General features: G+C 36.5%; 11 protein-coding genes and 1 long non-coding RNA gene across 15 annotated transcripts; 7 read left to right on the forward strand and 5 right to left on the reverse strand.

Moving 5' to 3' along the window:
• Positions 1-10171: 10171 nt before the first annotated feature.
• Positions 10172-102146, forward strand: LOC137028197 (carcinoembryonic antigen-related cell adhesion molecule 3-like). The gene is made up of 13 exons (XM_067396968.1): positions 10172-11308; positions 11809-11929; positions 17426-20297; positions 20942-21261; positions 41892-41907; positions 67052-67366; positions 69146-69487; positions 70279-70615; positions 95723-95779; positions 96735-97000; positions 100227-100577; positions 100935-101053; positions 102090-102146. The coding sequence occupies exons 3-13, from the start codon at positions 20084-20086 to the stop codon at positions 102144-102146; spliced, it is 2394 nt and encodes a 797-aa protein (XP_067253069.1). The 5' UTR covers positions 10172-11308; positions 11809-11929; positions 17426-20083.
• On the reverse strand, positions 28823-30469 carry LOC137029263 (ribonuclease-like 3). Its single transcript, XM_067398836.1, has 2 exons — positions 30211-30469; positions 28823-29986 (listed from the first exon to the last, which is right to left on the reverse strand). The coding sequence occupies exon 2, from the start codon at positions 29981-29983 to the stop codon at positions 29555-29557; it is 429 nt and encodes a 142-aa protein (XP_067254937.1). The 5' UTR covers positions 29984-29986; positions 30211-30469; the 3' UTR covers positions 28823-29554.
• On the reverse strand, positions 49740-55381 carry LOC137027994 (CD48 antigen-like). The gene is made up of 4 exons (XM_067396667.1): positions 55247-55381; positions 54529-54855; positions 51958-52248; positions 49740-51746 (listed from the first exon to the last, which is right to left on the reverse strand). Exons 1-4 carry the CDS (start codon positions 55293-55295, stop codon positions 51646-51648), a joined length of 768 nt encoding a protein of 255 aa, XP_067252768.1. The 5' UTR covers positions 55296-55381; the 3' UTR covers positions 49740-51645.
• Positions 60268-64176, forward strand: LOC137029335 (uncharacterized). The gene is made up of 9 exons (XM_067398919.1): positions 60268-60385; positions 60506-60611; positions 60803-60954; positions 61034-61296; positions 62326-62556; positions 62657-62714; positions 62817-63022; positions 63131-63290; positions 64040-64176. Exons 1-9 carry the CDS (start codon positions 60334-60336, stop codon positions 64174-64176), a joined length of 1365 nt encoding a protein of 454 aa, XP_067255020.1. The 5' UTR covers positions 60268-60333.
• Positions 90708-92136, reverse strand: LOC137027568 (PWWP domain-containing DNA repair factor 3A-like). The gene is made up of 6 exons (XM_067395753.1): positions 92095-92136; positions 91801-91823; positions 91529-91688; positions 91206-91421; positions 90888-90976; positions 90708-90800 (listed from the first exon to the last, which is right to left on the reverse strand). The coding sequence occupies exons 3-6, from the start codon at positions 91646-91648 to the stop codon at positions 90758-90760; spliced, it is 468 nt and encodes a 155-aa protein (XP_067251854.1). The 5' UTR covers positions 91649-91688; positions 91801-91823; positions 92095-92136; the 3' UTR covers positions 90708-90757.
• A 5838-nt stretch (positions 102147-107984) lies between the features above and the next one.
• On the forward strand, positions 107985-109462 carry LOC137029265 (ribonuclease-like 3). The gene is made up of 2 exons (XM_067398837.1): positions 107985-108299; positions 108770-109462. Exon 2 carries the CDS (start codon positions 108773-108775, stop codon positions 109223-109225), a length of 453 nt encoding a protein of 150 aa, XP_067254938.1. The 5' UTR covers positions 107985-108299; positions 108770-108772; the 3' UTR covers positions 109226-109462.
• A 3570-nt stretch (positions 109463-113032) lies between these two features.
• Positions 113033-113962, forward strand: LOC137029266 (ribonuclease-like 3). The gene is made up of 2 exons (XM_067398838.1): positions 113033-113167; positions 113385-113962. Exon 2 carries the CDS (start codon positions 113388-113390, stop codon positions 113844-113846), a length of 459 nt encoding a protein of 152 aa, XP_067254939.1. The 5' UTR covers positions 113033-113167; positions 113385-113387; the 3' UTR covers positions 113847-113962.
• On the forward strand, positions 113052-147911 carry LOC137028198 (ribonuclease-like 3). Its single transcript, XM_067396969.1, has 2 exons — positions 113052-113167; positions 147450-147911. Exon 2 carries the CDS (start codon positions 147453-147455, stop codon positions 147909-147911), a length of 459 nt encoding a protein of 152 aa, XP_067253070.1. The 5' UTR covers positions 113052-113167; positions 147450-147452.
• Positions 116756-119484, reverse strand: LOC137029267 (ribonuclease-like 3). The gene is made up of 2 exons (XM_067398839.1): positions 119356-119484; positions 116756-117941 (listed from the first exon to the last, which is right to left on the reverse strand). Exon 2 carries the CDS (start codon positions 117936-117938, stop codon positions 117513-117515), a length of 426 nt encoding a protein of 141 aa, XP_067254940.1. The 5' UTR covers positions 117939-117941; positions 119356-119484; the 3' UTR covers positions 116756-117512.
• A 4428-nt stretch (positions 147912-152339) lies between the features above and the next one.
• LOC137028003 (uncharacterized) lies at positions 152340-156503 on the reverse strand. The gene is made up of 4 exons (XR_010896141.1): positions 156320-156503; positions 153674-153778; positions 153500-153561; positions 152340-152471 (listed from the first exon to the last, which is right to left on the reverse strand). It is a non-coding gene; the product is annotated as an uncharacterized lncRNA (long non-coding RNA).
• Positions 152467-180722, forward strand: LOC137027970 (uncharacterized). Of its 4 annotated transcripts, XM_067396629.1 has the most exons (10): positions 152467-153159; positions 153296-153385; positions 153697-153766; positions 168431-168763; positions 174101-174409; positions 175812-176135; positions 178214-179032; positions 179939-180016; positions 180154-180203; positions 180289-180722. In XM_067396629.1, the coding sequence occupies exons 3-7, from the start codon at positions 153697-153699 to the stop codon at positions 178243-178245; spliced, it is 1068 nt and encodes a 355-aa protein (XP_067252730.1). In that variant the 5' UTR covers positions 152467-153159; positions 153296-153385; the 3' UTR covers positions 178246-179032; positions 179939-180016; positions 180154-180203; positions 180289-180722. The 4 variants fall into 4 exon arrangements, with proteins under 4 accessions (XP_067252730.1, XP_067252728.1, XP_067252729.1 ...); XM_067396627.1 differs by having other exon boundaries at positions 178214-180016; XM_067396628.1 differs by lacking the exons at positions 152467-153159; positions 153296-153385; positions 153697-153766 and adding exons at positions 160460-161223; positions 161895-162022 and having other exon boundaries at positions 178214-180016.
• Positions 180723-260892: 80170 nt separating this feature from the next.
• Positions 260893-271647, forward strand: LOC137029268 (carcinoembryonic antigen-related cell adhesion molecule 1-like). Its single transcript, XM_067398841.1, has 7 exons — positions 260893-261156; positions 264241-264570; positions 266480-266791; positions 268219-268545; positions 268958-269071; positions 269209-269234; positions 271012-271647. Exons 1-7 carry the CDS (start codon positions 261099-261101, stop codon positions 271033-271035), a joined length of 1191 nt encoding a protein of 396 aa, XP_067254942.1. The 5' UTR covers positions 260893-261098; the 3' UTR covers positions 271036-271647.
• Positions 271648-273275: the final 1628 nt, after the last annotated feature.

Raw genomic sequence — 273275 nt, forward strand, 5'->3', positions numbered from 1 at the left:
AAACGACACAAATGTGTTTATATCTTACCGATCAGACTCCAGCAGCACAAACAGATCAAAACAAAGACGTGAAACATTTTCAGCTGTTCAGAGAAACGTCTGATCTAATAAGACTGTCAGTGAAAGAACAACTGAGCTAAAGAAACACAACAGAAGAAATGATGTGTGTGAATCTCCCCCTGACAGAGTCTGACCCTCCTAATACACACACACACACAAACACATTATAAATTTATATATCAAAATGTTCTTCTTTCTGTTAGTGAGAATTTAACTGTTCTTAAAACAAAAAAACATTTTGAAAAACATTAATTTTTATAATTTCTCACTGATAACCTTTAAAATCCAGTTACGTGAGTGTGACAAATATGTGAGAGTAGAAGAATGTTGTCTGAATATTGGATGAAATACACTTAATGGTAAAATCGAGCTAGTGATTTTTTAAGTTATTATATATATTCAGTTCTCACTTATAGGAAAAGTACGAAGGTAAAGGCGTGTCTCATCGCACAGAAGTTCATCTTCCGAGTCAAACTGAAACCTGCTGCGGTCGGTTTTTGTGGTTTGAGCTGGCAAACGTCTTGAAGTGAGGGTGAGTATTTAGTGCATGTATGATTGTGTTAGTTTGTAGGTGAGAAGTTTCTTCTTGTCCTGCTTTGAACAGAAACATGACGAGAAACTGATTTGACACAGAGCACAATGATCATTTTTAATACTGACATTCAAAAGTTTAGTCTGAAAGTTATTTGTTTTAGAATTGAATAATTGTCCAGTTTAGGGTTGGAGAGGTTGGTGACAAAGATAAAATTAGAAAAAAGGGGACAGAAATTTTAATGACTATTCCTCCTCTCCTGTCCCAGCTTACAATGACCACATCGTTTTTTCAGACTCGTAAGACTTTATTATTTTTTTTCAAAACAAGGATTCACAGAAGCATCTCTTTGGAAGGGGATTCAGGCCAAAATAAAAAACAAAACTAAGAGTTTAGAAAACTTACCTAACAAAGAAAATTACAAATAAAATACAGACATCTGCCCTAACTCCTCAACTGAACATAAACAGGAGAAAACAAGATTGCACAAATAAGTTGGCAATCCCCAACCTATTACAGGAATAGTATGAAATAAAGAAAGATATAAAGGCCCACTCCACTTTCCCTGTGGAACTCATTTGCATAAAGCACAAAGTTGGAAGTCCTTAAAGTGTCTTTAAAGTTTACCAATGTATTTCTCACTTTCTGAACCACCAACAGAATACCTTTGGCAATTTTCTAAACAACTAGAGACTAAACATGATGAAAAAGATTGAACTGTCATGCAGTCATTCATTTCTACATTAACAGCTGAATTTGTGTCAGATGTTGCACTACAAATAGCTGTCACTGAGAATACTTATTTCTGTGCATAAGTATGAAATGGATGTGTAGTTTGCATCAGTTTTAAGGTTTCCTAACATAGTGGTGAATGGATTTGGATGGATCTTTGTGATCTCTCTTTGTTTCACCCATTACTGCTGAGGTGCTGGGGAATTTTTATGGTAGTCACAGTCCAACCTTAGGAATTAGTCTCTAGATGGGTGAAGGGCAGAAACTGCATTTGGACCAATGGGAAGTCCTGTACTTCCTGGGCTTGGTACCAGAGGTTTTTTTCTTGCCCTCTAAGAGAGGTCTGGATGTTGTCCTTTCATCTTTATCTGCCCACCCTTTTGCAGCTATAACAGCTTCAACTCTTCTGGGAAGGCTTTCCACAAGGTTTAGGAGTGTGTTTATGGGAATGTTTGACCAATCTTCTAGAAGCACATTTGTGAGGTCAGGCACTGATGTTGGAGAGAAGGCCTGGCTCACAGTCTCCGCTCTAATTCATCCCAAAGGTGTTCTAAGGGGGTGAGGTCAGGACTCTGTGCAGGCCAGTCAAGTTCCTCCACACCAAACTCGCTCATCCATGTCTTTATTGAGCTTGCTTTGTGCACTGGTGCGCAGTCATGTTGGAACAGGAAGGGGCCATCCCCAAACTGTTCCCACAAAGTTGGAAGCATAAAATTGTCCAAAATGTCTCAGTATGCTAAAGTATTAAGAGTTCCTTTCGCTGGAACTAAGGGTTCAAGCCCAACCTCTGAAAATCAACCCCACACCATAATCCCCTCCACCAAACTTTACACTTTGGCACAATGCAGTCAGGCAAGTACCGTTCTCCTGGAACCATCAAACCCAGACTCGTCCATCAGATTGCCAGACAGAGAAGTGTGATTCGTCTCTCCAGAGAACACGTCTCCACTGCTCTAGAGTCCAGTGGCGGTGTGCTTTACACCACTGCATCCGACGCTTTGCATTGCACTTTGTGATGTAAGGCTTGGATGCAGCTGCTCGGCCATGGAAACCCATTCCATGAAGCTCTCTACGCACTGTTCTTGAGCTAATCTGAAGGCCACACAAAGTTTGGAGGTCTGTAGCTATTGACTCTGCAGAAAGTTGGCGACTTCTGCACTATGCGCCTCAGCATGCGCTGACCCTGCTCTGTGGTTTTTACGTGGCCTACCACTTTGTGACTGAGTTGCTGTTGCTCCCAAGTGCTTCCACTTTGTTATGATACCACTAACAGTTGACCGTGGAATATTTAGTAGTGAGGAAATTTCATGAATGGACTTATTACACAGGTGGACACCTATCACAGTACCACGCTTGAATTCACTGAGCTCCTGAGAGCGACCCATTCTTTCACAAATGTTTGTAGAAGCAGTCTGCATGCCTAGGTGCTTGATTTTATACATCTGTGGCCATGGAAGTGATTGAAACACCTGAATTCAATTATTTGGAAGGGTGTCCCAATACTTTTAGCAATATAGTGTAGCTGCAAGCAGCGATGACGGGCCCAAGCCCTGGTGCCACCGCCACCCCAGTGGTCTTTAGGAAAACTGTGGGCAATATGCATTTACAACTGGTGCCACTATGACTGCAAACCAGAATAACCACATCCATGAGATCATTTAAATTTAGATGAATTTCATGTCATAAACCAGGGGTGTCCAAACTCGGTCCTGGAGGGCCACTGTCCTGCAGAGTTTAGCTCCAACTTACCACAACACACCTGCCTGGAAGTTTCCTGTATGCCTAAAAACCTTAGCTGGTTCAGGTGTGTTTATTTGGGAGCAGGATTGGACACGCCTGTCATAAAAACTATTTGGATGACACACCCCTGTTCCACACTTATTTTGAACACTAGATGGTGCTGTATGTAGCAATAAGCACACTTTCTAATAAATTAACCCCTATTTCTCCAATCATGACAATTTATAGTGTTATAGCAGATGTTTCACCAGTGACTTTTTGGAGGCTTTTAATATGGACTTGTGCTTTTCACTGATGACTAAAAGGAGGTTTAAAAAAACATCATTAGTCATGTGATTTTCGCAGCTCAGGAGTCATACTATGCGCCACAAAGACAAAACACAGCAAGAAATGACAGTGAGAAAATAGTGCTTTTATTGAATTTTGAAGGATTTGTTTTGTGAATTAAAGATGAGAAATTCATATTCATTTGAATATCACTCTCAATATTTTCATATTTGCATTTCCTGATTATTCTCACAGTAAAACTGGAGGAAAAGTCTAAAATATCCTTTCTTTTTTTTTCCAGAATCGTTGCTACTTGTGGTGATCTGGTACTTAGAAAAAGATTGAATCATCTTCTCATGCTGACAGACATATACTCGACGTGACTCTCCTCTTCAGGTTTCTGTGAAAACATGATGTAAGAAATAATATTTTAAATGTCCTAATAATATTATAATACTATTTTAAGTCCTTATATCAGTGGTTTTAAAAAACAGTCAATATCAAATATTGAAGAGTAGTAATATTAGTGTAAGACTTGATTTTCCTGCTAGACAAAAACAGAGATCAAGCATCCTGCAATAAAGCAATAAAAGTCATCTGGAAAAAGATCTCAAAGAAATAGCAAAGGACAATGCCTTGCCCTAATCCCAAAAGGACATCAATCTTAATATGACTGTAATCTTATTCCTTTGGATTCTCAAAGCCACAAGAAAAAAATCAAATATGAGTTTTACTTTAATATCTGATGCATCATCAAACAGTGTTAACAGTAAAATTACATCTACATTGAAGAAAAAAATATCTTTTACAGTCTTAAGTTACTATGTGATGATCATTATACAGACAGAAACACACTTAAATTATTAATAAATGATCTTACCCATGTATGTGTGCTTCTTTCATAGAGCGCTGGATGATGAATCAGAACAGCAGAGGTTTTCTCATCTTCACTAATCTGAACTGTTTGAACAACAGGAAGAGATTAAAACTACAAAACTACAAAAGATCTGTTTTACAACATGTTATTATTAGGGCTGTCACAGTTAAAGTGTTAATACACATAAAATGATGCTGCAGTTTTAAAAACATTGCCCAATTCAGTTTGAAATGATCACTTATTCACACACGCATAATAGCAGAGTAAAACAGTAATACCGAATCAGTTTTTGTGCGAGCGAGTTGAGTAAAGAGCTGCTCAGATCAGTGCAAAAAACAATAACTAACATTATTTAGGTACTTAATGGTGTTACCTACATGAATTATATTCAATTATAATATGGGCTATCAGTTGATTAATGTACAGTATTTAAAGCAGATTTTTAAATTGTACTGTTATTCAAATGCCAAATGTGGTCAAATGTGTTAAAAGAAGTAAGAAAATACTTGCCTTCTTGATCAGTTTTTCTACATTTCCTGCAGATGCAGCAGATTTCGACTGCAGCAACAATCAACAGAGATCCAGCAGAGATCAACACTATCAGAGACACTGAGACTGGAGGAACTGAAGGAGAGGAAAAGAGAGACAGTCATTAATGTAAGTGAATTTGTTAAAAAATGCTTTTATTAGCGGTCATACCTGCACATGTGTGACAGAGGTGAGTGATGTCCAGATGTTGAGTCTGGTTGCTGATGGGATTGTTCAGCACACAGCTGTAGGTGTTTTTATCCTGATATTCCACCTCCAGAGGTAGAGAGAGACTGATGCTGAGATCAGACACACTGATGCTGGACAATAAACTGTTTCCTTTGTACCAGGAGAGAGTCACATGACCCACATTCACAGCTGAACACACCAATGAACATGATGATGATGAAGATGAGGAACAGTTTGAAGAGTTTCTGCTGATGACAGGAACAGGCAGACGAGCTGAAAAACATCAGATAAATATTGATAAATCCACACAACAGTGTTATTTTTGGTTCATTGTTTTGATGTGCAGTGAGTCTGTAATTTCAGACTATAACAAATTAACATTTCATTTTTAAACAGCTAAAAAAAACAAAAAAACAAGAAGTACAGGATGAATTACAGTTTTACTCACCATAGACAGAAACACTGAATGTTTTTGATGTCAGTTTCACTCCATTTATATCTAGTTTATAAACTCCAGCATGTTCAGTTCTGGTGTTTGTGATGGTCAGAGATCCAGTTTGATCGTCCAGCTTCAGTCTGTCTCTGAATCTCCCATCAGGAACATCATCATATGTGGAGAAGATTTGGTGATTTTGTGATTTGGTGATGCTGATTTTAGCGATGAGAGTCTTTTCATCTCCATGTTTCCACTGTAAATCTTCATCTTTACATACTTCAGTAAGATCAGTGTTTAGAGTGACAGAATCTCCCTCCATCACTGACACTGACTGTTTTTCAGTTGTTTTAGCATCAAACACACCTGAAGAACATGAAGTTTTTTCAGCAGCAGAGACAGAAAAAAAGAAAAGTCAGATATATTAGACAGATGTGAGCGAATCAATAATTTGATCTTTAATGTGACATTTGATGAAGATATCGTATTGAATTTACATGACTTTTTTTAGTTGTTTGTAATTCCTACAAAAATACATAAAATGATCTAAATGTTTTATAAATTGCTTGGGGATGATTTGCGTTGTAATCACTGAAATTACAATTTCTAAAACAACGACAGATTTGAACACAGTAGATGAAAATAATTTAATTTGAACTTGAAATGTGAATAAACGACACAAATGTGTTTATATCTTACCGATCAGACTCCAGCAGCACAAACAGATCAAAACAATCATGTGAAACATTTTCAGCTGTTCAGAGAAACGTCTGATCTAATAAGACTGTCAATGAAAGAACAACTGAGCTAAAGAAACACAACAGAAGAAATGTGAATCCTCCCCCGACAGAGTCTGACCCTCCTAATGCACACGCACATGTACGCAAATGTTAAATATAAAAACTGCATTTCGTGGTAAAATAGAGAGTAACTCCAGTGATTTTAAAACAGTTGTGTATATTTATTCAGTTCTTAAATTAAAGTATATGGGGAAAATTACAGTGTTAAACTGAAACCTGCTGCAGGTTATTTTTTCTTTCTTCATGAGACTGGGTATTCAGTGCATGTGCGTTTGTTAGTTTGTAGGTGAGAAGCTTCTTCCTGTCCTGTGAAATATATGAACAGCTTTGAACTTTAATTAAAGAAACATGATGAGAAACTCTGAACTCTCTCCAGCAGCACAAACAGAACAAAACAAAACATGTGAAGCATTTTTTTCAGCTAAAAAAACTCTCCGCTAAAACACAGCAGAACTGACGATGTTGTGTGAATCCTCCCACTACAGAGTTTGACCCTCTTAATTCACATGCTTCATTTGAATATGATACACTGTTATAGTTCTTCAGGCTGTTATAACTAACTGTTCTAAATGTGTGAAAATATACAGTATTTAGTTGTTTAACATTTCCTAGAAGGTATTTGTCTGACTGTTAAATGGATAAAAGTAGGAAGAATATTGTGTGAATACTATATAAACTGTAGTTAATGTAAAATTATGTGTATTCAGTTCTCAATTATAGAGTATTGGAAAATATACACATTTAAATCTGTGAATAATCTCACAGTACCAGTTTTACTGACATTATAATTATTAAGTACTGCTTGGAGATGCAAAGGATCCAAACATTATCCAAACATATTTATTAAAAGGGTAATCCACAATCAAAATCCAAAAACAGGCAAAGGTCAAACCACAGGCAAACAATCCAAACATAAACCATGGCTCAATGCAGTGCTCAGAAATGAAGTATTGATTGATATGAACCAGGCTTATATAGGCAGAGGTAATGAGCAACCGCCTAATGCAATGAGTCCTGATGAGTCTGGGCAGTGAATTATGGGAAATGTAGTTTGTGAAGGAATGACAATAGACTGATGTGCAGTGCCCTCTGGTGGCTTTCAAGGGTACTCCACCTGGTGATCATAACAATAATCTTCTGAGTCAAACTGAAACCTGCTGTGGTTTGATATTTTTCTGACATGGTTTGATGTGTTGGGTGGACAAACATGCTGTTGGTGAGAGTGGCTATTCAGTGCATGTGTTTTTTTAAACTCATGCCCAGAAAATGAAAATGATTCCATGATTTACTCACTCTCAAGCCATGACAATCTTCTTTCAGATGAACACAATCAGAGTATATCTAAATATCCTGGCTCTTCCAAGCTTTATAATGGTAGTGAAGGGGGATTGAGATTTTGAAGCCCATAAAGTGCATCTGTCCATAATAAAAGTAATCCATACAGCTCCAGCGGAAATAAAGGCCTTCTGAAGCTTTTTGGAGCTTCAAAATCTTGAGCCCCATTCACTACCATTATACATCTTGGAAGAGCCAGGATATTTTTTTTCAATATAACTTCTGAAAGAAGATTGTCATATGTACCTAGGATGGCTTGAGGCTGAGTAATTTTCATTTTTGGGTGAACTATCCCTTTAACTTTTCAAAATGTTTGAATGTGGATCCACAGGCCTAGAAGTCTGTGATGGAGCCAGGAGGATGACAGACTACAGGGGAGAGTTGGCCTTTTTCTAATGGTAGAGCCGTGGATCTTGGTTTCTTCCAATAATAAGACCATCTTTGGACCCAGTGTCTTAACTAAAAGTCTTCTATCAGCCTGAGAGACTGACAGAGGAAGCCAAGGAGGAGCAAGCTGGAGACGAAGTGATGATGATAACAAAATAGGGTTAATTGAAAATTTGTAGTAAAGACTATTTAGCTGGTTGTGCATGAAGAGGTGGGTATGAATCAATATGTGGTTGGTTTTCATGATGTTTATTAAGTCAAGACCATCCATGTATTTAGACCTGTCTGTCTTCAGGTCCTACATCAGGAATATGTGTTGTTTTGCTAGTGTGATTTACTATCACTTAAGTTACTCTATATGAGCAGAGCAAAACTGATTTCAAGATTTAGAGTGTGAAAAGTATCTTCAAAAGATGTAGAGATATTACACTTAAGTATAGTCTTGAGTACATACTCCAGACTGTGCATTTGACAGGTAGACTATATAAAATATACAAATATACAAAATAAACATACAAAATATACACATAGTACAGAATGTAACACATAATAATAAAAAAATTATATTATCGTACACAATACAATACAGGATTTATACAATATAGTACAGTATCTACACTATACAAAATATACAACACAGAATTACACCTTTATCAAATATACACACAATGTGGAGTATACAATATGGAAAATAAATATAATAATAGATGTCTATTGTTTCTGTATGTTACAGTGCAGGGAATGTGTGAGAGACTGTAAATCACTGCATTACAATAATATTAAAAACAACAACAACAAAACAAAAACAAACCTGAAGTTAAACATCCTGGCAGAGAACAAATGTGAACTAAGAGGTCTGAGTCAGGTATGAGCTTGAATATTTATTCCAGTAGATACTCTATTTGATCATCGTCTTTTGGGGATATTTGCATACACAGCCTCCTTCTTTGATTTCTGCAAGGAAAAATACAGTCAGTCAGGATATATACAATATATATATATATAGAGAGAGAGAGAGAGAGAGAGAGAGAGAGAGACAGAGAGAGAGATTTCATCAGTGATTTCAAATATGAAATTTAATCATGTTGTTTCCCTATTCAAAGAGATAAGAACTGCACTTGTATGACTGGAATATCTGCCGAGAGGCGTTTCTAAGATGGCCGCCGACTGAAATGACTTGCCTGTAAGGGACTTAGTAATACGTCTGAATTTCGTATACCTATATTCATACTATAGAACATACTTTTATAATGGCAGCAAAGCTCTAATTCAAATTAAGTACCTTCTCAAAACGTATGTGGTTTAGGACACAGCAAATTTGTGTGGATCACTGTTTTCTGCACCATGGGTATCGCCCATGATTTGCATAAAGTTGATCTCTTGTTTCATTGCCAGTGGCCTCTGTCCCTCATATCAGTGAAAGTCATCAGCTTATTCACATGAATGATGTCTGACTGAACACCGCTTTCTCAGATAAGGCAGTGAAGCAGCCCCTGTATAGTGAATGATCAATTCTCGAGCCATCGATATCAACCAATTCAGCACCACCACCATGGACAGAACCTGGTAGAGTCGCACGTGAGAAGGTATACCGCAACCTCCTAAGGTATAGTTCGGGGAACATGCCTACAAAAGGTATAGGCCTAACTTAAGGTATACCTTTAGAGTCTTGTGCAAATTCAGCATCTGGTTGGTGAGGTCTGAAAACACTGATGCCGGAAGTGATCTCTCGTGCATATACATCAAGTGCAAGAGATAACTTCTGTCATCAGAGCATGATCAGACCTCACTAACCGGATGTGGAGGGCAGTTGGACATAGTGGTGTTTTAGAGGTAAAAAATGATATAAATACTGTTCAGTTTCTCGCACAAACCGATCGTTTCTTGTCTTAGGACTTCAATGTGTCGTCACAAGCCGCAGGGTTTAATTTGGATTTGTCTGTCGTGTTTTTTTGTTTTTGTTTTTGTTTTTTTTACTCTTATAGATTGTGTTCCCATTGATGACATCATTTGTGTTCTACAGAAGAAACAAAGTCACCTACATCTTGGATGCCCTGGGGGTAAACAGATACACATCACATTTTAATGTTTTGGGTGAACAATAATATATATATATATATATATATATATATATATATATATAATCTATTTTTATTTATTTTTTGGTGGTGGTTAGCTACTTTTCTGCCTACGGGCCAAATGGTTCTAAGAACGACATTGAACGGTTCCAGTTGGTTCTCATTGCCTGGCACAATTACACAGCGTTCTCGACCCTTAATGCATGCACTTTTTATGGCAAGAAAAAAACAACAACAAGAAGAAACAGCACTACATTAAAATACAATAACAGGAAAAAAAGTAACAACACCAGTCAGTAAGAAAAACATCATCATACGCCATGAGAAACGTGATATTCTTAATGTTCTCAATGACAATATATTTAACAAAAGGGATTCAAATATTCGAATTATTCCAAATAATTTGTTTGTGGGGACTGGAGAAAAGTTGAGTTCCCTAAAAGTAACGTGCTGGTAGAATGACGTCACTACTTAGGATTGGTCCGTTGACTGCCAGTTTCTCTGGCTAGTTGAGCAAAGTAAACAAAAGTTAATACAATTAGAAGATTTATATGATAATCGGTCATAACGCGATTGCTACATCTCTGCCGTCTGTTAACGTTTGCACCCGGAACTGACACATTTCAACAGAGTTTCGTTATCAGCCACACAGTGGAAAACGAAACCATATCCATATCTGATCGGCACACTTGGGTAAAGTTGGTTTTATATTCGCACATTCGGACATCCGTATTCAGTAGTCTTGTTAATCACACTACATTGGACATTCACAAGAAAATATGCCATTAAAACAATACTTGCCTATTTTGATCGACTGTGAAAAATGTTGTAAGTTGACAATCGTTGGTTGTCAATATCATGTCGCTGCTTAAAATTCGCAAACATTAATTTATTGCACATTTATTGGAAAGTCTGAATTTATCAGAAGTCCGAATGTGCGAATATAAAACCAACTTTACCCAAGTGATCGGCGCGGGATGGAACGGTTAAACAACGAGAACGGAAAACTGGCAGAACAACATTACGTTTATTGTAATGGACAGCGCAAGGAATAGAGAATTCACGAATCTGCCGCTGCCGTTCACTTCTGGCATCACAACGTAACAGTTAAACTCAAAACAAAAGTAACTCAACACGTTGTTGCTGCACACTTTTTAAAACATATTTTCAGATTGAGAAAACTGTTTTTGTTGGTAACTAAAAGAGCGAACACGGAAGTGTACCGTTATAACCCGCGATGGAGATAAACTTCCAGGAAACACAAGATAAACTTACTTTTAAGCAAATTTTTAATTTTTAAACTTACTTAAAAGCAAAAAGTTGGAGTGACCTGCGGTTTGTAAAAGTACGGTGAGTAAACTGGATTAATAGTGTTTGGATATAATTATCAATAGCATTTTACTGGTATTGAGGAAAGATACAATGATTTTCTGCGTGCTAATACATTTTGATATGTGCTCTTTTTTTTGGCCTGTAGAAGGTAAATATGTTATTTTTAAAACTAGTTCAAACAGTACAAACAATTATTGTAAATGGAATAAAAGCATAAAATCAGTGTGTTCACTGACCGTCTGATGCTATTGTACACAATACTTCAATCAACATATTTTATTCAGACTGCAACAACTTCTTGCAACACAGTCGTAAATTTTCTTACCATATTTCGTGTTGTTGGTTTACACCATGCTGAATCAGTTTTGTCTGTCTTCAGTATCTGGACTGCATTAACAAAGAACACAGATGTGTTAAATCAACAGTTTAAAACAAAAGTTTTCAATTTGTGCCTTAAAGATAAACATTTCAACACATGAATTGCTTGTTCTTGACCTGTTTTTCTATATTTCTTGCAGAAGCAGCACATCAGTGCTACTACAGTGACAATCAACAGAGATCCAGCAGCAGCAGCAGAGATCAACACTATCAGAGACACTGAGTCTGGAGAAACTGAAGAAAAGAGAGACAGTCATTAATGTAAGTGAATCTGTCTGATCTACAACAGAAGACAGAGATCTGGGGCCTCCATAGATTTTCCATAGATTTCGTCCTAAAAGTGTACCTCCACACAAAAGCTAGATTTTGCGTACGCACAATAGTTTTCAGACTGATGAAACGCCAGAACCTGCACAAAACGTATTATCAACACTGTTTTGTGATTTATCAATAAAATAGCTTAGAAACTGAGTTCTAGAATATATTTCTTAGTAACTAAAACTTACTAAGAAAGACGCTGCCAGGTAGAATTAATTAACACGCAATCGCTCTCTCACTAATGCATTCATAACATAACCTTTACTGTGCTACTTTATCTGTGTCTGATTTAGAACGAGCAAAAATCTGTGAAAAATATAACAACCAGAAAACAAAAGAACTGATAAAAATACGCTGTCATGTAGGAGCAATATTTGTGGGTAGCGTCCTATGCCATAGCTGTGCACAAGGCAACCTGCGTTCGAGTCTCAGCTTTAAGTTCAGACCTAGGGCTCTCATCACAAACCGCATTTTTGCTTTGAAAAACGCAAGGCGCAGGCAGTGGAATGGGGAAAAAACGCATGGTCTCGTGACCTTTTTTTATTAAAAAGTTGAACTGATTGGAACTCGAGTGCCGCATTGTTAAAATGCCGTGTCATGCACAAAACGCTACAAAAGACGCAAGACACGAGTGCAATGGTCATACGTGTCTGTCAAATGCGTGTTTACTTAGAAAAACAACGGAAAAGCACATTCTGTCTGAACAGCCCCTTATTTGCTGATTAATGACATCATCATCGACTAGTCGATGTCGACTCGACTTTAATCACATAAATGTCAACTTCAACCCCTACTATGCATAACCTCATCTGCATATCATTTCCATGCATATTTCCATCCACTTGACATCATGGTTAACACCGTCAAAGATACTAGACAGGGAAGTATTAGATATGGACTATAAATGCCATTTGTTCCATACACATTACATTGCTAAAATTCATCCAAATATCCTCTTTATGTTTTAGAATAAATATATCAAAATATCCAGAAAAACAAAATTGTAGCTTTAAAATACTTCTGAGATAAAGTTTTTAGATTAGAGTTGATTTATTAATTTCCACTGGCCAAATAGTTCTTTACTTATTTTAAACAATTCAAATCAAATCCAATTCATGCAGTTTTGTTGATAAGGTGAACATATCTTTTAGGATATTTATAGGCTATTTTAGTGGACTTACTTATTTATTGCAATGTAAATACAATTGTCTGACTCGGCGCATCACTGACAAAGTAATTTAAAAAGCAAACATGCAAATCTTACCGTTTTCTTCAAGCTGTATCCTTCAAATACAGTGTTATTTTTTATAATTGTTCGATTGGTTTTACAGCAAGTTATTATCATTCGACCACAGACAACAGACCGTTCGCGACTGGTCTACTGCAATCTCAAAATTCAGGCCAGATCTCAAAATTCTGATAATACCTAGAGTATCAAAATCAGCCACATGTGGTAGATCCTTTTCCTTTTTAGCACCTGAACTTTGTCTTCCTATCACTGTTCAGGAAGCAGACACACTCTGTCAGTTTAAATATAGACTAAAAACACATCTCTTTAACCTGGCATACAGATAAACCATTATCTACTTCTATTCAAATCATGTAATTTTTTTAGGCTGCAAAGATTAGGTCAGCGGGAACATTCCCATAACACCTGATGTACTCACTACATCATAAAAAGAATGCCGTCTGCGTTTATATTAGTCTCTCTCTGCATATCCCGAGGTTTGCCGTAGTCTGCCAGATCCAGGCTGTATCCAGATGAAGGACCTGCACCTAGACACGACGACAACGCAGCCCTGAAGTGTCAACTAAACTATACCCTGCGAAGGCCTCTTTCCCTATGTATAGATTAAACGTTATCAAAATGATTCCGGTTTGCATAGATCCGCGGAAATGACTCATTTTTCTGTATTATGTGGACCAGACAAGTAATTTGGCAATGTCTGCACACATACACATTCAGACGCACATATCTATAGACTAAACATGTAAATGAACGGCTGCTTTGAAACAATCTGTATCGTGAAAAGCGCTATATAAATGAAGATGACTTGATTAATGAAAGATTAATGTAAATGTGTATATCAAAATGAAAACAGTTTAAAATCGTTCCTTTTACTTAATTACTTTTGTCACTCTAGTAAAAGACTTTGTACGCATGGGTCAGAGTTTGCATGCATGTGTGCAAATTTTCCTGTCAAGTTTGTTTTTATAAATCCCATGTTTTGCATTGGAAGGGGCATACGCCTCTTTCAGGGCATGTTTTGTGCGTACACAATGTCTATAATTGAGGCCCCAGATCAGTAAATAATCACATATATCAGCACTGCCGTACCTGCACATGTGTGACAGAGGTGAGTGATGTCCAGATGTTGAGTCTGGTTGCTGATGGGATTGTTCAGCACACAGCTGTAGGTGTTTTTATCCTGATATTCCACCTCCAGAGGTAGAGAGAGACTGATGCTGAGATCAGACACACTGATGCTGGACAATAAACTGTTTCCTTTGTACCAGGAGAGAGTCACATGACTCACATTCACAGCTGAACACACCAATGAACAATTTGATGATGATGATGATGATGATGATGAAGAACATTGTGAAGAGTTAGTTATGATGACAGGAACAGGGAGACGAGCTGAAAAACATCAGAGAATAAACAGAAATAATGATAAATCTAGTCTCTGATTTTATTTTCGGCTCAGTGTGTTGAGTGAGTGTTTAGTGTGTTGACGGTCAGCGAGTGTTTCTGCCACCTCAAAATACAAAATTATTTAACACTTTAATATGTAAATAGTTTAGCAATATTCTGGTTTAAGATCAATTGAGAACATTTGTAGAATAATGTTGATTACCACAAAATATAATTTCCATTTGTTCCTATTTTACTCAAAAAACACAAAAATATATTTTATAACATATAATTTTGATTTAGTGAAATATTTAAAATGCACGTTAACTAAGCCCATCCGTGAATGTTAAAATACTGTTACAACAGTAAAGACACAATTCAGGAACAATATGAGTGTTCATGAGTTTTGCTTTAAGTAAAAATTTTTTCATAATGACCATTATGCCCAAATGCTGTTGATTGAGCTTAACTTGTACGTCAATATTTGGTTAATAAAACAAGAATATTTAAAGGACATTAAATCATACTTTACTCACCATAGACATAAACACTGAATGTTTTTGATGTCAGTTTCAGTCCACTTATCTCTAGTTTATATTCTCCAGCATGTTCAGTTGTGATGTTTGTGATGGTCAGAGATCCAGTTTGATCGTCCAGCTTCAGTCTGTCTCTGAATCTCCCATCAAGAATGTCATATGTAGAGAAAATTTGCTTCTTTTTCATTTTAGTTATGAGAGACTTTTCAGCTCCAAATTTCCACATTATGTAGTCATCTACAAATAGTTCAGTAAGATCAGTGTTTAGAGTGACAGAATCTCCTTCAATCACTGACACTGAATCACCAAACACACCTGGAGAACAAACAGATTTACACTGATTAAAGCTTCTGATGGTCTGCAAAGACTGAATCAGCTATGGTTTGTAACTTAATGTTAACTGAAAAACATGCAGAACCACGAACATGATATTAATAGTATAATTACAACAATAAAAGTTGAATTATTCTGGATATTGTCAGTGCCTTGACATTTTTGTATGTGATTTATAGATCAGTAGATAAAACATGGTTACTAATGAAATTATATTACTTCTGTTGTTGTTCATGGTTACTTCTAAAGTGCTTTTAAAATAAATTTTAAAGGATTTGCAATTATAACTTACCAGACAGGCACCACCAGCACAAACAAAACAGAAAAAACATGTGAAACATATTCAATTGATTGGTGATCTAATAAGACAACCGAAAACACTTGAGCTGTTAATGTGGTGTGTGCATCCTCCTACACTGCATATAACCCTGCTCATGGAACAAACGCACAGGCACATTATGAATGATATATGCAGTATAGCGTGCACAGACCACCACTGAGGCAGGGGCGAAAGTGTGTTCCACCCCCTAGATTCAAATCGTGTTCTGAGGGCCACCACAATATGACCAAAAGGCCTCTTAAGGGGGAGGGGCTTGAGCTGATGTTGAGTTCTTTTTATCATAGTGGAATGAAAACGGATGTATTATCATGTTTACTTCATATTTCTTTATACAGAATATCATTTCTGTACATTTTCCATTTAATTTTGTGTAATTTTAGCACTGTGTGTCTGTATTGTTCCAGCTGCACGTGATCACTCATTCGCTCTAGATCTGTCAATCATCTGAGAGAAACATTTCTACAGATGAAACATAAGGCCAAATACACAAGATTATAACGATATATGTTCTTGTATGTGTTTTTCATGCAGAATAGGGTATTTTTATAACAATAAAGGATGTTTATATGAGAAATGATAAGTAGGTGTTGTTCAGTCCATTATATCTATATATCTATCTATATGTATCTATATATATATATATATATATATATATATATATATAATATATATAACTAATAAATGATGGTTCAAAGTGGGTTTTGAGCAAAAACAGTAATCTCATAAATTGTAAAGTGTAGCTTGATGCTAATTGTAGCTCTAATTATATTTTATGATGTATTTGGTCAAAAGAATTCTCGTAAGGTCTCATAATAGTTTGTGTTTCTGGTGTAGTATCAAATTTGATTCATCATTTTAATGTTGTATGTTGTGCAGCAGACAAAAAAATGGATTCTCGGTCAGCGCCACTTATCGTACAGGCGTGAATTAGTTAAAGGCTAAAGCACTGTTCATTTGCAATTCTTTTTGCTTTTTATCATGTCACTCTCAGTGTGAAAGGGCCTTGAGTGCGTTAAATATGTAAAATTAGGAGAGTGGAATATTCGGTACATACTCCTAACTTTTATGCTGTAGTAGAGCTTTTTGATTTTAAATGGTTTTATAATTCATTTCAGTAAATCAATTGTGGCATATGGTAAAAATGTTAATACTTTCAACTTGACTCATATACATACATGTGAGTCAAGCTGAAACCTGCTGTGGTCGGTTTTCTTCAGAGATGTGCTTTGTTCTAGGCAGTCAGCTTGTAGGTGAGAGTGGGCATTCAAAGCGTGTGTTTAGTTTGTAGGTGAAGAGTTTATTCCTGTTCCGCTACTATGAACCTCACAGTTGATGCTCTTTTAAAACAGATTTAGATAAGGGCGGGGTTAAGAGCCGTGGGAACGGAGTGAGTCTGGTGGGGCAACTGCAAATCGGCATCACCTGCAAAGTGCCATATCCCACAGAGGACTGTGGGAGGAGCGACGAGAAAGGTCCAGGCCAGGGACTTTTTTTTGTTTTTGTTTATGTGGCAGTCATCCCTGAGGGGCTGCCACTTTACTTTGATTTAGATTGTTTGTTCATTTTGTCATTAAAGTTATGTTGATTATTTACAGGTTCCCCCCTCCTCCTTCCCTGACCTAAAACTATGCTGCATTGGCTCTGAAACCCAGGAGGAAGGAGAAATCTACTGTTAAAAAGCCCTTGCTGCTGCACTGTATAAAAAAGGTAGTTTCTTTAACTTGTTTGAGTTATCTTTTTACATTGACTCAGTTAAGTTGTATTTACTTAGAATTGTAAGTACAAGTATGCTTATTAATGATATAAATGTCATGAAGTGGTTTGCAGCATTTATTATATCTCAAACCTAATAACTGATGTTTAAGATATTCTCAGTTTGTGTCAGTGTTATCACACTCTTTCTATCACAGCTAAATTTGTTTAGTAAAAAAAACTTTCTCATAAGTTGAATATTGAAGGCATAGGACATAGTGTACGCTTTTTGAACTGTGAGAGTCATTACACTTTCTTCATAAGTTGAATACGGAAGGCGGTCTGACGGCCTGACTTGTTAAATATGGATATTTTTCTTATGTTTTTAATATGTACGCCCCCAATATTTGCATATGCCAGCCCATGTTCAAGGCATTAGACAAGCCAGTATTAACGTCTGGATCTGTGCACAGCTGAATCATCAGACTAGGTAAGCAAGCAAGAACAACAGCGAAAAATGGCAGATGGAGCAATAATAACTGACATGATCCATGATATCATGATATTTTTAGTGATATTTGTAAATTGTCTTTCTAAATGTTTCATTAACATGTTGCTAATATACTGTTAAATGTGGTTAAAGTTACCATTGTTATTACTGTATTCACGGAGACAAGAGCCATTGCTATTTTCATTTTTAAACACTTGCAGTCTGTATAATTCATAAACACATCTTCATTCTTTATAAATCTCTCCAACAGTGTGTAATGTTAGCTTTAGCCCCGTTAGCCGCCATCAAACTCATTCAGAATCAAATGTAAACATCCAAATAAATACTATACTCACACGATCTGATATGCTGCATGAAGAACACTTTGTAAAGATCCATTTTGAGGGTTATATTAGCTGTGTGAACTTTGTTTAAGCAATGTATTATAGAATTGGGTGGGGGCGGGGAGCGCAAGGATTTAAAGGGGACACACACAGAATCAGCGCATTTTTAATGATGCCCCAAAATAGGCAGTTAAAAAATTGAATACTAAAAAAATCTATGGGGTATTTTGAGCTGAAACTGACACATTCACGGGACGCCTTAGACTTATATTACATCTTGTGAAATGGGGTTCTAGAGCACCTTTAATGATAAACTAAATCCTATGAAAATCTACAGATATTTATTCATATGTGTAACCATGGTTGCAGATGCAGTCAACCAACAAACTGGTTCTGCCTCCTTCATTTGCATTTCCCTGTCCCCAGGTGGTGTGTGTGTGTTTTCTCTGTGTCTGTTTGCACGGTGGAGTCAAGCGACAGATTCTGTAGGTTACGTGTGATAAATCAACTGTAGTCACTTGAGGCTTCTCTAACACCAGTTTTTGTGTATTCATCAGTTATTTATTCTTTTGTTCTTTTTCTCTTTCGTTTCTTGTTTCAATGTTGTTTGCTTTATTCATTAATGTATTGCCTTAATAAAATAAATATCTACTTTTGGGTTAATTTAATTTGTGTGTGGCCTCTTTGTGTATGTTATGTTGTCCTGAGCCAGGTTGTTTGTGTACTCAAAGCCATCTTTAGTCCACATGAAGACAAAAGAGTTCAAGGGATGAAATAGCCTATAGTTGTAATGCTTCTCATTGGAGCACTATCATATTGTCACAGTTCCCGTCATTCCCGGACTCCATTTCCCAGCATCCTCCTCATTCCACACCTGCACTCACTCTCCAATCACCCGCACATGATGGCAATAACCTCATCTCTCAAGCTGTATATATGCACACTGCACACCTCACACCACACTCTTGGTCCATTCTCGTTTTTATGAAGGACTCACTACCTGCTTAATGTTTACCTCCAGCGATCTCTAACGTCTCCAAGTGTTTCTCCTGTGTCATCCGTTCTCCATTGTCTCCATGCCCTACTTACCTCTTGTGTGTGTGTTCATTGTCTGCCATTCATTTCTTGAAATTGCAAGTTTATATCTTGCAGTTCTGAGAGGGGGGAAAAAAGTCCAGAATTGTGAGATAGAAAGTACTTTAGAAAATATAAAATTATTCTGTGGTGGAAACAAGCTTGTATAATTTTCTATAGCCATGACCTCAATAAATAAAATGGTTATTTTCAGTCAGAGTGTGTAGTTATAACATCTAGGAACAGGTGTTAAAGGATTAGTCCACTTTCAAATTAAAATTTCCTGATAATTTACTCACCCCCATGTCATCCAAGATGTTCATGTCTTTCTTTCGTCAGTTGAAAAGAAATTAAGTTTTTTGATGAAAACATTCCAGGATTATTCTTATAGTGGACTTCAATGGAGCCCAGACGGTTGAAGGTCAAAATTACAGTTTCAGTGCAGCTTCAAAGAGCTTTAAACGAAACCAGACGAGGAATAAGGGTCTTATCTAGAGAAACGATCGGTCATTTTCGAAAAAACTGTATATGCTTTATAAACACAAATGAGCGCCTTGAACGTGTAGTTTTTGTAGTTGTAGTTTTTTTTTGAAAATGACATCGTTTCGCAAACCTTATTTCTCGTCTGGTATCATCATATTAATATAAAAAGTATGTTGATATTAAAACGGAACGTTCACGTCATCGTCCTACTTTCCATAGGGAGGCTCGCAGATACTTTCACTTCAAATATAGTTGGAACTACGCCGCCATCAGAAGAACAGAACGCTTTTCTGAATCAAATCTTCATTCATTTTCTGAGGGGAAAAGTGGTGAAAATGAAGTATCTCTTTAATTTGTTGGTGATCATTTTTTCAATCGACAACGGTAAGACAAAACTTTAACCTTTAAATAATCTACTAACATTAAGGAAACTGGACATTTTTATGTTCTTGGAATGTTACAAATCAATGTTCCTACAATGTTGAATTTTAAATCAAAATTAAGCTTAAAGAACGTTTGAGCAACATCATACCTTATTAAAACCAACACTGAATATTTATAATGTTCTTATAACAATATTCTAATTAGTAAATATTGGCATTCTTTTACAACAGTGTAAAAACTGATCAAATGTAGCTTGAATGTAATGTGAGTGAGCTTCTGCCAAATAGATAAAATGTAATGTAGCCTAAACATGTTATTTATGGGAAAGTAAAAAATATTTTGTTGAAAGGACACTATGAGTCTTAATGCAGTGGAAAATAGCATAATTTTCTAAAATATTTTTATGGTTACTATTCATCACTGTAATATTCATTATTTGATTATTTTAATGTAAATATGTGAAAGGGGTAGAACTGGAATGTGATTGTATGTTAAGATCATTCAAGAGAAGTGTATGTTTGTCTGATGAGTGAATGTGTTACATTATGAATCCAGACAGATTTCTCTACTTACGAGCTTTATGATCCATAGAAAAAAAATTCACAGCCATATAGATTTGTTTTTGTTAACTGTTTCTTCTCCAGGTGCATCAGGTGTTGATACAGATGAAGTGTCAGTGAAGGAGGGAGATTCAGTCACTCTACACACTGGTGTTCAAACAAACCAACGAGAAGATATTAAATGGTATTTTAATGACACTCTCATTGCTAAAATCAATAAAGATCTCAGTTCGATCTGTACAGATGTTCAGTGTAACAATGAAGGTACTGAGAGATTCAGAGACAGACTGAAGCTGGATCATCAGACTGGATCTCTGAACATCACAAACACCAGAAACACAGACTCTGGAGAATATAAACTGAAGATCTTCAGCAAAAGCAACGACAGTGAAAAGATCTTCAATGTTACTCTCAATGGTGAGTCATTTAATGGATGTTTAAATGCAGTTTAAATTTAAAGCATATTGTTAATATGTGTTTACTGGCACAAACCTAAATGTTTCTTTTCTGATCAAGAGTCTTTTCTGAGCTTGTGCAATCACATCAGTTCTTTTATGTTGTGTAGTTTTGTTTGTTTTCAGCAAAAGATCCTCCAGTATCTGTTGGTTTGTGTTTCAGGTGTTTCAGCTGCTGAACGAGATGAAGTGAAGACAGTGAAGGAGGGAGAATCTGTTATTTTAGATCCTGCCATAGCAAAAAAACAAAATGATGTGATGACGTGGTATTTTAATGACACTCGCATCACTGAAATCACTGGAGATCCCAGTATGATCTGTACAGATGTTCAGTGTGATGAGAGATTCAGAGACAGACTGAAGCTGGATCATCAGACTGGATCTCTGACCATCATGAACACCAGAAACACAGACTCTGGAGAATATAAACTATTGATCATCATCAACAACAGCAGCTTCAGCATCACCAGAGTGAAGAGATTCAATGTTACTGTCACTGGTGAGTATAATTTATTCATTGTAAGTAATTTAATGCATTTTCCTTTGAGGAATTTAAAAACAAACAAACAAAAAACAGTTCAGTATTTTAAAATCAACCCAATAATGTTTGATTGTGGGTTGCTAAAAAAACAAACTTTATTAATGTTACTAACATGAAAAATCCATAATAATAGTTTTCCAGATGTTTTGTGTTGTTCTCTCAGTGCTGATTCTGTTTTATTTGCTGTTAAATAAACCCTACCAGATTTGTCAGTTAAATCAATATCATACCGACTGATGATCAAAGTTATAAAGGTGTAATTATCAGTCAGCAATATTAGTAGACACGGGAGGTATAATCATTCACTCTACAGTAAAAATAACTGTCTGTCTTCAGCTGTTCCAGATTCAGATCTGTCTTCAGCTGCTGTAGCAGGAATAGTTGTTGTTGTTCTGCTGGTGTTTGCAGCTGCTGCTGTTAGTGTGATTTACTATCGCCGCAGGATCCATACAGCAGTTCCACAGACTGTAAGTATCACATTTACTGTGCCAAAAAAAAAACTTTATCAGTACAACAGTATGAACATATTTTAATAGTATTATATTAGTAAAATTCTCGGTTTAGCATATACCCTGTGAAATAATATATTTTTGCTTTACTTTTATTTTTTACTTTTAACACTGCATAAGCTGATATTTGCCAGTGAGGCAGTGTCAAAACAATCAAAAACTCTAATAACTCCTAAATAAAAGTTCACATTTTTTTCAGAGAGCAAGTATCTTATTAGAAAACACCAATACAGTAGTTAAAGCATTTTAGATGTGATACTGAAATTATTTTATATTACTGTAGCACAAAAGATGACAGTTTGATGCAGTTTAAGACGTTGTGTTAAATATTTAGGGAAATGAAAACCTCGGTACAAACAACAGGAAAAGACACAATTCAAAGTCATTTCTCATTACTTTTATCTTGTGAATTTGTATTTTCTTACAGGATCCAAATGACATCCTCTGAGAAGGATGAGATGTCCTTAAATCAGATTCAGACTGAGGCTGCTAAAAAAAAAATGATACTTTCATTGAAAGGGACACTGAAGAAAATTAGGAAATGATGGAGAGAAGAGGATCAGCTGAAATTCTCATTAGAGTAATTTACATTTACATTTACATTTATGCTTTTGGCAGACGCTTTTATCCAAAGCGACTTACATTGCATTATACTATATACATTTGTATCTGAGTATGTGCAATCCCTGGGATCAAACCCATGACTTTGGCATCCTACTGTACTTGGCTACATCCTTTTTGGCTACAGGAAAGCATAATTGTGTCACGATTCCAAGATTTCAGTTATCAGCACCAATACCAGTCAAATTTATATATCGCAATATATCGCGATATATCTCATGCGATTGTCACGCGCATTTCGTCAGTAAAGCCGGTTCCCTGATGACCGCTAAATCGCCATCACCTGCTTTCAAATGGAGCGGCATTTAATAGACAGAGCCGTAGATCACTGACAAGCTACGCAATATCGAGTTCATTATCGCAGATGAATCGCCTTCGATAATGAACGCAATATTGCGTAGCTTATCAGTGAACTACGGCTCTGTCTATTAAATGCTGCTCCATTTGAAAGCAGGTAATGGTGATTTAGCGGTCATCAGGGAACCGGCTTTACTGATGAAATGCGCGTGAAAATCACATGTGATATATCGCCCAGCCCTATTTTCAACTATTACATATTATTTAACCAATATGACACCAGAAACTTATTTGATAGATTTTTTTTTAATCATTTAAATAATAAATAAACAAATTTAGCCTTATACAGTATATGAGCAATAAAGTAAGAAACAGAGCAACACATTATCAGCGATCAGCGAGTGTTTGATGTTTTTTTCCGTATGTTCACAGCTAAATTCTGCTTGTTAACATCAGATATCTTCAATAATGGTCAATCAATAACCTAATTATCTCATTAACTTTAACACATGCTTCATTCTTATTTTAACACTTTAACACTCTTGAGTGTGGTCTCACATATACTCCCAGGAGAGATCATCAACACTCAAGTTTTTGCTGTTTAGAAGTTTATTATAGATAATGAAGTGATCCAAACAGGAACAGTGAATCTGTTTCTTGTCATTTGCACTATAATGCTGATCTGGTTTGACATTTCAGTTATTTTGTCCTGTCTGTTTACATCCTCTTATAACTGATAGAACTGACTGCTTTTCCTCATCAATTACCTCAACAAGACAGGCATTATGACTAAGATTTTACTCCTCAACACAAGGACAGACTGCTCTACTGATATTGTAGCTGCTTTTATTGTTGATGTTAGCGGAAACATTTATGAATGTTGCTATCAAATGTTTCTAATGTTTATAGTTTAAACACTAACCCTTAGTCAACAAACCTTCATCAGAAAACACTTTCCACCAGCTACACTGGAACCAAAACCAGCCTTAAAGGGATAGTTCACCCAAAAATGTAAATGTGATGTTTATCTGCTTACCCCCAGGGCATCCAAGATGTAGGTGACTTTGTTTCTTCAGTAGAACACAAATGATGATTTTTAACTACAACCGTTGCGGTCTGTCAGTCGTACTCTGACGCTGTAAGTGATCTCTCGCACTCATAGACATATACACACGAGAGATCACTTCCGGCATAAGAGTGCATTCAGACCTCACACACCAGATACTCAAGGCAGTTGGACATAGTGGTGTTTTAGAAGTAAAAAATGATAAAAAATACTGTTTCTCACACAAACCGATTGTTTCGTGTCTTAGGACATCAATGTGTCGTCACGAGCCGCAGGGTTTACTTTGGATTTGTCTGTGCGTGTTTTTTTACTCTCATAGATTTTGTTACCATTGACATGCATTATAAGACTGACAGACTGCAACGGTTGGAGTTAAAAATCATCATTTGTGTTCTACTGAAGAAACAAAGTCACCTATCTTTGGATGCCCTGGGGGTAAGCAGATAAACATCACATTTTCATTTTTGAGTGAACTATCCCTTTAATAAGCTTGGAAAGTCACTGATTTATTTTAAAGTTTGTGAAACACTTTGCTGAGTGTATTTATTCTGTTCAATGCCTGCAACTGATACAGGCTGCACTAATGTTGTTACTCTTGCTTTAAACCTGAGAAATACTTGATGGAGGAGTTGTTACAGCAAAATTTACACACAAATGTTTGTATACTTGATAAAACAATGCAATTTTATCCAAACAATTTTTGGATTTGTCTTTTGGTGCTCATTGTAAATATGTGAATACAGTCAATAGAGTATGAGTTTTAATCATGATTTGTATTTATGTCAGATAAATCAAGTGTCAAACTCAAGATAAAAATCAAGATAAATAAGTGTCAAAGCCAATATATGCTAAATGCCTCTCAAAAGTCTTTACCACAGACCTTTTCCCTTCTGTGTTCCTTAACTTTACATCAGCCAAGAGAAAAAAGTGCTTTGAAGTAAACCCCACATAAACACTGTTTTCTTTTCTGAAACAAGGAAATGAACCTGAAAAATCTTTGTATGTTTATGTCATAAATAAAACATATAATTCATTCATACTGCCTGAAATCTGTGTGTCTCTAACATACTTTTAAGCTAATATTAAATCATCTAGATATACATTTCAACATCAATTCACTAATTTCACTATCATCTTTATATTGATGTTTCGTTTGCTGTCTGCACTATCTCCCTCTCTATTGTTTTATTTTTCTCTGTGGTGCTGCTCTTGCAGATGTTGATATATGTATTTGCTGGTTATCAACTACAACTACATCAACTCCTGCAGGAAGAAGCCCAGCAACAAAAGCTGCCAAAGTAGCACAGCAAGGTTTTTGCTTCACGTGTGGTCTCATTCTCTCCTGCCCCTTTTTTCCTTTTGATGTTATCCAGTTGATCTTAAGTGTCTGATGAACTGAAAGTATATAGAGTATTTCTGCCAAAAACTTGTTTTTGTAAACCATTTGCTAACAGTTCAATTTGTTAAATATTTTTGGCTATGTGAATTGTTTGGAAACCTGTAGGGAGGTGGGTATCTTTTTTTCTTTGTAATCTAGCTTTTTCTCCTGTTACTCTGGGCGAGACAGGAACCCAGATAACATAATCAATATAAGAACATTCTCCAAATATTCAGTGTTGGTTCAGAGAATGTAAAAAATGTCAAGTTTTCTTAAAGTTAGAAGAACTTTTTTTTTTAAATAAAGTATGATGTTTCTCAAACGTTCTTTCAACTTAATTTTGATTTAAAGTTCAACATTTTAGGAACATCCAGCAATTAATATTTTGTCAGAACCTCTAGTAAATCAGCTGTCCTGAAGGTTAGCACCTTATCACCTGCTTGCTCTTGTTTGTGGTCATGCTCTTTTGTAAGAAATTACATGTTTCTGTAAACACTGTTACAAAGACCATAAACTCACATGAAGAGTCAAACTGTCCAACTAAAGGAAACACTGATCACCATAACACTGACCAAACATTTTCAATAAGAAGAAACACCATTCCAGACCGCAAGTAACTTTTCAGTTTTTGATTAAAGATTACCGCGACAATTTTTTTCTGTGTTTTAACTTGCACGGATTAATTGTTCACCACAAGTTGTAGTTCTTGTGTTTCTCTTTCCTTCAGTGATTCTGCTCGTTATCATCAGGTGTCTTTAATAATCAAACAATCATCACTTAATTAATCACATAATCTATTTAACTCTGCTTCAGTGTTACTTTAACACCCTGCTGCTGGTTCCCATATGAACACCAAGCAGCGTTGATTTAACACCGGGGAATGTACTGTATATTCAGAATCATTGGAGAATCACAATCTCTATTTGAAACCAAAACATTGTGATTTTTATTTTATCCAGAATTGTGCAGATCTAATGTGACGTAATTTCAAACAAAATCAGGTCGAAGCGAACTTCCTTTGAAATTCGTTTTGGATGTTCGAAACAGCTTATAAAGGTGAAAACACATTTTTTAAACTCTCTGCACATCCCTGGTGTTTAACTCCATTAATGAGAGTAGCATTTTAAAGGTGCTAGATGTAAGATTTTTACTTTAATAAAGCATAAAATACCCCAATATGCTTGCAGATATTTAGGAAACATGTTAAGTTCACCTACTTGTTTCTCAAAAAATCAATACTACAGCCAGATATTCTACTTTGAAATGTGCGTTCCGTGTCGGAATGTCTGTTTTTGTTTTGGTCTGTGTGAAACCCTGTGCTGTCAGTTTATCCAATAGTATTTCGACATCACAGGTTGCCAGTTGGAGGAAAACACCGGTATTGCAGTCATGGAAACCAGCAAACAAACTGGGTCAGAGAATCGCAGATTCTACTTGACCTAAAAAGCCTCTGCATCCATCTAAAAATCTCTATGAACGACAGCATATTAAAACAGATGAATCAACTTATCAGCTTACAGTGTGTAAGTCTCCTCAGCCTTCATTGTCAATTGCACTCCCTATTGTTGCGCATCCTCAAGCTGGGAGCCTTTGAAGGAGGGGGCGGGGCAAACAATATTTTGAATTTGGTCCGCAGTACCTATTTCGACCATTGGGTGTCATTCCTACATAGAGCCCCTTTAAATATAAAAGTATATAATCAACTGGAAAACAGTTTAAAATCATTTTGTTTACTTTCTTAATTTGCACACTCATTGAGTTAGGTTTTGTAAATATGCTTTTGAGTATGGAAAGAATTTCTGTTGCCATTGGTCATTGATTCACTGTACTTTGCTTTTGATCCCCTTTAATTCCTTATAGTAGGTGGCTCATTACTGTTTCTGCCAGTGAAGGAGACAGGTGCAGAGTCAAGTCAAATAAATACATGTATTAAAGGGGCTCTACGTAGGAATGACACCCAGTGGTCGAAATAGGTACTGCAGTCCAAATTCAAAATATTGTTTGCCCCGCCCCCTCCTTCAAAGACGCGGGTCGCCAGCTTGAGGACATGCAACAAGAGGGAGCGCAATTGACAATGAAAGCTGAAGAGACTTACACACTGTAAGCTGATGAATTGATTTATCTGTTTTAATATGCTGTCGTTCATAGAGATTTTGAGATGGATGCAGAGGCTTTTTAGGTCAGGTAGAATCTGCGATTCTCTGACCCAGTTTGGATGTTGGTTTCCATGGATGCAACAGGCGGTGTTTTCTGCCAACTGGTAACCTGTGATGTCGAAATACTATTGGATAAACTGGCAGCACGAGGTTTCCAACAGACCAAAACAAAGACAGACATTCCGACATGGAACACACATTTCAAAGTAGAATATCTGGCTGTAGCATTGTTTTTCAGATAAACAAGTAGGTGAACTTAGCATGTTTCCTAAATATCTGCAAACATATTGGAGTATTTTAGCCCCTTTAAAGGGGTGTCTAAACTCAGTCCTGAGGGCCACTGTCCTGCAGGGTTTAGCTCCAACCCCAATTAAACACACCTGAACCAGCTAATCAAGGTCTGAATAGGCATACTAGAAACTTACAGGCAGGTGTGTGGAGGCCAATGTTGCCAGTTTAGGGATTTTGTCACAAGATTTGGTGACTTCCCCACCCCTTTTGAGACTTTTTTCAAATTTTAGGAACAAATCTAGCAACTTCTTGAAAAACCTTATCTAGATCTCTATTCATATATATATATATATATATATATATATATATATATATATATATATATATATATATATATATATATATATATATATCAATGAGATTGCCATTATGATGTCATCTAGTGACATTACATTTTTATTAATTTCAATGGCGATCAGGAGTGTTATTCCTATTATGACCTGTAGATGGCAACAGTGTATAATATACAAGAAACCGGTACCTAAATGGTAAAAGCTTTCCATTGTTTGGCTTCAGTGGAAAGCTAAGAGCACATAGCGTTGATGAAATGCTTATTTAAGAAATAAAAAACGGCTACACACCAGTTGATATAGTTCACTTTCAGTGTGTTTCAGAAATCATCACAACAGAAATTGTGCTTACAGTCTCTGAGTGTTGTTTTTTAATTTTATTTTAGGAAATACAAAGTGCGTAATCTACATAAAGTGTCTGTGTAGTCCCTTTTGTACATTCTTACCTTAAATTACCAATGTTTTTTGTTTTATTAGGTAAGATCCTCAATCATTAGCATTGTTAACACAGTATCTAAACAAAAGATAAATAATTAAGTACATAATTTTACTTTATTACATCCGATTTTGAAAGCTTGAAAAATCTTTTAAAAGTGCATATACCTAAATTGCATAAAAACCCATATGTGTACATTAACATTAACATACCAGACTACATACACAAATACAATTACATATACAAAAATTACACAGAATAATGCTTTTTTTTTCATCATAAAAAATATAGATGCAACATTAACCAAAAACAGAAAGAAAAGAAGAAAAAATATAACACTGTAACATTATATCATTTATATTAACTGTTATATTGCTTTGCTTATATTGTTATACTTCATTTATTTGTGAGGTAATTTGCATTGATCATAAAGAACAATATAAGGAAAACTGTTTTCACATTTGTTACAACCTGACCCTAAAGCAGGATTATAATACCCTATATTAAATAATATTTATTTTTGACTTCATGATTGAGTCATTGATATCTATTTATTTTTTTGTACTTGAAAAACAACAAAAGACAGAAAAGGAGATTTGAAGAACTGATTAAGACATTGTAAAGCTCTGACGTTCTCTTCAGCCTGTCATCTGTTCATTACCTTTCATAATGTACAGGCCAGCCTCTATCACAAGCCAACACAATCTTTCTAGTGTAACCCTTCCCTACATATTCACACTTTCCATTCTTAATTGTTTTTATATTACACTTGACCACAAAAAATCGTAGGTCGCTCTCAAACAGGTTTCGATCATTCCTCAGTCGAGTTCCTCCTCTGCCACAAACTGTTTTAATTGTATCTTCATTTGCTACTATGAAGGAGTTGACAGGTTTACAGGCACCATTAGTTCCAGTGATGTCTCTGTTTTCGATTTTACTGGTACAATCATTCACAGTCATAAATGGATCCACATGCTGATTGAGGAATTTTACATAGCGTTGCCATATATCTGCTGGTTGTCCACGAGTGAAGGATGAAACACTCAAGATCAGCAGCAGAATCACAGCAGACTGATGAATCTCCATGACCTGTGAACAATACATACATTAAAACACCTTTACTGACATTTGACTGACTATTTTAGGCATGATTAATTAAGAACATACTGTTTGGACTCTTCATTTGTTTTTACTTACACATATCACTTTAGTACAGTTGTGCACTTTTTCATACATACACAGTTCCAGACCTGCATTTGTGTTACAGATTTCTTTTATCTTATATTTGTTGAATAAAGTTCTAAAGTTCTTACCTTGTTGTTCTGGGTAAATGAATATTTTGTTCTAACAGTTGTCTTCTTTTGCCTGAAGGCTTAATGGTATCAACAGCACAGTAATGAACAAACCCCAGAAAATACTGATGAAACTTCCTCCAATTTCACTGTTGTCCTTCAGTACCACTGGATTATTTATTGCAAACCGAGTGTGACCTTTAAACACTGGACAGTGCAAACATGACTGTGATTGATGGGAATTTCATCACCCTTATTTGCTATACGTAAATATTCAAAAAGGAAAACATTAATGATGAAGTCCAGTTTCTACTCAGCCGAAGTCTTTCACTATATAAAACAATCCTTGGTTATTTTTTCTACCCAAGTCCTGGTATTTTTGGGTATTTTTGTGTCCACACTACAGGGTGTTAAAAGTAACACTAAAGCAGTGTTAAAGTTAATGAGATAATTAGTAATTAATTAAGTGATGATTGACCATTAGTGGTGACACCTGATGTTAATAAGCAGAATCACTGAAGGAAAGAGAAACAACAAGAAAGGAAAAAAAGAGAGACAACAACTACATCTGGCTTTTAGCCATTAAACATTATTATACTTATTATTAACCAGTTTTGTTTATTTCTGTCATACATCAACACATTAATTCTTATTGAGAATTAGCAGATGTTTAGATGTTAATGTTTTAATGAAAGTTTTGTGTCAAGTCACCATGACGGTGATCAATGTTTTCTTTAGTGGGGCTCTTGACCCTTTATTTTTTAATATTAACTTTCCTCTGGCTGCTTCAACTTTGTGTTTATAAAGCACATTTGTTATGGCCAGAGAAGCTATGATCTGGGCTGCGTTTCAATGTAAGCATAAGTTAATGATCAACTTAGGAAAACACAGGCCAGTCATGATGGTTGTGTTTTGATGATGACATTATCATAGAGTAATGGCTTGATTCACTGGTCATATGGATGTTTTAATAATTTTTCATTGCATTAAATCTCTGATGTTTCAGCTTACAGGGAAAGTTCACCCAAAAATGAAAATCTGATGTTTATCTGCTTACCCCCAGCGCATCCGAGATGTAGGTGACTTTGTTTATTTAGTAGAACACAAATGATGATTTTTAACTCCAACCGTTGCCGTCTGTCAGTCGTATAATGCATGGCAATGGGAACACCATCTATGAGTCAAAAAAACATGCACAGACAAATCCAAATTAAACCCTGCGGCTCGTGACGACACATTGATGTCCTAAGACACGACACGATCGGTTTGTGCGAGAAACCGAACAGTATTTATATAATGTTTTACCTCTAATACACCACTATGTCCAACTGCCCTGCACATCCAGCTAGAGAGGTCTGAACGCGCTCTGACAATGGCAGTGATGTCTCGCACTCATTGAAGTATAAGCGTGAGACATCACTGCCGTCATCAGAGCGCGTTTAGACATCACTAACCGGAGGCTCAAGGCAGTTGGACATAGTGGTGTATTAGAGGTAAAACATTATATAAATACTGTTCGGTTTCTCGCACAAACCGATCATGTCGTGTCTTAGGACATCAATGTGTCGTCACGAGCCGCAGGGTTTCATTTGGATTTGTCTGTGCGTGTTTTTTTACTCTTATAGATTGTCAGTCATATAATGCATGTCAGTGGGAACACAGACAGCAATGATTGGAGTTAAAAATCATTTGTGTTCTACTGAAGAAACAAAGTCACCTACATCTTGCCCTGGGGGTAAGCAGATAAACATCACATTTTCATTTTTGGGTGAACTATCCCTTTAAGATGCATCAATGCTTTTATAATCTGAACTTGAACATGATCAGAGATTTAGACTGAATGACATCAGTGAATCAGGTCATTACAGGATGATAATATATTGTGACCAGATCACATTTTCTCTTGCCACACCAAATGTGCTTTACAAAGGCAGAAAAAACTAATGTTAAAAAGTAAAGGGTCAAGAGCCCAACTAAAGCAAACACTGAGCTCCATTATGGTGACTTGAAACTAAATATTCCATAAAACATTAATTTACATATTTTTTCTCTTTCCTTCAATGATTATGCTTGTTAAGATCAGGTGTCAACACTAATTTACAATCATCACTTAATCAATAATTATCTCATTAACTTCAACACTGCTTCAGTGTTACTTTTAACACCCTGTAGTGTGGACACATATTTACACTGAGGGGTGTTAATTTAACACTGGGGATTTTGCTGTGTAAAAAAAGGCTGAAATGCATTAAAGATCATTAAAAAACATTAAAAAAAATGATCTCAGTGACTGCTGAAAGGGTGGATTCTGGAATCCACTGCTTCAATATATACTTTTTAAGTTATTAATTAACATGTATATTTCTAAATATTAAATTATTGGAATGACTTCGTTAACTTATGATAAAGCATTTATTTTCCTTTTCAAACACTAGAAAATAATTTTGGATATTGTCTGTATCTCTTACTGAGAGAAAAGAACATGTTATCAGTATGTTTTGGGAAAGTTTCCTGCTCAGAGCAGAGCTCAGATCAACTTCAGCCTTGAAGAAGCTGTGAATCATGTGTATCTGTGTATGTGCGCTAAGTGTTCTGTGCAGGTCCCTTGTTAATGGTGGACAACTGGCACTCTGCTCGAGACCAGCAGACGCCATGTCATGATCCCAAAAGGACATCCGGTACCTAAATCCAGAGTCCCCTCATCAGCATCGTGACAAATGGAGATATGCTTCTGACTATCTGTTCATGTGTGGAAGAAACCAAATTTGTCTATTTTTCTTAGCCAATCAGAATCATTTATCCTGAAGTAATGATGTAGTTAGTTGACTCTGTTAGAGTATAATTGTTGTGCAAATGTGAATGTACGCAGAGCGGCCTACGAACTCCTTATGAGACTTGAAGCTGGCTTCTGCTGATGAAACTGCAAACTATTGCCCTACACTGCCAAAAGCGGTTACCAAACAAAAACTGTAAAATTAAAGTAAAATATCCGAATATTCCTGTAATATCTAATATCTAATTTATATCTATCACACCTGATTCAATTCATGAGCTCATTGGAAGTGTCAAATATAGAGAGACATAGGTGCAACGATACATACTGTGCTGTCTCCCAGCACAGTCTCAAGAGCATGGAGGAGATTCCAGGAGACAGGCAATTACTCTAGGAGAGCTGGACAGGTCCTTAACCCATCAGCAGGACTGGTATCTGCTCCGTTGTGCAAGGAGGAACAGGATGAGTATTGCCAGAGCCCTACACAATGACCTCCAGCAGGCCACTGGTGTGAATGTCTCTTACCAAACAATCAGAAACAGACTTCTGGGGCTGACATCCTCTAGTGGGTCCTGTGCTCACTGCCCAGCAACTCGATTGGCATTTGCCATTGAATACCAGAATTGGTATTGGGCCCTGTGCTTTTCAGGTGTGATTGATCATGTTGATAAAATGATAAATTGTCATCTTTTGATTATTTACTGTTTGTCTGACCTGATGAAGACCTTTTTGGTTGAAACGTTGTCTTTTTAATACTTTTTTTTTTAAATAATTTGGGATGTGTGCATACTACTTTCTTCTCTTGAAAGACCTCTCAGCCAATCAGATTCAAGAACCAGAAAGAATTGTACAGTAAATATATATATATATATATATATATATATATATATATATATATATATCATATTAGAGAAAAAATATGTAATTGATCATGTCACCTTTGCCATGCACACTGTCTTTATAAAATGTTTAAATATGTTTTTAGTGCCTTTATGGATCTTGAGAGAGGAAATGTCATTGCTCATGAAGGCCTCACAGAGCCATCGGATTTCAACTAAAATATCTTAATTTGTGTTCAGAAGATTAACGAAGGTCTTACGGGTGTGGAACGACATGAGGGTAAGTAATAAATGAAATGAAATTTCATTTTTGGGTGAACTAACCCTTTAACTTTAGTCAGGTGCATAGAAGAATTTCCACCACAAACTCTTTTATGATTTAATTATAACTATAATTAGTTTTTCATAAATTTATGAATGATCTACAGTTCCCTCTCCTTCTCTTGTTGTGATTTCCTTCTCAAATCACAACAAGATTCCTGACTTGAGTTTTGGTAGTTTGACCAATGCATTAGCAGAGGGAGTCAATGTGGGTGCAGCCACTAGATGATAGGGCTAGTTAAATTTGGGTGTAATCTGTATTGATGTGATAGGCGATTTGGTATTTTCTCATTAATTCACTGAGTAGCATCATATACAGGTTGAATAGAAGTGGTACAAGAACTGAGCCTTGAGGTACTCCACATGTCATGGATGCCCAAATGAAATTGGTGTCGTCTCTCATCGTCTCGTCTTAGTTATGGAAAAAAAAGGTCGTCAACGAACATTTTTCGTCATAGTTTTCATTACCGAAATTAACACTGGTGACAATGCAGTGGGGAGAGGAGCCAGAATCTGTTTTAACAGTCTTAAACATGAAGCTCTGTGGCATGCTGATCTCCTGGAGCACCAAAGGGTCCTAAAATCTTGTTTCACCCACTGCTGCTGAGGTCCCGTAGAATTTTTCTCGCAGTCACAGTCCAACTTTAGGAAGTAGTGTCTAGATGTGTAAAGGGCAGAAACTGCATGTGGACCAATGAGAAGTCTTGTCCTTCCCAGGCTTGGTACAAGAGGTCTTCTTCTTGCCATCTAAGAGAGGTCCGGATGTTGTCCTTGTATCTTTATCTGATGGAGTTGGACAGTTTGTTTGTGTTAGTCCACCAAGATCCAATCAAAATGTAGCAAACCTTTGTCCCCTGTTATGGACAGAGAGGGGCCTGGCCATAAACTGGCCCTCTGTGCTGTTCACTACACACTACATCTGTCATCAATAAGTTAATAAGATTCAGTTTAAACATTTTTTTTCCTCTTCCATTTACATGACTTTGCTATAAATTATATTCAGTCAATGGGTGATTTTTTTATTTTATGTAAATTCAGTTTTCTACAAAGATAGAATAAGTATGAGGTAAGATACTATACTATCAACAGATGCTCATGCTTGCTTTTCTCCACATCTGTTTGCAAAAAAGACAACAAAAAAAAACAAAAAACAAAAATACAGTCAATTACAAAGACAATTAAAGGTGGGGAAAGCGATATTTCAAAAACGTTGTTGGATATTGTTGATATTTGAAATTAATGAAACAAACACACTCCTCTCTTCATTGCTCCTCCTCCAAAACTCACCCTCCAATCCTAACCGCCCTGCTCGGAGTCGGTCTCGTATACCCTGAACACCGAGTGCACTAACAATAAACATTGCATTCTCTAGCTGTCGTCAGTGCGCAGTGGTTTACATTCATAACTCTCACTATCTGGCCACTGTAGCACACTCAATGCGAGAGTGGATGTCAGTTTATCACAGCTGACGCGCAACAAAATGCTTCAAGACAAAAAAAAAGCGCAAATGATGAATGAAGACAAGGAAGCACAAAAAATGAATGCACAGTACATTAGAGTAGATACAAACAAGTGTTCATTGTTAGTCGCCAACAGCACAGCAGCTCCAGACAATCATGACACTCAAAGCCTCCAAGTCTGTTTTCAGGCCTTTCCTCTTAGCTCTCTCCAGCGCTGGAAAAATTTTCTAATATTAATGTGAGTCCTTAAACGCTTGCCCAGCCATAAACCTTCAATCCAGTGATATTCTTCTGAGCTTTTCTCTTTTGAACTGTGTCTCATCTCTCTTTCTGCAGTCTTGCTCATTCTCTCTCCTCCACCATCATAATGCTGATTGGATACACTTATGTTGTTGTTTGCTGGTGTGTCGGTCTGGCTAACTTCCAAACATCATTTTTGAATTATCACTTTCCCCACCTTTAACCACTAATTTAGCAAAATAAAGATGTTATCCTCTCACTACAGTATCTGTAGGTTATGCCTACCCTTTGTAGATCTCCTGCGGTGATAGTAAATCACGCAAACAACAGCTGCAAACACCAGCAGAACAACAGCTGCAACACATGCTCCTCCTGCTATTAGAACTGACTCTAGAACAGATGAAGACAGACAGTCATTAGTGTGAGTGAATCTGATAGTAAATGCATATATTCTCTTTATGGACCTCTTTAGAGATCCAATGAGGAGATCTGAAAGGCTTGTTCCTTTTAAAATCAAGGGATTATTTCATAATGAAGATGGATAATGAATTTTGCTTATATTTCCTAATCAATTTTACGAGATTCGTGTCTTCGAATAAATGACAGCAGAATCATTTGAGTGAGGAACAAGACACATTTTCTTGCTCAACATTTATGACATTGTAAAAGATCATTTATCATTGGACTGATAAATGCAAGCTGTATGTAAGTACTGCACCGCCCTCTCCTTTTTAAACCAGGGAAACAATGCAAAAACAATATAACACCACCAATAAAATCACCACTGACACACCTGACTGACTGAGATAAGGAGAGGAATATATAGAAAGATGTCACCTTTAGAACAATGTACAGTAGTCAACATTTGAAGTGGATCAAAAAAGTTAATCAAAGTTGTCCTAAGAAGAAGTTTTAGGGAGAAAACTTACTCATGTCAGACTCTTGCTCCTCCTCTTCCTCATACAGTTCTTTATTGGTTTTGTCAGGACCTGCCAGATGAGTAGGAAAGTGCAAGGGAATAATAAGAAGGAAATAAAACAAATTAATATTGCAATGTAGTACATTTTTGATTCATTTACTTTTTCTGTTTGTTTGTAGGAAAACATTTCCAAACAGGAAACAAACTCCCTGCAGTGTATTCTTACAAATAAAAGTTGTGTTGCTGCAGAAGAAACATATCACCAAAGTGATTAATTATAATAATGCTTAATTAAGGGTCTTAAAGGACCAAGTGCAATTTTTTAAATATATCACAAAAATGTTACTATTAAACAGACTGTATAATGTCAGTCTAATCTTGTCCAGGTCTGAAATGCAGAATTGAATGTTGTGCAGTAAGATGTTTTAAATATTCAAGGAACGAGGTTGAACTAGTTTGAATTGTTTCAAACAATCACTGAGTTTATTGTTTGTAAACACAAAGCAAATGACTGGATGACCCGCTACTGAATGAATGAATAACTCACTGCTGACAGAAATTCTGAATGTCAACTCATAAGATCTTCGTTCATCTTTGGAAAACAAATGAAGATCTTTTTGATAAAGTTTGTGAGCTTTCTATCCCGAGAGCTACATAACGATCAATTTCAAGGTCTAGAATGGTAGTAAAGACATCATTAAAGTAATCCAGCAGTTTAATGTCAATTTAATGAAGCGATGCAAGTGCTTTGTTTGCGCAAAAAAGAATTTACCACTTTATTTATGAAAATATTGACCTGCAAAAGAGCATCGCATGCGTGCTGTGTTCATGCGAGAGTTAACATTGTTGCGTGAACATACTTTGGATAAGATTAATTTGTTGTTTTAGTATAGGATAAGATTAATAATAGAATAATAGAATAAAATTAATAGAATAAGGATGAGGTTAAACCACTGATGTCTTGTTTAATGATGTCTTTCCTACCGTTCCGGACCTTGAATGTGTAAGTTGCGTTGGATCTCTATGGAAGGAGAGAAAGTACTCGAATTTAAGTTTATGATATATAAGTTTATGAGATTTTTAAATTATTGTATTACTTTTTTTATTCACAATTTGTACAGTGTCCCAACTTTTTTGGAATCGGGTTTGTAGATCTAGTTAACACCACTGAATCCATCTATTTAATATACTACATCTTATTGTCATTGAAACAGCTAAGACTCGTGAAGAAGAAATTATATATGTTGAGCCGACATTCCACAAAAGAAAAGCACAAAAACTGGTAAGATCATTTATTACTTATTGATGTTGTGTGTCTGTGTATCTTTTCAGCAGTGACTGTGCTTGTGTGTGACAGATCATTATCCAGACAACACAAACCAGCAACATATATGTATAAAAGTGCCAGAAACAGTGACTCATATGCAATACTCACGACACTCAGAATGAAACAAAAGAGTAACAGATCAACATTAGTTCATATTTCCTGTGCTCAAAATGAGTCACATCACAGTGCAAATCGTCAGTTTCACATGCTGTACGTGCTTTTGTGATTATTACAATGTTGTTGAGAAACACAGCCCAAATCAACTCAAATCTGTTCATCTGTTATTTGTATAGCAGACTATTATTTTGCTGCCATTAAAAAAACATAAAAACATATAAGGAAACAATGCAAGTTCTAACACACAGGCAATGCTGGTTTTAAATCTACCTATTGTAACATGATGTCAACGACATGCATACCCCCCCCCCCCCCATTTAATTTGTTTAATTATTGTATATTGTGTTTTTGACAGGATGTCAGAAAGGAGGATCATGTGGATTATGCGCCTATCTCAAAGAGAAGATGACCAGCCGTGTTTTAATAAATTATGTAAAACTTGTGGTTTACAGTTTAATGTTTAACTCTCAAACTCTGTTTAAGGGTGCAATATATAATATTTTTGCAGTAAAATATCAAAAACCACTAGGCCAGTGGTGAAAAACACACTATTTTGTGTGGGTATTTTAAGTGGGTAACATAGCATAATCAGATGCAGCTTTATTTTTAGTAACAGTAATACAGCATTTTCTCCATCATACAATATGTTTTAAAATGAATTGCATGCCATTTATCAATACAATCATCCAGCATTTAATACGATATTGTAAAATCGATCTATCTTACTGCAGTGTGTAACAGTCACAGCCGCCGCCGAGCGAACGCACAGAGTAACGTTATAACATCATTTTCAACACACTCAAATGTATCTAATATGATAAACAGAGCTGCGTTACCTCATACTCATGACCGGAAAAGTTTTATTAGTGTAAGTGTTAACACAGGTTAATTTAGCTCAAAGGGAATTATTAATTAATTTCTGCAAGAGCCGTTTATTTTAAGACTGAGCAAACTAATCGTTTGCACGGTGCTGTAACTATCAGCTATATATGAAATGAATAGAAAACAATATTCTATATATTCTATATGAAAACAATATTTATTAGCAAGGTAACATAGATCAGCAGTTTAAGGCATTACATTCGTAAGCACGTAATGCAAGACACTTCTCTTTTTAAAAATATAAATGATACTTTCAGAAAGAAAGTGAGGAAGTGAGGAAAGAATGAGTTTTAAGAGAGTGAAATGATGAAATTCCAAGTTTCTAACAATATATGTACTTCATAAGACTTTATCTGAACGAACCATCAATCATTCATTTATCATCAAATCAATCATAAAATCCCTTCTATCGCTTCTTAGTCAGGGTTATAGATTTATATACATGCCAGTGAAAAACAAGAAACAGTTGATTTGTGAGGAGAGCAATAATGTTCTCCAAAGTCATAATAAAATGAAACGCCTCAAATTTGGAAGAAAAAAAAAAAAGGTTGACACAGCCTCTTAAATGTCTACAAATTCTCAAATCCATAAGTAAAAGGCCATAAGTAAATCAATATCCTATAAAAACGTCTTGTCAATATAGCATAAGTAAAATGAAACAGTCAAAGCCTATTTGAATGTGCTGGTTTCGGCCTCATCACCTGCTGCAGTTACATCCTTATCTCATACATCAAACACCTGCGATTCAGCAGGTCGCTGCTAATACACTCACATTCATGTCAAGCAGCCTTGTTGACAGGTTTGGGGGAGTAAAGGCAAAACACACAAGATATTGTACCTTCAGTGACCTTAGATGACGATATCACTTCTTCAGCAGAAACAAACTGCTGCAGAATAAGTTAGGTGCCATGCAAAATGTAATATGTAATTGGATTATTAATCACAAATGAGTAGAGCCTCCACACACACCTGCCTATAACCGTTGGCGCTGCAATGATCATAGCTCCTATTAGTCACAGACTCAAGTGTCTTATATTGTTGTAATCCTTGGCTCAAGACGAACAAACAAGTATTGGGCAACATGTAGGCTATCTGTCACGTACTGCAAGGAGACATGAAAGCTGAGGATCCAAATGCAGTATTTATTGAGGGGTATTCCAAAGACGTAATCCTGAATCAGGAAAAGATCATACACACAGACAATAAATCCAAATAATAACAACAAGGAATAAAGACAGGCAAGGGAATTCCAGAATAATGGGCAGGGAATCAAAAAACCAAGAAACTTGAAACGAGGAAGCGCTTAGAATTGCAGAGTGAAAAGAATGACTGAATTGACCAGACTTATATAGACGGGTGAACATGAAGAAGGTTGATGGGAAATTAAGTCCAGTACTTAGTGGCAATACTATAGTCTGGGGTTGAGTGCCCTCTAGTGGATAACCAGGGTTCTCCAGCCGGATTTCCCACCGTGGCCAATTCTTCAGATATTTTGAATTTTTTTAAATACTATTTGCAAACTAATGTTACACAATTAAGTACATAATTTTACTGTATTACATCCAATTTTGTAAGCTCAAAAAATATTTTAAAAGTGCATATAGCTCAATTGCATAAAAACCCATGCGTACATAAACATTAACATACATAAATATACCAGACTACATACAAAAATACAGTTACATATACAAAAATTATACAGAATATTTTTTTTCAAATCATCAAAAATATAAATGCAAAATTATCTTGAAGAAAAGAAGAAAAAAAAAAAAAAAAAAAAAAATATATATATATATATATATATATATATATATATATATATATATATATATATATATATATATATATATATATATATATATATATATCATTGTGACATTATATCCCATATATTAACTGTTATATTGCTTTGCTTATATTGCTATACCCAGATAGCAAGCAATGATCGAAATAATGCTAAATCAATGTTAACCCAATGAATCAATATCACTTTTGCACCCTAATTAATGTTGAAAAAATGTTAAAATTTCAACAAAAAAATCAATGGTAATGGCATTGAATCAATGTTACAAAGTGAAGTTGGTTCAACATCATGCTTGAACCAACAACCAACAATGAAACACAACTACAACTGACTTAAAGCCACACAGCCTGAAATCAACTGAAGATAAAAGAAGACAATAAATCTCTCAAGATCTCAGCAGAAGATCTTATTGAGAATTAACAGAGGTTTAGATGTTGATGTTTTATTGAAAATGTGAAAACTCTTATTTTCTGAGAGTTCAAGCATGATGTTGAACCAACATCACATTGTAACATTGATTCAATGACATCACCAATGATTTTTTATTGAAATTTCAACATTTGTTCAACATTAATTGAGGGTGCAAAAGTGACATTGATTCAATGGGATTAAAGTTTACACATTAACATTGGTTTAACGTTATTTTGATCATTATTTTGAAACCACACACACAGAGGAAACTCAAATGCCACTTACAGATGTCAGAGATCTGAGACAGATTCATCTCACATATCTCACCCAATCATCGTGCTGCGTCCTGACATCTGTTTGAACAATAACAACATACTTTAATTCAACACATGATTTCTTTGGTGAATTAGAAGCAAATACATAATTTTGTTTTCTATTAAACATATTTTTCACAATAAATCTTATATTTCCATCTCATTAAATGTCCTGTTTATAATATTTACCATTCTGACATGCTAGTTGCATGCAACAGGAACAAACAACCACCACCAGAACAGCAGTGACAAAAGCAGCAGGTATCAGACTTGGAGCTGGAATTTTTAAAGACAGACAGTCATTATTTCTAGTGCAACTGATTTTACTGATATCTTTGATACTTTTGACTTTGGTCATCAGTTGAAAGAGACTCTTTGATGGCACTTTCTGGGATAGTTCACTCAAAAATAAAACATATTGCATGATTTCCTCACTCTCAAACCATCCTAGGTGTATATGACAGTCGAAGATATATTAAAAAATAGCCTGACTCTTCCCAGCTTTATCACAGCTAACAAATTTTTGTTCTAAGAATGTTTTCAAAATGTTCAGTTTAGGTTATGGCGACGTTAAAAAGTCCAGTTTTCTTGCTGCTATCACGTCTTATAAAAAACAAACTATGTTATTTATTCGTCATGATTGCAAATCAGTTTCTGGTTGATCGACTATGATACGGTAAAATCTATGCCATCTTTTCTGTCAATACATTGTATATAATTTCTGTCATTCAGTTATTGCAATGGGTGCCAATCAGAGCAGTGTAACCAAGCTCTGCTTAGCATTATTTCAGCGTAATTAACCAATCGGAGCAGTGTAGGCTCACAGAAAAGAGGGTTTAGAGTAATGGTGGGCAAACTCGGTCCTGGAGGGCCGGAGGGTTTTTGATTGATTTTGTTGCATCTTGTGGTCGCGTCACTTTGGTGTAGACAGACAAACTGCTTGTTGATAGAATCTTAATGCATCACATTTAGTTAGGACATGGTGTTATGTGATGTGGCGTAGGAGTATGTGAGAGTAGACGTTTCTTGTTGTTCAAAAAAAATAGGGCTTTTCAAAAAAAAAAAAAAAAAAACCTCAAGCTCCTCTTCTCTTGTACCAAAATCCTCCAACATTTCTCTTCAAAAATGATCGTAGTAGACTTCTAATTTGTGACTGGTGATTTGTATTGCTCTATCCTCTGAGCATCCACTTTCATCAATATGTTGTACGTCATGAAAGAAGTTACACTTCTGTTGTAAGTTGACTATGTACAGATGTTTGATAGAAGCTGATTTTAGTAAAGTTTTAAACATGGATGTTTTTCTTACAAAAACCCATCACTTTGCTTCAGAAGGCCTTTATTAACCCCCTGGAGCCATGTGGATTACTTTTATGATGGATGGATGTACTTTTTTGGGCCTCAAAATCTGGCCCTCCATTCACTACCATTATAAAGCTTGGAAAAACCAGGATTTTTATTTATAAATCCCACTGTATTAATCTGAAAGAAGATAAGTAAATCATGGGATAATTGTCATTTTTAGGTGAACTACCACTTTAATTACATTGTTAAACATCATTATGAGAGAGACATACAATGTGAAAATAAACACTTTGGTGGTTTGATATTCACTTCACAAACAGTTTTATAAATAAAATAGCATTTATTTGTTCAAATTAACAACTGTTTTCTAAAACCGCTCAAGAGGGAAGTGCCCTGAATGATTAAATGAAACTCACCAGTGACAGTAACAGTGAAGCTCCTCGTGATGGTGAAATTGCTCTTGATGATCTTTAGTGTATAAAGTCCAGAGTCTGTGGTACTGACATTTGTGATGGTCAGAGACCATGTAAACTGATAACTCAGCTTCAGCCTCTCTCTGTATCTCTCATTATTTTCTTTCCACTGAACATCTGTACCAATCAAACTGAGATCTCCAGTGACTCGAGCGATTTGAGTGTCATAAAAATACCAAGTTACCATATCATTTTGTGTCATTATTCCAGCTTCTAAAAAGACAGATCCTCCCTCTGTGATCTTCATTTCTTTTCTAGCAGAAATACCTGAAACAAAAAACTGGAAAGAAGCATTATTGACCCACATGGTACACACATTACATTTTACAATTGTACAAAATACAGTTTAATGCATTAAATGAGAACATAAACTACCATATTAGAAAATTACTTTTTAAATAATACAGAATAGCACAAAATGATATAAATGTACTACAGGAATGTATACAAAGCAAAATCTCCAGTGATAAATTAACTCTGCTGGGAGTTTATTTGACTCCACACTCAAGAGTGTTAAGTTAACAACGAAGCGGTGTTAAAATTAATGAGATAATTAAGTGATTAATTGAGTGATGATTGACCATGACTGAAGACACCTGATGTTAAAAAGCAGAATCACTTTGGGAGAAAACCCCAATTATTGTGGTCAGTGTTTGCTTTAGTTTTTGAAATTTTTAACATTAGATTTTGTTTGGCTGTTGTAAATGCCAGACAAATAAAGAGAAAAGATGATCAGGTGGTGTTGGTTATGTTTTCACATAATCATTATTTGATCTGAATCACTGAACTCATTTAGAGCTCAATCTCTGAGTTAGATTTACATTATTGATTACAGCAGCACTGTGATTCTACAGCAGAAAATCTGCTTTCTCGGTATAATCTAAAGGATTTGTTAAAAGTTGTACTGAAAAACTTTCATTTAGACACACATCAAGAATCAGCCTGTGAAACAATGGTGACAATAATAAAGCATGTTGGGTGCTGCTGGGTGGCAACAATCAAAACTCATTCACTGACTTTTGATTTTCTCCTTTGGTGATTCTGCTTGTTAACATCAGATGTCTTCAATAATGGTCAATCATCACTCAATTAATAACATAATTCATTTAGCACACTTTAACAGTCTTTGAGTGTGATTTCAAATAAACTAATGAGAGTTAATTTTCCACTGGGGTTTTTGCTGTGTACATTACTATTACAATAAAAACTATGAAGTGATTTAAACATATAGGTTACCATTGTAAGCCCAATTCCCTGAAGGAGGGAACGAAGACGTTACATCGATACTGACGTAATGGGGTCTTGCTTGGGAGCCCAATCACCTCCAGGTGGTACAAAACAAGCCAATGGGAATTGGCCAGTGAGATTTACATGCCTGGCCACACACCTGGCATCCAGGTATGAATAGGACCAGCATACTCACGTCCATTTATATTTTGCTGAAGAGCCGAGATAGGTACCCGGCCGTTCAGCGGTGACTCAGGGCTATGGCAAGGGGACGTAATGTCTCTGTTCCCTCCTTCAGAGAACGGGGGTTACAATAGAAACCTAGACATTTCCATTCAGTCAGTCACGTTTGTCGTTACGTCGACACTGACATAATGGGGTCCATATGGAAAACGCCATAGCAACTGAGCCACATTACGAGTGTTAGGGAAGCAGATGCTGGCAAGCCATAGCGTGCCCAAATGCAGGTGCTACCACAGAGTTGTAACCCTCCAGCGTCCACAGTAAGCCAGAGGAGGTTTTCCATACCAGTGGGATGGAGAGGACAGGGCGTTACTCAGGGGATTGTCGAAGCTGCTGTTCCTTAACCCTGGGGAAGGGTGCTTCGGGACTCGCTTCCCACATTTTTCAGCCATGAACAAACGCCAAAGAAGTGTTCCCAGTCCAAAGGAGGGGAAAGCTACAGAGACCACACCCTGCCCGAAGGGAGGTGATGTGTGGAAGACACATATGGACTGACCCAAGGGGCAGTAACGCATGTGGAAGATCTCTGACGTAGGTCCTACCTCTAGGAAGGAACTCTAGTGCTCAGAGACAGGGCAGAGCAGAGCAGAGCCAGGGAAAGACACAGGTTTACCATTAGGGAAACCATACTGTGGATAGACACATATGGCTGCCGCAGGATGCCGGAGGAACTCCACAGGGTTCACCATGTGGGGAACTGAACTGAGGAGCAGGAAAAGTGCTCGCATTCCCTCGTCCGAGGGAAATGGCACAAGCTAGTGGACACCCGTGGCTATCTACGCCCTGACTTCAACTCGGCTGGAGGGACAGGCTCTATTGCGTCCTTCGCCAAGAGGACCACAATTTCCGCTCACAGGACAGGGTCGCTTAGGCCTGTCACTGTCGAGAAAGTGCACTTTGTCGTCCTTTCACCTTTGTCGTTCCTTTCCACTTTCACCTGATGGACCTGCAAGATGGCCATGGCGTGCAGGGCAGAGGCTGCCTGTCCAGTGGCAGAGTAAGCCTTTCCAGCCAAAGCTGCCGTTGTCTTACTTGCCTTGGACGGGAGGTGCGGACAATTCTGCCAGGTGGAAGCAGACTGCAGGCACAAGTGCACCGCAACTCCACCTGTAGAATGTCCACGTAACCCTTGGCGGCCCCACCATCGAGGGTAGTGAGAGTGGAGGAGGCAGATGAACGGTTCCTGGCAGTAAAAGGTGCCTTCTACGTCTTCTGAACCTCCTCATGCACCTCCGGGAAGAATGGCACTGGTGCAGTATGTGGCTGAGAACCACGCCCTGCACCCAGAAACCAATCATCTAACTGCGAGCGTTCAGGACACGGTGGAGGGTTCCACTCAAGCCCTATGCCCACGGCGGCCCAGGCAAGCATGGCCGTCAACTCTGAATCCAATTCAGCCTGAACGTCCACCCCGGAGGACGTTCCTCCTCATCCTCTTTAGAGTCCAAAAGTCCACTCCCCGATGCAGCGATCAACATTTGGTCCTCATCCGGAGCACAGAAAGTGATGCAGGGAACCTCCATAGAGGGTCCCGCGGCAGCAGCCAGCAACTCAACGGCACATGGCATGCTAGAGGTGTGGGAGGTTCGAGGGGGTGGACCCAATGAAGAAGCTCCCACTGTGACCTTTAGATCTCCCAGAGTGCTAACCACACCAGCAACTTTGAAGCTGCGGGTGGCTGGTTAGCAGCAGAGGGGACTCATACCTCCATGTTAAAGAAGGAAACTCAAGACTGCAACACCAACAAGGACATGTCATCGCAGTGAGGACATGTGCCATCTACGAGCACTGACTCAGCATGCTGTTTACCTAGGCAACTGAGAAAGCAATTGTGGCTGTCAGACGAGGTCAGGAAACAACTGCATCTAGAAACACACCAACGAAAAAACATCTTGAAAAAGACACTGATCGCCTGTGTTTTGGTCTTTTAGAACTGCTCTTTTAGCTGAAGCACACAGGGATGAGTGCTGCACACACCATTGAACATGCCTTCCCATCAGCCAGAGAAAGCTCCGCGAGCTGCAGCCACTGGAACAAAAACAATAAAAGCATTGAGAATTGCGTCGTGGAGATCACTCCAAGCAATTAAAATGGCTGTTTTTGCTCTTTGAGAAATTCACTCTTTGTTGAAGGTGAGAGAACGATCACACAACCAATCGTCTCCGAAGCAAAAGTATGGATGGAAGTGAGTATGCCGGTCCTATTTATACCCGGATCTTGGGGGTGTGGCCCAGCATGTAAATCTTACTGGCTAATTCCCATTGGTTTGTTTTGTACCACTTGGAGGTGATTGGGCTCCTAAGCCAGACCCCATTACGTCAGTATCGACGTAACGTTGATCATGACTGACTGAATGGGAACCTGCTTTTCACTCAACTCACCCCAGACAATAACCTTGAAGATATTTTCACTGTCGCTGCTGCTGTTAAACTTTATTTGATATTCTCCAGAGTCTGAGTCTTCAATGTTCATGATGGTCAGAGATCCAGTCTGATGATCCAGCTTCAGTCTGTCTCTGAATCTCTCAGTTTCTTCATTACACTGAACATCTGTACAGTTGTAACTGAGATGTCCAATAATTTCAGCAACGAGAGTATCTTTAAAAAACCATCTAATCTCCCCTTGTTGGTCTGTTGTAACACTAGTGTTTAAAGTGACTGAATCTCCCTTTGTCAGTATCACTTCATGTATACTAACACCAGAAACACCTAAAGAAAACAAGCCAAACACAATTATATAACAGGAAAGAGCTGTGAAAATATGTTTGCTTTGTTAGAAGGGAAGGGGTAGAAGCAACAAAAATCCTCAGTGTTAAATTAACACTGCTGGTGTTTATGAGTCCACACCCAGAGAGTGAAAAGGTAACACTGAATCAGTGTTGAAGTTAAATAGATAATTAAGTGATTCATTAAGTGATGACTGAGCATTAGTGATGAACATCTGCTGTTAACAAGCAGAATCACTGAAGGACAGAAAAACACAACTGAAGATAAAAGACATTAAATATTTGATTAAACAACTTAACAACCGCATTACCAGATTCACTTTTCTGGCTGCTGTAACGGTTTTTGTTATAGCAAGAACAGGAAGAGAAAATGTGATCAGATGGTGTTGGCTTGAGGATAAATTTGAGTATATAAGTATCATCATATAATAGTCTCATTTACTGATCATCTTCAGAGTCTAGTTTCTTATTACATAGGTTATGTTTTAAGAATTACTTATGGTATTTATATATATATTAAAAAGGATACCATCTGAATATACACAGATATCAAGAATCAGCATATGAATCAACAATGGTGACAAAATTCAAGCCGCAAGGCGTAGAGCAGGGGTGTCCAAACACAGTCCTGGAGGGCCACTGTCCTGCAGAGTTTAGCTTCAACTTGCCTCAACACACCTGCCTAAAAGTTTCTAGTAAGACCTTGCTTAGCTGGTTCAGGTATGTTTAATTAGGGTTGGAGCTAAACTCTGCAGAACAGTGGCCTTCAGGAGCAGGATTGGACACCCCTGGCATAGACGTATGACAGAAATAAATTCAATCTGGTTGTGAAGCTGAATAATCAGATATTGAGAGATTTAACATCTTCTTCTTCAGTTGATTTCATCTAAGGCTGTGGCGGAAGAAATGATTTTGTTCCTCTGTCCTTCAGTGATTCTGATCATTATCATCAATATTGGTATCATCAATAATGCTCAATCATCACACAATTAATCACTAAATTACCTAATTAACTCCAACACTGCTTCAGTGTTACTTTTAACACCCTTAGCCTGTTGCATGAAGCTAGATTGGAGTTGAACAATCTAGATAAATCCAACCTGGTTTAGATCAGGATCAACTGTTGCACAACGCTCGGTATAAACTTTCTCTGTCAGCTCAGGTTTAATCCAGAGTTTGCAAAGCACTTGCACCTAAAATTGTGATACGTACTGCAACCAGCCAATCAAACGGAACAAGGACAACGTCAATTTGATTCACTTCTCGCATGTGTCTTCCGAAAATTAAGAGATCATCATGAAAAATATGAAATTAAACACATTTACAAAGCAGAAATAAACACTGATGCTGTGAAAGTTTGAGATGGCAGCTAAAAGAAAATATTTGACTATATCAATGCATGTGAATCAAACAAATAGACCAAATAATTAATATAGTTTCACAAAGAGCTCAAAAGAATACATGTAAGCTTCATACATTATGCATGTATTATATGTATTTTAATTTAAAAGCGAAGTTTAATATTGTCAATTAATATAGGCCTAATTTTATGAATATGTCATGAATTATTCATAATTTTAATTTATTTAATATAAATATAATGAATAATTAACAGCAAAAGTTGAGCAATTTTGTCTCTAAAATGTTTTCATTATAAACTGATTTCATTTGGAGAGAGAGATACAAGGGGAGTGGCTTTATTGCATCAGATACGTGTCACTTTACTCACAGCTGATTGGTTGAGTTTGGGTTTGTGATCTCTAAACTCAGAATAAAACATGTTAAAGGTGATAGAGAGGATTTTTTCGTCGACTGAGAATCCAAAGACTGTTACTGAGTTTTAAATGAATTTGAAATGAGCGCATGCATAAGAACAACCCCCCTCCTTCACAGCTCATTTTAAAGGAATGCCTCCCAAAAGTCGTGCACGAGTATTGGAACACGAGTGTTTACCACCGGCATTCGCTGTGTCGTGTTAGTGGATTCATTATGTCGGACTCACCGCAGGTAACTCATAATCTGCAGTTGTTACTCCTGTCTCCTGACAAAAACATTGCATGCGGCGCCTGTGGAGTGTGGAAAGTTACTGGAGCGCGCAGCCGCGCTCGTCTCTCACAAGGAACGTCATGGCAGTGATTGACAAGCCAGAGGGCCAATCGCGTAAACGATTGGCTGATGTTTTTAAGGCCCTACCTCGTGCACAGATGATGTATATTAATATTATTCCTTTCAGTGCACCTAATAAATAGTCTTTTATCAGTTAGTAAAGACAGTTTCAAGTAATATTGCAAAAATGTATAAAACAAAACATCCTCTTTAGCACCTTTAATGTAGCGTAAGTTACCATAGCAATGAAACCCGCTAAAAACCAATCCACCTCCACAAGCCCGAAAAAACAGAATTTGCTCAAACTAATCTTGAACTTACCTGGGTAAAAAACTGAAACAGGCTTTGCGCAACAGGCCACCTGAGTGTGGACTCGTATAAACACTGAGCACTGTTAATTTAACACTGGGAAATATGTAGAATTATAACAAATCAGTTTGGACGATTATGTATCATCTGTAGAGCTCTCAAATCGAATATTTTCCACTGTTGGGATAAGTAGAAAAGATTCTTAAGGGTTTATGCCTTGTTGTGCTTTTTATGTATTGTTTATGTCTAAATGCTGCAACCAAATTGCCTTCAGAAAATGCGATAAATACAATACATAATGTATTGCATGAAATCAAACATCATTTATGCAGAAGAACATCATTTATTAACACATTTATGATCTTACACATCACTCACAAACACCTCATACAAATCCTCTTCCCACACATTAGAGATCATTGCTTGTTTTATCAACCCTATAGACCACGGTTAATATTATTTTATTGATATCTTCCACCATATTAATTTACACTTTTTAAATTATTATTTTTTTAATTGTACAGTATCAATGACTTTTATTTTGCATGCATTTACAGAATCCGAATTTATCAGCACTTGAAAGTTTTAGACTAATTTAAGTAACAATCCGAATTATTTTGACTGTTCCTTTAATTAGCGATGCAGAATAAATGACCAGGGCTGCGTTTCCCAAAAGCATCGTAAGCTTAAGTTGATCGTAGCTCCATTGAAACCAATGGAGCTACGATCATCTTAGGCTTACGATCCTTTTGGGAAACGCAGCCCAGGACACAATTTTACATGCTATTATTTTGTTACAGCAACGTCATAAAATAACCAATTTATACTAAAACAGCAATGGCTAAAGATGAATAAAACTGAATAAATTCAAGCTGGGTTACGTTCAAACACTTTTGGTTTCATTATCATTCAGAAAAGAAACTGAAACAAATAAATGCACTTACCAGCCATTAATACATACACTACGAGCAAAACAAAGACCCTCATTTTACAATAGTCACAGAACGCTGAATCTGTGGAAATGAAAGCGTTTGTCCATGTGAACGCACAAGTAAATTTGTGTTCTTCTGAAACTGAAATTGGTTTGTGTTGTGTCTATACCTGCTTGTTTCGCTGACGTATACCAAGATAAAACGCCCAGAAAGCAGGTTATGCAACATAGGTATTTTTTTTTAGAGTATGTGGGTAAACTTTCAGTTCCAAAAACTGATGTAACTTACAGAGTATGCAAGTAGTAGCAATTTATTCTCTAAACTTTACCTGCTCCAGAGCAAGTAATGTTCTAGTGATAAAGTTAAAGTTGAACATGCTTAATATTCTACTTAAATACAACTTAACTGAGTCAGTGAACAAAGATGCATTAAAAAGTTGAGTTAATTAACTCTGTGTTTTTAAAGATAGAATAAATTATTTCCAGTTTTATCTTAATATACATTTCCAAAGACTTGAATAGATACAGTGATGAAAAAAGATACAGTGATAAAACAGGTGCAAAATCTTCTAAAATTCATAGGTATAATTGACAGAAATGTTGAATTTAAACTCTTCCAAAACATGCTTAACTGGATAAATTTTATGATATCTCTTCTGATTTGTTTTTTTTTTAATTAATTTTATTATTGGAATTATCTTTTCTGTTTTCTTTGTTTATCCTCTGGTCGATTAATCAGAAGAAGCAGTCGCAGCAGCCACGCCCATCAGTGCAATGATGACCAATCGGAGCACAGAATCACGACAATGGGTGTGGCCTTCCGAAGGAACAACTGAACAATAAAACAGAAATATGATTTTCAAGAAGCTGACTTTATCTGTCATGAGCTAAAAAAAAATCTTTTTTTTTTTTTTTTGCTCCACAGAAAAAAAAAGTCAAAATTGTTTAGAAAGGCATGAATAAATGATGACAGAAGCTCATTTATCTTAAGTTACCAATCAACATTTTAATTTAGTGAATAAAGGAACTCAGCACTGTCGTACCTGCACATGTGTGACAGAGTTGAGTGATGTCCAGATGTTGAGTCTGGTTGCTGATGGGATTGTTCAGCACACAGCTGTAGGTGTTTTTATCCTGATATTCCACCTCCAGAGGTAGAGAGAGACTGATGCTGAGATCAGACACACTGATGCTGGACAATAAACTGTTTCCTTTGTACCAGGAGAGAGTCACATGACTCACATTCACAGCTGAACACACAAATGAACATGATGATGATGATGATGATGAACATTGTGAAGAGTCACTGCTGATGACAGGAACAGGCAGACGAGCTGAAATAAAGAGAAAAAAAATATGTAGGGAATAACTGACAACAAATGCTAAATGATTAAAAGGACTGGTTTTACTGTTAATTGCTCTCATTTCATCCGCTGCTTTGTATTTATTAGGTAGTGTATCTCAATAATTGTGACACTTCTTTAAATCTTAAAAACGTCTGAATTTTCTACTTACAAATATGCTAAAATGACTAAAACTGGATTTTTACATCTCCCAAAGTGGAGCATATGTACACTTAAATTACACATATTTCAGCTTAAAAACTTAAGTTCAGCTGCCTTACAACTTTAAATATAATCAAATTGGCTTCACAAGTGTTTTCAACATAACATTAAAATTAATTAAAATCTTTTTCAGATTTTCAAAGCTTCAAATTGCTTCACAAAATGATTGAATTTGTTTTGAAGCACTCCTGACCCCTACTGTTCAGAGTAAAAAACATTTTACAAACACATGCAAATGTTTTTTGAAAGTATACTCTATCAAATGCAATTAAATTCTAATACTAAGTGTCTGTATAACATGTTCTTTTATTATTTTTCAGGGCTTGTTTGGTTTGTTTTATGGGTGGCTGAGCTAAAAAGGCCAATAGCTTATTATCTACTATTATTCCTTTTAATTATACAAAGTCCTTATTAAAACGTTTGTATTTTTTTAAACGGATCAAATGTCAGGAAAAACTATACAATTGTTCAGTGGTTGGCCACTGGGGGCGATCTCAGTTGTCCATCGGTGAACCGTTGGTATTTCAAAACGTTTCGAAACAGTTATGATGTAACAAAGCCACATTTACTGAAATCACATGACTTTGGCAGTAATTAAAGGCATTCTGGTAAAATATGGATAAACCCAGTTGGGTTTGAAACAATCCAGTTTGGGTTGAAACAATCCAACATTTTTACAGTGTAAATCTGTGAATAAGAACTACCCAACATGTTCTCCAACCAGTACGCCTATATAGGTCGTTTGTCACTTCCCTGAAATACAACCCATAGGAGCGTTTACTAAAGTGGCGCCCTATCGACAACAGGACACTTTCATTTTAATTCATGAAATACGACCCATAGGAGCGTTTGCTATAGTTGCGCCCCTATTGACAACTGCGTCATGTTTTGGGTTTCGCGTAGCTCAACTGGTAGAGCATTGCAATAACAATATGCGATCATGTGATCATGCGAGTGTTGGTTCGACCCCAGAGAACGCATGTGCTCATAAAGTGTAAATGCCTAAATGCACTATAAATCACTAAGGTTAGGTTTAGGGGTGGGGTGGGTGTAGTCATTAATAAAAATTTGATTTGCTGAATGGAAATAGGAGAAATGGTGTAAAAAGTCCACACATTGCATTTAAATGAACATGCATTTTGATTGGTATTGACAGTCATACATCATTTCATGACAACAGACGTAACACGACACTGTCATTATTTTTACACCAGCTAGAGGGCGTATGACTTCAAAACGTAAATATAGGTCGTAATATGGTGCTTAAAAAATGATGGTTGAAATAAACACCAAAAACATACAAGGTGCCACACGTTTACTATTAATGGAAGCTGAAGACCGTTACAACTTTCTTCAGCCTTACATGATATCAACTGAAGATTAAAAAAAGACAATTAATCTCTCTCAATCTGATTAAACTACTCCACAAGCTTCACTTATTATTAACCATGTTGACTACAGAAGTTCTTATTTAAAATTAACAGAGGTTTTGATGTTAATGTTTGGTTGAAAATGGTTTGTTCATAATCACCATCATTGTGATCAGTGTTTGCTTTAGTTAGTCAGTTTGATTTGACATTTTAACATTATTTTTTTTCTCTGGCTGCTGTAATTGTGCCTATAGTGGGAACAGCAACTGTGTTCAGATAATGTTGCCTGCTTGATGATAATAGAGGGATAATCATACAAAATGATAACACATGAAAATAATAGACTCTGGATGACATTAGCGAATTAGATTTTTTTACACTGTTTATTCCAATCAAAATTCAATGTCTGTCAAATATTGGAGCTTGACGTCAAACAAACGTTGAGTTTAGACATCAACCCGATTATCATTTTCATCCAAAATTTAACATCTGGCATCTGTATTAGTTGGAGTCCTATGTTTTCCTGACGTCTCACTGATATACTGTGCCGCTGAGAAATTATTTGTTAGAGTGATAGAGGCTCATTGAGTGCTTTTGAACTGAAGGCCAAAGTAGTTATCCCACTGCTAAGAAGCTGATTTAGTAGACAGAACAAGCAAACCTGTAATTAGTGACTCACCATAGACACTAACAGTGAATTTATATTTGTCTCTCTTGCCCTTGATAGTCATTTCATAGAGTCCAGAGTCTGTGGTTCTGGTGTTTGTGATGGTCAGAGATCCATTCTGATTGTCCAGCTTCAGCCTGTTTCTGAATCTCCCATCAGGAACATCATCATACGTGGAGAAGATTCCAGCCTCTTTATTGATTTCAGCTATACGACTCTCTGGATGTTCGAATGTCCATGATATCAGATCATTCTCCTGTCGCTGAGTCTTTAGAGTGACAGTATCTCCCTCCGTCACTGATACTGACACCATTTTCACTGCATTTGAATTAACAAACACTGCAGAACAGAGGGCGTTTATCATCAGTAGCACATTTAAGTAAGATATGATTTGGCTTTGGCTTTATAATTCAGAAAACCTTGAGGGCGATTTAGTGAACTGGAGCCAGCAACTTATTGCTCATGCTCTTGCTTTGTCTTACATGTTTAAATAAGATTTAGGCTCTTCCCAGTTTGAAATTCTGAAGGGACAGAAACTTTATGTATATTGCAGATACTTTGTACCATCAGATGGAAACAGCTGAGTGGTGTCCAGAACAAGACTTCCAATTTAATCATTTAATATGCCAATCATATAATAGAAAACAAATGCACCGAACGTAGGATCAAACACAAACTATACAGATTTATAATTCTGGTAATTGAAACTATAGAAATGCTTTGAACTTACCAACCAGATGCCAAAAGGACAAAGAGCAAAAAACAAGTGAGCAAAACATTTTATTCAGCAGTTCAGAAAAAGGGAAATGTTTAAAAGTCCTGTAGAGTCTGCTGAAGTGAAACTGCTTCAGTCTGTGTCCATATGTGTCTGTTGGGGGTTGTGCTTCCGTTATATCCTTTTTGTTCTTCTTGCCTCATGCACTTCAGCATGTCATCACATTTGAAGCACGGAAATGACTCAACTGATCTGAAGACAACACACCATCTGAAGTTGCCCATTAGCCATTATAAGAATATTTCTAAACTGAAACTTTCCAAACTGTTTTTCAAAGAGAAATGATATAAGATTCCTGTTGCATGATTTCTAACTGTTATGTCTTTAGCCTTTTTAAGACTAATTTTTGCTTCCTCATTTTCAGTTTAAGCTGTTTGCAACTATCGTTAAGATGAACAAAGCAATGAACAATTTGAAGATGATGATGAAGAGCATTGTGAAGAGTTACTGCTGATGGCAGGAACAGGCAGAAATAGATCAACAGACATTGTGAGATTATATGTGGGCCAGTAATTCAATATTTATTCGTCTGTAGATTACAGCAAAATAAAGTATGGCAATAAACACAATTAAACCGGACAAAATATACGGAACAAAATCTTGCCGGAGCCGTAACGCGCCGCAGACACGTGCAGTGAGGGGGTGTCGCCGCGCAGTCGAGTACTTGCAGCTTTTGGTTTCTTTTGTCAGTGATGGGCATCGGCGTGTTAACAACTGCGGTCAAGTGGGCGTCTAGTCGTGTACTTACGGTATGGGTGCTGGACACGTTCAAAATGGATTTAAAGACGGCGTTTCCTTGTATTTACCCCTAAAAAGGGCAAAACCATAAAGAGACATCAGAAAGGTTATTTATTGCTATTTTCTATCTTATAAGGACACAAATAAGTTTTGATTAAAAAACATGACCTTTATTTTCTGTTTTAATGATTGTATATAAGCTACACATGAATTATTACGCATAATTTATTGTTAATATGTTAATATTAATGTTAATTATGATAAATAATGTAGGCCTATTTTTAATGTAATTTTAATTTTCTTAAATAAATTAGGCTACTATACATTATTTATTAATATAAAATAATGTTAATATATAACATTAAAAACAACATTATTTTTAAACATTTTTTATTAATGTTAATGTTAATTATCATACCTCATTATTGTTATATTATTTTTCCAATTTATATTTTTGGTTTTATATATATATATATATATATATATATATATATATATATATATATATATATATATATATATATATATATATATAATAAAATAAATGGTGTCTAAAAATTCACATTAATATTAACATTATTTAATATTAATAAATAGTGTATAGCAGTGTTTCTCAACTCCAGTCCTCGGGACCCACTGCTCTGCACATTTTGTATGTATCCCTTATTTAACACACCTGATTTAGATCATCAGCTCGTTAGGAGAGACTGCATGAACTGAACTGAGTGTGTCAGATAAGAGAGACATACAAAATGTGCAGAGCAGTGGGTCCCGAGGACTGGAGTTGAGAACCACTGGTGTATAGTAATTTATGTATAGCCTAATGTATATATAAAAACATTAAAATCAAACATATAAATTTAAGAAAATTAAAATGTATACATTATTTATCATCATTAATATTAACATTTGAAGACTTCAGATGCAAAAGCCTCTAAGTGCCGTTTGAAATTTTCAGACGGCACTTAGAGGATCTGAAGTCTTCATTTATTAACAATAAATTATGTATAATTAATTAATGTATAGCTTATATACAATCATTAAGGCGAGACACCCCAGGTGAATAGGGTAAAAAAATTAACTAATAGATATCACCATACTTCCCCAGCTGATTGATTGCATTAAAAATTGCAAACATTTTTTGTTACAAGTTTTCTAAAACCTTATGTTTAAATATGCAAATGATGCATTATCTGATTAAATATGCACTAATTTGCAAACATTTCTAGAACAAAAATCTGAATATTGGATGACGTCTGGTTCAAAATTCTCATTTAAGTTTTTGGACATTAAATTTAAAGGTTTTTACAGAGGGAATTTTGGCTATCTCTTTTTATCACTCCATAAATCAGAAAATACTATCAACAGCCAGAAAAAAAATAATTTTCACCATTTTTTTTAGGAATAAAATGTTGCATAAAATCAGGCTAATTATATATCAACAAATCCCTCAGTAAAAACCTTCAGAATATAGATATTAATAAAACTGTAAAGTTTGGTGTATGTAAGTTCTGCTGAAGTGGAGATTTCTGACTCAGAACAGGAGAAAAAACTCATTTTGAGAAAACAGCCTTTAAAGATATTTACTGTAATTGAAATCTACAGACGCAAAAAGATAAAGTGCTATAAAATAAACACTTAAAAGTTTGGATATTTTCTTTCCACCAGTCTGAGAAAAAAAAAAAAAAAACACTTTATGAAAAGCCAAAAAGCACAAAATCTCAAAATTGACAGGTGCCTGAAAAAACAGTGTTTTTGCCTGTAGTGTCTCCCCTTAAAAAAGAAAATAAAGGTCATGTTTTTTAATAAAAACTTATTTGTGTCCTAATAAGATAGAAAATAGCCATAAATAACCTTTCTGATGTCTCTTTATGGTTTTGCCCTTTTTAGGGGTAAATACAAGGAAACGCCGTCTTTAAATCCATTTTGACCGTTACCAGCACCCATACCGTAAGTACACGACTAGACGCACAAAAAAAGAAAAAGAAAAAAAAAAAAGAAAAAAGTGCAGCTGGCTTGACCGTGTAGGTCGCGCGCCACTCTTGACCGTAGTTAGTAACTGAGGAACACTTTTTGAAAGAACAGCGAACACTGGATATTCACAGTATGTCCATCCATCAGAATGAAGTTCTTTATTTTGTACATAGCGAGTGTTTTACTCGTGCAGGGTCCCAGCTAGCATGTATAATCGGCCCGAGCTCGGCTGTCCTGCGGCACCTGCGGCTAAGACTCGGCATCGGCGTGTGTTAAACGGACCGATTGTGCCCCGCAGCTCACTCTGGCACATGCATTTTTGTTACGGCTGTAAGCACTGGGCCGATTCATGTTCACCGTGACTGGTAACCCAGCTCTGGCTGTATGATCTGGACCACTTCTGGAAATGACTGGCTTATGTTAAATCAAGGATGATTTTAATGGAGGCCATTCAATAGGTGACTTTCTTTAACACAAATGTAGATTTTTAACTCCAACCGTTTTAGTCTGTCCGTAACAAAATCTCAGACAGTAAAAAACAAAACATGCATAGACAATTCCAAATTAAACCCTGCTGCTTGTTGATGTCCTAAGACACGAAACGATCGGTTTATGCGAGAAACAGGACTGTATTTATATTATTTATACCTCTAATACAGCGCTTCTTCTTTTGAGTTTTAATGGCGGGTTGCGAAGCAACTTCATAGTTGCATACTGCCATCTACTGTATCGGGTGCACGGCTTGAGGGCTATACTCGGCTCAGACCCTTTTGCCAGTATGAAGCCGATTTCAACGGTTACTGCAGAAAGCGTCAGCACGTACGCTCAGCTCATCACTGGAGGGTGCACAACGGGTGAGATAAAACTCAACGCCTGATTAAATCATCCCTTTTCGACGCTATACGTTGAACTTGAGGTAAGTCTTGTGTTCAGTTTCCTTAAAAATCATCAACATTCACGCTGAGCATAGTTTCAATCGAGTTCCCATCACATCCTATGTTAACTCTACATATTTCGAACTGTTGCTGATTACATGTTGTTTATTATTGATCCGTTTAAACTTTGTTCATGTTTCTTTGACATGTTCATGTACTTTTTTCCAGATGAAACACAAATAAAGAATTCATAATTCATTTAAGACTTATTAATTAGGACAACATCAAATTATTTGTCATGTCTGAGTAAAGTAGTGCAAATTTTGGGTAATATGAAAGTGGCTCCAACTTTTATGGCGCGAACAAAGCTAGCATTGACTATAATTTTCATTGCAGCTTGGCAAAGCATTAGCCAGACGCAATTTTTATTGAATGCAATTTACGTTAATAATATTTACAAGTGTTCTGTGGAAGAAAATTAAGTGGAACAAAATGTTAGCTGGTAGTTTTGTGACAAATCGTAGTTGATCCGACCCATGGTTCGGCTCGCATGTGATTCGCGGATTAATACGCAAATTTAAATGGAGAAAGTTCATAATTTGCACGTGTTTCAAAGGCTTGCAAATGTTAACATTCAAGTGATTTTAAACAATTTAATCGCAAAAAGGCGCTAAAATGAGCAGCTTTCTGTACACACATAAGCATATGCCATTGAATGTGTCCGGTCCAGCTCCACTCAGATGTGTAAACTTTAGAGAAGGTTGCGCTTATGTGTCTCATACTGTAGTCCATTAACATACATTTTGTAATTCGCTCTCCGTCTGTGTGTGCTCGCGCGCGTTTAAGTGCACTCAAAAGTGCACACACGCAGAGACGTCTTTCAAAAAAGCAAGCGAAAAAAAATATTTTTGTTCTCGACAGGGCACATACAAACAAAACGATCTCCACTGTATTATTTTTCTAATAAAAACATTTATGTCTTAAGTGTAAGTATAGAGTCAGAAACCAATCTGTGGTTATTTGGTCTTAAAGAGACAGTAAGATTAATCAACCTACTAAAGTATGTGTCCTTAATGTTAATCAAACAACCTAAGACAATGAGAGAAAACTTTTTGTAGCTCTAAAAAATAATAATTATATTTAATTCATACAATAAGATTTTGAGAGAGAATGAAAGAGTTTTTCTTAGTCGCATAGTTAGCCTATGTGATTCATTGCTGATCATAATTTGTGCCCCACTTAATGTTTTGTTTTAAAAAGTTATTGTATGTTAATATGATGATCTATAGCTGACAATCTATGTTTCTTCTTTTTTATAGAATGTATCATATCGTGGAGTTTGTCAATTCAAAGGAGGTTGAAGTTGTCCACTCTAATTAGCTGGAAGGAGGCGAAAGTTTCTGGCCCCCTTTTGTATCTCTTGCAAAGCTCCGTAGGGCAACTAAAGATGGGGTGATGCCAGGTGCTGACTGGACTCGATTCAGAGTCCGTGTGATGTATTCACATGGTATAGTAGTGCTTTATTCTCAAATTACACAATTTCACACTTATTGAATTGAAACCTTACTGCACATGTAATATAATAAGGAGCCATTCCATTTAGACCTTATCAATTTATTGTTGACAGACGTGTATGAGATTGCCTGTGCAAAGCTGCTAGAGGCAACAATTACCTCTGATCTAATTACTGAAGATGAGGACAACAGGCCAGAGTACATGAAGAAAAAGAATAGGTAGGAGTGGCCCATAATTTCCTTCAAAACATTTGAATGACCATACACCTGGGCAAACAATTAGGTCGCAAGCTAGAGGGCCTTACAATGCACCCCAACCTCCTGTCAAAAAAAAAAAAAAAAAAAATGTATTGAATATAATTTTTTATTCACTGTAATGCAAACTGAAATGCCAATGTAATAAATTTTAGAGGCTGTAAAAGAATTGTAAGCAGCAGTGAAGAGGAGGAAGAGGAGCAGGGAAGGACCGCTGCACTTCGTGCCCCAACCAAAAAGAAAACTTACACTCAACTTGCACCAGCCCCCTGCATCCCATCTCTTGGTGGTAGGCCTGTTGCAGTTGGTACAATGGTTTCCATCAATCTTTTATATTAAGCATATGGGTGAAAGTAATATAATGGCCAATTGCACCTTTGTGACAGCTCTAGGTGAATGGAGTCAGCCAGCTGGTCAAGGTTTTTGGTCCCCAGGCCATATTTCAGAGACCACAGTGGATCCCCCTTCTGATGCAAACAACTCGGCAGCAAGTCCGCGGGCTTCTCCCCTTTCAGTGAACATCACAGCGCTTAGTCCACCACAGTGGTCTCCAGTCTCCACTACCAACAGCCTGAGTGCTACACCTACGGACACCCCAACCCATGCAGCAGCTGGCAGAAGTCAGTCATCAGACCAAACTGGATTTCAAGTAAGAAGGGCAAGAAAGCTATTCTATAGCCCATGGAGAGAAAAAAACACTTTGGTATACAGTACAGTCCAAAAGTTTGGAACCACTAAGATTTTTAATGTTTTTAAAAGAAGTTTCGTCTGCTCACCAAGGCTACATTTATTTAATTAAAAATACAGTAAAAAACAGTAATATTGTGAAATATTACTATTTAAAATAACTGTGTACTATTTAAATATATTTGACAAAGTAATTTATTCCTGTGATCAAAACTGAATTTTCAGCATCATTACTCCAGTCTTCAGTGTCACATGATCCTTCAGAAATCATTCTAATATGCTGATCTGCTGTTCAATAAACATTTATGATTATTTTCAATGTTGAAAACAGTTGTGTACTTTTTTTTTCAGGATTCCTTGATGAATAGAAAGTTCAAAAGAACAGCATTTATCTGAAATACAAAGCTTCTGTAACATTATACACTACCGTTCAAAAGTTTGGGGTCAGTAAGAATTTTTATTTTTTTGAATAGAAATTAAAGAAATGAATATTTTTATTCAGCAAGGATGCATTAAATCAATCAAAAGTGGCAGTAAAGACATTTATAATGTTACAAAAGATTAGATTTCAGATAAACACTGTTCTTTTGAACCTTCTATTCATCAAATAATCCTGAAAAAAATATTGTACACAAATATTTTGTACAATTGTACACATTAAATGTTTCTTGAGCAGCAGATCAGCATATTAGAATGATTTCTGAAGGATCATGTGACACTGAAGACTGGAGTAATGATGCTGAAAATTCAGCTTTGATCACAGGAATAAATTACTTTGTCAAATATATTTAAATAGTACACAGTTATTTTAAATTGTAATAATATTTCACAATGTTACTGTTTTTTTACTGTATTTTTAATTAAATAAATGTACCCTTGGTGAGCAGACGAAACTTCTTTTAAAAACATTAAAAATCTTAGTGGTTCCAAACTTTTGGACTGTACTGTATGTGTGATGAGATAAAAAAAACATCTTTTTCTTTTCTTTTAGCACACACCACCCATACATGGCACACAAAACTGGTCTTGTGAGGAGGCTATGCCCACAGGTAGAAATTCTGTAGGTCCGCGGGCTTCTCCCCTTTCAGTGAACATCACAGCGCTTAGTCCACCATCGTGGTCTCCAGTCTCCACTACCAACAGCCTGAGTGCTACACCTACTGACACCCCAACCCATGCAGCAGCTGGCAGAAGTCAGTCATCAGGCCAAACTGGATTTCAAGTAAGAAGGGCAAGAAAGCTATTCTATATCTCATGGAGAAGAAAGAAATCACTTTGGTATATGTGTGATGAGATTAAAACATCTTTTTCTTTTCTTTTAGCTCACACCACAAGTATATGACACACAACACAGGTCTTCTCGGGAGGCTGTGCCTGCAGGTAGGAATTCTACAAAGTGATCTCTCTCGGTTTACTCTGACATATCTAGGTACAATGTTTTGCTAGTAATCTGCTATGCCTGCATTTTCTTGTGTCTTACAGCAATTGCTAAGGAGATCCTCATCCAGCTCGATTCTATTAGGGAGCAGCAGTTGCTCATCCTGGTGCAGCTCCAAAAAATCTCCAGCAGTCAAGCAGTTCCAGACTTCACGCCAGACCCAACACATTTTGGGCTCCCACTTTCAACTATTGAGGAGCTACAATGTTTGGAGGAGACATTAAAGAATCCAGAGGAGAAGAAGAATTTGGTGAGTTAAATTATGGTTTAATTAGATCATTCCTAAAAGTCAGTCCCCACTCTCACTCATGCTATATTCCTTAAGTAACTAATAAGGTACATGTCTTTTTTGTTTCAGACTGTTCTTCTTGGAATGGTCGGAGGCATGACTCTTAAAGACACCGTGGGGCGGGTCCTGAAAAGAACAATGAACTCTTCGCTGGCGAGACTCATTAATTGGAGTGGGGCCAACCGAAAGCCTGCATTCAAAGGGCTCACTTTGAAAAGTGTGGTTCTTGGTGAGTGTCAGTGCTGGAAACTGCACTGTAGTGACATCCCAGGGCTCTACAGTGCGACTGACCCGACGATGGGCGGTTGCATAAACCTTTAAGACTAGTCTTAAAAGTTAGTCATGAATTTTTTTCTTCAAGACTGATCATAATTGTTTTAAGTATGTTACATAGAAAGGTAGATTGGTCTAATTTAAATCCAAATAATAAGACTGATTAGCCCTAACTAATTGCTATTTAGTCAGACTCATTCTTAAGACGCAGTCTTAACGTCACGGCTGTTTATGCAACCGGCCAATGGGTTCTATGGGTGCACCCTCAGTTGACACTAATAACAGCGTATTTGCCATTTTAGTTTGAATATTTCTATACTCAAACTCTATTTAAAACATTAACATCATAACATTATCATGAATTGAAATGCATTAATGCCACTTCTGAGCCTCATTAAACAGTCTGTAAACATAACTAAATGCCACTATATGCCACCTCTGCAGTACAAAGATGAATTATTACAGTATTTATTTATTAATAAGAGATGCCTCTTATTATTCTAACTCAATTTATGAATTTGACATTTAATAAGGTTAATTTTATAGTCAAATATCTCCTTATAATGGGAAGGTTATTCTAGCCTTTTTAGAAGGTGCTCCTAAACTAAAAAGAAATGTATCCCTGCATCCAAAATAAGTTTTGGTGGTTTTATGAGTAAAATCACATGGTCATGCTGACCTCTTCTATCTTTGTGTTTTTCTCAGATGCAGTCCGCTGGAATGCCCTGACCAAAGATAATACAGAAAAGGAGATAGAGCTCCTCATCACCAGGTGGCTGCAGCTAGCATCTGATAGGGATGGTGGCCGAAGCCAGAGGGCGAATAGACAGACAATGAATTAAACTGTTTTAAAGTTTAAAATGTTGATATTGGAAAATTCGTATTTGAACTGATTGCTTTTTTTTTGTGCGTGTGTGTGTGAGAGAGAATGAGAGAGAGAGAGAGAGAGATAGAGATAGTGTGTTCAAGTAAATAAAAAATGCATTAAACATGAAATCCTTGTGCTTCCTTGTGTGTTTTATTTTCAGTTATGTTGCATAACGGTTGCTTAGCAATTTTAGTATTAACCAATCAATAAAATCAAAGTTTAAACAAGCCCAAATAAGGAACTGGATTGGAGGGGAGCTTACGTGCTCTCACTCGGGGTTCCGCAATCGGGCCGCGTTAAAACCGAGTGCTCGGCCGTGTGCTCGGGGCGCGTTAAAACCGAGCGCTCGCAGAGCAATCGGACCTAGATTCATGCCGAGGATCGGCCGAGTGTTCCAGCCCAGCCTTAAGCCTGGGCAGTTATTCATTTATTATTTCTTAATTATTCCCATTTTAAATGACTGCATCGTTATAGTTTTAGACATGTTTCTAAAGTTGAAACTATAGCAGTAAAAATGGCGTCGTGAAAGTAAAGAAACATTATTATAACTCTCCATTAGCCAAATATTAAGATATTGGAGACATATAGCAAAAAATATTTGATCGCTGTTTTTATCACTGCTTAAAATTCGCAAACATTAATTTATTGCACATTTATTGGAAAGTCTGAATTTATCAGAAGTCCGAATGTGCGAATATAAAACAAACTTTACCCAGGGGCGCAACTGCACATTTGCTGAGGGGTATGCAAGATCATGGTTGCCCCCCCAGCCCCCCCCCCCCCCCCCCAAAACAAACAAACAAACAAAACAAAACAAAAACAGATATATAGTCGTATATATTAATTATATTACTTATTAATATTAATTATTTAATATTACCAGGCATTAGCATACACACACAAACACACACACAAAATCTGTAGTACAGTGGCAAGACAACATATGTGAACCTTTGTGAACGTTTTTAAACTGCTAACAGTGATTTGTAAATTCATTGCCTAAATTATTACATTATTAGCTAACTGTATTCTGTATTCTCTAAATTGTAATGTAAAGCTGCTTTGAAACGATATGTATTGTGAATATACATATACAAATAAATGTGAATTAAATTGAATTGAACTGAATTTTTGACTTGGTTGGTTTTCTGCATTAATTTGTCATAAAATTGTCATTTGATCTTCATCAAAGTCACAAGTATAAACGAAACACAATGTGACACACTACAACACAAACAATAATTTTCTTTAATGCCTTTATTGAACAGAACCCATTAAGCATTCACAGGAAAAAGTATGTGAACATTGCTTTTTTTTCTTTCTATTTTTTACCAGGATGACCCACATCTGTTTTTTTTGTTTTGTTTTTTTGGGGTTTTTTTTTGAGTCCTTGTTTGTCTTGAGCAGTTATGCCCACTCTAAACTTTTCACTTAATTTTTTTTTAAAACACTGTGACATGATTATATTTTTGTAAGTTATTATGTTAACTACATTGTGTTTGTCTACTTGACTTTGAGCAGTTGATGATATGATCAATTATTGCAAAGGATTTTCTCAAATTTTTCAATTTTCTTGCCACTCTATACTCTATCCCCTAACCCTCACAGAAAACTTCCTGCATTTTACTGTCGATTTAAAATTTAAATTTTTAATGCACTTGCCCCACATCAAACCTAGTGTTTGTCATCTGACATTACATTCCGTTGCCTGAAGAGGAATATAATGCAATTCACTACGCGATAGAGCTTAATGCAGTTAGAATGTCCATAAAACTTAAGATAGTGAGTGCTGTTTTTTTCCCAAATATAACGAGTCGAGTGCAAAATGCAATACTGATTTTATACAACAGTTCAGTAAGTTTATATTGTGTTATTTTAGACAAAATATTGTCTGTTTTGTTCAATTTTGCCAATGAAACTATAAAGACAAAGCAGAACTGTTCGTCAATACACAGCAGTGGTTCATTTCTGAATCTGCGTTTTGAACGTAACAAAAGTGATTCAGCGGACCATTCATAAAAGACTTGAAGCGGCGCTACACGACTGCATGACATCAAAGACTTACAGTGATAATGATAGGTTACACTTACAAATTTCTTGTTATCCTCTTGGACATCGATGTCCTCATTTTAAGACACTTTTTCATTTTTTTTCTTACGTTTTCTGTTCTGCGCCCCAGACCGCTTCCCTCCTTTGTCCATTTTGGGCATGTGACTGTCCGTAACAGAGCAACGGCTCTTGTTGTCGAATTGGTGAGCAGTTGATATAATTTAATATAAATATATATATATATTTACTGATTTAAAATGCTAAACAAACATTATTTTTCAACAAACATCATTTTTAAATTTATTTTAAACGTTTTATTCAAAAAGATTTTCAAAGAAGTTTTGGCACAATGGCGCCCCCCTCCGTGCGGCGCCCCTATGCACTGCATATACTGCATACCCCATTTTTGCGCCACTGACTTTACCCAAGTGTAAATATCGTATATTTTATAGCTTCAGTTGTTTGATTTCTGAGCTTTTGACTTACTTCGGTAAAGTTGGTTTTATATTCGCACATTCGGACTTCTGATAAATTCAGACTTTCCAATAAATGTGCAATAAATTAATGTTTGCGAATTTTAAGCAGCGACATGATATTGACAACCAACGATTGTCAACTTACAACATTTTTCACAGTCGATCAAAATAGGCAAGTATTGTTTTAATGACATATTTACTTGTGAATGTCCAATGTAGTGTGATTAACAAGGCTATTGAATACGGATGTCTGAATGTGCGAATATAAAACCAACTTTACCCAAGTTTTTGACTTGACCTGTGATTTTAACTGTTTATCTCCAGGTGTGTCTGGTGTTGATACAGTGTCAGTAAAGGAGGGAGATATAGTTACTTTATACGCTGATGTTAAACCAAACCAACAAGAAAAGATTCAATGGTATTTTAAGGACATTTGTGTAGCTGAAATCACTGGAGATCAGAGTAAGATCTGTACAGATGTTCAGTGTGATGAGAGATTCAGAGACAGACTGAAGCTGGATCATCAGACTGGATCTCTGACCATCACAAACATCACAAACACAGACTCTGGAGAATATAAACTGAAGATCTTCAACAGCAGCAAGATCAGTGAAAAGACCTTTAGTGTTTCTGTCCATGGTGAGTCATTTCATGAATGTTTAAAAGCATGGTATTTATCATTATCATCATAATTAATGTTTATTATATCTGTGACCATCACAGTTATTTTTTCTCTACTTGTATTCCAAGTAAATATGTCTTTCCTTAAAAAAATGTTAAAGTGGAATTTGCTTAAATATCACACTTTGGTTCTGAAAGATTTTATGTTCAATGTAAGGTATGAGGCCCCTGGACCTAATGGAGAGACAGGGAATGGTCTCTGCCTTTTGTATTGCAAGTAAGGAAGGGGTCCTCTTGGATCCCCAGGAAGGCATAGGGATCTAGCCTTCCTGGGGATATGACAATATTAGACTTGTTTTTCTATATGTATCACATTCCTATACCATGAGCTATATAATGTATTCTCTCTCTCTCATTGGTTAAATCCATACTACACCCCTTGTACTATATAATCTCTGACCCAGCTAAATAAAAATGAGACTTTATATTCTCTTATATTTATTTATTCGCTGAGATTGTTCATTCAATTGCCAATTAAGAGGACTAGGATGAGGCAACTTCGGTAAAGTTGGTTTTATATTCGCACATTCAGACTTCTGATAAATTCAGACTTTCCAATAAATGTGCAATAAATTAATGTTTGCGAATTTTAAGCAGCGACATGATAGTGACAACCAACAATTGTCAACTTACAACATTTTTCACAGTCGATCAAAATAGGCAAGTATTGTTTTAATGGCATATTTACTTGTGAATGTCCACTGAATGTCCAATGTAGTGTGATTAACAAGACTATTGAATACGGATGTCCGAATGTGCGAATATAAAACCAACTTTACCCAAGTGATGAGGCAAACCTTGGGATTAATAATCTTAACAGCTTTATACGCAGACCAGAATGATAGTTTTAACAGTTTATGGTTCATAAGAATGGCAGTGGTATTCTGGAGATTAACAATTTCTCATCAGATCATTTCTCATAATATGTTTAGATGCAGATTTTTTTTTTATTATTTCATGTGGATTTGATGAGTGTAAGCATGATAAAAATGTTTAAAAGCAACAAATGTGGACAAATGTTTTTGACTTGTTTGATGTATTTGTCTTTTAATATGATCTCAAAAATATATTTTTGCTCATTTAAAAAAAAATGCTTAGCAATGTGCATGTTTTCACATTTAATTGTGTATTGTGCTATGAATATTATGAATGTACATTTTTAGTGTCAATAATCAACTATTAAGTCGTTAAATTTAAAATATCTGTGGCTATATACACTGATCAGGCATAATATTATGAGCAGTGGCAGGTTAGTGGATAGGATATATTAGGCAGCAAGTGAACATTTTGTCCTCAAAGTTGATGTGTTAGAAGCAGGAAAAATGGGCAAGCGTAAGGATTTGAGTGAGTTTGACAAGAGCCAAATTGTGATGGCTAGACCAGTGGTGCCAGTGGTGGCCTCCAAATTCCCCAGATCTCAATCCAATGGAGCATCTGTGGGATGTGCTGAACAAACAAGTCTGATCCATGGAGGCTCCACCTCACAACTTACAGGACTTAAAGGATCTGCTACCACAGCACACCTTCAGGGGTCTAGAGGAGTCGGGGTCAGAGCAGTTTTGGCAGCAATATTAGGAAGGTGGCCATGATGTTATGCCTGATCGGTGTATAATGATAGAGACCAAATTGATTGTCTTGATTTTCAGGAAATTAATATTTTCATGTCCAGTTATTTCTTGTTGTAGAGTTTTTTTTCCCCCCAAAAGATCCTTCAGTGGCTGTTTGTTTGTTTTTCAGGTGTTCCTGCACTAGAAGTGAAAACAAAGTCAGTGAAGGAGGGAGAATCTATCTCTTTAGATCCTGATGTGATAAAACACCCAAATGATTTGATCAAATGGCATTTTAATGACATTTACTTTACTAAAATAACTGGCGGTCCTAGTAATATCTGTACAGAGGAACTGTTTGAAAAAAAGAACTCAGGATTCAGAGACAGACTGAAGCTGGATCATCAGACTGGATCTCTGAACATCACAAACACCAAAACCACAGACTCTGGAGAATATCATGTAGAGATCAGCAGCAGCAGCAGCAGCTTCTGTATCGGCAGCATTAGGAGCTTCAGTCTTACTGTCATTGGTGAGTGATAAAAGACATTAAATCGCTGAGGTTTGGAAATATATACAGTATGTTAACATTGATTGGACAAACATTTATTGCATTTATTGGTCCTCAGACTTCCACAGCAGATATATTTTTTTGAATTTAGTATTTTTTCACATCATTATATCCTATGTCCATTATATGCTATGTCCTCTGTAATGGACACCAGGACTAAGTTGTTTAAAAAATAAAATGACATGAAATGACATTTATAGGCAAAAACAATTGGATTTTTTTTAAATCACCAATTAATTTTTAGGCTTCAGGATTGTTTTTAACCAAACTTTGTATAAAGTTGATTCTCAACTATGTTATGAAAGATATAATGGAATTAATTGATATACCATTTTACTTTGTGCAATATGTGGGTAAAATAGCCATACATGGGTTTTCCCATTCAGAACACTGTATCTAATTTGCAAATTAATGTGTTCTTGGACCAACAATTTTCATAAACTGGATGATCAGACCTCTGAAAACTCCTATAGACTTCTGTTGAAGTGAACCAAGACTTTTCAAACTCCAACTTTTTAGCCTAGCATCTAGCTTAAAATGTTAGCAGTGTGCTAAATCGTGCTAGCAATGATTGTACACGTTAGCAATGTGTTAAATCATGTTAACAGCATATCAGCTGTTACATCATGTTAGTAATGTGTTAAAACATGCCTGCAATGTAAAACATGTTGACTGTATGTCAAAAGATGTTACAATTATAACATAAAAGTTTGTCATCAACTTACCTAGTTCACTGTTCATTTCTTCTTCAGGTGTTTCCTGTGTTGAGACAGTTGTGTCAGTGATGGAGGGAGATTCAGTGTCAGTGATGGAGGGAGATTCAGTCACTCTACACACTGGTGTTAAAACAAACCAAAAAGAAGTTATTGAATGGTATTTTAATGACTCTCTCATCGCTCAAATCAATGAGGATCTCAGTTTTATCTGTACAGATGTTCAGTGTGATGAGAGATTCAGAGACAGACTGAAGCTGGATCATCAGACTGGATCTCTGACCATCACAAACATCAGAAACACAGAATCTGGACTTTATGAACTAGAGATCAATGACAGAACCCAGACCTTCAGTGTTACTGTTCATGGTAAGTCATTTAATAATAAAAAAAAATGTTTAAAGTCAGGTTATGCACATTTAAAAAACAATGTATTTATTGTATTTATTATAAAACAAAATATCAAATTATTTTTAATCACAATTAAATTTTCCCCAAATCGTGCAGTCCCAATTCACATAAAAGTGGAATTTGTCGAATTATCTCAGTTCACAGTAGAAAAGCATGACTGTAGAACTAAATATTTTTTAGTTTTGTTTTCTCATACAGTCTATGATCATTTGTTTAATGCATCTATTATTTCATACTCATTGTTTTTTGGTTCACTGGGAATGTAAAGTACAAGAGGATTTGATGTATAATAAGTATGAACAATGTGTTTATAAGCACAAAGCCATTTTTACACTGAATAAGCATGTGCAATCTATTTCATTTTCACAGTTCTTTCATGATTCAGCAAACATATCCTACAGCAGATGTTTATTTGTGTTCCAGACGTTCCTGTTGCAGATAAAATGAAGACAATGCCAGTGAAGGAGGGAGAATCTGTCACTTTAGATCCTGGTGTAGTAAAACACCCAAATGATGTGATGACGTGGTATTTTAATGACACTTGCATCACTAAAATCACTGGAGATCAGTGTAAGATCTGTACAGATGATCAGTGTGAACATGCCGATGGAAGATTCAGAGACAGACTGAAGCTGGACAATCAGACTGGGTCTCTGACCATCACAAACACCAGAAACACAGACTCTGGACTTTATAAACTGGAGATAAACAGCAGCAGCATCCGTCATCGCCGCAGCAGCATCAGCATCAGCAGCTTTAAGAGCTTCAGCATTGCTGTCATTGGTTGAGTATTATTTAATTTATATTATGCATTTTTTGAGGAATTTACAGTTTTTCTCAGTCGCTTTGGTACATTTCTCAGATCACAACTGAAATTCTCAAAACTACTTGTTCAACCTGAGACTGGCATCCAGGCTATGGAGGCCATCTCTGAACTCTCTGTACCCCATTTTGACTTAGTTATGGCCACAGAGTCCGACCATTAACTCTTTGTCTGCCCTGTCACGGCCATGGAGGCAGTCCCTGAATTCTCTGTGCCCCCTTTTGGCTCAGTTACGGCCACGGAGGCTGACTATAACCTTTTTGTATTCTCTGTCACGGCTAAGGAGGCCAGCCCCATCTCTGCTCCGCCATGGTCCCCTGACCCTTTGTGGTTTTTGGCTCCACCTTGGAGGTCTCCAGCTCCACCAGTTTCACTGTGCCCACCTGTCCTTCCAGCTCCACCCTGGCTTCCTGATCCATCGCCTCCACCCTGAATCCCTGCTCCCTCTCAGTCTTCAAAGTTTTCAGATAGAATGCAAAAGCATTGAAATATATATTTTTTTTCTCCCATCTCATATTTTTCCCCTTTAGGGGCTGCATAACTATCAGTCGATCTCTAGTGATTATGTATGTCTGTCTTTATTGTTACAGAATCTGGTCGGCCTATAGCAGGAATATGTGTTGGTGTTGTTTTGCTGGTTTCTGCAGCTGTAACTGCTGGTGTGATTTACTGTCGCCGCAATAACTCTACCCAACCAGGACAGAATGCAAGTATCTCATACATACATACAGCTGATTACATAGAAATATGAGATTTTAAATCAGTTCACATGCACAAAAACTAATTCACATGTATAAAATAAAACAACAAAGGCCAGATTTACTAAAAGCTCAGTATTGTTCATTTCATTTATTTTCTGTGAATCTGTGTTTTCTTACAGGAGGATCATGTTGAATACTCATCCACTATTACAGCTGAAACTGCACTGATGACTGTTGCCAAAGAATCGCCCACTAATCAGATTGATCAGACTAATCAGACTGCTAGTGAGACATCAACGTAACATTAATTTTTGTTACTTTCATTTAAAGGGAACATGAAGAGAAGATTGGAAACATTGTACCTTAAAGGGGTGGTTCAATGCGATTTCACTTTTTTAACTTTAGTTAGTGTGTAATGTTGCTGCTTGAGCATAAACAGTATCTGCAAAGTTACAGTGCTGAAAGTTCAATGCAAAACGGAGATATTGTCCTTTAAAGTTAAGGCAGTTTAATGCCTACAAAAACGACCGGTTTGGACTACAACGAGCTTCTTCCCGGGTTGGTGACATCATAAACCCTGCAAAACACGCCCCCGGGAACATGCAACAAAGTGGGCGAGGCCATGCAGCGCAGCATAATGGAAATGGAAGAGTTGTGTACACCGGACACGAGCGACGCGATGCGTCAAAAGATAATAGAACCCATTATAATCAGTGATATTTTCACACTGGATGCGGCGCTGAAGAAGCTTCCAGAATCTACACGAGTTCAATGCTGGATTTGCACAAAGGCTTTCACTAAAAGAAGCAGTTCCCACTTTAAAGGTCCCGTTCTTCGTGATCCCATGTTTCAAACTTTAGTTAGTGTGTAATGTTGTTGTTAGAGTATAAATAAAATCTGTAAAATTTTAAAGCTCAAAGTTCAATGCCAAGCGAGATATTTTATTTAACAGAAGTCGCCTACATCGAACGGCCAGTTTGGACTACATCCCTCTACTTCCTTCTTTAATGACGTCACTAAAACAGTTTTTTGACTAACCTCCGCCCACAGGAATACACAAGAGTTGCGTTTGTAGAGTGTGTTTGTCGCCATGTCGTCGAAACGCTGTTATTTTCATCCCGCAGTCCAATCACCGGGTCTGATTCCGGCTCAAATTGATAGGGTAAAATTAAAGACATGTTTACAATAACACTGAGCACATGCATCTCCACGTTATGGTAAGAGGCGTGACCTTTCCTGGCAAGGTGCGCTAAACTGCTGTCGAATCACAACACAGGAACCGCTGGCACAATCAGAACTCGTTACGTATTTCTGAAGGAGGGACTTCATAGAACAAGGAAGTCATCAGCCCGTTTTTATGACAGTGGAAACAGCGGTATACAGATAAGTAAATTATGTGAAAAATACTGTGTTTTTTTACACGCGAAACATGAACACATGTTATATTGCACACTATAAACACAATCAAAGCTTCAAAAAACCACGAAAAACGGGACCTTTAAAAGCAGAAGCTGCTGTTTATTGGCTTCAAACTGTAAGTACGCTTTATTGTTTGTACATGTCTTTTAAATGTTTAGTTCTGTTGCTATTTTTGGTTGCATCAAGGACGTAAACAAAGACCAATGCGTTTTTGCTTCGCTAGCCAGTTAGCTAAATTCTACAAACACCAACAAACGTCTATGTTCATAGACAAACAGTTGTTCATGCTATAAATTAAACGCTACCTTTACAAAGATGCTACTCAGTCATGTATTCGGCTACAGTAAAGCTTTAATCAGGATAAAACGTTATATTGAAAGCTAACAAACAGCAGTGACAGCATCAAAACACTTTGACACAAATAAAAAAAAAAAATGAAATACCATTCATAAATGTCCTTTAAAAGCTGCGATTGCAGTTTGACCCTCTTCATCTGGGTCTAATTCGAGCTCAATTTGATACAGCAATACAGACGCTATTATTTACATTTTCATGGTAAGGGGCGTGGCGTTTCCTGACGCTTCAGCGAATCACGATACACTGGGCCAGCTACCAACCTGCCAGCCAACACTGCGTATTTCAGAGGGAGTGACTTCATAGAAGCAGGAAGTCAAATGAGCTGTTCATATGACAGTGGAAACAGAGGTGTAGAATAAAGGTAAAATATATGAAAAATAGAGTGGTTTCAAAAAAACGAAGCATTAAGACATGTTAAACTGTGCCCCCAAAACACAATCAAGCCTAGAAAAAAAAACACTGAACCACCCCTTTAACACCAAATTATCACATTATCAGCAGTAGAATAGTGAGTGCTTCAAGCTGCAGTCTATAACTTCTTTTGGTTAAAAATGATCCAAAATCAGTTTTTGAGCAAGTACATAACCAGCCAGTGTTCAAAACTATCTCCTTACCTTAGCCCGATTCACAACGGTATAAGCTTTTAATAATGTTTACTAATTCAGGTGGTACTTGGGTTTCCAAGGGATGTTCGTCTTTGCGTCATTATGTCTCGTCTGTTTACATAAAGAATGGGTCCCAGCTAGTAGGCTATATCATGTGAGGATGCTGCAGGCGGCGAATCATTTATAGCCTTTTCTCACAGCAGCTGGAATAATTAAACTTATTGATCCGCTTTATCAATATAATCTGAAGGATTTCTCAAAATTTGTTCTGATTTAAAAAAATAAAATAAATAAAAAATTCTTTTAGGCACACACAGACATCAAGTATCAGCCTGTGAATCTCAACAACGGTGACAAGCAACATATTCTGATCAACAGATCAACTCTGAACATTAGAAAACAAGCTACTAAAAAGTCGCATAAACAGAACAAAATAAAATATGAGAATAAAAGAAATGCACTGCAACATGCTTTATTATTCTCACCACTGTTGAGATTCACAGGCTGATTCTTGATGTCTGTGTGTGCCTAAAATAACTTTTTTTTTTTTTTAAATCAGAACAACTTTTGAGAAATCCTTCAGATTATATTGATAAAGCTGATCTTGTGCTGTAGAATCACAGTGCTGCTGTAATCAATAATGTAAATCTAACTCAGAGATTGGGCTCTAAATGAGTTCAGTGATTCAGGTCAAATAATGATTATGTGAAAACATAACCAACACCACCTGATTATCTTTTCCATTTGTTTGTCTGGATGTTATAACTCAGTTAAAACAACCCAAACAAAATTTTATTTTAAAAAGTCAAGGGTCAAGAGCCCAACTAAAGCAAACGCCGATCTCCATGATGGTGGCTTAAAAATTGTGATTTTCTCCTTTGGTGATTCTGCTTGTTATCATCAGGTATCTTCAATAATGGTCAATCATCACTGTTAATCACTTTATTAACTCATTAACTTTAACACTGCTTCAGTGTTCATTTAACACTCTTATTTTAACACTTTAACACTCTTGAGTATGGTTTCACATATACTTCCAGGAGAGTTCGTTTAACACTGCAGTTTTTGCTGTGTTTCAAATTTAGCTGTATATGTTGTTATTATTATAAAAAAATGTAAAGGACATGCAATGATATTCGGGTTACAAATGCCAGAAATGCTTGTCTCTTCTGTGTTTGTTGCAAATATATCTAATTATGATAATTAAATATCTATCTAAATAATGACATGCTATTGTATTGTTATATATATTTTTATATATATATATATATATATATATATATATATTAGTTACAAAGTAACTAGTAACGAGCTACTTGAGTATATTTTCACTGGATACTTTTTTACTCTTACTCAAGTAACTATTAAAATTATTACTTTCACTTTTACTTTGAGTAAATATTTCTATAAGTACTTGTACTTTTACTTGAGTACAGTTTTTGGATACTCTGCCTACCTCTGTCCATAAGCTATTGCTTATTTAATATTGTAAATTATCAGTCTATATAAGCAGTTGTGATTGTGCGGTGTAAAAAGTCACTTCCAATCTGAGTGAAAAATAAGACATTTTTTAAATGCCTTACAGTTGAACCCACATACAACACTTCTGATCACATCTGATAAGTGCTAATAAATCAGATCTGATTCTCTCATAATGGCTTGAATCTGTGTTTATTTACCACTAAATTATTTTTGCATATTATCAGGAATAACTGAACTAAGCTAACACTGTGTTATTTGATTTGAATGATCATGTCTCCTGTATGCTCTGAAATGTGATGCACTAAACTTTGACCTTTAACATCTGTATTCCTGGAAATGTGAGTTCCTGGTTATGACACTACTATAGTGTACTCTAGTACAGTATGCAGACTGCTTGATGTATTCATGAAATACCAGTGCCTGTTTTTAACCTATAAAAATGTACCTGGCACACAGCAACAGTTTTACAGGTTTATGTGCTATAAGAAATTACTATCATCAAAAAAGCAGTTAGAACAATTCTGAACCACACTCTTTGAAGAACATCCCATGTACATCCCAATCCCATGTACATCCCATCCCCACACATTTCAATGCTGTAATCTTGCTCCTGTGGGAATGTGTCACATCCTGGTCTGGTCATTATGATTAGGTTTAATTTCTGAGCAGTGTGTTGCATTGGAGTTCAAAGCAACCACATAATGTCTAAGCTATTCATAGTTTTCAGTCACTTGACTGTCACGGAGCCCTTGGATAGGGGTGATGGCAAAACAGCCATGTAACTGCACAGGCCTGTCATTTTTCCATCTTAAAAGCAAAAATATATAAACGAGACTAGTGATCTATAGTACAGAACCTTCAGTGATTTTGAATCTCTAAAAACGGCAGGACGATTTTTTAAAAAGCTAACGTGGAAAATGTAGGGTGGTTATTTGCACCAATAAGGATTAAAATAAGCAAAGTTTAACATTAATCAAGGATTTGTTGATCTGGGTTTTATTTTAAATCGAGTTGTGTTGCACCACTTAATTTTAAACAGATTAACTATGCAGAAAGACTATTTATTAAATTAAAGGGCTGATCAAGCAGCTGGAGGATGAACCGACACCAGGCTAAAGAATCAACCCACAATTAAAATACATTGATGTACTTAAAGAGTAATATTAAATGATTAAATTCAGTTTAACCATTTTTGATGATGCATAGGCTGCAGGCGAGCAGATGAGCCCAGAATATGAACGCAACGCGTTTTCTTTATAATAGTTTTCAATGGGAAAAAAAAGGCTTAACGAGAAACCTTGTGTTGCATTAATTTTCTGTGTTCATTTGTTTGCCTGTAAAAATTATGCATTGTCAATAAGGTGTATACTCAATTTGGTCTTACTACTTTAGATCCTACTACCAACTTGGTAAAAAATGACTGCCGTTCAATGGAGGAAAGCTCTTTTTTTTCCCGCCAGAGCGGTGTTCCCCTCAGGGCGTGACGTCTCTGTCCAGAATCTTTGGACAGAGAAATGCATCAGAGGGTAGCATAAAATTGGATGTGAAATGTTGAATAAGCAATTAAACAAGCAGAAATAGTTTGTCAAAACACGAAGTCTCCTAGCAACCACATCAGGCCCAGCTAAAGCTGGTGGGCTAGAGTTATTTCTTTAACTAGATGCATTTAATATTATTTTTTTATGATAACAAATTTTGTATCACCAGATTTTATAACAAAAGTTGCGGGTTTTGAAAGGGACTGTTTGTAACACTAATATAGTATCTTTTAGAAGCATAAAACATTTGTTTTATGTTTCTAGCTTCCTACTCATATATTCTGTCACAAATTCAATGATGCATTTCAAAATGTTTCAAAATTAATCTTGCATGTCTATTATTAATATTAAAATTAATTATGAATAATTAGTGATGTTACGTTCTGTGTCGAGGCTTCGGAGCGTGTGTCGAGAAATCCCGAAAGCTTTCAGTGAAGCGCATATCGAAGCTTGTGTCGCTTTAGATCAGTGACGTCATTGATGAATGGTTCGACTGGATGCGGTTCGAATCTTGGCGCGACATTTTGACAGATATATAAACCCATGAGATCACCACAGATTGTGTGGTTTTAGAATAATAATATCTCCCCTCCTGCATATAATGACCAAAGAATTTATTACACACATTTAATAGCCCCATTAAAAACCAATACGTTTATTACACAGTTATGTTATACAATCATTATATACAACCAGAAAATACACATTACATTCAAATAAATATTTAAGTCATTGTGGAAATTTATTTTTTCTTCACCGTTATTTGTAAGCCATAACTGCCGCAAAATAACGTGTATCACAGATCACATAGGTTATCTGTAATGTATCTGCTTGTTTTACACTCTTTGACCACCAGGTGGTATTATGAGCAAATGAAGCCTCGAGAAATGAACCCTTTTGTGAACCACTTGGCTGAAAAGCTTCAAAGCTTCATGAGGCTTAATCTCGCCATCACTATGAATAATTATGATCTTTAACCACTTTGTTGGGGGCACTGATTAATTTATTTTTTTTTTGGCAGAATGTAATAAAAAAATTGGAATGGTTAACCGGTTAATTTTGTTCAGTTTCTCATGAACAAGCAGATTTCTATACTAAAATTTTGATTTCCGTGATCTACATATGTGCATTTTAAGATGTTTGAAGGACAAAAAATCGATAACAATATATTTAAAAGCATGTCAGTGGGCAGTATAAATTCTCATATTGTAATTTTCTCTTTCTCTGAAGCTGAGCTTTGACTGATAGCCTTTTCATTTTCATCTGTCAGTGAAGTAAACATCAAGTCAGCTGATATGTTTTATGAATTATTTTCTTAGATAAGTTATTTACTGAAGGCTACAAGGAAAGCAAGGAAATTGTTTATTAAATTAATTCACAATATGCATGTTCATAATTCTTATGCCTAATAATATTTAGAAATCGACAGTTACGAATTACCTTACAAATGCGTAAATTAGCCTATATATTTTCAATTAAAAATGGTGAACATGAACCCTACTTGATTTGATTGATCATCATCTCAAACATAAGGCACAACATGAGTCAAAGTCCTTATCTGATTTGTTAGTTGGATAGGTGAAAAATTTCTTCAGTTAAATGAAAACAAAACTGAAGTCATTCCAATTGGTGCATGGTCTGACTCCCAGTTTAGGTCCTCTGCAAGCAAATATCTGCACTTATGGAAAGAACCTGGGTGTTGTTGTTGACTCAGAGTTCAAATTCGACAAGCAAATAAACTCTGTTGTTAGAGCTATGCTTTTACGGAAATTGAAACCTTTTCTATCTTTTGGTGACCTAGAGACAGTTATTCATGCCTTCATTTCAACAAGGCTTGATTACTGTAATGCTTCATATGCTGGTATCAACCAGTTTTCCCTATCACGTTTGCAATTAGTTTAACATGCTGCAGCTCGCCTTTTGACGGGAAAGAAAAAACGTGAGCACATCACCCCTATCTTGGCGCACTTACATTGGTTACCGGTCAAATTTAGAATTGATTACAAGGTTTTAGTTTTTGTGTTTAAAGCATTGCACAGTCTGGCTCCAGTTTATATCTCAGACCTTGTTTGTCCATATTCTACTCAAATAACTCTCAGATCATCCTCTAACAATCTATTAGCCGTTCCGTTGTCTCGCTTGAAATCTAAGGTGATAGAGCCTTTTTCATATTTGCCCATAAGCTGTGAATTTGCTATCTCAGTCGATTTAAGTTTTCCTCCTCCCTATCTGTATTTAAGTCATCTCTGAAAACATATCTTTTTTCTCAGGCCTATTCATAATTCTTAGAGCTATTAGTCTTAGTGAGTTAAATCTTAGTCTTGATTTTATTTGGTTTTATGGTTTATGTTGTTGATTCACATACTATTTCTGTCAGGTTGGAAGGAAGGAGCGAGGACTCAAATGCAGGGAAGAGGGCTTTTATTAATAGTAAAAAATAAAACAAAAACACAACAAAAACTACCCCGTGGGGGAAAACAGACTTAACAAAAAACAAGACATGACTTGACTTGACTTGGCTTGACTTGACTTAACTTAACGAAAACACCAGGGAAAATATGACATTCAATGACAACGAACCAGCACAGGACTGCAAACACAAGGAGAATAAATAGGAGAGCAAACAAGGCAGGTAATGAGGGAGGACAGGTGGGGCAAATCAACCAATAATGAGGTAACAAGGTGGGCGGGGTCAAGACAATAGACATGAGAGCACATGGCACAAAGAAACACATGACAAGCCATGTGCTCACATCAAACAAAACAAAGACACAAGCACATGGCCAATGAAGACGAGACATGAACACGTGACTATGAAAACTCATAAGCCACGTGTTCACACAGAACAAGACAACATGACAGCACGCAGCCCGTGAAACACCGACTGCGTGCTACACAACACAAGACAAAAACAACATGAAAGCACGCGGCAGGTGGAAATGACCGCGTGCTACACAAAACATGAGACAAGAGCGCACGGCAAGTGAAAGTACACACAAACCGTGCGCTCACAATAAAGACAGGACAGGGAGCGCGAGTGTCCGAATCCCGACACGAAACCGAAACCAAACTAGACACGAGTGCCGGGATCCGAACGCCACGCTCCCAACATAAAACAGGGCACGCAGACGAGAGCGCACAGCTCGAGAACACTCGAGACCGTACGCTCACACAAAAACAGGACAAGAATGGGAGTGTCAGAGCTCTGTCACAAAACCAAGAAATAAACTAGACCGAAGTGACAGAACCCTGACAATTTCTTACTGTTTTGTATGATCTTTTTATTGTGTTATTGCGAAGCACCCTGGTAAGCAGATGCGGACCTCAGGGATCTCAAGGGTGACGAAAACGATGAATTTTGTGATATAGAAATTACAGATTATAGGCTACCCTCGTGAATGATGCTCTTATAATTGTATGTTCCAGGAAAACTGAAGTTGTCCAGCGCCTTAAGCCGGGGACACACCTAACGATTGTAAGGCCGATTATGAATGTAATTTGATACTTACGACTGATCATGTCCAATCGGCCCCAGTCAGGCTAGCCAGTTGCGTTCAGTCTGTGTTTACAGTTGGTGCTTAAAATCGTGCAGTGTGCTGTGTCTAAAGATTCTAGTCTTAGAATTTTAGAAACAGTCATTGCCAGTCCTCCTCACAAAGATTCTTCTCAAATTTGATTTTTCAAGGAAAGTCATCTTTACAATAGCACTGAGAGCACGTGAAGGCAGCATAATATTTGCGACCGATGACGTCTCTGTTTCCTTGGAGACTGTGTCAGGCGATTGTAAACAAACGGCGAAATGGCGTCAAAAAACGTTTGAAACAAAAACACATTGGACAACCGGTATGGAAGAAAAACTGGATGAACTCTGGCAAGAGTACGAATACAACATATCTTCGAAGGAATACCATAATAGAAGCGATAAGGAAAGAAGCTGGGCTGCTATTGCGGAAGCTTTGAACGTGTCAGGTAATGTACAGGGCCGGATTATCCATAGACGGCATTGGGCGAGTGTCCTGGAGCACCAGCCAATAGGGGGGCAACAAATGATAAAGATAATACTTTTAAAGATTAACAGTTGATACAATATATACAGAGAGAATATAAAGAGCCCTGCCCCTTTGATCGCAAAAGTGAAAGTGCCCTTTGAGGTCGCATTGTCCCAGCCAACACAGCATGGTGGGGCCCAGATGGGTGTCACCTGGGCAGCCTAACTGGGGCCCAGACAGTTTTGTCCATGGTTTCCATGAAGGCCCCACATGGGTTAGCCCAGATGAACTGAACACTGCTCAGTGTGCACACTACAGGCTGTTAAATGTAACACAGAAACATGCTGGAGTTAATGAGATAATTAGGTGATAATGAGCAGAATCACCAAAAGACAGAGAAACAAGAACTACAACTTCAGCCACAACCTTAGATGAAATCAACTGAAGATAAAAGACATTAAATCATTCAAGATCTGATTAAACAACTACACAAACAGCATTACCAGCTTCACTTATTACTAACCAGACTGACTTTATTTCTGACATTCATCTACAAAAGATGAGAATTACCAGAGGTTTAGATGTTGATGATTTGTTGAAAATAATAGTTTGGTTTGATGTCACTGTGATCGAGGTCAGCGCTTACTTCAGTTAGCCAGTTTGACTCTTACCTATAACTTTTAATTTATTCTCTGGCTGATTGTTATGGCAATAAAAGCAAGAGACAATGTGATCACCTGCTAAATGATAAAGATGTAGTCATCATTTAGTGGCTTAATTCACTGATGTAGTGACTGAGCTTTTTATGAGCAAAAAATGATTAACTTTGTGCTGGATCTTTTCTTGAATACAACAATAGAAATATTTTAATTAGAAAGTTTGAAAAATACATTGTTCACTAAAAACCCCTTGCAAGCTTCACTCACACAGACATCAAGAATCAGCATATGATTCTCAACAACGGTGACATGCTTCATGCTGCAATGCATTCTGGGAGCCATGGATGAGTTTTGTGTAAGGCACCCAGAATGCATTGTGGCATGTCACCATTGTTGAGAATCATACACTGATTCTTGATGTCTGTGTGTGAACAAGTTTTGCAGGTGTTTTAAAATATTTAATGTCCATTGTTTTTTTCAGATATATTCTTCTGCTCTGATTTTTGTAACTTTTTTTTTTAGTTGTTCTGGAGATGATCCAGCACAAAATGAATAACATTTTAATCTATGAACAAAGCCATAATATGATGACTATTAGAGTCATATCATTGAACAGCTGACAACAGCTAAACAAAACTTGCTTTTTTTGCCATAACAAACAGTAAGAGCAGCCTAAGAAACATTATTGCTAGAACAATTAAGAGTCAAACTGCCTAACTGAAGTAAGCGCTGACCTCGATCACGGTGACATCAAAACAAACTTATTTTCAACAAATCATCAACATCTAAACCTCTGGTAATTCTCAATAAGAGCTTTTGTAGATGAATGTCATAGATAAAGTCAGTCTGGTTAGTAATAAGTGAAGCTGGTAATGCTGTTTGTGGAGATGTTTAATCAGATCTTGAATGATTTAATGTCTTTTATCTTCAGTTGATTTCATTGAAGGTTGTGGTTGAAGTAAGTCATAGTTTTTTCTCTGTCTTTTGGTGATTCTGCTCATTATCACCTAATTATCTCATTAACTCCAGCATGTTTCTGTGTTACATTTAACAGCCTGTAGTGTGCACACTGAGCAGTGTTCAGTTCATCTGGGCTAACCCATGTGGGGCCTCCATGGAAACCGTGGACAAAACTGGCTGGGCCCCAGTTAAGCAGCCCAGGTGACACCCATCTGGGCCCCACCATGCTGTGCTGGCTGGGGTGGTAGTATAAAGTTACTTCTGTGGTAATTTAATGGTCTGTACAGTGCCATTTCAAGTCGAACGAGCTTCATTGAGGATCGCAGCTTATCGTTGCTTAACAACGGCCGACACCACCGGAGTGTAAGCCCTAAAAATAGATTTAAAAGTTGGAAAAGTTTACTCACCTCAAATTCTCTCTGTAGAGAACATGTTGCCTCTCCAGCCAGGACCTCACACATATCCTGCGCGTTTTTCCACTTTTTTAGTTATTTTCCGCCCAAATATAGCTGCAGATGAAGAGCGCGAGCTGTTTGTTTACATCCATTTTCAAGATCCCGCGCACAGTGTGTTGCTTAGCAGCGGTCTCAATCATAAACGTTTGTGTTCTTCTCCGACTGTCAACGATTAAAATCGGCTCCAGTCGAAGGAAACAATCGGTATGTGTGTTCAGTTCAGTCTTAGAATGTTTCAGCTAATCGTTAGGTGTGTCCCCACTCCCCAGCTTTAATTGCTGTTTCCAACCCGGCAATTAACTGAAGCACTGACTGAATTCCAATGATATTTCATTTCTCAAAATATCTTCCTTTATGTTCCATGGAATAAAGAGTCATACCGGGTTAGAACGACTTACATGTGAGGTGATGGTGTGAACTATCCTTTTAGTGGGATTCATTGGAAGCTTTTCAAATGTTGTTGGCTGTGGCCATCTGGTGGTCCAAAAGCATGTCCCAGCTGGCTTCAAATTAAACTCTGCAAACTGTCCATTTTAACCCAGTCTTGGTCCTTTGACTCTTATAGACAAACTTCATGGGCATGAAGTGTGAATTATAATGTCCCAAAAGCAGAGGTGTAGTCAAGACCAAACCTCCAAGACCATTCAAGAGCCACACAGAAAAATCCTCAATGTTAAATGTACTGCTCTGTGTTTTGTCCACACTATAAAGCGTTAAAGTAAGACTGAAGCAGTGTTGGAGTTTGGATGTGGTAGTTTTATTTCAAGTTTCAGTGTTTCCTTTATTTGTAGCTTTTTTCTTGGTTGGCTGTGTCTGAAATCACATTTAGTAGATAAAAATAGTTTGTAACAAAATATGTATCTATGAATACACGGTGCAAATACCTGGAAGACCTACTACGTGCAGCGAGATTCTGAAGTGTGCATTTGATGGACACTTTACTATCCCATGAGGTCACGAGAGAGAATGGAGGTGAAGCGACACAACTGATACTGGTAGGTCACTTGTGGATTACATGTGAAGAACATACTTTTTTACCACTTCCAAAGTACTAATTTAAAATAAGTATCTCAAGAGAATATTCGATTTCGGGTGCAACCCACGTCTTGAATTTGGTGATTAATGCACACAGTCTCGATTAGTTTTGAGACTTTAGCATGGAAATGCTCCAGTGGGCCACAAGAAGATTTTAGGAGACCATTTCATTAATCTATCTCTGAATAAACCCCTGTTTGTCTGCTGGGATTTCCTGATCAATTACACTACCTGTGAAATAAGATTTTGTGTAAATATCCCATTTTATAACTTTGTCGCTTTGACAATACAAAACTAATCAACAAAAATTAACATTTAAATTAAACATTTAAAGTATGTGTTAAAGATGACCTATTGTGCCTTTTTTAATGTTCATCTTTCTGTAGTGTGTGTAATGTTGCTGTTTGAGCATGAAAAAGGTCTGCAAAGTTACAAGTACTTGCTCCTCCAATGGGAGTTATTCTTCATATCAGTGTGCACTGTTTCTGTATGAGGTCTCTGCGGAGCAAAAAAGGGCATTTCCCAATTTTGGGGTGTTTTCAAGGAGTTTTCAACCACTTTGCTAGCCGTTGTTAAAAAAATCTACTTCCATTCACAGTCTAGCATTAACCATAGCTAACATTCGCTATGTTTTAGTTTTGTCATCAGGTTGTGGCTACAGTGTCTGTATGGTCAATAAAATTATCCTTAAGTTTAATGTTTTCTGAATCATCATTTCAGGTTAACACATGTTCTTTATATTAGCCTAATTCTTGTACAGGGTCAGTTAAATAGCCTGTTTGTAATAGTATAAGGCTCAAGCTGTACATGTCATGTGCTTGTACATTGTGTTGTTGACAGCCTATACAAACAATATACATACAATAAAGTTAATTATAAATCACTTGCATAATAGAACAAATGTAAAGCGCTATCTGCGTATTCAGCACGCTCTGCTCTTCTGTTGACTAGTGCAGTTATATCACAATGAAGATTAACACTAAGAAAAAAGAAAATTGCCATGCATCTGCAAGAGATTTAAACAAAATACACAATCCTGCTCCTGGAGAGCTACCGCCCTGCAGATTTTAGCTCCAACCCGAATCAAACACATCTGATCCAGCTATGGTGTTTAAGGCTGCTTGATAATTATAGACAGATGTGTTGGAGCAGTGGAACTAAATCTCCAGGACGGTAGCTCTCCAGGAGCAGGGTTGGACACCACTGGCCTAGGCCACAGTGGTGTCAAAAGTATTCACATTCAATACTCAAGTAGAAGTATAGATACTAGGGTTTAAAAATACTTCTGTAGAAGTTGAAGTATCAACTCAAGCTTTTTACTCAAGTAAAAGTGTAAAAGTACTGGTTTCAAAACTACTTAAAGTATAAAAGTAAAAGTAATGTAAGGAAAAAAAAAATTCCATTAAGGACAAAAGCTTAGGCCGCGCCACAGGGTCTATATTGTGCACTCCACCTCCTCAAAATGTCATCAATAACCTTTATTGGAATGTAAATGTACATCCAAACTTCACTGCAGGAATCTGTGAGGGCAACGGACAAGAAAAATGCGGGTAGTTTTGGTGTACCCAGGGCAGGTTAGTAACAATCAGGGCTTGACATTAACACCCGCCAACCTGCCAAACGCGGGTAGTTTTCAGCTGTTTCAGTTCACACCGCACTCGTCTGTTGGAGTTTGTTGGATAGGTGTGATAACCCTGTTGCCGATGGTCGGAGTCTGTTTTTACCAGACTGAACATGTTTAATCGGCGTTTGTTTGGTCGTCTGAGCATCCAACAAACGGCAACAAACTCTCTGTGCATTCCAAACGGGATATATCGCCCTCTGAAGAGCACTTCGGAGTGAAAACAATCATGGCCGCCATATTGAAGGGTTGTTCCAAACCAAAGTGTTCAAAACTGGCCACTTTAAAGGGCCCTTCAGAATGAAGGATTTCGAAGGGTACAACTGATGGACACTTTGGGTCCCCATGATCCTTTGCACAGGGAAGTTGTTTGACGTCACAGAATGGGTACAGGAGGCTCGGAGTTCGATTTTATCTATAAATGTATGTATAGTATTTTTCTGTACTACTGTAATATTTATACGAGTTAGATTTAGTACATTATTATGGTCAAAACGACATTGTGCTTCAACAAAATTACTTTACAGCTCCCTTTATCAGTCCATTCAAATGTTTCAAATACATAGACACAATATACATTATGGTGAGATAAACCAAAAATAAATAAATAAACTAACGTTAAATAAAGGGCGCAGCTTGCGCAATCTATCCTCCTTGATTGTCTCGTTAAGATGACGCAGAAGTGCGTTCTAAAAAAAAGGAGTAATTTGATCCCTACACCCTTCATCCCTTCGAAGCTCTCACTCCGGAGGGTAAACCCTTTGAAGGGATTAGGGCACAGGGATGAGCCCTTCCGAATGGAACGCAGGGCCTGACGTAATCTGATTTGGCCACGAACCGTTGCCATGACGATGAGGCAATGACAGCTGTTTGATCGCGCCCGCGCCTCCCGCGCACACAACAAAGCACTGGAAACGTGACATCGCAGCTTGTTCGTTATAAAAAATAAAATACAGTTTAAATATATATATATATATATATATATATATATATATATATATATATATATATATATATATATATATATATATATATATATATATATATATATATATATATAAAAGGTATAATAGTCCGTAGTGCAATCCGTGCCATTCAGCAAGAGCACTGCTCCACTTCACCGAAAGAGAGAGGTATAACACCATGAGAGCAACGCAGGTTTACCTTCAGTTCCGTTTTAAATTAATTCGTTTAGGCTTGTTTAGCCACCTGGTTGTATATGACTATGGGTCACATAAATAAAAAGGGTCGCGCTAAAAAAAATTAAAAACCGGTGTAATTTACCGCTAATTTATTCAAACGTCTCTCTACTAAACTACCTAGCTTAATTTGCGGAGGACGAAGAGAAAGCACCCGTTTGATAGCCTAAATGAGCCAGTAGTGGAGAAATAATAACTTAAGAAATAATCTTTTTTGAGTAATGACTCCCAACACTGTCCACCTTGCTGGAGTGTGACGTGATTTGCGACATGTGCAGGTGTGATGGATCGCGTACAAACCAATAGGGTGTCAGAATGGTAAATGTTTATAGTTCTCATCCAACCACAATCAAATTCACTCTATCCGAATGGCGCGATTTATCTGGATAGTTTTTTTTTTTTCAAGCCGGAATGAAAACAAGCCGAAATGAAATAGGAGTAACGAGGCTATTTTTAAAATGTAAGGAGTAGAAAGTACAGATAATTGCGTGAAAATGTAAGGAGTAGAAGTAAAAAGTCGTCTGAAAAATAATTACCCCAGTAAAGTATAGATACCCGAAATTTCTACTTAAGTAAGGTAACGAAGTATTTGTACTTCGTTACTTGACACCTTTGCTAGGCCAACAGTTTCACTATCACTTAGTGATGTTACGTTCTGTGCCGAGGCTTCGGAGCGTGTGTCGAGAAATCCTTTCAGTGAAGCGCGTATCGAAGCTTGTATCGCTTTAGATCAGTGACGTCATTGATGACGTTCGAAGCCTTGCTTTTGCCTGACTGGTTTGAGTGGTTCGACTGGATGCGGTTCGAATCTTGGCGCGATATTTTGACAGATATATAAACCCATGAGATCACCAAAGATTGTGTGGTTTTAGAATAATAATATCTCCCCTCCTGCATATAGGCTAATGACCAAAGAATTTATTACACACATTTAATAGCCCCATTCATTTAAAGCCAATACGTTTAGGCTATTACACAGTTATGTTAAACAGTCGTCATTATATAGCTAGAACCAGAAAATACACATTACATTCAAATAAATATTTAAGTCTTTGTGGAAATGTGTGTTTTTTTCTTCACTGTTATTTCTAAGCCATAACTGCCGCAAAATAATTTGTATCAGATCACATCTGTAATGTATCTGCTTCTTTTACACTCTTTGACCACCAGGTGGTATTGTGATCATATGAAGCCTTGAGAAATGAACCCTTTTATGAACCACTTGGCTGAAAAGCTTCAATGCTTTATGAGGCTTCATCTCGCCATCACTACATTATTGATTACAGCAGCACTGTGATTTTACAGCAAAGGATCAACTTTATCAATATAATCTGAGGGATTTTGCAAAATGTGTTCTGATTAAAAAAATTACTTTCATTTAGAGACACAGACATCAAGAATCATCCTGTGAATTTCAGCAGTGGTGACCATTATAAAGCATGTTGCAGTGCATTCTGGGTGCCACCAATCAAAATTCATCCATGTCTCCCATCATGCATTGCTACATGAATAAATTATGAGCTTAAATGTCTTAGTAATTGTCTTTATTCTCACTATTTTATTTTTTGCTGTTTTTCTGTGACTTTTTAGTAGCTTGTTTTTAATGTTCAGAGTTGATCTGTTGATCAGAATATGTTGCTTGTCACCGTTGTTGAGATTCACAGGCTGATTCTTGATGTCTGTGTGTGCCTAAAAGAGAGATTTTTTTGTTTTATTCAGAACAACTTTTGTGAAACCCTTTGGATTATATTGTAAAAGCTGATCTTCCGCTGTGGAATCACAGTGCTGCTGTAATCAATAATGTAAATCTAACTCAGAGATTGGGCTTTAAATGAGTTCAGTATTTCAGATCAAACTACAATTATGTGAAAACATAACCAATCCCACCTGATCATCATTTCTCTTTACTTGGCTGGCTGTTACAACTCAGTTAACAGCTCAAACAAGATCTAATATTAAAAAAGTCACGGGTCAAGAGCCCAACTAAAGCAAACACTCATCTCCATGATGGTGGCTTAAAATTGTGAATTTATCCTTTGGTGATTCTTCTTGTTATCATCAGGTGTCTTCAATAATGGTCAATCATCACTCAATTTATCATTTAATTATCTCATTAACTTTAACACCGCTTCAGTGGGTGGAATGAAAAATATGGCAGGACTTCTACTTTCTGACCCCTGGACTATACACCTCTGTACAAGTCTTATATATTTATTGATGCCCTTCAAAATATGCGAATGTTTCCTTGCAGGCACTCGGAATACAACGCATAGGCCAATAGTTCCCTTGTTGTACAGAAAGCCAAAAAGCATGCAGCATTATTTTTTATTTATTTATCATAATCTTGACATAAGTTTCCTTGTGATCTAGACATTAAAAAATAGTTGTGATCACAAGAAAATAATAATAATAATAATAATAATAATAATAATAATAGATGGCCTCTTGGCGTCCCTATACTTTTTTGATTGGATATAAAAAAAGACACCTATCCGTTTAAAAAAAAAAAAAAAAACAACTCCCAAAAAACGCCCCCTAAAGAGACCTATGAGTAGAGGCTTGTTTGAGATGCGCCTAGCCTCGCCTGAAGTTCAGCCGAGAGTAGGCGGCTGCAGTGAGGGGAGGAGTGAAAAAAGTGCAGGCAAGACGGACAATTCTCCGTTCTCGTAGCTATATGGGGAGGCTGCAGACCTGGAGCCGGTAGATATGAGTAGGGGGAGGCTGCAGACCTGGAGCCGGTAGATATAGGCCCCAAGCAGTTTTACGCCCCAAGCAGTTTTACGCCCCTGTTGTTCCTCATGCGTCCAGTAGGGGGAGAAGGAAATATGGCGAATAACACTATATTGGGAGGCTGCAGACCTATGACCTACTGTAAAATGTATTATTTATATTTATTTATAAACTGTTTTTATATACAGGAGACTGACTGATATATGATGTTGTGCATTTATATTAAGCTACATTTAAATATTAACCATATTTAGGCCATTAGACATACAGTACTGTGTAGATCCTAAATGAAATATCTGCTGTATAATTCAAAATTGGTTGTCATACAGCTACAAAACATGTCCTACATAGCATTTTATGAAGACAAACACAATTGAACCCTTTTCTAAAATTCCAAGGGTCATTTAAAAGAAAGAGACAATATTGTTGTTCACAAAAAAATGTATTAACACCATGACTTTTATTTCTTAACAGCATGACTCCTGTAAATTCTGCATGACTCCTGTAGACTCTCCTATGGCTTGCCACTCTTCTTTAATTGTTTTTTTTTATCCTGCTGTCAAAGTGCTCCCGCTCACTGATAAAAATAAATAAAGCAAAAGTTGCATAGTGGTAGAAACAATGGTTAATTATAAATATTTCCTTTATAGGATCCTTACAGTACCTTGCGTCAATGACAGGTCCTCGCAGGAATTTCTCCTCAGCCTCCAAGATGGACACATGTTCCACAACAGCAAGAGCACAGATGATGGACTACCAGAGAAAGAATTGAGATTTATCACAGCCCAAATAAGCCAAGCATCATTTTGCATGTTTAGTTTTTTGTTGTTTTTTTTACAACAAAACCAAAAGTGCCTTTTCTATATTAAGCACAAAACTATTATTTTTAACGCAATGGTCTAACATTATGGATAAACTATTTGACATTAAAAACAATGTGAATATGACACCATGCTGAGCACAACTAACACATAAGTCCTACCTCTGGAAAAAGGACATCCATAATAAATCTGATCTGGTCACTGTGGGTGTGTGTGGGTGTACTGTTCAGAATTGAAGTCAGGTGAGTGTAGATAATATCAATTTGTTCCCGATCTTCAATGAACAATGGCACAGGCACTTTCTTTATGGAACACTTGGAAAAAGTGTCAAGCCTGTGATTTTTTTTGTCCATTGATGATGGACTGTGCAGAGAAAACTGAAAATTACATTAAAAACATTTCCATGTATGTGTAAGTTGTTTATTTACTAAACAAGCTATTGGTTTAGAATGCAGTTAAAAAAATGCATTCTTGATGCATGTACCTGAATGTGGTCATCAGTTCCTCTTGCCACAATGAAGTCCACCAGAGCCCGGTTGGATAACTTTCGGTTCCTCTCGGCAACATGTTGTGGAGACTTAGAGATTTGCATGCATACATACATGCCTATTATAAATGTGTATTTTGTGTGTTCACATCATAGACTGTCAAAAAAAATAAAAAAATAAAAATTCACACATTTGTGATTATCCACTCTAATGTGCTCCAGAAACCATGTGGAGTATGTTTAAATGCAAGGAGTAAACAGGGTCTTACCAGAAGAAGCCATGTCACGCAAGCTAAAGACAGACAACAAGATAAAAATAAAAATGTAATTAATTTTAAAAGTGAGTGAGACAGAGCGGGTAAAGATAAGACTAAGGGCAGCTTAACCTACACGTGGTTAGCTAAGTTTGAGTCAGACAGAACATCTGACTCCATCAAGTACTTCTGCCTCTCGAAATAAATTATTGACCCATCTTTTGAATTGATATCGCATCAATCATTTATAAATAATAAATGTTGCACTATACAATCAACAACAATAACTTTAGGAGATTATTTACATACCTCAATTCGTATCGCTTCAAAAAAGGTCTGCTGCTATCATACAGATATGGTCTGCTGTTCTGATGACTAGGCTCATATACTAATATACAGCCTCCCCCTACTGGACGCATGAGGAACAACAGGGGCGTAAAACTGCTTGGGGCGTAAAACTGCTTGGGGCCTAATGCTGCGTCCCAATTCGCCTACTTATACTACGTCCTAAAAGTATGTACTGTTTTTGTAAAGAAAAAGTACATACTTTTGAGTGTGTAGTAGAAGAGTATGCAAGTTTTGGGACATACTACCTCGTCATAACTGCGTCTTTAACGGACGTTCTGTTGCTTAGTTACTCAACCTGTAACTGTTTAAACTACCCTGTCAATCATCTTGTCACAGTTAAAATCCTCCACATTGAATTACATTTATTTTCCTACCGTTTCGGAGAGAAATGTAGTCGCACGTTGATCTGCCACTCATGGGTCTTTCATGCAGAGAACTCTCCTCATCTTTGCATAATGATGCATTTAAAAGTTAATGACCAAACACATCGTTATAAAAGTCACAATGCTGTTGCAGATGAAATATAATGTGGATAACATTTAATAAATATCTTTTTGTCAGGTTAGACACTGCTATCATGCAAGCCCCTTTATCTTAACCGTCGTACCTCGCACGTCCGTCATGTTTGTAGTTTTTAAACACTTTTTATTCGTATTTGTAGTTTTAATCGAATCCTCGTCTATGATCCTCGTCCACAGCGCAATGTTTTATGGGCAATATTAGCCGTTAGAAGTGTGCACGGATCTGCACTTCGAATTCTAACCGGAAAAAGTACACCATCCGGGTATCTTTGGAATACTCATTTCAACATACTACGATTTGGGACATACTAATTCTTTTTTCGAATACTATTTAGGACGCATAGTATGCGAATTGGGACGCAGCATATATCTACCGGCTCCAGGTCTGCAGCCTCCCCCTACTCTCTCGTAGTGGATCAGACACCTGCGAGATCAAAGGCGGATATCGCGGGATTCACACTTGTGCACTGTGTTGCTGATAAACTGGATGTAATTTACGTTCTGTTGCTTCTAAATGAAAATAAACATAATGAACAATACACCCAAAGTACTTGTTATTTTTTCCATTCGAAGGATGTGTGTATCAATCATTTTTATTTTAATTACAGACATGTTTTTATATAGTTTTATAAATAACAATCACATAACCCATAGAGAGATCGCACTGTCAGAGACTTTTGGAATATTCACACATAATTTATACGCATAAAATCATGGTATTAGTGTTTTAAAATCAAACATTTTAAAAGAGATCAATACATCACGGTTGTTTAAACCAATAAGCTTTAAGCTGTGTCGTCATCAAGTCGTTTCCCATCATGCTTTTGGTCAGCGCAGTCGGTGGAGAGGAACTGCGCTCGACTGCAGAATCCGACACGTCCGCCTCGCCCTCGCGAGAGGTTTTTGACACACGTCAGCATGACATCAGAGCAAGGCGGACCACCCTCGGACACATTTCTAACCGGCATGCATCTCGCGGTGATCACCGGTGATCGGTTCTGCGCAGAATTTGCTCATCTCAAACAAGCCTTAGGTCTGCTCTGTCTGTCTCATGCACGCACCTACTGTCATCTGCTCAAATTAAACACTACTTTGGGTTTTTACTACACACTCTACCTTCCATTAGAGAGGCTGCTATGTAATTTCACTTGATTAGCGAAAGAACTGTGTCACCGGATTTAAAGCAGAAGAACAGAATATGCTTTTATATGATCAGAATCATGAGGGGGGAAAGTGGGGAAAATGAAGCTTCTCTTTAATTTGATCTCGGTGGTCTTGATTATGCTCGACAATGGTAAGACCTTTATTTATTACAATCTTTCTTCAGTTGTTTGTGACTTTTTTTCCCTCAGTGATTTTATTTAGCATGAAATGTATTGTTTAAAATACGATTTGTAATACGAAGTGGAAAAATAAATTGTTATCTAATAATTGTGTAGTATAAAAGAACTCGCTCCTGCTCAGATCATACGCAAATGCTGAAAGACGGTGACAGAGTGCTTGCTGCTGCTCATTCAAACTGGACTGCGTTTCCCAAAGCACAAGAAGCGCAAGGAAGTCACAAGACATTGCGATCACTAGATTATGAGGTCAGTTTAGGATTACAATGCTTTTGGGAGTCTAGAACAATCAGATGACAGAGATATTCTCAGCTAACAGAATTTTGTTATAAGAACGTTCTTCAGATATTCAGTGTTGATTTTCTTGACGTGAAAAAAAACGTTCTTTCAACTTAGTTTTGTTGTTTCAACAGCGTTAATGTCTATGAATGTATAAATAACATTGTTAACTTTTTGTTTAAAACGTTTTGTGTCATTTATACACTCACAGACATCAACATTCGTTATATGAACTGCAACAATGGTGACATGCTTCATGCCAGCATACAAAACATATTCATGGTTCCCAGCATCCATTCTGGCATGAATACATTATGCAGCTGAATTTTATTTTATTTTTACTGTCACCTGCAGAAAACACCTGTAATTGCTGATAAAGAAGCAACTCAACAAAACTCAAGGGTCAAGAGCCACTTTTATGTTCCTAGAATGTTGAATTTTAAATCAAAATTAAGTTGAAAGAACGTTTGAGGAACCATGGTTATTTTACATAAGGGATATACTCAAAGGTACACTTTTGTGGTACAACTTATCTGCACATAAAGGTACTCATATGGAAGCACCTGATTTTGCAAAGTAGAACATGTTCCTGAATCAACATCTCTGTTGATCCTGGACCAACATTCCATTTAATCAATCAGATCTGAGGGACAAGTTTACAGTTTAGGTCAAGTTAAAGCTTACAACCAGGGTTTGGTGCTTCTACAGTGCTATTCATCATTTCCCTCTGATTTTAGGGATAACTTAGGGTTACGTTTACGGGAAAATTTTTGGTCAGGAATGTTGTTCCAGGATCAACAAAATATGTTGACCCATGAAGTGCCTAACTCTGCAAAATCAAGACATGCATTAATATGCACTGCTCCAGTGAGAATCTAAAGGTAAAATTTTAGCACTTTTTTGACAGTGTAAACAACAACAACATAATCTAATAATTTACATTTAAGTCATTTTGAATATAAAAAAGGCTTTTAAATATAATGCTGTATAATTACCTATTTTATTCTTACAAATAATTTAAAAGGTCAGTTTAATTTAGAGGTATGCAAGTGCATGCTTTTGAAAGTAAAAAGTATTATCTGTATCAATATCTGAGATACCAGCCCTGTATTTACTAGGTATCGGATGCCTTTCGCTCAAACTGACCTTTGTATTTGCACATCACTTTGTTTGCGAGTCGATTTTTCCTTTGCAAAGCAGATCATGTTTGTTTGCAAAATGCTGGATTTGTTTGTTTAATTATGGCACAATATTAACTCTGTACAGGACAGTCATTAACAAAAAGCCACATTTGTGTGGCGACGTCCGGGCCAAATTAATAAAATGTAAATTAATAAAATATAAAATTCTGCCAAATTAATAAAATGTAATGTAGCCTAAACACTATTTAAATAGAAGATTCGAACAGCAGGATTTTGTAGAAAAACTGTTCATTTCTTCTCCAGGTACTTTCGGTGTTGGATCAGATGTAGAGTCAGTGATGGAAGGAGATTCAGTCACTCTACACTCAAAAAAATGATTCTAGCTGCTTGTTCATTTTATTTAAATAAAATAAGCTGAACCAACACAAATCTTTAGTTTTTTACTTAATTGGCATTCGCACTCAATTGTATTATGTTAAATGAAATTAAATTTGCAAAATGTTAGGTCAACCTAAACCATTTGTGTTGGGACTACATGAATCATTTATGTTGCATTGATTGAACCTGGGCAGTGGATTTCTAGTTCCCAGCATGCTTTGCGTAGGGAAAGATTGGGACAGTAAATGTTGAACTTAAGTGCTGTTTAATGTGTTTTTTTAGTAAAGGGAAATACCTTTTAAAGTTTGAAGTTCAGTTATATTTGACATTTAAAAGAGTTTATGTTATGTCGATTTTTTGAGGTTACCATTATGCTGAAGTGTAGACCTTGTGGTTAGGCTCTAGGTGGCTACATAAAACAAATTTATATTGTTCTCAACAAGCATTAACTGTGCTCAAGCCAGTAATGAGAAGTTCTTTATCTGATCATTACTTGCATGCTATAAATGTTACTTAGCATATGAATAAGTGTTATTTTAGTTTAGTTTTTATAGAAATATAAATAAATTAGTTTGAGGGCCAGCACAAATTTTACACAGTCTACATATGGTCATCAGCTTTTCCCCTCTCAATGGTCATGAAACATGTATGTCTGTGTACAACAGCTACTCAAAACCTAAGCACATGCGCGCATCTTCACCATGATGGTAACAAAAAAAAAAAAAAAAAAGCACTGGTTGGATCAACAAGAATGAATTATGTTCAGGAAACATACACAGAATACGTCAAATGAAACTGGTGTGATCTCATTCAATTAGGATGAATTTCACTCATTAGTACAATTAACCTAGCTTAAGTTCAAATAAATCAGTTCAACTGTGTGGAAATAGGTGTCATAATTGAATTAAGTTAGACCAACAAGTTATTTTTTTGAGTGTAATCACTGGTGTTAAAACAAACCAACAAGAAGATATTAAATGGTATTTTAATGACATTCGAATAGCTGAAATCAGTGGAGATCTCAGTTATAGTTGTACAGATGTTCAGTGTAATGAAGGTACTGAGAGATTCAGAGACAGACTGAAGCTGGATCATCAGACTGGATCTCTGATCATCATGGACATCAGAACCACAGACTCTGGACTTTATGAACTGAAAATTATCAGCAGCAGAATCAGTGGGAAAATTTTCAATGTTACTGTTCATGGTAAGTCAGTATGTGTAAACTCATTTTCATTTAACCTAATTTGATTTATTTTGTTAGTTAAAACAAAAAATATTTATTTCAATTGTTCTTCTGTCAATTGTAAATATATATATATATTTTATTTTATTTCAAATGTTTCAGCCATGTTTTGATTGAGAACTTTTTCATTCAAATTCATTTCTACTGTAATAATAATTGATCTGATGTCAGCCACCAAAACATCAACTATACAAACAATGAAATTAAATCTCTCAAGATCTCAGAGGATGATTAAACAACTAAAAAAAAAGCTTCACTTTATTTATTTATTTATAATTGAATATATATATATATATATATAGTCACCATATGACATGAATGAATAGTGTAATGTAGTGAATAGTGTTTCCTTTAGTTGTGCTCTTGATCCTTGAATTTTTTTTTTAATTAACATTTTTTATTATTTTATTTATTTATTTTTTGACACTGTTTAGAAATCATGTTTGTTGTGGTAAAAAAAAAACAAAAAAACAGATACAAGAGGCTTGCTTATTAATGATATAAGCATCATAAAGTGGTTTGTTTCATTGATATCTGAAACCTCATCACTAATCACTTTTTAGGTTTAGTGTTATTAGTGCTTCTAAACTTTCTACTGATCTTGTGATACTGCAGCATTTGTTCCAACAGTGTCATGACAATCTGATCATCTGAAAAAAAAAAAAAAAACACTTGCTGGACGGTAAGTTTTGGACTATGGTATTACGCCCAGTTTAAAACTGTTGCATAAAAGATGTCTTGGATATGCTCAGCTTGTGTCAGTGTTAATGCATTAGTGCTCTTTCACAGTTAAATTTGTTAAATAAAAAAATATTTTCATAGTTCAGTAGGGCCTCAGACTTATTATTACTGTATTTGTTTGGAAGCAGTCATTTACACATAATTTAAATCACTGTAACAGGCATTTGAATGTCGTAAAAAGCTGACAGCTTCAGCTGATCTACTTTATCAAAGCACAACTGATATTAATGAAACACTGCTGCAACTGGTGTAAAAACCTTTCACTAAAATAGTGATTTTGAAACTTTTTTTTTTTTTTTCAGTGGCTGACATCAGATCAGTTATTATTTGCAGTAGAAATTAATTTAAATGGGAATAAAGTTCTCAACCGAAGCATGGCTGAAACATTTGAAATAAAATAATTACTTACAATCGACATGAAATAACAATTTAAATAAAATAATTATTTAATTGGTTGAATTAATAAAATAAGCCAAATTAGGTTTGTCGTGGAAATTCTCAATACATATCTGACTTCACCACTGACAATTTAAACAACTCCTAGTTGTTTAATACAATACTACAGTATCTCGAGGTAATTCCCTGAATTCCTGAATACTTACAATACAATCCAATACTTCCCTGAAGTATGGTGACGGCGTCCCGTCAAGAAGCTACTATCACTACCTCAATCACACTTGGCTGTTACTTTTGTTGTCTTTTGAGCGTAGGATCTTCTATTTAGCTGCGCAGCATATACCTGACACGACTTCCAAGTTGCTCTTTGTAGAAATGAAGTTTTATTTATGGCCGGGAGATCACTGGTCACAACAACCAAGTGAGTCTCCTTGAACAGAAAGGCACATACACATTTAAACCTTACAGTTGAGTAGAAAACAATGTCACTCAAGTCTTTTCAATGATATTTGTTCTTGTGATTGGTTTATAATGATCTGATCTGAGCTGAGCTAATCAAGTGACTTTAGTAAGCTTACATGATCTTTGACCCTGAGCAACCTTAGTCTGCATCTTTTATATATTTCTAAAAACAGTACATAAAATATTTCCATCACAGGTTACATGAACATAAACTTTGATATGGAAAACTATTGAACTGTAAGTTTAAATAACTACATTTGTCAAGTTGAAACTACTTAAAATTCTAAGTAATTAAAACTTAATAAGTAAGTGGAAATTAGTACCTCAAAAAGTTAAGTTGAGTGAACAAAAAACATTTTACAGGGAACATTTGCACTCAAAAAAAAAGATTTTTTGATGCTGTTCAGTTTATTTACAATTTATTTTGATTCAACATCATTGTATCAGGTTTCTGGTTTAAATGCGATTGATTAATGTTAAATTGACTTGAAACGATTACTCTTTGACTTAACTTGATGTTTTCATATTGGAATAACATGTTTCAATCAAGTAAACCCAACCAGGACTCAATCAAACAGGATTTTCACTTCCCATCATGCTTTGCAAAGGGGCTGAACTAGGAGTGTAAATGTTGAAATAAAGTGTTATTTTAAGCAGTTTTTAGGAAGATGAGAAAATGGAAAGACTTTTTAATGTTTACTGTTCTATTATGTTGGTATTTAAAAGTTTCTGTTAATTAATAGTTTTAGGGTTACCATTGTGGTGAAGTGTTGCACTTGTGCTTGGGTTGAGGACCTGCTAACAAACTTTCAAATTACTTTAATTAGAAAATAATCGCTGTGGTAGTGCTTAGGATTGCGTTTCCTAAAAGCATTGCAAGCCTATGTTGATTGTAAAACCATTGACACCATTGCACTCATGATCAATTTAGGCTTTACAATGTTTTTGGTTAAGGCAATTTAGGATGAATCCAGTATCACATCTAGATTTCTATCACAGAACATCACAAAAGTTATGTAAATCACAAAATTAAACAAGAAGAATTAATTGTAAAAATCAATGTATATGAAAACAATTTATTATTTATTTATTTATTGCTTTTTATTTATTTTCCAAAACATTGCAAATTATTTGGGCTGACACTATTAAATTAAGCTGTGCCCAACCATAGTAAATAAGTTGAATCAACCTTAATAAATTAAGTTGACCCAACGTAAGTACATTAAATTGGAATAATAGAATTGCATAATGCTAAAATAAAGCAACTTAATCATGTGGAAATCCTTTCCATGATTTTTTTTATGTTCGTTCAAAGAGTTATTTTTTTTGAGTGTGTACTGAAAACTTAAAAAAGTAAGTTCACCTTACTTTCATAAAGTTAATCCAACTAAACAACATTAAATTTGCCAAGTTGAACATTCTTAATATTCTAAATAAAACTTAACTGAGTCAGTGCAAACAGATATCTCAAAAAGTTAAGTTGAGTGAATTATTAGTATTATTATTTTGCATTCGTGATCACAGTTCTCTCATGTTTGTTGTTTTCATCTAAAGACCTTCAAGTTCATTCATCTGGTTTGTGTTTCAGGTGTTTCTGCTGCTGAACAAGATGAAGTGAAGAGAAAGTCAGTGAAGGAGGGAGAATCTGTTACTTTAGATCCTGGTGTAATAAAAAAACAAAATTATTTAATGTTGTGGTATTTTAATGATACTCTCATTTCTGAAATCAGTGATCTCAGATATAACTGTACAGATGTTCAGTGTAAAGATGGTGATGAGAGATTCAGAGACAGACTGAAGCTGGACAATCAGACTGGATCTCTGACCATCACAAACATCACAAACACACACTCTGGACTTTATGTACTGAAGATTATCATCATCATCAACAGCAGCTTCAGCATCACTAGAGTGAAGAGATTCAGTGTTACTGTCATTGGTGAGTATATAATTCAGTCATTCAATGCATTTTCTCTCGAAAAAAACAAAAAAACAAAACAAAAAAACAGTTAAATATTTTTAAATCAACCCAATAAATGTTGGGTAATGGACTGTTTAAAAAAAAGGGATCCTTGACTCAATGACATTTTGACTAATGTTATTAACTTGCAAAATGCAGTTTTCCTCTGAATAATGTTTCCTGTTGAGTGTCTTAGTGCTGTGATGCTGTTTAAACTAGTGTTGTTAAAAACAACAGAAGGTGCTATTTGTTAGTTAGTCGAAGATATTGTTAAATACTGTGGGATTGTCAGTCAACCTGTATGTAACATTGAATGTCTGTCTTTAGCTGTTCCAGATTCAGGTTTGTCTTCAGGTGTGAAAGCAGGAATAGTTGTTGGTGTTCTGCTGCTGATGACTGCAGCTGTTGCTGTGATTTACTATCGCCACAAGATGTACACACCAGTACAGCAGAATGTAATTACATGCAGCTGATTTAACAATAAATATGAGATTTACATACATGTGATATTAAAATCAATACTTCAATTCTGTATTACTGAAGTACAGCAGATGACAGTTTGATACCGTTTAAGACAGTGTTAAATATTTAGGAAATGAAAACCTCTGCACATAAAACGTTTGATGTCTCTCTGAAATTTGACAAACAGATCAGCTCGGTGGTCAAGTCTTGTTTTTTCCAACTGAGATTACTATCTAAGGTTAAACCATTTTTGTCATCTAGCAATCTTGAAAGGCTTATCCATGCTTTTATTTTTGTAAGATTGGACTACCGTAATTCCTTGTATATGCAGGTGTGAGCCAATTACTGTTAACCCGTCTGCAGTTGGTGCAAAATGCCGCTGCTAGATTACTGAAGGGTGTTCGTAAACATCAACATATAACACCCATTTTAGCTACTTTACATTGGCTTCCAATTTACTACAGAGTTGATTTTAAATTACTTATTTTAGTTTATAAAGTTCTACATAATTTGGCTCCATGTTATTTAAGTGATCTTCTGCATCTTCATAAACCTCAAAGGAACCTAAGGTCATCAAATCAGATGATTCTAGATGTTCCTAGAACTAGATTAAAAATGAGTGGTGACCGGGCATTTTCAGTAGTGGCTCCGACGCGCTGGAATAGCTTGCCTCTGTATCTTAGACTTTTACCTACATTAGGTTCTTTTAAAAGAAACCTGAAATTGTATTTATTGGAGTTGGCATTTGGCTCAACGCCTTGAGTGAACTAAGTGGGTATCTTTTTTTGCCTATGATGTTTGTTTTATTTTGCTTATTTATTTCTCCTTGTGCTGTTGGTCTCCTCTTTCTAATTATTATTGTACAGCACATTGGTCAACCTGGTGTTGTTTTAATTGTGCTTTATAAATAAAACAAACAAACAAACAATAAAACACAATTCCAAGTCTGTATTTTTATGTGTTTGTGTAAGTGTAACATCAGTCCTTCTTATTTCTTTTGACCTTTTGTGAATCTGTGTTTTCTTACAGGAGGATGATGTTGATAACCAAAATGACATTCCTTTGAGGGACATGGGTCGTCCTTAAAGGGTTAGTTCACCTAAAAACAATTTCTGTGATTTCTTAAATTTTCTGTCATTAATTACTCACCCTCATGTCATGTGTATATATATATATATATATATATATATATATGAGGTTTGATATGTAACATGTAACCCAGCTAACAGAATTTTGTTCTCTAAATATTCAGTGTTGGTTCTGGGAATGTAAAAAATGTCCAGTTTTCTTGACGTTAGTGGAACGTTTGATGTTCCTCAAACGATCTTTCAACTTAATTTTGATCTAAAATTCAACATTCTATTCTATGATTTGTAACATTCCAAGAACATAAAACATCCTGAACACACTGAAAGAAAGAGAAATTAGAACACAAACTACAAATTTCTTCAGCCACAGTCTACAGTTGTAGTTTGTGTTCTTATTTCTCTTTCTTTCAGTGTTTGTTCACAGCAGGTGTTTGAATGATTGAAAAAAATGTTTCAGGAACATCATACTAACCTTTAAATGACATTCCACTAACATTAAGGAATCTGGACATTTTCATGTTAAAGGAATGTTACAAATCAACATTCCTAGAATGTTGAATTTTAAATCAAAATTAAGTTGAAAGAATGTATGAGGAACATCATACTTTATATATTGAAAAAAAACCCGCCTCTAAAACAAGCATGCTGACTGCTCAGACTAAACTGTTTCTCAAACATTTCCCTTGGGCTCCATTCCATTGCAGTCAGACAAAGATTAAGTGCTTTTTTATGTAAATGAGAAGTAGATAATATGTTTCTTTTTAATGTCCACATTAAATGTTGCTTATATCTTCAGCAGGATTCTTTATTGGGAACATGCTGTTATTTGCTGCAGTCATCAAGTCTGACCGAGGGAGCTATACATTGTATTTTATAGGCATTCAGGATATTTTAGGTCATTTAAAAATCTAGGAGCTCAGATGTGGTAGAAACTGGACTTTGAAACACCAGTGATGTTTTCCTTCTTTGAATATTTACAAATAACAAATGGGGTGATGAAAGAGTTTAAAGGTCATGTTAGGTTTACAATAAATACTACATCGATGGACAACAGTGAAGTCTAAACTCGTGTTTGGAGGAAGTTTCATCAGTATTACCATGCTGTTGATACAGTAAAGCCTTCAGGCAAAAGAAGACAATTCTTGTAACAAAATATTTATTTACCCAGAACAATGAAGTAAGAACTTTATAACTTTACTCATCAAGTATAAGATATAAAAGATAGAAAAGATAGAAAAAGATATATGTACAAAAACTTGCACAGCTGCAGGTTAATGTAAAGTATATGAGATATGTGCAAGAAAAAAAAAAGGATCCCATCATTTATTCTATTAAGTATGTTCTTAATTAATCACATCTAAACTGCTTTAGTCAGTCAAATGTCAGTAAAGGTGTTTTAATGTATGTATTGTTCACAGGTCATGGAGATTCATCAGTCTGCTGTGATTCTGCTGCTGATCTTGTTTGTGTCCTTCACTCACAGTCAACCAGCAGGTTATCAGCATTTCTGAGACCAGCATGTGTTTGGCAACATGAATGTACAGAGATGTACTGATGTGATCCGCACAAGGAAAATCACACGCCACCAAACCACCAATGGCTCCACAGAAATTAACACCTTCATACCAGCAAATTCAAATAATATTAACACAGTTTGTGGTCATTTGTAAATTAAAAAGTGGGGAGAGACATCCAAACTGTGAATACAGAGAGATCCGGGACACTCGTCATATAGTGTTAGGGTGTGAAGACGGCTGGCCTGTACATTATGATGAAGGTATAACTGATGGAGATAAGACAGGCTGAATAGAGCCTCACAAAGCTTTACAATATTTTGCTAATCATTTATTCACTTCTCCTTTTCAAATCAATCAGAATCAATCACAAAGCCAAAAATAAAACTGATAAATAAATACTTGACCTCAGTTAGTTTGTGCAGTGGTTTTACCAGTTCTTCACATGTAACCAGCAGCCACAGTTTGAGAGCAAAGTCTACCGAAGCACAGCTGTGAACAACAGCACAATAGATGTATACATGTACTTTAAAACAAAGCATAGCTTTTTGTGTTTTAAAAAGCTATATCTTACAATCTCTAATTATATTTAAGGAAAATCTCTCTTTTTTTTCCTATTGAAGAACAGCACACAAGTTCACCTTAAGTTATAAGTAAATTTACCCCTCTGTCTTTGAGATTCTGATATGAACCAGAATATCTTCACTGTCTCTCATCTCACCATGTTTTTACCTTAAATGAGCGTAATGTTAAATATAACTTTGCATTATTTCTTTAAGTTCATGGTATATTCTGCACTCCTTCAGGCATGTCTCTGTGTGTAATTGTGTTTATCATGTGCAAGATTCAGCTAGTCTTCAGCTATGAATTTTTAAGTGCACTTTTTTTTTTTAATGGGAGTAGTGAATGAGCGAAAACAGATGAGGGAAGAAAGATGTAGATGTTTTTTCCACCTGTCTGTATCCTCAATAAAACTTCTCTACTACCCTTAAACTCGTCTGCTTGATTGTCTTGCATCTCAACAACACCAGTTTGAAGATAAATATCAATTTACCTAATTTTTTTCTCTGTACACTTCATAACATTAGCTCATAGACATTTCTATCAATCTGTGATATTTTACAGATAAGTGTAGATTAGTAAACTGAGGTGAACACTGACCTGCTCAAGGACACCAGGAATATCAGTGCTGGGACATGGAAAACAGGCATGTCTTACACAAGTCTGGTTCATCAAAACTTCCTCTTCCACAACCTCCTTCTCTTCACTGACACCACAATATTGTGCAGCAGTGCTGTTGTAGTTGTCACTGTGTCCAACCATACCTTAACATTCTTTCAAGAGGTTCGACATATTGTCTGCCATTATTTTATTTTATTGGAAACTGTTTCTTTTCAACTTGTCCTTTTTTCAGTGTAAATGAGAAGTTACCAACCACTTCATAAGATATTTTGTTTATTTTTTATATCCGCACATTAAAATCAATACATCATAATGAAACATTTATGAACAGAATTGTTTTATGACCGAGAACGTCTCGATTACAGAGTGGGCAAGATATTATTGCTGGAACATAAGACATCATTAAAATAGTCAACGTGACTGCAGTGGTTCAACCTTAATGTTATGAAGTGACGAGAATACTTTTTGTGTGCAAAAACAAAACAAAAATAATGACTTTATTCAACAATATCTTCTCTTCTGTGTCATTCTCATATGCTGTTTACTTTCAGCACTTCCAGGTTCCACGTCACAACGCGACTCAGTAATGGCCCAGTAACAGCAAACAAAAACCCATCACTTCACTTCAGAAGGCCTTTATTATCCCCTGGATTTGTATGGATTATATATATGATGGGTGGATGCTTTTTTTTTTTTGTTTCAAAATGTGGCCCCCCTGTTAACTTTTATTATAAAGCTTGGTAGAGACAGGATATTTTTAAATACATCTCCGATTGTGTTTGTCTGAAAGAACATTACGCTGAATGGACAGTTGTGATAAGTAAATTTACTGAGTATAATGTCAGCATTTGCTATGTTTCTGCTTTGAAAATGTCTATTGGATTTTAGTGATTGAATACTGCTGTAATCAACCTGTCTCCATGTTTTACAGTCCCAATGGCTCTGCTGGTTCTTGAGTGCACTTCCTCTAAGCTACATAAAATACCTGATTCTGTTGAAGAAAACTGTCAAAGATTTTGTAATGAGAAGGAGCGGTTACCAGTGTGCATGAAGTGATTTCTCAATGATGGGTAAGATCCTCTTTTGTCTAAGCAGAGGACAACCTAAGGAAGGGGTTACCACCACTGGGCATCTACACTGAGACAGATACTTGTTAGGCCAAAAGGGGAGCTATGAGAAGTTAAAGCAGTCTGCTAAAAATGTGAGCTCCTCCATACCCGATCACCAGCAACCACATTACTTGGGTGGCTTGTTTTTCATTGTGACCACAAGGGTCCACAACTTCATGCAACCATACCAGGTGACACACCAAACCGACACTCCACAGATGACGGCCAAGTAGCACGTCCATTCTGCGCCTGCGTAAGATGAAATTCCTTTCCGAACCAGCAGGTGGAAGTAGCTGAGCAGCCAATCAGAATGATCAGATGGCCAGACTGACCGACAAGCTCTGACGCCGATTCAACATGTCGAATCGGATGAAAAAAAGCAGACGAGGACCAACTTCAGCCGACGGTGCGGAACACACTGAGAAAACTTGGACAATGGACATGGACAAAAACTGCCCGATGGCCGACCGTCAACTTGGTGTGTTTCTGCCTTTATAAGTAACACTGAAGCAGTGATTAAAGTTAATTAGGTAATTAAGTGATTGAGTGATGATTGAGCATTATTGAAGATACCTGATGATAACAAGCAGAATCACTGAAGAAAAGAGAAACACAAGAACTACAACTAAATTCAGTCACAGCCTTAGATGAAATCAACTGAAGATAAAAGACATTAAGTCAGTGATGAGCTGAGAAACACTGATGTTATGCTGCTTGTTGCTTTATTTAAAGGCAGTAACTGTGGAGTTGCTGATGTAGTCAAGTCAAGTCACCTTTATTTATATAGCACTTTTTACAATGCAGATTGTGTCAAAGCAGCTTTACAGTGATAACTGATATATAATTTTGGCTGCACAGCAGCTCTTAAAGAAAATGGTGTCAGTATCCATCTTAAGTACATCCAGTGTTGTTTCATTCCGATGTAAGAATCAATAGTTATTAATTTAGTTAATTTATCTATATCAGCACTGGAGTAAACAGTAATGTCATCATCCAGTTCAGTTCGCATACAACAGTGTCAATGGAGGCAGATCAAAACACTGCTGAATATCAAATGTCAAGTGTCCCCAACTAAGCAAGCCAAAGGTGACAGCGGCAAGGAACCCAAACTCCATCAGGTGACATCAGGTGGCAAACAGGTGATTAACATTAATTAACAGGCTTGGAAAACTGGATAATAGACCAGGTAAACCTAGGTAAAGGTCAAGTTGGAATAACCACATTTGGTGCCATGATCCGAATGGAAGTGAAGTTTAATAGACGTAGGCCAGTAAGAGCTGTGCATGTAAACCTCACTCCCCCGATCTCAAGAGGCACTCTAGCGACTAATGCTAGAGGCTGTGGTCTTTACCTATGTGTTTCATATATGTCATATATGTTTCATATAAGGCAATATATTATAAGCACATATATATATATACATATATATATATATATATATATATATATATATATATATATATATATACATCCTCATGATATATTAAGAGGTTTATACCATGTATGAAATACATCACCGTCCACATCATAATATATTAAAAAAATCCAGGCATAAAAATTGAATGATACAATGATTTCATGATACAATTAAGATATAATCAAATTTGTTCTCATTTACCCTTGTTATGGGTCAATATTAATTCACTTTGAATTTTCTTCCAGCAGTTCTCTAAAGCTTTCAAATGTGTTTAAATTATTTTGACCATTTGGTTATTATCTCTTCATCTTCAGCAGAGAAGTATCACTCTGAAACTCTTCACGTGTCACACTATTGGCTGCTCGTTGCAAACTTCACATTTTGATGTGCAAGTGCTTAATAATTTATAATCTGAGGATCAAAGCCTGAGTGGACCTGGACATTTTAAAACTAAGTTTTAATATTTTCTTATAGATTCCACTTCTGACGGTTCTTGTGTAAGACTGCGCTTGTGTAAATTCTTTTCGTTTTGTTATGTGCACATCGTGGACCAGGCCTTGGACACACTTATACACTCACAAGCAAATGGGAACTCAAGACACACACATACATTTGAACATTTAACTACTCGTTATTATATTTCTTAATATACTATATATGGTAAGGTTTGACCTCTGAGTACTATGATTGGATGGTCTGGACATCGTGGATGATTCTGCTTGATCTTGTGTATAAATATAACACTTCTTCCTTAATAATCTTGAGAATGTTGTGGTCTCTTTGTCTGCTTCATCGTTCTCCCGAGATCTCGCCGCTGCTGCCACATAACACGGAGATTGAGACGCCTGTTTCCAACTGATGACTAAAAGATTTGAGATCTGCAGATACTCTACTTGAAAATTAATTCCCCTGACTACAGACTGCAACCTGTGAGTATCAGTTCACACAAGTTCATTTTATATTCATGTAACATATACATTGCAGTTTTTTTTTTTTTTGGTAAGTGGAAAAATTTGTAAAAAGGTGGTCTGTCAATAATCTTCAATGCATTGAGTAATAAGTATAAAAAAGCAACATGCTTTGAGTTTTTTTTTTTTTTTTTTCCTGGGAGTTGGTGATCAATGACAGAAATTTCCATTTTTGGGTGAACTAACCCTTTATACTTTCAGCAAGTATAAAGTACAGACAAAAACACTTGAACACAAATACAGAAAAACAAAGGGACTGGAACAGACTTTGTACAAAAACATGCACAGCTTTGTTCACTTAAAGTAACTAAGATATGTGCAAGTAAAAATAAAGGAAGGGTCTCTTCAGTATGTTCTTAATTAATCACATCTAAACTGCTTTAGTCAGTCAAATGTCAGTAAAGGTGTTTTAATGTATGTATTGTTCACAGGTCATGGAGATTCATCAGTCTGCTGTGATTCTGTTGCTGATTCTGAGTGTTTCATCCTTCACTCACGGACAACCAGACAATATAAAGCCCCGCTATATAAAATTCCTCAATCAGCATTACGGTCCTAGTATGACTGAGCAGAAGTGTACCAGTGAAATCAGAAAGAGAGATATCACTGGAAATGATGATGGCTGCAAACCTGTCAACACCTTCATACAAGCGAATTCAAATGATATCAGAGCAGTTTGTGGCAGAGGAGGAACTCCACAGGGAGGGAACCTGTTTAAGAGCAACCAGCCTTTTCCGGTGATCACATGTAATTTACAAAGTGGGCAGAGACCCCCAAGATGTGAATATAGGGGGAAGAGGTCCACTCGTTACATAGTGTTGGGGTGTGCAGAAGGCTGGCCTGTACATTATGAAGAAGGCATACCTGATACGAAGAAGACAGGCTGAAAAGAGCCTCATGGAGCTTTAATGTTAAAAATAATTTTTTTAAGTTAATTTTCTGCACTTCTTCATGCAAGTCTCTGTGTGTAATCGTTCTTATGTGCACGAATCAGCTAGTGTAATGAACCTTTAATCACTCTGTTAACACTTTTAATGAAAGTAGTGAATGAGCGAAAACAGATGAGGGAAGAAAGATGCAGATGTTTTTCTACCTATCTGTAATCTTCAATAAAACTTCTCTACTACCCATAAACTTGTCTGATTGATTGTCTTGCATCTCAACAAGACTAGTTTTAAGGAAAAATACCCATTTATTTCAATACCTTCATGATATAGGAATGAAAAAGTCCAAACATGGTCATCTTGGGGCTCCACACATATACATAGTGTACATTAAAAAACAGTTGTGTGATGAAACTTGTTTTACTTGTTTATTACTTGCTACTTGTTTATTTGTTTTGTTTTTATACACTATAGTCAACATTTGAAGTGGATCAAAAGTTTAATCAAAGCTGTCCTAAAACCTTCTTCTTTGGACAACTTAGTTCTTAGGACAACTTTGATGAACTTTTTTGATCCTCTTCAAATGTTGACTACTGTACTTCATAACATTAGCTCATAGACATTTCTATCAATCTGTGATATTTTACAGATAAATGTAGATCAGTAAACTGAGGCCATGAGGCCTTCACATGTCACTTTCACTTTCACTTTTCAACACGGTGTACGTTGTGGCCATCTAGTGGTCATAAAGATGAATAGCACCCAAACTGCTGTGTTTTTCTTTCAACCTGGTTATAAATTAGATTTTATTGTACATAAATAATGGTTATTGACAAAGTGATGAATTTGTGTTAGTGAACTGACACTAAAGAAAATTAAACATAGATGCATAATCTGCGATCTGTCTATTCAAGCTCTAACCAGTCCGTTGACTGTTATTTCATAAGCAAAGTTTATTTGGGCTTTATAGGCTATATAAATTACAATATTGAAACACATTATAATGCATTATAATGTATAATGTATAATATAGTACATTATAATGCATTATAATGTACTATAATGTAAGTTAAAAGGTGCTGGGATTTGCTTTTGAATCAGAAATAGTCTGAAATAGTCATGATTTTGCTGGGACGAAAGAAGCTTCAGAGGTTATTGATCATATGCTTTTGGCAAAACAAATAAAGATCAACAAGACAAGGTCACGCTGTGTAAACATAAACCTAAAGTCTTTCATTTTGCAGTCTTTGTTTATGATTTTTACCTCTCTTTATTCTCATCTGTGGTTCAAATATTCAGTGTTGGTTCTGGGAACATAAAAAATGTCCAGTTTTCTTGATGTTACAGGAATGTTTTTATGAGGTATAATGTTCCTCAAATGTTCTTTCAACTTAATTTTGATTTAAAATTCAACATTCCAAGAACATGAAATTGTCTAGTTTCCTTAATGTTAGTAGAATGTTATTTAAAGGTTAGTATGATGTTCCTGAAACATTCTTTCAATCATTCAAACACCTGCTGTATGCAAACACTGAAAGAAAGAGAAATAAGAACTGTAAGATAAATCTAATCAGACTTTTCTTTCTCTGTTCTCCCTGTTTTCTCTCTCCTGGTCTTTAAGGCTGCAACGGTGAATGGAGAAGAGTTGTTATTGTTTCATAACACAAATGTACACTATGTATATGTGTGTGTGTTTCTTGGAAAGCAGCCAAGAAAGGGTCCCTGCTTTTTGTATTGAATAATAGATAAGGTCTTCCTGGAGCCCCAAGTTGACCGTGTTTGGACTTGTTTTTCTGTATGTACCACATTCCTATCATGAAGGTATAGTCTCATTGGACAGTTGCTACACCACCCCTTGAACATGTGTAAAAGCCATGTACAGAAGTAATATTGAGAGAAGGTTTTGTGAAAGGATTGGCTTCATGTTCATGACTCTTTCCCATAGGCCTATGCATTCAATGAGTGCACTGATAAAGCAGATCAACACATCTGTTTTAGTAACAGACAAATTACTGCATTAAAGTGGTTTAAAAAACTGTTTTTTTTGTTTTTGTTTTTGTAATTTCTGACTTTACTGCATTACTGCAAAGTACAAATCTCAACCAATGTGATAAAGGTCATTTGTAACACCACTGTTGCATTTTAGAAGCTGAATGTTGATGTCTGTGAATGAATAAATAACACTGTTATTGTTAACTTTAAAACATGTCTTTTGTCATTCATACACTCACAGACATCACCATTCAGCATAAAAAACACAACAATGGTGAGCTGCTTCATGCCAGCATACAAAATGCATTCATGGCTCCCAGCATGCATTGCGGCATGAATAAATTATGCAGCTGAATTATTTTTCTATTGTCACACTTGTTGAGGTTTGAATGATGAGTGCTGATGTCTAAGTGTGTCGTATTTAGTATTTGTCAATCTTGAAAATGTACTAAAGCACTTCAGTTTTACATCATGTCATTTGAGTTCATTATTTTTTTTTCAAATTACACTCCAATTCTAAATTTAAGCAATGCAGTCATATTGATCCTCTTTATCAATGCATAAATATTTTTGAAAAAAACATGCAATTTGCTGATAAAGAAGCAACTCAACAAAAGTCAAGGGTCAAGAGCTCAACTAAAGCAAACACTGATCTCAATTATGGTGACCTCAAACTAAACATTTTCAATAACACTTCATCATCTAAACCTCTGGTAATTCTCAGTAAGATCTTCTGTAGACGTGTGACAGAAATAAAGTCAGTCTGGTTAGTAATAAGTGAAGCTGGTAATGCTGTTTGTGGAGTTGTTGAATCCGATCTTCAGAGATTTCATGTCTTTTATCTTCAGTTCATCTAAGGCTGTGGCTGAAGAAAGTTGTAGTTTGTGTTCTTATTTCTCTTTCTTTCAGTGTTTGTTCACAGCAGGTGTTTGAATGATTGAAAGAATGTTTCAGGAACATCATACTAACCTTTAAATAACATTCTACTAACATTAAGGAAATTTGACATTTTCATGTTCTTGGAATGTTACAAATCAACATTCCTACAATGTGGAATTTTAAATCAAAATTAAATTGAAAGAACGTTTGAGGAACATCATTCCTTATAAAAACGTTCCTGGAACGTCAAGAAAACTGGATGTTTTTAATGTTCCCAGAACCAACACTGAATATTTAGAGAACGTTCGTATAACAAAATTCTGTTAGATAGATATATTTTTGTACGTTTTTAAGATCTGAGTTGTTTGTCACTGGTTTTTGAGATCAACAAATCATCAATAAACCAACATTTATGAACAGGATTGTTTAAAGACAATTTTTCAAGTGGTACTGTGGTATATCACACCACTGTGTCAAAAAAACATTTGAAATGTGCTTTTTATTTTACCATCTTCTACATCTCATTTCTGATCTGCTTTGTGTGTCTAATCATTTGACTCTTAATACATTGCCCACACTCTTACATTCACTGTGAAAGACACAAACAGACAATTCACATGCTAGCGACACTTCAGTTTGGTCATATGTGCTACTTGATCTGACAACCACCGATTTAGAGCAAAACAATCAAATCAACGTGTGCATCACGACAGGATATTTTAGATCATTTAAAAACCCAGCCAAAGGAGTTCAGGTGTGGTAGAAACTCAAAACATCATTACTGCTTTCCTTCTTAAATATTTGCAAATAACAAATAAGAGTGATAGAATTCCTGTCAAACAGTTACATTGGCCAAGGGCATGTTTGCACTGGCCAGTGTTCAAAGATCACGTTAGGTTTGCAATAAAAACTCCAGCGATACTGACGGACAGCAGTGAAGTCTAAACTCGTGTTTGGAGCAAATTTCGTCAGTATTTTGTGGAGTTTGTTCATTACCAAGCTGCTTACTCTAAAGCCTTCAGGCAAAAGAAGACAACTGTTGGAACAAAATACTAATTTACTCAGAACAACAAGGTAAGAACTTTAGAACTTTACTCTGGAATTATAAGACTGGAACTGGAACGGTCTATGTACAAAAACATGCATAACTGGTTTAACGTAAAGTAACTAAGATATGTGCAAGTAAAAATAAAGGAAGGGTCTCTTCAGTATGTTCTTAATTAATCATATCTAAACTGCTTTAGTCAGTCAAATGTCAGTAAAGGTGCTTTAATGTATGTATTGTTCACAGGTCATGGAGATTCATCAGTCTGCTGTGATTCTGTTGCTGATCTTCAGTGTTTCATCCTTCACTCACGGACAACCACCAGCACATATAAAGCCCCGCTATGAAAAATTCCTCAAACAGCATTACAATCCTGATATGACCGTGCAGAAGTGTGACACTGTAATCCGTGCAAATAGAGATTTTATTCACAGTGAAACTGAAAATGGCTGCAAAAAAATCAACTCCTTCATACAAGCAAATTCAAATGATATTAAAGCAGTTTGTGGAAGAGCAGGAAAACCGTACCACAATATGGTTGCGAGCACCAAGCCTTTTTCTGTGGTCACCTGCAAATTACACAGCGGGGATACACACCCAAACTGTAAATACAGAGGGGTCCGGGACACTCGTTATATAGTGTTGGCGTGTGAACATGGCTGGCCTGTACATTATGATGAAGGCATATATAAGCCTAATGGAAGCTAAATACACGCTTAATAGAGCCTTGCAGTGCTTCACAATATATTTCTAATCATTTGTTCACTTCTCCTTTTTAGTCATTCTTTGTTTTTGAAGTGCAAAAAAAAAAAAAAAAAAAGAAATCAGTGAGTCCTCATTTAGAGGTTAACATGCTGTCAGTAGTTTTTAACCAGTTCTTCACGTGTGCTGTAAACATGACAAACACAGTTTGAGAACAAAGTCTATCAATGACGCACAGCTGTGAACATGAACACAATACATTCATACATGTACTTAAGCATAATTAAGCAAAATTAAAAAACGTTTTTATTTCCTTTTAACAGCATAATTTCAAGTTTAAGTTAAAAGGAAATGTACTTTTCTGTCTTTATGAAACTCTGATATGAATGAGAATATTGTCACTGTCTCTCATCATTTACCTCGAGTATAATGTTAAAAATAACTGTACAGTATTTCCTTAAGTTTATGGTATATTCTGCACATCTTCATGCATGTCTCTGTGTCTATCACTCTGTTAATACTTTCTGAGCATTAAAAGCTTTTTTAATGGGAGTAGTGAATGAGCAAAAACAGATGAGGGAAGAAAGATGCAGATGTTTTTCCACCCGTCTGTAATCCTCAATAAAACTTCTCTACTACCCTTAAACTCGTCTGTCTGATTGTTTTGCATCTCAACAACACCAGTTTGAGGATAATTAGAGTTTTAGATGTTGATGTTTGTTTGAAAATGTTTAGTTTGAGGTCACCATCATGGAGATCAGTGTTTGCTTTAGTTGGGCTCTTGACCCTTAACTTTTGAGTTTATCAGTAATTGTGTTTACAGAAAACATTTCTGCATTAATAAAGCAGAATATACGTTTGGACCAGAGCTTTCCAGACATAGATTAGCATGACTTTCATTTATTTGTTGTTCATTGGCATTTAGTTCCTGATCTCAAACTATGTTTTGAGTACAGGCACATCTTTTCAGAAATAACGGCCACGACGCAAGCTTAATTTCTGTGGACAGTAAACCCGCCTCCGATTAAACTGGCTTGACGAAAGTTGTTAGCCTGCTGTACTGGGCCTGAGCGCACTATGAGTTTGACTTGTTCAGCGGAAGGACTGCCAATATGTACATTTATTATCATTCATTGTTATATATTCACGTAACAACTCACAATGTACAGTGGAGAAGAATACCCCTTCCCTTTTGTCTAAGATGCTTTCAAATGATCCTGTAATCCCCCTGAGGGATACGATTATGCTGCTTTAGAAACACCAGATGACGCCAATCATCAAGTAAATAAGTATCATAAAAGTGATGAAGTACGGTGCAAATATCAGTAAACCCCTTTATCAGCCGTTGTTGCCGTAGCCACCGGTGTTGCAATGGAATGTTCTATTGAGTGTTGCTTCTTAGTGTATATTCTTTGCCTTGATTAGCTGGTTCAGGTGTGTTTAATTGGGGTTGGAGCTAAACTCTGCAGGACTGTGACCCTCCAGGACCGAGTTTGGAGACCCCTGGCTTGGATGAATGAAGCTTCGGACGTCATTGATCACATGCTTTTGGCTAAACGATCAAGCTCAGCAAGATGAGGTCATCCTAAAGTCTTGCATGTTGCAGTCTTTGTTTATAATATTCACTTCTCTTTATTCTGATCTGTGGTTCAGGTGATTTCAATTTTATATTATGGGATGGGTTTTATTCCTTTTGCTGTTAGCCTATATTATTAGCATATATGTGTGTTGTTTGTCACTGGCTTTGATTATATTGCCCCTTAGCCTCTTCACTGATCTTGTGGAGTTTGTTTCTCTCCTTTTGCAATGAAGTAGACACAAAGGACTAACTTTGATCTTTGTTTTTAATTATAATATGTTCATATTGGAGCCGCACTGTATTTAAAAGGCTTGCACTTTAAAAAACTTGTGAAAACAATGTAATGTGTAATAATGTGTCCCAACTTGTCCTTTACTGTTTCATCAGTCACTCTTCATCATCTGCCTTTGTTCCCATCGAATGGAAACTGTCTTGGCAAACAACCAATACACATTTGATTCATAAATCATTTTATACAGTTGGCCAAATCAAGCGAGAGGTCACATTTTAACTGACTGTCTGAATGTCTTGTGAGATGGAATAAAAACAGCCCTTGTCTGAGCGTGCAGATTGAGGCTACAGTAAAGTGATGTTAGGCAGATGAAGAAATTATCTCATTAATTATTGCACTGTGGATTAGAATCTTTACATGAGAGGGAGAAATGTGTTCTTACTGCAGATGATACATTTGAGCAGTGTTGGTGTGAGACTGAATTTGTACCATTTAAAGGTGGGACGTCCTGTTCTGACACATGGTCACAGGAGCACATGGTGTGAGAAGAAGGCAATATTATTTGCTTTAGTAATCTTATTTAAAACGACATGAACTGTACATAAAAAATGTGCATTAATCCATTAACGCAGACTTTAATGTCATTTAAATGTACATTATAGTAACAATAAAATCAAACTTATTTGTAGAAAAAATAGAAGAAAAAAATTGTAGAAAAAGTGCATTTATTGTGTCAGAACAAATACAAAAAGTTCTTTTGAGTAATAACAAGGCATGTACACTTTTTTCAGTGCATCATGGAGATCAGTGTTTGCTTTAGTTGAGCTCTTGACCCTTGACTTTTGTTGAGGTGCTTCTTTTTCAGCAATTGCAGGTGTTTTCACTGCCAACCCACAATTATGTTCAAACACCATGAAAAAATGAATTTTGAATAAATTGCATAAATTTATTTGTTCTGTTGAACACAAAAGAAGATACAACAAAAAATACTGATGCAACTTCCTACATAAGTTTAGACCACAAGCTGAAAAAAAAAAATGAAAAAAAAGGCAGACAAGTAATATGGCCTAACATATTAAAAGATCGTTGGACCCAAAAGTGTTGCACAGTGACAACTATGACAGCACTGCTGTACAATATTGTGGTGTTGTTGAGAAGCAAAACAATCAAGCAGACAAGTTTAAGGGTAGTAGAGAAGTTTTATTGAGCATTACAGACAGGTAGAAAAAACATCTGCGTCTTTCATACCTCATCTGTTTTTGCTCATTCACTACCATTAAAAAGTTTTTTTAATGCTTAGAAACAGAGTGATAGACACAGAGACATGCATGAAGATGTGCAGAATATACCATAAACTTAAAGAAACTTATTTTTGAACATTATGCTCATTCAAGGTAAATTATGAGAGACAGTGAAGATATTCTCGTTCATTTCAGAGTCTCATAAAGACAGAGGGGTACATTTCTTTTTGCTTAAGGTGAACTTGTGCTTCTCTTCAAAAAGGTACATAACTTTTTTTTTTCTGATTTTACTCAAATATAATTAGAGATTGTAAGATTTTTTAAAGCACAACAAGCAATGATTGTTTTAAAGTACATGTAGAAATTTTCATATTCACAGCTGTGCTTCATTGACAGAGTTTGCTCTTAAACTTTTCATGTTTACAGAACATGCGAAGAACTAAAACCGCTGCACATTAAACTCTAACTGAGGTCAGGTATTTATTATTATATTATATTTATTTTTGACTTCATGATTGACTCACTGATTTCTGTACTTGAAAAACAAAAAAAGACAGAAAAGGAGATTTAAAGAAATGATCAGCAAGACATTGTGAAGCTCTGAGGTTCTTTTCAGCCTGTCATGGTTCATAATGTACAGGCCAGCCTCTATCACACAGCAACACAATCTTTCTAGTGTAACTCCTCCCAGAATATTGACAGTTTGGATAATACGTCCCACCACTTGATGTACACTTGACTACAAAAAATGGTTGGTTGCTCTCAAACAGGTCCCCACCCTGTGGAGTTCCTCCTCTGCCACAAACTTCATTAATTTGATGTTCATTTGCTGCTATGAAGGAGTTGACAGGTTTGCACTGACGACCATTTACATTGATGCGTCTGCTTTTGATTACTCTGGTACACATATCTTCAGTCATATATGGATCCACATGCTGATTGCGGAATTTTTCATAGCGTTGCCTTATATCTGCTGGTTGTCCGTGAGTGAAGGATGAAACACTCAAGATCAGCAGCAGAATCACAGCAGACTGATGAATCTCCATGACCTGTGAACAATACATACATTAAAACACCTTTACTGACATTTGACCAGAGGTGGGTAATCCAGGGGCCAGAGAGGAAAAGTCCTGCCATATTTTTATTCCACCCACTGAAGCATTAATGAGATAATTAAGTGATTAATTGAGTGATGATTGAGCATTATTGAAGACACCTGATGATAACAAGCAGAATCACCAAAGGAGAAATTCACAATTTTTAAGTTACCATCATCGAGGTCAGGGTTTGTTTTAGTTGAGCTCTTGACCATTGACTTTTTAATATTAGATTTTGTTTGGGCAGTTTTAACTGCATTAAAACCAACTAAACAAGCAAAGTGAAAAGATGATCAGGTGTTGTTGGTATGTTTTCACATAATCATTATTTGACCTGAATCACCGAACTCATTTAGAGCCCAATCTCTGAGTTAGATTTACATTATTGATTACAGCAGAACTGTGATTCTACAGCACAAGATCAGCTGTATCAACATATATATTTTTTTAAAGTTGTGTTTAAAAAAATTCATTTAGACACACAGAGATCAAGAATCATCCTGTGAATCTCAACAGTGGTGGCCATCATAAAGCATGTTGCAGTGCATTCTGGGTGCCACCAATCAAAATTCATTCATGCCTCCCATCATGCATTGCTGCATGAATAAATTATGAGCTTAATTGTCTTAGTAATTTTCTTTACTCTCACTATTAAAATTTTGCTATTTTTCTGTGACTTTTTAGTAGCTTGTTTTCTAATGTTCAGAGTTTTTGTGATAAGGACAACTTAAAAAAAAAAATAAAAAAATCTGTATTATAAAAGCTGATCTTGTGCTGTAGAATCACAGTGCTGCTGTAATCAATAATGTAAATCTAACTCAGAGATTGGGCTCTAAATAAGTTCAGTGATTCAGATCAAATAATGATTATGTGAAAACATAACCAACACCACCTGATCATCTTTTAACTTTGTTTGTTTGGTTGGTTTTAATGCAGTTAAAACTGCCCAAACAAAATCTAACATTAAAAAGGCAAGGGTCAAGAGCTCAACTAAAACAAACCCTGACCTCGATGATGGTCACTTAAAAATTGTGATTTTCTCCTTTGGTGATTCTGCTTGTTATCATCAGGTGTCTTCAATAATGCTCAATCATCACTCAATTAATAACTTATTTATCTCATTAATGCTTCAGTGGATGAGATAAAAATATGGCAGGACTTTTACTCTCTGACCCCTGGATTACCCACCTCTGCATTTGACTGACTAAAGCAGTGTAGACATGATTAATTAAGAAAATACTTAATAAAATAAATTATTGGACTCTTCATTTGTTTTTACTTCCACATTACTAGCTTTTTCATACATACACAGTTCCAGACCTGCATTTTCTTTGTATATATTATACTTAATGAATAAAGTTCTTACCTTGTTGTTCTGGGTAAATGAATATTTTGTTCTAACAGTTGTCTTCTTTTGCCTGAAGGCTTAATGGTATCAACAGCACAGTAATGAACAAACCCCAGAAAATACTGATGAAACTTCCTCCAATTTCACTGTAGTCCTTCAGTACCTCTGGAGTATTTATTGCAAACCGAATGTGACCTTTAAACACTGGACAGTGCAAACTTGACTGTGATTGATGGGAATCATCACCCTTATTTGCTATTCGCAAATATTCAAAAAGGAAAACAATGATGTTTCAAAGTCCAGGTTCTACACACCCGAACTTCTTCACCTGAAAAAATCCTTGGTTATTTTTTCTAAAGTCCTGTGTTGAGCCTTTTGGGTCATTTATGGGGGATTACTTTTCCAGTGTTTGGGTAGTTTTTGTCTTACCCAGATTCTGAGTGAGACATAATCCAACATAATGGGTTAATTGATTTTTTTATTGCGGGCTTTCTGCGACCTCTTCAGGAGAGAGCAGTGCAACTCCTTCAAATTGGTGCATGTCTTCGGTAAAATACAGGTTTGTGTACATTTTTTATTTTATCTATGAATCAGGCACGTGCACAGGTAGGACTCAACCTGTGCAGAGCACATGCCCTTTTTGTCCTTTCACTCCGAAGAGGCGTTTTATTTTATTTATTTATTTTCTTCAATAAATCAATGCTATTGGTCACTGTTTACGTCTGTCTGTCTGATTTACAAATATATTTAGCCTAATAAAAGTATTAAAACGAGCTTGTGACAAAATCTTTTTGGATCCGCTCAAACTGTCAGTCAAACCTCTTAACTCCGCCCCCTGAGTGCAGTGAACTGAACTTTCGGGGGCTTTTTCAGTTTCAGCACATGCCCCTCAAAATGTCTGTGCACGGCCCTGCTATGAATACATTATTATGCTGTATATCATTTAATTTTATGCAAAGCTACATACGGCACTCTATGTTAGTCACCTATACGAGTGTCGCATGACATGCGTCAGTCTTTTCGTGTGATGGAAACATTTGATGCCTTGCATACAATTTTATGATGTTATTCAAAAAGATACAGAATATAAAGTATGTTCTCAGATGTCAGTGAACAGAAAGAGACAACACAGGTAATGTAGTTATTAAGGTTTATTTATGCAGGTGGCAGAGAGCGGGTGAAACAAACACCCACATAACAATGTTTTTCTGGCCCAGCTCTGGTTCACACAGCCCCTTTCTCACAGCCCACATGGCGCAAAGAATGACAGCCGTGACAGACAGAGTGGCACAGATCTGGATTAAAGGGGTTATGAACTGCATTATTGTTTTATAATGTTTCCTGGGGTGCAATTATAATGTTAGTATGCTTTTAACATCCAAAATTGTCATAATTTAGAAATAAAAGCCATTTTTCCTACCCTTATTTTAGCCTTCTGGTTTGAACGCTCTGTTTTAAGGGATGTGTCTTTTGTGTGACTTCAGTGTAAATGCCCACTGTTGTGATATGATAAAATCTTTGCATTTGAAATAGCCAAGTATTACTCTCCTTTTTAGCATGTTTTACTATTACAGCTCTCAAGATTAACTAATAGTGAAAAGTGCTGCATTACATTTAGATCTATGGCACACTGAAAAAAATGTTTTTTGTTGCTTGTTCAAATTACTTAATTAAAATGAGTTAAAGGGTTAGTTCACCCAAAAATGAAAATAATTTATTTCTCACCCTCATGTCTTTCTACAACCGTAAGAACTTTTTTCATCTTCGGAACTCAATTTAGGATATTTTTGATTAAATTAAATCTGATGGCTCAGTGAGGTCTCTATTGCCAGCAATGTCACTAAACCTCTCAATATCCAGAAAACAAATAAAGATATATTTTAAAAAGGTTCATATGAGTCAGAGTTGGACATTCCAGGGGTCAGAAAGGAAAAGTCCTGCCATATTTCCACCAACTGAAGCAGTGTTAAAGTTAATAAGATAAATAAGTGATTAATTGAGTGATGATTGAGCATTATTGAAGACACCTGATGATAACAAGCAGAATCACCAAAGGAGAAAAATCTAAAAATATTTAGTCACCATTTTGGAGATGAGTGTTTGATTTAGTTGAGCTCTTGACCCTCAGTTTTTCATATTATTTTTTGTTTGGCTACTGTAACTGAGTTATAACAGCCAGATAAACAAACAAAAAAGATGATCTTTTGGTGGTTTTTACATAAACATTTTTTGAGATCATTTAGAGCCTAATCTCTGAGTTAGATTTACATTATTGATTACAGCTGCACTGTGATTCTACAACACAAGACCAGCTTTTACATCAAAATCCAAAAGATTTCTCAAAAGTTTTGATTTATAGTCTCTTTCATTTAGAGACATAGACATCAAGAATCATCCTGTGAATCTCAACAGTGGTGGCCATCATAAAGCATGTTGCAGTGCATTCTGGGAGCCTCCAATCAAAATTCATCCATGGCTCCCATCATGATTTGCTGCATGAATAAATTATGAGCTGAATTGTCTTAGTAATTTCCTTTATTCTCACTATTTTATTTTTTGCTGTTTTTCTGTGACTTTTTAGTAGCTTGTTTTCTAATGTTCAGAGTTGATCTGTTGATCAGAATATGTTGTCACCATTTTTGAGATTCATACGTTGATTCTTGATGTCTGTGTGTGCCTAACCAAAAAGTATGTATTTTATTTATTTATTTTAAGAAATCCTTTGGATTGTAATGATAAAGCTGATTTTCTGCTGTATAATCACAGTACTGCTGTAATTCAGTGATTCAGATCAAATAATGATTATGTGAAAACATAACCAACACCACCTGATCATCTTTTCTCTTTGTTTGTCTGGTGGTTATAACTCAGTTACAACAGCCAAACAAAATATAATATTAATATTAAAAAAAAAAAAAAAAAAGGGTAAAGAACCCAACTAAAGCAAACACTGATCTCCAAAAATTGTGATTTTCTCCTTTGGTGATTCTGCTTGTTATCATCAGGTGTCTTCAATAATGGTCAATCATCACTTAATTAATCACTTATTTATCTCATGAATTTTAACACTGCTTCAGTGGGTGGAATAAAAATATGGCAGGACTTTTACTTTCTGACCCCTGGAATGTCCACCTCTGCGAAGTGGTAGGCCACGTAAAATCACAGTGCGGGTCAGCACATGCTGAGGCTCACAGTGCGCAGAAGTCGCCAACTTTCTGCAGAGTCAATAATTACAGACCTCCAAACTTTGTGTGGCCTTCAGATTAGCTCAAGAACAGTGCGTAGAGAGCTACCATCCCATAATATAAAATTAAAATCACAACCACAACCACAGATCAAAATAAAGAGAAGTGAACATTATAAACATGAACATTATAAACAAAGACTGCAACATGCAAAACTTTAGGATGTTTACACAGCGTGACCTTGTCTTATTGAGCTTTATTCTTTTTGCCAAAATCACATGATCAATGACGTCCGAATTAAGCTTTGTTCATCCAAGCGTCCGCATTATAATGTACTATAATATAAGTCAAAAGGTGCTGGGATTTGCTTTTTAATCAGAAATAGTCTAAATTAGTCATGGTTTTCAGGCGAACGCTTGGATGAACGAAGCGTCAGACATCATTGATCACGTGGTTTTGGCAAAACGATCAAGCTCAGCAAGACAAGATCACGCTGTGTAACATCCTAAAGTCGTGCATGTTGCAGTCTTTGTCTATAATGTTCACTTCTCTTTATTTTGATCTGTGGTTCAGGTTATTTCAATTTTATATTACAGAGTGTTGACTTTGAGCGATGTTAACTCACAGTAGCCTGGCTATTTTCTCAAAGATGACAAATATTACCTAGAATGCATTGTTTTAAACAGTATATTTCTGTTTTAATGGAAATGGATTGTTACTGTCAGCTGTTTTTCTACAGCAAGGTCTAACATTGTACTATTTATGTCTCTAAATGCTTTTCTGTACAAAAAACTTCAGATGAGATGCTTGATTGTGTGATTTAAGGAGGTGATCTCTGTGATTCACACCAACATGAGTGAAACTGGTACTACAGACATGACATCACACTAAAATCATAATCTGATCAGATCTCCTATGAATGGCATTGCTTGGTGGTGATCATGCGAAAAAGATATTGAAACGGGGTATTTTTTTTTCTCTCTTCTTTTCTTTGTTTTGGCAAGTTTGGAAGTAAGCTGGCAAGGTACTTAGTTTTCTCCACATCATTACAAAAATAAATGCATATATGAGGTTTTACATGCAGTTTCTTTCTGGTGCATGTTACAGACTATTATGGCTCGCATTCCATAGATTATTTCCATTAAACTAGGATCAAAGTGGATGTGCACATGTCTCTGTGTGTAAAACAGGTACAGTAAACTATCAAAAACAAATAAGCATGCTCACTTTCCAGTCAAAACTGTTTTTCAAATATTTCCCTTGGCTTCATTCCACTGCAGTCAGACACACAGATAAAGATGAATTTCCCGTCAAACAGTTACATTAGCCAAGGTCACGTTTGCACTGTCCAGTGATATTGACGGAAAGTGAAGTCTAAGCAGGGATGCCAGAAAATGTCTGTTTAAAAACAAACAAAAAAATACTGTCAGAAAAAAAAAAAACATAAACTGTAACAATACAGTAATTTCCTACTATTCCTATAAATCTTCTTATAAGCCTATCAAATCTGTTACATTTGGCATACATTAATTGTTAGAATACCGCCATAAACCTCTAAAACACACTGGGGAAAAAAGGCAGCTGTGGTTGCCAGAAATGTACCATACAAAATATGGTAAAAATATTTTAAGTTTTACAGATCTGACCTAATTTTATAGTAAAAACAATATTTCATTAACTGATGTAATGTCTATTTATCAACCTAATGAAGTACTAACATCTGTTTTGATTTTTAATGTACTGACAACCACCAACAAACAACAGCCCTGATTAGCTGGTCCAGGTGTGTTTAATTGGGGTTGGAGGACACTCTGCAGGACATTGGCCCTCCAGGACCAAGTTTGGTCCACTGCATTGCTGGGGTTGCAAAGAGGAAAGCCATCAAGTCCACCATGGACGCTGCAGAAAGGGCCTTCAGATGGCTGTGGCTTAGGACCGGTGCTGCTGTGACAAAAGAAAGAGTGTGTGATGTTGAAAGACTCAAAACACCCAATGACCTCAGGAACATCACTGAAGATATGTCCCAGTGCATCCTAGGATGAATTTTTGATTCATGTTTATAAATGTATATACAGTAAACACACACTGTAAAACTGTGATGTAAAAAAGCAACAAACCATCTTCCATTTAAGCAGCATTATACCATAGAAAACAATGCATTCTGGGTAACACTTGTTGTTTCTGATAAAGTAGCCTACTGCAATATAACTTTGATTTATCAGTGTTCAGAATTGACACTTCCAAATCACACCCTATTCCCTCATTCACTATTCGCTACACTAGTTTACTGATATAGTCCACTTGACAGAGTGAATCCAGACACTGATGAACACCTGCTGTTAACAAGCGGAATCACTGAAGGAAAGAGAAACAAGAAGAACTGAAAAAAGAGAAACACAAGAACTACAACTGACTAATGATCTCAGCAGAGGATGATTAACCAAGTGCACAAACAACATTAACAGCTTCACGTATTACTTATTAGTTTGACTTTATTTCTGTCATAATTATGTCCAAAGAAGTTCTGATTGAGAATTATAAGAGGTTTAGATGATGTTTTATTGATAATAATGGATTCATTTGAAGTCACCGTTGTGGTGAACTGTGTTTGCTTTTGTTTGACTCCTGACCCTTGGCTTTTTTAAAAAAAATCACTTTGTCTTAGGCTGATCATGTGTTTTAAAAGCACATTTGTCAAGAAAACCCAAGCGAAAATGCTGTCAGGTGATGTTGTTTATGAACTGACAGTGACATAATTAACATTGAGTGACCAGATAGACTGATCTCATCCACAGTCTAATTCATATGATGCACTATATTGCCAAACGTATTTGGACACCACTCCGAATCATTGAATTCAGGTGTTCCAATCACTTCCATTGCCACAGATGTATAAAATCAAGCACCTAGGCATGCAGACTGCTTCTGCAAACATTTGTGAAAGAATGGGTCGCTCTCAGGAGCTCAGGGAATTCAAATGTAAAGTTTGGTGCAGGGGGGAATATGGTGTGGGGTTGTTTTTCAGGGGTTGGGCTTGACCCTTAGTTCCAGTGAAAGGAACTCTTAATGCTTCAGCATACAAAGACATTTAGGACAATTTCATGCACCCAACTTTGTGGGAACAGTTTGGGATGAGCAAGTTTGGTGTGGAGGAGCTTGACTGGCTCGCACAGAGTCCTGACCTTAACCCGATAGAACAGCTTTTTGGATGAATTAGAGCGGAGACTGTGAGCCAGGCCTTCTCGCCAACATCACTGCCTGACCTCACAAATGTGCTTCAAGAAGAATGGTCGGAAATTCCCATAAACACACTCCTAAACCTTGTGGAAAGCCTTCCAAGAGGAGTTAAAGCTGTTATGGCTCCAAATGGTGGGCCAACTCCATATTAAACCCTATACGGATAAAGAATGGAATGTTATTAAAGTTCATGTGCACAATAAGGCAGGCATCCCAAATCTTTTGGCAATATCCACAAGTTTCCTACGCCCCATGAGGCCTTGGGAGCGTCTTCCGGTTCGAAGTAAACAAGCTGGACGTGACACTCATTCATTCAACAGTTGACAATCATTCAAGATTTAACGATCCAAACTTGCGAACGTTTGTTTTTTACTTAAAGATTTAAGATTCCGGCATCAATATTTGAACAACGTTTTACAATAAAAAAATGTTACAGTAATACTAATGTATTAATTTATGTCAGGAGTGCACATCAATCATGCTAAATCTTACTGATATTTATATTGACATAAAAAGAAAACACAGACCTATTCAGTTGCGCATGCTTCCATTTATTTGCGATCACAAGAACGCAAAAAACAACTCCACTAAGGCTTTAAATCCGAAGGCTTACATATTTAGAAATATATTGATAACATACCCTATGTTTACATTTTCTGAGCATTTTTATTTATTTTCCTCTAAATTATGCAATGATTGCTATCCGAGGATGTTTGCGCGATCTCTCCGTCTATCTATCCTGATCCTTTCAGCCAGAGCAACGGAGGGAGCTCATGAGAAGACAACAGAGTTATACGAGTTAACCGGAGTGTGTGAATCTGTGAAAGATATGCATTTGTCAGGAATTAACAGGCACAGGGAAGAGACAGATAAAACATTAAACCAAATAAATACACGATTATAATCACATAAGAATTGTCTTCGTTCCTCAAGCAGTCTCTGATATTTTCCATAAACGTGTGTATTTATTTTTGCAATGGTTAACCCTTTGACGCGTACGATCACACCGGTGTGATCAGTCTTTGCTGGCCCCAGGAGCGTACGATCACACCGGTGTGATTAGAACGTTCAGTGCATTACGTGATCAACTGCCAAATTCAAATGTGCGTGCACGCTTTAACTGGCGCTAGACCGGAGACGGATGCGCGCAGCGCTTTTCATATCACAGTGTTTTCAACCAAATAATGTTCATTTCAGGTTTCAGACATTAAATGCACATGAGTATTAACTAAACAATATATTTAGAGTTTGTAAAATACACAATGATGTCTATAGAAGCGGAAATAACAACCCTTTCCATTATAACTTGACAACACGTTTAATTCATATCAGATATACATTGTGAAAGTAACTTAAAAGCTTACTCTATTCTTCCTCAGTTCACTGGCACACTTACTTTCATGTATTTCGGGAGAAGTGGATAAATTCACGGCTTGTAAATCCAACAGATCCGATTCTCTGCGCGGTGCAAACTAACATGGCGGCGCCCATCGCTCATATGGCTCAACTAACGCGATCGTTATAAAGGTGTTTAAACAGCAAAACACATCCACTTGCACATATTTGGCAATCGGAATATTAGATATTTCATGCTATAGTTAACAAATTTGTGAATATTTTGAATAAAAAGGAAAAATTAAATGAATGCAGATCATCATTCATACAGTGCTGCGGTGTGTCACATAAGCGATGACGCGTCACCATGGAAACCATAAAGTGATAAGTTCTAAATAACGGTCGCCTTAAAAAAACTCACGCTGGGGGGTCAGAAAGAATATTTGAAACTTACGTGCGAAAGGGTTAACATAAGTAGCCTTTAGCATGGCATATATGACGGTGGAAACGCGACTGGCTCTGGCACGCATGATACGTTAGGAATAAAATATCACATCATAAGGCTTTGGTGCATCAGTGACATACAGACAGCGAGTTGTTCATGTATTGCAGGGTCAGGGTGCTCTAGTCATGCTAGCAGCATCTCTTGAGATCAGAGGAGTGAGATGTTGTCCCTGAGCACAGCAACGACATCTCTTATAAAGATTTGCAACTCCGTTACACAGGCATCCCAAATCTTTTGGCAATATAGTGTATATTATTAAGTTTTTTTTTTTTGAAAGACATGTGGTTTTATAGCATGAGATCTAGCTATAATATGGTAATCAGTTATGATATAGTCAGCTGCAAAGAACTTTTATTTTGTCTTCATCAGCTAAAAACACATTAAACAACAATCTTTGACTGTAAATTCTACTTTTCCTTTAACCTTTCTAAATTTTAATTTTGTGGGCACTTTAAATCACTTATAACAAAGAAATGCAGAAGGCTTTATTTCCTTTAATACAGATTTTCACAAGCAATTTGACAACAACAAATATCCTTCTGTTGGCATGTACACTACTAAGCATACTGGATCTGAATATATGGAACCCATATATAAAACCCATACTTATTTTACTGTTACTAAACAAAAAGATTTGATTATAATGATCACCAACTAATGAAGAATGCATCATATGCAATAAATAATATTTTGATAATAATATCATTTTATATTAAGCTTTTAATTAAGCGTATAAAATATGTAACCTTGTTTAGTGACATTTTAAATTTGACCTTCACAAACTGAAACATTTTCAGTTTTGCTTTTACAAATGTTTGCCTTCTTGTGAAAATATTTAAAGTCTTTAATAATCTCTTATCTAATCTCGTGTTCTTCAGTGATTGGCTGTTCACTGCAAACATCACACTTTTATTTGCTCATGCCTGAGTATTAAAAGCCAGAGGATCAAAACCTGAGTTAAAGGTGATACCTAAACTTAGCTTAACAGCATTTTTTTTGTGACAGGACTGAAGGCTCTTTCCACAAACTATAGACTGTAAGTATCTCTCATATATATTTCAATAATTGCTGTACACTGCTGTTCTTTTTAAGCAGACAAGAGGTTGATTATCAATAACTGTATTGAGTGAACATTCTAAATCATTATAAATAGTGTTGTCTTGACTCATGTGATGTTGGTGAACGGTCCTGCTCTCAGTATATCATCTTAACTGTTGTTATGAGCAGGGCGAGCAAGAGGGAAGCTGCCTCGTGCCACTCCCTCACGGCTCTCGCCCGCCCTGCTCGTCACAATGTTAGTATCGTAGGAAAGGCAGATACTTCTGGTAAGCAATATAGTAAGAAAGGTGGCAGTCATGAGATATTAATAAGTAAACCACAAATACGACACCCTTTAGTCTAATTATAATAGTCAAATTTTGTTGCATCATGAAATAAACCAGGAATCTGGTTTTGAGTTAAGTGTGAAGAAATACATTTATTAAACATTTAAAACATGTGAGTTAAAAACGGCTCACTATTTGGCAGGTATTGCGTTAAAGTCGGCCTTTTTATTCATGCAGTTATAACTGCTTATTAATGACTTATAATGCATTTATAAATGACTTATTACTCATTAACATAATTTTAATAAATTAATCATTTACACTATGATATTATTGAATCCTGTTAATGTACAAAAATACTGAGGTGCAAATAGTATCTGCCAATATAAAGTATAGATAGCATCTATTTATTATTTAATTCTTATTGCAAAGAACTGATACTTTTACATGGTGTAAATAGAATCTATCTCTATTTTCACCTAGTAGCATGTCGCTAGGAAAATGTGCTATTGGTCACTTAGAGTAAATAGCATTTACAGCTCTTAGTGTAAATTGTGTAACAGATGTGGAAGGACACACTCACACATGGGGATTCTTCAGATTTTTAAATAGAAAAATAGTGACAGTTAACATGTATAACAAAATAAACATGAAAGCAACATACATTTTTTGAATAGAAAGAGTAGAATAAATCAAATTAGCTGAAGACAGTAATGCAGATGAAAACAAAAGTAAAATGAGTTAACAGATTTTTTTTTTTTTTTTTGTGACAGGACTGAAGGATCTTTCCACAAACTATAGACTGTAAGTATCTCTCATATATATTTCAATAATTGCTGTACACTGCTGTTCTTTTTAAGCAGACAAGAGATTGTTTATCAATAACTGTACTGATTGAGCATTCAATAATTGGGTATTGCTGGTCAGCTGGTCAGCTGCCTCGCATCACTCCCTCACGGCTCTCGCCCGCCCTGTTCATCAAAATATTAGTATCGTGGGTAAGGCAGATACTTCTGGTAAGCAATATAGTAAGAAAGGTGGCAGTCATGAGATATTAATATGAAAACCACAAATACAACACCCTTCAGTCTAATTATAATAGTCATTTTTTGCTGCATCATGAAATAAACCAGGAATCTGGTTTTGAGTTAAGTGTGAAGAAATACATTTATTAAGCATTTATAACATGTGAGTTACAAATGGCTCACTATTTGGCAGGTATAGGGCCCTATTTTAACGATCTGAAACGCAAGTGTCAAAGCGCGAAGCGCAAGTAACTTTGTGGGCGGGTCTCGGCGCTGTTGCTATTTTCCCGGCGGGATAAATGGCTCTTGCGCCCGGCGCAAATCTAAAATGGGTTGGTCTGAAGTAGCTTCATTATTCATAGGTGTGGTTTGGGCGTAACGTGAAATAAACCAATCAGAGCGTCATCCAACATTCCCTTTAAAAGCAGGTCCGCAAGTTCCATTATGGATTGCTATTATTATTGCGTATTTACCACACGCCAGGAGCGGTTCACAGCCGAGGAGACAGAGAAGTTGTGTTGTATGGGGATGGGAGAAACCCACCCAAAATAGCGTCGGTTAAACAGGTTTTTTCACATCTTCGTGGCACACCACAATGATTTCCGTCATCTCATGTGTTAATATTTTTTTAGTGTAACATATGATTTGCAAAAATAACTGTTGCATCTGTGTAGATTACATGAGCAAAGTGTATGCGCGTTGTGCACGCTATACATTATGGTCAAGCATGCGCCCTTAAAATAGCATAATGAACAACGCGCAACGCGCCACTGACTTTAGACTAGGTTTTTTCTGGTCAGTGGCGCAATTGTTTAATGGAACAGCAAAATAGCACCAGGGATTGTTTGCGCCGGAACACGCCTCCTTTTTTGCGCTGAACCGCCCAGGGAGCGCAAGTTCATTCACTAGTTTAGCGACGTGCTTCTGTGGAGGGAAAAGCGCGCTTTGCGCGGCTGCAAAATAGGAATGACACATGCGTCGGTGTACAAAGTCAATTGCGCTGGGTGCAAGATAGGGCCCATAGAGTGCCCCAGGGATGATGTGTTTTTGTAGGCCTACCCAGAAGTTAGGGGCGCACGGGTTCCCTCAGTTGAAAGCCTATGCATTTTTCCCATAGACTTTTGGAAAATTGCAGAAAATAAGCTCTGTGTTTAACAAAGGGTTATGACACTTACACGTTTTGTCTATCAAGATAATATTTACAAGTTAACACAACATTTATAGATTTTGAAGCCTAAATAAAGTGGTCAGATATAAAAGGCTAACAGTAGGCTATAAACGGACTACAGCACACCATGGTCGCAGATCAATGTCGTCACCACCAAGCTTCCTCAAACTTTATTTAGAAAACAACGTTATTTACAAACACGCTCGCTGATTATGATCTGCGCTGTGTATGAATACTTATCCACTTTTTCATGAGAAATGCTGTCCAAATGTCCCGTTTTTAATGATGACGTCTAAAGTCCCCGCCAAAGGAAGTAGTCCCTTTTAGCAATTTGTTAGCAACCGCCGATTTTAAGACACAGTAAAAGTTTTAAAAAATCACAAGTGGGTTATAACTGGTGTGTTTTATGTCAGAGATCAAAACGTGAAAGTATTTAGAGGCTTTGTTAACCACAGACCTTATTTCAGGCGATTTAGCAAAAACCCATTCAAAAAACCCATAGACTTGACGGCGTTGGAACCGGAACTCCTAAAATGCTAACTCGCTTCCGGGTTTTGCCTACAAAAATGAGTCATCCCTGAGGCACTCTATTGCGTTAAAATCACCCTTTTTAAAACGAAAAATATCTGTTTTTTCTTTTCCTCAAAAAGCAATAGCACACACTGTGAGAATGTAGTTTATAAGTGGTTTACCAAAACTTTCCTAATCTCGCGGGCACAACTAAAACTTCTTTTTTTTTCTATTTTAACTATTTCACCCACTTGAAAGTTCATATAACACAGTCTAAGTAAAATCAACAAATTTGTCATAATATGTAAAGTTTACATGCTTTTCATTTTTTACTTTTACAGTGTGCATTTGCTTGGACTTTGTGAAGGTGCATCATAATACAGGCCACGGGTTTACTATCCCAGACTAGACTGCAACCTGTGAGTTTCAGTTCATAAAGCTCATTTTATATTTTTGTAACGTGTACTTTGCTGGGTTTTAGTTTTTTCTTGTAAATGAAAAAAAAAAAAATGTAAAAAGGTGGTCTATCAATAATCTTCAAAGCACTGCATAATATGGTATAAAAAGCAACACTTTTTTGAGGTTTGTGATTTACCTTGCATTTAAATGTTTCACAGTCTACAGACAAAAGAAGACTGAGCTTGAACACTGAGGTAGGTCATCTCTAATATGTTCACTTCATATTCGTGTGACTGATTGCTCACAAACTGCTTAATTAGGCCAGCTATCAGACAATGTTTTGATGTATGTAATGTTCACCAGGTCATGAAGATCCATCAGTCTACCGTGATTCTGCTGCTGGTTATATGTACGTCATTGCCCACTTACAGTCAAAATTATGAGGCTTTCAAAAGAAAACATGTGGCTCCAGGCATGCGTGCAAAGGATTGTACTGCTGTGATCGAAAATAGACGAATAAACAGATACGGACCCTGCAAACAAACAAACACCTTCATTATAGCAGATGAAGCGCAAATTAAAGAAGTTTGTATATCAGGAAAAGGGGATGGGAAGACTTATAAGAGTAACACTTATTTTTATGTGATTGATTGTACTTTTGACAAAAAGGAGAGGAACAGTTGTACACTGTAAACCCGGATAAGTAGAATCTACTTAAAAAAACTGAGGTAACTCGTTGCCTTAAAATTTTTAAGTAATGTTAACTTAATAATTTTAGTTCATTTAACTTAAAATGTTTTGTAATATTAATTACTTTGTAGTTATTATACATAGTATATTTAAGTTCAATGTACTAAGCAAGTTAACTTGCCACCAATCAAAATGCATCCATGCCTCCCATCATGCATTGCTGCATGAATTGAGCTGAATTGTTTTAGTAATTTTCTTTATTCTCACTATTTAAGTTTTGCTGTTTTTCTGTGACTTTTTAGTAGCTTGTTTTCTAATGTTCAGAGTTGAACTGTTTATCAGAATATGTTGCTTATCAGAGATTAAGCTCTAAATGAGTTCAGTGATTCAGATCAAATAATGATTATGTGAAAACATAATCAACACGACCTGATCATCTTATAACTTTGCTTGTCTGGTTAGTTTTAATGCAGTTAAAACTGCCCAAACAAAATTTAATATTAAAAAGTCAAGGCTCAAGAGCTCAACTAAAACAAACCCTGATCTCGATGGTGGTAACTTAAAAATTGAGAGTTTCTCATTTGGTGAAAAACTACAGTATAAAAAGGTAAATGTTTGGAAAAAATGTCTGTAGAACAGCCAAAACAAATGTTCCAACTGTTCATCAACAGCTTCTTGAATTCACACACACCAGGACAAAATGGCGTCATTACCTGCCACAAACCAGTGTGTAGGAGGCGTGGCCAGGAGAAAAACTTCATAATTTAAGTGCATTTAACTTACATTTATTAACACATTCAAATACACCCACAAATTAGTAGAATATACTCATATTTTATAAGTAAAGCAACCAAACTTAAATATTTTAAGTATATTGTAGTTATATTTTTAAGTTAATATAAAATCCGGGCTAAGAGTGTATATATAAGGATGATGTAAACCCAAAATGAACACAAATCACTTTGACATGTGAAGGAGATGTCCCAGTGCATTATGGTCCTGCAAAGACAGCTGGCTGAATGTAGCATCACATAGCTTCAATTTATTTCACTATATTGTTTCACTTTGTTTTTGAATATACAAAAAGAGACAAGGGAAAAAAGATGAAGACAGAAGAAGAATAAAGTGAATGTTGTGCCACCTGTGCTAAGGCCCTCAATAAAATTCTCTATACTAGCATTAAACATGTCTCTTATTGTGTTGTAAGATGACCAAATTGAATATAAACAAGGATGTAGGGTAAACCATGTAAATGCAGTTCAAATAGGCTACCTTTTGTAAAATATTACTTATTATTATCTTAGTATTTGCCATAAATATACCAAAGTTTAAGTCTATTCTTTGGCTCCAGTGTGTCCAGTTTTCCCTAATGGAGAAAACTCCCAACCAACACAAAATCAGCCTTTCTGCAGCACAGGATGAATAACGCTTTATTGCTGCTAATAACGTTTAGGCGTTCCTTTAGCGACCTACGAACTCCTTGCGAAACTTGAAGCTGGCTTCTGCTAATGAAACTGCAAACCATTCTTCATTAAAATTTTCTTCAATTTATTATTATTATTTTTTTTATCTTTGACTCTGGCTCTTTATTCAACATATCTGGTTTCAAGGATCCTAAACTGTTTATCCCCAACACCAATATTTTAACTCTTTAATGTTATTCTGTAAACACTATTTCTTTCAAATTCTGGTTATTAATAAATTATGTCCAAAATCGTTCAGTTTACCATATAGTTGCTGGGTTGGAATAATCCAAGGGTAACGGTTGCTTCACTACCAGTTACAAAGTACTGTGTGACTGCCGCTAGGGGGCGAAATGTGACAATCAGATGCGAATGTTGTGTGAAGTGGAAAGGTGGCTTCAGTGTTCCACACCGTCGGGTGAAGTTAGTCCTGGTCGGCTTTTTTCAGGGCCGATTCGATGTGTAAGTTGAGCTGTAAGTTGAGCTATTTCATGGCTACAAGACCTTTTTTGAAATAAAAAGCTTTCAAAACTGTTTTTTTTTTTTTGTTGTTTTTTTTTGCTGTTGGATTGCCATGTTACATCTCACTCCAGGCTCTGTTACAAGTAACCCGGACTATGGGGTGAATTATAACATTTCACTACTCGTGTTTGAAACTAAACCACACATTTTCTGTTTGTGCTGCAAAGATAACAGCTGTGTCATTTAATATCTGACACTTAACTAGCTTGAATCACATTGAACGCACAGGCTTAAAACTCCAAGATACAGACAGAAATGTCAAAAATGTTACAACCATCCCCAGTATCCCTACAGAACAGATGATAACATGGATCAGCAAGAGGAAATGACATTAATCATGACCTTTTAAACAGATTAAGTTTATCAGGTTTGTCACAACAGCTTGTGCTGAGAATGACTGTCTTTCACACTAAAGCAACAGCAGAGGCACTTGTTGCAGCACGTCTACAAAGCAACCAACGGCCGTTAAAGCTGCATTTCAGTTCAGATAATCATGAACCGCAGAGACACTGCAGCTCGAGGACAGACTTCAGCACAGCTAACACGGGTAACAACTCTGCAGAGGTGGACATTCCAGAGGTCAGAAAATAAAAGTCCTGCCATATTTTTTTATTCCACCCACTGAAGCGGTGTTAAAGTTAATGAGATAAATAAGTGATGAATTGAGTGATGATTGAGCATTATTGAAGACACCTGATGATAACAAGCAGAATCACCAAAGGAGAAAATCGCTATTTTTAAGCCACCATCATGGAGATGAGTGTTTGCTTTAGTTGAGCACTTGACCCTTGACTTTTTAATATTAGATCTTGTTTGAGCTGTTAACAGAGTTGTAACAGCCAAACAAGCAAAGTTAAAAGATGATCAGGTGTTGGTTATGTTTTCACATAATCATTATTTGATCTGAATCACTGAACTCATTTAGAGCCCAATCTCTGAGTTAGATTTACATTGTTGATTACAGCAGCACTGTGATTCTACAGCACAAGTTGTTTTGATAAAACATAAGACGTTTCTGTAATTTAGAGACTCAGACATCAAGAATCAGTCTGTGAATCTCAACAGTGGTGGCCATCATAAAGCATGTTGCAGTGCATTCTGGGAGCCACCAATCAAAATTCATCCATGGCTCCCATCATGCATTGCTGCATGAATAAATTATGAACTTAATTATCTTAGCAATTTCCTTTATTCTCACTATTTTACTTTTGGCTGTTTTTATGTGACTTTTAGTAGCTTGTTTTCTAATGTTCAGAGTTGATCTGTTGATCAGAAAATCACCGTCATTGAGATTCACAGGCTGATACTTGATGTTTGTGTGTCTAAATACAAGTTTTTTTTTTTTTGATCAGAACAACTTTTAAGAAATCATTTGGACTGTATTGATAAAGTTGCTCTTGTGCTGTAGAATCACAGTGCTGCTATAATAAATAATGTAAATCTAACTCAGAGATTGGGCTCTAAATGAGTTCAGTGATTCAGATCAAATAATGATTATGTGAAAACATAACCAACACCATCTGACCATCTTTTCTTGTCTGGTTGTTATAACTCAGTTACAGCAGCCCAAACGAAATGTAACAATAACAATCAAGGGTCAAGAGCTCAACTAAAGCAAATGATGATCTCTGTGATGGTGACTTAAACAATAAGCTTGTTTGAGATGTGCCTAGTCTTGCCTGAAGTTCAGCCGAGAGTAGGTGGCTGCAGTGAGAGGAGGAGTGAAAAAAGTGCAGGCAAGACGGACAATTCTCTGTTCTCGTAGTGGATCAGACACATACAAGATCAAAGGTGGTTATCGCGGGATTCACACTCGTGCGCTGTGTTGCTGATTTAAATGCTAATTTAAGTTTTGTTGCTTTTATATGAAAATAAACATAATGAACAATACACCCTTATTTATGTCCATTCGAAAGGCATGTGTATCAATCTTTTTCATTTTAATTACAGACATGTTTTTATGTATTTGTATAAATATGACTATCACATAACCCATAGAGAGATCGCACTGTCAGAGAGTTTGGGAATAATCACACATAATTTATACACATAAAAATCATGATAGAGTAAAATCAAACATTTTAAAAGAGATCAATACATCATGGTTGTTTAAACCAATAAGCTTTAAGCTGTGTCGTCAGCAAGTCGTTTCCCATCGTGCTTTTGGTCAGTGCAGTCGGTAGAGAGCAACTGCGCTCGACTGGAGAATCCGACACGTCCGCCTCGCCCTCGCGAGAGGTTTGTGACACACGTCGGCATGACATCAGAGCAAAGCGGCCCACCCTCAGACACATTTCTAACCGGCATGCATCTTGGGGTGATCACCGTTAAACGCGTAGAATTTGCTAATCTCAAACAAGCCTACTGTGATTTTCTCCTTTGGTGATTCTGCTTGTTATCATCAGGTGTCTTCAATAATGGTCAATCATCACTCAATTAATCACTTAATTAACTTATTAACTTTAACACTTCTTCAGTGGGTGGAATAAAAATATGGCATGACTTTTCCTTTCTGACCCCTGGACTATACACCTCTGGATATTTTGGATTTTTTTTTTAAATACCTTTTGTAAACTAGTCCTTGTTTTTTCATGTGATCGGAACCAAACCAGTGCAGAACGATTCTCTGGAGTCTGATTGTAAATAATGGCCACTATAACTAAAACTCTTGAATGGAATGAGATCATTTCACCAAAATCGGTATACGCATGTACGGGCTCAGTCTGTGGCCGCATGAAAAAAGAGTGTGGCACTATAAAATGAAAGAAAAAAAACCCAACATGAAAACTGCTATAGCAGCATATCACCCTGTAGCCCAAGACTGGTTGCCCACTGAAGCTAAGCAGGGCTGAGCCTGGTTAGTACCTGGATGGGAGACCTCCTGGGAAAACTAGGTTGCTGCTGGAAGAGGTGTTAGTGAGGCCAGCAGGGGGTGCTCACCCTGTGGTCTGTGTGGGTCCTAACACCCCAGAATAGTGATGGGGACACTATACTGATAAAAAGCACCGTCCTTCGGATGAGACGTTAAACCGAGGTCCTGACTCTCTGTGGTCATTAAAAATCCCAGGATGTCCTTCGAAAAAGAGTAGGGGTGTAACCCCGACATCCTTGCCAAACTTGCCCATTGGCCTCTGCCCATCATGGCCTCCTAATCATCCCTATACACTGATTGGCTTCCTCACTCTGTCTCCTCTCTACCAATAAGCTGGTGTGTGGTGGGCGTAATGGCGCAATATGGCTGCCGTCGCATCATCCAGGTGCATGCTGCACATTGGTGGTGGTTGAGGAGATTTCCCCTTCCATATGTAAAGCGCTTTGAGTGCCCAGAAAAGCGCTATATAAATGTAAGGATTATTATTATTATTATTATTATTATAGCTACTCGACAACCAGTCCAAATTAACCTGAAAACTGGCATACACTGTCTTTGTTCAAGGTGATGAGATTGTCTTTGAGGATGTTCGCATATCTTGAAAAATACACCCATTAGCCAGTGAAGTCTGGAAACCTATCAGACAAGGTGTTAACTGATCAGGATTCACTTGCTGGCCCTGTTTGACTCATGACCCGAGACTCGCCCTGTGAGAATCTTGAAAGAAATCAGCCACTGGGGGGCGCCATCGCTTTTTTCGTCTCGGTAAATGATTGTATATTATGATTTTTCACACATGCACATGATTCATATGCTAGAACTCAATCTGAACAGCTTTGCCTTTAGGACCACCACTGTCAATTGAATCAGTCATTAAACATCAGATATTATTTCAAAAACCTACTTTCACAAACGTCCAGGTTTTTCACTCAATCACAAGCAGCACAGTTTTCTAGTCTCTCCTTAGACCAGTGGTCACCAACCTTTTTAAGCCCAAGATCCCTGACCTTGACCTTTTTGAAAGACAAGATCTACTTGATAGAAAAAGACAGCCCAGATAGTATTTAGTATTTTTTTCGTGGTCATTGTAGATTCTGATTTATTCATTTATTTTTACAAGCAAATTGGCCGATTCCGATACTGGTTGCAGATATTTATTATTAATATTATAGAATATTAATATTATATTATTAGAACCACTGCTTTTTAATCACAATCCAAACAAAGATGCTACGCACGTTGCATGAGCAGTTGTTTTTTATTTGAATTAGATTTAATTTCAAGATTTAAAGCAAAAACAGAACGGTCTGACTTTATCTTTGTGAAATTATAAATGCTACACACAAAAACAGCAGGCTGAATGGGACGCAAATTCACTCTCTGACAGCAGGTGGCGCTTATGGAGCAGCAGTGATACAGCGTTTCCTTGGTTACCGCTGTAAACAAAGCTGAAATGCGCTAATAATTAGCTACTTTATTCAGAGGTAAGAGGAAAATAAAATGCCATTGCCATCGAAATCTTCCTGAAGACTGATCTCTTTTTAGAGATGAATTCATAACCCTTCACCCCCAATTCAATAGTTATATTTTCTTCCTATATTTCGAGCAATGAGCCGCTCTGCCTGCTACAGAATTTTCTCCTCTTCACGTCCGTCTTCAGCGTCTCTGGCCTCTTGTTTACGGCCGTTTACAGACTCGGACATCATGTGGGCTATTTACCTTTATCTGTCTGTCTCCAGAAAATAACATAAAAATAAATACAAAAATACAGTACAAAGACTGGAAAAATGTAATGTATTTTTGTACTCATATTTCTGTTATTTTCGCGAGCTACTGGAACAGTGATAAAGATCGACCGGTCGATCGCGACCGACGGGTTGGCGACCATTGTCTTAGACCATGGATGTTTTTTTTGTTTTGTTTTGTTTTATCAGGTAAGATCCTCAATCATTAGCATTGTGAACACAGTATCTAAACATCTCCAGTGTTCATTGAACTCTCCTGGGAGTATATGTGAAACAACACTCAAGCAGTGGTGGACATTCCAGGGGTCAGAAAGTAAAAAGTCAAGGGTCAAGAGCTCAACTAAAGCAAACCCTGACCTCGATGATGGTAACTTAAAAATTATGATTTTCTCCTTTGGTGATTCTGCTTGTTATCATCAGGTGTCTTCAATAATGCTCAATCATCACTCAATTAATCACTTAATTATCTCATTAATGCTTCAGTGGGTGGAATAAAAATATGGCAGGACTTTTACTTTCTGACCCCTGGAATGTCCACCTCTGCACTCAAGAGTGTTAAAGTGTTAAAATAAGAGTGTTACATAATTAAGTACATCATTTTACTTTATTACATCCGATTTTGAAAGCTTGAAAAATCTTTTAAAAGTGCATATACCTAAATTGCATAAAAACCCATATGTGTACATTAACATTAACATACCAGACTACATACACAAATACAATTACATATACAAAAATTACACAGAATAATGCTTTTTTTTTCATCATAAAAAATATAGATGCAACATTAACCAAAAACAGAAAGAAAAGAAGAAGAAAAAATATATATCATTGTAACTTTATATCACCTACATTAACTTTTATATCTCTTTGCTTATATTGTTATACTTCATTTATTTGTGAGGTAATTTGCATTGATCATAAAGAACAATATAAGGAAAACTGTTCTCACATTTGTTACAACCTGACCCTAAAGCTATACCCTATATAAAATTTTATTTATTTTTGACTTCATGATTGATTCACTGATTTTTATTTATTTATTTGTACTTGAAAAACAACAAAAGGAGATTTGAAGAAACGATAAAGACATTGTAAAGCTCTGACGTTCTCTTCAACCTGTCATCTGTTCATTACCTTTCATAATGTACAGGCCAGCCTCTATCACAAGCCAACACAATCTTACTAGTGTCACTCTTCCCTACATATTCACACGTTCCATTCCTACTTGTTTTTATTTTACACTTGACCACAAAAAATAGTTGGTTGCTCTCAAACAGGTTTCGATCATTCCTCAGTCGAGTTCCTCCTCTGCCACAAACTGTTTTAATTGTATCTTCATTTGCTACTATGAAGGAGTTGACAGGTTTGCAGGCACCATCAGTTGCAGTGATGTCTCTGTTTTCGATTTTACTGGTACAATCATTCACAGTCATAAATGGATCCACATGCTGATTGAGGAATTTTACATAGCGTGGCCATATATCTGCTGGTTGTCCGTGAGTGAAGGATGGCTCAAGTTAAGTTTGGCTCCTACAGAGACCCTTTCTTTATTTTTACTTGCACATATCTTAGTGACTTTAAATGAACAAAGCTGTGCATATTAGATAGTTATTTTTCTGTATTTGTGTTAAAGTGTTTTTGACTTTGTTTCAATCTCCACCAAGACAGATTTCTTGTATGCCTCAACATTTAAACGCAAAGTAAATCACAAACCCCAGAAAATCAATTTACCCCAGAAAAACATCCCAAAATATGTTTATTTTGTATACTTCTCAGATAGCAAGCAATGATCAAAACAATGTTAAATCAATGTTAATGTGTCAACGTTACTCATATCGAATAAATCAATAAATCACTTTTGCACCCGCGATTAATGTTGAAAAAATGTTGAAATTTCAACAACAACAACAACAACAACAAAAAATCAATGGAAATGGCTCTGAATCAAAGTTACAGTGTGATTTTGATTTAACATCATGCTTAAACTCTCAGAAAAAGCTCTTTAAAAGTCAAGATTCAGAGTGTCTGAGCTGTAGTAAAAGGTATTGTTGGTGAAAGTAACCTATTAAACAAATATATGCTAATTAGTAAATGATTTTGCTTCATGATGATGAAAACTATATCACTCAGTCATCATTGTGTCTGTTTACTTTGTAACAAATTATGTGTTTTTGTAAACACTGTTACAAAGAGCACAATCTCAGACAAAATGCTAAAAGTCAAACTGACCAACTAAAGAAACACTGATCACCAACATGGTGACCAAACATTTTCAATAAAACTTCAACATCTAAACCTCTGTTAATTCTCAAAAAGAGCTTCTGCTGAGATCTTGAGAGAATTATTGTCTTCTTTTATCTTCAGTTGATTTCAGGCTGTGTGGCTTTAAGTCAGTTGTAATTGTTTCATTTTCTGAGAGTTCAAGCATGATGTTGAACCAACTTCACATTTTAACATTGATTTAATGACATTACCATTAATTTTTTGTTGAAATTTAATTTTTTTTTCAACATTTATTGAGAGTGCAAAAGTGATGTTGATACAATGCAGTTAATGTTGATACATTGCGGCTAGTTTCGTCGCTTTTTCCACACATGAATAATGACGTTACAGATAGTTAATGTTTAAAAACAGGCTCAAAATAAGTAAATACTCTCTAAATCAGCTACATTTGTTTGCAAAAAAACAAAACAAAACAACTATTCAGTAGGATGGAGAAATGAAGCCTCTTAAATCTTTAAAGCTTTTCTCTAATGTTTCGAGAAAAGTTTCAACAGTGCCATCTTGTGGCGGCTAACATTTTGAGCCGCCATAAACCTGAATGCACAGCTCTGTTGATTTAACTATTAAGCTCAAATAAAAGCCTGACGATGCTAAATGTGTTTCATTTTCTGTTAATAGAATTCACATATTAAAGTGTAGCAATAAATTAAATGTGTGAGGCCTGATACTATTAATACCTACTGAGTTGTTTGAGGCAAGTAAATTGTGCTCTTCTTTAATTGTTTTTATTCTGTTTATATGACACATATAGGCTACTTAAACACGTAAAATTAAGATATTTGGTACTTTATTTTAAAATACTTTTTGTTGTTTTTTTGCCCAACCCTGACTACAATACATTGCTTCTTATATACTATATGCATATATGCTTCTCGTATCTCATATATTCTCAATGCATTGCTTCCCACCGATAATATACAACGGATCCTACAATCACTGAAACAAGTTCTTTTCTCCAAAGCTGAACGTGTATTCAGAGAGATGCTTTCAAGCCGGGCCAAATCACACTCAAAAGTGACATGAGTCAAGACAAAACTATTTATAATGATTTATAATGCACTGTAAATGAATTACTAGTCATCAACCCCTGTACTTTACAATGAGGACATTCATCTGAAATATTATTAATTTTCTGAAGGACTGTTACTTTTTGAGACCCACTGCACCAGTTCACTCAGAACAAATTTTTGATACACAACCCTTTTTTCCAAATTGGCTGCTAAAAAAAAAAAAAAAAAAAAAAAAAATATATATATATATATATATAAATGAGATACTTACAGATGTAGTTTGCGGAAAGAGCCTTCAGAAACAAAACACACAAATGCTGTTCATCTAAGTTCAGGTATCGCCTTCAACTCTTTTAATACTCAGACTTGAGCAAATGAAAGTGTGATGTTTGCAGTGAACAGCCAATCACTGAAGAACAACAGATTAGATCAAAGACTTGGAATATTTTCACAAGAACAAGAAGGAAAGCTTTTCCAACACAGAAAGTAACTAAATGTTTTACTTTGTGAAAGTTAATTTAAAAACTAAACATTATATAAGCTTAAGTTAAAGTTTAATATAAAATAATAATATTATCAAATTAGTATTTATTGCATATAATGCATTCACGAATGACCACCCAGATAGCATGGTGACATTGATGCAATGTTGAGTGCTGCCAGTATTTTACCATTCATCTGTAGGTTAATGTTTTACAGTGTAGGGTGCACATCTGTATTTTGGAGCTCCTGTCACTCATATCTAAATATGAACAGCCTAAACCTTCTAGTGTGAGCTTTTTTGATTGAATATGTTTGTTGTTGTTGTTGTTTATGTCAGGCTAGACCCGTACAGCCTGTAGAATTGGTTTGGTGAAGCCGACTTAGTCCCAATTCATTGTGTATTCTTTACATATTGTCACTCTACTCTAAGATTATGGCTGTTTCATTACAGTAACGAAATGTACAGAGATTACATAGAGAGTAAGGAAGAAATTCTGTCTGCTTTAGTTTTGTTTAATTTAACATGAAACATTTCCGAAAATTTCTGAATAGTGGTGCAAAATTATATATTAATATTGAAAATATTTATTTTTACAGTCTACTTTAAAAGTAGAAATATCAGTAATAGAAATGCAAGAAGCACTAAACTGTCAAAAAGTGATCAACTGACCCATCGCTTTAAAATTATTAAGTAAAATACAGTTTAAAAAAGTTTGTTAAAAAAAAAAAAGTTTGTCAAGTTCCCAAAATGTAATTTGTCAAATTGAGCATGAAGTTAAATTACTTAATTCTTTTAAGGCATTGGGTTTCCTCTCTTTAAAGTGACATTTCCTTACCGATAAAGACACATCAACTAACCAATAATATGTCAATATTTGTCATGGGTTGATCATGGAAATGAGTTGAGGCAAGGGTATAGCTGCTGCTGGTTTAAATAAACAACAGTTAAGGAACAAGGAAATAGTTTTCTTTTTTTAATCAAATTTTAAACAGACAAAGCTAATGTACAGTCAGACTGCAAAGATACATATAGACGGAAAAAAACAACAACAACAACAGACAGGGGGTATAGACTAACCACTATGCAAATGGACCTTACATAAACAGTAATAATTGCTTTTTTATTATTAGAATGAAAAATACTCTTGACATAGCCTAAGTATATTTGAATTTCTTTTTCAAGAGACAAAAACAAAGGTTGGGTTTTATTTACAATTATTAATATGCGTAAAAGATATATCTTGATGTACTGGGACACATCTTCAGTGATGTTGCTGAGGTTATGGTGTTTCAAGTCTTTAAACATCATATACCCTCACCCAGGAATGATCAGATCCTGGCTTCCCAGCATGCATTGCGACATTAAACTTTTGAATGTCTCCATTGTTAAGATTAATATGCTGATTTTCTGTGCTGTCCAAGTTATGCAGGAGCTCAAAATGTTTTATGCACCAAATGGAATATTGAATGTCGCAATGCATGCTGGGTGCCAGCATAGTACAAAACTAAGAGGAGCGATCTGTGGGCTGGTGCTGCTGATACACACGCCAGGATCTGATCATTCCTGGGTGTGGGTATATGAAGTTTAAAGACTCGAAACACCATAACCTCAGGAACATCACTGAAGATGTGTTCCAGTGCATCAGGATATATCTTTGACGCATATTAATAAATGTAAATAAAACCCAACCTTTGTTTTTGTCTCTTGAAAAAGAAATTCAAATATACTTAGGCTAAGTCAAGAGTATTTTTCATGCTAATAATAAAAAAGCAATTATTACTGTTTACTTACTCATTTCCATGATCAACCCATGACAAATATTGACATATTATTGGTTAGCTGATGTGTCTTTATCGGTAAGGAAATGTCACTTTAATTTTTTTTTTAAAGAGAGGAAACCCAATGCCTTAAAAGTATTAAAGTAATTTAACTTCATGCTTAATTTGACAAATTACGTTTTGGGAACTTGACAAACTTTTTTAAACTGTATTTTACTTAATAATTTTAAAGCGATGGGTCAGTTGATCACTTTTTGACAGTTTAGTGCTTCTTGCATTTCTTTTACTGATATTTCTACTTTTAAAGTAGACTGTAAAAATAAATATTTTCAATATTAATATATAATCTTGCACCACTATTCAGACATTTTCAGAAATGTTTCATGTTAAATTAAACAAAACTAAAGCAGACAGAATTTCTTCCTTACTCTCTATGTAATCTCTGTACATTTCGTTACTGTAATGAAACAGCCATAATCTTAGAGTAGAGTGACAATATGTAAAGAATACACAATGAATTGGGACTAAGTCGGCTTCACCAAACCAATTCTACAGGCTGTACGGGTCTAGCCTGACATAAACAACAACAACAACAAACATATTCAATCAAAAAAGCTCACACTAGAAGGTTTAGGCTGTTCATATTTAGATATGAGTGACAGGAGCTCCAAAATACAGATGTGCACCCTACACTGTAAAACATTAACCTACAGATGAATGGTAAAATACTGGCAGCACTCAACATTGCATCAATGTCACCATGCTATCTGGGTGGTCATTCGTGAATGCATTATATGCAATAAATACTAATTTGATAATATTATTATTTTATATTAAACTTTAACTTAAGCTTATACAATGTTTAATTTTTAAATTAACTTTCACAAAGTAAAACATTTAGTTATTTTCTGTGTTGGAAAAGCTTTCCTTCTTGTTCTTGTGAAAATATTCCAAGTCTTTGATCTTATCTGTTGTTCTTCAGTGATTGGCTGTTCACTGCAAACATCACACTTTCATTTGCTCAAGTCTGAGTATTAAAAGAGTTGAAGGCGATACCTGAACTTAGATGAACAGCATTTGTGTGTTTTGTTTCTGAAGGCTCTTTCCGCAAACTACATCTGTAAGTATCTCATTTTATATATATATATATATATATATATATATATATATATATATATATATATATATATATATATATATATATAGCAGCCAATTTGGAAAAAAGGGTTGTGTATCAAAAATTTGTTCTGAGTGAACTGGTGCAGTGGGTCTCAAAAAGCAACAGTCCTTCAGAAAATTAATAATATTTCAGATGAATGTCCTCATTGTAAAGTATTTATACAGGGGTTGATGACTAGTAATTCATTTACAGTGCATTATAAATCATTATAAATAGTTTTGTCTTGACTCATGTCACTTTTGAGTGTGATTTGGCCCGGCTTGAAAGCATTTCTCTGAATACACGTTCAGCTTTGGAGAAAATAACTTGTTTCAGTGATTGTAGGATCCGTTGTATATTATCGGTGGGAAGCAATGCATTGAGAATATATGAGATACGAGAAGCATATATGCATATAGTATATAAGAAGCAATGTATTGTAGTCAGGGTTGGGCAAAAAAACAACAAAAAGTATTTTAAAATAAAGTACCAAATATCTTAATTTTACGTGTTTAAGTAGCCTATATGTTCTGTCATATAAACAGAATAAAAACAATTAAAGAAGAGCACAATTTACTTGCCTCAAACAACTCAGTAGGTATTAATAGTATCAGGCCTATTATAATTGTTTTTGTTGTCACATTTAATTTATTGCCGCACTTTAATATGTGAATTATAGTATCAGAAAATGAAACACATTTAGCATCGTCAGGCTTTTATTTGAGCTTAATAGTTAAATCAACGGAGCTGCACACTCAGGTTTATGGCTGCTGAAAATGTTAGCCGCCACAAGATGGCACTGTTGAAACTTTTCTCGAAACATTAGAGAAAAGCTTTAAAGATTTAAAGGATTAGTTCACTTTCAAATTAAAATTTCCTGATAATTTACTCACCTCGATGTCATCCAAGATGTTCATGTCTTTCTTTCTTCAGTCGAAAAGAAATGAAGGAATTGATGAAAACATTCCTATATTTTTCTCCTTATAGTGGACTTCAATGGCCTCCAGACGGTTGAAGGTCAAAATTACAGTTTCATTTCAGCTTCAAAACGTTCTACATGATCCCAGACGAGGAATAAGGGTCTTATCTAGTGAAACCATCACTCATTTTCTAAAAGAAATTCATATTTTACATGTTTTAACCATAAATGCTCATCTTGAACTAGCTCTCTTCTTCTCTATTAGAATTTCAGCAGTGCAGACGCTGCTAAGAGTATTACTGCCCTCCACAGGACAAAGTTTGAACTTATTGTTATATACTTGCACTTTGACCTGTGGAGGGCAGTAATGCACTTAGCAGTGTCTAAGGAAAATAAAGGAAGGGTCTCTTCAGTATGTTCTTAATTAATCACATCTAAACTGCTTTAGTCAGTCAAATGTCAGTAAAGGTGTTTTAATGTATGTATTGTTCACAGGTCATGGAGATTCATCAGTCTGCTGTGATTCTGCTGCTGATCTTCAGTGTTTCATCCTTCACTCATGGAGAAATACCAGAAAATATAAAGCCCCGCTATGAAAACTTCCTCAATCAGCATTTTGGTCCTGATATGACTGTGAAGAACTGTGACAGTGTAATCAAAAAGAGAGGTATTATTCGCGGTGGAACTGAAAATGGCTGCAAAGAAATCAACTCCTTCATAAACGCAAATTCAAAAGATATTAGAGCAGTTTGTGAAAAAGCAGGAACTCCACAGGGAGGGGATCTGTTTAAGAGCAACCAGCCTTTTCCGGTGATCACATGCAAATTAAAAAGTGGGGAGAAACACCAAAAATGTGAATACAGAGGGGTCAGCGACACTCGTTACATAGTGTTGGGGTGTGACCATGGCTGGCCTGTACATTATGATGAAGGCATATATAAGCCTAATAATGTCTAAAAACAGGCTGAGTAGAGCTTCACAGTGCATCACAATATATTTCTAATAATTCTGTTCACTTCTGCTTTTCTGTCATTCTTGTTTTTTAAGTGAAAAAAAGTCTGAATTTAGAGGTTAACATGCTGTCGGTAGTTTTTAACCAGTTCTTCACGTGTGCTGTAAACATGACAAACACAGTTTGAGAACAAAGTCTATCAATGACGAACAGCTGTGAACATGAACACAATACATTCATACATGTACTTAAGCATAATTAAGCAAAATTTATTTCCTTTTAACAGCATAAGTTCACCTTAAGTTAAAAGGAAATGTACTTCTCTCTGATATGAGCAAGAATATTGTCACTGTCTCTCATCATTTACCTTGAATATAATGTTAAAAATAACTGCTCGATATTCCTTTAAGTTTATGGTATATTCTGCACATCTTCATGCATGTCTCTGTGTCTATCACTCTGTTAACACTTTTTGAGCATTAAAAGCTTTTTTAATGGGAGTAGTGAATGAGCAAAAACAGATGAGGGAAGAAAGGTGCAGATGTTTTTACAGATGTCTGTAATCCTCAATAAAACTTCTCTACTACCCTTAAACTCGTCTGCTTGATTGTTTGCATCTCAACAACACCAGTTTGAAGATAATTACATTTTTTATTGAGATAAACTGAGTTTTAGATGTTTGATGTCACCATCATGGAAATCAGTGTTTGTTTTAGTTGGGCTCTTGACCCTTGACTTTTGAGTTACTTCTTTATCAGTAATTGCAGGTGTTTATATACAACATTTCTGCATTGATAAAGCAGAATGTACATTTGGACCAGAGCTTTCCAGACATAGATTACCATGACTTTAATGTATTTGTTTTTCACTGGCATTTAGTTGCTGATCTCATACTATGTTGTGCGTACAGGCTCATCTTTTCAGAAATAACATTAGAAAAATAATGCACACGCGACACAAAAGTGGCTACGACACAAGCTTAGTGTCTGTGAACGGTAAACCCGCCTGTGATTAAATTAGCTTGATGAGCATTGTTAGCCTGCTGCACTGGGCCTGAGTTTGACTTGTTCAGCGGAATGTAGAGAATTAACTCAAAGGGGAAATATTAATAATTATTCATAACTCATTATGATTATTAATTATGATTAATTATGAATATGTAAATCCATTAATCAGATTAACTGGATGTAGCTACATTAAGATTAATGTATTACAATCAATGAACCTGTTCAGTAAACAGTTGATTGTTTATTAATTCTAAGAAATGTTCATTTCTAGGTTATGGAAATGCAACATTCTTATTGTACAGTACTACTCAGAGCATGTAGTCAGGATCTAAATCACTTAAGAGGCAATTTATTAGCAGACGGAGTCAGAACCAAACATGTATTGTGCACAATTCTTTATTAACTAACTCACAAACACATAACTAAACTAACAAACACAAAACATACATGCAGGTCACACACATACATAGGTAAGAATGAGTAATGATTGAGTTGAGGGGAACCATTCATGGAGCTATAGGGAAAGACAATCTGGAAAAGAATCATCAGTTTCCTCAGTAATAAAACACCTTTGCTGACAAAGATAAGTTTTACAAATCAATACTAAATCGCTGTTTAGTGTTCAAAGGTACGATACTTGCAAGATGCCTTTAGGCTGAGGAGCATCGGGTCTGCAGGCTGAGGAGACATTGAGGGTTCAGTCCGAAGTTGTTGCCAGTATCTTCTGCGTTAGATAAAGTACTATGAAACAACTTATAGATGAGCACATGGCCTGGTTGTAGGCAGAGGCTACAGGCCTTGGCCTGAAAAGGCCGGCAGCAAGAAGCAAGGAAAGAGAGGGAGTGGCATTTTTCGCTGGCTTTTAACCTCTGGTCAAAGTCACACCTCTTAGTTGTTGACCGGACCAATGAAGATGTTGTATTTCCGGGTGACAACATACCCCCTTGTCGGGGCTTTTACCACCGAGCAAGATCAACTAGCTTAGTTTCTGAAGAAGAACTATTAAAGATTCTTGTAATACTGATGTGTTGCACAGGTATGGACATACTGCATACACAAGCATTTAAATCTTCTCGATACGAACCCATAGACACTAAACATGACATAATTGAAGTTACCTTAAATGTATCATAAATCATGTGAATACAATGAGTGTAATATAGTACACGGTAATAATGAATACCATTTCCTGGGGATGTCCATGTTCATTTATAGAACAGTCTGTCTATACATTAATGCAGGAAAGTCTGTGTTATGTGGGGATAATGCAGGAAAGGTGCACGTTTTCGTGTGTCTCTTCTCTGCTCTCAATGTGGCACCCACATTCTTTAGCACAATTAAACTTGTAACTAAGAACTTCTCATGGGGATGGGGGACAGGCCCCAGAGTGCTTTAAACAATTATTAGTTAACTATGACAAATAATTGTGTCTGATTTGTCTCAGTCGTTACAGGAAGGACTGCCAATATGTTCATTTATTATCATTCATTGTTATTCACCTCGCAACTTACAATGTACAGTGAAGAAGAATGCCTCTCTTTCTTTTGCCAAAAGCCGAGTTCAGACTGCACGATTATCAAAGTAGTCGGATCACTGTTCTTTTCACACTGCATGACTATCTTGGCCAGCATTCAGTCGCTGCTGTGTTCAAACTGCACGATGGATCGGCGACAGAAGGTTTCACACTGCATGACTTTACAATAGGAAGAATCGCCGACAACTCTGTATGGCACGCAAACTACGTTTCACAACCAAACACACGCGAGATGTGACAAGGAAACAACGCGATATCACGCGTGCAAGACCGGAGTTATTATTATTATTATTAAAAACGGTAGCCCGCAAGAAGCTTGCAATACGAATTGCCAGTGTGCTGATTTGCAGCGAAAACAAGAAAAAGAAAAGAAGAATATGGAGGAGGAAATGGTTGGGGAGACTGTGGAGAGAGGTAAATACATAACTTTTCAATGTGCTGCTGTTAGATGGTCAAGCAAATGCTTGTGCTTTGGTTCTGTTTGATAGAATTGTAAAGTTTATCTGAAACGAAGCCATGCTTGCAGATATTGTGGTCTATAACTCCTCCCCGAACTCCCCGCTGCTCTGTATCTTGCTCTCTCATTGGCTGTTCGTCATCGCCGATGTAGTTTTCAGTCAGAACACTTTTCACACAGCAGGATTTTGAATCGCCGACAGGTCCAGATATTTAGCATGCCAAATATCTCACGGGTGTCGGCGACTCGTCGGCGATTCTCTCATATCGCGTCTTTGCTCATTCACACTGCGTGATTGTCACTCGCGTGAACGAGCACCGATTTGCCTGTGATTTCGGCCATTGGTCGGCGATTTCTCAAAACCTGTCGGCGAGCCAAAATCGGGGCTAAAATCGTGCAGTCTGAACTCGGCTTAAGATGTTTTCAAATGATCCTGTTATCGCCCCTGAGGGATACGATTATGCTGCTTTAGAAACACCAGATGGCGCCAATTATCAGACATATCAGTATCATAAAAGTGATGAAGTATGGTGCAAATATCAGTAAACCCAACAGTAACTGATAGACAAACGAGCACAGTGAAGAGTAGGATCAATGTTTAATAAATAAAGTTAGATAAACTTCCATATGATAAGTTAAAATTAGCACATTTTAGTTAAGTTTCTGCATGCTTTAAACACCACTAAATTAAACTAATGCAGAGAAACAACATTTCAAACAATACAATAACAACTATGTGCATATGAGCAAAACAAATATAGACATCTTGTCATAGAATTAATGTGAATGAAACCAAAAATGTGAGGCGTTGTCCTGTTGTTATAAGCCATGGTGTGTAAACACGATGAGAAGGTACTACTTTAAAGTACATACTTTAAAGTAGACTTTAATAAATGAATCAATGAACCAGGAGAAACTCAGGAGAAAATATCACACCACATACAAATGAGAGAGGGATACAAGGCAAACAAAGGACTAACCGAGACACAGACACAGCTGAACTGAGGACACTAATCAAATGAGTAACCTGGGATACAAACACATGACAGGAAACAAGGAACAAAGGAGAACATGTGACTAATGAAAAACAAACAGAACAGACACCAAAATAGAGATACATGTGAAGCCAGGAACACACCAAGCCGACGGGCTTTTTGTTTTCTCAGTGTGTTGCACAGTGCCGGGTGAAATTAGTCCTGTTTGGCTTTTTTCAGGGCCGATTCGACATGTTGAATCGGCGTTGGAGCTCGTCGGTCCATCTGATCATTCTGATTGGCTGTTCAGCTACTGCCACCTGCTGGTTCGGAAAAGCATTTCATCTTACGCAGGCGCAGAACGGACGTGCTACTTGCCCGTCGGGTGTCAAGTGTTGGTTAGGTGTGTCAGGCAAACTTTGACCCATGCAGACGCTACTGATGTGAGCCAACCCCACAGTCTGCTTTCATCGCCACTAGATTTTTCGGCATCTGCTTGGTGTGTTCCGCACCTGTATGAGCTCTAACATCAGTTCCAGTAGAAAGATACAGTATTTTCATATATTTTCATACACAGACTCCGTCTTTGATTTCTGAAAGGAAACACAAACTCAATCAGGAACCTGCTGGTGTAAAAAGAAATTAATAATACTTAGGTTTCTGTTTTGTTTTGGATGTTAGCTATAAGTTGAGCTAGTTCATGACTACAAGACTTTTTTCTGCCAGTGGATTGCCATGTTACATCTCACTCCAGGGTCTGTTACAAGTAACCCGGACTATTTCACTTCTCGTGTTTGAACCTAAACCACACATTTTCTGTTTGTGCTGCAAAAATAACAGCTGTCTGACACTTAACTAGTTTCAATCACATTTTGAACGCACAGGCTTAAAAGAACTCCAAGATACAGACAGAAAAGTCAAAAATGTTACAACCATCCCCAGTATCCCTACAGAACAGATGATAACATGGATCAGCAAGAGGAAATGACATCAATCATGACCTTTTAAACAGTTCAATCATCAAACAGATTAAGTTTATCAGGTTTGTCACAACAGCCTGTGCTGAGAATGACTGTCTTTCACACTAAAGCAACAGCAGAGACACTTGTTGCAGCACGTCTACAAAGCAACCAACGGCCGTTAAAGCTGCATTTCAGTTCAGATAATCATGAACCGCAGAGACGAGGACAGACTTCAGCACAGCTAACACGGATAACAACTCTGTGTCCTACCTTCTGTCCAGAGAAAATCTGACTTTGCTGAAAAGCTGATTTTGTACAGGTGATTATATAATAACAAACCAGATTACATGTGATTTTAAACAAATCAACGATAATTTTGAATAATATAGAATAATAAATATTCTATGTACTAATATTTTGATTTCCACTAATGTTTGTAATTTATTTTTTTGAAGCCTGAAAAATCACAATAGCCCTGTAGAAAGGAAAAACTTACACTGAGGAGCAAATAGTGGCCTTAATCTTTTAGATCTGCTCTACTGAAGGTAATAATGACGGTTGAGTCGATAAACCACAAACATCTGTTCACAGACCGTCTGATGCTGCAAACTTCAAACACTCACAGTAACTGACTGCAAAAACGTCTTGCAACGTGTTACCTTTTGTCGTGTTGTTGGTTTAGACATTGATGAATCAGTCCTGTCTTCCTCCTGTGTCTTGTCTGCATTAACAATAATCATAGATGTGTTAAAACAACAGCTTCAATAGGATATTGAAATTTCTGTCCTAAAAATGATAGATATTTATACAGATGAATTAATTGCTCTCCTGACCTGTTTTTCTACATCTCCTGCAGATGCAGCAGATCACGAGTACAATCAACAGAGATCCAGCAGCAGCAGAGATCAGCACTATGTACAATAAAGGTAGACCCTGATCTGTAATGGAGGAAATTAATCATTAGTGTGACTGAATCTGTCCGTCTAATCTAACACTATATATATATATATATATATATATATATATATATATATATATATATATATATAACATGATAAAACATCAGGGTTAGGGTTCAATACTCAGGAGTACAATACAAAAACAAAAAACCCTAAATATCAACCTTATTTTCATTAAACAATCTTAAAGGGATAGTTCACCCAAAAATGCAAATTTGATGTTTATCTGCTTACCCCCAGGGCATCCAAGATGTAGGTGACTTTTTTTCTTCAGTAGAACGTCTGTCAGTCAAATAATAGCAGTGATTGGAAACTTGAACAATAAGAGTCGAAAACACTTCCATAGACAAATACAAATTAAACCCTGCGGCTCGTGATGATGCACTGATGTCCTAAGCAGAGGTGGACATTCCAGGGGTCAGAAAGTAAAAGTCCTGCCATATTTTTATCTCATCCACTGAAGCATTAATAATAGATAGTTAATAATAATAGATAATTAAGTGATAAATTGAGTGATGACTGAGCATTATTGAAGACACCTGATGATAAAAAGCAGAATCACCAAAGGAGAAAATCACAATTTTTAAATTACCATCATCGAGGTCAGGGTTTGTTTTAGTTGAGCTCTTGACCCTTGACTTTTTAATATTAGATTTTGTTTCGCCAGTTTTAACTGCATTAAAACCAAACAGACAAGCAAAGTTAAAAGATGATCAGGTGTTGGTTATTACATAAACATTATTTGATCTGAATCACTGAACTCATTTAGAGCTCAATCTCTGAGTTAGATTTACATTATTGATTACAGCAGCACTGTGATTGTACAGCACAAGATCAGCTTTTACAATACAATTTTTTTTTTTTTTTAAATTGTCCTTATCACAAAAAAAAAAAAATCATTTAGGCACACACAGACATCAAGTATCAGCCTGTGAATCTCAACAACGGTGACAAGCAACATATTCTGATCAACAGATCAACTCTGAACATTAGAAAACAAGCAACTAAAAAGTCACAGAAAAACAGCAAAATTTTAATAGTCAGAATAAATGAAATTACTAAGAAAATTCAGCTAATAATTTATTCATACAGCAATGCATGATGGGAGCCATGGATGAATTTTGATTGGTGGCTCCCAGAATGCACTGCAACATGCTTTATGATGGCCACCACTGTTGAGATTCACAGGATGATTCTTGATGTTTATCACTTAATTATCTCATTAATGCTTCAGTGGATGAGATAAAAATATGGCAGGACTTTTACTTTCTGACCTCTGGAATGTCCACCTCTGTTCCTAAGACACAAAACGATCGGTTTGTGCAAGAACCCGAACAGTGTTTATATCATTTTTTACCTCTAAAACACCATTATGTCCAACTGTGTTTAGCTTCCTGTTAGTGAGGTCAAAAATCGCGTTCTAATGACGGAAGTGATGTCTCGCCCATATACTTCAATGAGCGCGAGACATCACTTCCATTGTCAGAGCGCGATCAGACCTCACTAACCGGATGCTGAACGAAGTTGGACATAGTGGTGTATTATAGGTAAAAAATTATATAAATACTGTTCAGGTTCTCACACAAACCGATCGTTTTGTGTCTTAGGACATCAATGTGTTGTCACGAGCCGCAGGGTTTAATTTTGATTTGTCTATGGAAGTTTTTTCGACTCTTACTCTTCAAGTTCCCAATCACTGCTATTATTTGACTGACAGACGGCAGTGGTTGGAGTTAAAAATCATCAATTGTGTTCTAGTGAAGAAACAAAGTCACCTACATCTTGGATGCGCTGGGGGTAAGCAGATAAGCATCAAATTTGCATTTTTGGGTGAACTATCCCTTTAACACCAAAAGGAATTGTAGAACTAGCATAATGTTTTGTCCTTCCTTTGATTGATGTCAGATTATTTTGCTTCCTAAAGCCCTGTTTATACCTCATATTAAGATGTGTTTTGGTCGATCTGATCAGTGGATCATGCTAAATACAGGTGCAAACAGGATCTAAAACATTTTGAGCTTGATCAATTTCAAGTTCTGGACTAAACTGCATGTTTGAGCGGTTTTAACTGAACTTACACTGATATACCTTAAATAAAGTCAGTGCCTTTTTTTACTCAAGATGCAACAGTAATGCTTTTTCTAAAGGCACCTTTATAAAGGCTAATGTCCTAATTTAACTAAGGCCTAATCCAGGCTTATAGTTATTCTAATAAAATATATGCAATTTTGCCTGAAAGGTAAACATATTTAAGGATGTTTATATATTTTTAATGGAAACAGATTTAATTCAAACTCTATCCTTCGAATACAATGGTATTTTACATAATATTGGGAAGATCATGAAAGAGGTTATCATTAGGTTACTGTCTGTCTGTGCACAACATCAACAGTACAGTAGATGTACAGTACTGTGTCATCAGACGTATTCAAACTGGACAATGGACCGTTTGATCACCGAGCAATATTTTTCTGTAAGCTATCTGCTTAGATGTAGTAAGTATGAATCATTGATCATTACCTTTCTGAGACATTTCTTGTTATTTCTTCACCCAGCTTGCAGATCAGGTAGATGTATACAGACGTGTCTGCAGTTCTCTCACTGATACATTGTCATTTCTTCTGTATCTTTTTTAACAGAGCTGCTTGTTTTTTTATGCAACTACCTAACAGCACATTTGCATAGGGTCTTATCAGGGAAGTAGCACAACACTGTAAAAAAAATCCCTGTAAAATTTACGGTAAAAAAACAGCAGCTGTGGTTGCCAGAACTTGACCGTAAAAAATACAGTAGCAACGTAAAAAAAAAATCTGTTAAATTTACGGTAAAATAACATATTTCATTAACTGATATAATGTTAATTTACCAACCTAATGAAGTACTAATATCTGTTTTTTACCTTTATAATACACTGACAGTCACCAAACACAGTGGTGATAAGATTCACATGATGAATCAAAACTCATCACAAGCAGCTTTCCCACAAGCTGAGAAGAACAATACTAATGTATAGAAGGAGCACACAGTGTCATTCACACACACACTAAACACCATCATGGTAACATGCATGAAATTTTAAAAATGCAATAAACATTAATTTAACAACCTTAGATGTAACATAAAACCCTAATGTATCAAATGTTGTTGTTATCAAATCTGTTATAACAGGTGCCAAGTATCATAAATATCATCAGGGCCATTGCTTTCCTTGTGTCTAAACTTAGAAGGGCTTGTTTTATCTGTCCTATACTAAAGTTTATGCATTTTTGTTGGTTTGGCGAAAAGAGTTGCACACATGCATTAAAACAACAGCACTATAACTTCATAGATCAGATTAATGAATCAATATCAACACCAACATACCTGCACATGTGTGACAGAGGTGAGTGATGTCCAGATGTTGAGTCTGGTTGCTGATGGGATTGTTCAGCACACAGCTGTAGGTGTTTTTATCCTGATATTCCACCTCCAGAGGTAGAGAGAGACTGATGCTGAGATCAGACACACTGATGCTGGACAATAAACTGTTTCCTTTGTACCAGGAGAGAGTCACATGACCCACATTCACAGCTGAACACACCAATGAACAATTTGATGATGATGATGAAGAACAGTTTGTGGTGATGTCAGGAGTGGGCAGAGGAGCTGGAAAACATGAGAGAATAAACAGAAATATGGATAAATATAAACATCAATCTTATTTTGGGTGTAGTGTGTTGATGGTCAGTAAGTGTATCTCAAACTATAATATGATGAAACATTTTAGTATATAAAAAATTAAGGGAATACTCTTAAGTTAAAGGGTTAGTTCATTTAAAAATGAATATTCTGTCATTTATTACTCACCCTCATGCCGTTCCACAAATTAAGATATTTTAGTTGAAATCCGATGGCTCAGTGAGGCCTCCATAGGGAGCAATGACATTTCCTCTCTCAAGATCCATAAAGGTACTAAAAACATATTTAAATCAGTTCATGTGTGTACAGTGGTTCAATATTAATATTATAAAGCGATGAGAATATTTTTGGTGTGGCAAAAAACCCCAAAATAAAAACTTATTTAATGATGACCGATTTCAAAACACTGCTTCAGGAGCGTAAATGAATCAGTGTGTTGAATCTGCCAAAGTCACGTGATTTCAGCCATTTGGCAGTTTGACACGATCCGAATCATGATTCGATACACTGATTAATTTATGCTCCGATGCTTCCTGAAGCAGTGTTTTGAAATCGGTCATCATTAAATAAATCGTAATTTTGTTTTTTTGCCGCACCAAAAATATTCTCCTCGCTTTATAATATTAATATTGAACCACTGTATTCACATGAACTGATTTAAATATGTTTTTAGTACATTAATGGAGCTTGAGAGAGGAAATGTCATTGCTGGCTATGGAGGCCTCACGGAGCCATCGGATTTCAACTAAAATATCTTAATTTGTGTTCCGAAGATCTTACGTCTGTGGAACGACATGAGGGTGAGATAATACGTGCCAATTACCTTTTTTATTTTTTTTTTATTAAGTTGCCGAGACAAGTTTCCACTGAATGCGGGCGATCTGTAAATGTTAAAATACTCACTTTTTCCACAGTACAGCCGTACAGTAAGATGTTAACAATATGTTGACATGATTTTAGTTTGAAAAATCAACTACTAACCTTTTCTGTCTAAAGTTATTTCCAATTTTATAACTTTTCTTGACAATACACCATAAACTGTAAAATGACTGTAAAATACTGAAGTTTTCTTTTAAATCTTCCAAATATTAGCCTAATTCATGTCCATTATAAGCGATGAGTCTAAATTAGTTTTTGTGTTGATCGACACAATGAATGCTTTGGATTGAGCTTAACTTAAATACACGAAGGACGAGACAAATGATCTCTACTCACCATAGACAGAAACACTGAATGTTTTTGATGTCAGTTTCACTCCCCTTATTTCTAGTTTATAATCTCCAGCATGTTCAGTTGTGATGTTTGTGATGGTCAGAGATCCAGTTTGATTGTCCAGCTTCAGTCGGTCTCTGAATCTCCCATCAGGAACATCATCATATATGGAGAAGATTTGGTTCTCAATGCTGATTTTTGCAATGAGAGACTTTTCAGCTCCAAATCTCCACAGTATGTCTTCATCTTCATGTATTTCAGTAAGATCAGTGTATAAAGTGACAGACTCTCCCTCCATCACTGACACTGAATCACCAAACACACCTGGAGAACGTGAACAAGAACAGATTAAGACTACTGTGGGTTTACAAAGCCTGCAGTCTTAAAAGTGTTTTTATATCTTACCAATCAGTCTCCACCAGCACAAACAGAACAAAACAAACATGAGAAACATTTTCTTCAGTTGAGTCAAAAGACTGTCTGCTGAAAACACTCGAGCTGGTGTGAATCCTCCCACAATGAGTTTTACCCTCCTAATTCACACAAACTCAACACATGTCAAACAGCCTATAGTTACTTAAAAAATAATCTTTTGATACTTATTAAGACTTTATCTGTTTTAATATTTTTTTTTTTATTCTTAATGATTTTTAAATGTTTTATAATTCAGTTAAGCTCTACATATATCAATTATTGTTTTTATGGAACAAAACAAAACAGAAAGGTTAAAACTGTCTGTCATCTCACACTGCCAGGTTTACTAAGGTGTGACTCTTGCAGAGCAAGAGCTTCTTCCTGTCCTGCTGTTATGAACCTCAGTCTGACTTCCTCTCTAGAAAAACCTGCTTTACAATAAAGTGCTGAATCAATCCATCAATACTAAAAGCAGTCAAAGAAGAGTCAGAGTCCAAAGGTCAAACTGGATTCATATCATGCATTGTTGTTTAACTACACTGATAGCTAAACTTATTTAAATTTACATTGAATCATTTAGCAGGTGCTTTTAGCCAAAGCATCGATGAGAGCAATAGAAGCAATCAAGGACAAATTAGGATAAAAATGGGTTACACTGTATCTTAGTGTCATAGTTAGATTGTAATTACTCAAATAAATAATGAATAGCCTAGCCTACTATTAATTAACTACATGTACAGAGTGGGGTTAGGGTTAGTTACTTGTAATTATGCATCATTTACTGTTATTACGCTATAGTAAGCAGGCTACATGTAGTAATGTTTAACTATGGCACTGTAAAATAAGGTGTTACCCAAAAATATGCAAGTGTGACCCAGACCCAGTAGATGATGTTAGTATCATAATGATTAATAAATGCACTCACAATTATCCATGAACTTGTTAAATGTTGTAGATATGTTTTACTATCCATAACCAAATGCCTTTTAACTTGTGTGAGCAAAATCCGGTGACACGAGGGCATTCATTGACTCGTTTCTGAGTCGATTCTATTTGATTCATTTGCACAATCCACACATAGCTGTCTAAAAAGAAAACGTGCTACCACTAGATGACAGTATAGCCTGCTAAAACAGAGGGTAGCAACTGGAAACACTTTTTTGACCCTGTTACACCTATATGTTGTTTATGACTGTTTCTAGGCAACCATAAACAACTTTTTTGAAGAGTCATCCATTTCACTCATCCTGTTATGAAGAGAGGCCCATTAAATAATAGGCAGGCCTATAACATTTTCATCAAGTTCAATATTTTTTTTTCTAAAGACAAATTTGAAATATTAAAACATCACGTTATTATAATACGAGGCTATGCTGTTAGCATGATGTTATCATAAAGAAAAGCTTATAAAAACAATACAAATTTTAAAGCTTTTGAAATGCATGTAACTGCACATATATAGCACCGTTTATTTCAGTAGTTTTATTTTTTACATGTTCATTTTTATATTTTATTTGTTGTTTTTATTCTGTTTTACATACTTTGAACTACTGCATCACAATGCTTTATATTTGTCTTGTTTTTTTTTTAATTGTACTTGTCTGTAATTGAACTAAAGTAGCTAGTCTCTTACACGTTTGTGTCTATGAAAGCTTGATGTTTAAATTCACCAAGATAATAATGCCCATAACCAAAATAATGAAACACCAAATTATTCTATGCATTTAAAAGCATCTATAGCATATATATAACTAACTATACTTAACTACATTAACTACATTAAACTGTTCTGCTCAACAGCCTTAAAATCTTTAGACAAACAAAACCACACTGTGAGTTAAAGTTATTATTAAATATCACAGCTCTGCAGAAGCCGGATGTTATTTTGATGCAAATTAGGGTGATGAAACGTCACTGCGTCATCACCCTAGACAGCCGGGGAAAAAAAAGATACCGTTATTTCCCTGCACATGGTGTCGACCTTAGACTGTAAAAAAAGACGAGGAAAAAGATAAACATTTCTCATGTATCAAGATCTGCATTGATTTTATTCGGAGAAATAATGAAATTGAAGCTTCTCCTTTGTTTCCTGTCATTGCTCTGTTGTTTACTCGATCATGGTAAGATATTTAGGTTATGCCTATCTCTCTTCTTGCTGATGCAGTTGTTTTGTATCTACTCTAATGCTAAATAGGCTGTTTGATAGAAATGCATTTATCATGTGTAGTTTGCATTGTGTGTTTTATTTTGACCAGTATTAGACATTTAGGGTTGTCTCTTATTGTCGCTATAACTCGTGGTTTGTAACGTTATTTGTTATGTTATTGAATGAGTTGGCTTTTTTGACACACCCATCAAACAAGAGAAAACGTATCTCGAGCCCCGTTGCACACCGTTTCCAAGAAACATCGTTTAACCAGGAAACCGTAGCAAAACGTTGTGCACCGGTTTTGAGTATCACGTCCGGTCGACGTAAAACAACATAGCCTCCGCTGAAACCGAAAGTGATTTGTTGTATCCACCTGTTTCCGCGGGGCGCTATTGTAAAAGAGAACGTGGGTACAACTTCCGGTGAGGCGGCGAAAGTAGCATATCAATGGTATTTTGTATGCTAATTAGCGAAGAGGCTAAGTGTTTTTTGGATCATTGTTTACTTTGTAAAGTTGCAAATCTTTATGACAGATGTCGTTACGGTGCCCAGGGACAACATCTCAGTTTACTACATTATTAGTTGAAGTGAAGATAATGGGTAGACGCTCAGTCTAGGTGCTAATTCTGGGTTTATCACCAGGTTCACTCAGGTGTGTCGGCCAGAACACCACTCAAGGCCAAATATTCCAGAGTATGAAATGAAGAGCGGAGCGATAATTCTTATTATTCTGTTTATTCCTCCTCTTTCTTGTAGGAGTGAGTTTAAAGGTGAGTGTAATTTTGAGTGTGGTTTCTATAAAGAGAGAACAAATACAAATGAATAAAGGAAACATATGCATACACTCATTCCTCCTTAAGCACTAATACACATTACAAACATAAAATAAACAGTAGTCAGAATATGACTATATCTCTTAAACCCTAAAATGTAAGCAGAGAGAAAGGATTCAAACACTTCTCAGATTTTCTACCATGCATTAAGTTATCAATAACGTAGATAGTACTTACTGTCATCTATGATATACTTTAAAGCATCAATAGCGGTCCAGATAATGATATTTAACACCACTTCATATTTTACTCAGCCACAGAGTACTTAACATTCATAACAACAAGTATTGAATAAAGTATAAACATGTCTGAACACGATGTGACCCATTTAACCCGACGTGCTGAGTCAGGTGGACCGAAGCTAGAAAGTAACGTACGAACGTGGATATAATTAACGGTCGTGTAATGACCCTTAAACTCCTAACTCTCATCCATATCGAATATCAGAAATAACAGCTGTCAAAGAAATACAATATCACGAGTAATGCAGCAGATTTACTTACTTTTCTCATTCACGCACACGCTGAGGAAAGTGTCACTCACAATTATAATTTTACCGACCGATGATCTCTATCATACTGAATACTAACTGCGTGACAACCGACTGACCATCTCTATCGTACTGCATCCCAGCTAACAAAAAGGAGTTGTCAGAACGTTTTGTTAACATTCTCTTTAAGTTATGAAAACGTTACTTTGGAATGTTTTCTAAACGTTCAAAACGTCCAGTTTTTTTTAATGTATCAAGAATGTTTTTTCTTGGTTTATGTTAATGTTAGAGGAACATTCCATTCTATCATTTTGGAAATGTTATAAAAACGTTATTTTGTAATATTTTTGGAACGTTCAAATTAACTGTTTTTAAGAACGTTTTTTCTTGGTTTATGTGAACGTTAGAGGAACATTCCATTCTATCATTTTGGAAATGTTATAAAAACGTTATTTTGTAATATTTTTGGAACGTTCAAATTAACTGTTTTTTAAGACGTTTTTTCTTGGTTTATGTGAACGTTAGAGGAACATTCCATTCTATCATTTTGGAAATGTTATAAAAACGTTATTTTGTAATATTTTTGGAACGTTCAAATTAACTGTTTTTTAAGACGTTTTTTCTTGGTTTATGTGAACGTTAGAGGAACATTCCATTCTATCATTTTGGAAATGTTATGAAAACGTTATTTTCTGAACGTTCACAACCACATGCCCCGCTAGAAATTTTACGTTCCCAGAACATTCTCAAAACATCCCCGCTGGTGTTAAGGACGTTGTCTAATAATGTTCCCAGAACGTTCATAGACGGTCATGATGTGGAGTTCTTTTAAAGTTTGGGGAACGTTATTTGGTGGACATTCACAGAACATTTAGGGAACCATATATATATATATATTAAAAACATCCCTGCTGCCCTCGTCAAAAAAGTCGATTAATAAAAGTATCTGCTCAAACAAAAACTAATTTTTCTTAAATGTCTTACAAAAGACAAAAAAACAACAGCACATGCATGAGCTAATGTAACTGCTGTATCAAACCACTCTGACTTTGTTTCTGTCATACAAATCTTCTTAATAAGGTGTTGATGTTTTATCAAATTTATAAATGTCACCGTTATGGAGGTAAGCGCTTGTTTTAGTTGTGCTCCTGACCCTTTACATTTTAATTGTTTTTCTCCAATTGTTGCAAATGTGTTTTAAGGCATTAATTGCAAAAGAAGTTGTGAGAAAAATCTGATTTGATTGCTCATTGTTGGCTTTCTCATCATACCTTATTCTCTGGTCTCTGAATTTTGTATTTTTTTTTTTCATGTTATTATAGTCCAATGACAATGTATAAAATTCTACCATGCTTTGAAAGTTTTCATTATTGGGCAGAAATTATTCAAACAGTATCATACAGATTCACACAGACATCAAGATTCTGCGTATGATCCTCAACAATGGTGACAATTTTCAGATAAACAGATTAACTCTGAACATCACAAAACAAGCTACTAAAGTCACAAAAAAGATTTTTGTTTAGTGTCACCATCGTTGAGGATCATACGCTGATTCATGATGTCTGTGTTAAAGTTAAAAAAAAAACACCTCAAAATTCATCTGTATAAAGAATTAAATATAAAAAAAGCATTAATAAAACAATTAATATATTCATAGTTTGAAACTTTAGTGATGATCAGTGAATCAGGACATTACATGATGACTGAATTGATGACAAACAACTCAATTCAACTGAAAAGAATTACTCTTGCATTAATTGCTATATCTAGCATGTTCTGATAACACAGTTAAGGCAGACAGAAAAAAACTAATGCTATATGTCAAGAATCAAGAGCCTTTCTAGAGAAAACGCTCACCTCTATAACGGTGACTTTATTATTTTCTATAAAACACACACACAGAAGCGATGTTCTCGTGACCTTGTTCAACTTTGCCTAAAAGTTCTCTAAAAGTGACAAAAAATCTGACATTTTACAGAACATTTGTGACATAAACGTCCTCTTTTGGTAATGAAAGTGCTGCAGTTCAAGGTTCCTTGTATGACTTGTAGGACATTCCAATTTGGGTCATTTTATGGTCACATAAGAACGTTCAAAACATTGAACTTCAAAACATTTAGCAAATATTAATAACATCATAAAGACGTTACGGCTACAGCAATGTTGTTCTCACAACGTTTTCTCTATATAATGAGAACATTCATTATGTACAGATTACAATGTAAGGACGCTTTTTATAAATGTTGTACTCAGAACGTATTATGATAACATTCTGAAAACATTTAGCAAATAATAATAACATTAAAAGCATGTTCTCAAAATGTTATCCTAAGAACGTTTTCGCTCAACATTACGAGAACATCAGTCAAGTACAAATAACGTGATAAAGACGTTTCAAGAACGTTGTTATGAGAACGTTTTCACTCAACATTATGAGAACATCAGTCAAGTACAAATAACATGGTAAGAACGTTCCAACAATGTTGTTCTAAGAATGTTTCCTCTCAACGTTATGAGAATGTATTTTAACTATGACAACATTAAAAGAATGTTCTTGAAACATTATTTTAGAAATGTTTTTTCTAACATTTACAAAACTTTAACATAACGTTAGTAAAAGTTATGGAAACGTTCCCTGTTAGCTGGGATACTACTATGCGACGTCAGATATAATATACAAACCAGCGCGCGCCTTTGCTACCCTATTACAAGCACTGAATAAACGGGAGTAAAAGTGAAACATAAAGCACGTTATGGTCAACTGTACTAAATAATAGCAACACTAACATAACTTTGGGGCCTTTTTTACATTAGTTAAAAATATCACAATACAAGTTTTCGTGCCCTTAATTGCTCTTTACTTTACTGACCTTCCACAAAAGTGCTGCTGCATGACTAGAGTACCTGCAATACATGAACAACCCGCTGTCTGTACGTCACTGATGCTAGCACCAAAGCCTTGTGATGTGATATTTTATTCCTAACGTGTCGTGCGTGCCAGAGCCAGTCGCGTTTCCACTGTCATATATGCCATGCTAAAGGCTACTTATGTTAACCATTGCAATAATAAATACACACGTTTATGGAAAATATCAGAGACTGCTTGAGGAACGAAGTCAATTCTTATGTGATTATAATCGTGTATTTATTTGGTTAAATGTTTTATCAATCTGTCTCTTCCCTGTGCCTGTTGATTCCTGACAAATGCATATCTTTCACAGATTCACACACTCCGGTTAACTCGTAACTCATAACTCCTGTTGTCTTCTCATGAGCTCCCTCTGTTGCTCTGGCTGAAAGGATCATAGATAGACGGAGAGATCGCGCAAACATCCTCGGATAGCAATCATCGCATAATTTAGAGGAAAATAAATAGAAATGCTCAGAAAGGTGACGCAAACAGTATGTTATCAATATATTTCTAAATATGTAAGCCTTTGGATTTAAAAACCTTAGTGGAGTTGTTTTTTGCGTTCTTGTGATCGCAAATAAATGGAAGCAGGCGCAACTGAATAGGTCTGTTTTTCCTTTTTTGTCAATATAAATATCAGTTAGATTTAGCATGATTGATGTGCACTCGTGACATAAATTAATACATTACTATTACTGTAACAATTTTTTATTGTAAAACATTGTTCAAATATTGATGCCGGAATCTTAAATCTTTAAGTAAAAAAACAAACGTTCGCAAGTTTGGATCGTTAAATCTTGAATGATTGTCAACTGTTGAATGAATGAGTGTCACGTCCAGCTTGTTTACTTCGAACCGGAAGACGCTCCCACGTTTGACGCAAGGCCTCATGGGGCGTAGGAAACTTGTGGATAATCATTGCTTTATATTCTACAAAAAAATAAATAAATAAAACAACAACAACAACAAAAAATGTATAATTTGTATTTTGCTTTGTGTGTTTTAATCGACTAAATGTACCTTGAATTGTTAGTTGCTGTGGATAAAAGCATCTGCAAAATGCACAATATATAAATGAAAACGTAATTTATGTGGGAGATTTAAACAGCAAGACTAAAACATCAGTATATTGTAAAAACGTCATTGTATCTGAAAGTGGTGGAAAGTAGTACAATTTTAATAAAATACAAAATAAAAAAATATTAACATTTATTTTATCATCCTGCACAGTCAGTCACAGTATTATTGTTACTGGCTGTTGTCGTAAACCATTTTTTTTTTTTTTTTTTTTTTACACTGGTGTTATTTGAGGGACTCAAACTATTACAAAAGGTGAAAACATTCACTGATGCTCATCAACACAAAGATTGTATGTAGAAGCAAATTAACTCTAGAAAACAGGCACCTCAAATTAGCCCTGTAAGGCTAAAGACCAATAAAGGAAATCTGGGCTATCATCCTGTTTTCTTAACTCTTACAAGTTTGCAACAAAAAATCAAGACACATCCAACCTTTTGGACTACAGATCAGACCACATTTACAAAATCTCAAAGCATACTGGAACAAACATACTTCAATAAAAATCCAGCTTAGAGATTAAAATAATAATAATAATAATAATAATTCTAGATTTAACAAGAAACAGAAAATCTAAAACACCCAAATAACTTTCAACAAAAACTCCTCTACATCAGAGAAATGTTTCCATCACATATCCCTGACACATATATACTGACGGATGGTAACCCATCAACCATCAAAAAAGAGGAACATCCATCCAAGCAATGCTATGATTTTGGCATTGGACTACATAAAGATTATGCAACAGAGATTATTTCTTATAATTACAAATTCAAAGTCATGTCGCCAAGAAGTATATTTTTAGTTGTCTTGACAAGAAGTTTTAAGTTCAAAATATTACCCGGTACTCATTAGATGAGCAGAAGTATTTAAGTTGATTTTAACTGGAGGGAATTAGTTGCGTTTACTTAAGTTGAGTGCGATAAGTTGCCATATTTTAAGTTAGCTCAACTTGATTTTTTCCCCCAGTGCACTGCAGAATAGGTCATTCCAGGATAGCCCACTTTTTTAATACTAGGAGAAGATCCACCAAAATGTTCTTTCTGTCAAAACTTTTTATCATTGAAGCATGTTTTATTAGATTGTTCTGGTTTCAACCCTATGAGAAACCTTTTTTTATTCAGTTAACACTTTTGACGAAGTTTTTAACAGTTAAACCAAATAGCCTATCTTAGAGTTTTTAGCAAAAATAAATTATAAACATCAGATATAGGTTTTACCGTAAAAGTTTCTCATCATGAAAATAGCCTCAGAAGCTGGCATGGCTTTAAAAACAAACAATCAAACAAGAAGGAAACACACAAAAGCCACATAATATACTTGCATGTTTACTACAAGACAAAATAAGATGATTTACCCAGATAATCCAATTCAGACATCTCGCTTGAGCATCGGTGAATGTTTTTTTTATCTTTTTAAATATTTGCGCAGTTTTAAAAGATTGAGCTCAAAATCAGTCCCTGTTGTAATGTTCAAATATGTAACATCTGTAATGTGAAATGGCTTATTCAGGACAGAACCAAAAAAAAAAAAAACTTTACATTTTTATTCAGATTACTTTTTGTTAAAATAAACACTGCAAAGAACACGTATATGAGCAGAACTGTAGATGAATTAGGATGAGGTTTGTATGATGTTATCAAGTTGTATAAGATCCTGAGACTTGGATATGCTTGTCTGATGAGTGAATGTGTAAATCAATGATGTTCCTCTACTGTTTGTTTGCATGTTACACTATGAATCCAGTAATATTTCTCTTCCCAATTTTTTTTATAATCTATTCTGTACAAAAACATTTCACAGCACTTTCCTGTTGTATAACGTGGTTTAGCTCTTAATGAACTCTTTATTTCTTCTTCAGGAGTGTCTGGTGTGGATTTAGTAGAAGTTTCAGTGGTTGAGGGAGATTCAGTCACTCTAAACACTGGTGTTCAAACAAACCATCAAGACAGAATTAGATGGTATTTTAATGGCTCTCGCATTGCTCAAATCAATGGAGATCAGAGTAAGACCTGTACAGACGTTCAGTGTAATAAAGAAGGAACTGATAGATTCAGAGACAGACTGAAGCTGGATCATCAGACTGGATCTCTGACCATCACAAACACCAGAACCACAGACTCTGGACTTTATGAACTGAAGATCAGCAGCGGCAGCAGCGAGAGTGAAAAGATTTTCAGTGTTTCCATCCGTGGTGAGTCATTGTTTAAAAATCCTTCTGAATCGAAGCGATGCGTTTGGAGGTGAGGAGTGAGGAGTGAGGAGGTGGCTTCTGTTGCTCCAGCCCTGATTGTTTTTTAAAAGCCCTAAATCCTTTAGGCTTCTTGATAGTGTTATCAAAATTAAAAAAAAACAATGCATATCAACTGAAATATTTGAAACGGTTCAATACTGCTTTTCCGCATTATCAATTCACTGATGCCACATCTCTTTTGTCTCTGACAGTGAGTTCATGCACACAGCAGTCCTGCATATGCTCATTTCTGTAGCAAATTAGCTCAATATAAATATAACTAATCATAAGTAATTATAATTAATTATAAATATTTGGATCAGTTAATAAAATTAACTTAATGTAATGAAATTAATATTACAATCAACTAACCTGGGGTGCATTTCCCGAAAGCATCGTTAGCCAACTATGGTTGTAAGTCCCATTGAATTCTAATGGTAACGACGGAATTTGCGACCATAGTTTGCTTTGGGAAACACACCACTGTTTGGCCAATGAACATTCAGTGTTACTTGTTTATTAATTCTAAGAAATGTTAATTTCCAGGTTATGGGAAATAACAATCTTATTGTACAGTACTACTCAGAGCCTGTAGTCAGGATCTGCATGAATAGTGACTCCAGTATATGAGCGCAAAACACAGACAACTTTACATGTGACATGAACAAGACTTTATTAACTAGACTAAACACTTAAACTACTCTAACATTCACACACATACATGCATACAGTTTACCAAGAGAGAGAGAGCTGAAGCAGAATACAGAAAAGCAAGAAGTTACAGCATTGTTTAACATTCAGCAGATCAACAGCCTTGAGCAAACCATCAGTTTAGTTCTAACAGGCCCTTCTTTAAAAGGGGTAAGGATACTCAATGTATCCGATAATGAGACTAAGTTTGATACTTGCATGTCTCTGCAAGTTGAATTAAAACTGTCCTGTTGCAATTTGTGGAGGCTTTCATTGAATCTGTGCTGATATTGTCTTGATGAAAGAGAACCAGTTGGATTCAGATGATCTTTGGTGAATGGAAAGCACAAACTTGGGGTTCTTTAGAAGCTTCTAGCTTCTTAGCATCATCTTCACATCAGCATTTTTGGTACAGGAAAAGATGAGGGTTTGATCTTGTGATTTTAAAGGGTGAAGATGTCAAACCCTCTTGAGGTGTCTGAGCCAATAAGAAGTCTTTGTTCTGTAGCAAGATATTAGCAAAAGACATTGGATTGGATGTTTGAGGGAATAACCTTCTAGATTCTTATAATACTAATGTGTCACAGATTAGTAACATTAAATAACAAATAGGAAATGGAAGTTTGAGTCCATCAATTATGTGATTTTAGTTAACCATACATTTTGAACTCCGAAATATTAATACCAAAATAGTTCAGAGAGAATTAATACATAGAATAAACCCTATAAAAGGAAAATCATGAGAGGGGATAACTGGATACATGTTTATACATTTCCCAAGTGGTTATATAGAGAATACATAGGATTAAGAGAGTTTATTTGTCCTTCTCAGAAAGAATGACGTCAGAGTCACTAATCTCTGCCAAATTCTTTCTGATCGTAAAAGTTTTTATCAGTTTTCCTGTGTCCTGTAACAGGACACCTAGTTCTGCCTGTGTGTTAGCTACTTTTAGGATGCTAGTTGCAGTTTTAGGGGGATGGGTTCACAGAACTTTGAGGGAGTGAGTTTCTGTTCATTGAGTATAATAATAAATAATTGTTTATCTGATTGGTCCAGAGTCCAGACGTTACATTACATTTGCTAGTTGAAGCATTTTTGAGTTATTCAACTGCCTACACTTTGGCGGACCACCATAGTCTTATCTGTGCCGCCACAGTTTCATATCATGATAAGCTGAAAATATTTTAAAACTTCTTGCAATTACACAAAAATATCCCTAATGTCCCCCATTGCTTTGGCAAAGTATCTGTCAAATTTAGTAAAAATGAAAGTGCGATAAGGCTCTTATCACACTCTTATCAAATCACAGTTAAGACTGCAAAAGTATATTGTCTGATTGTGCTGCCTGTTTCAAAGAGAAGTGAAACACACTGTTTTACAATAGTAAAACTATATCTATAAGAATTGAATGGTTTAGTCCAAAAATGTAAATAAATAGATTTAATTCGGGCCTCTAAAGGCTAGCAATTTAGGCTGCTCTACATGTGTCCCTGTGGAGTTTTGTGTGTCATAATTCTGTGAGGAATATCTCGTGATCAACGCAATAGACTCATTTTAATCGTGAGAATCAGCTGTAAAAAATGATGGGACATTTTCCACAATTGGAGCATGTTTTGTGAAGTTGTATGAAAACGTAAAAATTATAGTCAAAGCCAAAAATGACATATGACACATAGTACAAAAAAGTATTTCATGAATTATGAAACATTTTTTTATCAACAAATAACTCAGTGCTTTACTAGGAGTTTATCAAATTGGCTGCATTAATTGTAAAGTTCAGACTTTTTTTTTTTTTTTCCTTTTTTTTTCGTGCAACAGAGACAAAGGCTCCTTTGAATACTAGCACATTTAACAGACATTGCGATGGTGAAAGAATGTGTTATGTTCAGTAGCCGCTTGGGCTGGGTAAAAAAATATTGATTTCTCAATTTTAATCGATTCTCATTTTTACGAACTGATATCGATACTTAAATCCCAACCCAGATAGCAACACTGTGTCGGCCCAGATCCGGCCCACATCTGGCACATGCGGGATGATGATCTGGCCCACATGTGGCAGGAATGATGGCACTTGGGCGGACCGCTCCTGTTTGCCAGATCTGGACCACAAGCAGGCCACAAAAATGCCAAATGTCAGCCAAGAGCAAAGAACTGGACCTTATCTGATCCACAAAATATTTATATATTATTTATAGAGTCATCTCAGCATTAACAATCCTGTTATCAAGCAGAATCACTGAAGGAAAGAAGGAAACAGAAAAAAAGAGATGAGCAGAAACACAAGAACTACAACTGACTTCAGCCACAGCCTTAGAGGAAATCAACTGAAGATAAAAGACATTAAATCTAAGAAGATCTGATTAAACAACTCCACAAACAGCATTACCAGCTTCACTTATTACTAACCAGACTGACTTTATATCTGCCACACGTCTACAGAAGATCTTACTGAGAATTAACAGAAGTTTAACTCTCATGTTTGTTACATTTGAGGTTACCATGATGGTGATTGATGTTTCCATTAGTTGGGCTCTTAACTTTTAACATATAAATTTGTCTTCTTTGGCTGCTGTGGTAGTGTTTTTGTCAAACACATTAGTGGTAGCAAAATAAACTGAAGTATGATCATGTGATCATTATTAACTCTTGATGACTTTGTAATCATGAAATAGCCTGCTTCACTTAAGTCATAATAATTGAATATAAATATTACTGCAAAAAGAGATTCAGTTATATTGCAGAAATCAGTTAGAAGATTAAAATAAATAGAAACACGAGAAGGAAAACTATGTTGACAAACACAGATATCAGTAATCAGCATATGTGTCTCAACGATGGTGACAATAAACAAAATATTTAGACAATCAGATCAGCTGCATAATGCTCTGATGCATTCTGGGAGTTTTATACTATAGTACCCAGCATGCATTGCGGCTACACGATGCTTTTGATTGTCACCATAGTTGAGAATCATGTGCTGATTCTTGATGTCTTAGTGTGTCATCTCAAAGTGCTTTTTTAAAAAATAATAAAAATAAAAATTTCTGTAATTCAGCTCAAGCCACAGAAACCGTGTTTGTAATGTTAGTGTCTTAATAGCGCAAAACCGTTCTTTTCATCTAATCAACATCATTATCATGATAGTAAAATCACCAACAGCTAACAGACAACACCTGATTTGATTTGATTTGATTTCAATTTCTATTATATATGTATAAAGTTAAGAGGCCAACTAATGGAAACATCAATCACCATCATGGTAACCTTAAATGAAACAAACATGAGAGTTAAACTTCTGCTAATTCTCAGTAAGATCTTCTGTAGACGTGTGACAGAAATAAAGTCAGTCTGGTTAGTAATAAGTGAAGCTGGTAATGCTGTTTGTGGAGTTGTTGAATCAGATCTTCAGAGATTTAATGTCTTTTATCTTCAGTTGATTTCCTCTAAGGCTGTGGCTGAAGTCAGTTGTAGTTCTTGTGTTTCTGCTCATCTCTTTTTTTCTTCTTTCCTTCAGTGATTCTGCGTGAAAACAGGCTTGTTAATGCTGAGATGACTCTATAAATAATACATAAGATTTTGTGGATCAGATAAAGTCCAGTTCTTTGCTCTTGGCTGACATTTGGCATTTCTATGGCCTGCTTGTGGTCCAGATCTGGCAAACAGGAGCGGTCCGCCCAAGTGCCATCATTCCTGCCACATGTGGGCCAGATCATCATTCCGCATGTGCCAGATGTGGGCCGGATCTGGGCCGACACAGTGTTGCTATCTGGGTAAGAATCCGTTGATAAATGAACAGAACATTGTAGCACTCTTCCCATCCTATAAATGACAATAAGCTTTGTGCTTTATTACTTTTGATATGAAACAAAGTCTCAGATTTCAAATTCTGTCCATTTTATTACGAAATTCAAAAAATAACAATTTTGGCGCTGTTTAATGTGACGTGACAGATGGCTGTAGCCTCAGATCAAGAGAGGCGGCAACGCAAATCGCTCGTGAACTGATAATCTCCTCCGCTTTAATACCAGTTACAGCGTGATAAACATGAATTAACAACTAAAGGTATGTTGAAAAATACAGTACACCTTACCGAAATCTGTATCCTGTCTAATGGAATAGCTTAATCAGTGTTGTAAGAAATGTCACTTAACGTCACATTTTACCTCCGAAAAAACATTCAGTGACCATAACTCGTTAGTCAGCTATAAAACTGAATTGGTAAATATATGCACCATATTACACATTTGTTATAATTTATATTGTTCTTCAATATTTAGCCTAATGCTTTGAATATATCCGTCAAGTTTTGCCACCTTTTAAATAATGTATTTCAAAAAAGTAGAAATATAATTACATAATTGTAAAGTTAGCATTTTAACTTTATCATTATAAAAACTTACTTCCACTAATTTAAGTGTTTGTATACAAATCAGTTAATTTTAACCTTCAATATTATAGTACTGTAGAACTGATTCCCATGTATAGTTTTTTATGGATTTTTTTTTTCTTTGAGAAAATTTGTACTGTTCCTTTCACTGCACTTTCCTGTTGTGTGTTTTTCATTGGCTTATAATTAACTGCTTCATGTGTGTCTGGTGTTGATACAGATGGAGTGTTTGTGATGGAGGAAGATTCAGTCACTCTACACACTGGTGTTGAAATGAACCAAGAAGACAGAATTAGATGGTATTTTAATGACACTCTCATCGCTCAAATCAATGGAAAAAGTGAAACATGTACAGATGTTCAGTGTGATAAAAGTAATGAGAGATTCAGAGGCAGACTGAAGCTGGATCATCAGACTGGATCTCTGACCATCATGAACATCACAAACACACACACTGGAGATTATGATCTGAAGATCATCAGCAGCGGCAGCAGTGGCAGTGAACAGGTCTTCAGTGTTATCGTCATTGGTGAGTCATTATGTTTAAAAACAAATCTTGTACATTTAAACTACATCCAAAATGTGTTTATTGAATTATTTTGCATTGACATTCAGAGTTTTTTTTTTTCTTTACCTATAAAAACATTATTTTTCTCATCATTTAACAGTACTACAATGCCTGTTTTCACCCTGTTTGGATGCTCTGTGTTAGTTTCCGTTTCATTTAAACCTGCCTTCCAAAAAGCGCAGTTTTCTCTGATTGGTCCCAGTGTTTTGTAATTGGTCTACCGCTTACTTAGAGCATATATACATTTATACATTTACACATTTGGCAGACGCTTTTATCCAAAGCAACTTACATTGCATTATACTATACATTTATATCTGAGTATGTGCAATCCCTGGGATCGAACCCATGACCTTGGCATTGTTAGGGCCATGCTCTAACCACTGAGCTACAGGAAAGCTATCTAGGAAAGCTAGATCAGAAATGTAACTCCTCTTACTATAGATGCTGAGATGATGATGCTGTAAACACAACTGTAGCTACTCTAACTATGAGTCCAATAATGACGGTTAAGAAGAACGAGATGATCAACCTGATTTACCTTTGCAAATATGATTATGCATTATGTTTCACAGTGGTGATTCTTTATTTTATACCTCCTTACATTTTGGATGTAATGTTATAACTTTGCCATTTATAACATTTGACCTGCATTTGGTACAAAAAACATTTGTTTGAAAAATGTTGAACACAACACAATGTTGAGGTTGTACGGCTGAGAAACTGTTTCCTAAGTTAGGAATGTAGAAGAGGGAGATTTAGACTTGGGGTGGAAAAAAGTTTCTCTTGGACATGGCTACAACATGCTACTAACTCAACTAGGCTCTGGCCCTTTATTCTGCGTATGCCTTGGATGGGAATTGTTTCAATTAGGAATATTTGCTCCTGGAAGAAAACTCAAGACTGCAATGGAGGAGTTTGAGGGAGTTCAGGAATAGTGACACTGATATAGAGAATAATTCCCGCTGGAGAGACTTTGCAGAGCTTTTTCTTGCTCAAACAGCATCATTACACACTAAAGAAAGATGAACATGAAAAAAGAATAATTTGTCCTTTTTAAACACATTTTGCTCTTCCGTTGGTTAGTTGTTTTATTATCACTCAGTTTTGTTTTGAACAGTTTCTCATCATCCAGAAATCAAAATACAGAGGTTTTGATGTAAAAGCTTGTATTGTATAAAGCACTATATAAATAAAAGTGACTTGACTTAAAATATATTCATAATCACAGAATGTGGATAAATGTTCCTTTTCAAACTGAAAGTCAAAGCATGTTTTATTTTTTTCATATCCACAGTTCTTATGTTATGTGTCTGTCCCCCCAAAACAACATCCTTCAGTCATCTGTTGGTTTGTGTTTCAGGTGTTTCTGCTGCTGAACGAGATGAAATGAAGAGAAAGTTGCTGAAGGAGGAAGAATCTGTCACTTTAGATCCTGGTGTAATAAGAAAATCAAAAGATATCATGTGGTATTTTAATGACACTCTCATTGCTGAAATCACTGGAGATCAGAGTCAGATCTGTACAGATGATCAGTGTAAAGAGAGATTCAGAGACAGACTTGAAGTGAATCAGACTGGATCTCTGACCATCATGAACACCAGAAACACAGACTCTGGAGAATATAAACTGAAAATCAACAGCAGCAGATTCAGCATCATCAGGAGCTTCAGTGTTTCTGTCACTGGTGAGTGTCATTGAGTCATTCAGTTCATTTTCACTTGAGTAGTTTTAGAAAACAGTTTGAAATAGTGCTAAATGTTTTCATTATAGATAATCTCTATCAACTTATGCACATCATAGTGACAGACAGTTTTCACAGTTTTGTCATTGCGAATTTTACAATTTTGAAGTCTATTGTTACTAATAAAGACAAATGCACAATATTAGTCAGTTTTCAAGTGAACCCCGCTGTTTTAGCTGATGTTGCTCAAAAAAAACAACAACAAAAAACACCAGATGCTGCCATTTATTGAATAAATCAATATACAACTTTTTACTGAAAATAGAAATATGTAAATGTCATTCAGAAGTATTGGTAAAGTTTATTATCAGTTGATCTCTAGTAATAATGACTGTCTGTGTTCAGCTGTTCCAGGTTCAGGTCTGTCTCTAGGTGCTTTAATAGGAATAGTTGTTGCTGTTCTGCTGCTCGCTGCTGTTAGTTTGATTTGCTATGGCCACTGGAGATCTAAGAAACGAGGCAAGTACTGCATACAGCTGATTTTACAAAATATAAATATGAGATTTATTTTGCAAAAAGAATCTTTACAAATATGTAAAAGTATGTATTTTTAATTGACCAAAGGTAGAGTTTGTTGTTATTGTTCAAACAGAAAACAGGACAGGTGATGATCGGGTGAGATACTGTGAGCTTTGAATCTGTCTTTCTGCAACAAAACTAATTTTATAAAAGACTGACATATCAGTGGTGTATCAGGGCCCTGTCGCATAAAAACCCTTAAGCGAGTTTATCTCTAAGGGGAAAATTTCCCTGAGGCAAGGGATTTCTTTACTTAAGTGTTTATACTAAGCATTTCACGTTGACATGGCAATAATTACAGCATCTCCCATAAACATAACATAACCAATCGCTTACTTTTAAACATGTTTAACTTTTACTACAGTTGAATAGCTGTACTACAATATTTGAGTTATGGAGATTACTCTCCATACACAAATTAAAGACACAAATGTCCTAAAATCTGAAATCTGAATTGTATGCATACCGATGGAGCACAGCTCAGAGGCTGCTTAAAATCCTGCCACGCCACAGAATTTTTCATTAAATTACATTATATTTGCACTTTCTGACTTCGGCTGCACACAAATTTACTGCTTTGGCCTGCTGACTTGAACTTAAGCATGCAAGATAATTAAAAATATTAATTCACAAATGTTGCTGTCAAGTACACCGTGGAAAGCTGCTCATATATTCAATTTTATTGTATTTTTAAAGTGCTTTTGTAACAGATGTAGGCTAGTAAGAGCTGTGTGTGTAAAGCCTGGGATAAACTGCACGGTTTTAGCAATCCTATAAGATCCTTACAAATCACACTGTGCATGAATCTATTAAACTTGGGTACAACAAGCATGTAGACTGTACAATGATGACACCTATTGACTCGTGAGCTATGATGCAAGTTTCTAAAGAATAAAACATTTCTCACAATACACATTAGCCACTTTTCCTCTGTCGGTCCAGTGCGAGCCAAGGCTTTCATCGTGCCAGGCTAGGCTAATAGCATCAGACCTGTAGCACCAAGCCCAAAATCATGCTGCATATCCACCTTCGGGCCAGAAGCACTCGCTGCTGTCTGAAAGTGAGTTTTGAGCTAAAATGAAGTCTTTAATGCTGATGTTAGCTGGTGACCAACATAACATGAAATCATCTGCGCCGCTGCCGTCTCCTGACTCAGATAAACTCCGGACTGACTCGGCTCGCTTACTTTCGGTTTTCTTGTGTTATAGTTGTACCGCCTTTACTGCTGTGGATACACTCCACGGCTACCAACGATCACTTTGTGTAACGTTACTAACCACGATTTCTTTTTTCAAGTTGTGTGCGATGGTTGTTTAAAGCAAGTCATTTAAAATAACTTGTTTAAGAGGATGTTGCTCTTGTTCTGTTTGACTTCAGAATGTAGAACAGGGGTCTTTACATTCAAAAAACATCAAAAAGCACAATTTTGTGTTTGTGTAATTGAATCATCAATCCTGGTCATTTGTTGTTCCTTTTCCTGTAAATCTGTTTCTTTCTTTCAGGAGAATGGTCTCCCACAAGAAGTGGCCCTTAATCAGACTTGGACTCCACAGATGAAGCTAATGGGATGTCCCTAATCGGACAATGGCTGCATTTACACTGCAAGTCTTAATGCACAGATCCGATCTTTTGACCACATCCGATTTTTTTGGCCAGCGTGTTTACATTCACTTCAGACACGACTGGTATCCGGTATCGGTGTTTACATTAATTCCCGCCCAAAATGATTGTCATTGATAGCTTTACATGCACATGGTAGTTCCTCGGGTTTTGAATGACCGTGCTATTAAAATTATTTACATATTTCACGTAGGGTGGTCATGATTACCTGCCAGAATGGATCAGTTAACAGCTGTCAGTGTCTTGGATGTTTTGCCGCGCAATTTCTTTGAAGGAAATTTCTTTCAAGGAAAAAATAGACATATAAAGTTTCTTCCTCAATAATAAAATGTTTAGTGTGAGTGCATACAGACACGTCTGCTTAATAATACAACATTAAAGCTACCTTTTAGTCAGCAAACGTGTTGCCCTCGCCTTGTGATGGCTTGTATTTCCAATGGGAATCGGATATGCGTGTTTAGACATAGGTCACATGTCTAGAGATCGGATATGTATCTGATTTAAAACCACATTTGGAAGTGGCTCACATCGGATGTGAAAAAATCTGATCTCGTGCTTTACACGTGTGCAACTAATTCAGATCGGTGTCAGATGTGAGCAAAAGATCTGATTTTTATGTGCCAGTGTAAACGCAGCCAGAGTCCCTGCAGATGGTTGTCGCTGATGGTTTGTCCTTAATCAGACAAACCTCCCTTGTTCAGGTAGCTTTGCTAACTCTAAACTGACATTTTTACCCAGGAACACTTGAGAAATTAAACATTTCACACTCTACACTAATGTTTGGTTAACAAAGTTTGTGGTTAAAGATCGAAGGTTCAAATCCAGCAAGGTTTGATCCATGAAATATCACCATTGTGTCCTTGATCAAACTCTGAATCTCAGGAACTGAACCTGTAAAACCGCACTGAAAGACACTGGATTGATCAGATACAAAATGCCAAATATGTTTTTTACATAACTTATATATTTCATAACTGTTACTGACTGCTGTGCGAGCCTTTTAGTGGGTGTTACGACCCAGATTAGGGACCAACATAAAAAGCCGTTGAAAAGTTATAAGCAAAAATCGCAATGGCAAGATCAAATTTATTGGCAGTAAAAGTCTCAAAACTATAACAAAGAAACAAAAAGAAACATACAAAACAAAACTCAAATATATACATACAAAACTCAAATCAGGACCGGTGAGCTAACTTATCTAAACTACAACTCCAAGTTTAACTTTCCTCACTCCGAGGTAAATAACAAACACAAAAGAATCTTCGGGTCAGCTTACATACCTATGCTTTAATATAATTAAACAAACAGATCTCACCATCTTGTACAAAACAAAAGAAGGAAAAAACCTCCAAAACCTTCACCAACAGGTTTCTTGAGGTAGGCCAAAAGTGAAGTGCCACCAGCAGCTCTTAAATAGGCAGAGGCCACAGGTGTTGGAGATAATCAGGCTCCGCCTGTTAACCGATAAAACAATGATATTGGTTTTTGTATTATAGATTTCAGATATTTGTTTATTCCACTGAATGTCTTTGTTGAAATATGCAAAAGTGAATGTTTGTTTGTTTTTTGTACTGTGTAACTTGTTTCATTCTGCCTTTTTTTTCAAGCTTTTGAGATGTTGATGAAGTTCTTTATGTGAAGTTCTTGTCATGTGAGGACTGATGGAGACCTGTGGGGAGTTCAAGGTAAAGATTCACTACTGTTTCCCTCCTTTTCTTGACTAATTCTTTTCTTAAAGCATGTTGAGCTGTGCTGTATTTTATATATATATATATATTTTATATAATTTAATTATTGTTTTGCTGGTGTGTTTGTGTTGTAGAATATTATCACTGTGTGATGGAAATAATCGTCTGCACTTGAACAGGAAAAGTATGTTTGACCCTAGTTTAAATGTCATGTTTGTCTGAACAATGGAAAAGACCTGTAATTGTGTGAATCTCTCTTTCTTTCTCAGGTTAATTAGAGCTGTTTCCTGCACTAACTGATTACACCATCCACCATCACCCAATCACAACGCACCCCGTCACTTGAACACTAATCACGCATACCTGCACGTCATCAGCACACTCATTACCGGCAGTATAAAGGACTCTCATTCAGACACGCTCATTGTCTGGTCTCGTTTGCATCTTCCCTGGGCGCTTTCCTCAAGGACTTCGTTGGATTACTTACCTGTCTCCAAGTTTGTCTCCTGTTCTCCTCCTGTATACCTCGTCATCGTTTGTGAAGTCCAGCTCAATCGTTTGTGTCTGGAAACCAGCATTCTGCCTCCATATCATCATCTACAAAACAAAAGGACAGTATTACCATTCCATTTATCTCTATTCACCTGAAGATTTGCCATTCACTCACCTCCATAACTGTTGTTCATCTGGTTGTGAAAATAAACACCTTACTTTAATACATCCCGTGTCTCTGCCCTTCTGTGATTGTAACAGGTTGTATATTAACAGTTTTATAATCATCATGAAATTTCACTTGAATCAAACAATTGAGAGAATTGCTATTAACACATTTACATTTATTTCTGTAAAAGTAAATATGTAAGGAATAATTGAAGATGGACCATTGAATTCTTAGAAAATAATGCACACCCGAGTTGGTTTGCATTTTCTATTTTCATTTGTCAGGAAATGAATCCTGTTGAAAAGCGTATAGTAAAAAAAATCCTTCTGATGAATCTGCCTGAGGCTTTCTGAAAATCCCCTCATTCCAGTGCATCTCAAGTGTGATTGGACAAAAATATGATCACGACACTCAAAAGTGCAACACATCAACTCTGATAATACTTCAGAGACGTTAACTGAAACACAAAAACAAAAGAAACGGGAAAAATGCGTGAGAACCGATCAACAACCTACGTAGGAGGGGACGTTCTCATGAACTTGAACTTCCCCAAAAGTTCTCTACACAGCAAAAACTTGAGTTTTAAATAAACTCCCCGGGGAGTAGTGTTAAAGTTAATGAGATAAAGTGATTAATTGAGTGATGATTGACAGTTATTGAAAACACAAGCAGAGACGTTTACAAGCCGAATCACCAAAGGAGAAAATCACAATTTGTAAGTCACCATTACGGTAGTCAGTATTTGCTTTAGTTAGGCTTCTATCATTTTTGTTGGGCTGCTGTAAATGAGTTATAACAACCAAACAAAGAGAAAAGATGATCAAGTGGTGTTGGTTATGTTTTCACATAATCATTATTTGACCTGAATCACTGAACTCATTTAGAGCCCAATCTCTGAGTTAGATTTACATTATTGATTACAGCAGCACTGTGATTATACAGCACAAGATCAGCTTTATCAAAATAATCTGAAGGATTATATTTACATACAATTTAAATACTATTTACATAAGACGGTGTACCAGAAGCCATTGTTCTTTATGCAGAGTTTTCAAAATAACAAAGAAAATTACTTCAGTTTACAAAAACTTCCCCGGATTACTGAAAATTATCGCATTGTGAGTCTGTCGGCTTTGTGTTAATGTATTAAGCGTGAACACACAGTGCTTATTCCTTTATTAAGGATCTGCAGACCATGAACCAGTGTGAAAGAAGTGCTGCAGTAACAATCTGGTTTGGTCCCCTAAAGGTTCCTGTAATGTTACTAATGGTTCTGAAAACTTTCAGTAAACGTGACAAAGGGACCTAAATAGGACCAAAAACACTTAGGGGACAATTGGGGGTTGGTCCTGGGAATGTAGTGTAGAGACCTACGCTACAGTGGAGAACGTCCTATAGTAATAGTCCCCTAAACATTCCCGAAACAACCTGAATGTTCCCTGAAGGTCCACCAAATAACATCCCTCAACCCTTAAAACAGTCACATCATGACCGTCTCTGAACACTCTGAAAATCCTCCATTATAACTGACTGTTGTTGGAACTCTTGCTGTAGTTTCACACTACGGTGTACATTTTAGGACATCCTCAGACTTCAGTCATACAATGAAAAGGTGTCATGCCTCAGACTAAAAGGCTTCAGGCTTCAACGGCATCACGTCTCAGGAAAAATGTCAGCTGTCAGGTCTCATACAATTAAGGGGGGACACTACAGGGAAAAAAGTTTTTTCATGCACCTGTCAGTTTTGAGATTTTGCACTTTTTTCTTTTCTTTTCTTTTCTTTTTTCTGATTGGTGGAAAGAAAGCATCCAAAATACAATTTTAAGTGTTTATAGCACTTTATCTATTTGCGTCTGTAGATTTCAATTACAGTAAATATCTTTAAAGGTCGTTTTCTCCCGCTCTGAGTCAGAAATCTCCACTTCAGCAGAAATTACATACACCAAACTTTACAGTTTTATTCCTATCTATATTCTGATGGTTTTTACTGAGGGGTTTGTTGATATATACTTTTCCTGATTTTATACAATTTTTTATTCCTAAAAAAAATTTTGATTTTTTTTTTTTTCTGTATGTTGACGGTATTTTCTGATTTATGGAGTGATAAAAATAGATATCCAAAATTTCCTCTGTAAAAATCCTTAAAATTTAACATGTCAAAAAAAATTAAGAAGTTTGAATTTGACTTCTTCCAATATTCAAGTCTCAAGTCTACTTTATTTATAGAGCCCTTTCCACTAAGTAGACCAAAGGACTGTACAGCAACACAACAAAAACAAAAACTATACTATAACAGAAAAACATTTAAAACAACATCATCCAAAAGTCAACAGTTAAAAGCCATAGAAAACAGGTATGTTTTCACACGAGATTTAAAAACATCAACTGAGGGTGCAGATCTGATGTCAGGTGGAAGGGTATTCCAGAGTCTTGGGCCCCTTTTGTTTTCAGACGAGTTTCCAGAACTGAGAGCAATAAGCAATCTTTGAGATCTACCAGAGCTCATATGAATCAGGCCCAAAATATATTCTGGGGCCATCGCATGGACAGCTTTAAAAACGTACAGTAGCACCTTGTACTGAATCCGATATTTAACCGGAAGCCAATGCAGCTTTTCCAAAACTGGAGTAATATGCTCCCTTTTCTTTGTGTTAGTAAGGATCCTCCCAGCTGCATTCTGGACCAATTGCAATTTTGAAATTAGAGTTTGACTTACTCCCAAATAAAGTGAGTGACAGATAAATGCATGTATCACTATCTCAAGGTCAGCAACAGACAGAAAGGATTTCATTTTTGCAATAGTCCTAAACTGAAAGAATCAACTTTTCACCACACTTTTAATCTGATGATCAAACGTTAAAGCGGAGTCAAAAATTACACATTTGCCCCGAGGACTGGTTCTGCTCGCTGGACCTGAAGGATGCGTATTTTCACATCCAGATAGCCCCCCGTCACAGACGATTCTTGAGATTTGCATACGAGGGAGTGGCATACCAATATACGGTCCTGCCCTTCGGGCTGTCTCTGGCTCCTCGCACTTTCACCAAGTGCATGGACGCGGCGCTTTCCCCTCTGAGGCAAATGGGAATCCGGGTCCTAAATTATCTCGACGACTGGCTCATTCTAGCCCGTTCGCAAACCGAGCTGGAACACCACAGATCCATGCTCCTCAGCCATTTACAATGCCTGGGTCTCAGGGTCAACTTAGCCAAGAGCTCGCTGTGCCCCACCCAGCGAATTTCGTTTCTGGGGGCAGTTTTCGACTCAGTCCGCATGACGGCAGTAGTCTCGCCGGAGCGTGCTCTAGCGATTCGGCAGCTCACGGCCTCTATCAAGAACAAAGCCTGTCTTCCTCTGAAGTTTTTCCAGAGGCTACTAGGGCTGATGGCTTCCGCCTCCCCGGTGCTGCAGCTCGGCCTTCTTCGGATGCGGCCTCTTCAGTACTGGTTGAAGTTCCGGGTTCCTCCCAGCGCCTGGCGGCACGGCCGCTTATGTCTCAAAGTCAATCAGGCCTGTCTTCTAGCCCTGAAACCTTGGATGGACCCTATGTGGTTCAAGCGCGGAGTACCCTTACAGGTGGTCTCACGAAGGACGGTGCTCTCAACGGACGCCTCCAACTCGGGTTGGGGCGCTGTATGCGAGGGCAGACCAGCCTTCGGCTTGTGGAGTCACGAGGAAAGCCGTCTACACATCAACTGTCTAGAGATGCTAGCAGTGATGAAGGCCCTTCAGTCTTTTCAGGCTCACTTGACAGGACGTCATGTTCTAGTCCGATCGGACAGTATGACAGTGGTGTCATATTTAAACCACCAGGGCGGTCTCTCGTCCAGCCGCTTATGCGCTCTGGCGAAACGTCTTCTGGAATGGGCTCTTCCGAGGCTTCAGTCGCTCAGAGCGACTCATGTTCCTGGCAGGAACAATCTGGGCGCAGACATGTTGTCACGGAGCAACATCCCCTCCGACGAGTGGATGCTCCACCCCCAAGTGGTCCTCAAGATTTGGGAGTTCTTCGGGAGGGCAGAGATAGACCTCTTCGCCTCAGAAGACAACTCTCATTGCCCAACATTTTTCTCGAAGGAAGTCGATGCTCTGGCCCATACATGGCCCAGCACGCTCCTTTACGCCTTCTCTCCGATCGCACTGATCCCTCAGGTCATCAGGCGCATCAGAGAAGACCAACACAGAGTCCTTCTGGTAGCCCCGCTCTGGAGGAACCAGGTTTGGTCCTCGGAGCTGTTCAAGCTCTCCCTGAGAGCCCCGTGGCCGATTCCCCTGAGACGGGACCTCCTCTCTCAGGCAAACAGAATGATCTGGCACCCACAGCCGGAGCTTTGGGCTCTGCACCTCTGGTCCCTCGATGGGAGCCGACCAGCCTCCCCGGGGATGTCCTAAATACCATTTCTCAGGCTAGGCTAGAGAAATGGTCTGTCTTTGTTGATTGGTGTTCCTCACGCAACATAGACCCTGTGGAGAGTGACGTATCCTTCATACTGTCTTTCCTCCAAGAACGCTTGGAAATGGGGCGCACCCCTTCTACTCTTAAGGTTTACGTAGCAGCCATTGCGGCATTCCATGCTCCCATTGCTGGCCAATCAGTGGGACGTAACGGCCTTATAATCCGTTTCCTGAGGGGTGCTAGGCGATTGAATCCTCCTCGCCCCCTCACCGTTCCCACTTGGGACCTCTCGCTGGTCCTCAGGGCCTTAAAGGGAGCCCCCTTTGAGCCAATGGGTTCAGCCGATCTCAGGCCCCTAACGCTAAAGACCGCTCTGCTGTTAGCACTGGCATCGGTTAAGCGCGTTGGCGATTTGCAGGCCCTCTCTGTGAGCCCTGCATGCCTTGAATTTGGGCCTGGAGACTCGAAGGTCGTTCTGAAACCTAGGCATGGCTACGTTCCTAAGGTGCTCTCAACCCCGTTTAGAGCTCAGGTCATCTCGCTTTCTGCTCTTCCTCCCTCGGCGGATGAACGAGAGCTAGAGCTACTCTGCCCAGTCAGGGCATTGAGGACCTATGTGGAGCGATCGCAGCCTTTCAGGCAGTCGGATCAGCTCTTTATTTGTTTTGGTGGCCGCACCAAAGGGTCTCCGGTCTCAAAACAGCGCCTTTCCCGTTGGATAGTGGACGCTATTAACCTGTGCTACTCCTCACTGGGTGCGGACTGCCCCATAGGAGTCAGGACCCACTCCACTAGAGGAATGGCTTCCTCGTGGGCTTGGTCCAACGGAGTTTCCATTCAAGACATCTGTGAGGCGGCCGGCTGGTCTTCGCCGTCCACTTTTGTCAGATTCTATCATCTCGATGTCCCGACCTTGCAAGCTCGGGTTCTTTCAGTGTGATTAAGTGGCCTCTGGCGAGTTCCGCCTCACACAACCCCAGGAATTATTTCCTTAAGTGTAACTAGGGTTCGATTAAGGTTTGTTTCAGTCGATTACACTGAAATCCTATGGCGAAACGCCTGCTTATATAGCCTAACCCCGCCCATTTCGGCGGGAATATTCGCACGCTTTGTCGCCATAGGCCGCGCAGCTATGCAGCGCCGTCATTGGTTCAACAACTTGCCTATGAGTGAACCAATGACGATGCAGTTACACTGCGTTATTGAAAAAGGCTTCAGCAGCGGGGAAAAAGGGAGACCTTTCCCCATACGCAGTACTCGTTCCGTATCTCAGGGAACCGAGGTTACGTTAGTAACCGAGTACGATCCGTGTGGACAAAATTTGGACATTTTTAATGTTCCTAGAACCAAAACTGAATATTTAGGGAATGTTCTTATAACAAAATTCTGTTAGCTGGGTTGACTGCCTCCTTGCGTCAGCGCGGGCATTTCACTCACGTTGGATGTGTATGTGTCACATTTGAATAGGCTGTACTATTTGAATTCATGATTGGTTGATTGCCAAATCAAAATATTAAACAGAATGATAAAATAACGTTATTAACCGGTTAATGGCCATTTTAAAATTAGCGTTTCTGTTCAGAATGATTACATTTGATTTTGTTTCAGTTTCTGGTTACATTCCAGTTAAAATTTTGTTCATTTCTGGTTTTCGTTCCTTGAACCGGTTCAGGGCTCTGGTTACAAGCAGGAAAAATAGGTAAGTGTAAGAATTTGAGTGAGTTTGACAAGGGCCAAATTGTGATGGCTAGACGACTGGGTCAGAGCATCTCCAAAACTGCAGCTCTTGTGGGGTGTTCCCAGTCTGCAGTGGTCAGTATCTATCAAAAGTTATATTTCAACAGAAAAATATATTGGGATGACCTGGTGTTACAACCCAAAACCGTCTCGTATTGCCTAGAGGCATTATGGGAATGCAACATTAAAAAATCTCAATTAAACTCAACATATCAGTGCAAAATCAAACAGTGGCTCAGTGGAAAGGAGGACAGAGGTTCAAACGGAGAATATTTATTCAATTTATCCCCCAACCTAGTAGAACAAAGAAACTTTAACTGTATACAAAGACATGTATTTACAATTAACAATAACAAAATGAAAACGAAAGAAAACTTTGAAATAAATACAAACTCACCAAACGAACCAATGAAGAGCACGAGTGTTGCCAACTCAAAGAACAGAATAAAACAAAAAACCTTCTAACTAAGGACTTTAAATCTAACCTAGACTATTAAAAATAATAATAATAATAACATCTTCAGCGTGCCATTGGCACGCCCTAACTTACCTATACTAACTAAACCAAACAAAACTTACAACGGGGGCAACACTCCTAAACTAATGAACTTATACATAGAAAATAACCTACGTGAAATGCAATGTATGTCACGTGACATAATATCCTGCTCTCCGTCTTTACCCGGCCAGGCTGGTAAACAAAGCACACTGTTACATAAATCAGATAAGAAACAGAATACAAAAGGATATACAAAATAATCCAAAAGTAAAACAAAAACACAATGTGGGGGGATAACAAAAAACAGCATTCGTTTAGGCTACACAAACATTTCAAGAGGCAAACAACTCTTTAAAAGATCTGCTGCTAACATCTTGGTGTCAGATACTACAGCACACCTTCAGGGTATCCATGATTCGACGGGTCAGGGCTGTTTTGGCAGCAAAAGTGGGACCAACACAGTATAAGGAAGGTGATCATAATGTTATGCATGATCGGTGTATATAAACACATATCCCTGTACTTCTGACAATAAAATAAGCATGATTTGAATAAAGGTCCAGTAAAAAAAAAAAAAAAGTGATAAAAAGTTTTGGTCAAACCGGCCAGCACCAGTATTGAAACTTTGATGAGTAATATGTATGTTTTATTTTAAAAGTTTGGGAGGAGCAGGTTCAGATAATTAACCTAATTAACATGAGTGGAGAGAATTCAGTTCATCAACTCAATTAATGTCAAGAGGTATATATACAGTAGACTTACCTCTGTTTGTTGTCAGTTTATCAGCATACCTCCACCACCCCATCCCCTCACTCATAGTTCTAACTTTTCTTACTACAACTAGGGGAGTACTCTGGATTTGGGCCAAAATATTTATGCAAGTGTGAACTTGTGAAAGACAAGAAAGGGCTTGTGAAATTGCATTCATGATCAAAGATCTTTCATGTTGTGTAGGTTGTTTGTTTTGTTTTGTTTCCAGCAGCGGTTGGTTTGTTTTTCAGTATCTGTTTCAGTGAATGAAACTGATCAGTCATTTTAGGTCCTGGTGAAACAAAAACGTCTCAGGTTACGTATGTAACCATGGTTCCCTGAGAACAGGGAACGAGACTCTGCGCTTCCTTGCCATGCTTTGGGATGCCTGCGGAACAGTCCCTCAAAGACAAGAAGGTGTTGACTGCTTCCTCAGGCACTCCCTTTATACGTCACGGTTCGCGCCATTCGACGTCATAGGCTGTCGCCAGCCAATAGGATTGGAGTGTTGTGATTCTTGGCATTTCGAACACCTGTCACGAGTGACGGTTCCCCGTAGTGCAATCAGCACAGTGTTGAGTTCAGTTTCGAATAACGTGGTATATTAATGACACTCTCATCACTGAATTCACTGGAGATCAGAGTAAGTTCTGTACAGATATTCAGAAATGTTAACAAATGAGAATTTATTGTAAAGTCACAGATAGCAAACAATGATCAAAATAATGTTTAATCAATGTTAATGTGTCAACGTTAACCTCTAATTAATATCACTGTTGCACCCACAATTAATGTTGAAAAAATGTTGAAATTTCAACAAAAAATCAATGGCAATGTCATTGAATCAGTGTTATAATGTGATGTTGGTTCAATATCATGCTTGAACTCTCAGAAAATGAAACACAACTATAACTGACGTTTATTGTCTTCTTTTATCTTCAGTTGATTTCAGGCTGTGTGGCTTTAAGTCAGTTGAAGTTTTGATCATTGCTTGCTATCTGGGGTGTTATGTATTTGTGTGTGTGTGTGTGGTGATACTATTTCTTATCCTATAAAAACTGTTCTTGTAATCCTACACAAAATCTCCTCATATGAAATCATTTACTTTTAACAAAAATTATATGTTAGAAAACAGTCATACACCTCTAAAACATGCTGTCAAAAAGGCAGCTGTGGTTGAAATTTACTGTACAATGGCAGCAACATTTTAAGCTTTACAGATTGAACTTAAAAATTCACAATACACATCTTTTTTTCCTGGCTGTTGTAACTGTGTTTCCAAAGCACATTTGTTATAGCAAATACACTGCAGGAGAAAAGCTGATCAGATTACATATTGATAATCTTGGTTATTGATGATCAAGTCACCTTTAGTTATATGACACCTTTGTATTGTTGTTGGCAACAACATCTCAGAATCAACAGAGGTTTGTTTTGGCTTCTCTGAACCACTCCTAGTATCATCTTATTCTATGGCTGGTGAAATAATACTTTGTCAGCCCAAGGGAGATGCTAATACTTTTGATATCTTAACCCAATCCTGTTTTTACCTCGTCATGTCTGCATTTCTTACCTCCATGTGTTCTTGTGTTTTACAGTTTGAATGTCCAGGTTGTGTTGCAGGTCTTTGTATAGATTGAAATGGAGAAGATTGAACTGAATAAGTGTCCCGAGGGTGATTCAAGGCCACCTCTCCACTTGCAAATGTATGATATTAGCGTAAGGTGCAAGGTGATTATTGACCGTTGACATAATATTATTCATCTTTCTTATCTTCCAACATACAAAAACACAAACAGCCAAACAAACAAAAACATAAAACTAGACATGGAACAAACAAAGTTGCAGGCTGCCGCATACACACAGCGCCGTCTGTTACGTTACATGATATATAGCTCAAAGAGAAACTTTTTTTTCTTATATTTACCTTAGATTAATATTTTAATTATTTTAAAAATAAAACATCACTAAACCGCTATACTCAACAGTAGTCTTCAAATTCTGTAAAATAATTAAATCCAGACTGTTGGTTAGGAATAAGCAATCTTATGCCATAAAGGTATATTTATACAGTTGTTTTACACACTTATCATGGCAAAAAGCCTTTTTGCATATGCATATTAGACCTCAGGAGAGTTCTCTACATCATCACTCTACCTTCCATATAGAGGGAGGCTCCAGATTATTACTTTCACTTAAACTAGTGAAAGAACTGAATTGCCATCTAAGAGAAGAACAGAACACTTTCTGAACCAGAGTCTGCATTCATCTGTCTGAGGGGGAAAGTTGTGAAAATGAAGCTTCTCTTTAATTTGTTCGCAGTGATCTTGTTTTTTCTCAACAATGGTAAGACCTTTATTTGTTACAGTCTCTCTTCCAGTATTGCACAGATTTCTGTGATGGAGTGTGCGCATATAGGCACTTATTTCTTACCTAGTGATGGTAGGATTATTATCTATTAATATTACATACCGCACCTTATGGTCACATAATTTGATGAGTCACAGAATAACACCTATTAATGATAAAAAAAAGAACCTAACGCATTTGAAACACAACCAAGGGGTGCAGTTTTCCAAAAGCACTGTTATCCAGATATGGAACTTGTGACTAAGATAATGTATCTTAGTTTTTACAGTAAGTTATTTTCTTTACCTGTACATTATAGACATACAGATAATCTCTTGCACTTTGTAGAATTATATCAGTTTACATTATTAAACAGTTGTTGTTTTTTTATTTTGAACTAAATTTCCAAGCTGTTTTAACACTTTATATATATATATATATATATATATATATATATATATATATATATATATATATATATATATATACATATATATATAATATATATATATATATATATATATATATGTTTTTTGTTGTTGTTTGTTTTTCGTTTGTTTCCAGCATCTGTTTGTTTGTGTTTCAGGCGTTTCTGCTTCTGAACTAATGAATGGAAAGGAGGGAGAATCTGTTACTTTAGATCTTGGCCAAACAAAAGCCCCTGATGCTGTAATGACGTGGTATTTTAATGGGATTGTCATTGCTGAAATCGCTGGAGATCAGAGTAAGATCTGTACAGATGCTGAGTGTGATGAGAGATTCAGAGACAGACTGAAGCTGGATCATCAGACTGGATCTCTGACCATCATGAACATCACAAACACAGACTCTGGAGAATATAAAGTACTGATCAGCAGTAGAAGCAGATCTGGCAATGCCAGAATAAAGAAAGTCAATTTTATTGTCACTGGTGAGTATATAATCCTTTGAGGAATAAAAAAAAAAAAAATCAATATTTAACCAATATACACTAATAATGCTGTGATTAATGTTATTAACATGGAAAGTACATAATATCACTCATCTTGTCCAGTAAACATTGTTCCCTTTCAGTCGGTCACGTTCGACGTACGTCAGTAGTGACCAACGAATTGGGATATCGCTAGAGAGCCCTATCAGCTTCGAAAGAACTAAAACAAGCCAATGGAGATTGGCGTGCGATATTTGCATAATGCGCACCGCCCCCAACAGGTGGATATAAATAGGAAGCAGATGCAATCGCACTCTGTCTTTCACTTCGGAGCCAACACTTTGGTGTCCTGCAGCATCTAAAGAAGACTATTCAAGCCTCTTCATCGGCCTTTGGTGTTGGAGTGACGGTACAGTGACGGCCCCCGGCAAGTCCGTGGTAGGCCAAAGCACTCATTGCATATGGGTAGTTCTGAGCCGGGGTTGAGCTACGCATGATGCAAGTCATAGCGCAGGCCCCTGGCCAGACAATGTCCACCATGGTGGTCCAGAAACACCCCTGGCTAGCCTTGCTGGGATGTGTCGCCATCAAAGTACGCTTTCTCGATGCACTCATCTCACAAGCTGGCCTAAAACCCAGCCCGCTCAGCCTGCAGTCAACCCATTCGGCTAGCGGGAAGCGGTCCTGGAGATAAGGCGACCTGAAGCTGAGGTAAACAGTTCTTTCGGGAGACGATGCTCGCATTGCTCCCTCCCCGGAGGAGGGCCGGGTGGAGAATCTTGGTCTGTTCCGCCGCTGGCTCTCCGGAGAACTGTTTTCTGATCCTCCAGGTCCTAAGAGGGTGTGGCTGGCAGTGTGCGAGGCCCCGCCTTGCCACTCCCAGCCCCCTCTCACTTCACCAACAGGTGCCAGTGTGATGGTGCAGGCCGCGCCCCGTGTGCCGTCTCCCGTACACACTGCTACCTCGCAGAGTCTGATCACACTCTGGGCTGCTACCATGCCGTCCGAGTCGGGTCCCCGTACTCTGCTTTGCTGCCCCACTCCTGGTACATCTGTGGTGTGTTTGGTCCTGCTGGCTCGGTGTCCGGTGTCCTTTCCCCAGCCCATCCCGCTGGCTCATTTGTACTATCAGACTTGGCTATGCGATTCAGTTCGCCCGGTGTCCCCCAGTTTTCAGGGGTGTCCACTACACTCAGGTGTCACTGGACAATACACCTGTTCTCCGGGCGGAGATTGCTGTCCTCCTGGAGAAGGATGCAATCGAGCCGGTCCCTCCAGCCATTATGAAGTCAGGGTTTACAGCCCCTACTTCATTGTACCCAAAAAGAGCGGTGGGCTACAGCCAATCCTGGGTCTGTGCGTCTTCTACCGGTACCTTCACAGGCTGCCGTTTAAGATGCTCATGCAGAAGCGAATGCAACCGTCCTCAGGATTGGTTTGCAGCAATCGACCTGAAGGACGTGTACTTTCATGTCTCGATTCTGCCTCGCCACGGGTCAAGCATATCAGTACAAAGTCCTACCCTTCGGGCTGGCCCTGTCGCGCCGCGTCTTTACGAAGGTTGCGGAGGCGGCCATTGTTCCCCTCAAGGAACAGGGCGTTCACATCCTCAACTACCTTGATGACTGGTTGATCCTGGCCAGCATGGTTTTAGCTCACCTCAGCCGGTTGGGTCTTCGGGTCAACTGGGACGAGAGCAAACTCGCCCCCTGGCAGAGGATCTCTTATCTCGGTCTCGAGCTAGACTCAGTTGCCCGGACTGCGCGCCTCACTGAGGAGCACGTCCAGTCGGTGTTGAACTGCCTGAGTACGCTCAAGTGCAGGACAGCGGCCCCACTGAAAGATTTTCAGAGGCTCCTGGGGCATATGGCATCTGCAGCCGTGGTCACGGCGCTCAGATTGCTCCATATGAGGCCGCTTCAACACTGGCTCCGCAGCCGGGTCCCGAGATGGGCGTGGCAGCGCGGTACGCTCCGTGTCCCCGTGACACCGAGCTGCCATTGCACACTCATCCGGTGGTTGGACCCCTCGTTCCTGCGGGCAGGAGTGCCCCTCGAACAGGCGTCCAGGCACGCTGTGGTCTCCACAGATGCCTCTGCCACTGGATGGGGGGCCACGTACAATGGGCATGCAGTGTTGGGTCTTTAGACTGGGCCTCAACAGCATTGGCATATCAATTGCCTGGAGTTGCTAGCAGTACATCTTGCACTGGGCCGCTTCAAGGAGCTGCTGTCAGACAAGCACATACCGGTCCACTCGGACAGCACTGTGGCCGTTGCGTACATCAACCATCAGGGTGGTCTACGCTCCCGTCGCATGTCGCAACTCGCCCCACCATCTCTTGTTATGGAGTCAGAAGCATCTGAGGTCGCTTCGTGCCATTCATGTCCCAGGTGTGCTCAACCGTGCAGCCGACAAGCTCTCACGGCAGCCTCCACTTGGGGGTGAGTGGCGGCTCCATCCCCAGGCGGTCCAGCTGATCTGGCAGCACTTCGGCAAGGCCCAGATAGATCTGTTGCCTCCCCAGAAACTGCTCTCTGCCAGTGGTTCTATTCCCTGACTGGCGGCACGCTCGGCACGCATGCCTTGGCACACAGCTGGCCCCGGGGCCTACGCAAATATGCGTTCCCCTAGTGAGCCTTCTCGCACAGCTCCTGTGCAAAGTCAGGAAGGACGAGGTGCAGGTCTTGTTAGTGGCTCCATACTAGCCCACTCGGACCTGGTTTCCGGACCTATGCTCCTCACGACAGCCCCTCCCTGGCCGATTCCTGACTCAGAGACGGGGCTCCCTATGGCACCCGCGTCCTGACCTGAGGAACCTCCACGTGTGGTCCCTGGACGGGATGCGGAGGTTCTGAGTGATCTCCCGCAAGCGGTCATAGACACCATCACTTCCACTAGAGCTCCTTCCACGAGGAGCCTCTATGCATTGAAGTGGAACCTGTTCGTTGAATGGTGCTCCTCTCACCGAGAGGACCCCCGATCATGCTCAGTCAGATCTGTGTTTTCCTTCCTGCAAGAGGGCTTGGAGCGAAGGCTGTCTCCCTCCACCCTCAAGGTGTATGCTGCCGCTATCACCGCACATCACCATGCAGTAAATGGCAAGTCCCTGGGGAAGCACGATCTGATCGTCAGGTTCCTGAGGGGGGGCGAGGAGATTAATCGTCCTCGCCCTCCCTCCATACCCTCTTGGGATCTGACCCTGGTTCTTACATCTCTCCGGGGTCATCCCTTCGAACCTTTGCAATCAGTCAAGTTAAAAGCACTGTCTCTTAAGATTGTCCTCCTGGTTGCATTGGCTTCGCTTAAGAGGGTAGGGGATCTGTACGCATTTTCGGTCGACGAATCGTGCCTAGAATTCAGGCCCGGTGACTCTCACGTCATCCTGAGACCCCGGCCCGGATATGTGCCCAAGGTTCCTACCACTCCCTTCTGAGATCAGGTAGTGAACCTGCAAGTGCTGCCTTCGGAGGAGGCAGACCCAGCCCTAGCTTTGCTCTGTCCCGTCTGCACTCTGCGTGTGTACGTAGACAGAACGCGAAGCTTCAGGACCTCAGATCAGCTCTTCGTCTGTTACGGAGGCCAGCAGAAGGGAAAGGCTGTCTCCAAGCAGAGGATGGCCCACTGGATAGTGGATGCCATCGCCCTGGCGTACGAATCCCAGGGCGTGCCTTGCCCGCTTGGGTTGAGAGCCCACTCCACAGAGGAGTGGCCTCTTCCTGGGCGCTGGCTCATGGTGCCTCGCTGACAGATATCTGTAGAGCTGCGGGCTGGGCGACACCTAACACGTTCGCTAGATTCTATAGCCTACGTGTAGAGCCGGTATCTTCCCGTGTACTCGCGTCCACTAGCCGGTAGATGCGTTGAGCCCGCTCTAAGTGTCGGCTTGCAATACCATTCCCGCCCCCTGGGCCGGATACGTGCATCTTTGACTCCAGTCACGTTCCCCACTTGGCGAACCCTGTCGAATTCCTCCGCCTCCCCCTTCGGCTCGGACATTGCGGAGTGTCTGATGCCAGGCCAACATCCGTCACTGATGTTGTCTGTTGGCTGGGTTCCATATGTTGCGATCCCTCTACGTGAGTGGTCCCATATGTGTGATTGTCCACAGTCTAAAACTCCCTCGGTGAGTCCGTGTCTTTCCCTTAGCAGAGCCAGCTCTGCTGTCACCTGTCAGATGAGTCTCCCCCTACCCAGGAGGAGCCATCCCAGGGACTCCATATGCGTACTGCCCCACGGTCCAGTCCATATGTGTATTCTCCACGTCAAACTCCTCCCCCATTGGGTAGGTAGTGGCCTCCGCAGCGTCCCCTATGGGTTCGCTTCCCCAGTGTAGTCTAGTTTACTTAGTGGGTATGTCGGAACAGCAGTAGACTCTCTCGGTGTAAGCTCTCCCCCTTCATCATCCCAATTGGTGTGACGGGTGGCTAGAGCTTGCACTGGACACTGGAAGGGGTTTCGTAACTGTGGCGTTTTATTTGGGATCCCAATTCGTCGGTCACTACTGACGTATGTCGAACATGACCGACTGAAAGGGAACGTCTCGGTTACGTATGTAACCCTCGTTCCCGTCGCCACAGTTTCTGTACCCTCGCTGCAGTGGGGACACCAGTTGTCTCCTCAGCGAAAAACAGAGTGCGATTGCATCTGCTTCCTATTTATATCCACCTGTTGGGGGCGGTGCACATTATGCAAATATCGCACGCCAATCTCCATTGGCTTGTTTTAGTTCTCTCGAAGCTGATAGGGCTCTCTAGCGATATCCCAATTTGTCGGTCACTACTGACGTACGTCTCCGTTCCCTCCTTCAGGGAACGAGGGTTACATACGTAACCGAGACGTTTCCTGTTGAGTTCAGAGTACTGGGATGCTGTTGCAAAACAGTTCAATATTACACAGTCAATGACCAAACTACAGTGTAAATATCAGTCAATCTGTATGTAATAATACCTATCTGTCTTCATCTGTTCAGGTCGTCCACCTTCAGGTCATGTTACTATAGCTCCAGGTCATATAGGAGGAATAGTTGTTGGTGGTGCTGTTGTGCTGGTTGCACTTGTTGTTATTGTAATTTACTTTCGCCACAACATATATATACCAATACAACTGAATGTAAGTATTACATACAGCTGATTTAACAAGTAATAAGAGATTTAATGTGCATAAGTAGTATGAATATATATTTTATATTATTATATAATTATAATTCTGTACACAAACATAAATGTAAACTGTTTAGTCATCTTTTTTTGTCATTTTAACACTACAGAAGCAGATATTCACCTATGAGTCAGTGTCAAAACAATAAAAAAAAAACACACTAGTAACTTCCAAATAAACAGTGCAATTGTTTTCTGAAAGCAAGTGTCTTATTAGAAAACACCAATACAAGAGTTTAAGCATTTTATGTGATATTGAAATCACAATACTTCAAGTTTATATGTAGGAGGCCGACAAAAGATTACAGTTTGATGCAAGACACTTTCTGTAGTATTTTTGTGTTTATGTAACTGAAACATCAATCCTCTTTACTTTTTGCTAAACTGTATTTTCTTACAGGCGGATACCTTGTGATAACTCGCCACCTGATCTGAATGACATTCCTTTGAGGAGGAGGACACTTCCTTAAATCAGGCTGCCCTAAAAAAACAAACAAAAAAAATGCTAAGTACACTTGCAGGCGCAAACTAATTATCAGTATACTTGTGATTAGATAACTTGAAGAATTCTATTTTGGAACAACTAATTTTGTACTAAGTATATTTGAGTTGTAATTAAATTGTAGTAAAGCATAATTTTAAGAGCATTTATTTTACTTTTATGTGCTAAATTGGAACAACATCAAGTGTAATTAGTTTACAAGTATATGCCTTTGTAGGGACTAATTACGTGCTTGATTAGTGATACTTTATTTGTGTTATTACACATTTATTATGAGTGTCTTCAAAACACACCATGAATATATTATTTTTGAGGTGATCGTATGTTCTCAGTAATAACTCTGATTTGTTCAAAATACTAAAAATTGCACACTTTGTATTCAATAAAAATATGCTTTTTTATTACATAGCTATTGTACAATACACTGTACTTTGAACATTGCATAATTTTAGACAATACAGACCTATTGTAAATGGGCTACCATTTAATTACAATTTTAATGAATTACCTGGGCGACTTTTTCCCAATGCTGAATTAATTTGTTTTAAAGGCCATTAAAATAAATAAAATATAACAACATCACCAATGAAGGGACATATTTCCTTAAGTCCATCTGTTTTTATTTAAACTTATCATGTTTTTTCATTAAAAAAACACTGGGGAAAAAAACTGGACTAACTCCAACGCCAGTACTGTTGTGCAAATACAAATTAGACATTGTATTCAATTTTCATTATGAACTGCTCATATACAGTTGGATATTGATAATTGTGGTTTATTTTAACATAGGGTATTTCCCATGAATGTGTCTATTCCAAGTTAACCGTTACGTTTTACAGACCCTCTCATCTCCCCAATAAGACCTGTGAAGTTTTTGTCTCAAAATGGTTCATATATTTAACCTTTTTACAACCACTATAAAAGTGTTAAGTTTAGTTGTCCTTTTGGTATGACACCCCTATATTCTTAATTGTTGCTATGTCACGCCATAGGACGCAGTTTAGAAAACATTTTCAAAAAACAGTGAAAGAACTGACAAAGTTGGTGACGCCTTATATATTTACATCAAGAAACTGAATTGAAATGAATAAAAACACTATATTTCACCCAAATTATTAACATATATATTTTAAATATATATTTTTAAATACACTGTTTCATGGCAGTAATAGAGCATTAAATGCAAAATAATAGAGTATTAAATGCAAAATATGAATAAATAAATAAATAAATAATCTCAGTGAGGAGCAACTGGGAAAAAAAGGTAAAAACAAGCCAGCAGCATTATTGATTTGTTCACAATAAACAAATGTAAATGTACTATAAACTTTAATTTAATTTAATTTGTGTGTAGTGTATCACTAGAGTGCCATCTAGTGACCTAACCAGGAACTCTTGTTTTTTGAGAAAGTGAAAGTGAAAGTGACATGTGAAAGCCAAGTATGGTAACTCATACTCAGAATTTGTCCTCTGCATTTAACCCATCCAAGCTCCACTGACCATATAAATACATTACATAGAAATCAAAAGTACAATTACAGTGGATTAGACACATAGTTCATATTGCTAAGGATTAAGTAGAACAGCTTTAATAAAGGTCAAAGGCTGAATCCTGAAAAGTTAAAGGTGGAATTTTAGACCATCAGTGTTGAAATCACATTCCACATTGATCACTCAACAAAGTTAAAACATTTCATGACAAACTCACAGATTCCAGCTGTTATGACTGAATCAGACCTGTTTTATTGGCAAATATTACATACAACCTATAAATACCTTTTTAAATTGATTTTCTTGTAACAAAATATAAAATCATACAAATAAAGTAATAAAAAAGAAGCTTGAAGCCACATATAACTATATGTGATCTAAAGAATCTTTAGATTATTCAAAACATTGAAGGCTAAAATGCACTGTTAAAAAAAAAAGGAAAAAAAAAGTCAAATTCAAACAATAATATACCATAGAAAAAATGCATTCTGGGTAATATTTTTTCATTTTCGAGAAAGTAGCCTACAGGAATATACTGTGAGTTAACATCGCTCAAAGTCGACACTCAGAGGCTGTGTTCAGATCACACCCTATACCCTCATTCACTATTCCCTACATTACTTCACTATTATAGTCCACTTGACAGAGTGAATGAAAAGGATTGAGTGAATTCAGACACTGATGAACACCTGATTATCAGAATCACTGAAGGACAGAGAAACAAGAGCAGAAAAAAGAGAAGAGACGAGCAGAAACACAAGAACTACAACTGACTTCAGCCACACTGAGTGTGAAACCAGTTCACAAACCAGTTTGACACTATTTTTTTCATACATGTACAGAAGTTCTTGTTGAGAATTAACAGATTTGGATGTTGATGTTTTATTGAAAATAAAAATGTATTGAAGTTTGCAGTCACCATTGTGATGACCAGTGTCTGCTTTAGTTGGGCTCTTGACTCTTTAACATTAGCTTTCTCTGGCTGCTGTAACTGAGTGTTTATAAAACACATTTGTTATGGCCGGAAAAAGCCAACATGAAGTTGATCCAGTGTTTTGGCTGTTGTGGTGATGCTGTAATCATCTTGAACTTGTTTAATTCACTGATTTCTTTCTGTGTTTAGTCTTTGATTTAATGGCTATATTATGTTTATTGACTATAACATATCTGTGATTCAACAGCGTAAGAACCAGCAATCATTAATCAGTTAGTCAGGAGAATATATAAGTCTTATAATGCATAAAATATTTTGAGCTCCTCCATAACTTGGACAGCAGAAACATCAACAATCAGAATATGAATCTCAACAGTGGTGACATCCAAAAGTTTAATGTTGCAATGCATGCTGGATGCCAGCATAGTACAAAACAGTGTTGCCAGTATTTTACTGTAAAAAAGCCTGGCAAGATCTAACAGTGTACCTAACATTTTGACGCTCTCAGCGCTTTCCCAGTCCGCTGTTAGGGTGAACACGAAGCTCAACTCCCATATGAATTAACGGGAAATGCTTGATCTGCTCCAAAATGGCGCAGTGATGACGTCAGAACGTCAGACTTCACCACTGTTTCTATCAGTTATTTATTTATTTATTTTTTTGTAGGGGTTTATATAATTCTGTGGGGACTGAGTCTGTGTGTATTTGAATGATACAGTAATTCAGACCTTTCTGAATACAAAGTGTTTTTGAATTAGTCCAGAGGATTGTCACAGCATCTTAATCTGTAATAGTGTTATAATCAATATTTAAAATTGATGATGATTTTGATGACACTGCAAACAGCCAAACTGGTGATTGTTACTATAGTAAAACTGTGGTAATGTGTTTCAGTGTGTGTATGAGTTCGCATATTTTAAAAAGGCAAAATCACTTATAGGCTGTAATAAATAACTCATTGTAAGTTATCTGTTATGAATCTACAGTAATGTTACATTGTATTTATTTTTACGTTGCAGAACAAAACGTTCAAATATCGTCACATTGTGTTCACTGCCTTATTTTACGCACTAATTGGAGAAAAAAAATATATGATGTAAACCCCTACAAAAAAAAAAAAAAAAAAAAAAAATCGTAAGAAACAGTGGTGAAGTCTGACGTTCTGACGTCATCACTGCACCATTTTTGGGTCTATAAAATCTTCTGGGGTGGGACAGATTGCGTGAGTCCACTGGCTTGGAGCAGATCAAGCGTTTTTCTGTAAGTGAGTTGAGCTTCGTGCTCGCCCTGACGGACCGGAGAAAGCGCTGGGAGCGTCAAAATGTTGGGTAGTTCTCGACTTTTTGGAAATTAAGCAAAAAACGCGGTCGGCAGCCACCTCTTACCGGTTCAGGTAGTAACAGCCGTCTGTCACGAGGGTTTAAAAATATTTAGGGTGCGTCGGAGTTTATGCCGGAATTAGTGCTTAAATCATATGGTTTACACATAGGACGCTTTGCAGTTGTTATGTTAAATATTGCAGTTAGATGCTTTTATTATGCTTATACTGGCTGGGCTTACAAATGTTAAGAAAATTTACAGCATATCCTTATTTATAGCATTCGGAAACAAAGATTCACTCTTAAAGGGATAGTTCACCCAAAAATGAAAATTTGATGTTTATCTGCTTACCCCCAGTGCATCCAAGATGTAGGTGACTTTTTTCTTCAGTCGAACGCAAATTATGATTTTTAACTGCAACCGCTGCCGTCTGTCAGTCAAATAATAACAGTGATTGGGAACTTGAACAATAAGAGTCGAAAAAACTTCCATAGACAAATCCAAATGAAACCCTGCGGCTCGTGACGGCACATTAATGTCCTAAGACACGAAACGATCGGTTTGTGCGAGAAACCGAACATTATTTATATAATTTTTACCTCTAATACACCACTATGTCCAACTTCATTCAGCTTCCTGTTAGTGAGGTCAAAAAACGCGTTGTGATGACGGAAGTGATGTCTCGCCCATATACTTCAATGAGCGTGAGTCATCACTTCCGTTGTCTCTTATTGTTCAAGTTCCCAATCACTGCTATTTGACTGACAGACGGCAGCGGTTGCAGTTCAAAATCATAATTTGCGTTCGACTGAAGAAAAAAAGTCCTTTACATCTTGGATGCCCTGGGGGTAAGCAGATAAACATCAAATTTGCATTTTTGGGTGAACTATCCCTTTAAGAGTGAATCTTTGTTTCTGAATGCTATAAATAAGGATATGCTGTAAATTTTCTTAACGTTTTTAAGCCCAGCCAGTATAAGCATAATAAAAGCATCTAACTGCAATATTTAACATAACAACTACTATTTAACTATTAACAATTATATTGCCCATGTGTTTAAAAAACAGCAAACACATTGACTGCAATACAGACACACCCAAAATAATGATACAAAGGGCTTTTGAGGAACGTTTATTCAGTCTTTTTCCTACACAATAAAAATTGCAGAGCTTTCTTCATAAAAATAAGCATTTAAATGTTATTTTACTAAGATATTATTTGAAGATATAGTGACAAATTATATTTTTTGCATTTTATGTGCTATACTGTTATAAAAAAACTCATTAATTTATATTGACAAAACATAAAACACTTATGCAAAATGTTTATATATATATATATATATATATTTTGTCTAAAAGTAAAAAGTTACAAAAATATACATTTTCTTACTATTGTTAAATTATTTCAAGCTTTAAATAGTTAACAAGTTAGTATTTTATAGCCTAATATAACCTAACAAAAACAACAATAAACATATAATTTTGAAGAATTTACAAAATGTATGAAGAAACCCGCTGCATCATTGATGTCCCATAAGCGCAACCATTTTGAAAATGGTTTTTGTTACGCAAACCCTGCAACCCTGCCCAACTTACACTTTTGTTTTCATCACGTAGGCTAAGCTAGAAGTCTCCGCTCGCTCGATCTGCTCCAGGCTGGTGGTCACTCCCTTTTTGTTTTTTGTTTTTGTTTTTTAGAAGAACGGATGGATATTTCACAGAACATCCATCCATTAATTTTCAGAGGAATGGCGTTCTTTATTTTGCACACAGCGAGTGTTTTACTCCTGCATGGTAAGACATAGATAGACAATTCAAATGTTTATCTTTCTTCCAACGGGAATCTGGGGCAGTAATTCATTTATTATTTCTTAATTATTGCCATTTTATATTATTATAGTTTTTGACATATTTCTAAAGTTTTGGCCAGAGAAAATAGAGCATTAAAAACTCCATTAGCCAAATATTTAAGAGGAACATTAGATAGGGTGAATGCAGGTAAAGTGGGCCGTTTATATTTGACTGTACTGTGCTGAGTAGGTTTACACTTTCAGAGCATGTCAATTGTCTTTAATTAGCCAGTGCACCAGTGCAGTTTTGGTTGATGAACCGATAGCTTTGGATGATGTAATTTGGCACTGGTGCACTGGTGGATGTGGCCACACCTTAAAGAAGGAAAATAAGCTTTTTCTAGATGCATCCAGATTTCTTGCCAAGTGTGATGTCAGAAGCCAGGCCCACGCCCTCCAGCCTATTTTATTGGTTATGTCAATCGCAGTACTGATTGCCTACACCAAACACTGATCCCTAAACCTACCCGTCACTGTAACCAATGAAATTACCAGCGGTAGAAATCGCACTTTTACTTTTGCAAGCAAAGGGACAGGGGCTCATGCCACTGCTGAGTTGTAACAGCCAGACACGCAAATAGAAAAGATGATCAGGTGGTGTTGGTTATGTTTTTACGTAATAAACTTTACAAAAAACTCTTTCATTTAGACACACAGACATCAAGAATATAAGACAAGGCATTAAGTTCAATCTGTGGAGTGAAGAAAGGATGAGGAGCAAAATGTAGATGCAGAATATAAAGCTTTAAAATATGGACACAATGTAAGTTCATTTAAAGTGTTTAGAGAAAACATAGACAGAAAAAAAAGTTGTATTATATGTTTACCATTTTAAATGTTCCTCTTACTGAATTTTTGTTAGCCATGTGTCAGTCTCATTTTTATATGTTGTAGAGTTCATTTTCATCCATATTCTGATTTCTGAATATTGTGATATTCATATTTCATCAAATGTAATCTCAGCACAACATTTTCTATCAGTTGTTTTGAATTTTACACATGCATTGAGTGAACTGGTGAATTGTACTGATAACCAAGCTACTGGGTTTGTTGAATAGAATACGTTGTTGAATATGTTTGTTTGATAATATGTGTTAATAAATAATGTGTTTTTAATTAAGATACATGATAATGTTTGATTAACCAGGGATAGCCCACTTTACCAGACCAGCTTTACCTGAAAAGAATTTTGTCTGGCATGCATGATCTCAAAATATTTATTGGTATACCTTGGAAATAACACATTATTTATACACACTATATTTAAAAAATAAATATTATAGCTGGACCTTAAAGTAATAAAGGAAAAAAACAGAGGTGGGTAATCCAGGGGTCAAAGAGTAAAAGTCCTGCCATATTTTTATTCCACCCACTGAAGCATTCTGCTTGTTATCATCAGGTGTCTTCAATAATGCTCAATCATCACTCAATTAATCACTTATTTATCTCATTAATGCTTCAGTGGGTGGAATAAAAATATGGCAGGACTTTTACTCTTTGACCCCTGGATTACCCACCTCTGGAAAAAAACAAAAACATCTAGGTATCTAAATTACATGTTTAACAAAAAGCCGCCCATTTTACCTGCATACACCATACATATAGTATATCTGTTTTGTTTTGTTTTGTTTTGTTTTTTTTGCTCCAGTTGTCACATTTTAATGAATAAAACTGACAAAGTTTGATTTCTGAACTTTTTAACTGGATGATAAGTGTTATTATAATTATTATTCTGTCCTCTGATTTATAATTGTTTAGTTTTTTCTCCAGGTGCATTGGGTACTGCTGGATCAGATGGAGTGTCCGTGTCAGTGAAGGAGGGAGATTCAGTGACTTTATACACTGGTGTCAAAAAAACCCAACAAGAGAGAATTAAATGGTATTTTAATGACACCTGTGTAGCTCAAATTAATGGAGATCCCAGTAAGATCTGTGCAGATAATCAATGTCATGATGATAATGAGAGATTCAGAGACAGACTGAAGCTGGATCATCAGACTGGATCTCTGACCATCATGAACATCAGGATCACAGACTCTGGACTCTATAAATCACAGATCAGCAGTGGCAGTGAACAGCTCTTCAGTGTTTCTGCCAGTGGTAAATTATTTAATGAATGCTTCATAACTCAGAACAGCATGATTTTAAAGAAATGCTTTCCAGTGGTGAGCTGTTAGTTTGAAAGTGAAAGTGACATGTAAAGGCCAAGTATTGTAATCCATACTTGGAATTTGTCCCATCCAAGTGCACACATATACTAGGCGTAGTGAACACACACTGCAAACCGTGGACACAGACACAGAGCAGTGGGCAGCATTTTTGGGGGTTAGGTGCCTTTAGTTTAGACAACGACAACCCAGTTTTGGTTCATAAAAATGGCAGTTGTGTTCCAGAGATTTTCATCATATTTCTTATCATCTGTTTAAATACATCTATTATTTTTGTTTAATAATGAATTAATTAGTATAAGCAGGAGTTACATTGGTCCAGGGTTGAATCTGAGTACATACTGGTAACTCATCAATGGACTTTTCTCATACTTTTTAAACACTGTTGTCAATTTACTCTTGATTGTACAGTTATTTACTGTAATCTACAATGTTACTGTAATGATACCACACAACAGATATCAAAAATCAGCACATCAATCTCAACAATGGTGGCAATAAAAAAAGGACCATTCAGCGCCATAATTTATTCATGCTGCAGTGCATTCTGGGAGTTTTGTACTATGCTGGCACCCAGCATGCATTGCAACATTAAACTTTTGAATGTCACCATTGTTGAGATTCATATGCTGATTATTGATGTCTCTGCTGTGAAAGTTATGCAGGAACTCAAAATTTGTGCACTATATGATAATATTATTCTAAGTAATTGTTTTCTGACACATTGCTGGTTCTTACTCTGCTGATTCACAGATATGGTGTAAGCAGCAAACATAAAATATATGTTACATAAAAAACTGCACAAAGAGAAATGAGTTTCACATGTCCAAGATGATTACAGTATCATCAGAACAGCCAAACACCTGGGGCCGTATTCACAAAACATTTTATCTTGCCACTAAGAGTTCTCCTAAATAGCAGTAAAAGTTCTTAGCTAAGAGTTTTCTCTTAAAACCTATTCACAAACCTGCTGAGACCAACTTTTACTAAGGAATAGACTGAAGTCTTAAGCTAAGAGTAAGGGCGGGGCTGACCTCGTTGCTATGGAGTAAACACACAGTGATTGGCTGATGGGGAGGAGTCAGTGATTTAATCACAGAAATATTGTAGAATGAGGTATCATGTTTCCATATTAAAATAAAGGTTTAAAAATTTTCTTCAAGGTTCCTTGTATGACTTTAGGGGGACGTTCCAATTTGGTTATTTTATGGTCAAAAAAAGAACGTTACAAATAGGAGATTTGGGACATTAACAGATAGTTCCCACACGGTCCTCTGTTGATCATTTAATAACGTTCCCGATATGAGTTTAGGGGAACGTTCCATTTTGGTTATTTTATGGTCATGCAAGAACGTTACAAAGAGGACATTTGGGAAGTTATCAGAACGTCCTATAGTGATAGTACCCTCAACATTCCCAGAACGTCCTGAATGTTCCCTGAAGGTCCACCAAATAACCTTCCCCAAACCTTAAAAGAACTCCACATCGTGACCGTCTCTGAACGTTCTGGGAACGTTACTAGGTGACAGGTTGTCCTGCAAAAAATTGTACGTTCCCAGAACATTCTCAGAACGTCCACTGGTATTAAGAACGTTGTCTAGTAACGTTCCCAGAACATTTAGAGATGGTCACAATGTGAGGTTCTTTTAAGGTTTGGGGAATGTTATTTGGTGGATCTTCAGGGAACATTCAGGACGTTCTGAGAATGTTTAGGGGACTATCACTAGGACGTTCTGATAACTTCCCAAATGTCCTCTTTGTAACGTTCTTATGTGACCATAAAATAAACCAAAGTGGAATGTCCCCCTAAAATCATGTAATGAACCTTGAACTGCAGCACTTTCATTACCAAAAGAGGACGTTTTATGTCCCAAATGTTCTGTAAAATTTCACAATTTTCATCACTTTTAGACAAAGTTGCACAAGAACTTTGCCTTCTGTGTGTGTGTTTTATAGAAAATAATAAAGTTTGAAGTCACCGTTATAGAGGAGAGCGTTGCTTTAGATGGGCTCTTGATTTTTGCTGTTTAATTGATAGATTTTCTTTGGCTGCTTTAACTTTTCAAAACATGTTTGTTACAGCAAAAGATGCAGGAGAAAGTCTGATCAGATGAATTTGGTTGTCTAAACTATGAGTGTGTTAAATGTCAGTTTAGCATCAACATTTTTTATATCCTTTTTTTATTAGTTTTTGTTTTAAAATACTTTATACAGAGTTTTGAGCAGTGTCTTTTAGACTCACACAGACATCATGAATCAGCGTATGATCCTCAACAATGGTGACACTAAAAAAATCTTTTTTTTGTGACTTCAGTAGCTTGTTTTGTGATGTTCAGAGTTAATCTGTTTATCTGAAAAATTTGTCACCATTGTTGAGGATCATATGCAGAATCTTGATGTTTGTGTGAATCTACATGATGCTGTCTGAATAATTTCTGCATAAAGATAAAAACTTTCAAAGAAGGACAGAATCTAATGCATTATCATATGTCTACATAAAGGACAACACAATATTCAAAGATCAGTTGATCAAATCAACAACAACGACTAAGCATCCAAACCCAACTGATAATATTTATTTTCTCACAATTTTTTGCAGCAACAAATGTTTTAGAAAAACACAGTTACAACAATTGGAGAAAAAATAAAGTCAAACTGTCAAGGGTCAGGAGCCCAACTAAAGCAAACGCTTACCTCCGTAACGGTGATATCTATAAATTTTGATAAAACATCAACACCTCATTAAGATTTGTATGAAACAAACAAAGCCAGAGTGGTTTGTAATAAGTGAAGATGCAGATATCTAGAGAGATCTGGGGCCGTATTCACAAAACATCTTAAGGCTAAAAGTAGCTCCTAACTTGCCGATTTAGGAGAAACTCTTAAAAATAATGGGCGTGTCAGTCCTAATTTTAGGACTCCTAAATTTTTGCTCTAAGAGTATTTCACAAAGCATTTTAGCGCTAAAACTAGCTCCTAAATCTGTGAAACGTTAGGAGTAGTCAAGAGGACTCCTAAGTCACTAAGACCAAATCACAAACAGTCCTAATTCACCCAAAGACACTGAACACCATTGAGGGAATAGTGACAGAGCCTTAGGTGCTGAACCTTTTCTTCATAAATGCAATAAAATGCAATGCAATAAAAAAAAAAAAATGATTTATAGATTTGAATCTATAATGAGATGCCAAAAATTAATCTTTAACAAATAAATAAATATTGTCTGATTACCTGTGGCAGTGGTTTTCATGGGTTCACACTTACAAATAATTTAATAGATTAAAAAAAAAAAAAAAAAATATATATATATATATAAATATATATATATATATATATATATATATATATCGTCTGTGTATCTCGTGCTGATTAGAAAGAATGTTTGAATGTGTTTCTCCCAAACTTTGTTTATAAAACATAATTTGTCGGTTGAATTCTGCATTCTCTTGAGATACAGACAACCAAGAGGTGGACAATTAACTGTATAGTTTAATTAGTGACACTTAGCCTACATTTTAGAACCTTTATGGCAAAAATATGTCAACATTTTATTTTGACTATGGCAACATTTTTATTAAAAAAAACATTTATTTGAATAGGGCAACATTTGTATTTTAAAACCTTTATTTTAATATGGAAACATGATACCTCATTCTACAATATTTCTGTGATTAAATCACTGACTCCTCCCCATTAGCCAATCACTGTGTGTTTACTCCATAGCAACGAGGTCAACCCCGCCCTTACTCTTAGCTTAAGACTTCAGTCTATTCCTTAGTAAAAGTTTGTCTCAGCAGCTTTGTGAATAGGTTTTAAGAGAAAAATCTTAGCTAAGAACTTTTACTGCTATTTAGGAGAACTCTTAGTGGTAAGATAAAATGTTTTGTGAATACGGCCCCTGTTATTGTTTAATGTTGTTTGTGTTATCTGAGTTTTATGTGTCACCATTGTGCTGGAGAGTAGATCCTGAGCTTCAGTCAGTGATGATCCATAAACACTGACGTTCTGCTGCATGTTGCTTTATTTAAAGACAGTAACTGTTTAGTTACTGATGCAGTGATACAGCAGTTATATTAGCTCATGTGTGTGTTTTTGTCAGCTAATGATTTAATGCAAGAGATTTGCAATTTAAAGAAAAGGTTAATATTAATCCAGGAAATACCTGTAAAGAGCTTTAAGTGAAAATAGTTTTTGTTTGAACAGCCACTTTTATTAGTCAAGTTTTTGACAAGGGCAGCGGGGACGTTCTGAGAACATTTCCAAATAAAGTATGGTTCCCTAAACGTTCAGAGAATGTCTTGAATGTTCCCTGAAGGTCCACCAAATAACGTCCCCCAAACCTTAAAAGAACTCCACATCGTGACCGTCTGTGAACATAATGGGAACGTTACTCAACACCAGTGGGACGTTCTGAGAATGTTCTGGGAACATAAAATTTCTAGCGGGGTAGTGACTTAGGAGTCCTCTTGACTAATCCTGTTTCACAGATTTTAGCACAAGCTACTCTAGTTTTAGCGCTAAAATGCTTTGTGAAATACTCTTAGAGCAAAAATTTAGGAGTCCTAAAATTAGGACTGACACGCCCATTATTTTTAAGAGTTTCCCCTAAATCGGCAAGTTAGGAGCTACTTTTAGCCTTAAGATGTTTTGTGAATATGGCCCCTGATCAATTTCATGTTGGCTTTTTCCTGCCATAACAAATGTGTTTTATAAACACTCAGTTACAGCAGCCAGAGAAGGATAGTGTTAAAGAGTCAAGAGCCCAACTAAAGCAGACACTGGTCACCATGATGGCCCTTGTTCAATACATTTCAATACATTTTTATTTTCAATAAAACATCAACATCCAGATCTGTTAATTCTCAATAAGAACTTCTGTATATGTATGAAAGAAATAATGTCAAACTGGTTTGTGAACTGGTTTCACACTCAGTTGTAGTTGTGTTTCTGCTCGTCTCTTCTCTTTTTTCTGGTCTTGTTTCTCTGTCCTTCAGTGATTCTGCTAATCAGGTGTTCATCAGTGTCTGAATTCACTCACTTCTTTTCATTCACTCTGTCAAGTGTACTATATTAGTGAACTAATGTAGGGAATAGTGAATGAGGGTATAGGGTGTGATTTGAACACAGCCTCTGAGTGTCGACTTTGAGCGATGTTAACTCACAGTATATTCCTGTAGGCTACTTTCTCGAAAATGACAAATATTACCCAGAATGCATTGTTTTCTACAGTATATTACTGTTCTAATGGTAAATTGTTTGTTGCTGTCAGAATTTGACATTTATTTACAGCAAGGTTTAACAGTGTAATTCAAGCAATGATTCAAAAGTGTTGCCTTTTGTGGTGATAAATACAGTAATGGACAAAACAGTGTAACCCCACAATCTGTTGATTTGTTTCAGGTGTTTCTGCTGCTGAACTAGATGACGTGGAGAGAAAGTCAGTGAAGAAGGGAGAATCTGTCACTTTAGATTCTGGTGTAATAAAAAAACCAAATGATGTGATGACGTGGTATTTTAATGACATTTGCATTACTGAAATCACTGGAGGTAATATTTGTACAGTTGAACAGAGTGAAGAGAAAAACTCAGAACTTAAAGACAGACTGAAGCTGGATCATGTGACTGGATCTTTGAGCATCACAAACATCAGAACCACAGACGCTGGATTTTATCATCTAGAGATCAGCAACAGCGGCAGCAGCTTCAGTATCAGCAGCATTAGGAGCTTCAGTCTTTCTGTCATTGGTGAGTATCATTTAATTTAACCACTTCCAAACCTTCAGCCAAAGCACCTCTTTGTTTTATTTTCTGCATTTTATCTCTGCTCTGCTTGTTTCCTATTCTAGCCTCCTTAAGACCAGAGTATTTAATTTTCCATGTTCCACTCCATACCGCACACAGTCAGTTACGTGTCAGTTACTTTGCCAATAATGCCTGGTATATACTTGCCATGTCTGCACGAGCATGAAGGTACATGGCAAAAATGACATCATTGCTATGTAGGCGGTCGTCAGAGGTGGGTAATCCAGGGGTCAAAGAGTAAAAGTCCTGCCATATTTTTCATTCCACCCACTGAAGCATTAATGAGATAAATAAGTGATTAATTGAGTGATGATTGAGCATTATTGAAGACACCTGATGATAACAAGCAGAATCACCAAAGGAGAAAATCACAATTTTTAAGCCACCATCGTGGAGATGAGGGTTTGTTTTAGTTGAGCTCTTGACCCTTGACTTTTTAATACTAGATCTTGTTTGGGCTATTAATTGAGTCATAACAGCCAGACAATTAATTTAAAAAGATGATCAGGTGGTGTTGTTTATGTTTTCATGTAATTGTAATTTGACCTGAACTCATTTACAGCCCAATCTCTGAGTTAGATTTACATCATTAATTACAGCAGCACTGTGAATCTACAGCACAAGATCAGCTTTATCAATATAATCTGAAGGGTTTTGCGAAAAATTGTGATTTTCTTCTTTGGCGATTCCCCACACAGCAGGGGACTCCTAGGCGGATCCGCATTCAAGTCGCCAAATCCGTGTGACTGTCACATTCGTTTTGACACCGCCCAGAGGATCAGATCCGCCTCCGGGCGACGCCATAAATTCTACTGTCAATCAGCGGGTCTTGAGCGGACCCATGTCGGATCCGCGCACGCGCACGCACCTTTACTGTAACGGTTGTATCAATTTGCGGGTCCCAAACGGACCCGCCGTGGAGGTAAGGTTTTAATCGCGGATGCGGAGCGGATGCAGCGCGGAGCCAAGGCGGGTCCGTGATCCGCCTTCGTTACAGATCCGTCACTGCGCGCAAGTGGACTCCGATACGGGTTCGTTCGCGGCAGAGGTGCATAGTCCAGGGGTCAGAAAGTAAAAGTCCTGCTATATTTTTTTTTCACCCGCTGAAGCGCTTTTAAAGTTAATGAGATAAATAAGTGATTAATTGAGTGATGATTGAGCATTATTGAAGACACCTGATGATAACAAGCAGAATCACCAAAAGTGAAAATCACATTTTTAAGCCACCATCACAGAGGTCATGGTTTGCTTTAGTTGGGCTCTTGACCCTTGACTTTTTAATATTGGAATTTGTTTGGACTGCTGTAACTGAGTTGTAACAGCCAGACAAGCAAAGATGATCAGGTGTTGGTTGTTTTCACATAATCATTATTTGATCTGAACTCATTAAGAGTCCAATCTCTGAGTTAGATTTACATTATTGATTACAGCAGCACTGTGATTATACAGAATATCAATTTTATCAATAAAATATGAAGGATTTCTTAAAAGTTGTTCTGAAAAAAAAAAGCTGATCTTGTGCTGTGGAATCACAGTGCTGCTGTAATCAATAATGTAAATCTAACTCAGAGATTGGGCTCTAAAAGAGTTCAGTGATTCAGATCAAATAATGATTGTGTGAAAACATAACCAACAATAACTGATCATCTTTTAACTTTGCTTGTCTGGTTGGTTTTAATGCAGTTAAAACTGCCCAAATAAATTTTAATATTAAATAGTCAAGGGTCAAGAGCTCAACTAAAACAAACCCTGACCTCGATGATGGTAACTTAAAAATTGTGATTTTCTCCTTTGGTGATTCTGCTTGTTATCATCAGGTGTCTTCAATAATTCTCAATCATCACTCAATTAATTACTTGATTATCTCATTAACTTTAACACCACTTCAGTGGGTGGAAAAAAAAAATATGGCAGGACTTTTACTTTTTGAGCCCTGGACTATACACCTCTGCGAGATACCTCCGCGGTGGATCCACCACGGAGTCCTTTTGCTGTGTGGGCAAACTTTACTTGTCTAGTTCACTGTTCATTTCTTCCTCAGGTCTTTTCGGTGTTAAGACCGAAGGAGAGTCAGTGTCAGTGATGGAGGGAGATTCATTCACTCTAAAAACTGATGTTGAAAAATCCCAACACAACACAATTAAATGGTATTTTAATGACACTCGCATAGCTCAAATCAATGGGGATCTGAACAGGATTTTTGCAGATGATCAGTATGTTGAGAGATTCAGAGACAGACTGAAGCTGGATCATCATACTGGATCTCTGACAATCACAAACACCAGAACCACAGACTGTGGAGTTTATAAACTACAGATCATCAACAGCAGAATCAGTGAAAAGATCTTCAGTGTTTCTGTCTGTGGTGAGTCCTTTAATAATTGTTTAAAGTCAGGCTATGTACATTTAAATCAAATAATGTGTTTATTAGCCTAGCACTACTTACCTATTTATGACTATCAGAGGTGGGTAATCCAGGGGTCAAAGAGTAAAAGTCCTGCCATATTTTTATTCCAACCACTGAAGCATTAATGAGATAAATAAGTGATTAATTGAGTGATGATTGAGCATTATTGAAGACACCTGATGATAACAAGCAGAATCACCAAAGGAGAAAATCACAATTTTAAGTTACCATCATCGAGGTCAGGGTTTGTTTTAGTTGAGCTCTTGACCCTTGACTTTTTAATGTTAGATTTTGTTTGGGCAGTTTTAACTGCATTAAAACCAACCAGACAAACAAAGTTAAAAGATGATCAGGTGGTGTTGGTTATGTTTTCTCAAAATCATTATTTGATCTGAGTCACTGAACTCATTTAGAACCCAATCTCTGAGTTAGATTTACATTATTGATTACAGCAGAACTGTGATTCTGCAGAAGATCAGCTTTATCAATACATTTTTTTTAGAGTTCTTATTTATAAAAAAAAGCAGAGCTCACTTAAACACACAAACATCAAGAATCATCCTGTGAATCTCAACAGTGGCGGCCATCATAAAGCATGTTACAATGCATTCTGGGAGCCACCAATCAAAATTCATCCATGGCTCCCATCATGCATTGCTGCATGAATAAATTGTGAGCTGAATTGTCTTAATAATTTTCTTTATTCTCACTATTAAAATGTTGCTGTTTTTCTGTGACTTTTTAGTAGCTTGTTTTCTAATGTTCAGAGTTGATCTGTTGATCAGAATATGTTGCTTGTCACCTTTGTTGAGATTCACAGGCTGATTCTTGATGTCTATGTGGGTCTAAATATTTATTTATTTATTTTTGATAAGGACAACTTTAAAAAAAAAATATCTGTTTTGTAAAAGCTGATCTTGTGCTGTAGAATCACAGTGCTGCTGTAATCAATAATGTAAATGTAACTCAGAGATTGGGCTCTAAATGAGTTCAGTGATTCAGATCAAATAATGATTTTGAGAAAACACAACCAACACCTGATCATCTTTTAACTTTGTTTGTCTGGTTGGTTTTAATGCAGTTAAAACTGCCCAAACAAAATCTAATATTAAATAGTCAAGGGTCAAGAGCTCAACTAAAACAAACCCTGACCTCGATGATGGTAACTTAAAAATTGTGATTTTCTTCTTTGGTGATTCTGCTTGTTATCATCAGGTGTCTTCAATAATGCTCAATCATCACTCAATTAATCACTTATTTATCTCATTAATGCTTCAGTGGGTGGAATAAAAATATGGCAGGACTTTTACTCTTTGACCCCTGGATTACCCACCTCTGGTTTGAACCACTGAATAAAATTTTAAAAAGGTAATTGAGACTTTATCTAACAATTGTTACTTTTTTTCATAATTGCGAGTTTAAGTCTTGCAATTCTGACTTTTTTGTTATAAAGGCAGAATTGCAGAATATGAACTCACATTTGCGAGGAAAATAACAAATTCAATTCTGAGAAAAAAGTCAGCTCATAATGCTGATATTTTCTCACAACTGTGAGTTTATATCTAGCAATTCTGACTTCATAACTTCAATCACGATTCTACCCACATAGCAACATTGTCGGCCCAGATCCGGCCCACATCTGGCACTTGTGGCATGATGATCTTGTGGCATGATGATCTGGAGTTGTTTAATCATCCTCTGTTGAGATCTTGAGAGATTTATTGTCTTTCATCTTCAGTTGATTTCATCTAAGGCTGTGGCTGAAGTTGTAGTTCTTGTGTTTCTGCTCATCTCTTTTTCTGTTCTCTTCTTTCCTTCAGTGATTCTGCTTGTTAACAGGCTTATTAAGGCTGAGATGACTCCATATATACACACAGACTTTGTGGCTCAGATAAGGTCCAGTTCTGGTTTATTTCTTTGCTCTTGGCTGACATGTGGCATTGCTGTGGCCTGCTTGTGGCTCAGATCTGGCAAACAGAAATGGCCCACACAAGGACCGTAATTCATTGCAGCATGTGGGCCAGATCATCATGCCACATGTGCCAGATGTGGGCCGGATCTGGGCCGACACAATGTTGCTGTGGGTATATCACAATTCTGAGGAAAAAAGTCAGAAATACAAGATATAAACTTGCAATTGTGAGGGAAAAAGTTATGTAAGTTGTATAGTATGAACTTGTTAGTTATAAAGTTCACTATAAATTTCTCAGCACTGCAACTTTTTATCTCGCAGTTGTAAAATTTTCTCCCAATTCACAAGTTATAAATTCAGAATAGCTGTTATATTGACTTAATTAGCTGTTATATTTTTTTATTGCGTGATGGGAACAAGCTTCCATTACATACTCCACCCAAATATGAAAATGTTTTAATCATTTAGGACACTCACCATAATGCCGTCCCAGAATGTCAGCATATAGTGAAGCATGATGTAAACAAATTGTGAAACTCGCGCAAGAAGTGATGCAGAAGCACAGAGGACCATCAGTTCTTGCACAAGCTTCACAGCACAATAACGTCATGGTTTGACGAATGTGAACTCAATCCTTCCGTGAACCCACATATGACAGCTGGCTGAAAAGGATCGTTTATAGATAAAGTTTAAAATATTAGTATTTTTGTCACATAAGCCAATTGGTTTGCTTCAGAAGACATTGATTCATCGACTGGCATTGTATGGATTACCACCATGTTTGTTTTGCAAGGTTCTTTAAATGTCAACTTGAGGGTACGTACACTTGCATTATATGAACTCAGAGATGGATTTTTCTAAAAATCTCCATTTGTCTTCATCTGAAGAAAGAAAATCTATGTTTGCATGGGGTTGAGTAAATTAAAAGAAAAAAAAAATATTTTGGGGAAGTATCACTTTTAGACATAAATAGAGTATATGGATCAATTAGGGATGCACAATTAATCAAAGTAAAATAAAAATCATGGTCTTTCTTTCGTCAAGATGACAAATTCTCATACAGTCTTTAATCAGCTGTTTAACGCATCTTGTTTTTACTTCACTAAGGGATGCAAAGGACATTTGATGTATTTGAAGTATGAAAAAATGTGTTTACATGCAGTTACTTTCACTTTCATCTATAGTTCTTTCATGATTCATCAAAATATATCCTCCAACTGCTGTTGGTTTGTGTTTCAGGTATTCCTGTTAACGAGACACATTCAATGAAGAGAAAGTCAGTGAAGGAGGGGGAATCTGTCACTTTAGATCCTGGTGCAATAAGACACCCAAATGATTTCATGACGTGGTATTTTAATGATTCTTGCATCGCTGAAATCACTGGAGATCTCAGTAAGATCTGTACAGATGAACAGTGTGAACATGCTGATGGACAGTTCAGAAACAGACTAAAGGTGAATCATCAGACTGGATCTCTGACCATCACAAACACCAGAAACACAGACTCTGGACTTTATAAACTGGAGATAAACTGCAGCAGCAGCAGCATCCGTCGTCACCACACCAGCAGCATCAGCATCAGCAGCTTTAGGAGCTTCAGCGTTGCAGTCATTGGTTGAGTATTTCATTTATTTAAATTATACATTTTTGTTCAGTATTACTAAATCAAGCCTGTATCCATTGTATTGTATTTCTTGCGATCTGTTTGTGGAGAAAAAAAGAGCTTTAAAGTTATTAAAGTTACAGTTATTCACCTCATGTCGTTCCAAACCCATAAGACTTTCGTTCATCTTGGGAACACAAATAAAGCTCAAAAAAGAAATTAAACAAAAATGAAGCTCAAACGTGTTGTGTAACATGAGAATGAACCTCATTGGTTTTTGTGGAAGTTCAAACGTGCTGCGTAACACATGAGAATGAACCTAATTTTTTCTCACATATCAATCAAGCATGCTTGAGCTTCTGTTTACCATATCTGACGTGTGCTTGTTTAAATGTGTTTAAATGTTTTAAATGTTTAATTAAATCCATTCATCATGTATAGTCATTCAGTCTCTTCAGAAGATTTGGACTCAACTGCTCATTCCATATGGATTAGTTGTACAATCTCTTTATAAGCCTTTCTGAAGCATAAATCAGATTGCATTATAAATATTTTAATTTATGTTTCAAAGATGAACAAAAGTTTTACGGTTTGGAACAACATGAAGGTGAGTAAATGATTACAGAATTTTGGGGTTAACTAACCCTTTAATTTCATAACATTTTGACTATTTTGATATAATAATTTTTCTGGTGAACTCTGTTGATTCCTGACAAACTCACAGTGCTGTGATGGTTTTTCAATTGCTGTTCTTCAAAAAAGCATTTCTCTCATGACAACTCTTGGAGAGATTGGCATGGTAATGTGGCAATGTTAATGTATTTGAGCTTGGCAGAATAGATCTGCTATGCTTCTGCTTCCCTTGCAAAACTTTTGAGTTCTTCGCAAGCAAACTGTGTTTCTCAGTGGAAAGCGAAAGTTTTACAGGGGAACGTAAAGGTTTTGCGAGCAAAAGCAAAGTTTCTCGCGGGACTGCAAAATTTTTGCGAGAGAACTCAAAAGTATTGAAAATTTTTTTTTCTCCCATCTCATATTCATAGATCAGCATGTCCATAATTCCATAATTATCAACCAATCTGATTATGGATGTCTGTCTGTCTTTATTGTTACAGAATCTGGTCAGTCTGTAGCAGCAATATGTGCTGGTGTTGGTGTTTTTCTGCTAGTTTCTGTAGCTGTAACTGCTGGAGTGATTTACTGTCACAATAACTCTACACAACCAGGACAAAATGCAAGTCTCACATACATACAGATGATTTATATAGAAACATGAGATTATACATCAGTTTAAAAATCAGCATACCGCAAAATACAACAATACTTCAATCATGTGCACGCCACTGCCTTTGATGCTTGTAAACCTGTTGTAGGAGACCTCCAAAACAAAATTAGGAATCTTGTAAATAGCATAATTCTAAAGACTGAATATTTATCTTGAAGGGTTAGTTCACCCAAAAATGAAATTTCTGTCATTTATTACTCACCCTCATGTCATTTCACACCCGTAAGACCTTTGTTCATCTTCGGAACACAAATTAAGATATTTTTTATTAAATCTGAGAGTTAGTTTCTGAGTAGCTAATTTACTGACACTTTCAAGGTCCAGGAAGGTACTTAAGACCAGTGTTTCTCAACTCCAGTCCTCGGGACCCACTGCTCTGCACATTTTGTATGTATCGCTTATTTAACACACCTGATTTAGATCATCAGCTCATTAGGAGAGTCTGCATGAACTGAATTGAGTGTGTCATATAAGAGAGACATACAAAATGTGCAAAGCAGTGGGTCCCGAGGACTGGAGTTGAGAACCACTGCTTAAGACATTAAGTTGACGGGACTGCAGTTCAACCTTAATTTTATGAAGTGACAAGAATACTTTTTGTGCGCAAAAAAAAAGAAAAAAAAAAGAAAATGACTTTATTCGTCAATATCTTCTCTTTTGTGTCATTCTCATACAATGTTTACATCCAGCGAGTTAAGGCGGGTGCACACTTTGCGATTTTGGCCACGATTTGGTCGTATGAGATACATTTTGAAAATCCTAAAAGATTCCTGTAATCCTAGGCAAAAATCTGTAGTCTTTGATCACTAGTTTGACATGTTCACCGACAGTAGTGATGTGTCATTCTTGAACGATTCGTTCATTTTGAACGAATCTTTAATGTGACTCGGGAAGAACGAGTCGTCTCGGGGGGTGATTCGTTCAGTCGCGCATGTGCAATATTCTAGAGGTTCTGTACTGCTAGAAGTAGTTCACCTGATGATTCAATTGATTAGTTCATTTCATGAGTCTTTCGGGTTTTTGAGTCCTTCCTTAATCACGTGACAGACCCATACGCTATGCTGTGTGACCCAAGCACATTATATTTATTAGTAAATAACGTTAACTCTCCAGTTTTGTTTGAGTTTGTGTTACAACTGTTAAAGCTGAAGTTATCATAACCTTGATGTCTTAAACTAACATTAATAATTCAAATTCAAAATGTTATTTGCTTTTAATTTATGTCATTATGTCCTTTTTGAGCAATCTTCTTATACATATATTAGACCAATATGTCAATTCTGCCTAGGAAAAGCAATTATTATAACAGCAAACTCAAAATTGGAGAAAAATGAACAAACTAGGCTATAAATACTTTGTATTGTAGGCTTGGATTATTATATTATTATATAGCCTAGTGTTTATTTACAGATAGACAGTCAAAAAGATAAATTAATCAATATTTTATTTATAACAGGGCTTTATTTATAATAACACACCACAGATCCTCAAGAAACAGTAACAAAAACAGTGACAGAAATGTCAGAAATAGCGTATGGGTCTGTCACGTGATTAAGGAACGACTCAAAAACACGAAAGACTCATGAGATGAACTAATCAATGGACTATATGCACGGAGCGTTCTTTAGAACTTCCGCATTAATATAAGCCAGCTCGAAAACTTCCGGTGAGATGTCATTTGCTGGTGTTTTGAGCATCGGTAGTGTAATACTTAGTTTATAATCAGAATATAGTCACTTAAATAGTGTGGCATAGCATTAATTTAGTTATTCAAACGCAAGACAGCATAAAAAATAAATAAATAAAGACGTACCTCAATGTTCCTCCTCGGCTAAATTCAATTTGACCATTAGTTTTCACACTTTTATGTGGAAAAAAAGCATCAAAAATTAAATATTTATTGTGCACTTTAGTTAGATTAATTGAATAAATGTGTGTTTTCACAAGTGTGCTGAAATCATTGATCTTGCACTGCACTGACTGACAGCTGCTGTGATTACAAAGGGAGAGCACGGTGCTCGCTTTCTGTGTAATTCACAATAAACGTTATTGTTTTTCATAAGATTTTGTGAGTATTTCATACTTCACATTGACAAAATGTATTTTAAACCTAGTTTGTTTAATATTTAGTCAAAAACGAAGTGAAAAACGTTTAGAGGAAATGGCTGATATGTGCGCAAATAAATGCAACCTTGCCGCCATCTGGTGGTTAAAATGCTAATTACTGTCTTTTTTATTTTTAGATAAGTGTTTTCTATCAAATGTTAAATTTCCTATATTTTTAAACGTTCAGTTTTACAATGGGGACAATCTCAGAAGGATGAACAAATAATGTTTGTGGTCATCACATTAAAAATAACATTTGAAGTGCTGGGAAAAATTGTGTGTACGTGTCTAATTACAGACATGGCATTTTTAAACAGTCCCAATAGCTTCGTCTTTATTGCAATCAATAAAACTGGTTTATTGGCAAATTAGGTAAATGTGGTAACTACATTAAAATATAAATACAACATTAAAAAGTCAACCATAGATGGTTTTGTGTCGATGTACAACGACTACAGAATGAACAGCTAACAGTTCACCGGAAGTGCTCGAGCTGGCTTAACGACAACCAGGAAGTAACCCGTGCATATAGTCCATTCTCTTTCCGGCTCAGAATGCATTGGCTTAGTGTATGGGTCTGTCACGTCATTAAGGAATGACTTAAACCCGAAGACTTGTCAGACAAGAGGTGAGGTGAGCTTAATCAGCTTGTCATAAACTGAAGACCCAGGTAATGAATTAATCATTTCTGAATCTTATAGCATTGTAGTTTTCTATTGTTTGTAGTGGGATCAACGTTTGCATAAGTAGTAGATGTGTTGGGGAAATAACATGTAACATTTTAATTACATTTTGCTAAAATGAACGAAATGACTCAAAAAGATTCGTTCATTTTGTTGAGCGAGACTCAAAAGTCAGAGTCAGTAAAATGATCCGAACTTCCCATCACTAACCGACAGCCGATTAATGACTGTTCCGATCAAATTTTACCTTAGATGAAATTCTGGCAGTGTCAGAAGACTCGAAAAATTCTTCTACTCGAAAAAGTCACAGTCCTGCAGTGTGACTTCTCCTACGACGAACGTCAAATTGTCTTAGTTTTTCAAGATAAGCCATGATCAAAATTAACGCTACAGATTTCTTTGTTAGCCACCATTTCATACGTGTAATGCAGCTCACTGTCACCAAATGTGTGTGGGTTGATGATGTAAAACTCTGGACAAGTTTCAAGCGCGTGTCCATTTTTAACACGTCTTGACTGTCGTACAGTCTGACATTAATGACAGCTGAGATCGCACAGTGTGATATGAGGATCATGTTCATACAGTCTGACAAGCAACAATTGTAAAGGAGTATAAATCGCACAGTGTGAGCCCGGATTTAATCAAAATATGAACAAAGGTCTTACAGATGTGGAACGACATGAGGGTGATAAATAATGATTTTTAATTTTTGGGTGAACTAACCCGTCAAATATTCAAGGCATTGTGTTACATTTTAAAAACAAACAAACAAAAAAAACATCAGTCTTGTTCATTTCATTTATCTTATGTAAATCTGTTTTCTTACAGGAGAATGTTGAAGACTCGTCCCCGACTGAGGCTCCCGCAGTGTGACAAAATAATGTAAATTATTATTATGATTATTTGGACCAGAAGAGAAAATGAGAAAGCTGAAACTCACATCATTCACAAAGAAAGCAATTGGTATTCAGTAGATACCAATACCAGTTAAGTTTTACCTTAACATCAATTTCAAGAACAGCATTGCTAATAAATCTTGATTACTACTAATCTGTTTTCGACAGGTCAAACAAAAGGATTGTAAACCTGTTGTATATAAATGCAACATGGACCAAAAATTGGACGTAATGTCACAAGATGTGACACTAAAAAGGACAGAATACTCAACCATACTTGTTTTTTTTCTCATTGCTTTGTACATTACTGTTCAGTACAGGTGTCGGAACTGTGCCTTTTTTCAGCTGACCTTTGTTTGTGCATAACAAAGGAGTTCCTGGTGCTGTTTTGCCTCATTTATAAATTTGAAACGCTCTTCATGATTTCTCAACTGGTAAAAACTACCATATAAATGCACATACACAAAGCACATTTAGCTTAGCACACATTATAGTCTTGGATGTTCAGTAAGATCCGCACAAAATATACATCATAAAAGCTGTTTTGTGTGTGTGTGTGTGTGTGTGTGTGTGTGTGTGTGTGTGTGTGTGTGTGTGTGCATGCGTGCGTGTGCGCACGTGTTTTTGTGACATATCAAGACACAAATGTGTATAATGACATGGGTATGACATAGGAATTACAAGAAGAGGTGACTTATGAGGACATTACCCCATGTCCGCACTTTTCAAAAGGCTTATAAATCATACAGAATGAGTTTTTGTGAGAAAGTAAAAGTGTGCACAGTTTCCTGTGATGGGTAGGGGTAGTGTAGGAGGATAGAAAATACAGTTTGTACAGTGTAAACAATTCACAAAAACTAACGTGTGTGTGTGTGTGTGTGTGTGTGTCTTCATCGTTAATATTGGTTTTGTATAGGTGAATGTTAGGCAAATGAGGACTGTAGCTTCATCCCAATTAAGAGGCTGCATCCCTCTAAGGCCGAATGCATCACAGCGGCACAATGAAGTCTTTCCCAATGCTTCTTAGAATGTGGTGTACAAATGCATCCCTCTATATCTCGGATAGAATGCAATACTTTCACAGCCTAGCTAGCCTATCCCAAATTTCTTGGAATTTATTTATTTATTTATTTATTTATTATTATTATTATTATTATATATTTTTAAAAAAATGCTGCATTACTTTTAAATGTAAGTATTGGGTTTTAACTTAATTAAATATAATGATACAAAAGTAAAAACCTTTAAAGCAGTCCACATTTGTTGACTGCCATCTTCCATCATTTTATAAAGTTTACACTCTTTATTATGAACATAAATGGACCAAAGTAAACATTTTGTCAAGTTGTGTACCCTGTTTTGTTTTCAGACAGTTGAATATATCTTTCAAAAAGTCCAGAACAAACGCAGCCATCGCAATTTCTAGGCAATAAGAGCAATCCGTAGGCTAGACTGTCTTAATAAAGCGACCTTTGCAGACTTAGAAGGATGAAGCACCTGAATTGGGACACAGCTTGTATGTATCATTTTCTTTTTTGGTCCGGAACAAAAAGAACCAAGAACTGAGGCGATTCATCTGCGATATTGAACGCGATATTGCGTGGCTTATCAGTGATCTACGGTTCTGTCTATTAAATGCCGCTCCATTTGAAAGCAGGTGATGGCGATTTAGCGGTAATCAGGGAACCGGCTTTACTGACGAAATGCGCGTGACAATCGCATGCGATATATCGCCCAGCCCTACCCATAACTAGCATGCCTCCCTTGGCCATACACCTTAAAAAGATCATTCTGGTTCATGAACAGCATGGCTTTTCAAGTCCACCAACTCCACCAGCACCAAACTAGTTGGAGCTTCAGCATGAAATTTCATTTATTTATGTGTTGAATGTGTTTGTGAAGGATAAATGTTAAGGACCACACAACTGTGTGTATGCTTGGCTAAACATTTTATAGTCTTCATGTGTTTATTCTATATTATATTATTAATATATTGGATATATTTATTATGTTGCTTACTTGAAATTGAAACACTCTAGTACTCTGCATGGTCAGTCTGGTTTCTACTGACTTATTCATGGAGACATTTACTAAAACAACATTATTTTTGTGTTTTTACCACATAGTGTTTTCCACCAAATGTATATTTTTGTCAGTGTTTGCATAATTATTTTGATACTAACAGATAAATGCTGATTATTGTGATGTAGAAAAAGAAAAAGTCATTTAAAATACTGTTATAACTCCCCACAAAAGCCTTACTTTACTATGGATCTTGCCATAAAGTTAATTTAATAAGTACTGGACATGGATGCTTGCTTTTTACTAACACTGTTGAAATATATGCAGGGTTTATTGTGCTGTAAAAATAATAATAATGATTATGGTTTCTCTTTTCACCTGAGTCTTAAAAATTCCCTTTAAGTGCTATTACAACAGATGTGGTTCTCTCATAACTGCTCAAATGTGAGTTGTTTTTTTTTTTTTTTACTACTAAATTATTTTTTAAAGTGTTATCAGAAAAAACTGAAACTGAGTAATAAGTGTTTTGAGTGACCATCAGACGTGGAAAGTCCAGGGGTCAGAGTGTAAAACTCCTGTCACATTTTTATTCCACCCACTGAAGCAGTGTTAAAGTTAATGAGATAATTAAGTGATTAACTGAGTGATGATTGACCATTATTGAAGACACCTGATGATAACAAGATGTTACAGTTTCAGTGCAGCTTCAAAGGGCTTTAAACGATACCAGACGAGGAATAAGGGTCTTATCTAGCGAAATGATTGGTCATTTAAAAAAAAAATGTAAATGTAAATATATATTTTATATAAACAAATGATCGCCTTTGTAAGTGCTTCCGCTTTCCGTGTTCTTCAAGAAGCTTACGCTGTATGTCCTACGCCTTCCCTTTTCTACTTATGGAAAAAATGTCGAAAATGACTGATTGCTTCTCTAGATAAGACTCTTATTCCTCGTCTGGTATCGTTTAAAGCTCTTTGAAGCTGCACTGAAACTGTCATTTTGACCTTCAACCATCCTTCAGTCCATTGAAGTCCACTTTAAGGAAAATAATCCTGGAATGTTTTCATCAAAAACCTTAATTTCTTTTTGACTGAAGAAAGAAAGACATGACCCCTGAAATTGAAAAAAAAAAAAAAAAAAAATGCTCAAAAAATTTAGCAAAATCAGAAAAAAGTTTTTATTTCCTTTTAAAGAACAGCATACCTTAAGTTCACCTTAAGTTAAAAGGGAAATTTCTCTGTCTTAATGAAACTCTGATATGAATAAGAATATCTTCATTGTCTCTCATCATTTACCTTAATTAAATATAATGTTAACTGTACAGTATTTCTTTTAGTTTATGGTATATTCTGCACATCTTCATGCATGTCTCTGTGTCTATCACTCTGTTAACACTTTTGTGTTGAATGAGCAAAACAGATGAGGGAAGAAAGATGCAGATGTTTTTACAGACGTCTGTAATCCTCAATAAAACTTCTCTACTACCCTTAAACTCGTCAGCTTGTTTGTTTTGCATCTTAACATTTTTTTTTAAACTTATTGACAGTTCTTATTGAGATAAACAGAGTTTTAGATGTTGATGTTTGTTTGAAAATGTTTAGTTTGAGGTCACCATCATGGAGATCAGTGTTTGCTTTAGTTGGGCTCTTGACCCTTGACTTTTGAGTAAATTCTTTATCAGTAATTGCAGGTGTTTATATACAACATTTCTGCATTGATAAAGCAGAATGTACATTTGGACCAGAGCTTTCCAGACATAGATTACCATGGCTCTCATTTATTTGTTTTTCATTGGTATTTAGTTGCTGAACTCAAACTATGTTGTGCGTACAGGCTCATCTTTTCAGAAATAATGTTAGAAAAATAATGCACACGTGACACAAAAACAGCCACGACGCAAGCTTAGTTTCTGTGAACGGTAAACCTGCCTCTGATTAATTTAGCTCGACGAGCGTTGTTCGCCTGCTGCACTGGGCTTGAGCACGCTATGAGTTTGACTTGTTCAGTAGAAGGACTGCCAATATGTACATTTATTAACATTCATTGTTATATTCACGTAGCAACTCACAATGTACAGTGGAGAAGAATACCTCTCTTCCTTATGCCTAAGATGCTTTCAAATTATCCTGTAATCGCCCCTGAGGGATACAATTATGCCGCTTTAGAAACACCAGATGGCGCCAATTATCAGGTAAATTAGATTTAGATCTGGCAGGAAGAGCGTACGCCTCAGCGGGCCAAGCTGCTTCAGCACTTCACTCCATGGCTATCTTCCAGGCCAAACTCCTCCGCTCACTGGACGAGTCCGGCATTGATGCGCCTGCCTTCAAGGATCTCCGCAGCGCTACCGACTTAGCCCTGCGGGCCACGGAGGCCACGGCCCAGGCCATTGGCAGGTCAATGGCCAGCCTTGTTGTGCTGGAACGCCACTTGTGGCTGAATCTGACGGAGATCAAGGAGCAGGACAAGACGGCCTTCTTGGATGCCCCCGTGTCCCCGTCAGGACTCTTTGGACCCGCGGTGGAGGGTTTCACGGAGCGTTTTACTGCGGCGCAGAAGTCCTCTCAGGCAATGAGACACTTCTTGTCAAAACGCTCCAGCTCCAAGTCTGCTCCTAGCCGCCCCAGGCCTGCGCCGGCTCAGCAGACCAAGCCCGCCCCCTCTGCTTCCCAAGCAGCACCGCCCAAGGAGCAACACCCTAGCAACCAACCCGGTTACCATAGTAACTGCCTAGCACCCACCCAGAACACCTTAGCAACTGCCTAGAAACACCCTAGCAACCGAGTGCCGAATTTTGCCACTGCAAGCACCATTCACATTTTCTTCAGGAAATGTACATTCTAGTTCTTCTTCTTCTTCTTCTTCTTCTTCTGGACAAAACTTCGGTGTGTAACTTTTCCCACAGTTTTTGTCCTAGACCCATGAATGAGGTGTCAAATCGACCGGCAAGAACCAATAATCAAGGAACAACACCAGCGCTCGCGCCCTTCTAAGCGCTCCTCCTTCCCCAGACGCCAGGGACCCTGGCCCAGGATTGTGCTGGACCCGGTGACTCCGAAGTCATCCTGATCTGAGAAGGAAGAGGATTGGGGCAAGTCTCGCCGCGGCCGGACCGCCCCAAAAGCACTCTCGTGCAAACTCCCCTCCGCCTCGTTTATATCTGGGCGCGGGAGGAACGCAACCTGCTGTAATAGGGCCCACATGTGTTCCGCCCTTACCAACTGCCGTTTTTTACGGCGACCCATTTTTTAAACACTCCACAAAAGAGCAAATTTCCTCCTCCACTCACCTCGGTGCTCGACCCCCTTCTAAGCGGGCCGTCATCCGATATTATTCTCCCTCTTGCCACCCGGGCCGAGGCTTGGAAAGCCATCCCCGGCGTGTCAGACTGGATTCTGAAGGTCATAAGCCAGGGCTACTTGCTCCAATTTGCCAGAAGACCTCCACGGTTTGGCGGGGTCATTCAGACTTCGGTGCAAGCGGACGACGCACATGTCCTCTGAACCGAGGTTTTAACTCTGTTGATAAAAGGGGCTATAAAAATAGTCCCCTTTCCAGAGAGCGAGTCGGGCTTCTACAGCCGTTACTTCTTGGTGCCGAAGAAAGACGGCGGTCTCAGACCCATTCTGGACCTCAGGTTACTGAACCTTTCCCTCGTGAAGCGAAAGTTCAAAGTCCTGACGCTGAAGCAGATCCTCACGCAGATTTGCCACGAGGACTGGTTCTGCTCGATGGATCTGAAGGACGCTTACTTTCACATCCAGATAGCCCCCCATCACAGGCGATTCTTGAGATTCGCGTTCGAGGGTGTGGCTTACCAATACAAGGTCCTCCCCTTCGGGTTCTCCCTGACTCCTCGCACTTTTACGAAGTGCATGAACATGGCCCTTTACCCTCTGAGACAGATGGGAATACACGTTTTAAACTACCTCGACGACTGGCTCATTCTAGCAAGCTCGCGCACAGAACTAGAGCACCACAGATCCGTGCTTCTCAGCCACTTACAGTGCCTGGGTCTCAGGGTCAACCCAGCCAAGAGCTCACTGCTTCCCACTCAACGTATCTCATTCCTGGGTGCAGTTTTCGACTCTGTCCATATGACGGCAGTAGTCTCGCCAGAGCGCGCTCTGGCCATTCAGCAGCTCGCGGCATTCGTCAAGAACAAAGCCTACCTCCCTCTGAAGCTGTTCCAGAGGTTGCTAGGGCTCATGGCTTCTGCCAAGCTTCAAATCCAGCAAAGTTTGGTCCATGAAATATCGTGTCCTTGGTCAAACTCTGAATCTCAGGAACTGAACCTGTAAAACTGCACTGAAAAACACTGGATTTAAAGAGATACAAAATGCCAAATATGTTTTTTACATAACTTATGTATTTCATAACTGTTACTGACTGCAGTGCGAGCCTTTTAATGGGTGTTACGACCCAGATTAGGGACCAACATAAAAAAATCGCAATGGCAAGATCAAATTTATTGGCAGTAAAAGTATCAAAACTATTACAAAGAAACAAAAAGAAACATACAAAACAAAACTGAAAAATATATACATACAAAACTCAAATCAGGACCGGTGAGCTAACTTACCTAAACTACAACTCTGAGTTTAACTTTCCTCACTCCCGAGGTAAATAACAAACACAAAAGAATCTTCGGGTCAGATTACATACCTATGCTTTAATATAATTAAACAAACAGATCTCACCATCCTGTACAAAACAAAAGAAAAAAACCTCCAAAACCTTCACCAACAGGTTTCTTGAGGTAGGCCAAAAGTGAAGTGCCACCAGCAGCTCTTAAATAGGCAGAGGCCACAGGTGTTGGAGATAATCAGGCTCCACCTGTTTACCAATAAAACAATGATACTCATTATTTTATTATAGATTTCAGATGTTTGTTTATTCCACTGAATGTCTTTGTTGAAATATGCAAAAGTGAATGTTTGTTTGTTTTTTTGTACTGTGTAACTTGTTTCATTCTGCCTTTTTTTCAAGCTTTTGAGATGTTGATGAAGTTCTTTATGTGAAGTTCTTGTCATGTGAGGACTGATGGAGGCCTGCGGGGAGTTCAAGGTAAAGATTCACTACTGTTTCCCTCCTTTTCTTGACTAATTCTTTTCTTAAAGCATGTTGAGCTGTGCTGTATTTTAGTGTAATTTTGTATCATTTAATTATTGTTTTGCTGATGTGTTTGTGTTGTAGAATATTATCACTGTGTGATGGAAGTGATCATCTGCACTTGATCAGGAAAAGTATGTTTGACTCTAGTTTAAATGTCATGTTTGTCTGAACAATGGAAAAGACCTGTAATTGTGTGAATCTCTCTTTCTTTATCAGGTTAATCAGAGCGTTTTCCAAACTGATTAAACAGAGATGTCAAAAGTAACTTTTATCTTATCTAAGATTAAAGACTTTTATCTTACAATTTAAGAGCCAGGCTCCACCATCACCCAATCACAACGCACCCCGTCACTTGAACACTAATCACGCATACCTGGACATCATCAGCACACTCATTACCGGCAATATAAAGGACTCTCATTCAGACACGCTCATTGTCTGGTCTCGTTAGCATCTTCCCTGGGCACTTTCCTCAAGGACTCTGTTGGATTACTTACCTGTCTCCAAGTTGGTCTCCTGTTCTCCTCCTGTATACCTCGTCATTGTGTGTGAAGTCCAGCTCAATCATTTGTGTCTGGAAACCAGCATTCTGCCTCCATATCATCTACAAAACAAAAGGACAGTATTACCGTTCCATTTATCTCTTCACCTGAAGATTTACCATTCACTCACCTCCATAACTGTTGTTCATCTGGTTGTGAAAATAAACACCTTACTTTTATACATCCCGTGTCTCTGCCCTTCTGTGATTGTAACTGGTTGTATATTGACAGTTTTATAATCATTATGAAATTTCACTTGAATCGAACAATTGAGAGAATTGCTATTAACACATTTACATTACAAACCCTGCATTTGTTTGACTCCCATGACACACAGACAGACATCAACAATCAGCACATGAATCTCAACAATCATGACAATCAACAACATAATCAGATCAACTCTGGACATCAAAAAAAAAAAAAAAAAAAAAAAAATGTCACAACAAAAAAAACAGCAAAAAATAAAAGTAAATATGTAAGGAATAATTGAGGACGGACTGTTGATTTCTTAGAAAATAATGCACACTTGAGTTGGTAATGCATAATTATGCATTATTTTCTATTTTCATTTGTCAGGAAATGAATCCTGTTGAAAAGCATATAGTAAAAAAAATCCTTCTGATGAATCTGCCAGCGGCAGATGGTAAACAGTAATTATGTTCCATAAATAAGTAACACAATCCACCATAAACGTGCAAGAAGTAAATAAGGAACTGCTTGAAGCAAGCTAGTGGTTTGCTGGACGCTAGACACTACTTCCACTACTTAGACACTTGACATTTGACTTGACTTTTGATATTCAGCAGTATTCTTGACATTTATTCAACATCTGCCTGCATTGACTCTATTCTTTAAGAGCTGCTGTGCAGCCAAAATGATGTACCAGTTATCACTGTAAAGCTGCTTTGACAATCTGCATTGTAAAAAGCACTATATAAATAAAGGTGACTTGACTTGACTTGACTTCCGCATTTGTCCACGGCACTGTTGTCATGTGGTTTCTGCGTCAGTAAAGGCGGTAACAAAGGTAACTGACGTCATTGACAGGCGACTGCACTGCCCCGTGTCACTGTTTAGAATGGGAATTTCCTCATGATTTACAAGTAGTTGAAAACATTAGAGATATTGTTAGTAATCAGCTGGACAAAATATATAACACTAGCCTAGTGGTTTTTGGATATTTTACTGCGAATATCTTACAGATAGTACCTTTAAGTCCAGCTGTTTTTATTTAAACTTATGTTTTTTTCTTTAAAAAAACACTGGGGAAAAAAACACTGTTGTACAAATACAAATTAGACATTATATTCAATTTTCATTATGAACTGCTCATATACAGTTGGATATTTATAATTGTGGTTTATTTTAACATAGGGAATTTGGATACAGACCCTCTCATCTCCCCAATAAGACAATCTCAGCTGAAGCCCCCTGTGAAGTTTTTGTCTCAGAATTGTTTAAATATTTGACTTTTTTAGAACCACTATAAAAGTGTTAAGCTTTGTTGTTCTTTTGTGTGACACCCCTATATTCTTAATTGTTGCTATGTCACGCCATATATCACAGTTCAGTAAACATTTTCAAAAACAGTGAAAGAACTGACAAAGTTAGTGACACCTTATATTTTCTCAAACAGGAGACTTTTCTATAATATTTATTTCTTCAAAAGTTGTGTTTTACAAAAGCATTTTGCATATATGTCATCTACCCAAATAAATGACAACATTCTTTTATTTTTCATTTTTTAATTATATTGAAGAACAGCTGTTTTTATTATTGCAATATTAAAATCCATATAACCTCTGCCATTTGATAAACAAACAAACATACACACATACAAGATATGTAGAAATTTCTCCTGTTGGTTTTAAATCCCAGATTTCTATCAAACACTACATCAAGAAACTGAATTGAAATGATTAAAAACACTATATTTCACCCAAATTATTAACATCCCAAAAACTATATTTTAAATATATATTTTTAAATTGTTTAATGGCATTAATAGAGCATTAAATGCAAAATAATAGAGAGTTAAATGCAAAATCTTAATAAATAAATAAAAAATCTCAGTGAGGAGCAACTGGGGAAAAAAAAGGTAAAAACAAGCCAGCAGCATTATTGATTTGTTCACAATAAACAAATGTAAATGTACTATAAACTTTAATTTAATTTAATTTGTGTGTAGTGTATCACTAGAGTGCCATCTAGTGACCTAACCAGGAACTCTTGTTTTTTGAGAAAGTGAAAGTGAAAGTGACATGTGAAAGCCAAGTATGGTAACTCATACTCAGAATTTGTCCTCTGCATTTAACCCATCCAAGCTCCACTGACCATATAAATACATTACATAGAAATCAAAAGTACAATTACAGTGGATTAGACACATAGTTCATATTGCTAAGGATTAAGTAGAACAGCTTTAGTAAAGGTCAAAAGTTGATTCCTGAAAAGTTAAAGGTGGAATTTTAGTCAATCAGTGTTGAAATCACATTCCACAATGATCACTCAACAAAGTTAAATCATTTCATGACAAACAAACTCACAGATTCCAGCTGTTATGACTGAATCAGACCTGTTTTTACTGGCAATTATTACATACAACCTATAAAGACCTTTCCAATTGATTTTCTTTTAACGAAATATAAAATCATACAAAATGAAATTAGTAAATATATATAAAGTAATACAAAAGAAGCTTGAAGCCACACAGACTAGTAGAAAGAATCTTTAGATAATTCAAAACGTTGAAGGATGCACTGTTAAAAAAGCAATTGTCAAATTCTGTCAGTAACAAACTATTTTCTATTAAAACTGTAGTAGTATTCTGTAGAACACAATGCATTCTGGGTAATATTTGTCATTTTCGAGAAAATAGCCTACAGGAATATACTGTGAGTTAACATCGCTCAAAGTCGACACTCAGAGGCTGTGTTCAAATCACACCCTATACCCTCATTCACTATTCCCTACATTAGTTCACTAATATAGTACACTTGACAGAGTGAATGAAAAGAAGTGAGTGAATTCAGACACTGATGAACACCTGATTAGCAGAATCACTGAAGGACAGAGAAACAAGACCAGAAAAAAGAGAAGAGACGAGCAGAAACACAACTACAACTGAGTGTGAAACCAGTTCACAAACCAGTTTGACATTATTTCTTTCTGACATGTACAGAAGTTCTTGTTGTACAATCAACAGTAAATTACTGGCAACAGTGTTGCCAGTATCTTACTGTAAAATATCCTGCCAAGGTCTAACAGTGCAATTCAAATGTCAGTAAAGGTACACAGCAAAAACTGCAGTGTTAAATTAACTCTCCTGGGAGTGTATGTGAGACCATACTCAAGAGTGTTAAAGTGTTAAAATAAGAGTGTTAAATGAACACTGAAAAGTGTTAAAGTTAATGAGTTAATTATATTAAACTTTATTATAAACTTTACAATATTAAACTTTGTTTGGGCTGTTTTAACTGAGTTATAAAATCCAGACAAACAAATGGAAAAAATGATCAGGTGGTGTTGGTTATGTTTGTACATAATCATTATTTGATCTGAATCACTGAACTCATTTAGAGCTCAATCTCTGAGTTAGATTTACATTATTGATTACAGCAGCACTGTGATTCTACAGCACAAGATCAGCTTTATCAATACAATTTTTTTTTTTGAGTTCTAAAAAAGAAGAAGTAGAGCTTGTTTAAACACACAGAGATCAAGAATCATCCTGAATCTCAACAGTGGTGGCCATCATAAAGCATGTTGCAGTGCATTCTGGGTGCCACCAATCAAAATTCATCCATGGCTCCCATCATGCATTGCTGTATGAATAAATTATGAGCTGAATTGTCTTAGTAATTTCCTTTATATTCACTATTTTAGTTTTTAGTTTTTCTGTGACTTTTTAGTAGCTTGTTTTCTAAGTTGATCTGTTGATCAGAATATGTTGCTTGTCACCGTCGTTGAGATTCACAGGCTGATTCTTGATGTCTGTGTGTGCCTAAGAGAAACACTTCTTTTTTTTTTTGCTCAGAACAACTGTTTGAGAAATCCTTCAGATTATATAGATAAAGCTGATCTTGTGCTGTATAATCACAGTGCTGCTGTAATTAATAATTTAAATCTAACTCAGAGATTGGGCTCTAAATGAGTTCAGTGATTCAGATCAAATAATGATTATGTGAAAACACAACCAACAACACCTGATCATCTTTTAACTTTGTTTATCTAGCTGTTATAATTTAGCTACAGCAGCCAAACAAAACTTTATTTTAAATAGTCAAGGGACAAGAGCTCAACTAAAGCAAACACTCATCTCAATGATGGTGTCTTAAAAAATTTGATTTTCTCCTTTGGTGATTCTGCTTGTTATCATCAAGTATCTTAATAATGGTCAGTCATCACTGTTAATCACTTAATTAACTCAATAACTTTAACACCACTTCAGTGTTCATTTAACACTCTTATTTTAACACTTTAACACTTTTTAACACTTACCTTGTCAGCTATTCCCCATCAACCGGACTATAAAATACTCTTGCATCTCACTCAATCGTGAAGTCTTGTATTGTCACGGTATACGTCTCTGAGCGTTATTCTATTGTCTGATTGCCTGCCTGTTTCTGGACCTGTTGCCTGTCGTCTACGATTCTCTGCTGCCTGCCCTTGACCTGTGCATTGTCTGCTGTTCTGTGAGTGATATCTGCCTGTCCTGACCCTTGCCTGTATTCTGACCACGATACTATCTGTCCTCTGCTACTCGTGTTTGCCCCTGCCTGACTTTGCCTGTACGACTACGCTCTATTACAATAAAGCATGCAAATGGATCCCAGCCTTTGTGACGAATCATTACACAAATATACTTAAATATACAAAATTAGTTATTCCAAAATTAGTTATTCCAAAATAGCATTCTTCAAGTTACAAGTTATCTAATCACAAGTATTCTGATAATTAGTTTTTTTTTTTCATTTTTTTTTTTTTTTAGGGCAGCCTGATTTAAGGAAGTGTCCTCCTCCTCAAAGGAATGTCATTCAGATCAGGTGGCGAGTTATGACAAGTCAACCTCCTGTGAGGAAATACAGTCCTGCAAAAAGTAAAGAGGATTGATTTTTCAGTTACATAAACACAAATATACTACAGACAGTGTCTTGCATCAAACTGTAATCTTTTGTCGGCCTCCTACATATAAACTTGAAGTATTGTGATTTCAATATCACATAAAATGCTTAAATTGTGTTTTCTAATAAGACACTTGCTTTCAGAGAACAATTGCACTGTTTATTTGGAAGTTACTAGTGTTTTTTTTTTTATTGTTTTGACACTGACTCATAGGTGAATATCTGCTTCAGTAGTGTAAAAATGACAAAAAAGATGATTAAGTTTACATTTATGTTTGTGTACAGAATTATAATTATACAATAATATAAAATATATATTCATACTACTTTTGCACATTAAATCACTTATTTCTTGTTAAATCAGCTGTATGTAATACTCACATTCAGTTTAATTAGTGCAGGGAGGTCGTGGCGAAAGTAAATCACAACAACAACAAGTGCAACCAGCACAACAGCAGAAACAGATATTCCTCCTATATGACCTGGAGTTAGAGTAGCATCATCTGATGATGGAGGATCTGAAGATGGATGAAGACAGACAGGTATTATTACATACAGATCGACTGATAATCCATTTAGTATTTAAGAATATCTTTGACAGATATTTACACTGTAGTTTGGTCATTGACTGTGTAATATTGAACTGTTTTGCAACAGCATCCCAGTACTCTGAACTCAACCGGAAACAATGTTTACTGGACAACATGAGTGATATTATGCATTTTCCATGTTAATAACATTAATCACAGCATTACTGAGCAAACACTACCTAACACTTAGTGTATATTGGTTAAATATTGAATTTTTTTCATTTTTTTTTTTTTTATTCCTCAAAGGATTATATACTCACCAGTGTCAAGTTTGAAATTCTTCATGGCATTGCTAGATCTGCTTCTGCTGATGATCAGTAGTATATATTCTCCAGAGTCAGTGTTTGTGATGTTCATGATGGTCAGAGATCCAGTCTGATTGTCCAGCTTCAGTCTGTCTCTGAATCTCTTTTTACACCGATCATCTGTACAGATTTTACTCTGATTTCCAGCGATTTCAGCGATGGGAATCTCATTAAAATACCATGTCATTTCAGCGTCAGGGGTTTTTGTTTGGCCAGGATCTAAAATGACAGATTCTCCCTCCTTTCCATTCATTAGTTCAGAAGCAGAAACGCCTGAAACACAAACAAACAGATGCTGGAAACAAACGAAAAACAAACAACAACAAAAATACACAACATGAAAGAAATGTGATCATGAATGCGATTCCACAAGCCCGTTTTGTTTGTGCTTATTTTACATCCTTATTTCATATCAAATTCTCACTTAATCAGAAGCTGGTCAGAGATGCCATGATCAGCTGCTGTCAACTCTCTCTGCTCAACTGCAGCTTCAACTGCATTAGGTTCTTTTTTTTAATTATTTTGTGATTATGTGGTAGGTGCTATCAACCTAACCATAATTCCACCACTGTCAGAAATAGGGGTACAGTAGGAGTCCATTTCTGTCCCCCAAGATACAATCTACACACAAAATTTTATTTCAAAAAGTCAAGGGACAAGAGCCCAATTAAAGCAAACACTCATCTCCATGATGGTGACTTAAAAATTGTGATTTTCTCCTTTGGTGATTCTGCTTATTATCATCAGGTGTCTTCAATAATGCTCAATCATCACTGCTAATCACTTAATTAACTCATTAACTTTAACACCGCTTCAGTGTTCATTTAACACTCTTATTTTAACACTTTAACACTCTTGAGTATGGTCTCACATGTACTCCCAGGAGAGTTAATTTAACACTGCAGTTTTTGCTGTGCACTAACCAGAGGTGGGTAATCCAGGGGTCAAAGAGTAAAAGTCCTGCCATATTTTTATTCCACCCACTGAAGCATTAATGAGATAAATAAGTGATTAATTGAGTGATGATTGAGCATTATTGAAGACACCTGATGATAACAAGCAGAATCACCAAAGGAGAACATTTTTAGGTTACCATCATCGAGGTCAGGGTTTGCTTTAGTTGAGCTCTTGACCCTTGCCTTTTTAATATTAGATTTTGTTTAAAAACAACCAGACAAGCAAAGATAAAAGATCAGAATCAGGTGTTGGTTGTGTTTTTACATAATCTTTATTTGATCTGAATCACTGAACTCATTTAGAGCTCAATCTTTGAGTTAGATTTACATTATTGATTACAGCAGCACTGTGATTCTGCAGCACAAGATCAGCTTTTACAATACCGATTTTCTTTAAAAAAAAGTTGTCCTTATCACAAAAAAAAGTTGTCCTTATCACAAAAAAAAATCCTTTAGGCACACACAGACATCAAGAATCAGCGTATGAATCTCAACAACGGTGACAAGCAACATATTCTGATCAACAGATCAACTCTGAACATTAGAAAACAAGCTAGGAAAACATCACAGGATGATTCTTGATGTGTGTGTGTTTAAATTAGTGATGGGAAGTTCGGATCATTTTACTGACTCGGACTTTTGAGTCTCGTTCAACAAAATGAACGAATCTTTTTTCGAGTCATTTCGTTCATTTCGTTCATTTTATCAAAATGTAATTAAAATGTTACGTGTTACTTCCCCAACACATCTACTACTTATGCAAACGTTGGTCCCACTACAAACAATACAAAACTACAATGCTATAAGATTCAGAAATGATTAATTCATTACCTGGGTCTTCAGTTTATGACAAGCTGATTAAGCTCACCTCGTGTCTGAAAAGTCTTCGGGTTTAAGTCATTCCTTCATGACGTGACAGGCAGTCCCATGCTAAACCAATGCATTCTGAGCCGGAAAGAGAATTGATTAGTTCATCTCATGAGTCTTTCGGGTTTTTGAGTCGTTCCTTAATCACGTGACAGACCCATACGCTATTTCTGACATTTCTGTCACTGTTTTTGTTACTGTTTCTTGAGGATCTGTGGTGTGTTATTATAAATAAAGCCCTGTTATAAATAAAGTATTGATTAATTTATCTTTTTGACTGTCTATCTGTAAATAAACACTAGGCTATATAATAATATAATAATCCAAGCCTACAATACAAAGTATTTATAGCCTAGTTTGTTCATTTTTACTCCAATTTTGATTTTGCTGTTATAATAATTGCTTTTCCTAGGCAGAATTGACATATTGGTCTAATATATGTATAAGAAGATTGCTCAAAAAGGACATAATGATATAAATTAAAAGCAAATAACATTTTGAATTTGAATTATTAATGTTAGTTTAAGACATCAAGGTTATGATAACTTCAGCTTTAACAGTTGTAACACAAACTCAAACAAAACTGGAGAGTTAACGTTATTTACTAATAAATATAATGTGCTTGGGTCACACAGCATAGCGTATGGGTCTGTCACGTGATTAAGGAACGACTCAAAACCCGAAAGACTCATAAAAAGAACTAATCAATTGAATCATCAGGTGAACTACTTCTAGCAGTACAGAACCTGTAGAATATTGCACATGCGCGACTGAACGAATCACCCCCCGAGACGACTCATTCTTCCCGAGTCACATTAAAGATTCGTTCAAAATGAATAAATCGTTCAAGAATGACACATCACTAGTTTAAATTAGCTTTTTTTTTTTTAAATCAGAAAAAAAATTGTATTGATAAAGCCGATCTTCTGCTGTAGAATCCCAGTGCTGCTGTAATCAATAATATAAATCTAACTCAGAGATTGAGCTCTAAATGAGTTCAGTGATTCAAATCAAATAATGATTATGTGAACACATAACCAACACCACCTAAACATTTTTTAACTTTACTTGTCTGGTAGGTTTTAATGCAGATAAAACTGCTCAAACAAAATCTAATACTAAAAAGTCAAGAGTCAAGAGCTCAACTAAAACAAACCCTGACCTCGATGATGGTCACTTAAAAATTGTGATTTTCTCCTTTGGTGATTCTGCTTGTTATCATCAGGTGTCTTCAATAATGCTCAATCATCACTCAATTAATCACTTAATTATCTCATTAATGCTTCAGTGGATGGAATAAAAATATGGCAGGACTTTTACTCTTTGACCCCTGGATTACCCACCTCTGCGCAGGTATCTCAAACCCTTGCACACCGTTGCACACCGTTTCCAGGAAACGCATCGTTCAACCCGGAAAATGTAGCAAAACGTTGCGCACCGGTGTGAGCTTGAACGTGCCCCTGGTCTCTTAAGGTAGGTACAAATTTGTACTTTTGAGGGTACAGCCCCAGTGACAAGCCATTGTACCCCTAAAGGTACAATTATGTACTTTATTTTCTGAGAGTGAACTAATAATCCTACCGTCACTAAAGTGGCTACGATATGCCCGCACGCTCCATCACAGAAATCTGTGCAATACTGGAAGAAAGATTGTAACAAATATAGTTCTTACCATTGTTGAGAAAAAACAACATCACTGCGAACAAATTAAAGAGAAGCTTCATTTTCACAACTTTCCCCCTCAGACAGATGAATGTAGATTCTGGTTCAGAAAGTGTTCTGTTCTTCCCTTAGATGGCAAGCCAGTTCTTTCACTAGTTTAAGTGAAAGTAATAATCTGGAGCCTCCCTCTATATGGAAGACAGAGTGATGATGTAGAGAACTCTCCAGAGGTCTAATATGCATATGCAAAAAGGATTTTCACTGTGATTAGAGTGTAAAACAGTTGTATAAATACACCTTTATCCTCCTGGGACCCAGGAATAGACTTCTGTCCTCTGTAGTGGACATTATATTTTAGTGATTTTCTCTGACATCATACATGTCACAGTTTTAAGTCTGGATGTCCTGTAAAGAGCACATTCAGGGCTTTGCAGAGATACCAGATTTTTAGAGGTTTCGCCATTACAACAACAACTTCTTGGTCTTTAATTATGACTGAAAATGAAAATTAGCACTCTTATGGAAATATGATAATATTTTGTGATTAAATTTAAAATTTATTTAAATCTGATTAATTTTCAAATTGTTTATTATAAATCAACATCTCAGGAAAATGTTATGGGGTTTCAAATCAAAATATGACTTTCTGTTATGAAACAGAACATTGATTTCATATATGTCCACTGTAGAGGACACCAGGACTTAAATCATGTTTATCAGGCATTTTAGGAGACACAACAAGTGAATAGGGAAAGAAATGATATGTCAATATTCCTATTAATTATTAGATATTATTATGAAAATGTTGCCAATTATTGCTCCCATTATTACACTTCTTTTTTTATTGCATGTTGCTCCAAGAATACATTAATATGCAAATTAGATACAGTGTATAGATACATTGTATTGGATGGGAAAACCGATGTATGGCCATTTTACCCTCATACTGCATAAAGTAAAATGGTATATCAATTAATTCCATTATATGTTTCATAACATAGTTGAGAATCATCTTTATACATAGTTTGGTTAAAATCAATATTAAAGCCTAAAAATTGATTGATGATTAAAAAAAAAAATCCCATCGTTTTTGCCTATAAATGTCATTTCATGTCATTTTATTTAAAAAAAAACTTAGTCCTGGTGTCCACTACAGAGGACATATCATAACATATGAATAAAATATAATTTTTTTAAAATGTTATTTTTTCATTTGTTTCTTATGCTCTAAACAATATAATGACATGGGTCTCAAAAAATGTTGTGTCTCAGGAGGATATGGCATAAAATTGCTTATTCCTAACCAACAGTCTGGATTTAATTATTTTACAGAATTTGAAGACTATTGTTGAGTAAGATTATGGCTGTTTCATTACAGTAACAAAATGTACAGAGATAAAATAGAGAGTAAGGAAGAAATTCTGTCTGCTTAATTTAGTTTTGTTTAATTTAACATTTAACATTTTTGAAAATGTCTGAATAGTGGTTCAAAACTATACATTAATATTGAAAATATTTATTTTTATAGTCTTAAAAGTAAAAATATCAGTAATAGAAATGCAAGAAGCACTAAACTGTCAAAAAGTGATCAACATTGCCTTAAAATTATTAAGTAAAATACAGTTTTAAAAAGTTTGTAAAAAAAAAAAAAAAAAAATGTCACATTCCCAAAACGTATTTTTTGTCAAATTAAGCATGAAGTTAAATTATTTAATACTTTTAAGGCATTGGGTTTCCTAAAAAAAAAAAAAAAAAAAAAAAAAAAATATTAAAGTGACATTTCCTTACCGATAAAGACACATCAACTAACCAATAATATGTCAATATTTGTCATGGGTTGATCAAGGAAATGAGTAAATAAACAGTAATAATTGTTTTTTTTATTATGTGAATGAAAAAAACTCTTGACATAGCCTAAGTATATTTGAATTTCTTTTTCAAGAGACAAAAACAAAGGTTGGGTTTTATTTACATGTATTAATATGTGTCAAAGATATATCTTGATGTACTGGAACACATCTTCAGTGATGTTGCTGAGGCAGGGCCGGCCCTAGCTTTGATGGGGCCCTAAGCAGAATTTAATTTGGGGGCCCCTCGGTTAAATAACTAATGATAAACAGTAACTTTTTATATAAAAAATAAATGTAAATGTATAGAATGGACAGTGTTGAAATAAATACTTAAATAGTTACATAAAATGAACAGTTTAGATGGACCTGTAAGAAATTAAGATAACAATAATAAATATATTACCCAAAAATGAAAATTCTGTCATCATTTACTCACTCTCATATTGTTCCAAACCTGTATGAGTTTCTTTCTTCTGTTGAACACAAAATAAAATAAGATATTTTGAAAAAACCCACCAACTGTTTGGTTATACACCCACATTCTTCAAAATATCTTATTTTATTTTGTGTTCAGCAGATGAAAGAAATGAATACAGGTTTGGAACAATATGAGAGTGAGTAAAATTAATGATGACAGAATTTTAATTTTTGGGTGAACTATCCCTTTAAGGACAAGGGCAGCATGTTTACTATTACTCAGAAGCATGCCTTCCCCATCATTTTTGTTTCTTGTTAGGGCCAGAGCACCGATGGTGTGAGGACCCTATTGGAATTGCTCCGTTTATCCTCTTGGTGTATCTTCTGAACTATGTGACAATGGTGGATGCACAATTTTTCTTCTCCAATCCTGCTTAGTGAATAAAAAGCAGTTCCAAATGATGTACAAAATACACATATCCCATTCATCTTTGCATCAATAAAATGCGCGGCACTTTATATTGTACTACCAGATTATATGTATTATATAATTAATTTAACTTGCAGTCTTATGTTTTCCCTGACATCTCGCGATTTCGGGGCATGTGAGGTTCCAAACATAATACATAATGCAAACGCGTTTGGACGAGACGTGTCCAAGCGCGGAAAGAGAAGTATACCCGGAGCTTTAGGCTTCTGTTTCTTTAAGACCGGCACGCATCTAAAATACAGACACGCATCCGATTTTATCTCAACTGATTACTTTCACTATAGACATAACCAACTCTGTTTATTTAAACCTTGTGTGTATTTGACAGTATTAGTGCAGATGCAAAAGATAAAGTCCACTAATCGGAGGCTGTTTGACAGGCTTTTAGTGTGCACGCATGCTTCTGGTTAAGAACAGCACACGAATGAAATGTTTAACCGGCAATGCTTTAAAGCACATGCAAATAATGAACCTTTGTGATTGCGATAAGTGCAGTGTCCTGTGAATGAGTGTAACATGTGATGCGAATGAACGTCAAGTTTTACAGTATTGAGACAGATGCGCCAGAACTGCAACTGATAGAATGCGCAATGTCAAGATCAAGCTGTCATTTTATTTGCTCTTGGGCCCCCTGGTGGCGGCGGGGCCCTAAGCAGCCGCTTAGTTCGCTTATAGGGAGGGCCGGCTCTGTGCTGAGGTTATGGTGTTTCGAGTCTTTAAACTTCATATACCCTCACCCAGGTTTGATCAGATCCTTGCTTGTGTATCAGCAGCACCAGCCCACAGATCGCTCCTCTTAGTACCAGGGCCGGCGCGTGCCTATAGGCGAACTAGGCAGTCGCCTAGGGCGGCAGCACAGTGATGGCAGCAAAAAAGAGAGGGATTTAGTTTTTAAGTTAATTTATTTATTCATTTTTGGGACATTCGTTTGGAATTATTACACGTATCAAAACGTTATCACCCGATTAGTTATTCTAAATCTAAATTATCTTTCCGAGTAGGCTACCAAAACCCGCCCCAACCTAGAGCGGCATATCACTGAACAAAAAAAAATGGCGTTTTGAACGGTGAGTGGACTATGAGTTGGCACGATCGCAAATTCTCTCATAAAAACAAAGAAATTTAGAATTATGTAAATAAGAGATTCAATGTGTGACAGCTTATTTATTATAACAGAACTTTGAGAGATATGACAACTTTTTAGTGATTACAGAGGGAGCACTCTTTGCGCGCCTTCTGCCATGCTCCCTTATACAGTAGGCCTATTTTCTGTTAAAATTAACAGTGGTTTGTGAACGTAGTGAACAGACGTCCTCGTTTTGGTGCTCCGTCCACGAATGGAGCTATCCCTGGAAATGTCCCCGTTTTATAGGTCGTTCAAAATAACCCGCAAATACATTGCAAAAAAGCCCGACCAACATACAGGTTATCGGAGCAATCGTGTAGTGATGATGTTCACCAACAGAGGGCGCTGTGCGCTACACTGTCACTGCTACACTTGGTCGCGCGCGCGCCGCTAACCTGGACCAGAGCAGAGCAGAGCGCGATTATCATTAAACATCGTTATCTGTTTCAACTTTCAAGGTAGTAACATAACTATTCATGTTAAATTAAAGTAATACGGTTATGTGTTTTATAACAGGGTGCAGGATTGTTTTAGACAGTTTAAATGTCCCCATCGCAGCAATTTCCACACGTCTTAGCAAGTGCACTCTTAAAACAGATGTGTTAAAAACAACACAACCTGTGTTATATCTTAACACATCCGTGTGTCTAGTTAAGGACAACACATTTTGTGTTACTTTTTTTTAACTCAACCAGTGTGTTATTCTTCTTAACACAGGCATTGTGTTAAAATATTTAACACACTAATGTGTCATAAATCACACAATTTGTGTCATAGATGTGCTTTTTTTGACCAGTTAAAATGAATGCAACACACACTCTTAGAAAGGATGTGTTAAAACTGACTCAAAATGTGTTCAATTCTTACACATCAGTGTGTGAGTTTAGGGACGACGCTTGTTGTGTTAATTCTGACACATTCACTGAGTCAATGATTTTAACATAGTAAATGTGTCAGGAAGGTGATCTGCTGATAACAAGCAGAATCAAAGGAGAAAATCACAATTTTTAAGCCACCATCATGGAGATGAGTGTTTGCTTTAGTTGGGATCTCGAACCTTGACTTTATAATATTAGATTTTGTTTGGGCTGTTGTAACAGCTAGTCAAGCAAACAGAAAAGATGATCAGGTGTTGGTTATGTTTTCACATAATCATTATTTGATCTGAATCACTGAACTCATTTAGAGCCCAATCTCTGAGTTAGATTTACATTATTGATTACAGCAGCACTGTGATTCTACAGCACAAGATCAGCTTTATCAATATAATCTAAAGGATTTCTTAAAAGTTGTTCTGATTTAAAAAAAAAAAAAAAGCTTTTTATTTCGAGACACAGACATGAAGAATCAGTCTGTGAATCTCAACAGTGGTGGCCATCATAAAGCATGTTGCAGTGCATTCTGGGAGCCACCAATCAAAATTCATCCATGGCTCCCATCATGCATTGCTGCATAAATAAATTATGAGCTTAATTGTCTTAGTAATTTCCTTTATTCTCACTATTTTTTTTTTTTCTGTTTTATGTGACTTTTTAGTAGCTTATTTTCTAATGTTTCTAAAATCAGAATATGTTGCCTGTCACCACTGTTGAGATTCACAGGCTGATTCTTGATGTCTGTGTGTGTCTAAAACAAAGTTTTTTTTTCTTTGGATCAGAACAACTTTTTAAGAAATACCTTTGAATTATGTAGAAAAAGCTGACCTTCTTCTATAATGTAAATTTAGCTCAGAGATTGGACTCTAAATGTATTCAAGACAAATAATGATTATATGAAAACATAAACACAACCTAATCATCTTTTCTCTTTGCTTGTCTGGCTATTATAACTCAGTTATAGCAACCCAAACAAAATCTAATATTAAAAAGGCAAGGGTCAAGAGCTCAACTAAAGCAAACACTCATCTCCATGATGGTAACTTAAAATTGTGAATTTCTCCTTTGATTCTGCTTGTTAACAGCAGATCACCTTCCTGACACATTTAATGTGTTAAAATCATAACACAATGAATGTGTCAAAATGAACACAAGTCCACCGATGAAGAAAGAGGCACAAACTTGCTTAACAGCTTGCGAAGTGACGTAGCAGCAATGTGATTGGATGATAGTTTAACACATGTTGTGTTGGACACAGTGTTGTTTCTCTCTTTCTCTCTCTCTCTTTACACATGATCAACTTAAATTGACACAAAAATGTGTTAAAGTAGCCATAACAAAAAAATGTGTTATTAATTAACACATCCTTTTTGAGAGTGTGGTGACGATACACTCAGATATGAATAAATAAATAATACACTTGCAACTTACTTAGTGCTTATAATGAGTCTAAAATGCAAAAAAGTTGACATTTCTGTAGGCTACAGTAGGCTAACCCAGCTCATAAAATTGAAAATATTAAATTTACTAATAAATGTTACAAATATTTGTTAAATGTTGTTTTATTTATCTAATCTAATATTTGTTGTTTTATTTTTGTAATGTGATTTAGTGTTTTTTTGTTTGTTTGGTTTTTTTTTTAGGCCTGGTCAATAGTGTAATATTTTTGGTGAATTGTATTAAAAACAGAACAAAAATTAAATTAAATCACAATAATTATTAATGTAATGATATAGTGAACCTGCAAAAGCGGAGGAGTCACCTTGCTCACCTTTGTGTGCACAATTGGGAGCTGTGCACGCGCAAGTGACGGGATTTTGGGCGTGCAGAGAACCGCTTACACACCGTCGCTTTGCAACTAGCTAGAACTACCACCGATATGCGGCTTTCGTGTGTCTCTCATTGAAATGAACTAGAAACTTGCTTTGCGCGTCCCGAAAAACTGTCTTTATGTCGAAGTAGGCTACTGCCCGCCCAATTTATCAGCGGCCCACCAGGAATTCTCCTGAATCTTCCAGGAGATGTTCTTACTATATAACATAAGTGTTTGCATTTGTAGTTAGTAACGTGCTGATTATTTTTTACATTGCAGAGTGAAAAAATAAAAATCCGAAAACATGCTTGTAGCCTTGTACATGTTTTTATATTAGTGCAAGTTTATTATTAAATCAATAAACAAAACCTACAGTCTTTCACATCTCAACGATAGAGTTTAACTGAAGTGGGGGCGACACGACGGGGTTTTGCCTAGAGCGGCAGTTGAGCTTGCGCCGGCCCTGCTTAGTACATAGTTTTGTATATGCTGGCACCCAGCATGCATTACAACTTTTGAATGTCTCCATTGTTAAGATTAATATGCTGATTTTCTGTGCTGTCCAAGTTATGCAGGAGCTCAAAATGTTTTATGCACCAAATGGAATATTGAATGTCGCAATGCATGCTGGGTGCCAGCATAGTACAAAACTAAGAGGAGCGATCTGTGGGCTGGTGCTGCTGATACACACGCCAGGATCTGATCAAACCTGGGTGAGGGTATATGAAGTTTAAAGACTCGAAACACCATAACCTCAGGAACATCACTGAAGATGTGTTCCAGTACATCAAGATATATCTTTGACGCATATTAATAAATGTAAATAAAACCCAACCTTTGTTTTTGTCTCTTGAAAAAGAAATTCAAATATACTTAGGCTATGTCAAGAGTATTTTTCATTCTAATAATAAAAAAGCAATTATTACTGTTTACTTACTCAGTTCCATGATCAACCCATGACAAATATTGACATATTATTGGTTAGCTGATGTGTCTTTATCGGTAAGGAAATGTCACTTTAATATATATATTTTTTTTTAATTTAAGTAATTTAACTTCATGCTTAATTTGACAAATTACGTTTTGGGAACTTGACAAACTTTTTTAAACTGTATTTTACTTAATAATTTTAAAGCGATGGGTCAGTTGATCACTTTTTGACAGTTTAGTGCTTCTTGCATTTCTATTACTGATATTTCTACTTTTAAAGTAGACTGTAAAAATAAATATTTTCAATATTAATATATAATCTTGCACCACTATTTAGACATTTTCCGAAATGTTTCATGTTAAATTAAACAAAACTAAATTAAGCAGACAGAATTTCTTCCTTACTCTCTATGTAATCTCTGTACATTTCGTTACTGTAATGAAACAGCCATAATCTTAGAGTAGAGTGACAATATGTAAAGAATACACAATGAATTGGGACTAAGTCGGCTTCACCAAACCAATTCTACAGGCTGTACGGGTCTAGCCTGACATAAACAATACAACAACAACAAACATATTCAATCAAAAAAGCTCACACTAGAAGGTTTAGGCTGGTCATATTTGGGTATGAGTGACAGGACCACCTAAATGGGTGGTCATTCGTGAATGCATTATATGCAATTAATAATAATTTGTTAATATTATTATTTTATATTAAGCTTTAAATTAAGCTTATATAATGTTTTATTTTTAAATTCACTTTCACAAAGTAAAACATTTAGTTATTTTCTGTGTTGGAAAAGCTTTCCTTCTTGATTGATCTAATCTGTTGTTCTTCAGTGATTGGCTGTTCACTGCAAACATCACATTTGCTCAAGTCTGAGTATTAAAAGAGTTGAAGGCGATACCTGAACTTAGATGAACAGCATTTGAAAATTAGAAAATTAATAATATTTCAGATGAATGTCCTCATTGTAAAGTATTTATACAGGGGTTGATGACTAGTAATTCATTTACAGTGCATTATAAATCATTATAAATAGTTTTGTCTTGACTCATGTCACTTTTGAGTGTGATTTGGCCCGGCTTGAAAGCATTTCTCTGAATACATGTTCAGCTTTGGAGAAAAGAACTTGTTTCAGTGATTGTAGGATCTGTCGTATATTAGCGGTGAGAAGCAATGCATTGAGAATATATGAGATACGAGAAGCATATATGCATATAGTATATGAGAAGCAATGTATTGTAGTCAGGGTTGGGCAAAAAAACAACAAAAAGTATTTTAAAATAAAATACCAAATATCTTAATTTTACGTGTTTAAGTAGCCTATATGTTCTGTCATATAAACAGAATAAAAACAATTAAAGAAGAGCACAATTTACTTGCCTCAAACAACTCAGTAGGTATTAATAGTATCAGGCCTATTATAATTGTTTTTGTTGTCACATTTAATTTATTGCCGCACTTTAATATGTGAATTATATTATCAGAAAATGAAACACATTTAGCATCGTCAGACTTTTATTTGAGGTTTATGGCTGCTGAAAATTTTATTCACCACAAGATGGCACTGTTGAAACTTTTCTCGAAACATTAGAGAAAAGCTTTAAAGATTTAAAGGATATGCCTAATAATGTCTAAATACAGGCTGAATAGAGCATCACAGGGCTTCACAATATATTTCTAATAATTCTGTTCACTTTTTCTTTTCTATCATTCTTTGTTTTTTAAGTGAAAAAAAAGTCTGAATTTAGAGGTTAAAAGCTTTTTTAATGGGAGTAGTGAATGAGCAAAAACAGATGAGGAAAGAAAGATGCAGATGTTTTTACAGACGTCTGTAATCCTCAATAAAACTTCTCTACTACCCTTAAACTCGTCTGCTTGATTGTTTTGCATCTCATTTTTTATTGAGATAAACAGAGTTTTAGATGTTTGAGGTCACCATCATGGAGATTGGTGTTTGCTTTAGTTGGGCTCTTGACCCTTGACTTTTGAGTTTATCAGTAATTGTGTTTACAGAAAACATTTCTGCATTGATAAAGCAGAATATACGTTTGGACCAGAGCTTTCCAGACATAGATTAACATGACTTTCATTTATTTGTTGTTGGTATTTAGTTACTGATTTTAAACTATGTTGTGCGTACAGGCTCATCTTTTCAGAAATAACGTTAGAAAAATAATGCACACGCGACACAAAAGCAGCCACGACGCAAACTTAGTTCCTGTGTGAACGGTAAACCCGCCTCCGATTAAATCAGCTTGACGAACGTTGTTAGCCTGCTGTACTGGGCCTGAGCACGCTATGAGTTTGACTTGTCCAGCGGAAGGACTGCCAATATGTTAATTTACTATCATTCATTGTTATATATTCACGTAGCAACTCACAATGTACAGTGGAGAAGAATACCTCTCTTCCTTTTGCCTAAGATGCTTTCAAATGATCCTGTAATCGCCCGAGGGATACGATTATGCTGTTTTTGAAACACCAGATGGTGCCAATTATCAGGCAAATCAGTATCATAAAAGTGATGAAGTACGATGCAAATATCAGTAAAGCCCTTTATCAGCCGTTCACTTGTAATGATGATATTGATAGACTCAGGTCTGTCTTCAGGTCCTATCAGGATAATGTTGTTGTTCTGCTGCAACTGCTCTGATTTACTTTCACCGTAGAAACTACATGAGCATGACAGAATGATTAGACTTTAAGTGTACAGCTGATATTATTGAGGCTTAACAGTATTGAACAAGCAATAGGAGGCAGCTCAATGTCATTATTAGTCTTTCAGCAGCTCCTCTATGAGAACTGGAGCGTGTTTCCCGAAGCAACCTATGGTCGCAAGTTTGGTTGTTACCAATAGAGTTCAATGGGACTTACGACCATGGTTCACCAACAATGCTTTCGGGAAACGCACCCCTGAACAGCATGGCATCTATAACAGCACATCTTATAGAGTAAAAAGAGTGTGATTCCTAGAGAGACATCAAAGAGTGACGATGTGCTTGTTAAACACCAAAATATCCATCATTGTGTGTGTGTGTGTGTGTGTGTGTGTAATATTGTAAAAAAAAAACAACAGCAATTTATAGGCAATGGAGCACAGTGAAGAGCAGGATCAATGTTTAATAAATAAAGTTAGATAAACTTCCATATGATAAGTTAAAATTAGCACATTTTAGTTAAGTTTCTGCATGCTTTAAACACCACTAAATTAAACTAATGCAGAGAAACAACATTTCAAACAATACAATAACAACTATGTGCATATGAGCAAAACAAATATAGACATCCTGTCATAGAATTAATGTGAATGAAACCAAAAATGTGAGGCAATGTCCTGTTGTTATGAGCCATGGTGTGTAACACTCACGACGAAAAGAAGAACTTGAAAGTAGACTTTAATAAATGAATCAAGGAATCAGGAGAAACTCAGGAGAAAATATCTCACCACATACAAATGAGAGAGGGATACAAGGCAAACAAAGGACTAACCGAGACTAATTTACAAGACACAGCTGAACTGAGGACACTAATCAAATGAGTAACCTGGGATACAAACACATGACGGGAAACAAGGAACAAAGGAACAAACAGAACAGAGATCAAAATACATGTGAAGCCAGGAACACACCAAGCCGACGGTCTTTTTGTTCGTCGGCCGACTAAGTTTTTTAAGTGTGTTCCCCGTTGGACCTGGTTGCCTTTTTTTTCCGGCCAATTCAAACATGTTGAATCGGCGTTGGAGCTCGTCGGTCCATCTGATCATTCTGCAAATTCGGTTAATTCAGCTGTCACCAGCTTTCGCCAATACTAATTTGTCGGCATCGGCTTGGTGTGTTCTGCACCTGTATGAGCTCTAACATCAGTTCCAGTAGAAAGATACAGTATTTGATCATCGTTTTTTGGGTAAATTTTCATACACAGACTCCGTCTTTGATTGCTGAAAGGAAACACAAGCTCAATCAGGAACCTGCTGGTCCAACAGGAAATGAATATCAGACTGAATTAGGTTTGTCTGTGCAAAGATTAATCTACAAATTCTGAATTTTTTTTTTTTTACTACTAGTAGGAGACCAGGGATGGTTGTAACACAGGTAAAAACCAATTTCTCTAATCAGGAACAATTTACAAATCACCTGATTCACTTCACACATGCTCGGTTTAGTCCTTATTCCACATGCGGTAAAGCAGAGCCCTGTGGCAGACACAGCTCATTTTAGAGCAGAACTCAAAACTCATTTTGATGTAAGAAAGTAACTTATTTTACTTTATTTTTGTTAAGACAAGTCAGCCAATGTTTTTGGATTTTAGCTGTAAGGTGAGGATTTCCATGTTACATCTCACTCCAGGGTCTGTTACAACTAACCCGGACTATGACACAGCTGTTAAAAATAACAGCTGTGTCATTTAATATCTGACACTTAACTAGTTTGAATCACATTGAACGCACAGGCTTAAAAGAACTCCAAGATACAGACAGAAATGTCAAAATGTTACAACCATCCCCAGTATCCCTACAGAACAGATGATAACATGGATCAGCAAGAGGAAATGACATCAATCATGACCTTTTAAACAGTTCAATCATCAAACAGATTAAGTTTATCAGGTTTGTCACAACATGTGCTGAGAATGACTGTCTTTCACACTAAAGCAACAGCAGAGACACTTGTTGCAGCACGTCTGCAAAGCAACCAACGGCCGTTATAGATGCATTTCAGTTCAGATAATCATGAACCGCAGAGATGAGGACAGACTTCAGCACAGCTGATCTGATGGTATAAAAGCTGATTTTGTATGGGTGATTTTACAATAATAAACCAGATTAGATGTGATTTTAATCAAATCAAAAATAATTTCGCCACAGATCACATCACAAGCAAAAATAAAAATTAGAAATGATCTGTCCATAAATTAAAGACGTCACGATGCAACAACTCCATGATTATAACAGGAGTGATCTAGTGAAATGATACACCGGTGTGACACGAGACTGACAGAAAAAGATTAAGACTATAACATTTTTAATGGATGACATGTATTATCTATCACAACATGTTTTAATGTGTGTTTTAATGAAGTGTGTGTGTTTAAAATGTTTTATATGTGTTCATAGTAGCCATTCCTATGTGCCGGCTGTCATGGTATCCAACATGGACTTTAATGTATAATAATTTATCAATGACAATATATTACTGTTGTTGAAAAAAAAAACAATAAATTTTTTTTAAAAATATACATTTTAAATGTACATTACAAATACAGAAATATATATTAAAATATACATTTATATAAAAAATACATATTCTATGTACTAATATTTTGATTTGCACTAATGTTTGTAATTTATTTTTTTGAAGCCTGAAAAATCACAATAGCCCTGTAAAATGGAAAAACTTACACTGAGGTGCAAATAGTGGCCTTAATCTTTTAGATCTGCTCTACTGAAGGTAATAATGACGGTTGAGTCGATAAACCACAAACATCTGTTCACAGACCGTCTGATGCTGCAAACTTCAAACACTCACAGTAACTGACTGCAAAAACGTCTTGCAACGTGTTACCTTTTGTCGTGTTGTTGGTTTAGACATTGATGAATCAGTCCTGTCTTCCTCCTGTGTCTTGTCTGCATTAACAATAATCATAGATGTGTTAAAACAACAGTTTCAATATGATATTGAAATTTCTGTCCTAAAAATGATAGATATTTATACAGATGAATTAATTGCTCTCCTGACCTGTTTTTCTACATCTCCTGCAGATGCAGCAGATCACGAGTACAAACAACAGAGATCCAGCAGCAGCAGCAGAGATCAGCACTATGTACAATAAAGGTAGACCCTGATCTGTGATGGAGGAAATGAATCATTGTAGTAAGACTACAAATAAAAGTATAAAAATGACTACAGATGCACTAAAAGAAGTATAACATTGCAAATATACAAAACATGCCAACAATACCAAATAATGACTGGCCACTTGAAATGATAAGGTTCTATCTGCATTCTGAGCAGTTCTGAGATATTGAGCTTCAGTTTTTTTGCATTACATTCAACTTTTTGGATAGAACTTTTTAAAACTTTTTAAAAATTTGGTGTTATCGCTCTCACTCTCTCATACTGGTCATTGGAAGTTCAACATGGCACCTCATGGCAAAGAACCCTCTGAAAAAAAAGAATTGTTGTTCTACACAAAGATGGCGAAGGCTATAAGAAGATTGCCAAGACCCTGAAACTGACCTGCAGCACAGTGGCTAAGATCATACAACCATGAAACCACAAATGAGCAGAGCATGATCCCCTCCCTTCCCTATTCCAACATGATAACGACCCCAAACACACCTCCAAGGTAAAGATCATGGACTGGCCAGGCATGTCTCCAGACCTAAACCATGTTGGTGGAGCGCAAGGTCTCTAACATCCACCAGCTCTGTGATGTCATCATGGAGGAGTGGAAGAGGACTCCAGTGACACCCTGTGAAGCTCTGGTGAACTACATGCCCGAGAGGTTTAAGGCAGTGCAGGAAAATAATGGTGGCCACACAAAATATTGACACTATGGGCCCAATTTGGACATTTTCACTTAAGGGTGTACTCCCTTTAGACTAAGTTTTGTTGAGTTATTTTGAAGGGGCAGTAAATTTACACTGTTACACAAGCTGTACACTCACTACTTTACATTGTAGCAAAGTGTCAATTCTTCAGTGTTGTCACATGAAAAGATATAATAAAATATATATGAGAGGTGTACTCACTTATGTGAGATACTGTATGTATATATATATATATAAAATACTGTTCATAGAAAGTTTTCACAGAACAGTTATTCTATTCCCGTGAAAATATCTTCAGAAAACCTGAGTTCTGCTATTTACAAAGACTATAGAATAACAGAAGACGTGTCACTCGTATAGTTTTGAATGGGAGAAAGTGTAACGCGCAATATGGTGGAATAAGTCCCGCCTTCTAAATAAGAGGCAATCGCCGACTGGTAAAGTCATCGCATCACGTCAGCGGCCGTTAGAATCACCGGTTTCTATAGAAACAGTCAGACTCGCGCCTCCAAAGAGACGCGCATTTAGGTCTGCGCATGCGCATTAGCTTGATCCAGCCTGAAAAATACAGTTTTTTTGTCATGATTCGAGCGTTTAGAAACTAAATTTATGAGCCGGTTGTTGTTAGATTTCATTGGTGATTTCAAATGTGAAATTGAACCGTAAGGTTGGCAAACAGTTTTGGAGAATTTGATGTTTCCCAATTCAAAGAGATAGGGCATGATGCCCAGGATGCCCGAGAGGCATTTCAAAGATGGCCGCCGAGTGAAATGACTTGTCTTAAAGGGACTTTGGCTATTTAGAACACAATTTAAAGAAAGGTTATCATGCGCCAAGCAATCTTCGCTATAAAACATTACAACACAGTATGCTGCAGGAAAAGTGTTCAAAGGTAGCTCATTCACTACATACTTTACAAGGGCTTGTTTTATCTCTCCTATACTACAGAGTTCATGCATTTTTGTTGGTTTGGCAAAAAGATGCACACATCAGCACTATAAATTTATAGATCAGCTTATTAATCAGTTGTTAATGAATCAACACCATCATACCTGCACATGTGTGACAGAGGTGAGTGATGTCCAGATGTTGAGTCTGGTTGCTGATGGGATTGTTCAGCACACAGCTGTAGGTGTTTTTATCCTGATATTCCACCTCCAGAGGTAGAGAGAGACTGATGCTGAGATCAGACACACTGATGCTGGACAATAAACTGTTTCCTTTGTACCAGGAGAGAGTCACATGACTCACATTCACAGCTGAACACACCAATGAACAATTTGATGATGATGATGATGATGATGAAGAACAGTTTGTGGTGATGTCAGGAGTGGGCAGAGGAGCTGGAAAACAGAGAATAAACAGAAATATGGATAAATATAAACATCAATTTTATTTTGGGTGTAGTGTGTTGATGGTCAGTAAGTGTATCTCAAACTATAATATGATGAAACATTTTAGAATATAAAAACTTTAAAGGAATATTCTGGTTTAATTTTAAGTTAAGTTCATTTTAATGCATTTTTGACATAATGTTGATTCCCACAAAAATTAATTTAATTTTCTTCACCAAAAAAAAAGCAAAAATCTAGTGTTAGACTGAGGAGCTGAATGGTATTAAAGCTTGTTTCCGGAATGAAAAAATGCAAAAAATAATTGCAATTTTTTTTATCTCTCCATTCTGACTTTTTTTTTCTTCTCACAATTGTACATTTATATCATGCAATTTTGACTTTTTTTTTTCCTTGCAAGAAAGCCTAATTCTGAGGAAAAGACTGACTGTTCCACAGAATTGTTTTGCAATTGTGAGAAGAAAAAAAAAAGTCAGTATTGTGAGATAAAAAGGGGCAATTACCTTTTATATTTTGCAGAGTTTCCATTGAATGCGGCCGATCTGAAAATGTTAAAATACTCACTTTTTCCACAGTACAGCCACAAGAACAATGTGTTTTAGTGTGAAAAATCACCTACTAACCTTTTCTGTGTAAAGTTATATCTAATTTTATAACTGTTCATGACAATACACCATAAACTGTAAGATGACTGTAAAATGCTGGTTTTCTTTTAAATCTTCCAAATATTGGCCTAATTCATGTCCATTATAAGTGCCTCGTCATGGGATGAGGGAGTCTAAATTAGTTGTTGTGTTGATCGACACAATGAATGCTTTGGATTGAGCTTAACTTAAATACATGAAGGACGAGACAAATGATCTCTACTCACCATAGACAGAAACACTGAATGTTTTTGATGTCAGTTTCGCTCCATTTAACTCTAGTTTATAAACTCCAGCATGTTCAGTTGTGGTGTTTGTGATGGTCAGAGATCCAGTTTGATGATCCAGCTTCAGTCTGTCTCTGAATCTCCCATCAGGAACATCATCATATATGGAGAAGATTTGGTTCTCAATGCTGATTTTAGCGATGAGTGACTTTTCAGCTACATATTTCCACAGTAAATCTTCATCTTCATGTATTTCAGTACGATCAGTGTATAAAGTGACAGAATCTCCCTCCATCACTGACACTGAATCACCAAACACACCTGGAGAACCACAAAAATAATTCAGTACCGCCTGATACTTGAAAAGCTCACTTTTAACATTTTAATACTTTTCCCATGACTTTTCCAGGCCCGACCAGACTGCAAAGCAGATCACACAATATTATCTCATTTTGATTTGATCTAGTGAAAACAAACAGTAGTTGTAACTCTGTTCTGAAATATTAAGTCATAAAAATGTTTTTATATCTTACCAATCAGTCTCCACCAGCACAAGCAGAACAAAAGAAACATGAGAAACATTTTCTTCAGTTGAGTCAAAAGACTGTCTGCTGAAAACACTCGAGCTGGTGTGAATCCTCCCACAATGAGTTTTACCCTCCTAATTCACACAACCTGAACACATGTCAAACAGCCCATAGTTACTTAAAAATCTTAAAAATACTTAATCTTTTAGCCATTATTAAGACTTTATTTGTTTTATCTGTCTTCATCTGTCTTACTTCTTTTTAAACAGTTTTATAATTCAGTTAAGCTCTACATATATTGTTATTGTTAGCTCTCTTTTTATGGAACCAAACAGAAAGGTTAACACCATCTGCCATCTCACACTGCCAGGTTTACTAAGGTGTGACTCTAGCAGAGCAACATCTGAATCAAACTGAAACATGTTGGTTTTCTTCAAAAACTTGGTTTGATCTGCTGGATGGACAGCTTTTGCATGACAGAAATTTGACAAAATTTCTTTGAGTAAATCATTTGAATGTCACATAATATTTATATGTGCAGTTTACTTAATAATGTTATGTTGATTACGTAAGGTGAACACTTTTTTTTTTTTTTGAATAATCATTTAAATAAAAAGGATACAACATATCAGAATGCAGCCCCTCACCCCACAATACACTCAAAAAATAACTAATTGAACAAATTGAATTGAAAGCAGGAATTTCATCCTATAAACATGAATATATGAGTGCGCACAGTCTAAACACAGGCGACACTCTTCTGCATGATGGTAACCACAAAAATCAAAAACATTACAGAAACTACTCTAAATGTCCAACATAACTGAACATTAAACACTAACATAACTAACGACATCTTTCCCTTTACTGAAAAACACATAAAATAACACTTTAATCCCTAAATTTACTCTCCTAATGCAGTCCCTTGCAAAGCATGCTGGGAACAACGGCTCATGCACAGTTAGTTATGTCAATAATAATGTGTGTTTCACACAGCAATGTTAAGTTGACTGAACAAACACTTACTAAGTAAAGCTGACAATACTCAATTTTAGTAGAAACAACGCAGTTAAATTACGTTCATATAGTTACATGAGTTTTTAACCTCATTGTCTGACTTCATCTCTAGAAAAACCTGCTTAACAATAAATGCTGAATCAATCCATCAAAACTAAAAGCAGTCAAAGAAGAGTCACTGTCCAGAGGTCAAACTGGATTCTTACCCATCATGCATTGTTGTTTAACTACACTGATTGACAGATAAACTCATTTAATGTGCATTTACATTTAATAATTTAGCAGATGCTTTTATCAAAACTTACAAATGAGGAGAGCAATCAAGGACAAATTTGGAAAAAAAAATAGATTACACTTTATTTTACAGTGCTGTAGTTACATTGTAATTACTCAAATAAGTACTGAGTACTATTAATTAACTACATGTACAGAGTTACAGTTAGGGTTAGGGTTTGGTTTAGGGTAAGTTACTGTACTTTTAGTTAGTTACTGTTATTAGTATGTATGTAGTAATGTGTAATACGGCACTAAAATAAAGTGTTATACGCAAAAATATGCAGCGCCCTGTCCAGTGCAGTATGAGATGATGAGTATTATAATGACTAATAAATGCACTCACAATTTTCATGAACTTGATAAATGTTGCAGATATGTTTTACTATTTACAACCAAATGCCTTAAATTTAACTTGTGTGTAGAAAATTCAGAATTAAATGAATGTGAAGAAATTTGTTTACAAAGAGACATAGATGTGAATACAAAACTTTGATTATGTATTAATGTTGTGCGTGATGTGCATCTGTGAATCCAGTGACGCGAGAATTCATTGACTCGTTTCGTTTCGATTCTATTTGATTCATTTGCGCGATCCACACATAACTGTCTAAGAAAATGTGCTACCACTAGATGGCAGTATAGCATGCTAAAGTGAAAACACTGTTTTGACCATGTGTTGTTGTTGTTGTTGTTTTTTTGTTTTTTGTTTTGTTTTTTTAATTTTTGACACTTGTGGAAGTTTGTTTATTGACTGTTTTTTTTGCAACCATAAACAACATTTTGAAGAGTCATCCATTTCACTCATCCTGTGATGAAGAGAGGCCCATTAAATAATAGGTATAACATTTTCTTCTACAATAAAAAAACAAAACAAAACAAAAAAAAAAAACAGAAAAAAAACTTTTTTTGCTGTTCAAAGTGCTTTTTCTTGTGTCTGAACAATTACAGACAAATTTGAATTATTAAAATATCACGTTATAATAAGAGGATATACTGTTAGCATGATGTTATCATAAAACAAAAAGCTTATAAAAACAATACAAATTTTAAAGCTTTTGAAATTCATGTAACTGCGTATAGCACCTTTTATTCATGTATTTTTATTTATTATTTTATTTTTTACATGTTCATTTTTGTATATTTTTTGTTGTTGTTTTTTATTCTGTTTTACATACTTTGAACTAGGCTACTGCATCACAATGCTTTATATTTGTACTTGTCTGTAATTGAACTAAAGTGGTCTCTTATGTTTGTGTCTATGAAAACATGATGTTTAAATTTACACAGATAATTAATGCCCATAACCAAAATAATGAAACAACAAATTATACTATGCATTTATATATATATATATATATATATATATATATATATATATATATATATATATATATATATATATATATATATATTAAATACTAACAACATAAAATAACATTTTCACAGCTCTCCACAAACGGAAGCCCGACGTCATTTTAATGCAAATTAGAGTGATGAAACGTCACTACGTCATCACGCTAAAGTGCGTAAACCGCCCCTGGACAGAAAATATACCAAACAAAACTCTTCATGTTATAGACCCTTTTACAGCCCACGTGATCAAATAGTTGCACGCGCATTTTGGCCTATTGGTTTTAACGTGTTAGCAACTCTGAAAATTTTTCAGGGCTCTCAAGTGTAACGCACTGAGCGTGACAGTCATTCATTTCGGTCTTTTGTCACGCACTCCCGCCACACATTGTATTTCTCACGCAGAAAAACTATTTTTCATATATTTAATATGCCGCTGCGCCGGGCAGGAATCAAGCGCGTCTCCCCTGGAGTAGCCTGCCACTTATCAGCCAATCAAAAAAAGAAAGATGCTACACAGTAGCCAATCAGAAAATAGCACTATTGTATCTGAGTAAGATTTAACGCAACAACCAATGAAAAAAAATCATATCCTGGAATTGTTCACCATCATCCTCACAGAGGAAAACACTGGAGCTCTGAGCATCACTTTGAGCACAGAATAAGTCATGATCTCCTATTTTAATGTTACAACAAATTCACAGCTTGTTTGACACAAACAATGACAACTTGACTGCTGTTAGAGAATGTTTCCCAGATAATCAGCATCAGTTTTTCATGAGTGTCTGAACTTAGTCAACAGTTTTACAGCCTGTTCACTGAAAACACCTGCTCAGTAGTCTAGACCTAGTTATATTTTCATTATCACAGGATGACTGACATTTTGTCACATTAACACTAGAAGTCCCAGAGATTTGTAACCCTCCTTTAGCCAAGTGGATGCTGACTGGCTAGTCTTTTGGCTATCATTAGCATCAATTCATGTGTAAATATGGTCATTACCTGAGCAATCTGCAGGGGGGTTGGGGGTGTGTGTGTGTGTGTGAATGGTTGCTGGTGGCTTGTTTGTATGTGTGGGGGAGGGAGGGCTGCTAAAAGCAGAGAACTTGATTGACCATGGGCCGGTTTCAGAAAGGAGGTTAAGGAAAACTCTGAGTATGTTAACCCTGAAATGAGGGAGTGCAAGTGATGTTTAAAAAGTTAACTCACTCATTCACACTGCAAAAATGCTTTTCATACTAAGTATTTTTTATCCTATTTCAAGTAAATTAAAAAAAAAATCTTAAATCAAGATGGATTTTCTATAGGAGAAAATTATATATGATATTTAGTCTTGTTTCCTGGGGGGATCTAAATTAAGTGCCAGTGTGGTAATAAAAATAATCTTAATGCAAACGGAAAGTGTTGGAGTGTCTACCCAGGTGAAAAAAAAAGTGCAGTAAAATACACTTTTATTTTAGTACACTTTTACACTTCCATAATGTCCAGTGCTCTATTTCCATGCACTTATTTTGTACTTAACATACTAAAAGCTCTTCTTTAGTACTTCTTAAGATAATCTTAAGAACATCTAAGTGTACTCAACTGTGCTATTTTGAGACACCATGAATTTGAACTAAAATGTGCTTTTAACATACTATCTCTGTATAGAAAAATGTTTTAAGTTACCACTTGTAGTACACTTGAACCCATCTTTCAAACACTTTTAAAAATGGACTTATGATGTATTTCAAATATAAGACTAATATATAATGAATATATACAAAATGTATTTATAATATATTGCCAGGCAGTGCCAGGATTGTGAGTGATTGCTGGAATGTACTCACTCACTTTTTAATATTATTTGTAAATATGTGTACAAATGGTTGGTTTCTTTTTTTTTATTTTGTACTATTTTTATCAATAGATCTCAGCAACAAAGGAAAAAAAACATGTGTGTTGATTTCTCCCTAAGATGGCAAAGTGAAACACAAGTTTCCTTGAAGTGGCTCAGCATGGCCCCACGTTGTTTACATAACAAAAGCAACTGTTCACAGCTGATTAAGGATATTAGCCTAAAGCCTTCCAGCCCATCGGCTGTCCTGCGGGTTTTATAGGTAGAAAAGCCAAATGGCTGCTCTCTGGGACTTCTAGTGTTAAACATCTCTCTCTCCAAATAGGCTTAATAATTTTATTAGCACTAAATAAATTATAGTGTATTACATCGTCGATGTTATTGGTCACTTTAAAAATCATGTCATGTTGTTGGACATTTGTCATTCTTGCCTGTCTTTAAAACTTGAGAGCCCTGGTTTATGTAGCTATATCTGGCCACTGTATTTGGCCATCTGCTAACGTCTTCTATCCACTCGACTACACGGATCTGATAGCCGGATACCATTTGATAAAGTCAACTTTTTAAAATAACTTTATCTGTATGTGTTGCTTAATCCGCTCGCGAAGCTGTAGATATATATATCACTTTCGGAGTTGCTTACACGTTGGTTAGAACCTATGGGGAACAACACCGCTTCCGTTGCCAAAATGCGCGCGCATACGTTGCTACGTCATCATTGTGTACAAACAGTAAAAGGGTCTATAGGAAAACACCCGACAGGACTGTGATGAATGTCAGGAGGAGGAATCAATCTTTATATCGTGCAAGAAATATATGCAAGAAAGGCAAGAATTCCAGAATCAATTACGGGAAATGGGTATAGTAGAGTATAATGTTAAAAATATAGTAACATATGGAAATAATGACCAAGGACGGAGATATATATTTTTTTAATTTTCTAAGGAGGGCTACTGGAAGCACGAATTTAATTAAGATATTAAGTTAAATTGAGACAGTAGATGGCAGTAGGCTAATGCAACAATATGGATGTCAACAACTGCCGTAAAACTCCAACGTAGAAGAACAAAACAAAAGTTCCGTTACTTCACCAGTTGCCAGTTGCACATGGTATCGACAAGGGGGAAAAAACCTTCAAATTTCTCATGTTTTAAAATCTTTATTGATTTTACTCGGAGAAATAATGAAATTGAACCTTTTCATTTGTTTTTCCTCATTGCTCTGGTGTTTACTCGATCATGGTAAGTTTTTAGTTTATGCCTATATCTCTCTTCTTGCTGACGCAGTTGTTTTCTATCTACTCGAATTTGTTAAATAGGCTGTTTGACAGAAATGCATTCATCATGTGTATTTTGCAGTGTGTGTTTTTATTTGAGCAGTGTTAGACATTTAGGGTTGTCTCTTTGTTTCTCTACCGCGTGGTTGCTGAATGAACTGACACACCCGCCAAACAAGAGAAAACGGATCGCAAGCAGTTTCCAAGAAACTTTGCACGCCGGGTTTGAGTTTTTTTTTTTTTTTTTTTTTTACGTACATCACTTCCGGCCGACAAAAAAAAAAAGCCTTCGCTGAAACCGAAAGTGATGTTTTGTATATCATTGCTTTATATTCGACAGAAAAAAAAGAAAAAGAAAAAAAATCATTCAAAATTTGATCATTTTTGCTTTGTGTGTTTTACTTGACGTCATATTCGAGGTTACAATCTCTCTCGTTCAGTCAACAATAAGGTGAAAGTGAAGCATTTAGGTTTTGTATCGATTCTAATCTCGACATAAATGCATTTATCAGTTTCATTTTTGCTTGCATTTATTTGTTACAATATCGCTTCTTGTCCACGAACGTCATAGCGTCTGTGTTTCGTGATAATTAAAAAAAAAAAAATACATTGGCTATTTATGGAAAAGGTAAATGCTCAGGTCGTATGATTTGTTATAAAACTGCATTTAAAAGGTCTAAATTATGTATTTTACATAAGAGCATAAATTGATCAATGTACCTTGAATTGTTAGTTGCTGTGGATAAAAGCCTCTTCAAAATGCATAATATGTAAATGAAAACATGTAATTTATGTGGGAGATTTAAACAGCAAGACTAAAACATCAATATATGGAGAAAAAAACACATAATTGTATCTGAATGTGGTGGAAAGTAGCACGATTTTAAATAAATAAATAAAATAGAAAATAAAAAATATTTTATGGGTAATGTTTTAATAATTATATGATCCCATTCATTTTTTATCACAACATCTTGCACAGTCAGTCACAATATTCTTGTGACTGGCTGTTGTTAACCATTTTTTTCACACTGGTGGTATTTGAGGGACTCAAACTGTTACAAAAGGTTAAAACATTCACTGATGCTCATCAACACAAAGATTGTATGTAGAAGCAAATTAACTCTAGAAAACAGGCACCTCAAATTAGCCCTGTAAGGCTAAAGACCAATAAAGGAAATCTGGCCTATCATCCTGTTTTCTTAACTCTTACAAGTTTGCAACAAAAATCAAGACACATCCAACCTTTTGGACTACGGATCAGACCACATTTACAAAATCTCAAAGTGGATCTAAGCATATTGGAACAAACATACTCCCTTAAAATCCCCCCTTGGAGATTAAAAAACTCAAAATAATTCTAGATTTAACAAGAAACAAAATCTGAAACACATCCAAATAACTTTCAACAAAAACTCTTCTACATCAGAGAAATGTTTCCATCACATATCCCTTAATATACTGATGGATCAAAATCTGAGGACTGTCTGTGTATCATCTGCATTTGTAACCATCATCCATCAAAAAAGAGGAACATCCATCTCTATCTCTGAACATAGCTCAATTTTGACAGCAGAAGCAATGCTATGATTTTGCCATTGGACTACATAAAGATTATGCAACTGAGATAATTTCTTATAATTACAGATTTAAAGTCATGTCTCCAAGCAATGATATACTGTAAAAATGATCACCCAGCACTTGTAATGATTTTTTTATAAACTGCTTGAACTAGAGGGTCATCAATTTAATATCTGGTTTTGTTGGGAACCTTTAGTTACCATTGAAAATGCATGGAAACAAGAAAACACTGATTGTAGCTGCTTGTATTGCTAAACATTCTTTAGTTGTTGTGACAAGTTTTAAGTTAAAGGACTACCTGTACCCAGTAGATGAATTAATTTTTAAGTTGACTTTAACTGAAGGGAATTAGTTGAGTTAACTTAAGTGCAATAGGTTGCCTTAATTTTTTTTCAAGTTGGCTCAACTTTTTTTTGGTTATCTTAACAAGAAGTTTTAAGTTCAGAATATTGCCTGGTACTCATTAGATGAGCAAATGTATTTAGGTTGATTTTAGGGAATTAGTTGAGTTAACTTAAGTTGAGTGCGATAAGTTGCCTTATTTTAAGTTAGCTCAACTTGATTTTTTTTGCCAGTGCACTGCAGAATAGGTCATTCCAGGATAGCCCACTTTTTTAATACTAGTAGATCCACAAAAATGTTCTTTCTGTCAAAAGTTTGTTATCAGTGACGCATGTTTTATTAGATTGTTCTGGTTTTGTTCTGTGAGAAACCTTTTTTATTCAGTTAACTCTTTTGAAGAAGTTTTTAACAGTTAAACCACATAGCCTATAGTTTTTAGCAAAAAATAAATTATAATCATTAGATATCGCTTTACCATAAAAATATCTCATCATGAAAATAGCCTCAGAAGCTGGCATGGCATTAAAAACAAAACAACCAAACAAGAAGGAAATGTACAAAAGCCACATACTTGCATGTTTACTACAATACAAAATAAGATGATTTAACCAGATAATCCAACTAAAAAATGCTCTTCATGCATCTCGCTTGTGCATCGATGATTTTTTTTTTATTTTATTTTATTTTTTTTTAATATTTGCTCAGTTTGAAAATATTGATTTCAAAATCACACAGTCCCGGTTGTAATGGGTTCAAATATGTAACATATGTAATGTGAAATAGCTTATTCAGGACAGAACCAAAAAACATTACATTTTTATTCTGATTACTTTTTGTTAAAATAAACACTGCAATTACACGTATATGAGCAGAACTGTATATGAATTAGGATGAGGTTTGTGTGATGTTATCAATTTGTAGATCCTGAGACTTGAATATGTTTGTCTGTTGTGTGAATGTGTAAATCAATGTTGTTCCTACTGTTTGTTTGCATGTTACATTAAGAAGCCAGTAATATTTCTCTACCCAATTTTCTATGATCTATTCTGTACAAAAACATTTTCACAACACTTTCCTGTTGTATAATATTGTTTAGCTCAAAATGAACTCTTAATTTCTTCTTCAGGTGTTTCTGGTGTTGATACAGAGAGAGTGTCAGTGAAGGAGGGAGATTCAGTCACTCTAAACACTGGTGTTCAAACAAACCATCAAGACAGAATTAGATGGTATTTTAATGACATTCGCATCGCTCAAATCAATGGAGATCTCAGTAAGACCTGTACAGACATTCAGTGTAAAGATGGTGATGAGAGATTCAGAGACAGACTGAAGCTGGATCATCAGACTGGATCTCTGACCATCATGAACACCAGAAACACAGACTCTGGAGTTTATCAACTGAAGATCAGCAGTGGCAGCAGCGAGAGTGAAAAAACCATCAATGTTACCATCCGTGGTGAGTCATTGTTTGAAAAGCAAGTCTTGTAGATTTAAATTGCATCATTAAAGGGGTCGTATATAATTTTTTTTTTTTTTTTTTTTTTTAAGTTTTCCTTTTCCTTGAGTGTGTAATCAAGGGGCGGAGCAAGGTTGTGGCTTCTTTTGCTCCAGCTCCGAATGCTTTTTCAAAAGCCCTCAATCCTTTAGGCTTCTTAAGTGTTGTCAAAAAAAAAAAAAAAAAAAACTTAACATTCAATACCACTTTTCAATATCAATACACTTGATACCAGCTCTCTTTTGTCTCAGACAGCGAGTTCACACACAGCAGTCTTGCATAGACTCATTTCATTCAGTCTGGTTGAAGCATTTTTGAGATATTCAACTACCTACACTTTGGCGGACCACCATAGTCTTATTTGTGCTGCCACAGTTTCATAAAAAACTGAATATATTTTAAGACCTCTTGTAATTACATAAAAATGTCCCAGTGTTGTTCTGCACCATTGCTTTGGCAAAGTATCTGTCAAATTTACTTAAAGGTGCCCTAGAGTTTAAAATTGAATTTATCTCGGCATAGTTGAATAACAACAGTTCAGTACATGGAAATGACATACAGTGAGTCTCAAACACCATTGTTTCCTCCTTCTTATATAAATCTCATTTGTTTAAAAGACCTCCGAAGAACAGGCGAATCTCAACATAACACTGACTGTTACGTAACAGTCGGGATCATTAATATGTATGGCCACAATATTTGCATATGCCAGCTCATGTTCAAGCATTAGACAAGGGCAGGACATCTGGATCTGTGCACAGCTGAATCATCAGACTAGGAAAGCAAGCAAAGACAATAACGAAAAAAGGCAGATGGAGCAATAATAACTGACATGATCCATGATAACATGATATTTTTAGTGATATTTGTAAACTTTCTAAATGTTAGCATGTTGCTAATGTACTGTTAAATGTGGTTAAAGTTACCATCGTTTCTTACTGTATTCACGGAGACAAGAGTGGTCGTTATTTTTAATTTTTAAACACTTGCAGTCTGTGTAATTCATAAACACAGCTTCATTCTTTATAAATCTCTCCAACAGTGTCTAATGTTAGCTTTAGCCACGGAGCACCATCAAACTCATTCAGAATCAAATGTAAACATCCAAATAAATACTATACTTACATGATCTGATGACGAACACTTTGTAAAGATCCATTTTGAGGGTTATATTAGCTGTGTGAACTTTGTTTATGCAATGTATTATAGAGTTGCAAGCTCCGGCGCGGGGAGCGCGAGGATATAAAGGGGACGCAGCCTGAATCGACGCATTTATAATGATGCCCTAAAATAGGCAGTTAAAAAAATTAATAAAATAAAAATGTATGCGGTATTTTGAGCTGAAACGTCAAAGACACATTCAGGGGACACCTTAGACTTATATTACATCTTGTGAAAAAGCGTTCTATGGCACATTTAAAACGATAGTGCGATAAGGCTTTGTGCATCCTTATGAAATTGCAGTTGAGACCGCAAAAGTATATAGTCTGTATTGCGTGTTTCAAAGAGAAGTGAAACACTCTCTTTTTCAATAGTAATACTAATCCATATGAATTGAGCGGTTTAGCTTCATATGATGAACAGATTTAATTTAGGCTACTAAAGGCTAGCAATTTAGGCTTTAGTTACAAGCATAAACGCCATGTGACAGCTACATTTGATTTTAATTTGCTACTGTACATGTGCGCCTGTGGAGTTTTGTGTGTCATTTGTATATCTGTCGGATGAGTGAATGTGTAAATCAGTGCATTCAGAAGAACATTCTGCTGTTTGCACGTGTTACATTATGAATCCAGACATATTTTTGTGTAATTTTCATTGGCTTATAACTAACTTCTCATTTCTTCATCTGTGTCTGGTGTTGATACAGGTGGAGTGTTTGTGATGGAAGAAGATTCAGTTACGCTAAACACTGGTGTTCAAACAAACCATCAAGACAGAATTAGATGGTATTTTAATAACACTCTCATCGCTCAAATCAATGGAGATCAGATTAAGAGCTGTACAGATGTTCAGTGTAATGAAGGAACTGAGAGATTCAGAGACAGACTGAAGCTGGATCATCAGACTGGATCTCTGACCATCATGAACATCAGAAACACTGACTCTGGAGAATATGTTCTGAAGATCATCAGCAGTGGCAGCAGCGACAGTGAACAGATCTTCAGTGTTACCGTTCAAGGTGAGTCATTGTTTATAAAGCAAGTCTTGTGCATTTAAAGGTGCAATATGTAATATTTTTGCAGTAAAATATCCAAAAACCACTAGGCCAGTGTTATCTATTTTGTTCACTTGAGTACTTAAAATATCCCAAATATTTCCAACTATTTGTAAATCATGAGAAAATTGCAATTTTAACCAAGTCTCCGGGACGTGTGAGGAGTCGCCTGTCAATTGCATCATACCCACGTTACTCTTGGTTTCCGGTTTTATTTTGTAGAAACCATGGAAACCCCAAAGATGCTTTAATATTTACATGTTTTAATAGACAAGGGAACAACTGTTTTGATATATTTATAGGCAGAAAACAGATTGTTATATAGCTCAACACGTTTAGTCTTATTGTTTAAATCTGATTTTTTAAAATTGTGTTTTAGAAAAACACTATTTTGTCAAATAGCTAACATAATCAGATGCAGCTTTATTTTTATTAACAGTAATACAGAACTTTCTCCATCATACAATACGTTTTAAAATGAATTGCATGCCATTTATCAACACAAGCCATCCAGCATTTAATATGATATTGTAAAATCGATCTATCTTACTGCAGTGTGTAACAGTGTCTCACAGCAGCCGCCGAGCGAACGCACAGAGTAACGTTATAACATAATTTTCAACACTCTCAAATGTATCTAATATGATAAACAGAGCTGCGTTACCTCATACTCATGACCGGAAAAGCGGAAGCGGCGCCGGCGACTGTATCATAATAAAAGTCCCGCTGTTCGTGAGGCGTGTGTTGCGCAATCGCTCCAGCTCCTCGTTCAGCTCCACGACACTCGCTCCTGCTCTGCTTCATACTACAGTAACGTTAATAATCACATCCATGAACATGAGTTCTTCCCAAGTCCTATCCCTATTCTTTTGCACGTCTGTTGAGGTGGAGAGACCACATGTACCCCCTTCTAAAAAGCACAGTCTGCTCTGATTGGTCAGCCGGCCCCAGAGTGTTGTGATTGGTCTACCGCTTAGAGAAATGTCAGACATGTCAGAAATTAAACGCTTCTTACTATAACCGCCGAGTATTAGCTGTGTAGGCTTCCTGAGGTGCTGTAAACACAACTAGCAACTCTAACTAGGAGTCCAATAATGATCGTTAAGAAGAACGAGTTGATCAACCTGATCTACCTTTGCAAACATGTCATGATGCATCACAGTGGTAATTCTTTATTTTATACCTCTCTTACAACCTCTCAAAAGCTTGTATTGTATTATATAAATAAAAGTGACTTGACTTAAAATATATTCATAATCACAGAATGTGGATAAATTATGCTTCTCAAACTGAAATTCAAAGCATGTTTTATTTTTTTCATATCCACTGTCCTTATGTTATGTGTCTGTCCCCCCAAAACAACATCAGTCATCTGTTGGTTTGTGTTTCAGGTGTTCCTGCTACTGAACGAAATAAAATGAAGAGAAAGTCAGTGGAGGAGGGAGAATCTGTCACTTTTGATCCTGGTGTAGGAAAAAAACCAAACGATTTGATGTGGTATTTTAATGACACTCTCATGGCTGAAATCACTGGAGATCAGAGTAAGATCTGTACAGATGTTCAGTGTGATGAGAGATTCAGAGACAGACTGAAGCTGGATCATCAGACTGGATCTCTGACCATCATGAACACCAGAAACACAGACTCTGGAGAATATAAACTGAAGATCAGCAGCAGCAGATTCAGCATCATTAGGAGCTTCAGTGTTAATGTCACTGGTGAGTAACATGTAATCATTCAGTTCATTTTCACCTGAGTAGATTTAGAACACAGTTTGAAATAGTTCTCTCAGTAAATGTTTTCATTGTGGATCATCTCTATCAACTTATGCACATCAAAGTGACAGACAGTTTTCACAGTTTTGGTCATTGCGAATTTTATAATTTTGAAGTCTGTTGTTACTAATAAAGAAAAATGCACACTATTGGTCAGTTTTCATGTGGACCCCGCTGTTTTAGCTGCCGTTGCTCAAAAGAAAAAAGAAAAAAAAACACCAGATGGCGCCATTTACCGAATAAATCAATATTATAGAACTTTCTACTGAAAGTAGAAATATGTAAATGTCATTCAGAAGTATTGGTAGAGTTCATTATTAGTTGATCTCTAGTAATAATGACTGTCTGTGTTCAGCTGTTCCAGATTCAGGTCTGTCTCCAGGTGCTGTTGCAGGAATAGTTGTTGTTCTTCTGCTGCTCATTGCAGTTGGTTTGATTTACTATCGCCACTGGAGATCTAGGAAACAAGGCAAGTGCTTCATACAGCTGATTGTACAAAATATAAATATGAGTTTTATTGTGCAAAAACAATATTTAAAACTATGTAAAAGTATGTATTTTTATTCTAATTGACCAAATAAGAGTTTGTTGTTATTGTTCAAACAGGAACCTGGACAGCTGGCGATGATCAGGTGAGATACTATAACATCTCAAAATTATATTTAAACCAAAGACAGTTATATATCTGATTTTTGGGTGGGTTTCCAACATAAACAATGATTAATTCTGCTTGATAAAATAAGGCAGCCACATAACTTGTGTTTTTATTTTTGTTCCTTTTTCTTGAAGTTCTTTAAATTATAATGCAACCAACATATTTGACTACAAACACAACAGTGCTAATATCACTCCCACCTCACTTGTTCATCTAAGACCAAACATTAACACATCTTGATCAAACTATGTATCAAGTCTTTGTTCGTGTAAACACTCTATGTGTAAGAGTCAAAGAAACCAGTCTTATCTGTGTTAAACATTGAAGGAGTTCAGAGAAGCCACCCAATGAAGTAAATGTTGTCCTTGAAGCACCATTATAATCCGTATTGTAAAGCCTCACAGCAGTCCTCAATGCAATTCCATAGAAGAGAAGACAATTGGGTCAGCTTAAATCCTTGTCAACGCCACCCAAGAAGATTCCAATTCAATCCCCAACACGATCACATGTATCAAGCATAACGTAGACAAAAACCCTTCTACAAACAGAAAAAAACAAATTAATATTTGTTTTAATGTATTACCCATTAAACACATGAAACATTACCCATTAGTCTTGTTTTATACAAAATAATTAATCAAACTACCTCTTTCATAAATAAATGAAGGTACAAAAAAAATCCCCATACTCACAATTGAGAATGAAACAAAAAATGTTTCTCAACAAGGGCCTTCTTCAAATGAACAGCTCAAATACTGCTACCATGCACATTGACACAAACCAAATGTATCAATCACCTCTTCTTCTACTCATTTATCCATGCTTAATCAAAGTTAAGACTGCCCCCTACCTGGGAGGATTATCACTACAGCTACACTTAACTCGTAACAGGCTGAAGACTGTTACAATACTGTGAGCTCTGAATCATTGCATGAATCTTTGCATGAAAACCTTATCTCTAAGGGGAAAATTTCCCTGAAGCAAGGGATTTATTTACTTAAGTGTTTATATTAAGCATTTAATGTTAACATGGCAAAAGGGAAGCAGTTACTATAGTTACAACATCTCCCATAAACATAACGTAACCGACCACTTACTTTTAAACATGTTTAACTTTTACTACAGTTGAATATTTGAGTTATGGATGTCCTAAAATCCGAAATCTGAGTTGTATGCATACTGACAGAGCACAGCTCACAGCTGCTTAAAATCCTGCCATGCCACAGAATTTTCCATTAAATTACATTATATTTGTCAAATCGATGTTAATGTACTTATTGACTTCACCCTAGGCTGCAGGATAAGTTGTGTATATAGATTTTTTTTTTTTCAGTAACAAATTTATTTTGCTGTTTGACAGTATGCCAAATTTAAGGAAACTGCACAATATCCATTGCTGTTGCATCATTTTTCTTATTGTTTGAAAGCAGATCATACTGTTAAAATTTAGTACTTTATTTCTATCACTAAAATGCAGCTCGTCACTTCCTCCTCCTTAATTAACATGAAATCAGACATTGCATTTGAGTTCAGTGGATGATTTGAGGGAGCTGTTTACTCACTTTGCAACATGTAACAGAACTTAAGGAAACACTAAAGCAATTAAGAGGAAATACTTAATGATGACCTTAAGGTTTTTTCTAGCAACCCATGTTTGACTATGTGTACTTTGTTAACCTTATAACTAAGGGTTTTGTAACTGAATCATTAATCCTGATCATTTGTTTTTCCTTTTTCTGTTTTTTTCCTTTCAGGGGAATATAGAAGTGGCCTTTTAGGATATCTCCACAGATGTATAAAAACAATGAGGTGTCCTCAATCGGACAGAGGCGCTGCAGATGATTGTCGCTGATGGGGTGTCCTTGATCAGATTAAGGGCCCTATTTTGATGATTTAAGCACACGGTCTGAAGCACATGGCGCAGGTGCACTTAGGGCATGTCAAAATCCACTTTTGCTAGTTTAACGACGGGACAAATGGTGGGCGTACCAGGTGCATGGTCTAAAAGGGTTGTACCTCGCCTATAAGTGCATATTACTAATACCACCTTTAAATGACAAAAAAAAAACTGCACCATTGACTTTAGACCAGGTTCAAGCTCAAACCGGTGCGCAACGTTTGCTATGGTTTCCAGGTTGAACAACATGTTTCCTAGAAACGGTGTGCAACGGTGTTTGAGATACGTTTTCTCTCATTTGGTTGTGTGTCAAAAATGAAAACACAAAGAATGGCCTTCTCTGCTGCCATAGTTGAAACTCTTGTGTCATCAGAACAGGGTGTTCAACGCACCACCGTTTCCTTTAAAAAACGTTTAGTAACTTTTTGTCAGGGCTGAACGCATCCCAGGTTTCATTTGGTCAATGGTGGAGTCGTTTTCAGTTGCCTCAAAATAGCAACACGCCAACAATGCACCTGAACACAACACGTTTTCAGACCAGCAAGTTTACACACGCAAACATATGGGCATGAGTGCTTTTGCTATTTAAACAACGTGGGCACTGGACGTGAAAAGAGAACGTTCCCAGAACTTTAATTAATGATCTGGCAAAATTTTCTTCCAGTAACATTTATAGAATAGTAATTTAGAGTTATTTGATGTATAAATAATGACATTTTAAAAACCATTCATGGGGCATTTTTTCCCTCTGAAATGTTTTAGTTCTTTTAGACATTCATTAACTGTTTTTTATAAGCTTGCTTGTTTCAGAATGTTCAAAGAACATTTAACAGTAACGTTCACATAAGTTTTTCAAAATTATGAAATGGAATATGTTTACGTTCACATAACCAAGAAAAGTTTGAGACGTTAAAAAACATTCAGAAATAACATTTTGTTAAGTTTTTGGGAAAGTTAACAAAACGTTCTTTGAACATTTTTGTCAGTTGGGACAGAGAGGAACATTCATGTCGAAAACACCAGTATGTTGAGTTTGGGTGTTGCTGTTTTACACCTCATTTCAGCAGCAGACCTCCCTTCTTCAGCTAGCTTTGTTAACTCTAAACTGGCATTTTTACCCAGGAACACTTGAGAAATGAAACATTTCACACACTGCACTAATGTTTGCTTAAAGTTCGTGGTTAAAAAGCAAAGGTTCAAATCCAGCAAGGGATGCTATATAAAATATCAGGAGCTGAAAAACTGTAACACTGCACTAAAACAAACACTGGATTGAAGCAGCTACTAAATGGCAAATATGTGTTTATGTAATTTATTGTTATATATTTCATAACTGTTACTGACTGAATACCACTGATGAAACAACAGTATTAGTTTTTTTTATTATAGATGTTCAGATGTTTGTTTATTCCACTGAATGTCTTTGTTGAAATGTGCAAAAGTCAGTGTTTATCTTTGTACTGTTACAACAATTTTGTTACATTCTGACTTTTGGAAAGCATTTGAGATGTTGATTAGGTTTTTAATGTGATTTTTTTGCATTTCACATGAGGAGTGATGGAGACCTGTGGGGTGTTCAAGGTAAAGATTCACTACTATTTCCTTCCATTTCTTGACTAATTGTTTTCTTAAAGCATGTGCTGTATTTTAGTGTAATTTTATGTAATTTAATTATTGTTTTGCTGATGTGTTTGTGTTGTAGAATATTATCATGTGTTACTGTGTGATGGAAATGATCGTCTGCACTTGAACAGGAAAAGTATGTTTGACTCTAGTTTAAATGTCATGTTTGTCTGAACAATGGAAGAGACCTGTAATTGTGCAAATCTCATTCTTTCTCAGGTTAATCAGAGCTGTTTCCAGAGTCACTGTTCAAAGAGCTCAACAACTGCCTACTGAACACTGAACGATTCCTGCTTAGATGAACAATAGGATTTTTAAATGTCATAGGGACTATTTTTGTAATTTAACTTTTATATGAATTTCCGTCCCAGAGCTGAAGTACTGTAACAGGCCAAAATCCTGTAACAGCAAGAGACAATAACTGTGCCTTGGGCTCAGAGCGGAAGATTTTAAGACAATTTCTTTGTTTTATTCAAGTTTGCATCAGCCAAGGAAAAT

This window comes from Chanodichthys erythropterus, chromosome 10 (genome assembly GCF_024489055.1).
Source record: "Chanodichthys erythropterus isolate Z2021 chromosome 10, ASM2448905v1, whole genome shotgun sequence".
Classification (NCBI taxonomy): domain Eukaryota; kingdom Metazoa; phylum Chordata; class Actinopteri; order Cypriniformes; family Xenocyprididae; genus Chanodichthys; species Chanodichthys erythropterus.

What these genes read in the sequence shown, in the direction of transcription:
- LOC137027568 (XM_067395753.1), bottom strand. Translation starts at nt 91,648, where the DNA reads ATGTATGTATGCATGCAAATCTCTAAGTCTCCACAACATGTTGCCGAG. An exon ending in GAACTGATGACCACATTCAG is followed by an intron (nt 91,422 to 91,528) that starts GTACATGCATCA and finishes TGTAATTTTCAG; the next exon opens with TTTTCTCTGCACAGTCCATC. An exon ending in TGGATGTCCTTTTTCCAGAG is followed by an intron (nt 90,977 to 91,205) that starts GTAGGACTTATG and finishes TTTCTCTGGTAG; the next exon opens with TCCATCATCTGTGCTCTTGC.
- LOC137028197 (XM_067396968.1), top strand. Translation starts at nt 20,084, where the DNA reads ATGTTGATATTAAAACGGAACGTTCACGTCATCGTCCTACTTTCCATA. An exon ending in GTTACTGTTCATGGTAAGTC is followed by an intron (nt 70,616 to 95,722) that starts ATTTAATAATAA and finishes TTCTCCAGGTAC; the next exon opens with TTTCGGTGTTGGATCAGATG. An exon ending in GGAGATTCAGTCACTCTACA is followed by an intron (nt 95,780 to 96,734) that starts CTCAAAAAAATG and finishes TTTGAGTGTAAT; the next exon opens with CACTGGTGTTAAAACAAACC.
- LOC137029265 (XM_067398837.1), top strand. Translation starts at nt 108,773, where the DNA reads ATGGAGATTCATCAGTCTGCTGTGATTCTGTTGCTGATTCTGAGTGTT.
- LOC137029335 (XM_067398919.1), top strand. Translation starts at nt 60,334, where the DNA reads ATGCCAGGTGCTGACTGGACTCGATTCAGAGTCCGTGTGATGTATTCA. An exon ending in CCGTGTGATGTATTCACATG is followed by an intron (nt 60,386 to 60,505) that starts GTATAGTAGTGC and finishes TATTGTTGACAG; the next exon opens with ACGTGTATGAGATTGCCTGT. An exon ending in CAGGCCAAACTGGATTTCAA is followed by an intron (nt 62,557 to 62,656) that starts GTAAGAAGGGCA and finishes CTTTTCTTTTAG; the next exon opens with CTCACACCACAAGTATATGA.
- LOC137029268 (XM_067398841.1), top strand. Translation starts at nt 261,099, where the DNA reads ATGAAATTGAACCTTTTCATTTGTTTTTCCTCATTGCTCTGGTGTTTA. An exon ending in CTGGTGTTTACTCGATCATG is followed by an intron (nt 261,157 to 264,240) that starts GTAAGTTTTTAG and finishes TTTCTTCTTCAG; the next exon opens with GTGTTTCTGGTGTTGATACA. An exon ending in CTTCAGTGTTAATGTCACTG is followed by an intron (nt 268,546 to 268,957) that starts GTGAGTAACATG and finishes GTCTGTGTTCAG; the next exon opens with CTGTTCCAGATTCAGGTCTG.
- LOC137027970 (XM_067396627.1), top strand. Translation starts at nt 153,697, where the DNA reads ATGCAGCAGATCACGAGTACAATCAACAGAGATCCAGCAGCAGCAGAG. An exon ending in CAGCACTATGTACAATAAAG is followed by an intron (nt 153,767 to 168,430) that starts GTAGACCCTGAT and finishes TTTCTTCTTCAG; the next exon opens with GAGTGTCTGGTGTGGATTTA. An exon ending in TTTCAGTGTTTCCATCCGTG is followed by an intron (nt 168,764 to 174,100) that starts GTGAGTCATTGT and finishes GTGTTGATACAG; the next exon opens with ATGGAGTGTTTGTGATGGAG.
- LOC137028198 (XM_067396969.1), top strand. Translation starts at nt 147,453, where the DNA reads ATGGAGATTCATCAGTCTGCTGTGATTCTGCTGCTGATCTTCAGTGTT.
- LOC137029263 (XM_067398836.1), bottom strand. Translation starts at nt 29,983, where the DNA reads ATGGAGATTCATCAGTCTGCTGTGATTCTGCTGCTGATCTTGAGTGTT.
- LOC137027994 (XM_067396667.1), bottom strand. Translation starts at nt 55,295, where the DNA reads ATGTTTTGCTCACTTGTTTTTTGCTCTTTGTCCTTTTGGCATCTGGTT. An exon ending in GTCCTTTTGGCATCTGGTTG is followed by an intron (nt 54,856 to 55,246) that starts GTAAGTTCAAAG and finishes TCTGTTCTGCAG; the next exon opens with TGTTTGTTAATTCAAATGCA. An exon ending in ACTCTGTCACACATGTGCAG is followed by an intron (nt 51,747 to 51,957) that starts GTACGACAGTGC and finishes TTTATTGTTCAG; the next exon opens with TTGTTCCTTCGGAAGGCCAC.
- LOC137029267 (XM_067398839.1), bottom strand. Translation starts at nt 117,938, where the DNA reads ATGGAGATTCATCAGTCTGCTGTGATTCTGCTGCTGATCTTGAGTGTT.
- LOC137029266 (XM_067398838.1), top strand. Translation starts at nt 113,388, where the DNA reads ATGGAGATTCATCAGTCTGCTGTGATTCTGTTGCTGATCTTCAGTGTT.